Below are 288358 nucleotides of genomic sequence, written 5' to 3' on the forward strand. Positions count from 1 at the left end.
TAGCGCCTTATTTCTCTTTTCTATTGGAACATTCAAAAGCTATACTTATTAACTTATGTCATACTTGTCCAAGTATGATTTTCTGGGAGCTTTATAGGGTTTCTGGGAGATTGTGTGGTCAACGTGATAATTAGTGGCAGTGGTTCAGCAGTCACCTTTGCACGTTGTAGCACACAGCTGGATCTACTTCCCCTCTTATACCTCCACCAAGGAGGTTATGTTTTATATGTTTTAGGTTAGCAGGATTATGGAAAAAAACCAACTGGTATACGGATGTAGCAGGGGCCGAGGAGGAACCCAATACATTTAGAAGAGAATCCAAATCAATGGGCGGATACAAGCATCATTTTTCCACTTACGGTGTTCAGTCTGGCCTTCATGGTTCTTAATGTTTCCCGTTAATTAGCTGGAGGAACATCAAGAAACTACAATTTGAAGTGAGCGGAAGTTGGCCAGATGTTTAGGATGTTTCGACCACCGGCGTACGGACCAGTGACACCGGAGGACTTTCAGTGTATAGGCCAATTATCCCAACAGGAAATGAAGGGTTCCCACAGTCTGATGTAGCAGAATACGAGCTCAACAGCATCTCCTCTCGTCCCTGCTGTCGCCATGAACAGCTGCTATTCAGTCCAAATGACTTATTTTCAGCTTTACTTGATTGTCAAGTGTCTGACTTTAAAATGAGCAGGAATTGCTGTTAAATATGTGGCTCACTTTAACAAACGTAGATTAAGACTTCTATGTTTCAGCCCATTAACTGCACATTGCCTGTACTCATGACTAACATACTACACATTATTTGCCACCTTCCAGGAAGGCATTATAGAATATCTCTGCTTGTGCTTCATCAATAACGACTGCAGCGACACTTTAGCAATACCCTGAATCTGTTGTTGCATTCAAGAATGCTCCGATGTTGGAGAGAGAGCGAGAGAAAAACCTCTTTTAATGCAAAACATTCTCTTAAATTATTCTCTGAATTCTTTTTTATTAATCTTTTTTTGCTTCTAAGTATCATCCGTCAACAGCAAAGCTCACGAACACACAGCAGAGGACTTTGAAGTTTGGGAATCAGGGGTGACCTTGAATGCACCATCGTGAAGAAACAACAAAATGGTCTCCATCTCTATAACATAATGGAAAACAGGGTTTTGAGTCTATGATCATTTATTTTCAACTAATACCTACATAAATGGAAACCAATACATTCGTAAAAATATGCAATACTTTGATAGAGTTGTTGATGATATGATTGAAGGCTTTTTATAGTTCATGGGCTAAAACAAGCCAAACCACAGCTATGGTCCCATGAAGACAAAGAAAAGGTCTTAAAATGTGAGATTATAAAATGTGCGTTGGTCTGTTTCTTCCTGCCAGTCTGGGAACAAGATGCCAACATGAATTTACAGCCATGTGTGAATCCCCCTCGTACCACCAGCCACATGTAGACATCTCAGGGCTCCTCTGATAATAGGAGTTAATAAGCACAACAACCTAATTACACTTCATAATGGAGATGACGAGCATGTCTCAATAACACAGAAGGGGGTCCTCCGTGAACAATGGGGTCCATTGCTAGCGGGGTGGAGACCTCCTGACTGTGACCCTGACACATTCACCCACATCAAATAACTGCAGACAAACACGCGGCCGTCGCTATACAGAAGGAAGCTATGTGTTGTTTTTTTTTAACCATCGAGAGGCCAGTCCACATGGTTTGTCTTTATTGACGATGAGAAAAGACCGCGGGCCACAAAGTATTTTTTCATTCATAATCCAGAGGTCAAACAAAGGGTTTGCACTGGAGAATCTTTGTCAGGGAGCAGAACAAGTGATATACTGTGTATTTAAACGTAAACTCTCCATGATTAAGAGTCGGTCTACTGAACTCGTCAGAGCGCTGCTGGGAAACATAAAATCCATTAATGATCCAAGAAGTAAACAATAACACAGAAGAAACAGTAAGAAAATGTAAAAGGCAAAAAGAAGTAGAAGCTAATAGGCCAGAATAACTATTGAGGAAAATAAATAAAAGATCAAACAAGAAAATACTAATAAAGGAATACTGAACATCAATAGATGGAGTAAAGAGGAGATCAATAAATATGTTCACCTCTAAGTCTGAAACAAAAAGGAGCATTTCTGAGAGATTTTATCTTCCTTTTAACAATAAAAAAACTATGAACAACATATTTAAAAACACGTTGACATCATTTTTTACTACAAAAGGGGACAACCTCAATCACCAAATGTGACTCCTATGATTCCAATATGGTAATCTTCCGAGTAGTAGATTCAACACGTTAGTATTTTCTTCTCGCTATATTTTTTATATATCTCTCTCTGCTCTTAATCGTATAAACACAATCACCTGAGTAACTGTGTTTCTGTCTATGTCTTTCTTCAGCTGGCGTTTACTTGATAAAAGTCTTTGACCAAATTCAATTTAAAAAGCAATTGTGCAGATCCTTTGTTTGACTTACCTTCAGTCTGTTTTTTACATTTAAAAACATGTTTAACATGTTACATCTGTTATTTCTGTATATGCTGGACCAACCAAAAGCTCCTGCACAAGCCAGTGATCCTAACCTGTTGTCGTGCACTCTGGCCGCTCTGCCTCCAGGCTACGGTTAACAATGCGCCGTTTCATGTCAGGAACAAAAGAGCCAAACTAAATCCTCCTCATATGTTCAAGTTGTGGGAATTCCAAGCCCTCGCTCCGGTCATTAGAGCCGTCGCATAATGAAACTCAAGCCTCACCTTGACTCAGGGATAATGCCAGTAAAATGAGCCAAGCAGGACGTGCTCAGAAATGTGCGCGAGTGTGTGCGAGTGTGTGCACGCGCACCGCATGTAGTATTTCTATCTCAGGTAAAAACATTTCAGGATTGCATCCTTAGAGTGCAACGTGTTTACCTCGGGCGGGGCATGACGCCCATGCATCTGTAGGTCATGTGAACTCTGTGTTTCTTTCCCTGCAGCTACTTCATGATCAGGATATCTGGCTTCCTGGCTGCTTTTTTTCTCAGCTACTGTGTGTGTGTACAGAACATTTCCTAACTAGCTGATTTATTGGGCTACACAAACATCATACAAACCCAAACCGCATGTGAGCTAACCCCCTTTTTTTTCTTCTTTTTCGCAGGGCTACTCTCTTCCGGCCCCTCATGCCCCTTATAGAAGTATGCAGGAGGTTGTGGGGTCAGCAAATTCATTGCAATGAAGGTGCTACAAGCGAGAGCGACTCCATTGATCTCAGTATGGCGCTTGTCTCCAATAAATTAACCAGCAATCGAGGCTATTTAGTTTGGTTGGGGGCCATTTGTGCAGGCATCATTAACTGGCCAAATTCAGGTATTTATGGGAAACGTGTGCTTTTTCCTTATTGAAACTCTTTGTAGAGCGTAAACCTGCAGTGCAGGGGTCCTGCTCAAATTTGCTTTGACTCAATACCCGGATGATGAACTTTCAGGGGAAAAGTACAATAACTTTTTTAATGAACGCATTGCAGAGGTGGTGTTTTTTCCACTTCAAAAAGCCCCTCGTTTCTCATGCAAATGAAAGGCACTTATTGCAAACAGAAGTCTCTGATTTATGCTCGTCTTAATCCATCCGTCACTTTGCAGTCAATAAAGGCCTTTGGTTGAACTGCTGTCATCATTCAGTCCAGATGCCTGAAAACATGGCTAATTCTAACAGAAAACAGTTTGCAGGAGAGAGCACGTTGCACGTTGTACACCTCCAAATTGGAGCTGTTGCTCGATGCAAACACCTACCACAGACCCACCGCAGACCCACCACTTCCCCGTTGTGCTGAACCTGAAGCTTCCTCTCTGCTGCTTCAGTAATGATCAGAATGGGAGGCTTCGACAGAGCCGGCCCTTTTTTTTTCCGCCGTCGATGGATTTCACATGGCTTCCTCTCTGAGAGCCGCCGTGAAGTCATCCACCAACACTCCACGTTCCAGGTGGCTAAAGCGTCCGTCTGTTTCTGTTCGCCCACGTCACGGCAGCCTTTTTAGCTATCCGTGAGCTCAAGCAGAGGAGGTTTCCATGAGGAGGACGGGGCTCGGCTCTCAAGCGTCATCATCTTCCTTCTCGGTTAAAACCATGTGTTTGAACAAAGGCTCCGAGAAAGTCATAACGTCATGGGGACAGCTATATTTATTCATGTGTTGTGGTTTTTCTTACTGAAATGCAAGGAGAGTACTCTTTCTCTTTTGGGTTAAAGGGTACTAGAATACAGTCTTCTGGCACGTCTCTGTTTTTAAATTCACCCTTAAAACACGTTTTCAATAGTCAGCCTGACTTCAGGATATCGTCCAATGCATTAAGACCCAAACTGTTTTTTGGACCAGGCTGTACACATGTTTATTACTGCTGTAAAGTTGGCCGTTTTGACATTAAGGTCTATGGGATTGACTCGCTGTTGGGGTCAGCTTCAAGCTTCTGTGCATCTTTTGCAAAATGCGTGGTTCCAAAAGTTTGATGACGCAGTGAATATTTGCAATGCTAGTTGGTGAACGACTGTTCCCGACAGAGAGAAAAGGCCCCTGGGCCTCCATATGATGAGGCATGTACACATTGAGGTGCTTCCAGTGCAATAACTCAACCAAATGAACACTAACCTACGATCAGTAAAATGAGGTTTATCATGGCCACACAGTGAGTCAAAGCTTCTCCAGTTATCTGAATAGACCGAGGCTGCTCGCTGAGCACACCGGGGTCATTCCAGGGCACAAACATCCCAGGGGACGTTTGTCTCTCATCCGTCCCACTCTATATTTTCCCAGCACCGGCTGTCCTTTACCGCGTAACTGTCTCTCCTGCTTCGTGGGACCTGCTGACGTTGTTGCGGTCACACAAATGATTTACAGTAGTGAGGAAAGTACTTAAACCGGACACCGCAGGGGGCTGACATGTTTTGGGGTAGGAATAGTTATGTGTGGCTGTGTGTGGAGGCGCATGCACTCCTGATGAACATACATAACCCATGCCCTTAAATACCCATAAACACTCGGATGCATACTATATATATGAAACCAGTGTAAGATGCTTGTATGTGGCACGTGTGTCCATGTATATTTATCACTGTGAATGTGTGCGTGTGTGTGTCTGTGTGTGATATGCACTGTAACATAAGCCAACAGACCGTCTCCAGATTCACTATCTAAAAATGGGGAGAAGCGACGTACCGTTTCTTGGAAACAGCCGTTGCTGTTTTGTGTAGTTGGCTAAGTTGGGACACATCTGCCTGTCTTCACACACTCACAAACACACACACGAAAACACACACACACACACACACACACACACACACACACAAACACACACACACACAGCTGAGATTTATGAAGCTGTTTCCGTGGAATGTGTAGCCGGCTCAACAATTCTTCACACGACTCACACTGCAAGTTAAAAAAGACACAAAAGTGCCAAGAGAGTCAAAACTAAATTTGTGTGAAATGTTGGGTCCAGGTTAAGAGGAGTCAAAGGTCAGTAAAGGGTAAGCAGTGCAGTTCACGTGTTTTAGAACAACCTGAGAAAAACCCAATAACTACTAATCACACCTATAAACATCCATTACTATATTACATCTCTTTCAACCGCAATAAATCCCCATTTTAATTACAGTGATAATAACGGATTATGTGAATAATAGAATAAATATGTTTGGAAATAAAATGCTGTATTGTACCGATTACCCCTCAAAAAGATGGCCACTGTTTGTTTATAGCAACATACGATTGTTGTCCAACCGAGCAAGTCATATATACGCATTTGGTCACCCATATGCAGCAGGTTTTTATTACACAACACAAGTGTGTCACACGGGGAAGACGCTGCGCTGATAAACACGGGCAGCTGCAGTTTCGTGACATTGATGGTAATTTAAGTCGACTGGAAGTTTGCCGGAGTGACAAGTATCATAAACATGACACATAAGCACTGTTTCTAAGATTTTAGGCTATTTAGGGTTAGAAATATTTAAAATGTATGTATGTCCAACTTTCGGACTTGAACTTCACACTACTGGTGGGTGCGTTGTGTTCATAGGGGGTCAGGGGCGCTGTGGGAGTGATGGTCACAGTGTGTCCCGTCCTGGCCCCTCTCCTGCAGCGAGGCCCTGCTTGCTGACAGCGGAATGACATCACCAGTGGGGCCCATTGTCCCCCTTTTTGGGAGCGTTGAAATTTTGCACACAAAGGCTGCGCGGCTCTCCTATCTCCAGATCTGAGTGGACGCAGCACTTTTGAAAATCCCTAACAAGATTAAACCATGGTGCAATCAGCTGTCAGTCCGCACACACTAGCTGCTTCTCAGAACTCACATAGGATCTAAGCCCCGCTGTTTAAACTGAACACGCAAGGACCACATCCACAACTATAGTGGGTCGGATGGAGGAATATACTGATCCACAAAGACCAGTTACTATAGAAGCTGTGTTATTGGGGGAATTTGTTTGAAGTTTGCAAACTATGCAACAGATAGAAAAGGTTGTGATGCCTCAATGTTTAGGCTGATTAAGAACCTGCATAACTGATGTAGAATCTGCTTTTAGACGATCTTTAGCGTCTAAAAGCTATCACAAACAACATGTTTTCTCCCCTTCTTTTGTTAATTATAGCGCACAGTTCTTAGTTATATAGTTTAAATGTGTCTATGTTGTCCTAATGCCTGTCTACTGTTTATTATTATACACAGTATATTAAAATCAATGATTAATTCACCTACAATTAAATAGGTTTAAATTCAAATATGCGATTTAAAGTCACATTAAAATTACATTAAATTCCTCTAGTCCCTGGTCCCTAAGATGGCAACTAGTTACTGCAAAGCTATTTGACGTCAACAAGAGCTGTTTTTTTAATTACGAAATATACTATGAGAGCAAGTTAACAGATTAATATACAATTTATATGCCTTATATCCATAACCATAGAAGCTCACGACAGCTGAACCATGTTTAGTCCCCTTTTAGAAATAAAGTTCCTAAAAGTTGGTAACACCAGAAATGGCAGCTACTCAAAGCTAACTAGTTAGCTATAGCTGTTTTTCCACCATGATTGCGTTTAGCTACGGTCTCATTGTCACGATGTCGATTGATCAAAGTGGATGTTTTTGAATAAGAGATTAGTTACAGTGAGAAAGTCATGCAATGCACATCAAAAGGACAGATTCCTGTCTTAATTCTGACAAAAAAAAGATGTGTCAGTTTACTGAAACTTCCCCCGATCTTTGTCAAAAAAAGTCTAATTATTATTAAACGTTGAAGGTTCTCGTGATCGCTTCAAACTACTTCAAGTATCTGTCTGTGTTTGTGTGTTATGTCTGTACATTGTCTATCTTTAGGTGAAGGGCCACCCTGCTACATTGCTGCGCCACGAGATTTGTGGCTACACATAAATCAAGGCCATACAAGGGGGTTCTTTCATCCTCTTTAATTTCTAAGAAATGTCCTTCCTGCGCTAGTACACATAACCCTTGTGCTAATCTCCCGAAACAGATGAGTAGCTGTTGCTGTCGCTGTTGTCCAGATGTGTACTTATAGTATTTCAACATTTTCTCAGAATACAGCATAACTCAAAAAGGAACACGCGATGCCGAATGCACTGCAGCGTGGAGTCGGCCCTGTTGTCTGTTGTTTCCCTGCACATGTCAGGATTTCACAGCCCGTGTCAGATTGGCTGCCGGTGCAGTTGCTGCGCGAGCCTCTCTCTGGAATAACACACTGTCACTTCGTCAGGATGCAAACAGCTAATAACTGTGAGGCTGGTCCTCCACGATATGGCTCATAGTCTCATCATGTGAATTTCAATTTCACAGGCTTCGACTTCTTAGCGAGCCCACATGTCAGCCGTCTGTGCAACGTGCAACAACAGACCTAAATATAGAACCAGGACGATGTAAACCTCCTGGCCGGGAACGTATACATCACAATATAAAGGCATTTCCTCTACCATCACCATGTTTACTGGTTCATGTCTGGTGTTCAAGAGCAGCTGGTAAAAGACACCGTTGTCACCTTAATGTGAAATTTAAATGGCTAGATTAAACTTTTAGATCTAATTCTTAGATTTAGGAGGATTCAACCTCCTCGGGGCAGTTTTTAATTGAAAGCGTCTTCCCTCAAAAGAGTTTTAAACGAGTGTCTTCAACAATCTGCGTCAAGGCGAAGCTGATTACCTCTTGATTGCTGTTCAATGCTCATTGGTTTCCAGGCGACTTGCCTTGTGTTTGTGTGCTCTGACCGTAAACACTGAACCTCTGACGATATGCGCGTGCATATATTAACAATATCATGGCATCGGCGGTAATAAGATGAGTTTTGACACAAGGGAGATGATTTCTTTTCAGGATGTCCGGAGAGAATACAGACTGACGGCATTTCCGTATTTAAATTAGAACCTGTATCGTAAGTCTCTGACACTTTTCTCACGCGTACTCTGGAGACGAAGTAATGCCTGACGTGCGCTATAAAACCAGCAGTCACAGCAGCACGTGCCGGGCGTCATAACAGAGACCGAACTAATTGACGATCAATTTGTTGCCAAGTGTTTTGATAATCGATTTAATTGCCGCAGCCCTATTATGCAATTGATTAAAAAATATGAAAGATAATAAAAAAAAAATATATAAATGTGGTGTACTATATGGCATGTATAATTTGTGATAAAAGTATCTACTATTTGGTACATAAATCAGAATCAGAATCAATTTTAATGGCCAAGTACGTTGCAAGCTATTAAACAAGGAATTGGACAACAAAGCTAAACAAGTTAAACATAAACATTTGACGACTATGTTTCCTGTTCTTGTCCTCAGGTGTGGTTTGCTGTGGTATTTTGATGTGTGAACCGCTTTAACAAGCCAGGTATGTATGTATGGCTGGATGGATGTTTTGCCTTTAACCATTTTTTATATTTAAATATCATGATTAGTAAATCTCAGGAACACGCTTAATTTAAATAAATAAATAAATGCCCATTAAGAGCTTGCAGAAGCTGGTGGAAAAGGGGCGTGACGTGATGACTTTGGCTCTCTATATGTACTCCACCTTAATTAAATTATCAATTCAATTAATAAAAAATTGAACAGTGGGTTTAAAGTAAAGGACTTTCTCCTTCAATTGAGCTGACATGAAGTCCTTAATGAGGCCCTCAAAACAATGGGAACACAAATAGGTCAGTTTGCCTTAAAGGGCGACCTTTATTAGCGGGGGCATTTCCATTGCTAACAAAAGGGTGTCACTTGGCATTTAACTTAACTCGTACACATTCAAGTCATGTGCCACGTGAGGCATTTTGAATGTTAACACAAGTCTTTTTTTTTGTAATTGCTGAACACCGCTAACTGAAATAAACTCTATTTTCCACACTGTTCCACACATTTAAAACAGTGAAACCACAGCTCTCATTGGAGAAATAAATAGTTTCCCGGCTCCAGAGTTTCAAGTCAGGAGTTTAACCTCAATAGTCTGGAGGTTAACGCCACAGCTGCAGGAGCCTTTGCATAATTAAAAAGGAAAATAATGTGGAACAATTTAGGAATACTTTGCAGTTAAGTACTTCTTTCATTTACACTTTTTTTGGGGAGGTCAATGGGGTTAAAAAAAGGGCATGTGTTTAGCCTCCAAACACAGTGACATACCAAAAGAATGTTAAATGTCCCTTTTCCTCATCTTTTAAAATGCTCGTCGACAAAGAAATAGTAAGCAGATTAAGTGATTACGTATTTCCAAGTTGTGTTTCATAACCTCACCCGTGTCACTGATGCTAACTTTAACATTCAAGTGACAACAAACTGATGAATGCACATCTGTCAAATCACTGCAAACAAGTCTTTGAGGTACACAAAGGCCTATCAAAGCACGGACGACCTCTCCACCCCGCTGACCCCGACTCGGACGTCTGTGGATGCAGCCCGGTGGGTCAGACTGGTGTCAAGCCGCGCGGTTCAAAGGTGACAATAAGACCAGTGGCGTCCAGGAAATTAGACCAAACTAATTGTCCATCAGTCCACTTAAATTACAGTCGAATCAATAGCAAGTCTAGTTTACCCGTTCCAGGGCCATGACACCAGGCATGGGCGGGGCTCTGGGGGTTATTACGGATGGAAAATGTAATTATGTATGCTGCAGTGCACTGGACACAAAAGCAAATTCCCAATTTAATTAACAAACAAAGACCCTTGAACAAGAAGCAGGCACTGTAGTGGGGTTACAACAAATACAGCTCAATCTTTCGAAAACAGACATTTCCTGAAGAGGCCTGTTTGTATAGCATGTTGCATTTAACCCCCTAAAAAACAAAATACCTTATTAATTTATCCTGAAAATGTATCAACCAACCACTAAGTCTGTATTTCACCCGATAAATCAAGTCTCCTTTTGCCGATCTGCAAAACATTCACTCTGATAAATTACTTGACATTCCCATATATTTACCTTTTGTTGTAGATTGTAAATCTTTTTTATCAAACAGATTTACGTCACAGTTTACGTCAATCCACATGGCTTCAACTTCAGCCATGTTTATCATTCCTGCCTGTCCCAGAGGGGAGTCCTGACCCTTGATAAATCGCTCGTTGCCCGGGTTAAATCCCTGTGCCTATGTGGGAATTGTGATTAGCATATTAACATTAGCATATTAACATGCTTGTTGCCCCCCCCCCCACCTTCCGTTACTCATGCTGCAGTCTGTTTAACTCAGTCAGCAGCAGGGATCTCCATCTGCAGACAGCGAGCGCTCCCTTGGTGAAAGGTTTAGTGCGCTTCCTTTGATGAAATGAATCCTCATGCCAAGACCACGCCTTCCTCTGTCTCTGTAGCATTTTCAACCACCTCTGGAGGAGACAAAAAAAAACAATTGATCTACACACTTGCTAACCCTGGCTGTGAATCAAGAAATGCTCTGGCATCACCTCCTTATTTCTGTGCAGAAGACATGTCAAGCACGTAACCTCAAAGATGGCGTAAGAGCACTTGAGTCTGGAGAGCCTCTTCTCTTGAAAGTGTCACCAGACGGAAGACTATAAGAGATTGTAGAAGTGGCTTGGACATGTATGGAGCTTGTGCTTTGACCCGGTTCTATGCATGTGCACAATTCTGCTCTAAATGTGTTGTTGCTGGAGGCCCCATTCCTTATATCTGCTCAAAGTTGGCAGGGTGTTGCAGTGTATGAGCCACTCATGGCCTTGAAAAACTGCTATAGAATATCATCAATATAAGCAATTCCTCTCGGCGTGGAATGCCTATTTTTGGCTAGACTGCTGCATTTTTCTGCATGGAAAAAAAAAAGCACTGTTGAGCAGTCCCAGCCAGCTGTGAAGTGCTGCTTTTAAGGACTGTTACTGTAAAACATGTGGCCGCCTTCCTTAAATCAAGCTATTTGTGGCTACACGATTATAGTCTAGACGTGCTCCTGCTTTTTAATATGAATCTGGAGTCACATCTAAATCCACAGATAATATACACAGACGGTGCTGTGAAAACATGGAGTCCGGTGCCTCGTCAGTCACAAGAGAAAAAAAAAATCAATTGGCTGTAAATATAAATAATAAATCACAGGATGTTATACAACGTTATCATTTTAATTGTTTAAAAGGAGTGAAAATACGCTTATTTCCTTGCCTCTCATGTCTATAAAGTCCGACCAGCAGCTGATTAGCTTTAGCTTAGCTTAACAGCTGGAAGCAAAGTCCGCCAACCACCGCTGAGCCTCTAAAGCTCACTAATTAAAAAAGTGAAATCCTTAGAAAAAACAAACTTCCTTAGCAAGCAATTGAGACTCCAGTAGAGCCTGCAGAGGAATAGTCCAGCACCCAACCCCCCTTGCAAATCCACAACTTGTTATTTTTACACTTACACCAACGAGGAATAACGTGCCACTGAGTGAGCTTTGGACCGGCATCATGTAAAACCATCAACCGCCTGGCAGGGCGAGCTTCATTTTGGTCATCACAGCTGCAGGATCGGGTCCAAGTGAAGGACGAGGGCGGTGCAGTGAGGGATGGGGAGCTTTTCAATACACAGCGGAGGAGAGATTGGAGAAACCTTGTTGGGGAATGTTAGACGTACAAAGCACCTTCCTATCTTATAGTTGTATAAAAGATTTGTTACATGTCATCACTTTGCATCTCGCTGCAAATATTGTATCAATTAAAAACACATTCTCAATGTTGAGCAATTCAATCTGAGGAACAATAAATCTGTTCACATAAGAAGGATTGAACTAGAGAACTGATGAAGCGTGAGACCACGTAATCGCTGAAAGGTAAACGAGCAACATGTGTTGGCCGTATAAACTTACAGTAGACGCCGAAATAAATCTGCTTCAACGGGGATTATGTTCAATTTATGGAGGTAAATTCTAGAAACTGTAAGCAACATATTCAGCTCTTCAGCCCTACACGTTCATCCTTCATATTAGTGTTGACAGGGAGTTATGAATGAATCACCATTAACATCACTGATCCCTTTTAGCCTTTTGAAAAGTTAGACAAAGTTGAAATGCTAAAGCCAATCAGAGTTGTATCCATTATCTTGAAGCCATGATCACATCCCCTTGTCTGCTCAATGTAAAAGGAAAAGTCCATCAATCAAAGTGTCCTTTAGATGAGTCGTGAAAGGCTTGACGTTACGCAAACAGTAATTTGACTCGTTCTACCTCTAAGGGGCCCGGGGCAGTGTCATGATGTCCCTCCGCTCTGAGGTTCACAGCGGGGGTCTGCAAGGACCCGACCAGGATTCCCGCATCAATCTGGAAGTGTCTCCTCGTTCGGAGAAGAGAGGCTTAATGGGAGAAAATGTACCACCTCATCACCACCTCCCAGGGCTGCCATAATGGAGCATCCATGGTCATTAATGGAGCGTACCTCCCACCTCAAGAGTCTCTATTCAGTCTCTGTCATCATTCACGGCCATCACTTCCTCAGAATTTAATGGTTTTGGAGGTCCCTTTTATCCCATTGTCTCTACGCCTCTGTGTCCCTTCCCCATTTAGGAGCCCAAACTAGAGGACGGGCCTGTTAGTCGGGCGTTGGGGCTGACCTCTGCACCCCTTCACTGGAGACTCCTTCAGCTTTGTTTTGGGCTTCTGTCCCCCTTGCCAAGGCAAATCAGACCCCAGGCGGGTCATGGAGAGAGGGAGCCACTGGGGGTCTCATTGTCTTCCCATTCACATCATAGACAAGTGGCCCGGAGTGGACATCAGACGCTCCCTATAGCCACACACACTGAAGGGACAATGTCCACACAAAGTGACAGCTCCTATTGGGACAGGAATGCATGTGAATCGAGAAGGTTCAAAGAAGCATGCCAGCGAACCAACGACATGTGAATATTAGATTGCCAAACGCTATTTCTCCCTCTTCCATCGTCTTCAGGCAACAATGAGGAAGATTACAGTCAAAATGAATTATTGTAATGTAAAGTTTATCATATAGCATAGTTAATGCATTGGGAAGGTAGTCGTATGAAGATGGAAGTCGCATGTTCCACCTGCTTTCATCGTAAATGCTTGGGGAAATCAGGAGATCCACCAGGACTGACCATCACAGGCTGATTCTCCGTTTTGTGCTTTAGGGGGCAGGAGAGAACCAGAGGAAGAAAAAAAAAAAAGGTCCGGACCGCACAGGCAGGGCCGCGAGGTTCGGAGCGAGCCTGTGGCTGGGGGGTAAGATTAGGAGGCAGCTGAGAGAGGGCACGCGGCCATCCAGTACACATTCCCGCCATGGCCCCGGGCCAGGAGCTGGGGATTAATACAGACTGAAGAGAAGGACCGGCGTTGGTAATCATTCCCATGCGCCTTCTAGTCGTCTTTCTGACGACGACGCATTTGAATGCATGCGAGTCAGGGTGCAGGGATTAATTTAGATGACTGTGACGAAACTCATGCCTCGCTCATTTAATCACAGATTCATTCAATTACCCTCTTGGACACTTGGCAGGCTTTGTTGATCCATATCAATTCAGGGGTATGTTGCTTCTGTGGTCGCACTAATTTACTGAATTTCCTCTGCTGGCTCTTTTCAGAGTGCCTCATGGCAGCATTTTCTCCCGCCCGATACTATATATTTTCTCATCTATTCTCAAGTGGTAGTGTGGTGAGATTAGAGAGCACCAAGGCCTCCTGTAGATCTATTGACCACCGATTCACAGGACATATCGCTGTTTTGTTGGCCCTGTGACAAGCAGCTTAATAGGTTCATATCTGCCGATACCTGCTGAGAGTTTGAGCTGAACCTGAATAGCGGTCTTTAATTCTCCTTCCAGTGTCTGCAACGGGGGAGGACTTAAAACCTCACTGTAATCACATCTGCAGACCAGGAAACTGGAAATCCATGTTTGAGTGCCAGGTAAATGGGAATTTCTTATTATCTGCTGTTTGCAGCCAAATAAAATGGCGGCCGTCGATAAGAGAGTGTCTGAGAGGGTTTAAAGGCTAAAATCCTAAATGAATTAATCATCCCTAAAATTCGGCGATCATATAAAAGAAGTATTGAAAAATCCATCTTTTGTCTTCAACCAGATATGAGTGGTGGTTGCGCAATAAAGATGAGGCGGAGAAGGCGGAGCCAATGACAGTAATGATCCGACTGCTGATTGAATCCAAGCTGATTCAAAACAAGCTCAACTAACACACATCAAAACAATACATTCATGTAGGAGCCGCCCACAATCATGTGACGCAGCATAATTCAAGACGATAAGCAGGGAAACGGCATCAATAAGGAATGAATGTATGAATAACTATAAATGAATCACATGTAAATAAAATAACACATGAACTTTGACAGCTTGGGTTTGATTCTGTTCACATGCACAAATACGCCACGTGCACACTATGACATACAGTAGCTGGAGCTGCAAGAAAATATAGATCAGGACATGCCCTTACTGCATGTGATCATACTCCCTGTTTTTAGTTTGGGTTTTTTTTAGCAAAAAATGGGCCTTTTTAGAGGGGCAATTTTATTCTCGTTTGATAACTGACAGAGTTAAGAGGGACAGAAGGTCCGCAGCTGGATTCAAACAAGTGGCATTGCAGGCATCTCGACCACTAAGCCACCAGGAAGCTCCAGCTGAAACTCTTTACTCTTTCCTTAATGTTTCTTAACGGAATGAAAAAAACGGTACCCCAGTACACCCCGATGACGCAGTTACAAAAAGTCACGAGGGAAGTCTATTTATAGAATACAGATGTGTAGTTGAAGGCAGAGTCTCGAAGATGGTTGTGGTCCGAGCAAGGGGCCCTAAGTAAGGGTGTAGGAAGTGGATAAGGGGCCATGTCCCCCTACACCGATTTGGTGTCTAGCTTATTATCTGTGAGATTTTAAAAACTATACATTTGTACATTTCTATGCACTTTACTGCACTTCTGGTTGGATGCTAAACTGCATGTTGTTGTCTCAGTATGTGCAAGTTGCATCTAAAAAGAATCAATAAAGAATTAAACTGTATTTGTGTGGAGCAAATAGATCACATTGGGAACAGCATGGTTTTCCCCCTGATACAGGTCTATGTGGCTTAAACTGGATCAATTGAACAGTGTCTGCGTTCGCCCCCTCACCTCTCTGCCTTTGCCACGTCGACGTCATGGAATGTGTGATGTCATTGACAGAGCACACACACACACACACACACACACACGGCACGCGCTCTCACCTGGTTTCCGCAGCAACCGAACCACAGCAGTTTCCTCCCTGCTCATGTCGCAAGACGTGTTCAATGAAAGGCCTTCGTACATACCTAGAAAACACGGGAAAAAGAAGAAGAAAAAATGGTTCCATGCATGTGTGACAACAAAAGCTGTCTTTTTTGGGGGGTCTCAAACCTGTTTCTGCCTCTGTGACTCACAGCAGCTAAATATTAAACACCTTTCTCCAGCAGCTTTTTAATACATCAAAGGCCCCGAGAAAAACAAACTTGGCATTGAAAAAAAAGAACTGAATGCATTTAAAATCCTTAAAGAGCTTCATCTTTCACTTACAGAGCGCCATCGACTCATTCAGAGGGCAGAAAGCCTCTTTGGCTAATGCTGCACATTAAATGCACCATTAACTGAGTAAAGTTAAGCTTCCAACATGTAAAAAGAAAACATATACGTAATCACACATATCAGTTGATCGCAATCCTCTACTTATACTAAAATACGTATCTAACAATAACAACTGACTCACGCTCACTTTTTTTAGACAAATCTCTGCAAAGATTACCCTAAATGTCTGGCTCTAATATGCCTTTTGTGATCCTTCACCAGGCCTGTAGCCAACACTTGAGGGATTCTGAGATCACGGGTCCTGAATGTTGATTGTTTTTGGGGTTGGAGGTATTTAAAAAGTGAGTAAAAGTTGTATCTTTTGTTGGAAATGTTGAAAAGTGGAGTCCTAAAAACGGATGATGTTGTGACGCATATTGTATTGCGTTAAATTCATTTGCTCCTGCTTTAAGCAACACGATAAAAAAATATACAGTCATATAAACCCACAGAGACAATAAGATACTGGAGCCAAAGCAAACATTTAAAAACAAAAGCAGTCATCGATCATCGCACTGGGAGAATATATTCACACTCAATGTCCGACCAAACTGAAAATCCCTCACAGTTACGTAACATCAAAAAATACTCAGGACATAACCTCAGAGTTATTTACAGACTCATGAAAGTGAGTTTGGCTTAAACTCCGCCAACAGATTTACTTGATCGGTGGCAGTTCAATAGCATACTTCTTGAGAATTTAGAGATTGTAATGGATTGTTTGCTTTATGTTTAGTAGATGAAAATATTGACATCATATCTGGACAGGAAATATGAAGTTGGCTAGCTTAGCTTATAGCACATAATCGGCCAAAACCTTGAGTTGTTTTTAAACGTCCTTTCTTTTTATGTGCAGACTAAACAACATGAAACGTAGCATTTAATGAGTTTCAGACGGGCTGATATGGAGATGTTGTTGCGCTGGTGTTTCTATTCTTAGCGCTACGCCGAGCTAACAGACATCTTACCGTACAAATATGAGCGTGGTATCAATCTTATCTCATCTAATCCTCTGCAAGAGAGAAATACACTTTACAAAATCTCTATAACAATTCTTCTTAACTTACTTTTTTCAAGAGCGGCACAAAACAAAAATGCCACAGGTGACTTTTCATAGGAGCTTTATTTTCAGAGTGCGTCTGACCCCCATCGGTCCTGAGCCCGCGGACAGGATAAGAAGGCCGCGTTGACTTTGTGCTTCTACAATTAAACCATCGCACAAAAGACAACGTTCAATTGACTCCCAACTCTCTTGTGTTACATTGTGTTCAGACGCAAACAGAAAGAAGTACTGTATAGTGCGTGGCCACTTAACAGGCTCAGACTGACAAACAGCTGGTAATGGCAGTTAATCAAGAACCTTTTCTTTCTCCGGCGGTTGACAGACCACACGGTTTGACTTCTAATAACACAGACGCACATTATCCAGGCACACACACGGGGACGGACGCACACGCTCACTACACACGGCCTGCTCGGCGCAGCGCCAGGCCTTATGTGTAACTGGCATGACTGGTTATCTCCATGGCAACGGGAATGTTGGCCATGGCAAGTGCCAAGAGAGCAGCTGGTAGGTAGTGGCAGATTAGTCTCCAAACAGATTTACAGCCAGTCAAGTACTGCGTGCCCTTTGAACAGAGGAAGAAATGATAAAGAAGCCATTAGAGTGAAAGAAAACAAAGAAGGGGTTTGTAGTGCGGCCGAGTGAGTCCGCTGACGGAGAGGAGGAGAAGCTTCTCGTCGATCTGCCGGCTCGATGGAGGAGTCCAGAGCGAGCGATCGAAAAAGAAAGAAAATAATACGAGACGGTTTGCTTCGTCTCTTCCTGTGATTCAGCTCCGCGAGGTCTGGCGTTGGGAGGGATTAATTTTAATTGATTATGTGAAGTTATTACCCAATCAGACCTCTATTAAGAGGTGCTATGCAGACCACCTGGAGTCAAACTCTGGATTTTAACAATTTAGTTGAGTTCTTTGAGTCAGTAAATGCTAGATTGATGATTTTAAGTTAACAACAAAGGTGTTACGCAATATTTTGATGCGAAAACATCTGCTGATGAAGGCAATATAATATGACCGAAAGCTGTAGTTCATGGGGGAGAGTGGTCGTCCCGCAAACCAAAAGGTACCCGGTTCGATCCCCGCTCTCCTCCAAAGTTGCATGTCAAAGTGCCCTTGGGCAAGACACTGAACCCCCAGTTGCTCCCCGTGCGCTTCACTACTTCTTAATTACCAAGGATGGGTTAAATGCAGAGAAGAATTTCCCCACTCAATCAATAAAAGTGCACATTAAAATGAATTAAATCTTGTAGCTGTTTCCAAGGACATTGAACCTCACATTTTGAGCCAAGTGAAAGCCTCAAAGAAATGTGGAGGTCTTCAATTCCACAACAAACTCCATCTGCCGATGAAGATCATGTAACACGACTGAAAGCACACCAGCAGCTGCTCGATGGACGTTGTGGTAAAAGCGGTTTTCTCACTTACCAAATGTGTGAACTGGTCTGTGTTCATTAAAAATCATCACTTGATCCGTGTTCCCCTGTCATGACTTCAGTCACACGTATTAACGCCAGCATGCCCGCAATGACAGCCTTGAGTGCTCCTCTTAGAAGGGGAGTCTGATTGGAAGTGATGATTACGAATATTTATTGAGGCTTTCCTGAGAGGAACTGTGTGCTAATGGATGACAGAGATTGATTTGAAATGGAGTTACGATGACTGCAGAGGCCGACGGAGAATATCTGCTGTCGTATTTCAGCTGCAGTGAAGTGAGTCTGGTTGGTTTGTTTTGCAGCTCGATGTTTACAGATGTTTATCAATGTTTCTTGTCAGTCCAGACTGGGCACACTTACATCACAGTTTATGCACAGTCACTGGATCACAACAGGATGCATTACATATCAGATGTAAGTTCATAAAAAAATCATATTTTTGTCCAAAATCTCTATCAAGTAATGTGAAGCGATGGAGACGAAAAGTGGAGAAGAGCAATAAACAGCCATACTTTACAGGCTAAATGCAGACGCACAGAATATTGATGCGATTTCATGAAATTGTATAAATCAGAGCAAGAAAATCGCGTCAAAATGACAACTTTCAGCTACATATTTGGGACTGATGTCAAGCAGATGTTGATGAACCAACACAACAATCAACTTTTTGTGAACAATGCAGCTGTCGGCATTCTCATATTCAACTCAGTGTGACAGTGGCATTTTGTTTGTTGCGTTTATTAATACATAAATCAAAATGAAAGCCAGCGCAGCATGTAATTATGCCACAATGAGCTACGGACGCCCTCGTGGTTTAATATATATTTGCATAGACGCAATTGCTTTTATGCCTTTTCAGAAAATGCCAAAACACATTTCTCATTCTGGCATCAGGTGATTTAAATTCAAAGTGAGTCTGTTTCTGAAGTTGGAATCCATTATGGAGTTTTATGTCTGCTGCCGCCTCGATTTACTGACTCCTATTGCAGCATCACAGGTATGAAAATGAGCAACAGAGACATGATTTTGAGGATCGCTGCTCAAAAGGAATCCTTACAGGTGCTCATGAGAAGGTCATGATGTTTTAGGTTTCTGACGCCAATGTAAGATACAACTAATGCCTACTTAAACATGACTTTCTCTTCCTCCCCCTCCAAATACGATTACAAATAAACAGGCATGAAAAAAGGAGCGGCACACATTTATTTAATTACCAATTATCTTTTGGAATTGTTCCTATGATAAATGTCAGTCCACAATGAAGGTTTCTTATGCTGCCAGTGCCGCAGAGCCATCCATTACCAGTCGGGGAGGGACTAATGATTACGTTGATTCAGTTTGACTAGATGCAGTATTCCCAATCCAGCCTGACTCAGTAATATCTGGCCTCGCTAACAAGCCTCCGTTTTTCTCAGAGCTCATCATGTTAACGCTTTGGTGCACGCTCCAGCAGCTCTGAACAGATAGGGGAGCATAACCGACAATAAAGGTGGAGATTAAAATACAGTGGAAGTCCGTATTTAGCAGTCAGTGTTCTGTTGGTTGGTGTCGGAGTTTATGGTAAGAGGTCAGAAACACCTTGTTACAGGCTTGACACTTGACATTTCCAAAAAATTACCTCCATTATCTTGACGTCAACATGACATCACCGAGCGTGCGTCAGCTTATAAAATGTAATCACCTTCATGCTGAGAAGCTACATGCACCCGAGAAGAAATAGATAAGAGTGAGCAGGATTCGAGGCCCCCCGATGAACAATTAGGGACAAGTCGAGGCATGTCGGGCGAGCGCCCCACTCCCATCCCATCAGTGGGTGAGCATAAAGTGCAGCATGAATCCACAGACTGTTGGGAGTTTTTCTCTTTCTACAGAGCAGCAGCTGCCTCGTGCAGCTGCCCAGGGATGCAGCTTGTGATGCAGCTTGTGAAACATCCAACAGGACTGCTCCAAACAACACACCACGAAATCAGAACAGGCGAAAGGAAAGGCCACACAAAAAGAGGCTTGCTGCACATATTCATTCACGATTTTAGTAACTGAACAAAATTATAATTATTTATTGAGCAGAAAAGTGTATGAATTACTGGATGGGTCTGCAGGGCAAGCCTAGCGGCCCAAGGGTTCAGGGTGCCCTTGAGCCAGAGCTTCTGATGGAAGGGATTGTCTTATTGGAAATCAAATGATAACAAAAGGGCACCAAACAACCGCAGAGACGTACAATGATGACAAAGCAAACAAAACAACAAAGACGCATTAAAACAGACATACGATGACTTAAAACCCGACACAGAGATATAGAGCAACCACAATTAGACAGTAAATAACCAGATAAATACATAAGATGACCACAAAGACATGTATAACCACAAGAAAGAGAGAGAAAACAACCACAAAGAGACAAAAACAACAATACCAAGTTGTAAAACGACACAAAGAGAAAGAAAACAACCACAAAGAGACAGAAAACAACAACAAAGAGAAAGAACTCAACAACAAAGAGACAAAAACAACAATAACATGTTGTAAAACGACACAAAGAGAAAGAAAACAACCACAAAGAGACAAAAACAACAACAAAGTGAAAGAAATCAACAACAAAGAGACAGAATTCAACAACGAAGAGAAAGAAATCAACAACGAAGAGAAAGAAATTAACAACAAAGAGGCAGAATTCAACAACAAAGAGACACAAAGCAACCAAAATGAGATGTTAAACCACCAAGTAGAAACAGAAAAATGATAATAATACATGAAACGAATACTTTACACACAAAACGGCTGCAAAGAGATGCAAAATGACTAGAAATGACTAGAAACGATCTCTTTCAGACTGGGGTCTCGCTCCTATGTAGACGATGTGGGGGCCTTTTAGATGTCTGTGCCCAGAGGCCCATTGTCTCATTTACTTCCTTAGCCTCCGCCTGAACAATCCCCAGAACAGTAGGCTACTCATTGAGTATCAATCAGAACTTTTCAATAAAACTTTTACAACATGGAAACAGGCAAACCTTCTCTAATATAATTCTGTAGCTTGTTAGTCGGCTCAGAGCCTCACAACCTAATGAAGGAGCTGCAGAGAAGTTCAGTCTTTATATAAAGAAGTGCTAACACACATTAGGGTCTTTAACTTGTCTTAAACCTGCGAGGAGCAGGGACAACGCCTCTTGATTTGAAATGCATAGAGAATATATTAGTCAGAGTTAGTGAGGTGCTTTTGTAGAGTTTCCAAAGTGTTTAAATAATATATCTGGTAAAAAAGGTCAGAGCATAGTGTTCAAAGACGCACAAAGTATATGTTGTACAGTCACTCTTGTCTTACAACATCTTACATGTAATACGTTTGAGATTTAAAAAAAAAAATTGGTTATTTTTGGGAAGTACACTTATTTCTCATCATCATAGGTTAGATAATTCGGTGTGGCTATGCAAAGCAGCAGGCTCATAGAGCCTTGCTGCAGCAAGCCACACTGCATGTTCTCCTGCGGGCTTATTAATCCATATTTTTATTATTTTTCCACCAGAACTTTGGACCACTAAGCCTCCCAAAGCATACATCGCAAATGCGTCAAACTACATAAAAACGTGTGGCCTAAATGTAACTTTAAATGTAACTTTACATGTAACTTTAAATGTAACTGTAACTTTAAATGTAACTGTAACTTAAAATGTAACTGTAACTTTAAATGTAACTGTAACTTTAATTGTAACTGTAACTTTAAATGTAACTTTAAATGTAACTGTAACTATAAATGTAACTGTAACTTTAAATATAACTTAAAATGTAACTCTAACTTTAAATGTAACTGTAACTATAAATGTAACTGTAACTTTAAATATAACTTTAAATGTAACTTAAAATGTAACTGTAACTTTAAATGTAACTGTAACTTTAATTGTAACTGTAACTTTAAATATAACTTTAAATGTAACTTAAGATGTAACTGTAACTTTAAATGTAACTGTAACTTTAATTGTAACTAACTTTAAATGTAACTTTAAATGAAACTCTAACTTTAAATGTAACTCTAACTTTAAATGTAACTTTAAATGTAACTAAATAAATCTGACATATATTGGAGACGCTCCGTACCCAAAGAGCTTTGTTTGGACTGAGGCAGAGGAGGAGATGTATGGCCGCCGCTAAAGTTAAAGTTACATTTAAAGTTACAGTTACATTTAAAGTTAGTTAAAGTTAAAGTTGAAGTTTCAAGTCAGAACAAGATGAAGTTCTGACTCAAAGTTACAAGTTAAAGTTACAAGTTAGAGCCACGTGCATGCGTGCGAACGGCAATGTTTACGCGCGGGAACGTGTGTTTGTGTCTTTATAGGGAGATCAGAGGAGAAACAGCTTCAGAGTTGCTCGGGTTACATTTACTCCACAAAGATAACAAATATATCAGCGCGTTCCTCTGTGTGTATATAAACACCTCCCGGTAGTAGCCATACCATCTAAGTTATTGTTCTTTAATGCTTCAATGGCTTGAAATAAACGTGTCTTTCTTGAAAAATGAGTCGTTGCTCATCTTGAATATTAAAAGCCATAATGGTTTTGTTTTGTTTTTATTTGTTCTGACGCACTGGTTTTTCTTATCTTACGCCACATGTTGAATGTCATGAAAGAAATGTCCTATTTGTGAGACATTTCGGAGACAAAGATAAAGGAGGGTTTTAATTTTTTGTGTAAAACTAAATCGAATTGAATGAATATTAGGATGAGTAACAGTGATGATCTCAGAGGCCACGCACAATGGAATAGCATGGCATCGTTATTTTACTTTATCATGAACGTAGTAATAAACGATGTGTAGAACAGTGGGGGCTTTTTAAAATTATTATTTTTATCTTAGTTATAAGAATGCACAAATAATTAGTCATAACATATTCAATTGACAGGCAAATAATAATAATAATAATAACAATAATTACAATAATTAATAATAATAAATAATAATCCTAAAAATAAAAAATATTATTATTATTATTCAAGAATGGCACAACTAACTTTTCAGACAAAAAACTAACAGGGGCTTGACTGAAAGAAATGTCATATTTTCCTAGCTCAGTTACCTTTATTGCAAGAGGCGGAATTTCCACACAGTGTAATTATATATTCATGTGAATCCATGCATGATGTGGAGGAAAAGTGAAAAAGTACAGGCATCATGATTTCGGCTGCAGTGGTTAATGGATAAACAACGGACTGCATTCTCCACTCTGCTCCTCTCCGTCTCCCTCGTCTTTTTATAGATGCATTTCTTTCTGTTCAATGTCTCCTTGCCATTTTCTTTGACATGGGTTAAAACCGAGCCGTGTCATTAGGGAGTCAAGAGCATCTCTGTTGTGCCTCTCGGTTATATAATGATCTCCCCGTAGACCTCTTCTGGTGTTGGCGGCGCTCCCTGCCTGCTAACCCGGCCCAGCTTTGGCCCGGCTCCAGTCCAAACAGAACCCACTTTGTCCTCGACTCTGTTTTTGGCACCAGCTGTTAGTGCACGACTCCAGCAGCTGACTCCTTTGTCTCACGTACAGTCGCTTTTTTCTTCTTACATCACTTTCTTGTCTTTTCCAGTTTGGTCTGTTTTTCAGCCCTCGCTGTTCCCTCTCTTTCTGGGTTTTTTTTTCTTCCTGTTCCTCTTTTTTTTTTGGGTCTCATTTCTATTGGCATTGTGTTTTTGTGTGTGCCTCAAGCCCCTTTCCCCCTCCCATCCCCAATTTCTGCAGAAGAGGCTGTTAGTGCTGTGATGTATGAGGGCAGCTGACACCCACCTGCTTCCAAGCAGTCAGTCTGAAGGGTGTTTTTAAGCTCCACCATCGGCTATTGGCCATTCACCCGGCTCTCCGGATGAATCAATACCAACTGCCACACCTGTCGCAGCTCCCGTAAACACTGGCCACGCTCACTGCCGTTAAGCCATTAGTAAAACTGTCTAATGATGATATAATTATATTTCTCTTCTGATGCCAACAATGTGTCACGATTGGTTATTCTTTTACAACTTCATGATAGCCCACTAAACCTGGATTAAGTCGTATTTTATGGAGGAGGGACGGCGACGTCATTAAGCAATGATTTACAGCCTCAGTAAGTGCTTTGAAGCCAAAAAATCATAAAGGGGGGGAGTTGGCTTAATAATTGAGAGCCACCGAGAAGCGATTTTCCAATAATCTCTCTCCTGCCGTCGGCAGAATCTTCCTCTTTGCTATCTCAGCTTTGCACAGGTAAAAAGGAAGGATGATGACCTTCTCCATGTTGGGAATAAACGACCTGACAGGCTGATGAGTGGTCCTAATAATGCCCCCTGATGGAATTATTTCATTGTTTCTGTCTAAATGCAGCCAATAAAAGTGGCAGCCTTTAGTCGTGGGCGGTGAAGTAGACAAGAGAGTGTTTTAATATCTGCAAGACTGGAATAAAAGAATCAATTAAATTGTTAAAGAGCAATTTTTCTGAGAACAACGCAGAATGTGAGTCGGCTATTTCCATTTCCATCGAGGACAGAAAAAGAAGCGGCTCAAAGAAACAGGCCAATATCAACACTGAAGTCAAATGTCACCGCCATCACCACTTTATTATTGCCATGGGGTAATTGAGCTGAAGGATATTGATCTGATGTCCAAGCTAATTGTGTGTTGGGGGCTGAATGGACGTTTAACGTGACAGCTTTACGTGCCGGTGATGTATAAAGTTTGAATTTCACGTATAGTGCATCTGTCAGATCGGGGCGGCTGCGATCTTCTTTCTGTAACGGCTCATTGTGTTCGATTGATTTGTGCTGCAGGCGTCTCTTCTCCGCGTGACACGTGCTTCATGCAGACAACACTGTCTGACTTTACTGTGAAGCGCTTTGAAAATGTCCACACGGCTTTGTTTTAAATAAAGCGCACGAATGAGCGGCTCTTAATAAATAAACGATCGAAACCGTTAAATATTGCATGGTGGCCGTTAAAGTTCCAGTCAGACAACACTGCATGCTGAAATGTTAAACCATTCCTTTAAACAAATATACATATTCAAATATTCAAGCTTTAGAGGTTGACTGCTGCTGTTTACATTAAACTTGCAAGGGGGATTGATCTTGTTATTGATTAGCCGAAAGGGGGTATACCTGCATATTTAATGTGAAACGTAAAGTAAAGTGTGCATTCATGTTTCTTTCTGTCCCTAAGAAGATCTATAATGAATGCATTACTGGACTTGTGGTAACATTAGTTGAGCATTAGATATGTTTCCATTGGACTAAAGAGCTGCTTGGCTGCAGAGGGTCCTCCTCTGTGCACAATGGTACTGGCTGTAGTAGTTTATGGTATTTTCCTCCACAAGAAACTTGTTTTCGAGCCACGCGTTAGCCAGGGGCATGGCTCTAAGTCAACCAAGAGCCAGAGTAAAAGGTTTACTGTTAGATGGAATCTGGTACATTCATTCACGATCCCCAGAGTTTAAATCACTTTGTTGATCCCTTGACTTTTCATTTAGTTTTTCACTTACACAGTGAAATATCTCAACGTCTATGCGATAGGCACATTTTGGACTGACATTCACGGTTCCCAGAAGATGTATCCTAATGACTTTGACTCGGAAGCACCACCACAATGTTGACATCTTTAGTTTTAATAAAATGCCTTCACAGCTATCGGATGGATTTCCATTAAATATGGTACAGACGTTTCCCGTTCGCCACAGAATTAACACTATTAACTCTGATGATCCCTGTGGATTTTATCGAGCACCATCATCAATTAAAAATGTCAGTTTCAGTTTCAAACATATTACTTTTCCTATCATTACTTTGTGTTTAGTGCTGCTATGCACACATGCAAAGCAGTTTGAGCATGCTAGTAAGATGATAATCACGAACGGTGAGACGACACCATGCTCAACTTGTTATTTTGACCATGTTAACAGACACTGCCATTTGATTGGATTTAGGCTCCTCCCACACGTCTAACTGACGACTGTGCTATGACGGGTTTCCATCACTCGGTTCCCGCTGCCACATTATGAAACCTTTGCTTTTGTTTCTGAGTCGGCTCAGCAGTCACTGTGTTTGTGCACGGCACGCTGTGACATCGGCGAACAGAAAAAACAAGAACCTCGAATCATTTCGTCTGTGCAGGAGGGATGGATGCCCACTTATCAGCCGGAGAGATTAGAGTGAAAAGAAAACTCAACCACCAACACCCTCTTGCTTTGTGGAGACGCATTTATTACCAAGATGTTCCTACTAATGGCTACTTCTGCCCCTCTCGCTCTCTGGCTGTTGGAACGAGACGTCTCCGCCTCCGCCTCCGCCTCCCCCTCGCCTCACTCAGCTACTACTTAGAGAGTGATGAGGAAATGGCCTGATGTACAGTACCTTGACAGGATGAGGGAAAGTGTATAAACGTGTGGTTAGCATGTGTGTGTGTGTGTGTGTGTGTGTGAGTGTGTGTGTGTATTTTACAAAAGTCCACACTCAGCTGCCTGTGGGGAGAATTTGCTGTGTAATTACAGAGGAGAGAGAACGAGATAGGGGCGAAATAGAAAGTGTGTGTGAAGCTGAGAGGAATGTGCTGATTAATGGACGATCGAAGGCTGCGTCCCAAAGCAGAACCGCCTCATTACCGTTCAGTCTGACCCAGCACTGCCTTCATTAGGCCTTAAAACAGCCTGTTAAAACACTGCCCGTGTGTGGTATCCTCATTAAAGCTACAGATGATAGCCAAACAAAGGCCAGATTCCCCTTTTGTCAGTTTAAATCGCAGCGCTTCAGCCAAAAAGAAAAAGAAAAGAAAAAAGAGCGTCTGCTTTGTGTTTGGGCTTTGTGAATTGGGATGGCTTTCAGCCCTCTTGTTTTTATTAATTTCCTAACTATAGAGAAGAAAGGTTTGGTTTGGAGAAAAATAAGTACAAAATGACAAAAGTACAAAATGAAAAACTTTGGTTCCAAACTTTACTCGGCTTTATACCTTAAAGGAGAACGAATCAATATTTTTTACACACACACACACACACACACACACACACAAGGTCAGAACAACTTGGGGTGCTGATCTCATGACTGTCTTATAATGTGCTATGTCGAAGTTGTTGTGGTTTGAAGATCAGTGATCAGCGACACTTTACGAGACATTTCAAGAGGAGGGGGTCTCCAAACTACGTCATAACACATGCAAGAAGTGATGTGGGAAAGACACAAGACCAAGTGGTGGGATCTCTGCAAGAAGCAAGCAATCCAAGTCGCTGATTTGCAGTTAAAAACCCAGGCAGAAAAAGAAAATGGAGGAGAGAATGATTGGGGAGACGCCTCCCCTGCATAGAAGCTCCAATACTTCACTTTCACCTGTAAACTCAAAGAAGAGGTTTTCAGAACGATTGCTCTTTCATGACCTTATTGAACTTTCTTTTCTCTTTTTTTTTTAAGTGTGCAGATCAAAAGGACTTGATTATCGGTGTCTCGGCATTGTCAGCGATGATTTAACACCAGCATCGCAGCACTTACGTGCTCTGCTTAGTCAAGACTTCAACACCATCACAGACATTGGATTTCTGAAGATTAGTGTGTAAGGGACATTCTGGCTGAGGATGATTATAATCAATCTGTGGGAAATTCCTGCTGAGGTCCATCTGCTCATCACAATAGAGCACATTTCTAATGGTGGAGAAAATCACAGCAACAGGGGAAGAGCCCAAAGAGTCAATTTGATGCAAAAAGAGCAGAACTGCAGGTCAGTGTGGACTTTCCCAATCAAACTGGGATGGTTTTTAATAAGAGAGGTTAAGGGGCACTCATTTTGGCTTTTTGTATAATTTGCTTTAGTCTGAAAAGCTAAGTCGCTCTTCGGATCTTTGTAAAGTTGCTTTTTTGGATGATGAATAAGCAAAATCTGTCCAAATATTCACCACTAATTCTCTACCTGCTCATCCACGTTTGAGATCATCCTCTGATCCCCAAAGTGAAACATTTAAACATCTGTGTCTGTGCCGCCCTTTGTGTCGCCGTCAGGTTACATCGACCGTTTGATCAATCGTGCCGCGGGCGCTGTCTGGAGGATATATCGCCGTGGTAACAGAGTCGGCTATGCTGGTCAGGAGAAGGGAAAGACTGACTCATCACGCTCAATAAAACAAAGAGCAAACAACAAGTGCGTCAGGGATGGATGTGCTGCAGCTATAAATGTCAAAAACATCATTTCCCTGGCAGCGAGGCGGTCGGATCACAACAGAGCTCTCCAGGTGGGATGTTATGATAGAGAATATGTTACAGCTGGCTGACCTCATGATTATTTTCCGTACCTGAATAAAAGCTTTTATGATGACGTGGAAACAGGTAGACGGAGGGACGTTTTAAATTATGACAACCCTTGTTTTACTTTCAAAGTCCAAGGTTATGCTCAAGGATTTCTATACTGTTTAGTCCACAAACAGATTGACCCCCAAGGTCTAACTTTAGTGGCCGTTGTGGAGCTTTTAATCACATCGCACCATCTTGCTCAGCAGATGGAGTTTGCCCACTTGCCATGTCAATGTGGATTCAAGTTTCTATTTTTCTAAGCACCGTTCCCAAAAAATTACTTAATGTATTTTGGTACAAAACTGAATCTATGACAAAACTGTCGGCGGTCGGGTTGCATTGTGGGTAATGTGAGTGGCAACCTGAGAATTTTGAAAGTGAAACCAATGCGGAAGTACCTCACAATTGCATTCTTTCAAATGGCCATCAGGGGGCGACTCCTCTGGTTTCAAAAAGAAGTCTGATTGTATAGTATTTGGTTTTGAGAAAATGACTCTAACTTGATGGTAAACATAAGTTCATGGTGTTAATTCGCTAGTTTCTTAGTAAATTATGGTCCCATTTAGAGCAAGGTATGCTTTAGGGCGTGGCTACCTTATGATTGACAGGTCGCTACCGCGGAGTTGTCTGTGTTTTCGTCGTACAACTTTAACCCTTTTCACAATTTAATTTAATTGTGACCTTTTTGGTTGCCTAAAAATGTTTTATTCAGTGTTCAGTTGTGCCAAGCTCCATCCTCTCGTGTCACTCGTGGTTGCAAAAAAACAAACAAGATGGCAACGCCTAAAATGCCAAACTCAAGGCTTCAAAACTTTAGTCAAACCAATGGGTGACGACTGCGTCCGCTTCTCACGCCCACTCTATGCTTCTTCTGCTTTGAATTTGATAGTCTTTTGAGGACTTCTTATCCTTCAACATATTTTGACATCTTTCCTCCAAGTCTAGACATTGTTTTGTAGGTTTTGGTTTCACTTATTTGTATCCCTATTTCATCTCAGATTTAATTCGTATTTTAAGACTCCATGTTTTTCTTTTATTGTAAAGCACTTTGTTGTGTCTGCTCTAGAAAGGTGCTATGCAAGTAATGATTTATTGGACTAAAGTTGTAACAGATTAGTTATAAAAGGTTGAAATGTTGACACTTATGTCGATTTTTAAACAACTCAATCATGTCACAATTATTTAATTTCCCCGCGGCGGCCCTCAATCAACCATACGTGTCTTTATCAGAGGAATCGCTGCATTTTAAGTGTATTAAAATTCAGTCTTTCTTGAAAACAGTGAAAGTACGTGTGAGTGGGAGGTTGCTGCCGCTGGGCGTGAAATAAATGACCTTCTTTGTTTTAAAATACCGGACGTATTGAATCAACTGCTATTATAGTATGTCAAAAGAAAGGAAAAACATAAACAATGCCTACATTTCAAGAGACTGTTGTTGTTGTTTAATTTGAAAGAAAACGAGCAAAGAGCATGTTTTCGTCTATTTGTCAAACTGTCTCACGGGTGCTTCAAGCGGGCTGTACTATATTTGGGGAGAAAAGTAGCTTTTAAAACTCCACTTGGTTTTAAGACTGTGACTCAGGAACTCTGCTACATGTGTTGTTTTTGTTGGTTACATTTTATTCCATTGCAACCGCGCTTTTCCACTCGCCACCCAAAAAAAACTGGAATTGGTCAATACGTTCATAAATATATGAAAAACAATATTATTCTTATCATATAAAGTACAATGTTAATGGGGGACATTTATCTGTATATTTTAAAAAGGTGATGATGGGATGATGTTGCCGTCTCTTGTCAGGTCTCCCGCTTTGTTGTTCATAAAATAAATCACATAATGAGGTCACTCTTAGCTGCCTGTTAATGACGAATACTGTGTTCCAGATGAACATGATTAAAAACACAAGCATCGGTCAGAGACTCCCTGTTTCTCTAGATAGAGGGAGCTCCTCTCTTGTAGTTACTGACTCTGAACCTCCGAGTCTGACAGTTGGGTGACATTTTACATTGTTTTTGAGGGTCAGCGTGTGTCCCAGTCACACACCCCCTCCCTCAGTAACACGCAGCCCCGTCAGAGGGAGTTTAAACAGCATTCATTTCACACCGTATTGGTTTTTGAGATGAATCATTTTTTAATCCCGGCTCTTAAACTGACCTTCCTCCAGTTCAATTATTAATGAGAGGAGATTGGACGGTCAGCTTCGGCTCTTCCTCTTTCCACAAGTAGCTTTATTTGATTTGAGGACAGTTCAAATGAATGCGCTGCACTCCAAATGGCCATCTGCTCTAACCTTGTTTCATCGACCATAAACAGGCCGGCTCCATCAGTGAAAACCGGTCTTGGCCAAATATTTACTGCTCTTCGACCCCATTTGGTTTAGTGTGTTCTCTGTTTGCATTTCAATGACCCGCGGTCAGTGTCAGAACGATGGCACGTGTGTCCCTGACGAGCTGTCCCCCTGATAAGACACCAGCAGAGGAGAAAGGGGCCGAGGCCTTGTGGGATAAGAGCCGGGTGAAGGATGGAGCAAACGCAGACCGGCTGCTGGTTCACACACGCGCAGACAAACACACACACACACACACACACTCTCGGCTCTGGTATCAGTCTCCTCACACACATCGCACCACCCTGCCGCACCGCCAACCAGCTCTCTGATAGTCCCCTTGTTTTGTGTCTCCTACCTTTTAACAGCTCGTATAATATCGCCACTGAAGTGTCGAGAGAGAGAAATGCAGCGGGGGAGCAATTGTTATTCATTGCTTTATTATCTGAACGCCACTTGTCGAGTAAGTAACACCTCCCACCGCGTGCCTCCTTCCGTCAAGCATGCCTTTAATCCCTGAGCCTCCTAATTATTGCTCATGCAAATCGCAGATTGGGGCTCCCCAAATATTTTTTTCCCCGAGAAAGAAAGAGAGCGTGCGTGGGGATGCAGGAGTGCATCTGGGCATGTGCGCCACTTTATTTTGAATTGCAGCGGATCTGGAATTAGCTGAGGAGGACGGGATTGTGCGGATTAGGCGGAGAGATTTGACCAAACGCAGACTCCCTATGGGTAATTCATTTTGGCGTCCTTGAAATTGCTACTGTGAGAAATTCAGCAGCTGCAACAGCAGCACTGAGAGTCCTCAAATAGGCAGAATCCAACCCCCCCTACAACCACCCACACCACCACCACTCCCACGTTCCTCTGAAGCAGGATAGCATGAAAGCCTTTGGGGGTGCAAATGCAGCGGTTGGGGGGGTGTGGGGGGTTCTCGTGAATTTTTGCAGCTCTTAAAAAATATTTGAGCCTTTGTGGGGAATGGATGACATATCTCAGTGTGATGCTTCTCAATGTGCACCCCCTAATCCTAAGAGGGTGTGTTAAAGGGTTGCTCTTCCCAAATCACTTCAAAAACATGCATTCCCACTTAGTTGTGTCACACAGATTTCAGAAAGCAGAGTTCTGCTTTCAGACATTTGGCAGAGACTTCCACTACCGCCTCGTTTTGGTGGAGGTAAATGGTGGCGGTGAATAGGATTTAATTTGTGGCGCTCACAACATGCGACAACAGAGGAGCAGCCAGGTGGAGAACCATGAAGCACAAACTCCTTGTTTTGAGTCAGTCTGGGGACCTTTTTTGCACATGAATCCCCACCTCTCTCTCTCTCTCTCTCTCCCTCCCTCTCTCTCTCTCTCTCTCTCTCTATCTCTCTCTCTCACACTCTCTACTATCTTTTCCTGTTATCTCCCCAATGTTGCTCTCCAATAAAGGATTGTATTTCATTCCAGAAACAATATCCTGGTAACCCCCGAATGATCCACACGCACCACAGTTTTCATCAGGAACGTTTTCAAAGGGTCTTCAGATTATGAAGTGACCAGGACGCTGTTTCTGGAGATGCTGTTGAGCTGATTTGCTGTAATTATCCAGGGCGGGGAGCACCACAAAGGAGAATAAATTCACTTTCAGTGCATTTCGGTGGCAGTAGGGATGGCTGATAATTCAATACGATGACTTATAGCTTTCAATGGAATCATATCCTGATGAAATACTCAATTGTGTTGTTTAATTGATAATACAAACATATGCTTTACCATGTAGTTATTTCACAAGGACTACTTATTTATTGACTTACCAGAAAACATGCTACAATTGGCATTTATGTGTTTCTAATCGCCGGTCTCTGAAAATGTTACATTGTAAACAACCAGTCTGTGTTTAAATTGAAAGGACGGTGGGCGCTAACATAATGATGCGTTCAGGCTCTGTTCAGTGAAAACGAGGATCGGGCAAAGGTAAATTATAACATTATAATGATGTGTTCACATGTAATCTCGTAAAATGTAGTTTTAGTGAGATAGCATAGTTGTTTGAAGGAGATGTTTTCACAGCAACATGAATAGATAATAAACTTCCTAACACTAGCTCATTAAGTAGCTTATTATACATCATTAAAACTGCTAATGACAAGATGTGTTTCATTCACTAAAAAGATAATCTTTTGATTTTACACTGGCTTCAGAGCGGTTGAAATGATTAATAGTCTGGAGCTTTGTAGATCAGCTGCTATAATCAGACAAAACAACAAAGGGATCTCTATCTGGCAATATGGATCATCAAGGATTGGCAATTGGCTGCAAAAACAATGTGATCGGGGATCTCATAAAGTTATATTTGCTCCCTTTTTTTCTTTAACGCCGATACGAATGCAGACTTCTATCCGATGGCCAGAAGCAGCACCTGAATTATAGAAGACAGTGTCGAACATAAAGGCTGATAGCTCAGGCAGCACTGGTGCACAGCACCGGGAGCTGCAGGTGTTCATAAAACATGCACTCGTAAAACATCATTGCACTGCAGTTGTAAGATAAACACTGTTATACTCCAAAGCCGAGGCCACTTAGGGAGAAATAACAGCCTCTCTTCGGTGGCGCATCCGAGAGCGATGCTGCCACAAGTTACATCTCTAAAACGGACGGGTGATGAACTGCAAGCATTTCATCAAGCGCAACTCGTCGTCAACGCGGCCTCCACAGCCGCACCTGCGGAGGGGGATCATAAAGTTCCCAGCTGCTGCCGTCCATATTCAGTAACAAATAAAGCCGGGAACAAAGTGTCTCGGCCTGTGTGATGTGTACATTCAGAGCTCCGCGGGGCAGTGGAGCCCAGAGAGGTCTACTGGAAGTGAACCGAACCCATTACAGCATGCAGTGTACAGTAAGAGGATTATATCACCAATTCCCTGATGTCACTGTAAAGCCACAGAGGCCTTAGCTCAGGCTGACCCCCCCCCCCCCCCCTGCCTTCCCCAGCCCCCCGTCATGCCCCTCCTCCTCCTCTCCTGTCGGTCTGAATGGTGCCGCCCATCTCAATCTGGCAATCAGTTCACAGGTTCAAACCCTTGGCCCTTCAGACCGGCGATGACAGCCGCTTCCGCACATGCTCAGATACTTGCTTCATTCTTTGGCTGTTTGAGTGGCACGTGGGAAACAAAAGGCCATATGTTGTGGTCAAAGGTGTCAAATAAAGCCATTAAGTCATTTGTTCTTTGACACGAAGGGGCTCCTGTTTGGACTCAGGAGGATTTATCGTGGAAATGGCCATTTGTTCCACCAACCAGGTTACCCTCCAACACAATCAACTTCTGAAGATTGACGTTCCAGCAAACTACAGGATTTACTGAGACATTTTCTTTCTTTCTAGGAAAACCGAAAATAATTGTATATATATATATATATATATATATATATATATATATATACAAAAAAAAAAGCCAGTCACATTTGGTTGACATGGCAATGAAGACGGCATGTTTAATTATTTTCCTCTGCGATGTGTTTTGTCCTAAGGGGCCACCGTAGTTTGCTATCATTAATTTCTCAAATTGGCAGAAACAAAAGTCAACTCCAAGGGCAGCTCTCTGTCGGTGTTAATGTCAAAGACAAAAAGGATCCCCCGAACTCTTTCCAAGTGGCTAACCTTGGTCGTGTGCTATCCTGTTCTCAGACCAGCTGTACCGCTCCGTCCAGTCCACTCCTCTCTCTCCGGCACAGATGGCCCTCAAGAATGACGTCCGCCAGGTGATGGAGTTTTACAACTCAGCACTTATTTTGCGGTTGAGTGAAGGCTGCTCATTGAGCTCTGGGCCCCAGCGTCTGACTCTTACCTGGGATTAAGTCCCTCCATTAGTTAATCACACTCACACTAAACCTCCTAAGCCTGAACAATAGAAAACATCTCACACCATCAATCACCATTTCGCAATGCCGCTGCTCAGAGAGAGCGGCGCGCTGGGCCTCGTATCGGCTGTAAAACTGGTCGTCTCTGCTGTGACATCTGCTTGAGTTTTATTTCCTCCAGCTTGCATCCACATGGCAGACATTTTAAGCAAATGACTTAATGTTAACACATTCTTCCCGCCGGGCGTGATCACTTTATTGTCTTTTCTTGCTTTGATGTCTGACGCAGCAACACTCAGCGGGCGGTAAATGTCCAAAGCCTGGAGGGAACACGGTTGCATAGATCTGGATAAGAGTTCTTCTCTCTAGATAACAGTCCGGTTTGACTCGACTGTGCCTGACCCATTGTGAAACTGTAGTTCAAAGGAGTGGGTCACTCTAACCAGATCTAATGGACGCACAAATTAAGAGAAAAACATCACAGCAGCATGAGCTCATTGTATTTGGCAATGATTAATGGACCCTGATATCATGTGGAGGTTCACCTGATCTCCCTCTCACTTTTGACACAGAGAGCGCAAGTCAGTACTTTTGCACCGTATGATGATGATACAGCAGTTTCTCAACAACATGCATAACAAAAAAAAAACGGACACAAGTGCCAATTAGCTGCAGCGTTCCCTCACAGTGAGCTCCACAGTTTAATATCCCCCGAGCTTTGCTCACGCCTGCTGTGCTTTTCCAAGGTGAGAGAGGAAAAAAAAAAAAAAAAAAAAGGCATGGGAGAGTGTCAACTGTCTTCTGTGGAGCCATTCACAGTCTCTCTCTCTGCCGCTGGAAAATGTTGGCGAGGAATTCAGGGAATGCGACTTCTCGGCAGAGATCAAAAGGGTTGAACATTAACTGCGCTGAACTCTCCAGCCCTCCAGTGCCGCTACCAGGGACTGCCTCTCGAGGTCAAGAGTCCCGCAGGAGCCGTGTTGAACGCTCCGTGTCAATAACGGGTACGTCACATGAAGCGGTTACACGTGAAGCCGCCGGCCGGGTCATCCCGTCTTTCTGCCGCCCTCCCCCACAAACACACACACACACACACACACACACACACACACACACACACACACACACACACACATATACTGGGAAATATACAAACCATTATGTGCTCATACGCACCTGCCGCTGCAACTATGAGGCCGAGTCGGAGTGATTGACTGATAGGGCCGACTGAAACTCAGGATTAGCCCAGAACATGACAGATGAACGGTTTGAAATTCCTCGGCAGCACTCATCGAAACTTTTGCAGGAACCGAACACGTCTTATGCAAGAGCTGCTTAACCCGAGGTGACAACCGTTCTCCGGAGGAGCTCTCAACACCGGTCGAACACCTGCAGTATTTGAGGCCTGCAGGGGGTTCGTCTTTGTCGGACACTTTGAATAAACCCGACTGGGTGCCCCTCGTATCTGGGAACTGTCAGAGCGGGCCGCAAAGTGAGTGGGCCACAAGATAAGTCATCGAGATAAGGGCCCATAAGTTAGTGATCTTTGTACTGATGCCCCCGTTTCCTTGAGCCCGACTGCTGACGACTCTGAAAAAGCAGTCTGATTAGTTAATGAGCGAATCGGAAATTCGATTTAGTCCTGTTTAAATACAATTATTTTCTCTTTCAGGCCACAGGGATAAAAGAAAAGAAAGGGGAAAGTCAGCACCATTGATCCGAGAACGAGGCACACACACTCATGCAGCGTGCACACAGACACACATAATACAGCTGAAGAGGGATTAGAGTCAAATGCTACAACTATTGTCCATACAGTATCTCTTTGCGGAGGCCTTGGCAGCGTTCCCAGGTAGTAGGCAGCTACTAGAGAACAGGGCGTTGGGCGGGTGCCATGTTTTGACAGTGAGGGATGGGGACGACCATGCAGCAGCTGTGGGTCTCTGTCACAGGGCAGGAACGGGGGTGGGGTGGGGGAGGGGTGAGGGTTCACTGGGTGACGCCGCGGTTGTAAAGGGCTCAACCCGCTTCCTGCTGGGGGGCCGGGACGGATTTATGATCCGGCAAAAGGAAATGTTAAAGCAGGATGTTCTTCATATCTGCATGTGTCTGCCATGCGTTTGAGCACATGCTGAACCGTAACACGGTTATTAGTTGGAGCATTGTCGGCACCTCACCGCACAGATTTAAAGCAGCAGGGTTTTTTTCCGTACGTTGTCAATCTGGCGGCGTGAAGTATCGGCATGTTCGCATTAGTCCCTCCAACTGGACTTCCTAAATCATATATTTCATCAGTACCTCAAACAATACAACGCGCTCTTGGTTTCCACCCAACAAGAATCTTTGGGTCAATATTCACGGTTGTCTTTTAGCGATTTCTGTCCTTTTGGCATTTTGCTCTCTTCAAACATTTAGTGAAGGTATCATTACCTGCAGCTCCTTTTTTTTTTTACTCGTTTTTTACTTGAAATATAGCAAAGTATTGTGACAGTAAAAGTAAAAAGATTACCAAATACACAAACAACTTTGTTCCAGTGACGAGAGCAAATGCAATTCGTAACCTTCACCTCTGCACGCTTCACAATTTAATTCCACATTTTAAAATACGAACAAAAATGCAATTATTATCATCAAATATATGCAAATCTCATGTATTTTAAATGCAATTTTTGAAGGGGAATTTAATTGAACATGACATTGGATGTTCAAGTCTGCACACTGTATTCATACCGCTAAAATGTGCATGTATTTAACTATAATAATGGATGAGTAGACAATCAATCAGTCCCTGCTGCTTCACACTGCACACTCAGTTGGTTTATGATCAAAAACTCCAAACAACACCTTCAGTGGCCCATGGGGGACAGCAGTCGCACTCTCACATGAATATTTGACAACCCATCAAAGATACGTGAATGGGAAAATGCAAAAGAGGCTACACATAATTATCAGGGGCGCATTTTGCCCCCTCATTTTCAAGGATTTTTATGAACCTTCAAGGGCACTTTTGCCCTGAGCCCTTGTTAATTACTGACCCTGGTTAGTGTGTGTGTGTGTGTGTGTGTGTGATTTCTTCACTTATAATGCAGTCTAGTTATCAGATAACTGTCTAAAAGCCGTGCTATCTCTCCCACAGATGATGGTTTCAGAGCGGTGGGATGCATTGTGCTGATATAAACAGGATTTCACTCCGCTGTGTACTTTGAACCATCTCTGTGACTCCGATGAAAGCAGAGGCCGGCTTTGAAACTTCTGAATGGGGGGAGCGGACACGGTCGTGACGATTGGAGTCATTTTAAATTTCTCTGTGCATGTTTTGCCTCTCTTTTTGGTTGTATTGCAGTCATTTGGAGTTGGTTTGTAGCTTTATTTTAGTATGTCTCTTTATGGTTGTTTTGTGTTTCTTTGATGTTGTTCTACTTGCCATCAATTTGGTGTCTTGCAGTTGTTTTAAGTCTCTTTGTGGTCATTTTGAGTCTCTTTGTGGTCATTTTGAGTCTTTTTGTGGTTGTTTTGAGTCTATGTGGTTGCTTTGAGTCTCTTTTGTCATGTTTAGTCTCTTTGTGGTTGTTTAGAGTCCTTTTAACTCTCTGTGGTTATTTGTTGTCACTTTATTGTACTTTTTTCTCTGTTTGTGAGGGTTTTGAGTCCCTTTGAGGTAATGTCGCATCTCTGTCTGTGGTTGTAATGATCGTAATAGTTTTTTTGTTGTTGTTTAAGTGACTGTGCCTGGGAGGCCAATTTAATACTCCTTCCGTGATGAAAAATACGTCAACTACCCATCACCTTCTCACTTGTACATGACTCACAGAAGAGAGCAACACGAATGACGTTGGAGGGTCAAGTTTGTGGACTGTGCAGGTCAGGGCTCAGCTGAGATGGCGTTTAGCCGGAGATGTGGAGTTATTTCAGTCCATATTAGTAATGAGATGCATACTTGTGTGCACGACTGAGACACAGAGGGCCCTTCATGTACACAGCATCTCAGAGTCTCCTCCTCTAGGAGCTAACACAGCCAACCATTCACTGTCTGTCACACTGCAGCACATGATCCTCACACCCACAGCCGTCCCAATCAGCCTATTTATGAACGTGGTGGCACATAAAAAAGACATTTCGTCTCGCGGCTGTGACTGCTCACAAAGACGATAATTGATTTATTCACTTTGAATAATGTAAGCTCCTTCATGAGGTCAAGGGCGTTATTCCCCCAGGGTCATCACAGTGGACACAGTCACTTACTGAGTGTTCAATCATTAAATGTTCCCTCTTACTTGACATTTTGCTACTTCTGCATTAAATCACTGGGTAGTAAAATTAATTTGGGGCGCTTTGGAGTTGCACTCTGTGACCTCTGCCTTTTTTGGGGCCTGAGCTGTCATTTGTGGATACACATGATTCTATGGTGCTTCTCCAGAACTATACTCATCCTGAACAACAGGCACTATATTAGATGGGAGATGGCTAAACGTCACTGTGTTGAAAATTACAGGCTTTAATCCAATTGTGGTTTCTGTGAGGAAGAGAGTTTGAGATGTTTTCTAGCTCTAACGTCACATGATCTCTGCCCATCAGATCACTAACCAACGCAGTGGGTGGATGGAGCAGCTGCTTCTCTGTATCCTCGCTGTCTCCACCATGTCTCATATTGCGTAAGTCGATGCCTTATCGAATAAAAATGGATGGATTAATGTGACTGCACATACTATTAAATCAGGAAGTCCTGTGAAGTCATGTTCAGGAGATCTCGAAATCTGTGATTCTCTTATCTGTTATCAACGTCTGCCTGTAGATTACATGCTGTCTGAAGTAGCTGAGAAATTACTGGAGAGGAATCTGCCGCTGTGACCTGGAAACAGGTTAATGACAGGCAGACATGTTGAGCTTGAGTAGTTCCTAACTCAAGGTCCATTAGTAAACTAAATAAAAATGGTTAAAACTTCATTAAAGTTCAAAATACTTAAATTACAGTCCGGATTGACTTTCATAGAAATGCAGGATGAAAGCAATTACATAAAAAGGGAATGACTGAATGTAAATACATTGTATGGCTGTTGCAGAAAAGGTGTCAACCATATAGTATCAAACACAGGGTACTATTTCATGAACATGTATAACTTTACTGAATGTAGCAAAGATACAGCTAATAGGTACTTCATAATTAATATTACAACAGTGCTTTATCATATTGTCAATCATTCATGTTCATGTTTATCCACCAGTTTGTGGTGCTTCATTCATGCTATATTTCCATACAACTACACAGCTATGTGTTATTATCATTATTTGTTTATATGCTGCTTATAAAGGCTAAATAGGGGGTGGGATACCTGTTCCTAGTCCACTAATGTGTCGTGCCAAAGTCCACAAAGCTGAATGCTTTCATGCTTGTCTGTGGACTGAATACTCCCCAAAGAAACTTCAAAAGACTCGGTCATTAATAATTCTGATTTAGGAGATGGTCCGCTTGATATTTGCAATTCTGATAGCGAATGCTTGAAGTGCAGGAGAAAACAGAAGATGGCCACGGTAAGACATGTTTGGGGGATGCGGGAAGCGGGATGCGCTGCTGCTTTTCCCAAATTATGCCTCAAAATGCTGACACCCTCTGGGGCACCGCTGCCACATGGGAGTTGGAAATACCCCGCAAATAAATTATTCTTGAAAACAAATTGGTCTGTGTGTTTTGTTGATGCATATTTAATGCACCTTTCTTAATTTGTTATGGTTATTACTGACCCCTGGCTCATTATATTAGACTACGCAGAAAATATAAAGTGAATCTCCAAGAATTAAATTTTCAGCAAAGAGGAAACAGCTGTTTTATTTTTGGTCCACGCAACAAAGTACATGCTCTACATTCTGTGAATAAGTGACAACAGTTCCTAGAAGTGTCAGTGGGTTGATATACATGCAAGGGCTGCGGCAAAGTCAAAACACTGACGCACATCATGGTCTTCATTCAAAATACTCAGTTTTAAGGTTGCAGAGTAAAGTGGTTTACCACAGTAAATTGAGTATGCACACTGACTTCCTCCTGAAACATTTATGATGCAATTTCCTATGCTATTGTGCAATTTAAATGTTAAAGCGTGAGACTGTAGTAGTGGCAGTTAGTATTTAAGTCCCAAATAGCTGCTTTTTCTGACTGTTCTCTACATCTTAAATTTCCTCAGCTGTAAAAGTGGTATCAGAAAGCAGCTCTGAGGGATGTTAGTTTGCTTAACCAACATTCACACACCCTCACCGGCTGACTCATTCCCACGGAGAGACCCAGGTTGTGGGGGGGGGGGGGGTTGCAAAGAGCAACAGTGACACCCACTAACACAACCTCAGCAGGTAAACAGACAAGCGAGATGTGCCATCCTCTCACAGGCCGTTATGCTAGCCCTTAACAACACGCTCTACTATAAACATTCAGGCGGACAAAATGATTCACTGCCTGCAACCTGATCACTCTGTCTTTCCCCTTTCTCATGGCCCTAAATGTCAGCATCTGTGTAAACGCTATGGCAATTCACTTGTTGGCTCCCCGCTGTTAGCGTGGAAAGAGCAGGAGATGAGTGAATCCCTCTCAATGCATCCTCCTGGATCAGCTGCTACCGCCTCCGATGTCAATTACTGTTAAAAGATCATCATTTGTGTCAAAGAGTTTGTGGGTTTTTTTTTCGAGGAGCTGGCAGGTGATTTTTGAACGTACATTTTCTGTTATGTGCAAAGCTGCATAATTTAAAAGAGTCTCGAGTCAGACGTGATAATTTTTTTCCCCTACAGTGCAACACAGAAGTTCATTGAGGTTATTGGAGTGATGTAGTGAGTGTATACACACTGTGCTGAGAGGAACTGAGAGCCTGGCGGACCAGGGGAGGCCCCATCGCGACAGTATGATTTCTAAATGGCACCTTTATAAAAGCAGCTCTAGTTTTCACAAGCAGTACATATGCATAAAGAGAGCGCCAACTTCCCCTAACCATGACTCAGAGTGAAGATGCTGAACAAAATAAGTTAAGCAAAACTGAATTTTTCAATACCTGTATTGCTGTACATTTTCCCCAGACACGGGACGGCAACGTCTGTGTTTTCTTTGAAATCCAAAAACACCTTGATGCGTTTTAAATGGCAGCTACCTTGTGAGAGTGTGAAGTGGCTTTCTTTCTCTATGGTGTGAAATGAGTTTGGAATAGCCTATACGCAGTTGAAGTGTCAAAATGTATGGTCAAAATGCAACCAGTGTCATTTAAGTAAACAACAACATAGATGTACATGCATCTCGAAAGGCAGAAACAGGGGAATGGTCATTTATCAAAAAGGCAGATAGTAGTTATTTTAGTTTATTGACTTCAATATACAAAAACAATACATAATAATCAATACAACCACACAGCAGAGGGACAAGCTAGCTGGCCTCTCAAAAGTTGAGAAATATGTCTACCAGCACCACTAAAGTTATATTATACATTACATTATATGTCATTGGTTTAATAAGCACACAAACAAACATGTACAAATGACAGATTGTGTGTTTACATGGAGTTATGTGGAGTTAGCCTAACTGCTTTTTGGCAACCAGCTCTGTTGTCTACATTTCTGTTTGTGTGCGGGTTAACAAACAAGATACCACGTACAGTTGTGACCTTTGGAAGTGTTGGTAGATGTATTTTTAACTTTGGGCAGAATCAGGTTAGGTGTTCACCCCCCCTCCTGTTTACAGCTTTTAGAGCGATTTCTTTTGGCTCAACTAATAGTTAAACGTACCGCCTCTTGGTCATAAAAGTGGTCTCAATCTTAATATTTTCTTTTCAAGTGTCTAATGAAATTAAGCTGATTTATTTACACAAATATTGTGAGTTCGAGGTCAGGTAATGAGGTAGGATACTTATTCTTTGAGTATTTCCATTTGATGCTACTATATACTTCCACTCCACTATAGGCATATCATGCAGACGGAAATATTGTACTTCTCACTCAAGTACATTTATTTTATAACTTTAGTTACCAGTTACTTTACCAACATAAATAATAAATAAGCATGATCTATTATTATAGATTAAGCTAGCCAGCAGTGTATAGTGATAAAGTAAAGTAATTAAAATGAACTCCACCAATCCAGTTCTGCAATGGCTGCTTTGTGAGTAGTTTTACATTTAATACTTTTATGTATGTTTCTATGCCGAGGCTGTTGTAATTTCACTTAAAGTAGTAATCCAGTGCAGAGAGTATTTTTATCCATTGAAGGTTTTTTTTGCAGTAGATTGACAGTTATTTTAGTTTTTATTTTAATCTTCTTGGTCAACAAATCATAGCCTGCAAATCGAGATACATCTTCACCCTATGTGGGGCTGTGCCGTCAGGAGACTTGTTGAAAGTCTTTATTTCAATGTTAGCCAACAGAGTCACACTTTACATATAGCATTGAGTGTTCCGGGATGAATTCCAATCACTACTCCGTCATACGTCCAAATTAAAATGTAACGCAAGTGAAAAGCTCAGCAGTCGTGGCCGTGACAGGGCCTGTATCTTAACGCACAGGAATGAGCATGACTCACTTTGATATAGTGGGTTTGAAATGCAGAGCGGTTTAAATCTATACAATGTGTGACAGCTCTGTATACCGTGGCTTGTTCGGCAGTGTAGGGTGCGCTATTCACTTTCAGTTGTATCATCGTTATTTGTGACTTCGAGCCAAGCCTTTGATTAAAGGCCGCTGTTTAAATCTACTAGGAACTTTATAGCCTTTTACTGCGCCTTACAGTACAGAATGTTATTTTAAGAAATCTTTTCAACCCAAACAAAGTGATGGGTTTAAATGAAATAAAAGTGCCTAGCTGGGTACGGAGATCGCTGGAGCATGATTCCTGAAAAGTGCTTTCCCATGTGTGGGCGGGCAGATCAGTTGGACAGGAGCAAGTAGCAGCCTGTGCTGGTGTTTGACTTATAGGAGAGGGCATACTTTTGAACACACTCATGCCAAGTTACAGGCACTCAGAGACCTCCCACAGCTGTCTCCATGTTTTTTTTCTTTTTTTTCTTTTTTGCAACAAGCCTGGGAACGCAGGGTTAGTCGCTCACCTGCAGCATGTCTGGACACTATTTAATCTGCAGACTCCCTGCTCCAGGTTATGGCAAGTATTGGACCTGTGAGATCCAAGCAAAATGGGAAAGAAGGAAGATAAATGAGATAATCTGTAGTGGGGGCGGCTGTATAATATTACTTGATGGGGAGATAAGAAAATGCAGTCACATACAAACATAAAGGTGCACATTAGTGTAGTCAACATGGACCAGATCCTTTAGATAAAAGGATTAAATGACTGGCGGTCTGAGCAGTTACTTTAATTGAAGATTTGCCGATGAAGACATACTAATGCTTAATGGGCCTTTTCTATTTTCATCTCACCATAACCTCACTGACCGTAGTAGTAAAATACTCGGCCAGAGTCACAGAAAACTGAATTACCTACTCTAATACCATTAAGTAAGTCAGTTTTACCCTCTGAAATCTGATCTGTGGAGTCACATGTCACGGAAAATACAGTTGCTTACTGTACGAGCTTACAATATCTTAAAATTCAGGATTCAATAGATTAATAAAATACATGCAGTTTGACAGAGAAGTATTTGAAAGACATCGGTTAAAGAACATGTGTTTTACTCGCATTTTCACAGTAATAAAAAAAGAGAACAAGTGCTCTGTTTTGCCTCTGTGTTCATTTTACGAGCTGCAAGTTATCTGCCGGGTTTAGTATCGTAGGTGCCACTGGGTGCTGTCATGGGTTCACAGGGTGCAAATTTGTGAATGAAACTCTTTCCATTTATGGTGCTGGTGGAGTTGTCGAGGCAAGAGGAACTTAACTTGATGGTTTCCTCTCTTCAGTTTCAGCTGCTCTGTCTCCTTGTCAATGAATTGTAAAACCACTGAGTTTACTTCATGTCGCGTTTCTGTATTCACGATTCAGCTGCTCATCGTCATAAAGCAAACAAATGTTTCATAAATGTAAATATTGAATACAGTGGGCTGTCTTGAAGTTGCTGCCTTTCAGCCTGGAATATCAATGAGTAACCAAAAAAGTGTTTGACCTAAACGCTTCTAATACTTCCTGTTTACACATTTTTTTACTTTTCTAACTCTTCACACTGTGGAAGGGTGGCGCCCTTAAAGCTGTGATCACAACCGTTTTTTTTAAAAACTGGAGGTATGTATCATCAGTGAGTGTATCATGGTTTCAGATAGTATGTGCTTCTCATGTGATAACTGTTTCACACCTGAGTCAGAGAGCAACTTTTCTTCTCGAGGTTCAGTGAATACAAACCGAACTTTGAGAAACCCTGTTTGACAACACTCTCCAGATGCCTAAAGACTCTTCAATCCAACTGGAATCGAACAAAGTCATATAGTTACCTCCGTGCTCATCATTTCTTACCCAGTAGTCCTACCAGTGTTTTATATTACTGTAGGTATTGTGGGTAAAATTAACCCAGTGTTGGGTTGGTGCTAATCCCTACAGTGACTTTTAGTCAAATAAAACAGCATTTATTTCTTAGATTGTACAAAAAACAAGTAATTCTGCCCATATCTTTTTATTCAAAAGTTTAACTGCCGGCACAAGGTGCGTCCTACTTACCTGGACTTCAACAAATCAACGTCAAATTTGTTTTCAAGACATTGTTTGTTCCAACCGGATGGAAATAACCGCTGATATTAGTGATAACGGGCTGAAAGTGTTTTTTTAGAAGTAGCATTAGTGACATCACTGGAAACCCACATTGGATTTGAATGCAGGTGAGAAGTCACCTGATTTCTGAAGAATGCACCGGTATCAAGGCTCAAGAGGTGTGAATGAGGCCGCATGTTTCTCACCTCTTGGTGTAAAATGCAAACAATGCGGCTGCTGCCCAGTCAGAGAGAGGGATTTAGCTAGAGGCAGATTGTTGAATGGGAGCGAGCAGACCGCTGGCGCTGGTGAACAAACAGAGCAGCCACATCAAAAGGCGAAGGGCGTGAACCGAGGCTGGACCGGTGACTATGAGGTCAGTCAGTCGGGACATTTGCCTACACTGAAAAGCTCTGGATGATAGCGATGTGAATATTATAAATCAGCCTATAAATGATCCATTTTAATAGATTGTCCCATGGGATATGGCCCACTCATCCCCATTGTAGCTAGGGCAGCAACATGTATTCATTGTCAACTGGTGGGTTATTTGAATGAATTTAGTGGAACATATAGTTGATAGTAACATACATTTAAAAAATATTTTAATTTTATTTAGTGGTAAGATGTTGGACAGCATAGGGGTGCGGAACAAGAACTTTAATTGTAAACACAATTACAAAGTTCTTCCAATCTTTTTGTATGAATTACATTTTTCAACACTGTTAAAAAATAAATAAAAAAGTGAGATAGTGTGTTGTTTTTGGTTGATCTAATGATAAACCCAAAAATATATGAAATTGGTGGCAATGGGTCACGAGTAAATCTCAAACATTTGGTTTTGAAGGGCCTGAGAATGAAAAATCAAGGTCACAAGACCCAAAACTTGTGGGATAGTATTTCCATTATTGTCTATGCGGTAAAAAAACTAGCGGACAAGAGAGACAAATACAAACCGTGAACACGAACCCAAACATCTCATTTATATTTTAAAGCAAAGCTAGTATGTTAGCTTATTTTAGATTAGCATATAGATTGTAAACAGAGGGAAGCGACCGTTGCCAGGCAACCAGCGTAGACTTGAAGCACTTACTGCCCATGATCAAGAAATAGTGACAATCGTGAATTCTTTTTCACACTTCGGTTTTGGACAGATTAATAAAATGTGTCAATTTTTTTAGTTGCCGGTGAGCAAATGTTGTGACTTTTGGACGAAGCTAGCTTTCCCATTGTTTCCAGTCGGCCAACGTGCTGCTCGCCATATCTTCCAATTTAGTTTCCAAAAATGATCAAATTAAACTATTTCGCAAAAGGTCCAACTCCTCTTTTTAATGATGAAGGTGGTACCTTTTATTGCTCTCTCCTCTCACCTCCACTGTCTTTATCTTTTACTTCACCTTGCTCCCATTCGCGAGCCAGTAAAATAGGAGAATGACAGGTCAAGCTCAGTTAAATTGACATTTAACGGGGGTTTATTGGGCCGTAAAGGGCGGCAGCACATTGAGAGAACATGAGACGACTCCACAGGAACTCATCATTAACTTCACTTTGTTACACAACAGAAAGTATTCCGTTTCCTCAGATCTCATGTTAAAGCCACTGATAGTATAGGTACAAAATCCTAAGTATGTATACATAATAATGACTAAATAAGCAAAGATCAAAAATAAAGGTCCCAAAAAATCTTTAGGCATATTTCTTCCTCTCAAAATCCCAGTTAATTTCAATTTTTTCAATGGGTTTCATTCAAATGATGCTAATCTCTGATTGGTGGCTGCATGCCAGCACAAGTCCAGCCCCCTTTAAGTAAGTGAGACAAATACGGACATTTCTCATAAGGAATAACTGTTCAAACTTGGGGACAGAACTGTGTGTTCATGTAGGACTTCATTGCTCCTAGTAAGAAACAGTTTCCAGTGCCTTTAAAACAACAAAAACAAGTTTATTGCAAACTTTAGGAAATGGATTTCCCCATCTAAAAGCATGATAGATAATACAAATTATGATGTGATAAACAATTTCTGTTTTTAGTGTGCGCAGACACCAAAAACTAGACATAGAAAAAAAAAAATCCCTGAACCACTACACAGAGATGAATGATGAGTGCATTGGTTGTGTGTACACACACCTCACAAGTGTGTGTGTGTGTGTGTGTGTGTGTGTGTGTGTGTGTGTGTGTGATGAGGTGACACAGTGGTGGGAAACTCAATCATTCTTTACCGATCTGGGAGTGAGGGTTTGCCGTTTCTCTTCGTTTCCTGGTTGCTGGGTGGGCATCCCCGGGCCAGTTCATTCATTACCTGAAGTCATGTAGTAATTCTGCGTGGGATGTAAAGCACGACACAGCGCGTTCCTCAGAAAAAGGGAGTGGGGGTTGACAGGTTTATTTTAATGAGCTTTGTGTTTGTTTAAACTCCTCGCTTTTCTTGCAGTCGCCTTATGAGCGTTTGAACGTGAAGAAGGGGTGAAGGAGATGTGTTAAGAGGCGACGGTGGCAGAAGGATAACCAGTCCAGTGAGCATGACTAACCGCTCAGCTGACCACATCCAAAGGGTGAGAGGGATGTAGTGCGAAGTCCACAACATGAACCAACAGCCGCTCTGTGGCCAAACCTGGAGATTGTACTGAACGTAGCAGTCAAATTATCACTCCGCTGCCCTCGAGCCAGGCACTTCTCCACCTGCTTTATCTGCTACCAGAGTACGGTACCGTCTGTGTTTGAAGGAAGCGTTCCACATTTTGTCTGCATGGTAAACATGAAGCTATTAGGTAGAAGGTTAGCTTAGCTTAGCATTAAGACTGGAGATACAAACAGCTAACCTGGCTTTGTCCAAAGGTAATGAAAACCACCTACCAGCGCCTCTAAAGCTCACTATTTAACTTGCTGTATCTCATTTTTTGTTATCTGAACAAAAATTAAAGTGTCAAAACAACAAATTGCTTTTTATGGAGGGTTATTCACCAGACTATTTTTTGGCCTCCAGCAATAACTTCCTAGACTTTCTCTCACTAATCAACACATTATTATGTGTTGATTAGTGAACTTGGGAAGAGGGGCTGTTGGGACGATTTTGTGACCTTTGGATAGAGCTATGCTAGCGGTTTCCAGTCTTTATGCTAAGCTAAGGAGAGGAAGCTAAGTTTATCAAAGCTACTACGAGAAAGCGTAAGTGTTTTTCCAAAATACTTTAATCTGGATTTAAGTAAAAACTATAAGATAGTGTTGCCATATAAGACAGTAAACACCACGCCCAAATCATAACCTTTCCAGAAACCTGCGTAAAACCATAAAACCATTAAATGTGCAATCACACATCATGAACATAGACAGCTTCATATCTGCATCAAACAACCAAAGATATAATGTTAGATAAACTATTGCAACCAAACAAAGAGTGCAGTCAGACAACCAAACACACATATTGCCACTTCGATGACATCAAGGTGAGTCGGTCATCCGATGAGTTGATACAATTTAAGTCAATCAAATATTCATGATATTAAATGAGTGAATAATATGAGTGAGTGGACGCTTAACTGAAGTTCTTATCCGTTTCGGACCATTAAATGACAGTTTGTTTAGTAATATTCTTAATATTTTGCAGGAAAGGATCATATTAACAAGGCGACACCTCTGTGTTGTGGTTAGGCTTTTGTAATAAGTGAAGATGTATTGTCTTGTGTGTGCGTGTGTGTGTGTAACCCTGGGGAGAAGTGTGAGGAGCTGTACAGATTAAACAAGTTCACACCCTGCAGCTGTAAACAGGACGCAGCAATGCAGAACCAGCTTTATTGTAATGTATACGCTTCACTCGCTTGTTGGACTTAAAGAAAAACACACACACACACACACACACACACACACACACACACACACAAAGTGGTGAATCTGCCAGAGTGAAATATTTATTTAAAACACGTGTGCTTTTCAAAACATACAACAACGTAAAGTAAGAGAAAAGGAATACAAGTTGCCTGCTGGACACGCGAGTAGAAATGTATGTGGTTTCATAAACAGTCCTTGGACTTTATTTACTGTATCACGAATTCTCGATATATTCAGGACTAAATAATCATGACCAAAGCAATTATAGATTTGTCAAGTTTTGATTTGAGTAGACCAACGTCCATCTCCTGCAACTCTTTTTGCATTTCAAGTGAGCTAATTTTACGTCCCGATGAGTCAGAAATCACCCTTGTTGACTCCTAAACTCTGCACAGAAAAATTGCTTGCTCGATATTACGTCTGAAACATCCAGCTACACAGGTGATTGAAAAGCCCAGACAGGGGAACGTACACTGCGCATGAAAGTGATCAGCAGCACTGGCCCTTTAAGAAGACCAGCATGGCAGTTGTAACACTAGGTACTTCCCAACCACAATGCAGATCACCACAGGAGCCTATTCAGGGTGTATCCATGCCCTCTCAAAGAAAGGGGGAAGTAGATAGTATTAAAAACCATGCAGTATGTGTGTGTGTGTGTGTGTTCCATTAGGACTCAGTGAAACTGAATCCAACACTGACTGCATCCACCTTTGCATCCTTCCCATTCAGATCCGTATCTTCAGTTTTCTGTAAGCGCGACTGCTGGTGTGGAACATGGGTCTGCATGAGGGTCTGCAGCAGCACCCACCCTGCGGAACGGAGATAGGAGACGTTTTAGTACCGACATGACTGTTTGTGAGCGAGCTTTTGTTTCATAATGCAAGTAGGACTTTCAACTCTGGAAATGAGCCGCTCCTTTCATTATGACTTGTGGGTGCGTTAGTTGTAAATTTGCTGTGGATGTCAGATAACAGCAGAAAAAGACAATCATCTTTTTTGTGAACTCCAACTTCAGAGTAAACACACATTTACATGTTAGTATCAGTTGGTTTATCTGATCAACGGGTTAAGAGAAAATAATAAAGAAACAAAGCCTGTATGGTGTTCAGTGGGTCAAAGTATCACAGAGGTCCAAATAAATATGTATTTTTTCTAGATTAGCGCATATCTTTAAAGCAACAACTATGGAGTGATATCATTCAAGCCCCTATGCCTCTGATACCGACGCCTGAAGGCACCTTTATAGCATGAGATGCACCGGTCCATCAACTAACTCTAATGTAAACCCATCTACAATATTAAATCAATCAAATACAGGACTTTCATCTAGGAGACCGCTGTTCGCCTCATGTGTGAAACCAAGAAAACTTTAACGCATTTTACCTTTTTTGTCTTGTTACGTAACAAACTGACTTATTTTAACCAAAACCACGATCTTTTCCTGCCAAGCGGTTTTCTTGCCTAAACTTTCCCAGTTAGTTTGGTTGCCTAAAAAATTAATTGGGGGTCTACTTATAAAGAAGGTTCAATTGTGACGTATTTTGCCACCTCGCCCTGGTGTTTTTTTGCCTAGAAACTAAGTAGGAGGTTTATTTGAAAATCGAAAGCTGCACGTTTCCTGTGAACACAGAACTTTATTTTGAAAAGACACTGCACGTACAGTAAGAAGAGGAAACCGACACGTCATCCCTGATGCTTTGTTCACACTACGGCTCATTTACAAACTGCGAATCCTTTGTTTGTTTCAACTTGTTCTACAAAAACACTGTTAGCTAGTTCCCAAAGCTAACTAACAACATAACTACATCAGAGAACGCAGCAGGCCACGTTTTGCTCCTTTACGTCAAATAATATAATATAATATGTCAAGAACGCCACAATATCTACAGTACATAAAGTCTGCTAACATTAGCCACCACAAACTACTAGTCATAGCAGCTGGGCAAAGTGGGCATGTTTTATTTCTTATGAATTATACTTTTCTTTCATGGGAGGACGGTCGTGTTTTGTCTTCTCTCAAAAGTTTCTTTAAAGTTGGAAACATCTCATCACATGTGCACTTAGTTTAATAGGCAGTTTATTAAGTACACCGAGCTAAAACTAAAGCTGCAATAAAAACCTTAATGAAGGTCATTTTGAGAGCTGTTGCTCAGACTGGTCAGTTTACAAAATATTTTATACCGAGAGGTGTTTCTAATATTTAATAATCTCATTGATAAACAAAAATATTGGACAAAATATGAGAAATATTTCTCAGTATACAATTCAAGAACACCACAAACTGCAGCATCCCAAACTATTGCAATAGACTGCATTAGCTCAGCTCTGTGCCTAAGCTCTTCATTTAAGCCCTGACGAGTTGCCCACGCAAACCCGAGACTCTCTTTTTAAATTCAGCCTGACGTCTCTGGTGTCTCCTGCGTGGGCTTTGACAGACTGATTAACCTGAGCGTTGAATCTACGCTCATTTTAGCGTCTCTGAGGCTGTAAACCACATGACAGTTCAGAGTTGTAAAGCCAAGGGCAACATGTCACTGACGTCGTACCTGGACAGCTCCGCTTTCAACTGGAGTTTCTCTATGGAGGCTGAAATCCTCCTCCACTTCCTGTCGCTGCACCGTAAGCTGTGCTTGTGTGTGTGTGTGCGCGTCTGCTGGGGAAAGTCACTCTTGAATGCAAAACATGTGTTGAGTTGCCTCAAACAACACCAGAGGTTTAATTGTAAGTGAAAGAACCATATTCATGTTATTTATTACATTTTTTGAGAGAATGTTTGCACAAAAAAGCATCAACTGCTGGTTGCATATGGACATAACAATCCAGTTCTAAATGCTCGGCTCCTTTAAAGAGTCTCTCCAGTGATCGAGCACTGTGCTCTCTTGATGTTGGGGGACTCGTGAGAGACTGATTTAAAAAAAAGATCGATTCAAATTGAGGGAACCAGATATCCTGAATTTAACCCTGGATCATACGTTTTCCCATAATGAAAAATCAGTGAAGGTCACTGTCCTATCATAGGGGCAATTTGTGCTCCGCGCAGATGATGACTTCATTGGCAGCTGAGTGGCTGTAAAAAAAGAAAAAAAAGCAACAAAAAAAAGCAGCGTTGCTATGTGTCAGAGAAATTATATTTCCAGAGGCCTAGTATTAAATTAAAAAGAAATGTGGGCGAGGTCGTAACCAACACGACCCAACTGGCACCGTGCCTCCTCACGTGATCGCCACACTATTTGTGGAGGTCTGATATCCGAGCGCGGCCCACCCGCCAAAAAACTGGCATGGAGACGAAGTCCTGCTCAGTCACATGGACCCTTTAGTGTGCAGCAGCACTTATAGCTGCACGCTCATATCTGCTCGGCACTTTCATTTATGCACCGCAGCTATTTATACACGATAAGCAGCGACCGAACTAACTGCAGCTATAAAAAAATTAAAAAAAAACGAGGCCCGCAGGAGAACTTTCATGACATTTCCCGCTGTGACTTTGGTCTGCGGGTGGAAATCCCATTTCATCTGATGTTGATTAAACCAGGTCACTTGATAACGACGGCGCTCGAAGGGGTAGTCTCGTCTACAATGGGTCACAAAGGGAACGGGCTGGCTGCCGTCCGTGAAGGAACTTTAATGCCGGGGTGCCACCAGGATTTCTAGCATTAGAAGCAACACGTGACCTGAATCGCCCCGACCGACATCAAATAAAAATGTTACTTTACCATCCGGAGGAGGAATCGGAGGAATGTGCCGGAATAAAAAGTACAAAAAGTAAGGGAGGGAATCTGTCATGGTGTTAGGATGCTGTGTCCAGTGTCTACATGCTGGTTTTTACCCAACAACACATCCTCCCTAAATGAAGCAATCAATTACTTTTCTGTCCACACACACACACACACACACACACACACACACACACACACACACACACACACACACACACACACACACACACACACACACACACACACACACACACACACACACACACACACACACACACACACACACACACACACACACACACACACACACACACACACACACACACACACACACACACACACACACACACACACACACACACACACACACACACACACACACACACACACACACACACACACACACACACACACACACACACACACACACACACACACACACACACACACACACACACACACACACACACACACACACACACACACACACACACACACGTTGTCTTTTAATGCGGCCAAATTCACCACACGGTTGCATATTTTTCTGTTGTCACCTTGATCGCAGCCCATAAACACTACGTTTAACCAGCAGTCATTCCCAGGCGATAACATCTTATTTTTAACCCTTTAAGCAAAGATGTATACACTCCGGAGGAACTGTTTTAGTCTGGACGGAGAGCTGGAATAGAGAGTAAAGGATCATCATTTACAAGATTAACCGGCTCAGCGTAAACACGGCGAGTCTCATAAGCCATTTGGCGAAAGTCCTCCTTCAACCTGATGAATCCACTCCATCGGTAATAGGTCACGGCGGAGGATATAAGATGAGCCGCTTCCAACTCGTGGAATCGGAGCCCCTTTGAGTCACCGGTTACTAAACTCGTCCAGCTCCAGCTGCTTCATATCTCCGCTGTAACGTGAACCAGCAGGAATGCGCGGCGGCGAACGACGACGACGACGATCTGCGACGGGCGTCTTTCATCGTGAACAATGTCATTACCCGAGAAACAATCCTGTCAGGGAGGTCAAAGGGACTGTTCTGGGTTTGGGAGACCACCCCAGAGCTCACGTGAGATCTCTTGTACACTTAGTCAGAAAAAAGACAGTCAGTAAACAGCAAAGCCAGACATCCACTCGTTTACTGAGTTTATGTGACGTTCGTCAACTTCCCCGCCAGCAGAGGGAAGCTCTTCGCTCTTCGCGATGCCGAGTTCAGGGCCGGGTTCCTTCCTCGAGAGCTCGAGCCTCATTAGCGATCCGTATTTCAGAGATTTACTCACTGACACGCTGACCGACAGCTGCTCCAGAGGAAAGCCAGCGGGCAAAGAGGAGCCGCTGGGTAATGGGGCACTTCCTAGAAATCATCAATTTACAAAAAAAAAAAAAAGAAAGGCGGAGATTTCTTCCTGAAACCGCTGGTATCCAGTGGGAGTGTGTGACATTCTTCTCTGCCAAACCAGAAATAAACTGGCACAGATTTGTCAGCTAGCCTTTGTAATGAGTCAGCATTGCTAATGTTTCTTTTCACACAGCTGCTAGCCTAATAAAAAATGTTTTTTCTTTTGCCAAGGACCGACCACACATGAAAGACTTGTGGGGGGGCGGGGGGCATTTTGGTGGTTTCTTCCTGCCCGTCTTTCAGTCACATGAATGGATACAAATGAGACCACAAAGAGAAATGAATACACCTTTTGATTTCTTGGAAATCAGATCAATCGGATAGAAACTAACAGCTGATGCAGCGGCGTGTCAAATCAGCCTGCTATCAGGTTCAAGGTGCAGGGGGAGCCCCCACCCCCACCCCCACACTCCTCCTCTGCAACGTCTTTTTACACGAGGAGCCAGTGAAGTAATCACAGCTGCTGCGGCTGTCCAATAGAGGCCCGAGTGAAAGGTCGTCCCTCCAGCTGAGGGCCGTAAATTCAAGATGTAAAAAACGGGGAAGACGTACGCTCCATTCAACAGGTGCAAATCCAGAATGAATGCTCGCGCTTTTTTTCTTCTTCTCCTCCTTCTTCTTCTTCTTCCCTCTGAAGCAGCGAAGGACAAAGAGGAGCGTGACGGGAGCATTCAGCCTGGAGAACTTACGATGCTTAAACGGCCTCGATTAAAAACAATGACATCCCTTCATGGAAACCGCTGCAAATTCAAGAAGACGGACAGAAACTTGGCTCGCACGACTCGTGTGTTTTTTTTTTTAAAGCCATAATTTGTGGCCTGAATGCAACGCGTGAGGAATGTAAAGAATCAAGACACCTATATATCTCGCACACGACGGCCACGGGGAGCCCCGAGTGAGACGAGGGATGCAAAACCTCTCCCGCGTCCGTTTGCGCAGTGTTTTGCGCTCCTCGACTTCCTCTTTATAAAAGATCAGTCACATGAGCTGCGTCTAATGAAAGTGAAATAGTGGCCATTGGTTGTGTATTCCTTCGGCAAAGACAACAGGAGATGAATAATACATGAAGGCTTATTTCCTAACAAATCTTTTTGCACACTCGACAGCTCGGCCATTATTCTAAATGAGCGGTCACACTCTTGAGATATTGGTTTGTTCGGTCCTTGAAAACAAGTCCAAAGTGATGTTTCCCAAGATGATGTGAGAAAATAGGGTGTATTATTATATTGTGGGGGATCCAACGCTGGAACGCACAGAATAAAGCGAGTGGATTTGTCCCCTCATGGGGCATGTCATAAAGAAATCATGAATTAGCATCAGTTACTCTTTGGCTGCACACCAATACTCCCTCACGGCTAAAATACAAGACTTTCATTGATTTAAACTGCTCTATTCTCGTTCATTTGCTTCCTCTGACAAACTCACTTGTACCAACTGGCTCCCAGACATGACTCTCCTTCAATTACGTTTTTTTTTTTTTTTTCTCTTCCTTCAATACACTTCTGTTCACATCACATGGGAGGGATGAGATTCAGAGATGGGAGAGATTTATGACTTCCGAGCGTTTGCGTCACGGAGATGGTTGTGCTGTTGCAGAGTTGGTCATGCGAGTACGGTATAATACTGTTCATTGATAGTACAGTAGGGACGACCGACTGGTTAGTCCGATTAATCATTCACGGTAACTCAAGCAAATATTACAAAATATTTGTGGGTTCCTGCTTCGCAAATATAGGGATTCGCTGCTAGTCTCTGTCTCACATTGTTTCAAAATTAAAATCTTAATTTGAGGATCGTTTAACTGGTTATGAAACACTCGGAATTTGATACGGATGTTTCTATATGGCCTAGATAAGTAAAAAAGGCCCCGCTGCAGTAAAATGAGAGGCTTTGTGAAGGGGCTCTGGTGCTCCACAACACAACCCCTTTTGTACAGAGGGACATCAAAATCAACACAACATCAAAATCCCTCATAGTTGCTTTAAATGTCTTTATGGATTTTACACCGTTGCACAAAAAAAAGCCACATGAAAATGCCCCTTTAGGCTCTGGGAAATGTTTGTCATTCCCTATTTTCTAACCCTAAACAGACCAAACAATCCAAATAAGTTGGTTTTAGAACTACAATTAGGCCCTATATTTATAACATTTGGGTTTGAGGACCTTGAAAAGTGCATTGTGTAAGATCTGGTCTGAAATGTACTTTAAAACCCTCAAAAGAATGAACAAACATTATCAAAAGAATGTGAGGAGGTTACAGTGTTGGCGTTAAGGCAAAACCGAATATGCATTACATTACAGAGATAGATATATACTGAGATGAGCATGCTAGCATAGCTAAACCTGGCCCTTCCTGCCTCGTCATACCTTTTATTCCTCGAAAGGTGAGCTCTATGTGAGGTTATTCATATTCCGAATTAAGGATTTTTGATTATTAAAATGTTGAAACCAGTAAGTAGCACGAGCAGTGAAACAGAGGTCTCTTCGGGTCACAAAGTAACTTGATTAAGCCCCATGCGTTGTCCACATTGTGCACTGTTGTACTGACTTCCTCTGAAAAGGAGTACATTGGTGTGAAATTAGTATACAGCATAGAAACAGAAGATATGATTCCGATACAGATCGACACGCTGATATATACGACTGTTCTCAACCACACTCGTGGAATTTCACCCCGTTTATTCTTCTTTTATCTTCGCTTCCAGTCATTGAGAAACATCCCACACAAATCCAATCAGCAAACAACCAGGACTCACATTAACGGCCGATGTCGATTTCCTCTCTGTAAGAATGACACCATTATCATTCTCAGAAAACCAGGAAGGAAACTTAATTTGGGTCTTTCCACTTTATTTCCTTTAATTAGTTTAATGGCAGAGGCACAGAAATAAGTACAACTCCTAATTCAGTTGCATTATCAGGCGCACAAGCAGTTTAAGTGGAAGATTGTAACAAAAGTACATTTAATCAAGTATTATACTTAAGTTTTTAGGTATTTTACATGAGAATTTCCATTTTATGCTACTCTATACTTAACTATTCTACTTTACTAGATTGTTAAAATAGAAAATAAATCCACTAATACATTATGATGTATTATTATTATTATTGGTGAAGCTACTCAGCAGTAGAGATAGTAATTAGCTAATTAGTATCAGCCAATGCTACAAAACATATTTCTGCATAAAGAGTACCTACTTTTACTTTTACTATAAAGTTTTGATGCCAATACTTTTGTACTTTTCCTTAAAAAAGAAGAGTTTAAATGAAATACTTTTACTTTTTTGCAGGATCATACTAGAAATAATCAGGAGATTTCCTCTTCCCATTGCAGAAGAGTTCAAAATTAACAAAGAAATATATCTGTGAGAGCTTTAACTCGATTTCTCTTTCATTGCCAGCGCTGACATTTTCCATGATGTCAGTTCATCTGGTCGGCCCAACCGTGAACCGTCCGATGCGTCGCACATATCATCAGATTCATCTAAGTGCCACCAGAAACATCGTGTCGTTCTCGAGCCCAGAGGCTGAAGCTCCGCGTGCGGGGGAAGAAAGGGAAGCAGTGAAAAGACACCAAAGGGACACGCGACAAATTAACTGCAGGAAGATGAAAAGGGCTTCTTCGCAAATCAATAACTAATTAGAACTCTGCTCATCTGAAATAAACATAACGAAGCGAAAGAACATTTAAAACTCAATAAAAAGGTTTCCCTCTTTCTCGTGGGATTTTTACATTAACGAAAGAGACAAAATGAGGAAGTCGAATTGCATCATATCGACTGATCCTCTCACACACTTTGATAAAAAAAAAAAAGGGTCACAACCTTTCTCCCCGGTCTAGACAGTGGACACCAGTTTTCCAGCGGCACGTCTCATACCATGATTCTCACCCTGCGTCATGACCCTCGTGACCCCTTCTCTCTCTCTCTCTCTCTCTCTCACACATCCCAGCATGCCTCATTCTGAAGAATAACCAATGGCTAACCTGGCATTACGCGACGGTTGAGTTTAAATCCGATGCACATTAATTAACAACCGGTGGTGGGAAACTCACGGGCAAACTGGAAGCTTTGGTGTCCTACATTTAAAAGACAGGTTTGTGATTAATGGCGGCTCTTTCACAATGGAACTATAGGTTCAGCTGTGAAGTTTCTATATGGACATTTTAATTCAGCTTTTTTTTTTTATCTGGGTTGCAGAAGTTGAAGCATGTCTCCCCCGTAGCCCCCCCCCCATTCATTTCTTCAGCCGCCTTTGAACTCGCTCAAACACAGAAGGCTAAATATTTACACGTCAGCCCTTGCTTGTTTAATGTTAAAGACACAGCAGAGTAAATGAATGAAAAAACACCTCCACCGCCTGATGAGTACCAGGCCACTGCTGCAGAGCCGGTCCCACAGGTTCAACCTCCTTTTCAGGGCATGGGAGGCAGGGACCCGGTGGTTTGCACGGGGGCCTCAGCGGAGGAGCACAGCCCTGCTGACACTGCTGTCTCTGAAAAGCAGCGATCTGTGCATTTAGAGTTGGCTCGGGCCCAAAGAGATTAAACGGAGGTGGGCTGGAATACCATGTGAGGGTATTCCAGACAAAAGAGCCATCTGATCAGCTGCGAGCGAACCATTCACGATCACAAAGGAAGGAGGTGTACAAAGACATGTACTCGCAGGGTTTTTTGTTTTGTATTGATTGACTGTTCTCTAAACCCTCCCCCAGACGGCGATTGTCCAATCGCACCTTAGCAACCGTAACTAGGCCTGTCACACGTTGGATTTGTCTGTGTGTTAGATAGGGTGGTGTTTTAAAAAAAAAAAAGAAAAAATCTAATGCAAGAACAAAAGTGAAGATTGAATGAACACGTGACTTTCAAACATGGTGTCTTGTAATCGGGAGTCTTTAAGTACGTGACTGACCGGCTGCAGGCGTTCACACTCTTTTCCCCAGGAGGAATCCCCAAAGAGTCCGTCCTGTCTCCAAACTACTCTTTGTTTGTCGAAAACACACAGGCGAAAAGTGACGCCCCACCTCACGTTGTATTCATGCCAACAAAACCACTCGGTTAGGTTTCGTAAAAGATCTTGTTTTGGATTCAAAGTCCCTCGTTTGACCCCCCTCGACCTCCTCACACAGACGTATGCCGACTTTGATTACACGTATTATACGTGAAAAACTGTAATCCACGAGAATAGACGTTCCCTTAAAAATATCATTGACAACACAGTCTAGTTGTTTCTTTGCACTCTCATTGGTTGGCTTATAATACTTAGAATTCAAGGGCTAACAAGCTCGACCGCAATTAAACAACAACCCGGTCTCTTCAAAAAAAAAAAACACGTCAGATAAAAACATTAGAAAGTAGGAGACAAAGTGTTCAACCAACTAAGGGATGTAAAGAATTAACTTGATGAATCTACCTGCCGTTTAAAAAAATTCAGTAAAAATCAGTAAATCTGCCAACGTTTTCATTGTAAACTACTTACGTACCGCGAGAGGACCATTAACCCCGTGGCCTGTATTTAGTGAACGCCAAATGGTTTCAGAGGTGTGAAAAGCTGTTGCATTTTAAGCCTTAAGCCGCTCCCTTGTGTAGTGGTGCAACCAAAACTGCCCCTGTGACCATCTTTGGCCAAAGAAAAAAGCCTTGTTGGCCCAAAATGAGGTGAGAGTTTTGGCAATATTTAAGATATGTGCTGCAGGAACAAACTATAGAACAAAGGTTATAGGTGAGCAGTAAAGAGAAAGAGCTCCACTCTCTTAATCCTTAATCAGTTTACATTAAGAGATCTCGCTAATTCTCTCACATGCAGCATCTGTTTTACTTCCCACTTAGTAGGGGAAAAAAAGGGTTCAACTTCACCAGGGAATATAAATCAGCGGAAAGAAGCAATTATTTAATGTGTCGAACATGCTTTGGACGCGGCGTGAATCAATGTAATAAAAAAAAAAAAAAAGGCATAAACGAGCCTTTCCTTTATATTCCAAAACACGCATTTATAATGGAGAGGCACTGTATGTGTAATGTGACAGAGTGAAACCAAGCGATCTCATGCCCGGGGACAGCAATCTAATCTGTGGTGAATCAGCAGCAACTGAAAAAGTCCCGTCCTGCTTCTGCCCGATAGTGAAAAGAAACAACAGCCATCAGCAGGAAGTAGGAAACAATGTCCAATGTCACGGCAGAGGAGAGACGAGAATAAGACATGTTCAATTCTCAACGAGAAAAAAAAAGAAAACCCGGGGATTAAAACAAAAGGATTTGTACGTCTGTAACAATTAACGGGGAGTTTCAGTCTTCTCCATCCAAGATGTAGAATTTGTCTCGAGTCCGAGACAAACGGAGACAATCTGCTGTGTGAATGAAAGGCTCAGGAGACATGGCACAGACGCTTTGTTTCAGTCAGTCTGGTGCTGCTTTTGTCTCATTTGGCAGAAGCTGGTGATTAGATTTACAAGTACAAGTGCAAAAAAAAAAAAAAAAAAAACACAAATTCTGGAACAAAAACCAGAAAATGTTTTTTAATTGCCCGTTTTACTTCTTTTTTTTTGGGATCGGCCCCATGCCACTCGTATCCGACTCCTTCTTCCTCCACACTTAGCTGCTGCTGTCTGACATCTCTCTAGTGGATTATGTTTCAGTCTCAGTCAATGGATTAAATATATTGTATTGTGTATGGTGAAGAGGTCTGGAAGGTTTTACAAACTAGCAGAACTGCAACAGTTTTGTCTCATCAATTTAGCGTTTAATTCACATTTTCATACAAAAATGTCCTCTGGTTTCAGCTTCTCCGATGCTTTTATGTTTCTGTGACTTTATAACCAATCTTTTCAGGTTTTGTGTCCATCTGCGTTTGAATTCATCAGCGTTGGCTTCAGGGAAATGTTCATGGTGGTTTTATATACTAGTTTCTGACGATTCATTAGGACAAATGAGTAATTGATCAACAGAGAAAATAATCCTTTGTTTAAACCCTCATTTTTATTATCACTCGCTGTAACTCGGTCGTTACAAGTTTTTGCTCCTCTCAAACCAATTCTAACACCTCAGCTAAAAGTATCATCGGCCCACGCTAATTAAAAAGCTGCATACAACAACACTGTGTCTGTGTGGAAGACTTTAGGGATCTCATGAGAGTTAGAAGACTGAATGAATGATAAACGACACATTAGATTTAACTATGACGTTGATGACCAAACGGCATATTGGATTCGTTTGACGCTCCATTTAGTCCATACGAAGTAAGAAAATAGCAAAAAACTGTAAAACAAATCCAAAAATAACCAATTCTCAATTTTAAAAAAGGAAAAAGATGATAAACCTTTCTTTTATCCTTCAACACTTGCTAAATGTCCCCAAATATGTCTGTATGTTTCCCTTTAAAACGGACATGAAATGGGGATTATAATGCTGTGGACTGGTGCTGCAGCTGTACTCGAGCGTCATGAATAAAACATGCGTGTGTCTAACATCCCACTACATTTAAGACCCTGAAGGACGGACAGATCAGGTCCGTCTCCAGGGACGGACTGAGCCTCGTCCTCCCGCAGGAGTGAAGACAAAAAGGAGGAAGGAATGCCGGAGTAATGAGCCGGTGCTTCCTAGAGTAACTTTGGGAAGAAGGACAAGTCACAGAGGTCACCTGTAGGTCAGGTGGCCGCGCTCGAGAACCCATTCACTGATTAAGATGAAGGATGCCGAGCGCATAAGGTGCAAACGAGCCGGGGGCCCCAGGGGGCCCATCTGTTGTGGGCAGATAAACGGGGGCTTCAGTGAATGGCGGAACAGCCCTGCTTTTCCCCTGCGAGGCCCAGCGGACAGCTCCATTAATCAGGAGCAGGATGAGCCTGCTGGGCTGGCAGTGACAAGTCAGCAGTGGCACAAACTATCCCCCCCTCCCCCACCCCGTCCTCTTCCTCCTCCTCGTCCTCCTCCTCACACTGCATCTCCATTAGAGGCTGGAGGTGTCAGCTGGCTGCGGCTTCTGCTCCTCTGTTGTCACTGTCGATGTTTTCACAACTGTCCTTCAAGAATAACTTTAAGGAGTGACACTGGAGGAGCAGGGCAACGTTTACGGTGCGCCACTAATCCACCCCCCCCAATAAACAAACATTTGTTCTAGCGGCTGGTTTAGCACTAAGTGACAAAAGGCAAACTCTTAACTTAGATTTGAGTTTGACTGTAAGAATGATTCAGTAGTGATAGTTTAAATGATACGGACTCCTACAAAAGACAAGATACATCTGAGGGGTCAGGAGATCATCAAGAGAAGAAAATAATATGTTTTACAATCTTTCTGATCAATAACTGAACAATTTCACCTCTTCAAGAGTCCAAAAATGGAAATAAAGTTTCCTGAAGTCGCAAACAGCATTTCATTTTAAAGCCGAAGAGGTCCTACAGTACAGGACCATTGCAAATACCTTTGCAACAACGGTTGATGTATAATAGCCTTTCAGATGTATCCAATACTAATAATAAGTACAGACTGTATACAATCCTGTCTCGTAGTCCTCTAAACCTCTGTGGAGTGTCGCATCTTATAAGCACCAGATGTATTATTAAAAATGGAGCGTGGCGTTCGTATTTCATCTTTTCACCAGCGCTGGTCTATTTTTCGATGCCTTAGCCCCAACAGATGGTCTGCAGCTCCGAGAGGCTTTGAGCTACATGCTAACATCTGCATGCTAACCAAGGCTGTTGAAAGAGCCGCCATGTTGGAGGGTCACGGCATACTCGGCGTGACGGGAACGTTTCGGTTACGCTCGGACAGATGGCGGCCGCTGTACATCAGAACATCTTCAAGAAGAAAGCATTTTGTTTATGGTCTTTCGTCAATAGATCTTTTCAATAATTGCAGAATTGTAATTCTCACCCATAACGTGACACCGCCCTCCGCCAGTGAAGCGAATCCTCATGAAAATTGAGCCTTTTCGGTTTGGACCAGATTAGATGTGTTGAACCCCAAAGATATGATAACACATCCATATTTACCACGTTAACTCGCACTGAACACAAAGTACAGCTGAATATTATGCGTTTTGCAGGTTTTTAAGTCCCAAACTATACTTAAATTGTAATTTTGACCTGGTGATGCTAGAGGAAAAGTTAAAGCGATCCCCCAAAGTTACTCCAGTTAATCCTGCAGGAGACATGTTACCAATGTGCACGTGAACCCATCCAGTAGATGTGGAAACATTTAACATAAAAAAGGCAGCTTGCTGATGGTGCCGGAGGAAAAGTCAGAGGAACAACGAAGTCTACACGGTAATTCATATTATAATTGTTGACATTTTCAGTCTCAACCAAAGTGGTGAACGGACAGATCACCAGTGTGGCTAAATGGGTCAGAACAGTTTGAGTAGACCCTCAAATAACTGCAGCACAGACCCCGCATGAATACTTAGAATAGAAAAAAGCGACTGTGACAAATCGATATCGGGTTAGGATCATTTTCTAGTCATATATTCAGTTTTATGAGGGCACATGGAGTTCTGTACGGATGGATTAAAAATGCCACATGACATCAGTTTCATTCACTCGTGTGGAGTCAAGGCCGGACGTCAGTATTGAAATACTGGTTCTGCACTTCCTTTTCTGGACAATGTTAATGTTCACTGATCGTCCTTGGGTAGTTTTTCTTTTGAGGGTAATTCCACTTTAACGTGTGCACCCTCCTATTCCTGCTGTAGACCGTCAGTCTCTTTAAACTCAATGACTCTGTATTTTATAAACATAAGAAAACAGACACAGCTCCTCATGTTCAGTCACAACATGGTATTCATGGTATTTATGATACACAAGTCGCCTGCGGCAGGCAGAGCCATCAATCACAACTATGACGCCAAGCGAGTTCAGCCTAGGGAATGCTTATTCTCATTAATAATTATTTAGTGCATACGACGACAGAAAATAGTGCAAAATTCCTTCAGATTGCTTGCGGAAGATTTTCCTCGTCATGATGTACTTTAAAAAAAGGGAAAAGCAGGAAATACTCACGTTTAAAAAGGCTGGAACCAACTAATATTGGTGACTTTTGCCAGCCAATCTTTTCAGCTTTCCTACTGTAGAGTACCAAGATGAACATTACTATTACGCAGAGAAAAAAAAAGGAAGTACAATTTCACACGTGCCACAGATTCCTTGCTTTACACCAATCTGTGAAGTGACAGGAACGGAAATAAAGTGATACACAGCCGAAGACGGAAGTTAATTGCTTTAACATTTGACCTTCCCCTCGATTTATACAACTGGATCTACTGAATACTGCAGCATTCCTCTCCTCTGCCAGGACTTCACAAAACGCTGCCCTCCTCTTGGCCTCCTGGTTCCAGGTCTGCACACATCACGCTGACGGGGAGCTCCTGGGGGAGAATTAGCTCTAATCCAACTGGAGCGTCCCGCTTTGATGAGGATCGCCGGTACAATATTGCACATGACAAAGCCCTCTGCTATGCACCGACGACGCCTGCATGCAAATAGGAAAAGAAGGGCTGGCCAGCTACAGCTTTCAGGGCTGAAAGTTGATTTAGGGCACACAAAAAGGCTCGCCAGAAACCACTTTCTATGAGATTAAAGGTGGTTGAAAGTGAACACTACAATGTGCAGTGTTGTTACAGTATGCAGCTAATCTGAAACGCATACTTTACAAATCTTTTCTTTCCCAAGTTATATATTTAGAAAGCATATGCGGTTAGCCAATGACATCATTCACCAGAGGGACCAATACGGTTATATAAAAGCCAGACATGGCTGTGAGCGCCCCACACAACTGCTCCAAACAGAACAAAGGCCTACTTACTTATTTAAAATCAGAAAAATCATCTCCGGTACGTATAATTTGTGGGATGACAGTGAAGTTATGAAAAAGGTGTCGACTAATACAAGGTAGAAAATTACATGATTTCTAGCCTTAATTTGTTTTTAACGAACTTAAGACATAGAACGAGTGAAATGTATGTCTTTGTTGGACTTGACAAAATGGTCCACATTGTAATTACAAATTTAAAGTTAAAAGGGAACGCTGTCAGCTGGATCCATTCCAACCAGGGATGCTTCCTTTAGCCCCGCCTCCCGGCTGAGACTTGTTTCCATTCACATGAACAGAAAAAGTGAAATAACTCTGGATTTGAGTATTAACCCAAAGCACAATTATTTAAGTATTCAAGTGTTCGTTCTGGGGAGTTGATTTACCTAGAAAAAAAAAAAAAGAAAAAAAAAGATCATCATGTGACATTTGGCGCTCTTACTCTCGATTAAAGCGAGACAGCTAGCACTAGCTAGCTAAACCTCCTCCTTCGGATTGGAAGTCGGGCAACGTATGTGTGCTTGAATGAACATACTAATGCCACACATATGACCACAAAAAAGGTTTGATGAAAGGGAAAGATATTTACTACAGCTGCAGTGTCGTATTTCCTTACACACGCGCAAAAGTAGTGAGAAGTCAAACTCCGGCTCCATGTAAAGTACGTGTCGGTGTTGCGTTCAAGTGCACACGCGTCACACTTCTCAGCAGCATACCTCTCTCGTGTGGTAAAATTAAAACACTGCGCATGCAAGCGAGGCCCCGTGTTCCCAAAGAGGAAAGTGATGTCATGTGATATAATCGTGATGCTTGTAAAAGGAGACGCGGACAGGAGAGAGAGAGAGAGAAGTCGAGCTGGCGAGCGGCTACAGTTCCGACTTCAGGAGCGTGAACCGTTTTAATCTACTCCAGCTCGGAAAAAACGGCTTACATAACAGCAGGCCTCCAAGTATTCCACGGCCTCTGAAGTATATGAAAGGTATGCGTGTAGTCTCTGCTGCGAGGCAGCGGAGTTTGGCTCAGAGCATTTCACTGGAAAACTCTCAGATACGTGTTGACATGCACGACATTTACTGCAAAACCAAATCCAGCGAAGGAGCGCGAGTGACAGACTGAGGTGAATCACGGCGACGCAGGAAGAAAGTTTTCCTGACGCGAGGAACAGAAAATCCACTGTATTCATTCATTCATCATCATCATCATCATCATCATCATCATCATCTCTGAAAAGCTGCTATTATTGCATGTTTAAATGTTACATAAGATTTACATGTACAAGGACAACCTTTAGAGGCCAAATCCGCAATGATAAACAGGTTAATTATCATTTATCAAGAAACAATGGGCGTTTTACAGCACTTTTCCTTGAAGATCTTTGTGTTTTGGCCTGTTGGACGGACAAAGTAAGACCTTTGTGAAACTGATGCTCCTGCTGAACTACTTTCTCACATTTGACAGACCAAATGATTAGTTGAATTCGCCACCAGATTGATCGATAATGAGAACAATCATTAGTTTCCGCCCGGCCCCAGTTTGTGCCCGTCGTGTGTTAGCATTAGGGTTGCATTTGAGTTACAGCATTGGTTTAAATAAATGATGTATAAGTAAGACATCCAACTATATGGAAAATATTTTTAGATTTTTACCGATCCAAACAAAGATGGCAGCCGGTGGAAACAAGTTAATCATTATTTTTTTGTGTGTGCAGCAGATGATAATATTTTTCTTCCATATGGTTAAAATATGTTTGAGGATTCTGGAAATACCTTCAGAGAGGCAATAAGTTGTTAAACCACTTTCTGCGTTTGTGTCTATGCTTAATTACCTTTAAGATAGACTTGAATGACTTGAATGCAACACGAATACACGAGAGCAGTGATGGAGGAAGAATTCACATCCTTTACTTAAAGTAAAAGTACTCGGACCACACTGTAAGATACTTGGTTACAAAGTCAAGTTAGGTAAAAGTATGTAAGCAAAATGCTGAAAATGTACTATAAAAACAAAAGAACCTTAAACATGTTAAAAATAGATTAAAATAATTAAAAAGGAAAAGCAGCAAATCTTCACATCTGTTTATATTGATAAAACCTTCATAATTTAGTTGCTCTTTGTATGTTTTGTTTACAAAACTAATCATTTGTAAAGTAACTAAAGCTGCCATGTAACTGTTGTGAAGTAAAAGTATATTTATTATAGGTAGAAAGTGGCATGAAAAGAAAACACTGGAGTAAAATACAAGTAATTTGAAGTTGTACTTGAGTAAATATACTTAGTTACATTCCAGCACTGCATTAGAGTTAACGTTATAAAACAAAACAATTTGGCCTCGAAGTTGAATATTCTAATTGAATGATGAATATTTAAATGTTCTTTTCAGAAACTGGGGCTGTTTTCAGGCATCAGGTAGGTTGACGGTACAATAGTTATTCTACCTGATGCTGTTGAGCCAGTCAGGACTTGAAAAGACTCGATTCATGTTATAAAAGCATGAAATATTAGCAGGAGCAGTTTTCATTAGATCGAAGCAGTTGAATTACTTGTGGGTCATTTTGTAGAAAAAGAAAAGGCTCTCCAGATGCTCTCGATGACCCAGAAACCATCACTTCTGCAGGTGTTTTGCAGGTGAAAAGACATTTACACGTCAGAGTGAGAACTGGGGTAAACGCCGGTGTGTAACTGTCAAATGCAGCCACAGAATTGTGGTTTAAAACAGCGGTTATTTATAACCAAGACACAAACTTGTCCCCCCCCCCCCCTCACCAAACAGAGCCCAGTTTGAACTCTTTGGGAGGATGCTCGTTAAATTACATCAACTCCTCACAAGGTTTCACTGTTTTCCTGGACAAAAACTTCAGGAGGGTGGATGCACGTTGTCATGGAGGCTTGCACCCCTGAGGTCAGCCAGTCACAGCACACGTTCCCTGCTCACAATACACCGTCCATGCCCACCCAGAAAGTCCCCACAATGAACCCACACTAATCCCCATCTTTTGTGGTGCTACCCGTGTGTCTCAGTGTGGCTGTACCTCATGTCTCCACCATCTCTGCTTAACTGCCTTTAAATGCATTCACAGGCCATGGGGTGGGGAGAGAATAAAACAAATATGGTTTTGAAAATCTTCTCTCGTCGCACACAAACAAAGCTCCACATAAGATATAGCTGGTGAATCCAGGAGTATAGGGAGCCGTGAGCAGTTTCAGATGCTATCACAGATGCCTTTTTATCATCTTTTGTTATGATCACACTGACAGCAGAGATGAAACAATGCTATAAAAGCAGCTCCACGCAGAATAAAGGCACATGCAGTAGCCTAATATATAGCACTAGACAATAGACTAACAGAACATGCACGCTAACATCTCCAGCAGTATTACCAGGAGTTGGACAGACAATGGAGAAGAAGCCAGACGACAATAACAATAGTTTTATATTCACATCCCATTAAACCTCGTTGGGATCTCCACAGCGAGTGCATAGCTCCTTTAAATGAAGTTTGCATCAGCCACTTTGAGAGATGAGGAGATGTGACTTTACACTCGCATTATTAAAGAGTGATTAAAGCACGTGCTTTTAAATTATGAATGCAATAAGTAGAATAACTCTTACCGCTTCCTTCTTCGCTTTCGGTGTCGCTCTGTCGCTTTTTATATTCCTTTTTCTTTCTTTCCTTCTTCGCCCCCCTTGATGATCAGTCGCGCGTCTCACGGACACACAAATCTCGACCTCACTTCCATGTGCTCGCGACCAGGACCACGCGCTCAGGGGAGCGCTCGGGATACGGCGCGTGACGTCACGGCGAGACTGGGAAAGCCGGTCGCAAAAAAGAAATCGGCGCAATATCAACGATCATACAGGTATTTTATGATTATATACGACGTGATATCTCGTGTAGAGACTTAAATGAATGTGGTTCTTCACTGGGATGTTATTTAGAGTATTTTATTGGTAATTGTCGATACTATTTCTATTCCCAGTAAATTATAGTTATATTTGTCTAATATCTTAAGTTATAGTGAATTGTCAAAACACACACATCTGTTTAGGTCGTCTGCACGTGCATACATATAAATATGTTTGAATCTGTAAACAAACCTGTTTTGTTTTTACCCAAATGTATTTGATTGAAATCTGATCTGGGATTATTTGATTAGTAACTGCCCAAGTATGTTTAACCATACAAGGAATATAGTATCTTATAATGTACTTGGTTACGTAAACAATGTTCAGGAAGAAAACCATGCAGGAAGTTAAATCGTTGTGAATCATCTGATTTTTAAAAAAAAAAAAATTTAAATATAAAGTGTTTCTGATGCATACTGAAAGCAAAAGTGGTCCAATTAAAAAAATTCCCTCTTGTCCACAAAACGAAGCGATGACCGTTTTGACGTGAACGATGTTAAAGTTAAATATTGCATCTTCAATAACAAGCAAGGTTCAAATAACAAATAACAAGGTTCAAATGTGCCATGCAGCGCTTTAAATGCGTGATGCATAAATCTGAGGCCATGGTTTGAGCTTACCTCGTCTTCTTTACGACCAGAAACTAGAACATTCAAATATCACTTCAAATGAAGATATTAAGTCATTTTAACCCTTAAACCCTAAAGTCAGAGTTCATTGAGTGACTCAGAGCATCATTAGCATATCTAAACATGAGCATCTTAGTTCATGTCTGTCACTTTATTCATGCGTCTCCTTGAACCCACTCTACAGCAACATGTACCTCCATTTCTAATGAGATGAAATGTATGATGTGTGCACAAGAACAAGAACACAAAGTCAAGAAGAAACATTTTTTATATTTCAAAAAGAATCTAGGAACATAATGGAAAAAACCAAAACACTGGGTCTGAACATCCAGACAATTGAGATCCAAAAATACATTTTCTTAGGAAATATTAATTATATACAAAACGTAAAAATGTATATTTTAGTTTGGGCCCCCTCAACAGGATATAGCCCCATTTTTTTAATTTTTTTTTTTTACATTTTATTAATAAAAATAAACTTTTAAATATTTAATCCACCCAGAACTTCAATTGAGGCAGTTTTAACATTGAAATCAAACAAGATTCCAAACAACTTAATCCGCTTTGCATTTGCATGCAACAACAACAACAACTGTACACCCCAAGTCTTGAACTTGCATAAAAAACAAAAGGCCAAAAAGTCTATGATGATTCAAACTTTAAGCACGAGAGCTCTGCAGGTGTGCGAGTCTCTGCTTTAAAAATTCACTTTTCCTCCTCAGCTGTTCTTTGAGCGAGAGGAGTCTCTGTTCGTCCGTCTGCATGCTGTAAATGCACTCCGTGGCCTTCTTCAGGATCACCACTTTGGCCGCCTTCTCGTTGTTGGCCACCTCGGGGATCTCATCCCGCAGGGCGAAAAAGCTCAACTTGAGCTCGTTCCTCCTCTGACGCTCCAGAACGTTATGAGTCCTTCTCTTGTCGTAGTCCTCCGTGTCGGACGTCCGCGGGCTTGAACACTTGCGGTTGGTGCTGATCTGTTTGAGGACCCTGCTGTGGACACCACTTCCACCACCACCACCACTGTTGCTGCTGCTGCTGTTGCTGCTCTCCAGCTTCAGCCTCTTGACAGCCGGCTGCTCGTGCCTCATGGATGGATGGGCGGCGTAATTATGCTGGTGGGTGGAGACGTGGCACCTCTTCAGCACGAGCGGGCTGGGATGCCTGCTCTCTGCAGGGCTGGGGTCACACCGCTTCACCGCCTGCCTCTTCTCCACAGTGACCACATCGATCTCCTCCTCGTCCTCCTGGTCCTCCTCATCCTCGTCGTCTTCCTCCTCCTCCTCCTCCTCCTCCTCCTCATCATCATCCTCCTCCTCCTCATCATCTTCTGCAAGGCAAAAAAACCAAAACAAAATCACACTCTGATTCAGCATCAAGGATGCAAACTCATTCACACTGCATGCCACAGAGGGGAGGGGAAGGGAGGGGAAGGGAGGGGAGGGGGCACAATCTCTCCTGCAACATCAGTAGATTACTCAACATGGCAGCCTCGAGCTAATCTCACAGCAGTCTAACAAGTCTCGACCTCCTGCCTGGAAATCTGACTGCAAACAACATCAATTAAACCCGAGAGTTGGCCTCTTTTTAAGTCGAAAGGAGGCCATGTTTGCTCACTCAGCAGAGGGACATTCCTAATTGCACAGAGGGGTGTGTCTGCATGATGTGTGTGCATATTCTCATTTTACCTGAGTCACTGCAGCTGCTGCTGCTGCTGCTGCTGCTGCCGCTGTTCGGCGGCGTCTCCAGTCCCAAATCCTTGCTGGGCGGCGTCCCGGCGCTCTGCTTGGGCGTCTCCGCCATCGGGTAGGGGAAAACCACAGACGGATCAATGCATTCCGCCGCGGACGTGTTCAGGTCTTGCAGGTAGCAGCTGTTCAGCCGCCACGCAGCGGCGCCCGGGGGCTCCGGGCAGGGCTCGCCGGCCGCCGACTCCTTCCTCGCGGCGTGCAGGGAGGCGAGCCGCTCGGAGACCACCTTCTCCAGCTTGGCCGCGGCGGAGAAGCCGCTCCACATGCAGTCCTGGATGATGATGGACTTGAGGAAGGTCTGGGAGTAGTCGGCATCGCAAATGATGCTCTGGTTGACCACGTCGTCGCCCAGGAACTCGGTCACCATCTCCAGCTGATCCGCCGTGGAGGGGAAGAGGCTTGACAGGGACGGCCGGCGGCTCGGGGAGAGGGGAGGGGTCGGCAGCAGTTCAAATTTCTTCCAGATGTCTTCGCTCGGTGCCGGAGGCTGAAGCTGCTGAGGGTAGAAATCCTCCTCCTCGTTGTCGTAATAGAAATACGGTTGAAGAGAGTCGTAATCGTAGTCATAGTTTTTACTCGCCAAACTTGAATTCAGCGGCATTTTGTCTCTGTTGTCTTGTGGTCTCGTTCCTTATTGTGAAGCTGGTTGAAAAAAAGGAAAACAAATGGTTGATTAGATGTGGATTCTATTAAAAAAAAAAAAAAAAAAAAAAAAAAAAAAAGGGGGGGGTCTGCAGGTTCAAAGCAGCTGCTTGGCACCGATCCTGCTCTACAACGTTAAGTGTAAGCAACATCACATGGTCACTCCAAAACACCGACGCTGGTTTTGCACGCCTCGCGTGCAGCAGCGCTGCAGCAGCAGGTGCTCAACTGGGAAACCGATAGGAAATTAAAGAGGGGGAAACTCCGCCCTTACTTACGATAAAACACCTTTTTTTTTTTACTAAACTGACGTGGGGGGGGGGGGGGGAAAGTGCCGCGCAAGCTCCAGAAACCTCCCTTACCTTTTTTTTTAGATCGTAAAGTGTCGGCGGAAGAAGACGGAGCGACACCGAGCCAAGAGGCGCAAAAAAACCAAAAAGGGGTAGTAAAGTTATTCCAGTACGAAAGTACCATTAAATCCTTCCACTGAGGTGTTGCAGGCGGTTTCCGTTGAGGCTGTGTGAAGCATGCATGGGGAGTTGAATGGCTGCACCAGCGACCCGGTGAGGACGAAGTACAGTCTGTCATCAGCAGCGTGAGAATCACAGCTGAGAGCTCCGCCGGCTGCAATAAAAACGGCGGCATCACTACCCCGCCACTCCGCCCCTCCGCCCCCTCCGCTCGTATCCCTCCGCTCGTTTTTTCCCGCGAAACGCTCGCCGGCCTTGAAAATGTCTCTTGACTCAAATTAATTTCCCGCACGTGTCCCCGGAAATAATCCCCACGCGACGCGAGGGTCGATTTAAACTCGAAACGCGTGCTTTCGTCGCGTCGTTTAGTCACTAGATTGTGCGTTTTCTCTTCACGCCGGGGTCTATTTCGGGGAAGAAGTGGGAGGGGTCATAGTAGAGTACAGCTTCCATTGACTGGAGACATGCACACAATACTAATGCAGGTCGTAGTAGGCGATAACTAGGACGAGCTATTGTACAACATCCCGTGCAATCTGGTGCATGTTTTGCTCCCATAGTAACTCCTCAATAAGTGAGATCGACTGCCTTTATTAACCTGCTTTTGCACAAACCACAACTTTGCTTTTTAATTATTTGTGTTGTATCCAACAACTGTCTGCAAATCATAACACACGTCAGGTTTGCACAATCTGTGCAGTGGCAACGCGACGCAACGCTCACAGATGCACGAGCTCACCTCGGTCCGTTGGGGGCTCTGACAAGCGCTGAAAACAAGGCGAATTCAACAAGAGAGGCACACTCAATTATTGCAGTTTGCCAGGTGAAGAATGAATGAGCGTGCACTAAAAAGAAATAATGTGTGTGTGTGTGTGTGTGTGTGTGTGTGTGTGTGTGATTCTGATTTTTCTTTTTTAAGATGGACAGATTGGCACCAATTAACTCCAGGAAGGAAGCAATTAAAGGAATCAGATGGGTACCGCAGTTGGATGGAGTTGCCCTCCTCTCCTGTGATGGGGAGTGGGGGGTGTTGGGGGGGATTGAACGGGCTCGGGGCGCCCTCTGCTGGTCAAAGTGCTCATCGGTCATCAGTGGGCTGGAGCCAGGTAGGTGCAGGGTCAAACCCTGGAGGTAAACACAGAGTCCACAACCCATCACGAACAGGGGGATTATTGACTGGAAGTAGATTAAATAAGGATTGTTTTGTGTAACACTATAAATGGCTCAGTAACACAATAGTGCCGGTTTAGTGGGTTAGTGGGTCTTTTATTGGGGTTACTGGGTCACGTGATTAAAAAACTGAGTTCTGGGAAAACATAAACTAATTTTACTTCTGAAACTAAAACGTTGCGTTTGACGTCTGTGTTTTTATTCTGTTCAGGTCCTGCAGAGCTCAACCGCCACCTGTTTAAATAAAGGATTAACTAACTGACAACGTTTAGAAAAATAACAAAACATGTGTGAACCTGCAACATTACTGTTTTTCTCTGGAGAAAACGGCGATTGTATACTTAAGATTGTACTTAATCCCATAAAAAGTGAATTTATGTTACATTAAAATGTTTTTATTATTATTTAGGCTCATTGCCACGATTAAGGGAACACAATGACAAAACCTGACATTCAATTTGAAATGAATGCACACTATTTCACTTTGAAACGTCGGTCCGTTTTTATCTTATAACTTAATGAGATTTCCTCATTATCATAAGGAGTGTCCACGAGCTCTCTGAGGGGTGTGTGGTTCAGTAATGCACATTAAGTGTGCACTTCTTGAGGCATCAGAGGAAAGAAATCAATTAATCATTGAGCGAGCAAATGGAGGAAAGGAGACAAGAGAATTGTAAAAGGAGAGAGGAGAGATTTTCTCTTGTTATCAGAGGAAGTGGAAAAGAACACCCCTTCTCCTCTCTCCTCTGCACTCATTCCTTCTTCCTTTCCCTCCCTTCTCTCCTTTCCTCACTTTGGGATGCTGTGTGCAGGATAGCGATCGTAAACCGTGTGTTGGGGTCATTGTGTTCATCGGCTCCGGATGTTTCTTGTGTTACGGTTTTCAGAGCGTCCGGAGACACAGAGGGATGCTTTGAGACCGGCCGGCATCGTTTCCTCCGATAAGTGGAGACCGAAGGTGCTTTGGAGAAGTTTGATCCCAGTCAAACTGGTTCTGGACTGGTTTTGACCGACACCGTCTGTAAACAATACAGGAGCAGAGGTTTTATTTAGGTTTTCTGTCAAGGGCCGAGCTTTCCACCAGTTTAGTAATAAAAACAGCAAAGAAGTGCTATTACATCTCAGTGCTGCATACATCTATATTATAAGGATTAAAGGCAGGTGGATTTGCTGGTCATTTCTAATATTTATTAGTAATTGTCTGGAACACTGCTCAGCTGAATGAGTTGAGAAACCTGCTGTTGACCCCACAGCTTGAGATAACCGACCTCGTAATAAGACAATAATAATGCACAATTCAACGCAGGGCATTTATATCACTTTCACACTAAAAGGAAAGCCAAAGTGCTTTTATATAAGACATCAAATAAGTTAAATAAGAAATAATTGAAGAAATATGATAATCATTTGTGTTTAAACCAAAATGAAATGATACAAACTGAGAAAATAAAAATAAAGAGGCAAAGACTAAAGGGGAGAAAGCTGCAGAGATTTGAGATTTCTTCTGGTGTTCATTATGCAAAATAATACCATGAAAGATGTATGTTTAACAAACCACTGCAAGCAAATAAGGACGCAATTAAACGTCCTTCTTATTTATAAATGGGTTGATTATATTTTCAACACATCAAATATTTGCTCAGTCTAAAAAATTTATGATAATTTCCCTTCAAATTGTTTGTTTTGTCCAACAAACAGTCCGAAGTTATAAGATGTTCATTTTTTAATGACATCAAAAGAAGAGAAAAGAGAAAGCTGTAAAGCCTCAAACAACGATGATCAATATTGGGATTCATCTTCTGATGAACGAGTCATCAATTAATCAAGATCACAATCTACATGAGAGGAACACAAGGAGGCGGAGCCTGAAACGACTCCCTAGTGCACTAAATCTACTTTACACACGTTACAATGAGTGTCAGTATACAGATATATTGACCTAAATAACTTTCTGATTGGAAATCAACTATGTGAAGCGTTATGAAACTACACTTTCCAGTGAAGGTGCACAAAATAATGATGCATGAGAATCTGTATAGGGAATAATAAATAAGGAAATGACACCAAAGTCACAATTAAACAGAAAGAAGAATCTAACAACTGTTTTCTTACAGAAAAAGAATATGTAGCTTCAATTATAAAAATAATCCCCTATTTTACAGGTAACATCTGAAGATGTTGCCCATGTTATAAAAACTAGAATCTTCTGAAGACTTTAATAGTTGCAGTGTGTGCAGCGGACATATTACATGAACATCACGTTTCCATTGAACACAGGGACATACAAGAGCCACGAGGAAGGTGTTCACGAGCCGTTGACTCCTCTCTGAACTTCCCTACAGTTTCTGACCACACATCCAACTTCCCGTGGCCTCCTTATAAAAAAGCATATTCAGCGTATCACGCCAGTCGTTTCCTCTTCCGCGTGTCGCGCGCGCGTTAAGTAACGCTGACGGGAGCTCAAAGGTCACGTGGCGGCACGTTCACACACTTGCCGTTCATCCACAGACGGTGGAGCCTCTCGGCGGATGAATGGAGGGTTGTGTTGGACACATTTCAGCACGACGCCTCGGCGCGAGGCAGGAAATCAATATCACCGAGCAGTCAACAATGAGATGTGTCAGACTGCTCGAGAGCTAATTGCGTCATTAATGATTGACACCGGGGCAGTGATTGACTGATGCTCGGCCTGCAGAATCCGACCTGCGGGGTTGACACGTGGGGAGATTGGATGTGTCCCTTCGTGTTTGCACAGAACAATCCAAGACACATTCAGTCAAATTAACATTAACAAAAATAGAAAGAAAAAACATTTATATATGAATGTGTAAGTATAGACTATATCGTGCTACTGGCGATATAACAAACTGACTTCGTAAACCTCTTTATTGTAACCCGATTTTATAAAAAAAAAAAAACAGGATGCAAGAATATGCAAATATAAGGATATATGTCACTAAAGAAGGAACTTTGGCATGAACTTCCCCTTCGAGCTCTGGAGTGGTCTGCACAAACACAGAAAGGTGGACATAAAAGATCAGTTCCGGGTATGTATTTAATCTTCTTCATGATCAAACGCAATCATCGTTGAATTGAAGATAGTTGGATTATACTAAAACAAACAATACGTTATTATTATTATTATTAGTGATAAGTGGATCAAACCGATAGTGTCACGCCGGGGCACTAATGAGAGAACCCAAATGCACGACCCGAGGCAGAGAGTAAAGTTCACAAGGAATCCTTTATTGATAAAGGTAATATTGCAACAGGATAGAGTCTCTGGAGAAGGACCGCCGAAGGTTCTCCCGGTGTAACTGGGGAGGGACTGAGACCGGTCGGCAAGGCTCTGACCCGCTGTGGTGAGAGCAGCTGTCTCACTCAGGGGAGAGTAGAATCGTCAACGTAAACAGTCCAGGGTCATTCACAGGAAGGCAGTCAAACTCGGCAGAGGTACAGGCAGGGATCGGGCTTACTCGGAAACGAAGGGACGTCGGAATCAGAACAGGATATCAGGCAGGAAAAACGCTGGTAAGTTGACTCACAGGTGAAGAAAAACGAACTGGCAACGAGACAAGTGAAGCACAGAGTATATATACACACTGGGAGGGGAGTTAACGAGACACAGGTGAAACACATCAGGGCAGGGAGAGGTAATCACATATGAGGAAGTAAAGACAGCAGACATGACACAGGAGGATGATTTCAAAGTAAAACAGGAAGTGACAAGACAACAAAAATAAAAGCACTACCGTCTAGTGACGGTTGTGACAGATAGACCTCAAATAATGAATCACTTAAGACAAATGTATCAAGCAAAGTCTGGAACACAAGTCTGGTTTAAACAACTTAAATTAACTTATTTCATACTGAATGAATGATAAACCAGCAACATGTAGATACATTCACATCTTTACTAAGCATGAGGCTTTGCAGGCTTATGCCTGTTGACCATATACATCAAAAACCTGAAGGGGAGGAGGGACCAGCGAGAAAGACAAATAAACACGAGGGGGAGACAGTTTGAAGAGCGCCACCACATTCAATGTGTTCCTGGTAGTCTGAAAACAACATAAATCAGCTGTGAAGAGAACCAGCTGGCGATGCCGGAGAGACGACCTTCAGGCTGTCGGCCGCTGTCTCGAGGTCATGTGACTAACGTCTAGATCCTCTCCTCTGTCGTGACTAACGGTGGTGACAGCTCACCGTCGGCGTCTTCATTTGATGCTCGATGTGTGAATATTTTACTGCAGTTGGAAACATTAATTGGAAGTTTCATGCAGCTCTGATCTGCGTGTTTAAAAGTGCACGTTTTCCAACCTGCACATTGCTGTTAACTTGTGATTAGACGACAATGAAAGACACGTTTGCATATCAGAACACACACAAACATACAGGAGGATGTCATTAATTGGGAGTGTGACAACTCAACATACATAATCAGTACTGAAGTAAATATGTCTGATAGTTATGAGAATGAGGTTTCGCTGTCCACTTTATGAATGGCAGGAAGTTTGTGTGTTGATGTGAGTTAAACAGAAGGGATTATGAACTGAATCAGGTGTATTCAGGTCCTGTTGCTAAGAGCTGTCCGGTCCCTAAATGGCCACTAGAGGGCGCGTTGTATCACCTGTAAACATTTAACTATATTAAAAACTGCTGTTCTTTGACTGACTTCTCTTCTGTACTTTATTACTATTTGGGTCAATTATAAATGCAATCTAACTGTATTTCTGGTCTATTCCATGTGTGGGATTTTATTTAAAGTGATTTAATTTCATCTATCTTCTTCAATTCTAATCTGATATCTTAGTTATTTTTAATCTGATGCTTTTCTTTGTCTATGAATGAAATAATTCACTTTGAATTGTCTCTGGGTTTAAAATGTGGTTTATAAATAAAGCTGCATTGTCAACATGTAACATTCATGAACAGTTATCATATATAAATGCTATTTATTACATCAAACAGGCTACTGCACTGTTTCTAATTCGACTACTACCATGTTTCTATTTGACATTATTTAGTACTCTGAGCTAATACCTTTCTTTAAACCAATTCTTGCAAAGTTTTGTCAAAGTTTAGGACATTTGACCAACTCTGTGCCTCTATTACTAATCTCTCGCTGCCAATACTTAAAGTATACTGTTAGTAGTAGTAATGTTATGCCTGCTGAATATCTGGCAGTCACATGTGCTCAGAACAAAGACTTCTGAAAGGTAGCACAACGTAAAAATCAGTAATTATAGTAAATATTAAAAGAAAATAGGTGTTTAATAAGTGATAAGTGACATCTGTTACTCTGGAAACCCATACAAGATGCTCTTGTACTCCTTAGAAAAAACACAATAGAATACATGTTGCAGTTTTTTCTTTTTTTACAATCTGGGAAACTTGTAAACACGGTTTTCCAAGTTGATAAAAAATTAATACTCGGATCTTCAGCTCAGAGACATTTGAACAAAGATACCCGGGCACCACTCGGTGCTTTGTAACCCAAAACCAAAATAAGTCGGACACATATGAATATACACTGCACTAAAAAAGTCTCTCAAATACAACCACAAAGTCATGTGCTCGTAAAAGGTTGTGTACAGAAGCTCCAAAGGCACCAACACACAAACAACTTTGAGTTCGACAGTAGCACATTTCCACTTGACATTAACAGACACAGAAATCCATACATTTGTGTGTGTTTGTGTGTGTGTGTGTGTGTGTGTGTGTGTGTGTGAAATGGAATACAATGTAGAATGACAACGTGCATTTAAAGTCTGACATTAAAGGATGAATGGACATTCTAAGCATTTATGAGTCGACAACTTGTTGCAACTTAAAACAAATGTTGCACAACATGCAAATGTGTCTATCTTTCATGATTCAGTGAAATAGCATTTTCATGTATCAGTATCGGGATCTGGTTCAATGCCAATTTAGTTTTCTCAAACAAGGAATTTGCCTGGGATATAATAACAAATTCAAGTCAATATGAAATAGAAAAATGTATACACATAATAATTATATAAATGTTCATTAAAAAGTCCCCAATAATATAAGTATGTTTGTCTTTGGCCAACATGCAATAAATAGTTTGTTGAAGTTCCTGGTTAATTAAAAAGACTAAAAACAGGATTTTAATTGGATTAGAATCAAACTCTGTTGGCACATCACTTCTCTTTTGTACACACTGACTTGCTGTGAGATATTACACAAACATAAGTCATTGTAGTTATCAGCTCATACTTATCTATAGAGTAAAATAATAACACAAAATGTAGTCAATTTCATAGATTAGAGAGTTGTTCCTGTTTGTTTTGTTAGACTGGGATCACACAAACAAAATCTTATTCCAGACTTTGATGCGAATGTGCAAAATGTATATTTTATCACAGAATCTGGTCAAATATGACAGAAATATGCATAGTACACTATAAATGTATCTAATTCCGTTTTACTGGGTGCCGATGTTCATGCTTATTTACATTTTGTTGTGTTTTTCTCAAATGTGATATGTTGTTACGTATTTATATAACAAATATAAATATATAAATAAAAAGCATTATAATAAATAACATGTCTCGGAATCAATGTGTCTTGCTTTGTCCACCAGGGGTCAGTGTTTCCTTATAGATAATGCCATATCATGGTCATTTGTTTATTTGCCATCTTTAAAGGAGGGACGATGTAAAGATATTTTTAACATAACATGTACGGTATATTAGGAGGGTTCATCACCATTTTTTAACCAGTTGGCGATTTAATTATCCATCTTTCTACCAGAGTCCAATTAAATCTCCCCAATAGTTGGTGCTATTCCAAACATGCACGCGTCTTTACCACCACATGCCAGCTGAAGCGATGCCTATCGGAACAATACCCCCTGTCCCCGCCTCAACGTAAACACATGTCACGCAGTCCCGTGTCCCCTTCAATAATAAAAAACCAGGTGTTTTTCTTTCTTTTTTTTTCTTTTTTTAAGAATAGCTGATGATGTCACAGCGGGGACGCCTGGCCCACGTGCGGGCGGCAGTGCGCGCGCTCCTGCCTGCGGGGAAGGATCGACAGCAACCGAACCGCGCAGCACAGGCGCAGTCAGACGCGGCGCGAGGAGAAAAAAAAAAAAAACCCTAATCCAACTCGTTTCGGATTATCGTTTTTATCCAAATCTCCGCCGTCAGAAACACGCCTCTCCCCCACCACCACCCCCGTGACGATGATGACTCGCGAGGAAGATGCCCCCCCCGTCTGACCTTCGCCTCCGCTCGGTTGCGTCGACGCATCGTGAAGCGCTGCCGCTCCCGGAGCCCCTCGGCTCCTGCCGCTGCCCCACTTAGCCTCCGTCCCCCCCCCCCACACCCCCCCTGGCTGGAGAGACACAGGTGCTTCGCCCGCCGACTAGCCTGCACATCTTTTTGATTTTTTTATTATTTAATTTTTTTAATCAATCAAGAGCGAGGCAGATGCCCCTCGCTCTGTCATCCCGGCTTGTACTATGGTGGACTTTCCATCCCTCAGTCCTTACTGGCCTCTCATCCGCTTCCTGGTGCCTCTGGCTATCACCAACATTGCCATCGACCTCGGAGAACAGGTAAAAAAAAAAACGTCTCACGGTTTATTCATTTTTTTTTTTATCGCTCGCTCGCGTTGTTATCGTCGCTTTTGCCTTTTCGGCTCGTAGCGGCTAACGGTTTTAACGGGGCTCCTTCCGCCGCTGGGAGACTTCATATGTTTCATTTTTGTACCTTTTTTTTTTTTTTTTTTTAAAGCTCCAGGAAAAACACCGTTTGTCGAACATTGACGAGGAATCTTCCGACCGTTAAAGGAGGGGAGGCTCGCGACGTAGCTCGCGCTAGTTTAGCTGGCAGGATGAAGACAGCCGTTAGGTTTCATGTACATTATTGAGGGGGAGGAGGAGAGGGAGGCCATAGTTTATTCAGATGTTTCTGTCACTTCTGTCTCCAAATGAATACGCTGCTGCGGAGTGTTTTCTGTTGTGTGTGTGTGTGTGTGTGTGTGTGTGTGTGCGTGTGTGTGTCTGTGCGTGCGTGCGTGTGTGTTATCCAACCTATCTTATGACTATTCTAGACGAGCAGCACAGTACTTGACTATTTGATTACTCATTAAATCTGAGGCCTGTTTGTACATCATGGCGGCTCAAGTACACAAATCGAACGCATGCTACCGTTTTGTTTTCTCTCATTGTCATGTTTCCTGTCCTTTCTCAGCCCGCTGCCCTCTCACCAGAGACCTTGAGCAGATAGTGTGGGAGTGCAACAATAACAACACACGCACACACACACACACGCACACACACACACACACACACACACACACACACACAATGTGGCTGGGAGATGTTAGGATTAAGCTTATGTAATGTCTCTGTTAGCTGGTATAAATAGCACACACACACACACAGTCCTGCGAAGGAAAGCGGCAGCTGTGGTGGTTGTTCTGAATGGAAATGTTTCTGGAATCAAGTGTCGTGGGTGTTTCCTGTCCCGATATCGCGATGGCACTCGCCACTCTGCACTCGTCAAGAGGTCTCACTTTTTATTGTGCCTGTGAAGGACGTGCATGTCTATACGGTGGAGTACCATCTGGTCAGAGATAAAGTTAGGCTAAGTCATGGTCATGTGGGCCATACTGAACCCCCCCCACGCCCATCATGTGCTGTCTCATTCCCCTGACACCTCACCCTTTCCACACCCATCCCGTAATATCTTTTTTTTCTTTTCTTTCTCCAGGCCCTCAACAGGGGCATAGCCACAGTCAAAGAGGATGCAATCGAAATGCTGGCCAGCTACGGCCTGGCCTACTCCCTGATGAAGTTCTTCACCGGACCCATGAGCGACTTCAAGAACGTGGGTTTGGTGTTTGTCAACAGCAGGAGGGACCGCAGGAAGGCAGTGCTCTGCATGGCGACGGCCGGGGCCATCGCCTTCGTCCTCCACATCCTGATAGGTGTGTGTGTTTTGAGGGGTGACATGCTGGGCTTTAACCCGCATCCCATTCTGGTAGCAAACCATAAGTTTCTTTACGGCAGCACCCTCTGGCAGCTTTCCTCATCTTCCTAACCTCTGTTCACTCGTGGTTTCCTCTCTTTCTCCATAGCTTACACAGATTTAGGATACTACATCATTAATAAGCTCCACCATGTGGATGACTCTGTGGGGGGCAAGACAAGAAAGGCTTTCTTATACCTGGCTGCATTCCCTTTGTTGGATGCAATGGTGAGTGAACACTACGGCAAGATCATTCTATCAGTAGTCAGACATTTCTATCATGCTATCGTGGATTTAAACACACCTGACCTAGAAATTGGTAGTTTTTAATCCTCTGTCCACGCTGGTGTCAAGTGTGAGTGTATTCACCGCTTTAAAGTGGAGCTCTCCTCCGTTGTGTAAAGCCTGGGATCCAGCTGTGGTCCGAAATAAAGCTTTTGTTTGTACTTTCCAGCTTGTTTACTGGCCATAACGCGATGCATTGTTCTGTTTTTGAAAAGGCTTGGATTCATGCAGGGATACTTCTCAAGCACAAGTACAGCGTCATAGTGGGCTCGGCCTCAATCTCTGACGTCGTGGCCCAGGTAACGAGATCCATTCTTTTTTGATTTGACACTGAGGGCGACATTCGAGGTGTCGGAAGAACGTTGTGTGATCTCTGACTTTGTGTCCGTTGTTTCCTGCAGATTGTGTTTGTGGCCATCCTCCTCCACAGTAACCTGCAGTGTGTGGAACCTTTACTCATCCCCATCCTTTCCCTGTATATGGGTGCCTTGGTCCGGTTCAGCATCGTCGGCCTGGGTTACTACTGTAACATTCACGACAACATCCCAGACTCGAGTGGACTGGATGTTGGCGTAAGTGCTGTCTCTTTAATCTAAAATTATGGCAGGAGTAAATGAGGGGTAGGGAGCCTTTACCTTTTAACCAAAGGGACAACCGAGTTATTTGAATGTATTCAAGAGTGAGAGTGATTTTTCTGATCTGTCTTGATCCCCGCAGGGTGACGCCACTATCAAAAAGATGCTGAGTTTCTGGTGGCCCCTCGCCCTCATCCTGGCCACTCAGCGAATCAGCCGACCCATCGTCAACCTCTTTGTGTCTCGCGACCTCAAGGGGACCACTGATGCCACAGAGGTGTGTGTGTGGATGTGTGTGTGTATCAGGAATTTTATTAAACACTGAACTGTTTGCTCTCGAAAGCATTTTCCTGTTATTTCTTATAGTCACCAACTGTCATGTATAATTAAGAAGAACTCATGTGTTTTTATAATTTAATTTCGGATTTCGTTAACAACGCAGCAATCATTTTATAGTAATTCTAGTGTTATTATACAATGTTGTTCGACATCATTAAGAGGGACTAATTGTCCCCTCAAGTTAGTGCAGATGAAAAGCCAGATGCTGACAAACCGCCTCTGGAGCTTTCTGGCTCACAGAGACCCAAACTACTGGAGACAATACAAAGCTGTTTACCAGAACCAACTGGAAACCATTGACAACACTGGCTGCCAGTGGTTTGAGTGATTCACCACGCTCACGGGTAACTCAGGGCCACGATGACACTGAGGGAAAACATTCCTCCACGGCAGCTACTGTTCCTGCGTAAAGCCTGACGCGGCCCGTTGTTGTTGTTGTTGTTGTTGTTGTTGTTGTTGTTTGGGACACAATGACAAAGCTCAATTATAAACTTGTGAAAATACCATGCGGCCGAGAAAGTGAGAGACACACGTGTTGCCTTGTCTGCTGTTGTTGGACGGCTGTCGTTGATTTAACCGCGCGCGGCGTCGTCAACGTTTAATCGGTGGCGTGCCGATGACTTTTATAGCTGCTGTGTCTTTGTCATTCCAGGCCGTGGCGGTCCTCACGGCCACGTACCCGGTGGGTCACATGCCCTACGGTTGGTTAACTGAACTGAGAGCAGTGTACCCTGCCTTTGAAAAGGTAATCCATACCCAACCGTTCTCACCGTTTGCTGCAGTGGTACCAGTTCATCGTTTTACGCCGCTGACGCTTTCTTCCTTCTCAACAGAACAACCCCGGCAACAAGCTGAGCGCCGGCACCTCGGTCACCAAGTCCCATATTCAAAAGTTCACATTCTGCTGTCTGGCTCTATCACTCACGGTAAGATGAGGGCAACTCTCTTTTTCTTTTTTTTTCAGGCCCTAAATTATACTCTCAGAATATGGCATGAAGTAGCTCAGAAAGAAGTTGTGGTCAACCGTTTGTTTTCATGGTCTGCGTGGCAACAATCCTGAACGTCTGGCTGCAATTTACTTTGAGAAAATGAACGAGGTTTGGAGGGGAAGCTTCTCAGATGTGAGGATGTGCAGCTTTTATTCTTTGTTTATGTCATTATAGATTATATAGAACAAAGGTGTTGCTGTCACGTACACAGTGTTACTCAAACATCTACCCCCACCCAGTTGAGACAGCTAGCATCACAACAGGCAGTGCTACACTTGCAACAGATTTGTTGACAGTGTTTCGTGTCCTTCATTGAGATTTGACCTCTCCTACAGTAGGTGTCAGTTGTCCTGTCGTGGTGTCCTCCGATCCAAAGCAAGTCATTTTAAAAAAAAATGTATTGAAGCCTGATTATACCGCAGACACCATATCATTTTTCACAGCAAATGTATTCTGGAATTGTAAATCAGGGTTGTAAATCTATTTTGGATCATGCTCACCAACATGTAACACTCCCCCAAAACACCTCTGCTATGTTTACACTTTTCTAATCCTGCTGCACCACAGATTGAAAGATACTCGGTGCATATCTGCGTTCCTTCTGAGAACGGCAGAACCGGCCCAGCGTTCTGCAGGAACCTGTTGGACATGTCTGACGGAGGTTTTCTTTTTGCGAAACTCGCCAAAGGCAATGCTGTCAAAGATTTCCACAAAGAACTCTGTGAAGTTAACTGCTAAGAACACATTCACGTTAAGTATGCGGCTACAGCTGCGCACTAATGTTTATGGTGACGGGGGTTCACAGCGCTGTTGCAGGAATACTGAATGTACTTATTCTCTGTAGTCACGTTGTGGTTTCAAGTTGCAGAAAGAGAGAGAGAGACACAGAGAGAGAGAGAGAGAGAGAGAGACATTAGGGTGGAATTTGTGAAGAGGCTAAGGGGCTTTTGTTTCCCCTCAACACTCCCACTCAAGCTTTAAGAGCTTAATAAAACAGGCATTCACGTAAAACACATTTTATCACATTCCAAAGGCTCCTCGCAGGTGTACTTTATCTGCTAAGTAATGAGCAGTCACATGATGTACTCTGCGGTACTAGTCGGTTTGTTTTTCAGCAAAATGTTTGAACACTCTAGGCTCTCTTATATTTGCGAAGGGCACGTCTGTCAAGTAAAAAAAGAAGCGTTTTCCCCATTTTAGCAGCAATATAACCAGCTGAATAAGAAAAACAGGAAGTTTGTGGCCAAGGTTGGGTCTTTTTAGGAGGAGGAGGAGGCACACCAGATGTGGACTCCATGAGCCGTAAACATGTACGAGGCGGTGATTGAGCTCGACACATAGGTATGTTGTTTCCGCAGCGGTGTTGTAAAACACAAGCGGACAGCCATCGTGTCACGGCTTGTTCTGATTGCACACGGAGGAAACCCAAAAGAATGTAAACACCAGAGGAGGCCCGCCCAAATATCTGCGAGGAGGGATCTGAGCGATGTCCTGTGTGAACGGTCCTGAAAAGCGACTTTGCCGCGGCAGTGAGTGTGGATGTCTCACCTTGTTTAGAGAAACCGCCGCTGAGTCAGCGGAGACGGCGGTTTCCCTTGAGCCAAACAAATTAGTTGCGTGCCTCCATCTCGCTAAAATAATGATAGATGGCGAGGCGATACGAAATGAAATCACCAGTTCAAAGTAATCTATTCGTCCATTTTGGCTCAGAGGATGTTCAACCACAAAGCCACAGCGAAGTCTCTTTCGTAAATTCATCATTTCCTTTTTAAGAGTGAGATGGCGAAAGGGTTATAGAATTATTTTTGTTTCCGTGTACACCCATTTATTTCATCCTGTCCTCCTTTTTCAACAACGGGGTGAACTGGTTTTTTGAGGAATGCGCCTGAAGCCAATATTCAGGGATGGAAGACAACAGCATGTCCACATCACCAACACCACTGTCCTAGTTGGTACATAAGTACAAAAAGAGATGTTTTGACCACAGCTGATCGCATGGCATTCAAATGAGGAATGGTTTCAGAGGTGAATTTCCATTTGTTGGAAATGTAAAGTCTCACCTCCTCGCCCGTGATTGGTATAAAGCTCAGCCGGAGCCGCAGGATGTTTTTCTTCCAGAATACTGCCACCAGATTCCAGAGGGTTTGTGTGTGTGATGCGTGAGAATGAGCTTTATTGACAGCAGATGTCCGTTCCACAGACCAACTGAGGGTTTTTATGAGGATTTTTAAGATTTTGTTGCGTTTTTGCATCGGGGTGAATTTCGCTTTGAATGCCAAGAACGTTCTGAAAAAACAGGGTCTCTAGATAGATGCTTTCATAACAATAACATTGCGTGTGATGCGTTTGCTCGCTCGCCTGTTCTACGTGAGCTTCAAAGGCCCACATTAAATCTGAAACCCCTCGAGTTAATGAACTAATGAAATCTAATGAGGCCACTCGATTGTGGTACATTCATTTTGCTTTTGTTCATTTTGTTTCCAGCTTTGCTTTGTGGTGTTTTGGACTCCTCATTTTTCGGAGAAGATCCTGATTGACGTCATTGGAGTGGACAACGCTTTCGCCGACCTTTGTGTGACCCCGCTCCGAATTTTCTCCTTTTTTCCGCTTCCAGGTAAGACACTCGATTTTGAGATGTTTCTCAGCACCGGCTTTTTCCTTCCTGCTGTGGCTTCAGCTCAGACCAGTGGGGTGATGTTTACACTGTGTGTGTGTGTGTGTGTGTGTGTTTTCAGTTACTGTTCGGGCTCATTTGACTGGATGGCTCATGACCCTGAAAAAGACCTTTGTGCTGGCCCCCAGCTCGGTTCTACGCATCATTGTTCTCATCACCAGTCTAGTTGTGCTGCCTTATATGGGGTAAGTCAACACTTCAGAGAACAGGGTCACAAAGGCCAGCACTGACTCAGGATTACAGTATCGCGTGATATTCTGGTCAAATGTTTATTTTTTTATTCCTCTTCCTCTTTATTCCTGAAACGGATCACACAGGATGATGACGATTCACTTCCACATGGTTATTGTTCCGCTTTGTGTTTCAGGGTTCACGGGGCCACGCTCGGGGTTGGATCCCTCCTGGCCGGCTTCATAGGAGAGTCGACAATGGTTGCCATAGCAGCGTGCTATGTTTATCGACAACAGGTGAGGACACCTGGGTTGGGCTCATCGCAGACACAAGAGCAACTATTTTCAACCAGGCGTGTTTACTTTCAGTAGGGATGTAACGGAACTAATCCTTTATGAATACACGCGATAAACAAGATTTTTCATGCTCCAAATCACATATGTTTTCATACGGCGCCCTTAATAAGTACAAACGTAAATAAATGCATTCAACTTGAACTTTGACCTTGCTCATATATGCCCTGTGCATATACTTGTGTGTGCATATTTGTATATTTCAAAATGCAACCGGATGCAGTGGGATGTCCTGGTATTTCGGGCAAAACTGCATTTGTTTTGGGACATACTAAATATGTTTTGGGCACACAAGTCCGTTATTCTGGGTATTGACCAACAGACGATTGCACAACACATCTACACAGTTAATACTGTAATAAGATTTATCTTCTCAGATAATAAAAAAGTAATAATACAAAATAATTTCGCAAGAAAGAAAAGTGTATTCCTCAAAGTGTCAAACTATTTCTTTAATACAGAGCGTGATTACAACACTCTCCATATCTTTGTCGCGTCACATGATGCTGAACATTATCCTGCATTTATGTCCCATGTTTCTATAGACTGGGAAATGTTAACTTTCCCTTTTTCAGAAAAAGGCCAACCGTAACCACGTCTCCGAACCATTCCTCCAGTTTGTTATTCGTTAACGCTGATAACCAGAAGCACGAGGCTCTGCATCTCTCGCCCAGTTGCTCTCCAATAATCCGATTTAGCACAACGAGAAACGGCAGTTTGCTACTTTTCCTTTTCCCAGTCACGATTTTGGTGGTTTCTCATTTCTCTCGACTTCCGTTTTCCGCAGAAAAACAGCGAGATGTCCAATGAGCTGGTGGTGGAGGGCGAGGACTCCGCCCCCATGGGCGAGGTGTGCTCCAGGACTCAGATGGACGCCATCGAGGAGCTCCAGGAAGAGGAGGAGGAGGAACTCTCACTGCGGGGAAAAGGTGAAGCCGACCCCCATGTGGCATTTTGCTGAAGAAGAGACTGCCGAGTGTTAAGAGTGCTGGAGAGGAGACCCGGGTATGGTTTGGTTTCAGAGGTTCTCCCGACAGGATAAACAGAGTAAGAGTGCCGAGGTCTTCTTCACACCATTAAAACGCACAATGTAAAGAAAGCCATGCACCTCCCATGTGTCGATTCATCCGTGTAAATACCGTGATGTCTTCCGGTCCTTTTTCCTCCGTTCTCATAGTTTTTGCATCATGACATCGGCTGGTGTGTTCACCACTTTCATGTGTTTACTGGTAAACAAGGGGAAGCGACGCAGGAGATCTTTTCCTCCTAAGCAGCCAGAATGAAACGTCTGTCGAGTGGTAGTGGAGTTGCCAAAAATACAGAGCTCATTATTTTATGTTACTTTATCAAAATTAAGCGGCAAGGCCTTGCTTGAATTCACATATAGACATGTTGTGGGACTTGTTGGGTTGTGCAATCGTATTTTACATACAACGGTGTACAGATTATTGTGGTTTTGTATAGGTAATGCAATGTGTATATTTAATTGCCCAGAGGGGTCGGGAATCCCTTGTTATATCATCGCGTGTGTGTGTGTTTCAGAATACAGTTATGATCGTTCACTTTCCATGCAGTCTGGGAGTCCATCTACTTTTGTTTTGCAAAGCATTTTCCTGGTAGTGTTCAGACTGTCGTACGTACTGTATATAATGTATAGGCATTCTTATTTGGCGAATAAATAGCTTTATTATCAATGCTTGGGTTTTGTTGTTGGATTTGGGTCCTTATTGTTTGGGGTCCCACTGACTCCACTGTTGAATATTCCTTCCCCTCTTTTGATAACCCAATAGACACAAACCAGTTATACAGTCGATGAACGTGACTGTTAGAGCATAAACGTGGGCTATGCATTAATATTGCTTTTGCTTGCCAAAAAGTAATTGAAAGGCAATTGCTCAGTATCTTACCCTACAGTGAGGTTACTTTAAGAACAAGTTTAACTCCCAGTGAGACCCTTTTCTAAACTGGGATTTAAGAGGTTGAGCTGCTAAATAAATAAAGTCCACACAATCAGATTTAGAGCTTAGGAAAATCCATTGTATTTAATCAGGTTTTACCGAAATGAGTCTATGAGACCCCAAACAGACTTAATGTCATTTTCTGTAGCATACTTCTGAAACTTCAGTTCAAATTCCTGTTAATAGTTCTCATAAATTAATAAAAGCTATAACAAGTTGATGAAAATCAAAGAGGAACAAAAAAAGACTTAGAAAAATTGTACTTTCATTTTATCCAAATATCTGACAGATTCCTGCAAATGCCACAATCAAGGTTTTACTGTTAACGGCTCACCTTCGGGTTAGGGCTAGAAAACTGACTATTTTCGCCAATAACCAACATTCATTCTTATTGTGCATTATTTCTAAGGCAACATGGAGGACCAAGCGAGCGTTAACTACTGAATCCAGTGGCTGGTGGTTGGAACTGTCGCCAGTATTTGCAGCAAGATTGGCATGTTTTTGCCCTCAGAACAGCTTGGTTAAAGGCAACATGTTACACATTTAGTTCAACACACACGCAAACATGCATACACAGACACACACACACACATCACAAATCACACCTCTGACACAGAGGCTGCGATTAATCTTCCAAGTCCTCCGATCGGGTGTTAAACCTGATAAATCAAAACCTTCACTTGTTACTCTTAATTTAAAATGCTTTTTTTTCACATAATGGGAAGAAAATAAATCAAGACACAAATGAAAGTTCCCAAATTCCAGTGTAAACACGAACCATCTAATCATTTTGGCGCGGTTGGCAGCTTCATTATGTTTTGATCAGGACTTTACAGAAAGAAAAAAAAAATGTAGAACAAGAAAAGTTTATCAGAAGATTTGGGCTTCCCTCCCCCACCTGAAAGTCAAAATGACACCTTGCTAATTCATCTGGACTTAACTGAGATGTCAGATCCATATATGTACATTTACCCACATAGAAAACTCTGTATACAGTACAGTGTGTACAAAAGAGTGTAAACCACATCTTGTACAGGGTCTCAAATCAGCATTTCTTTTTTTTCTCCAAACGAATGGAGTAACATTTTGGGGGAAACGCTTCTTTACTTTCCTGCCGTGAGTTAGATATGAAGCTCAATACGACTCCAATGCATTAAATATGAGGCTACAGCTGGCAGCCAGTTAGCCTTCTTCAAAGACTGGAAGCAGTCCGGACAGAGCTAGGCTAGGCTAGCCGTTCCCCCCTGTTTTCAGTCTTTGTGCTAAGCTAAGCTAACCAGCTGCTGGCTGTCGCTTCACATTTAAATAGACTGACGTGAATGATATTGATCATCTCATTAAACTCAGCAAGGAAGCAAAAATGTCCCAACATTCCTTTTAATTGGCGTGAATTAATTCACCTTGATTGACCTGAGGAGTGTGTTGTATGGCAGGAGCGTGCAGAGCCAATCAGCTGGAGCCGAGCGGCTCCTGTCGCTCTCCTGCAGCTTCTACAACCGGCACGTTGTAGTGGCGATCGTCCTCCGTGACGAGGCACACAGACGGCCAGTCGTCCTTGTGGTCGTCCGGGTAGTACGTGACGAACTCCTCCGTGTCGGCCTTGTACAGTCTGTAAACTTGAATGGTGCACTGCAGGGCGTAGCCCAGCAGGAACATCTCCACCTGCACGAAAGGCCCGAAGCAGGGAGACAACAGCGCGGTTACAGAAGGACCCCAATCACAAATGCACAATGTTTAATCAACTGCTCAGGGGCATGTTATTTATGGGTGGGGTTTCTTTATGTAAAGAGTGTACGCAAAAACTTTTAATCAAAGCTGAAAACAACAATTAAAATCACTCAGAAGCTTTTCCTCTCCAAAGTCCCCTCCCTCCCCCGGGGCTACAGCTCAAAAACAACACAGACTCCAACATGTTTTACAGTTTAGGATTCTGGTTATGAAACACACCCAAATGTCATGACATCCAATGTAAGAAGGTTTTGTTGATCAGCACAAATGTATTGCTGGATTTAAAAAAAATGATATTAAAAAAAGGAGGGGAGGAAATCCAAGCAGCTAGTGCCTACTAAGTGTTGTTTACATTGTGTAAATGCTCCCTACGTGCCAGGAAACTACCGTCTGCAGCCAGTAACGCGGCGCTTTACATGCCCGTTCTACGGTCGCCTGGGCAACAAACGAACAGGGGCGCTGGGTTTCATCCTACCTGCTCCAGCCCGGCGCCGAGGCCCACGTGGCTGAGGTGGTTGGAGAGGAACGAGCGCGGGCCGTCGGACGAGTCCCGAGCGAACAGCAGCCAGCAGAAGAGCGGGACGTCTCCGCCGCCCGTCATGCGGCCGTGCAGCTCCACCGCTCTGCCCAGCATCAGCAGCTTGAGCGCCTCCAGCAGGCCCAGCTCCTCTTCGCCTCCCCGAAACACTCGCTCGCACAGCTGCTGACGCTCCGCAGCGGAGGAGCAGTCCACTGCCGCCTGCCACTGGAAACAAAACATGGAAATTAAGCAAATATTTTGACGAGCATTTAGATCATTCAAGTCATTTATCAAGTACAAACGCCAAACATCTGCTGCAGTTTTCTTTTTGCTTCCACTTTAAACTGTAGTTGTGAAATAACAACATCTATTGCATAAACATTAGTTAAAAGGAATATCTGAAGCAGGACAGACCAGAAATACACAATACGGTCCGTTATGAGTGCAACTGTGTGGGACCTATAACGTCCTGCACAAAACCAGCACACAGTTACCTCTCATAAAGCAAAAGAGGTCTGAGATTTAAACACCAGTTCCTCACAAGCTACCAGTGGCTGATTCTGCATGGGGCCCTCCTCAGTCATAGTAACAAGGTCACTGTGGTTTTAACAGTTGAAAGCAGTTTCTTGGAAGGCTGTGTTTGACGGAGCAGCGCAGCCTTTAGAAGACTACTTCCCTTTAACATATGGAAGCAATCACAACCAGAAGCTCGGAGGATGAACATCAAAACCCTCTGCGTCATAAAAAGCTGTGGTTTACTAATCACGTGTCTTTAAAATACTTTCTCACTGGACGCACGTTACACAGTAGATTTGCAGCCACTACCTGATTTCGAAGAAGCTCCATGTAGCCTTTCAGCTGCAGGGTGGCGTCTCCTGTCCCGTCTCCCTGCAGGCGGTCTCCAGGAAATGTCCACTGGCTAATCAGACCTTCCTGGGCCTCGAGCTGCTTCAACAGCTGGAATTAAAAATGCCAAGATGAGATTTCAGCCGCGATATTAAAAACATGGACATTAGAAAAGTTAGTCTTTTGGGATTTCTTATTCTTTTCTGTGCCGTTTTTTGGTCACATAAAATTAACCGTTTACTAAACCACACCCCCTAAACAGAAATGGCCAATCATAGCTTAGCAATCATAGTTTAGCAATCATAGCTTAGCAACCGTAGCGCGGCACGGCAGGTCTGTCAAGCTTAGCGATTGATTGAAGTTACAATGTTGACAGCTCACCATTAATAGCTAATGTTCACTGGCAAAAACAGTATAACGTTAATACGTTTTCTGCTCCGAGTTGAAGTTTATTTTTCAACTTTAGAAGCACAAAACACAAAACAGTGAGCAAAAAGCGTCACCCGTTGAACGCAATTACAAAAAGCAGCAGCAGAGTTAAAAAACAATGCTGTAACGTTAGCTTTAGTTTTAATTTCTAAAACAATATCTATTGTTAAAGCTGGGCTAGGCCACTTTGGAGAAGCAGCAAGATTAGCCTAAACTAGATTTTAAAAGTAACTGAAAATAATCCCAGCCCCTCACGTCTCCACCTAAAGACGCTCCCACAAAACACACAAACGCTGCCCGACTCCCCCAGAGAGCTTTGGGGGGGAAGGGAGTGCAGCCAACAACCTCACATCTCATTCACATTTAACAAAACACGATCATGACGAGTGGAAACACTGCAATCAGTTGATGGCTTTAGCCATTACTAGTCATGCTGGTAAAATAAATAAAAAGGGAAGTCGATGGTGTGTCTTAATCTTCAAACGGTTATGTGCGGAATGGAACGCTCAACACGCATAGCAACGGTAACCAAGGGGCACGGGGCTGAGCCGACAGATACCATCTTGCTCGGCGAGTCGTTGGTATTTACCAGGTTGACGTCCTGCTCCTGCAGCCATGCGGGCAGCTGGGCGCTGTGGGAGAGCACCTGGAACAGCGTGGCTCTGAGGGCGCAGTAGTTATCGCCCCTCACTCGCCTCACGCTGCCAAACCTCTGGGACATCTCCTTATAACCCTGCAGCAGCACACCGGGACGTCACAGCGAGTTCTCTTTAAGCCATTCACGCGAGAGAAAGAAACCAATCTGAAACACTTCTTCCCAAGAGTTACAGGCACCGACCTTTCTAATGAGGGCACTTTTGGCGGTGTTTCCTTTCCACTCTCGCTCGCTGTAAGACAGAATCTCGACCAGCGGACCCAAACTGCATCGGTCCTCCACCTTTACAACTGACGAAGAGGGGGAAGAGATGATGAGGACGACAAAAAGGACGATCATCATAACAGTGTTGTGTGAGGTCTCTGATGTGATCGATACACAGACTTTTCTGATGCACTCAAAAGACTTAGTTTCCCTCAGCATTAAGCTCATTAAGATGATGATGATTTAACACCATTATTATTATTATTACACAGGTGTGCCTCGGACTGGTTACAATAGAACTTTAAAATGTGTAGTTTTATCACACAACGAAGCTGCAGATGTCACACATGTTTGACACAAACACACATGTATACCTGTAGTTTCTGGTTTATTGTGTTGTGATGCCGACAGCTCCTCAGCGCCTCTGTAAAGATCTTCTTCACTAAAAAAAAAAGGTTAAAAAAAACAAAACAACAACACATGAGCAACTGAACTCTGCAAATACAATAGCGTGTGTATAAGTTGCCTCATTGTTTTAAACCGTCTCTTCTGTGTAGCCACACGTATTATTACATTATATTACAATGTGGTGTTCACTCTATAAAGCAACCATAAAATGGTCACCACAAACCTGTTCCCCATGCCATCTCCAGAAGAGTCTTCCTCCTTTCGGGCAGATGCCTCAGCAGCGTTCACATCAGGGGACACGCTCACTGCCGGCTGCTCCTCTTTTCCCGTGACCTCCTGGATCTCAGCATCTTTACCAGTCTCGGTATCTGCCTCCTCCTCCGCCGCCTCCTCCTTAATCTCCTCCTCAACTTTGGGAACATCTTCTTCTTTGACCTGCCCTTCCACCATCAATTCCTCCTCAATTTCCTGTTTGATGTCCTCCAAGGAAGTGACCTCCTTAGAGCTCATTGTTGCACACTCAACATCTGGCTCGGCCTCCCGGTCAGACTTTGAGCTGGAGGGAGAGAGAGAGAATACATCTTTGGTACTTTGCCAGTTTTAATTATATAACTCAAAAGTAAACTCAGAATATGAAAGTATTGACATTTTATCTTATGAAACACACATTTACTGATACAAATATTGTAGAAAAACATTATAATAAAAGGTATGAAAAAGAACAAGACAATCATCGAACTATAAAACAAGGAATCTGTCTGTCCGACGTTCAATATTAATACACTTTGAACAAACAGGTGGTGATATTTTTCATATAACAATCTGTAACTATTGGGGGTCCAGGTCTACTCTAACTAACGATAAAGTCTGCCCCTGGTGTGCATTTCTTTGGTGTTTCTGACCGCTACTTGAACAATGTCACGGTAGTTGTATTGCTGAGGACCCGAGGAAAGCGCCGTGTAGAGTGTGAAGTTGTTTGTACGAGTAAGCTGCAATGTCACAAACCCCATACCACAAGCCCCATGCCACATGCCACGCATTCAGCCCGTTCTGAACGGGCACTGCACTGGTTTTGCTAATGCAACAAGTCGTGGTGTGTATACGCCCCCTAGTGGTCACAGGGTGGCTCTCAAAAGCACACTTGGTACACGGTTACTGTAAACAAGCATCTTGTTTTGATGTCACTGAACCAACTGACCTCTCGCTGGCGTCTGACGGCGCTGTGGGCTCCGGCTCCCTGACACAGTTGGCGGGGTCTCGTTCCTCGCCACTGTGGTCAAGTCCCGTGGGCTCTGATCCAGGAGGAGCCTCGCAAACCTCGTGGCTCTTCATGACTTCAAGACCACCCTCCTTGCACACTGAAGGACTGCCATTCTCTGAATCCTCCGTCACTGCACTAGAGACAGAAAGAGATTAATGATTAAGGGCTCAGTCTGCTAATGCACACCACCGAGTGTAAAGGAGGGTAGTGTTGTGAATAAAATCTTTTTAAAAACACAGTATTAGAATATATATATATATATAAAAATTAAAATAAATACAAAAATAAATGAAAAATAAAATATATATTTTTTAAATAAATATATATATATTTTTTTAAATAAATATATATATATATATATATATATATATATATAAAAATAAATATATATTTTTTTAAAATAAATATATAAACAACTTTATCACATCGTTCATTGATTCTGGGATGTAGTGACCATAGAAAGATATGATGATTAAAAGGGACGTTGGCTTCGCCACAGCAAACAATAGCAAAATAAAGACTTATTTCTATCTTGTATAGAGCCCAAAACAACTGGGCGACATGGTAGAAATACTGTAAATACAATAGGAGCCAGAAGACCTCCTAGTATAAACATAAATCGCATTACAGGTTGTCTAGTTCAAGTTGCAACCAGTCTAACAAAAAGAGTAATTATTCCTTCTCCGATTTGTTTTATCAGAATATGTTTAATTGAATTAAAGGAGGCAAAAAATATTCCTACTAACTTTTGTTAAGTAGAACAGTTTTTCCTGCTTTCCTATCCTTTAAAATCGTGCATCCAACACCTCATATTTAACTTGCTCCCAAATCGCCATATTTTTAACCACTAGTCTATAGATTGACAGCATGTTGTTTATTTAGACATCATTAAAAACTTCATAAAATATGAAAATGCAAACCTCGCGATATGTTTATTTTGTATTTATGGTTTAAACCAACATCCAAAACAGCAGCAGAAACTCTGTAGTTGGTCTCGATGCGACTCACCAGGCCGGAGACTCTTCGTCGTTCTCCGGACTGACAGAGACGGACGTCGTCTCAGCAGCTGCTGCAGTGAGCTGAGGGTTTGGCACAGACATCACTTCATTGTTTTGAGAAAACTCCCCTGATGGCTCAGCTACAGTGTTTTCCATAGTGACTTTGGATCCTGCTTCTTCTTCTTCCTCATCATCATCATGAGTATTGTCCAGTGTAATGTGCTCTGTTTCTGTGTTTGTCTCAGCAAGCTTTTCAGGGCGAGCTGCCTCTGCTGTAGGAGAGCTGCTCTCGGGGGTCTCGTCCTGCTCCGAGACTGGATTTTCTTGTTCTGTTGCCGCGGTCGCTGCTGTAAAAACCTCCCAATCAACTGTGGCGTGTTCTTTCTGCAGGGAGTTTAAAGTGCATTGCATGAGTTCAGCTGGTCCACTGTGTGCAGGACGGTCCTTCACGTCGTCGTCTCGTACCCCGACAGGGTTTTCTTTCAGTTCGGACACTTTGCTGGGAGAAGGCGTCGCCGTTTGTGGGACCTCCTTCTGCAGGGATCCGTTCTCCTGAGTGTTATTGGGCTCCGTCTCTGCAGCCTCGGGACTCCGCTTGACCTGCACAGCCTCCTCCACCTTCGTGTCGGCCTCATTGGGCATTTTTCTAGATGATAAGACACAAGAGGGGATGAGCAACGACGACAAAAACATCCTTCAAACTCAGCAGCGGCTTTGATATTCTGAGAAACGCTCATTTCGTGAACAAGAACCGAGAGTCGATATGTGGTCACGGAAAATATTTTGCAGGGAGATGTTTTAAGATTATTAGGTGGGGAAGAAGTATATATGTATAATCAAAACAATCATGTGAAATGACAAAAAAACACTGTAAAGACCTCTGGAAGTCCCCCTCGCCCTATTGTTAGCACTGTGATTTGGTCACACAACCTACGTTGAGGGGGAAATCCTAAATGTCATTCTACCAGTTATCGAGCAGTAGGTCACATCTTTAAAAGGACATTTTATGATTTCATATTTGTCCAAGTCATGACCAACGTTTTAAAACACAGACAGCACAAGCAAGATGTTAGTTTCAATGTTCAATGACGATCGATTCCCAATTTTACTATGATCTCAGTCTAATAAAACTGCAATTTTTAGGTCAAACAATGAATTGGGGTGGGGGGGCAATCAGAGTCCTGTGATGAGCTACCGGCAGCTAAGGTTGTGTGTGTGTGTGTGTGTGTGTGTGTGTGTGTGTGTGTGTGTGTGTGTATGTGTGTGTGAGATGCTGTTGGTTCAAAATAACATTGGGAGCTTCTAAACAGGATAGCGTAGAATTTAGATCTGTTACATCCGAACTAGAGAGTATCTTCACTGGAAGAAGAGCAAAGAACGCCACTGAGGGCTCGCTCCTCTCCCGATTGGCTTCGGTAACAGTTTGATTGACAGATCGTTCAGCCAATCACCCGACCAGTATTTGTTTTTAAAGCACCTTTCCAGACAGTACTCAGATGGTCCTGTCTGGTGATGTAGACTGTTAGCAGCTGTGGATGCAACAGAGTGTCCTCCAGGTCTCTGGCTTCTGTTTGTAGCTCTAATGTGTATTTTTCTTTATTCGTTCACTGCTGTCTGTGAGCAAAACTGCCCCTTCTGGATACGACAGGTTTACTCTACATCTGTGGGATCATGAAAAGATCCTTGAGGTTGTAACAAGCTGCTGAATTACAGGTCTGAAATAACGTTTTTAAAGTCACCCATGTGACCAGATCATGTAGCGAGATAAGAAGTGAACAAAAAGAAGCTGGAGGTCCCCAAACAGCCCCCAAAAAAATTAACAGTTGCTGCAATGGTTCTCACCTGATGCCATCCTGTCCTACAGGGCCACAGGTGCCCACCACACCGGTTTCACCCGAGGGCCCCATGACCTTCGAGTCATCTTTCAGCAAATCGCTCTTTTCCTCCACACTTCCACAGGGTCTCTCATTGGTACAGCAAGCGTTCCCCATCTGCTCGCTCCCTCTGCTTGGGAGGTCAGACAAGTTATAGTCTGAACTGTGACCTCCGGTCCCAAAAAAAAAACACAAGCAGCGACCTGATGAGTCGCTGAAGCCTGACGATTTCAGGGGTCCATGATGAAGAGTCAAGCCGCTGCTAAAAACCAGGAAGAAACCGTGTTTATGTCTCGCTGTAGAGTTTAAAGTGTCTCTGAATGAAGAGTAACATCAGGCCTCACAGGTGTTACAATGAAATATGGGACCCATCATAAAACCGGTCCTAGCTTTTAGCTGGAGCCCCATGTCAAATATTAAAATATTATTGTATGACAGATGTTGCTCTGTATCTAAACAGTATTAAATGGTCTCACTCTGTCTAAATACTACATTAATCCTCCGTCATCGATACACAAACACGTAATAGACTCTCTAACGTCTTCACATCGGACTTTAGTGCGACAGCTGCTCCGTTTACAGTAAACATTTAGAGTAACACGAGCTTAAATCACAGCTGCACCCCGTTAACGTCAACACGAGACACGGAAGTAACGACAACCACCGATGCTTTCACACGTCAACCGTCACTCACGCGACATTAACGACCGAAACCAAAATTACCTCGATTGGAGATATTTAGAGACGAATTTTCGTGCAGCTCCGATTCCCCGTTTCACTTTCGGTTAGCTGAAAAACAAGCTGAAGTTAGCCCGCCAGCTAGCCGAGATAAACTTAAAAATATAAACACACGCGCCACTAAACACGAGGGTCGCTGCCGTCACATTGGTTACCTTCTATAACCGACGAACCGTTACCGTTATAACGCGTTACATTTATCAAATAACGGATTTTTTGCTGTGCTTTAAGCGGAACATCTGTCGCCACGGACCCCTAGCATAGCCGGAGCAGCGGGTCACGGCTCGGTCCGAGCGCATGACGTCATACTCGTGTGCGCCAAGGGGGCTTTGCTGCGTTCAGGTGCTCCTCGGAAACTTGCATACAATAATAAATGCTTTCAATGTTAACTATTATATATGTTAGTTTAAATGATCAAATAATTATTTAAATTACTGATTCCACAGATTTTAGATGATCGGGAATATATATATATATATAGAATAGAATATATAGAATACAGAAATATTTACAATAAATAAAGCTCTTAAGTATACCTTCACAATGGGAAAATACCTCCTTAATAATAATAATAATGAGAAGAAAAATCCTCTTCAATTATTATAAAATGTCTATAAAATGTGTTTCAAGTCAAATATACCAGTAAGCAAAAACATATACAAACTCTTTTGACGAATAGCGGCGTTATCTGCCCTGATGCTGCAGGTAACAATGTGGAAAGGTGTTACTAGGATTCAGATTGCTCAAAAATCAGCCTCAACCAGAAAAGCAGGAGACAGCAAAGCAGGCTGAAAAGGACCAAAGACCAGAGTGTCTGCAGCCTTATCAGCTATAAAAGGGGGTCTGTATTAACCTGGTCTGTGCAACAGATGATCTGAATTATCCTCCAATCAACTCAGAAGAATTGTGACATTCTGCTCAAATTAAATGGGAGGAAACGTAAAGGACAAGTTCCACAGAATGAGGTGAGAAAAGAAGCAGTAAAGCAGATAAATTGACAACTTTAATTACACGTTTCACTCCAGCTGTCTCTGCACTATGACATGCAGCGGAGAGAACACGTGTCTCTAAGGTTACCTGTTGTTTCTATTGTAAATATTCAAAATTTAAAAGACAAAACGAGCATTAATAAATAAATTACTCATCGCGTGTCACCGTGAAATTCTTGAAGAAAACATGTTTCTCTCGCATGATGTAGAGTACATCCTTGATGAATTAAAGGAAACAGCAGGCCAGAGTTTACAAAAGCAAAACTTCATCATAATTCCATTTACAAACATGTCGCACAGCTCATGCAGTGGACTCCAGGGGCTGTCCGTCCAGTTGAATGCTCAGAACACATGTGGCACATAAATGAATTACTATTTAAAACACTTTCCGCAACTACGGGTGTTAATCGTTTTGATGCTCTAAAACAAAGGCTGCGTTTCAAATCGCAAACTTTTCCTTTTAGTAAATAATGCAGCTGTTCCTTACACATTATGAACTGTTGCATGCAGCTAAATGCAAACGCATACTAACTCTTTGGCATACTAAATGTGTTTCTGGCATACTACATAGTATGGAAGTGTGTGTATTGGGACGCACATAAAGACATTACCAATGGTTTGAAATGGTACACACTTGTCTCCTAAGAGAGGTCACGACGTGTTAACGTTTTCTTCAAAAACTCAAAAGGTAATAATACACAGTGAGGAGGGTGAAGTATTCCACTGAACGTCATCAGGGAGTTTGCTTGTTCAATTATGCAAATCTGATAATATCAAATATTTTATAAGTAAAAAAAAAAAAAAAAAAAAAACAATTTCAAAGGAAGCAAAGGGCCTACACAGGATATTAGAAAAAATGAACAGCAGTTCTACAGTACAAAAATATATGTTTATATAATAAATAAAAAGTAATATGAATATGTGTGTTGGGCAACACAACAGAACAGGGATGCGGTGGATTTTTATTTGTAAACATTCGTCTTCCAAAGTTTTGCCAAAATCTATTTTACATTATATACATCAAAAGCACTTCATTGTAAAGAGTTCACACTGAAAACCCGTTAAGTTTCACAGTTCATGTGCTCGTTCACGTCCGCCGTGGTTCTGAAACCACTACGAGTCCTTCAGCTCCTGTATGTGACCGATCAGCTCCTCCGGGAGTTGGAGCTCCGACACCAGATCCACGCAGCGCTTCAGGAGGTCGTTCAGGCCTTCACTCGAGCAGTCAGTGGACCCACAACGGAGCTTTTGCTGCTGCCGAGGAACGTCCATGTCTTCTTCCTTCTTGCAGCAGTCCATTTCTTTACATCCCTCTCTTCCGCAGCCTGAATCGGCCCGCTCCACCTCCAGCTCCTCCATGCTCTCGGAGACGGAGCTCACGCTGGGAGGCGGGTTCTCCAAATCCATCCTGATGCTCTCCACGATTGCGTCTTCGTGCCGTGAAACACGCCGCAGGAGGTCGGTCACCGAGGCCGGGAGGGGGCTTTCCGGCTGTTGGGCCTGGCACCAGCACCATACGGCACTGTGACAGGGAGACACAAAAGAGGGCAACGGCGTCAATACAGTGACACAATGGCACAGAGAAGTGACTGGACACACAAAAGAGTCTTCAACAATGACCAGAACGAGAGAAAGAGGCTCAGGATGCTTCTGTGGGGGGGAAAAAAAAGAGTTTTTTAAACATGCGTTTAGAGGTTTCTGCTCAGAGAAGTTAAACAACAGTTTCTCTGGTGGCAAAAGCAGGACTGAATTAAACATGTTTCTAACGTTAGTGTCAATATTATGATGCAATATATTGTTTGGGATTTAGCTTAATGAAATTGCGTGACATTGTCTGAATACAGTTTCCTTAACTTACACCGCTCTTGCAGAATAGGGACGTGTATATAAAAGCAATGCTTCTATGAATACCGACCTTATCCCAAACCGTGACCTTAATACGAATATGAATACCGAGCCGTTAAACCAACGGTTGGATAGTTTCAATAGAGGCGTTAAGAAGTACACTATCCAGTATTTCACAGAGAAAATCATCATAATTTTGGGTAATATATAAATAATGTCTGAAACTTTTAACCCCATTGGTATTCCAGAGTTGTATCCACTGCTCTCACCCAACCTGTATATGAACATACGTCACATTTACGGGACACATGCCGGTTTACCTCACGATCCCTTTGAGTCGGCCCACAGCGACAGTCTGAGCGGCTCCTTCCCGGAAGCCCCGGTTGAACCCGGCCTGAAGCGAGGCCTCCTCCCCGGCCTCCACTCCGTCTACGTACCCGTCCTGTTCACCACGGGGAAGAAACGTTAACTTTAAAACGTACTGGAGGACAGAAACATCAAGAGGAAACGGAGCTCGCGCTTCAATAAACACACGGAGTAAGACAGGGCACATGAAACACACTATTAATACATCTTATAATAAGCTCATCTTTACCTTGACCCGCTTCTTCATGTTGGAGGTCCACTCTTTGCTCTGCAGCGTGAGGTCGTCCGCGTTCTCGTCGAACACATCTTCGCTATGAGAAGCGGCTTTAACCCAAGACATCGAGCGATTTAAAATAATAACCCCGGTCCTATAAAAGGCTGTTAATGTGTCACGCGCATCTGGAGAGAACAGCGTGGGCGCTGATTGCCTCAGCAGCAACTTCTAGCTCATGTACGTCATCACTCTGCGCCTGATTGAGAAAATCCACCTGAAAACGGAATTTGGTAACGCCATAAAAAAAAATAAAAAAAAGATATTGAAAGTTGATACTTGTTTTGACTGTTAAAGAAAGAGAAACCTGCTGATTAACATCATCCTCATTGTGGCAACATATTGTAGACTAAAAGCCACATTTATGAATTTATTATTATTATTATTTATTTTTTTCCTTTAAATGTATTAGTTTAAAATCTGACATAAAACTGCTAAACGGCGCTATTGTACAGATTAAAATATATACATTTAATCTCCTCCTATGAATCGCCACCTTAACGTGGTGGAGGAGTTTGAGTGGCTCAGTGATCCTGGGAGCTATGTTGTCCGGGGCGTCAGCCCCTGGTAGGGTCTCCCAAGGCAAACAGGTCTCGGGGGAGAGCCCAGACTAAGAGCGGTTCAACAAACCCTGATGATAAGCAGCCCACGGATTGTAGCCACCTTGCCCGGACAAGGGAAACCGGGGCACCCTCCCGGAGCCAGACCCAGGAGGGGAGCTCGTCGGCGAGCGTCTGGTGGCCGGGCTTTCGCCCATGGGGCCCGGTCGGGCTCAGCCCGAAAGAACAACATGGAGCAGCTGTCACCCTGTGGACCCACCACCCGCAGGGAGAATTATCGGGGTCGGGTGCTATGTAGACCGGGCGGCGGGCCAGGCGGGAGACCTGGGCGGGCCGATCGCCTCCCAGCGCCTACGGGTTGCGGGGAGTAAGGCTCTGACTGTTGTTTGTGCTTATGCACCGAACAGCATTTCGGAGTATCCGGCCTTCTTGGAGTCGGTGGGAGGGGTCCTGGAAAGGGCGCCGCCTGCCGACTCCATAGTTCTCCTGGGAGACTTCAACGCTCACGTGGGCAATGACAGAGAAACCTGGCGGGGCGTGATTGGGAGAAACGGCTTGCCCGATCTGAACCCGAATGGTGTTTTGTTGTTGGACTTCTGTGCTAGCCACAGTTTGTCCATAACAAACACCATGTTCGAACATAAGGTGGCTCATAAGTGTACCTGGTACCAGAACACCTTAGGCCGGAGATCAATGATCGACTTTGTAATCGTATCATCTGATCTGCGGCCGTATGTCTTGGACACTCGGGTGAAGAGAGGAGCAGAGCTGTCAACTGATCAACACCTGGTGGTGAGTTGGATCAGATGGCGGGGGACTCGGCTAGAGAGACCTGGCAAGCCCAAACGTGTAGTGAGGGTGAACTGGGAACGTCTGGCAGAGGATCCTGTCCGGGAGGTCTTCAACTCCCACCTCCGGAAGAACTTCTCACAAATCCCGAGGGAGGCTGGGGACATGGAATCCGAGTGGACCTTGTTCAAAGCCTCTATTGTGGACGCGGCTGCTCGGGGCTGTGGCCGGAAGGTCATCGGTGCCTGTCGTGGCGGCAACCCTAGAACCCGGTGGTGGACACCGGGGGTGAGGGTAGCCGTCAAACTGAAGAAGGAGGCCTTTCGGGCCTGGCTGGCCCAGGGGTCTCCTGAAGCAGCTGACGGGTACCGGCGGGCCAAAAGGGCTGCAGCGACGATGGTCGCGGAGGCTAAAACTCGGGCATGGGAGGAGTTCGGGGAGGCCATGGAGAAGGACTTTCGGTTGGCCTCAAGGAAGTTCTGGCAAACCATCCGACGGCTCAGGAAGGGAAAGCAGGGTCTACCCCAGGCTGTTCTCAGCAGAGGGGGGGAACTGCTGACCCGGACTGGGGACATCGTCGGGCGGTGGAAAGAGCACTTTGAGGAACTCCTAAACCCGGCCAACATGTCCCCCGGAGAGGGGGCAGCGCCGGAAGACTTTGGGGTGGATTCACCCATATCCCTGGCAGAGGTCGCTAAGGTAGTCAAAAAGCTCCTTGGTGGCAAGGCGCCAGGGGTGGATGAGATCCGCCCTGAGATGCTGAAAGCGCTGGACATTGTTGGGCTGTCTTGGTTGACACGCCTTTTCAGTGTCGCATGGGGGTCGGGAACAGTGCCCATGGACTGGCAGACCGGGGTGGTGGTTCCCATCTTCAAGAAGGGGGACCGGAGAGTGTGCTCGAACTATCGTGGTATCACACTGCTCAGCCTCCCGGGAAAAGCTTATGCCAGGGTGCTGGAGAGGAGGCTCCGACCGCTTGTCGAACCTCAGATTCAGGACGAACAGTGCGGATTCCGTCCCGGTCGTGGAACAGTGGACCAGCTCTTTACCCTCGCAAGATTACTGGAGGGGTCCTGGGAGTTTGCCCAACCAGTTTACATGTGCTTTGTAGACCTGGAGAAGGCTTTCGACCGGGTCCCTCGGGGGTTTTTGTGGGGGGTGCTGCGGGAGTATGGGGTGCCGGACCCGTTGGCACGGGCCATCCGGTCTCTGTATGCCTGCAGTAGGAGCTGTGTTCGTCTCCTCGGTAGTAAGTCAGACACGTTCCCGGTGGGTGTTGGCCTCCGCCAGGGCTGCCCTTTATCACCGGTCCTGTTCGTGACCTTCATGGACAGGATATCTAGGCGCAGCCAGGGGGCGGAGAGGATCCGGTTCGGGAGTCTCGGGATCGCCTCTCTGCTGTTTGCGGATGATGTGGTCCTGTTTGCCTCCTCGGACCGTGACCTCCAGCATTCACTGGGGCGTTTTGCAGCCGAGTGCGAAGCGGCAGGGATGAGAGTTAGCACCTCCAAATCTGAGGCCATGGTGCTCTGCCGGAAACCGGCGGATTGCTCCCTCCAGGTGGGGGCAAACTGCCTACCCCAAGCAAAGGAGTTCAAGTATCTCGGGGTCTTGTTCACGAGTGAGGGTAAGGTGGAGCGGGAGATCGATAGGCGGATCGGTGCGGCTGCAGCAGTAAAACAGGCGCTGTACCGGTCCGTCTTAGTGAAGAGGGAGCTGAGCCGGAAGGCAAAGCTCTCCATTTACTGGTCGGTCTACGTTCCAACCCTCACCTATGGTCACGAACTCTGGGTCGTGACCGAAAGAACGAGATCTCGGATACAAGCGGCCGAAATGAGCTTCCTCCGTAGGGTGGCCGGGCTCAGCCTTAGAGATAGGGTAAGGAGCTCGGACATCAGGGGGGAGCTTGGAGTCGAGTCGCTGCTCCTTCGTGTCGAAAGGAGTCAGCTGAGGTGGTTCGGGCATCTAGTTAGGATGCCTCCTGGACGCCTCCCATTAGAGGTTTTCCGGGCACGTCCAACTGGTAGGAGGCCCCGGGGAAGACCGAGGACACGCTGGAGGGATTATATCTCCCGGCTGGCCTTGGAACGCCTCGGGATCCCCCAGAATGAGCTGGAAAGTGCTGCGGGTGAGAGGGAAGCCTGGGTCGGCCTGCTGAACCTGCTGCCACCGCGACCCGACCCCGGATAAGCGGGTGATAATGGATGGATGGACATTTAATTTAAATATATTTTAAATGTATTTATTTAAATATTGATATTACTTTTGTTTTAATATTTGTATTCTATTGCGTTTTAATACGGTGTACATGTGTTGTTCAATAAAGGAGGAACAAAGTTAACACATCTCATTTATTGTCTATAAATAGCAATAACTATTGCAAATGGAAGGGTTTTCTATTACTACATGAATGTGTTAAACGTTTTCAAAATCCTTGAGAAATGTCAGCAAACAACATACCAATTGTCAATAACCTATTGCACTACATGTTTTTATTTAAGTCTCTGATTTATGACTACACAATTTGAATATTGTTGAATATGTTTTATTTTAGGGTGTACTTTTCCTTTAACGCACACTTCTTCTGTGGTGAAACTGTGGTGCACACTGCCATCTAGCGATATATATATATATATATATATATATATATATATACATATATACTCATATATTATAATCCTGCAGGGGGCGCTAGTGCCTCGCTGTAAAACTGGTCCTAACACAAAACTGAGGACTTATACACATAAAGCCTATTCAAGCATCACCTGTGTTCACAGAGGACAGTCGAACAAATCAACCACTTAACACAGATCAGAAGGCATCGTGACTGTTTATATTGTATCGTGCTGTAAAATATGGATGCAAATTGTTTTCTGGAGCGAAATTGCAAAATTCACAATGTTAAAAAAAGTTTAAACAAGTTGGAAACTGTATCATTGCCGTTGAAAACAGTGAAACCATGTGTAGGCTATATGTAGGTATATATTTGGTGATGTTTCATGTTTGAGATCAATTATAGGATTACATTTGGGCTCTGACATTTGCCCTAAAATGTCAAAAAATAATAATCGGAAATAAACACAGTGTGTCAAAGCTTATCAAAAGCTGTTTAACAAAAATATTATTAAAAGTTTGACAATTTGCACCTGAAACATATTGATTTGCATTTCTTAAAATCAAATCAGAAATAATTGTTCAGGCTGTTTATTTATAAGTGAGTAGTATTTAACTTAATGTTTTTGTGGAATAAAAAGCACATTAGAATAAAAAGGAGACAGTTTTGCATATTCATTAATTTTTAGTTCCACATAATGTTTCTGTTTACATCAACTCATAAGCAAAACATGAAATGTAAAACTACTGACAAATAAATGCATCTGAAACATGTTCTTCTTCTTCTTCTTCTTCTTCTTCTTCACCGTCCACTGCATCTTTACAGCTTCCTGTTTAAGTTTTCAAACCAGAAAATGTCACTCGTCATGACAAACGCATTACTCACTCATCAATAATGCACCTCCACCTCACCTTCCCCCCCCCCCCCCCCCCCCCCCCCCCTTTTTTTTTTTTTTTTTTGGCTCACTGTTGAGTAGAGAAATGTTGTATTTTCAGATTTCCTCACTCTTTATGCTTTATGGAAAAACACAGGAGAGCGCAGACACACGTGCCTTTCCGGTTCGGTGGAAGACATCTGCAGCCGCCGGACAACAACGGCCTTGAGGATACTCCGAGGCCACACCTTCAGTCAAAGAGTCAAAACAACCAAACCGGGGCAATCACCTGACACATTTCCATCCAATTTCCACTGCGGAATGTGTTCATTTTCGGGCTAATGGCATGTCATTCTGCTGGAGCCTTTGGTCAAGAATTAATCCCGGACTCAAAACAGATTTTCCGGGGAGCAATCTTCCATCAAGTATTGATTTTTTTACACTCACGGAGCCTGTAGTCCCTAATTTAACCTGACAGCCAGCAGCACAATGGACCGGGAGCACCTTGGCATCTCACAGAGGGAGCGCTCCTCCTCCTCCTCCTCGAGAAAAAAAAAGGACTCCCCAATGTATAAAAACAAAGAGCATTGCTTACAGAAAACACCGAGATAAAGCTTCCTCGGTTTTTTACCTCTAATTATGTTTTCTAGTGCGCTGCAACTTGGGCAGGTGAGGCTGAGAGGGAGAAAAAGGGGAGAGTGTTCTGGGGCCATCAGCTATCATTATGTGCCTGTTGACATCTCCCTGTCTTTGAGTGATTCTCATCCGTGATTCCCCCCCCCACCCCCCACCCCCACCCCGCCGGCCATTTTCCCAAAGATGCACCAAGAGGGGGTTTCATCATGGTCCCATAAAAAGGGCCCAAAGTGTCCGTACAGACCCTCACTAATAAGAAAGCAAAGACGTCTCCTCTCCCATCCATATCCGCTCTCTCGATGCCTTCAGATATGCAATCATCCCCCCCCCCCCTCCTTGTTCTGTGTGCTGTAAGTATACTATACCGTACGCATAGAGGTCAGCAGGATGAGAGGATGATGGAGGGCAGGGCCGGCTATTTTCTTCCAGCTCTCAAAGCTGCGATGACCCACGAGCAGGCGAGTTGCACTTTGCCGAAGGGGTTTTTCAAACTACCTGTCGGGAGGGGAAACAATTCCAGTTTTCATCCGCTGCCTTTAACTCATAAAACGTCCATTTTCAGGCAAAAATGCGGCGTGACGCTTTCAACCCGGTGAAGTTTTGGATTCGGTAGATTATTATTATTATTATACGTTGGCCGTGGAGAGGCTTCAGACAGGAGGGACTCTTTTTACTGTCTAACTTCCTGTTTAAAATCCTTTCTCAAAGCTTCTTGCCACTGACACATTAAATACCCCGGAAGACCGATTCCCAACCTTTGTTTCGTGTGACCCCTCAACGTCCATAACATGTCGACACTAAATGAGCACTAAAAGTGTGAAATGCTTTATAGTTTTAAGCCTGTTTGAGCTGATTAAGAACCAACGTGAGACCTAGAGAATGCGAGTAGATATTTATCTATAAACAATAATGTAAAAGTTGTTTTTGGAAGATGTGCCAACAAGGCCTGTTGTTAACTGAAAAGAAACAACGTTAAGTCGTGGCAAAAATAAATAGAAAGGTTTGTTCAGCTTTTATTGGGGCTTCAAAACAGAATTTACATTTACAGAAGAATCAATACTTGACTGAATCAAATACACAACGGCCACTCTTGTGTACGGACTGCTGGCGTGAAGATGAAGCACAACATGAGTTTGCGGTGAAGTCGTGATTCAAAAGATTTATTTAATATCTGACACAACTCATTTAGAGACTTTAAAATGAACCAGAAGACAACATGTAGAAAACACATAATAGAATAAGGGTGTTGGTGCTCAAGGTCAACGCAAAGAGACACATATCCTCTTTACAGACTCAATTTTACAGTCTTATTATTTTAATTAATTAATTGAATCATTTATGAAACCATTCCCTGACATTCCCTCGGTCTGGGTTATGATCATTGTCATCATGTCCTTGTGCTTCTTACATTATACACTCACTAAATTAAAAAGAAGCACATTCAGTATGTGCACCAAGGATGTGAACTTTTAAATAAAGTGTTGATCATTACATTCCTTTAACTTCAACTATATAGAAATGTAGAATAAAGACCAGTCGTGGAGGACAGATTTATCTTCTTTACTTTAAGTAAAAGTAGCTGTAAAAATACTCCATGAGAAGTAAAAGTCCTGCATTGGAAATGTTCCTTAAGTACAATTATTATCAACAAGATGTACTTTAAGCATCTAGAGTGCTCAATACAAAAAGTATACTTAACTACCTGTCTACCTACCTGTCTATCTACCTTTATGTCTACCTACCCACCTGTCTATCTACCTACCTGTCTATCTACCTTTATGTCTACCTACCCACCTGTCTATCTACCTTTATGTCTACCTACCCACCTGTCTATCTACCTACCTGTCTATCTACATACTGTACTTGTCTACCTAACTACCTACCTACATACCTGACTGCCTGTCTACCTTCCTGTCTACATACCCACCTGTCTATCTACCTACATGACTACCTACTTGTATACCTACCCACCTGTCTATTTACCTACCTGTCTATCTACCTATTTATAGTAGGTAGACAGGTAGGTATAGCGATCATTCTTGGGGAGGGGCTTGAAGGGAGGCCAATGTTGCCAACTTGGTGACTTTCTCACTAGATGTTCATTGGAAAAGAGTCGGCAACAACAGTTTTTTTTAAAAGTCTGTCTAGTTCTCGTTACTCATTCGTCCTCATTTTGAATACCAACAGTAGCTTTAATTTGATCGATCAGTTTCCCTGGGAAGCAGGTGGGCAACAGCAGCTGTCTCACCTGTGAGACCTTTGGGAGAAGAAACATTCCTGCACAGAAACACCAAGCAGAGCTTCAGTCGGCGGGAGAACACAGACATCACCGCCTGAAGACATGCATTCAAAAACTGCTGCTAGAAAGTGAAATGGACTATGAGCCGATGCAATCAGCTGCTGCAGTCAGACAGGTGTCTCTGTTGAAGACCCGGGCTATTAACTCCTCCACCTGCAAATACCTCACAGCGTGTCACTGCTAATGACGCTGAAGAAAAAACAAAAAAAAACATAAACACGGGAACATCAGTGAAAGCAAAAGGGATCATATGCATGGCCGACCCCGGTTGCATGTGAGGATTGGTAATTGCACCCCCGGAGGCATCGGGGTGTGCACAGCAGCAAAGTGGGAGACGCCTGAGCAGCTCGGGCTTCACAGTCAGCGCACCAACATCTCAACCTTGAGGAAGGAGTGAAAACAAGGAGGCGGAGGAGCGGGAGGCTGAGGGATACGCCGACAGTTCATTTACCCAGAACATCGGCGCATTGTCTGAAAGATAAGGGAAGTGAATGCTTCATGCCTGATGGAAAACAAAGGCAGCAATTTAAAACCATCTGCATCCAACACGTGCACTCTCTCCCTCCGCCTCCCCGGGTTCTGTGTCCCGGCTGATATTGAAACATAATCCATTTTGGAGCGTCGACATGTCAGAGTCTTTCTGTCCGGCCTCCTTCTCCAGCGCTCACGACCATTTCAGCCTGAACAGGAACGATTCAAGTCAGACTTCACTTTGACTTTGTTCAGAAAGAATATATATATATATATATATATATATATATATATATATATATATATATATATATATATATGTATGGGGAGACAGGTAGAAAAGGACTTCACTTTGAAAGAATATATATATATATATTTATTCATAGGAGGGACACGAAGAAAAGGACTTATAGTTTAAGTCCTTCTTAAGGAGACGCCAGCTGTCCTTTTAGGTTCAGAAAAGAAACAATAAACCACAAGAGTCAGAGGTCAAAACTCTTCACTGGATAAATATCTTTACTAGAAACAAGGTGTCGGGTGTGAATCCTCAAACATCCTCAACAACAGTTAAGAAAAGGAGCAGAACGTGTCGTTTTGATGATGGTGATGATGCGTTGGTCCCTTTGTGAGGCAAATACATGCCGAAACATTCACTTATTAAACTTTACTTCATATCATACTCAATGTCGCGCATATGGTGCTTTATTGTCTATTTCCCTCTCATTATTACTATCAGTGGCTTGTGGCTCCGTCCTGAAAGAAGCTCCTCACCTTGTTGATCCTCCTCTTTTCCGTTTGTTTTGTGCTTATTGTGAAGTAGCATTCAAAATCGTTATACCGAGTCTGTTTAATATATGTAATATCTAATATATGAAATTAAAATGTTCACGTGTTCTCTTCAGACCTGATCCTATCTTACGTTGTAAGAGTGTAAAGATCTCTGACATAAACGTATGATTTCAGGCTTAATTAATATACTTAAACCTGATGAAACCTGGACCTTAAACTCTAGATTATGTTGGACGAGCAGCGGGAATCCTTTTGATCAAAGATATTTCAGGCGATGAAGAAATCAATCTTGTCAGAGTTGAGTTGAGTTTGTCATTCGGGCCTCTGATAAGATGATAATACGTGATAAATACTGTTTAATAAAGTAGCTTCTTTACTCCGGTTTTTTTAAAGTGCCACCAGGTCTTTACATGTATGCAGGCACAAGTATAAAGAGGAATGAGATACTATTTTCTCTTTTTAAATTAAGTTGTTAAATCTCAGATACAAAAAAAAAAGAAAAAAAGAAACTTTTTGTGCATCTTATCCGATTCACATCCAAAAACGATTCATGCAAAGCTTAAAATTTGACATTTGCTTCATAATTCTGCACCGAGATTCCTTTCAAATGTGCCGCTGCCTTCATTGTGCTGCAGACGGAGAACAGAAAGTAAACTTTTATCAGCATACAAACAGTTTGAGAACACAGATATGGGTCAGGAGCTGCATCTGCACAATTACATTGTTAATGGGAAAGACAATAAAGATGGCGCGCATGGAAAACAAAAGAAAAACATCAAATAACTGACTGCAGCTGTACACCTCAGCCATCACCGCTCCAAAATACATCCAGTGTTTTGAAATGAAGGGGGGGGGGGGGGCTGAAAGGAAGACGAAAAAGCATCTTGAACATCAGTTTTCAGTCTAATGTTAATAATTTATGTTGTCTGTGCTTTTTATTATTATTATTTATTTATTTACTACTTTCTTTTCAGCAGCCGGCCCGTTTTTTCAAAGGCATCGTGGACGGAGAAGCCGTATGAAACTTTAGTTTAGTTTCAAAAGGCTTTCTCCCCGTTTATTTATACATTTCTTCTTCTTTACACTTGTCTTCTTGTTATTTTGCGAAGCAAACACATGAAGCTTTGATGAGGAGCAAACCTGACATGTAGCCTATTCTTCTCTGCTGACCCCGAGGAAATCTTAATACAGAGATAAATATTGTTTGTAAGGCTCCTTTTGTAGCCTGTCATCAAACACATCACATACTCAGTTCATCCATCCAACCACAAGAGGTCAAAGGTCACACAACATCTTAAATATGAATCTGTGTACAGGAGGATTTAAGATGCACTTGACCATGAATCCTCAAGAGAGAAAGTCAACACAGGTTTGATTTCATTTGACTTTTTTCATCACTGTTTATGTGTTGAAAAGATGAAAAGATGAGTCAGTGATGTTTGTGGAATATTTGTATGTTCTGAAACGTTTGAACTCAGCAGCACGCTTTACCTGTTCTCTCTTTCTATCTATTATCTATTTATCCATATATTATCTATCTATCTATCTATCTATCCATATAGTATCTATATATCTATTATCTATCTATCTATTATCTATCTATCCATATATTATCTATCTATCTATCTATCTCTCTATCTATCTTGTTGTCGTTAGCATGTGTTTAGTTTTCCAATCATGATTTAATTGAATTACTTCCTTATTTAAATGTGGAATGACAAACTGGATTTCCAATATTGTAACCAATGATAAATGAATCTAGAATGTAATCCATTTAAATATTTGATTAAGAGTATAGCTTAATAACACCAAATCACAGGACCTCCTCCTGCTTCACTGCGAAGCTAGTTACCGTTAAATCATGATTTAATTGAGCTAATTTCTCATTTAGTGGGTCAGCAAACTGAATTACCAGCATTCAGATTAATGATAATTTAAATGACAATTCAAGCTCAGAGGCAGTTTAACACTAAGGAGCATGAATTCCACTGCAGTAAAACTGATGACAGTTAGGCTGCTGCTACTTGCCTCATTATTCTCATTATTTAGTCACTGCCTCAATAAGTTATGTGGAATTACAAATGTTAGGCCACCAAATTTGAAATCAATCATAGATTAATCAACACTGTAGTGGATTTAAATGTGATTTAAAGGCTGTTTAATTACTCCAAATCGTGTGAAAGTTATACTCAGCATGCTTCTATGCTAAGCTAGTTAGCTTCAGAAGGAGTTTAGCTGTTTGTTTCCATCATAACTGAATCAAGCTGATGATATACGAAGATATTAGCTTAATAACTTTAAATCTGATTCAGTTTTAACCACATATGTGTTTAACTTTAAGGTGAAGAATATATCTTAAAAAACCAACACCATTCAACTGAACACAGGACACACAATTCATGATAAACAATTGTTTATTACTAATTATGGTACAAATCAATGTGACAGACTTGAAGCTTTTTTTTGTCTTTTTTTGGGGGGGGGGGAATACACAAAGTGCTGCTTAACTGACCAAACAGATATTGCTCTATAGATTACAGCTTTCAGTCCATAAAAAAATTAAAACCAACCTCTGCAGGCTCTTCAGCTTTGGTATTCGAGTTCTTCGACTTATTAACAAAACATCAAACCGGTTCGTTTTGCGTTAGTAAAATTTCACAAAAGCATTCAAAAGGTGATTATTGACAAGTCATCCTAATTGAGAGCAACGTTACTGTGATCTCCTTTTTCTACGCGGGTCTAAAGGTCTGTGAGAGGTGAACGTCACAATGAATGAGAAATAATGCAACAGTAAAAACATAAAAACTGGAGACTAGAGAGTCGCGTGGCTCGGGGAAACCAACTCACAAAAATAAAACAATCATGTGTCACGTAATAATAAATAAAACACCGGCCTCCGCCTCCACATTGGAGGTGAACACACACGGAGTAGCCGCCCGTCTCCTCTCGGCTGCTTCGATGGCGTCCGTATGAGTCTCACAAGAACAGTGCCGAGGTAAGCCGTGAACTACTGTACATTTCTACTTTCAATTATTTTATCTGTTCTTAAAGATTGTCAACATCATGAATCTATTATCTCTGTACAATGTGCATAACTATAGAGCTTTGGTCCAGCTTTGAAAAAAAGTTGAGCAAAGGCATAACTCCTTTCTGTGTCTTCTTTTTTATTGATTTGTTTTTTGTTATTTTTGGTTACAGCTTTATGGATGAGATCCATTTTCTACCTGCGGGAACCTGCTGCTCGATAACATTGTCTGGTGGGTGAATGCAGACGTGTCGGGGTTTTTTTTTTTGGGCCAAAGATTTGCCTGAAGGAAATATCGAAACCAACATAATAAATAAAAACGTAATGAATCAGTGAAGTAGAAGTTGCTGTAGACGTTCAGATGAAAATGTACTTGAATATATGATTAAATAAACAAAATTAAGATTATATTAAAAACCTCCCAGCACCAAAGGAAATGAGCGCCCACGACCTCACTTATTTCTTTAAAAACAGACATGTAAAGCTTTCTCCATGTGTTTTTCTATCATGTACTGTGTGTGTGTGTGTGTGTGTGCGTGTGCGTGTTTTCCCGGCAGTGAAGAAGAACACAGCCGGGCACACGGGCCCGAAAAGACTGAGATAACCAATGTGACATGGAAGGACAGATATCGAGCAGACGCATGATTCTGAATAAATTGCATCAAATTTCGGCTCACTTCAAATTAAGTTCACTCGCTCTGACATGTGACACTTATTCTCAACATTCACTTCTTTTTTTTTTCTTTGTCTTTTTCCTGTGAGGGTTTTTTTTTTTTGTGAGAACCAAATATTTGTAGGGATGTTCTTGACAAATCCTCACAAGGTAATAATCGTGTAAAATGAACCACTTAGCACACGGTGATGGGAGTCAACTGGCCTTAAATTACACCTGAAAAATAACCACAAATACATGAAATCTTGAAAAGAATCTGTGAAAAAATGACCTTTTAAAGCATTTTACTGTAGTAGAAAAACACAAATAAATAAAAACAGTAAAGTAATGTTATTTTGAGTTCATTTAGGGATGAAATTGATGAACACATATTCCATCTACATGGTCAATTTAAAATAAAATGAATCCAACACTTTTTTCTATATTGCCGTGATATTATTAGAGTAGACACCTCGTTTGACATGGGGACCCACAGAGTAAAACCAAAACAAAAGGTAACGTCTTCACCAGTCCTTGAGCTGAATTGTATGTGTTCTTTGGCTTTCAGGCTTTGGCAACAGAATGACACAGTAGCTCAAAACAAAGCTGCAGTAGACAGACACTGAAACTCATCATCATCATCATCAAAGTCCTTCATTTACTCCCTCTGAAACAATCTCATGAGATTATTAATAAATACCTGTAAAACTTGTACAAAGTTACACTGTGACTGAAAATATTTGCAGATGAAACACAAAATCAGAGGCAAACGACATTATTATTGTTCAACAGCAAGGTTTTTTTTTTTTTTTTTATAGTTTTTTTTCATCCAAAAAGAGAAACTTTATCAGCGTGAAGACGGCACTTTTTTTTTTTTTTTTTTTCAAAGATATTTACATACAAACAATGACGGAAAAAGTAAGCGAGACAAAGATAAAATGTATACTCGACCTCACACATATAGCTTAGATTTGCCAGTACAAATGTAGAAATTTAGAGCACATTTACATTACAAAATTATTCTTAGTACTCAGATGCAACAGACTTTGGTAAATAGTGTTTTGATTTGGTATGATCTCTTTACTAAATCCCTCCTCGTCGGGAACCAAAATGTGGGCGGTAGTCTGGTCTGCGAGGCCAGGATCTAAAACACACCGTATGTTTTTACACAATTCTCAGATATTAATCTCTTTTTTTCACGTTTTCTTTTTTTGGTTTCGCCGAGGTCATTTACATAGCTGTGGTAACCACACTGACAACACATAGTTTTTGTTTGCAAACTTCACGACTGTCCATCCTGGTGACTTGGAAACATTTTTTTTTTTTCCCCCCCTATCCATTTCTCATTTCAGTTCGTCCACCGTCGTTGTTGTTGTTGTTGTTTGTTTTATTTGACCGCTTCCGCCACTCATTCCGCTGTTCATTTGGGGAGCTCCTCTAGAGAATCGGTGAGAGGGTCCATCGGTGCAGCCGGGCCGAGGTCGGGCTGTTTCAAACGCTTTATTGTGTTTTTCAAGGCTTGCCTCTTGTTGCAGAACCAGACGCGCACCACCTCACGGTCATAGTTCAGCTTCTCGGCTATTTCCGTCATTTCCTGTCCGGAGGGGTGTGTGTTCTTCTCAAAGTGGCTGTTGAGGATCTCGAGCGCCTGCGGGGTGAAAGAGGTCCTCCGCTTGCGTTTTTTGGAAGGCTCGCTGCCGATAAACTCAGTCAGGTTCTGCATGCCGGATCGGTGGCGGGCTTCAGCCTCGGCCATCCAGCGCTCCAGAACGGGCTTAATCTTCTGGGCGCTTTTAGGGGTGATGTCCAACTTCTCAAACCTGGCAGGATATAAAAGGCCAGGGTTCAGTTTGCCTGTCAGACTGCTACCTATCGTGTTCTCTTGGGCTTCCTGTGGTAGGAAAAAGTGGCTTCTCAGGATGGTGTGTCTGGGGAGAATTGAGAAAAAAGAATCTTAGGTGCCCTGCCAGAACAAGGGATAAGATGCCTGCCTCTTGTCTCTTCAACCAGAATGCCACCGGGACGGAGACTAACATCCAGGAACACATCCGAGCCAAACTCCTGTATTCTGCACCTGGAAACACCTCAGCTGCAGCAGCTGGAGGTGACGGCTGCCAGTCGTGTGTTAAATCTTTTGGAGGAGGCGGTGCCTCGGTCCCAAATTGGCATTAGTGGAACGAGGAGATGTTGCCAGTGACTAAAATGTGCTCCGGTTGAACCAAAAACACAGCAAACATCTACCTGAACACTGCACTTCAGAAGTCAAACACAACAGGAATTACTTCAAAATATCCCATTTCTTTCCCTCAGGTGGAAAAAAAAAAAAAAATCCACTAATGCATGCAGTTAAATATGGCACCATCATTTATTTACAAAAGGAGCTTGAATTATTAATCAAAATGTACATTTAATACATTTTTCAAACTTTCTTTCATCCTCTAACAACGTCTCATTTTATATTTAATAAGAATACATTTGCACACTGCTCGACCCGTAATTCTGACTTTACATGAACTTTAAGCAAGTCACAGTAAGAATGGACAACAAGGCTTTTTATAAAAACCTGTGATATGAACAATGCTTTATATAGCATTACATATAGATAACGTGACAGTAAACGCATTCCTCTCACGCCCGTAATGTTTATGGTATTTAAAGGGAAATCATTTTATTTTGAAATCATTACAATATATAGGTACTTTCAAATCTCGATATATATTTTCTGGTTATTCAATGAATAAATAAATATTCTACATGAAATAACCGTATGCTTTTATAAAGTATTTTCTTTTCTCATTTAATTAAGAACTTTAGCGCATCTTATTTATAACCTCCCCCCCCCTAAACAGCGGAAAGAGGATGGCTCCATACTGCGGGGGATACATTAGCAAATATGACGAGTCACCAGAGACCGGACTTCTCATGGATCAACAGGAACCGCAGATACTGAAATGAGTTGAGAGCTGCTCAGCTGGGGCATGCACTCCCTCCTCGAGTGCATCCACACAAGGGAGATGTCCCTGAACGCACCTCCAGCCTCTCTTCTTAAAAGTACCGTGGGAGGCTGCTGAGGCATGCTGTGTGTTTAGGAGCTACAGTTCGCCTGGAGGTTTCAGCCATGAAGCAGAGTCTTTGAGAAGGGAATGCTTAATATAAGGGCCGGACGATACGCATGACCTGAAAGAGATTCACCTCGACAACAAGAGACATGACAACTAGTATTCGTCATGCTTCCTCGGCCTCGTTCACTTCTGATACATGTTTATACATATTTAGATGAGACTGAGATAAGGCGAAGATTTATGGGGAATTAAGAGATCGGGCCGCACTGTTTATACTTTGGTTTCCGACCTATTCGTATCTCCAATGTGGGAAATGTTGAAAGGCATTTGAATAGGACTGTTTAACAGATATTACTTTGAAATGAATGTGATGCATCAAACAGCTTGATTTGTTCTATTTTTATCACAATTTACAGTGAGATATGACGACAAATACCGTGATTTTAGTTTTTCATTCATATCGCTCGAGCTCAGTGTCGGGGGAGTTGGCATCGAATGATTTGTTAAGATTCTTTTAAAAGTCCACTTGACCTGATTTAGATAATTAATTTTGCTCATTTTAAACTGTATTTTACGAGGCAAAGTGTTGCTTCATGTTGAGTATATTCAACCGCGGATTCTATTAAGAAGTTTAGTGTTTGTTTCATAGGAAGAAATATAGATATTGTGTTGTTTTCAGGTCTTGTACGCACAATATTAAAACAATAATCTTCCATTGGGATATACGTTTGAATCTGTAAGAGATTCATCACATCCGTGGGTTTATCATCCGGCTCTTCGGGCTACTGATAAAACAAATAAGATAATGTTTTTATAAGCTGGTCATATTTATTCATGCCGACTCAAATGTGTCTTTTGAAAGCGTTCGTAATGACGAAAGACTCATAAAAAGGATTTTCTATCTTAAATGGTGTATTTAAAATGACAATGCTGTGATAGTTTTTGCATTTCTTTAATAGTTGTATTGGCTAAACCACGTCGAATTTGAGCCAGAAGAGGACACACTGTCACGTCATCGGTTTGATGATGCCCTCTTGTACAGCCTATGCCTGTTTAGATAAACTAATAAAGTGCCTGGAAACATAGTGAGCAATGAAAGGAGACGAGATGGAAGCATCTGTCAGTGTCTGTTCACTGTCTGTGTTCAGAGCCGGAGCCCCAGAGCTCCTCAAACTTCATGTCTGTGTTGATGTTAACTAAACTAAAGCATGTGAAGTTTGCCCCTCTACTTAAAACATCAGGATGTCATGTTCAATGTCTTACAACAAAAAAAAAAGAAGGTCTTAACAGGCATGAATAACAGCCCCCGCAGAGTGTTTATTTTTTGAAGCTAATGGCTTTTAATGTATGTTATAAATATTTGAATTATTTCTGGCTGTAAATATTTCATGTGTGATTTCAAGACTTTAAACATTAGTGGCTGGGCCTCATAAGAACCTCGGCTCCTGTACGGCTTCACTTTTTATCGGCTGTCTGATGTTGATGTGATGACATTTGCGTGGTAGCACTGTGCGTGGTAGCACTGTGTCACATAAACAGTACAGGTCATCAGCTATGTACATGCAGAGGGACATTAAAATTAATGCAGGAACAGGAGCTGAAAACGGAGAGAAATACTCGTAAAAAGCTGACGCAAGACTACAATCGTGTATGCTTTTGGCCAACAAAAGTTGTCCAACACATATATCCTTCAATTAGATTAAAAAAAAAAAAAGAAGAAGACAAAACCTTAACTAACTTGTCAACGTTTGAATTAAATAGTTTTTTTCATGGTTGAATAACATATGTTACTATGTGGTTCTCTTGAAAAAGTAATATTTGGGCATGATGTAGCCCAATTATTCTGACTTGAATGAGAAATGTGGCTCATTTGGTGTCTTCATGCTAAATGTTAGTCAAGTGGAAAAACAGGAGGGATGAAACACTGATTGTCTGATTGTCTCATGAATATATAATGCACCATTTATGACTAAACTGCCCTGGTGGCAGCAGTAAAACACAGCAATCTTATTAACAGATCATTGCCGTCAAGCTCTCTCATGTTCAGGCGGAGCAGCCGGCGTCTTAGTAATTATTAAATGCTTTAAGTGCTTCGTGTAATACTTGTGTATGTATTTTACATAAGTAATATCTGGCTGTCATGTCGGCGAATGAAAAGGCCCGGAGAGGAGGAAGGAAAAGTACAGACACGAGAGTTTCGTTTGTCAGGGCGGTGGTAGTCAATTATGTATTTTAATATCTTAATAATGTTGAAACACCGAATGAAAAATAGATGGTCGTCATGAGCACCAGACAAGTCAGTGCTGCTGCACGACTTTTATCTGCTTTGTTGGAATCGGGTCACATTGGTCTAGATAACAGTTTGTTGTTTAAGCTCCGCCCTCTTTGCTGCTCTTACCTGCAGATGGCGGACTGGCTGTACGCCGGCCCCTCGGCGGCGCTGAGCGCCTGGCCCACCTGAGTCTGAGTCAGACCCAGAGACAGCCGGCGGATCTTGAATGCTTTGGCGAATTCACGAATCTCCTCGAGGTTGACCCCGTCCACCTCGCTGGGGGCGGTCTGCGGGTCTGCAATAAACACACACACATCTCATTTTATTAGCCCGCTGCTCCTCTGTTGCTGTCCTCATGTTCCAGAGTGAATGAAGCAAACATCGAGACGTATGTGATCACGACCGTCTCTGAACTACTTTTGGGTCAGAACTTGTTATTTCTCTCTGACCTTCTGCTGTAAACACTCAGAGATGTTTGTGAATGGCTCTGACTTGCAAGTGCAAATCTTTAATCCAACGTCCAAAAGCATACGGACAAAAGTCCACGACGCAGAGCTTGTTAACTCAATAGATGAGCCGATAGATACCGGAGGCCCTTTGTTTGGATCTCATCTGCCCAAAGACACATGTGTACTAAAGCGCGCACTCGCGAATAAACATTCAAGAACATTTAAAGACACTATTTCGTACAGATGACCCCTGGTTGAAGACAGCTCAGGCTTTGAGTCTTTATGCAAACAAACGCCGTTTCTGAACCTCTGCATTTGAGCCGATGTAAAAAAACTTCACAGAAGCATTTTGACAAATTTCCCCGCTAATAAAAAGTGATTTCACATTGTACATCAATGTCAGGTGCCCCGGCATCCTTGCTTACTAAAGCAAAGTTTGTGCCTCTGAATTATTCATCTTGGTCATTATCAATGAATTATTAAAGGAATCCTCCAAGCGTATTTAAGCAAAAATCTATGGGGCTGCCATCTCGCCGCGCCTCATAAGTGACGTGTAGCGTATGCGGCGTGCTCCAGACGTGTGAACACTTGGAAGATGGGGGCTGGAGACTCTGAGCCGACTAAATGGGAGGGATGAGCACTCACAGCTCGGGGTCCCATCATCTCCACATTGATGAGCATCTCTTCACGACTCCCCACTGAGTCTATTTACTCGTGGTACTCGAGAGCAACTGGTCCAACCTCTGGTTCCACATTTGTCCTAAAGATTTAAACACGTCTATTCTATTTCGCAATAACGAATGCAGTAGTAAAGCGTTCACAAAACAAACAGAGAAGTCAGTAAAATGTTTTGAAAAGACATTGGAGACGATCCATTTCTGGGCCTCCAAAAGCTCCTTTTTTCCCCCCACGACAAAAATGCACTAATAAGCTTAATAATTACAACGGGACAATAACGAGTTAAACACTACATTTTAAGAAACACCATCATATATTACAGGAACACAATGAAGTGAAGCTTTTGTCTGCTTGTCCTCCACTTGTTTGTTTTTCTTTTGTTGAAATGCTCGTCATCCACGACGTGATGATGATGTTTGACCTTCATTTAAATCTACAATGATAAGTACGGTTCTCTTGTTGTTTAAAACCTTATTCACACCTGCTAATAACATGTGCCCTGTGTTTGCATACATTAAACTATCTTTGCATTTACACCTGGTGTCAATACGCATTATTGTGATGTCAATTCTTACTGCACTGTGATCAGATACCAACAAGCACAATGGTCAATAAATGCTAAATTGGGTGCTGCTAGAAAACAGTAGCATGCTCAGCTGACTTTAATAAATAGAAAGTAAAAATAAAAACAACCCTCGAGGCAAAGCATTGCTGACATTCTTCTTTGTGATTGACATTCTCCCATCTGATTATTTTTAAATAATAGGAACAGACATTCTCAAGCTTTTTAATCTGTTTCTGGCACTTTGTTTGTGGCCGGTGAATGCAATGACATTTCATCTTCTCTCCTCAGCAGACGAGTCTGATTCTGTCACAGGATTTTCTTTGTGTATGTATGATGCCAGTGATATTGAGAGGAAGCGATATGGCTCGTACTCAGCATAAAGCATTAATTCTATTTACTGCAGAACTGAGCCACAATGATTTGGTGCAGACTCAAAAACGGTTTATATGATTTTTTCCAGGCTACAAGTAAACACACACAAAACACGGTGTCTACAACGAGTTGATCAATGGCGACTTGTTTTTTATTGAATTCGGTGGCATTGTAGCTGCCTTTGAAATGAGTTTACACAGAGTTTAGAGGAATCGACTCTGACAAATGAAATTCATCTGAATAAAAGAGAGTTTTAAAAGGCTAAAGCTGCATGCTGACAGGCTGTGGCCCAGTGATTTATAGGCCCACGCATCGGGAGAATAAGACTTATGTTCATTAAACCCAACGCACGCCACTTTGGATCGTCTAATAAACCAAAGAAATAACAGATAACAGTAAACGTGAAACAATCGTAGGAGGCGGGGAAACGTCAAAAATAATGCAGATACTGTCCGGCGGCCATGTTGGATCTCCAAAAGGAACAGTTCAGCCCAAATTACAAAATATATTTGTATTCTCTTACCTCCAGTATTTAGCCACGCAGAGAGTTTGGGTTTAATCTGACTAAATTTTTTAAATTATGCTTCCACCTCAATACAATGGACGAACATTGAATTGCACTCCTCAAAACATTCCAAAAAATTTGCATTAAAACAAATCTGCAGCAGCAACATGTTGCACCGGTTTTTATAGGAAATATTTATTTAGTGGAAAACAGTTCTAATTAAAACAATTCACAGTGAGGTCTGTGCGCTACAACATGCCCATATGATCATGTCATTTCTGTCTATACTTGGTTCTATGATAATAATAATAATAATAAATCTCATTCTTATCAAGATTTAATTTGATTCATCATAGTCATTCATTTTCTTTCCCAACTTTCTTTATTTCCTTTTTTTTATAAAGAGTAAGTCGAGTGATATTATACATATTTAACAATAACTCCTTTGTACTCCTGGAGCTCCATTGTTCCATCAAATATAACGTCAAGAGTAACACGTTCCTTCATTTGGTTTTTATTCATGTATATTCTTGTGACCCATTTTTTAAGATTGATCTCTTAAGTAGAAAAAAAACAAGTGTGCGACTGCATGGCTAGACACCACGAGAGAATATCACTCTTTAACACACATTTACTGCCACACAATACGCTTGAAGAGTGAGTGGACTTGATACGGTTCTTTCTTCCATGTATTTGAAGACATGTTGTGTTTTTGTGAGCTGTGTCGGACACTTACTGCTGACCAGCTGGCCCACGCTGAGAGCCGAGGAAGAGGAGGAGGTGGAGGAGGAGGAAGAGGCCTGGTGGAGAGGACTCTGTCTGTGCGGCATGTGGAGCAGGTTGGGCTGAGACGATGCAGGGCCTGTCTGACCCTGCTGAGCCTGAGGCAGCTGGACACACAAACACAAACACACACACATTTAATATATTGACAACATGCATTACAGAAAAAAAATATCCATTATTTCCTTACCTACATCATCACAATATTAATTATTTACAGGTTATCGTGTCATTATGGTGATTGGGTTATAATATTAAATCTAGATCAACAGATATTAAATTAGCCACTTAGAAGCTGAATATAATGGCATATGCCTAATGAAGAATAACTGTTAATTACAGCCTGCGGTATCTAAACTGTCAATAGTCAGCTCAATAGACTGCAGCAGTGGTTTTCTATTGCAGGAGACAGCGAGAGTCAACTCAGGTACTCCACAGATAAACAATCGCTCCTCTGCAGAAAAGAAAACTGCTTGTGACAATTAGAGTCTTCTCTCTCGTCATCAGACCTGCGAGGATGCCAATAATGGCAGCCTGAATCTGAAATATAAATGTGGACACAGCAGTCCCCCATATCAAACATAATTCATGATCCACAAGCTACGTTCTCTGATGGCGAAAAGAAACGATGTATTTTCATGTTTTATGCACATTTGAATTGCTTTTACAAGATCAAGATGGTACGTCTTCTCTCTTAAAGCGAAAAGCTGTCTCTGCCATAAGCTAGGCCGGCTTCTCCTCTCCCTCTTTGCTATTAATTATTTTCTCTGTGGCATGTGTTTGTTTGGATGGTGGGGGGGGGGGGGGGTGTCAACAGCGATGCACAGACTGTCAGGACTGTTGACAGGCACCGAGAATTATCTAGCTTCACTGGAAATATTCTCCACTGCAGACTCTGACAACCGTAAATTATGCCCATAGAACAATGTGTACAAGCGGGCTTTGAAGTGGAGACAAAAGCATAAACATTATTACAAATGCATTAATTCATTCAAGGGTATGATCTGGTGTTTTGGGGAGCCACAATTAGGTGTCCATCTGAAGTTCATCCATTCTAAACTGTACGGGGCCTTCAAATGTGAACTTTTACCCTGTAATTCTGCGCTGACATCGTCATTATCGAGTCAATACCATTCTGTGTGTTGTGTGCGTGCATCTGACTGCACAATTGAATACTGTATAGATCCTCAAGTTGGAAAGGAGAAAATGTTTGAGAGTTTTAAACTAAAAAAATATGCACCTTCCTTAAAATCCAAACAAAATACTTCTTGTTCAGGTCAGAGAGGACAACAAAAAAAAGAAGAAGGATGGAGAGTGTGATTGAGGAAGGAGAGAAGGGGGAGAACACAGGCATGAGTGTTTGAGTTTTAAGTGGTGTGATGAAAAGTGTGTCTTTGTTTTTTTTCAGGGGGGGTTTGGGCTCTGCAGGGGCGCAGCAGTCTAAAAGGTTGGCTGACAAGTGCTTTCCAAACATACACATAGTGAAACATGCAAACACACAACCACAAACACACACACACACACACACACTGAACAATTGTACCAAAAGCTGCCATTTTCCAAGTGGAATGACGCAAATGATCGTTATGAGCGTTGAAGCAGAAAAAATACCAGATGTTGAGCATAAAGCAGAGCTGACTAGCAGAGCTGGAACAATGCTTTCATGAATAAACAGAGCTCTGGTCTGACTCCACTAGGTGTTGCTCATTCAACAGTTTTAACGTCATCTCTTGATCATTGTTGAAGCAGCGGTTTAAGTATATAATAATCTGCGGCTCTACAAGACACCTTCCTTTATATCTGTGTGCATCGGAGTGGTTGTTACCTGCTGTCCAGGCTTGATTGGTGACAGCGTGATTCCCTGGGTGTTGATGACGGGTAGGATCTGATTGCCGATCACCGTGGCGATGATCTGGCCTTGAGCGTTGGTCAGAAGCTGAGGTGTAATTGGCTGTACCTGCAGTGCTGGGTTGCCACCCCCTGATTGGCTGGAGGGCCCTGCAGAGTTGGGCATCAGTGGGATTGTTCCAATTATCTACAAAGGGGGTAAAAGAGGAGACAAAATCAGCCGGGCAGTTTTCAAAAGAAGATGGAGCAGAGAGGGTAAACGCTACTGGAGGTATGAGTCTTAATGATCTTGGCCGCTGTGAGTCTTTTTTTTAGCTTTTTGGGAAACAAAGCATTTAGCCGTGTTGTGAGGTTAATCAGGGGACTCAGTGATTTTTAGAGAAAGACATGCACAAGTGTCCACTGATCATCTGTCTGGTGGTTTTACAGGATGGAGCAAGTGAAGCCAAAGCAGACTGCTGGGAGCGCACTGCAAAGGTCAGCGCTGAATACCTGTGTGTGTGATGGTGCACACCACTGACTGTATTATCCATCACCAGGCCGAGCCCGGGATGAGTGTGCTTATGTGCGACTGTGTGTGTCTAAGTGTGTTTGTGCTTAAGTGTCTTTGTCTGTCTCTGGTGAGAAGGAGTGAGGCTGCTGAGAGAAGACCCCCATTTCACCCTCTCTCACACACCCAGGCAGACAGGAAGAAGTGGGAAGAAAGAGCAAGAAAAAGAAACAATAAGAGGGAGAAAAAGAGGCGCATCAGAGAGTGAGACAGGACCTTGTGTTGTTAATTCAACTCTCTGGGTCCCAGGGGTACTTCACCCCTCCTCCACCCCGCTCCAGCCCAGGCTTTCCTCTCCTCTGTGGCTGTAATCAGGAAGGGCAGATCAAAGGGGGCGGCAGAGTGTCACTGCAGCGTTTTAGCTCTCAGAGCTGCCAGAGTGTGGCCAAGAGTGGCGCTTTAGGGGGGACTTAGCGCCTCTTCACCATGATGAAGGTTAATGTCATCTGGGGACTGGTTCTGAGCAGCCGTGGCCCCGTTCCCCCCCGCTGACATCGCTCCTCCACCAAGCCTCATTACACCAGAGAGCAGCTCAACGTGGATGAGACGCCCATCATTCCAAATTCTGTTATTTGGCAACTGGACAAAGACCTGCTTTTGCAGAAAATTGCATCGTCTTCAACTCTTCTTTAAATTTTGTTTTATGCTTCTCCACCTTTACACTACATATTACTACATAGCTTCTACATATTATTAGCCAGGCCTTCGCTGGCTCCCTCACAGCCACCACTGCTGATGTGTTTCAGCACTCGGTCCTCCTCCCCCTCCCCCTCCCTTCTTCTCTTTGACATAATAGGGAGGGATCAGTGAGAGAAAGGTGGGCCGGCAATCTGTAATTCATCCCTGCCACGGCTCATTTGCTTACGTTCCTTCGCATTAGGGGAGAGATAATTTATCTTTCTCTCCGCGCCGGCTTTACAAATCCGCTGTAATGCTCTCCTGCCACTTAGCATATTTTATTGCCCTGCCTGACGCTCTTGTCTCCGGAGTCCCACTGATCCCGCTTTGCATGCCGCTGTGGCAGGGAACTTGTTCCGCTCAATTATTCATCGTCATTGGACTAAGTGGTTGTTCTATAAGCATAATAAAATAGCAGGCAACTGACAGCTTAGCTCTCGTCCCTGTCCCACAATGCAATGTTTCTCCATCGGACTATCTCAGGCAGATGTTTCGTGGCAGCGCCTCTCAGCTCTTCTTGAGCTGGAAGGGTAACGCTCAACGGTTTGAGAGCTAATTTATAGACAGAGGGGAAGACTTTATTACACACTTTCCTAATGGGAAAAAGGCTTACGGAGCACGGCCCTCATTTAGAAAAGTATTCTTGAGTTTATAGATTAAGATAATGACAATCGAACCGCAATACTTTTTGAGCGCTTGTTTCATAAAAAGGGTCAATTAATAAACAACATATTAGTTTACATTAATGATGAGATCTATATCATTAATATATTATTTCACTTCAGGTTATATTGAAGCAAAGATAATTATTCAACTCTATTTGGCAGTTTGTCAACATGCCGATATTCTCCATATCCAATTATTAAAGTATTATTTTGATATTATTACCAAACCTCGGCTATCTAAAAATGCCCAACCCAGTACATATTGAGACCATTGTGTTTTTAAAGAAGTGCAACTCTACGTCACCGTGTAATGTTTAAATCTCTAACTAAAAATCACTTTTTAAACCTCTTTCAAACCGCACGTTACTGGTTTTATTCCTTCTAACGTTGCTATAAATTCCTCACGTTTTTACTGGTTATGCACACCAGTGAAGTTACTCTTAAGAAAGTTGCATGTGTGCTTCAAAAAGCTGCAGTACTCCAAAATAGAACTGCAGGAACAAAAAAGCCCAAATTTGATGGGGACATGCAATCATTTTCATTTCTTCAGGTGCAATTTAATCATGGCACCATTTCGTAAATACACAGCCTTCAGGACCTTCCCCGGTTCACGGCTGAGGCCCCACTCCTCAGTTATCTTTCAGTTTGTTCTCGTTTATTTGGCTTCCTGTGTTTGCTCCCCGCTCCACTTCGTATGGCATGTGAGTAACGTGCCGTCCTCCACCCAGCAGAACTCATTAAGATTATGCTGCTCTTGTTTCCACAGAAATGTCATCTCATCTCTCCAGCCAGGGCAATCTGTATCTTTAGCCATGGTCGCCAGGCAATATCTCTGCCCATTTTCTCTCCTCCACTGTTCATGCGGTGAATTGAGACCCGAGAGGGAAAAATGTTTGGGAAGTTTGAACTTGTGTCAACACACAAGTCCAAACATTCAGAGCAAATCAAAGGCTAAAATAGCAGACTCACAATGGTTGATTGGACTGAAGACATTTCCTGGGTAAGCTGTCAGGTATTTTCTATTAATTTAACAGCCCATGTACAATTTCCTTAAATATACAACAAGATGCAGATACAGTAGATTAATGCAGCAAGGATTAGTTGTTTAATTAAACAACAAAATCATCAAACTTTAACTTGTTGCAGAGGCTTAAATGTAAGTATTTGCTGCGTTTCTTATATCATTATAAATGTATTATCTTTGGTTTGGGGATTGTTGGCCGGATAAAAACCGGCAGACTGGGAACTTGGTAGTTCATCGAAAGAATAATTGATACTGAAAATAATCAATAGCTGTAGCCCTACAAAAAGACTTCCAGTTACAAGGGCAGCAGCTGTTTACACTGCGGTTACACCTAATCTAAGGGCTGGAAGCTTCCGTCAATACAAAGGGCACACTTGCTTCGCAGGTTAACCGTGCACGTGTTCCTTACCTGTTGTTCTCTGCATTAGTTCCAGCAGAGAACACCTCAGGGGCACAAAGCCCTTTCCCAATGCTGGGAATGCTGGGAGTAAAAGGGATGCATGGCCTGACAACCCAAATTCAGGGAGAAGCGAGTTCCAAACCCAAAGCTAAGAAACCAGTGTTTATTAAACTCCTCATTTCCCAACACAGTTTTACTGCCACATTAAAGCTGCAGGAAAAGTGAGAATTTGCATTGAATAGAAGATGATGTTCCCAAAAATGCCACAAAGGAAAAAAAGAATCTGGAGTGACAGTGACTTAATAATATTCTGGCTTTCATCCATAGCCTTAATCACTGTTGTAGAGGCAGTGAGGATAAAACGAGCCTCATTGATTCCCCTTGGAGAATAAAGAAGCTGGGGCAATATAATTAAGGTTTCAAAACATATTGAACTCCAAACGTCCATCAAACACAACACTTTTCAAGGTCCCCAGAGCTTTCGCTTATGAAAAGGTCTTTTGACAGAGTTGTGGAGCAAATCAAAAAGGTCAAAGACAGTATACCATGTTTTAAATTCAAGCAACAGGAACGTTTTACTCATTGAGTACAGGGATGATAAAAACTGTTCTCCCAATTCAAATGAAACAGTCCCGTGAATGGATGAAAGCAGATGAGGACATTTTTTGTACTCTTTCCATGCTGACATAAGTTCTCGGAGTGCGTTTGGTGGACCTCTAGCCTTGTTTGAGGTACAGTATTTATTAGCCTGTATAATTTCCTCAGTGCTGGGGGGAAAGGGAGGGGCGGGACCTTCTGATATGGTAGTGCGTGTTTCAGAGCCCCCCGTCTGAATAATGCTGTGGAATAATGAGGTGGGGAGTAAAGGCTGTAGCCCACGGCTTTGACCGTCTCTGTGACCTGATTATGTCAGGGACTGTCAGCCGCCAAGACACTACAAAAGCACAGAGCATCCCATCAAGTCCATATCCAGTGATCTGTCCCCAGTGCTCCGGGCACCTTGTGAGTCCATACTGTCTCATTAGCGACGTTTAGCATCAAGCGCTCGCTCACGGACAACACTTTACTATAAACAAAGAGGCATGGGCACACTGGTGGACCTGAAACCGAAAACCAGCGGGCTTGATGTCAAGTTTAACAATTAAAAAAATCAACTGTTTTCGCTTGTTTTTATTGGTAAGAAAAATTCACCTTCGCTTTGGTGTGTCCATACAATTTTGCTTTAATATGTGCTGTGTGCACCTGCGATAAGATGATTCATTAGATAGGGACCCACAATGACAAGCATCATCGTTCAAGCCTCTGGCTACTGATGGAACAATTCTGCAGCCACCCTGTAAATATGACAAGGTCAGCATTTTACAGCGACCGGCGCATGCGGATAGGAGAAAGAAGGTCTTTGTTTATTCCCAAAAAAGCTTAATATATAGTGGGGTGGCTACTAGAGTGTAGACCAACAGCTTTTGGACAACACAGCTTCCCCACTAGAAATCTATGAGGAAAGATCAGAAATACTATACAAGTGTTTTCTTTGGAGCTGCACATTCGTACGTGATAGATGGTCCAGCAATATCTCTTACAGATCCGTTACCAAGGGAACTGTAGTATTTAATTAGCATGTAGGTATAATAGATCATTCAGAATGTATTTGGTTTTATCGTGTCAGCATCCGATGCTCAGCACCCACCTGTCCTTGTGCGTTGGTGACCAGCTGTCCGGTGGCTCCCTGCAGGTTTGACAAGGTGTTGCCGAACACCTGAGAACCGGCGATGGACCCCATGGCGGCTGCCGCTGCTACCGCCGCCTGGCTGGCCAATGGATTCAGCTGGCGAGGGCAAAAAAAATCATTCGTTAAAACTGTCTTTATGTCACCCATGCAGATGTTTACTAGTATCATGATAATTCCTAAAAAAAAAAAAAAGCAGGTTCAGGAGGGCTCGGTGTTCATTGTTTGCCGAGGCCAGAAAAGGCCTGTATAGACCAGCAGTCCATCATACATTTCCCAGAGGTCTGTGCTCCTGAACCCAGTGGGAGGCTCAAGGGTAGGGAGGAGCAGAGAGAACGGGAGGGTGGTTGTGAATAAGTGGCCATTTTACCACTCTAAGTGCTTCCTCTGGCCCCCGGGGCTCCCCACGGGCCGAGCCGAGCCTCTCCACCCGCAGCATTGGCCCAACAGCATCCGCTTTCACAATAGAGCCAGGCAGTGTGGCCATGCATCACTGTATCGCCAACTCCCTTCAATATGCTTCGACTAAGAATTCCTCCTGCGTCATGATGATCGGACTGTAACTTTTGGAGGAGAGGAGGGTTAAAATGACCATCTTTACCCCCCTTCCCCCCGCTGTAATAGACTCATCTGATCTGGCCTGTGGTTGCAATGGGGACAGGTTGTAGAGTCCCGCCACATCACAGAGATTACCCATATAAATCAAGCTAACCACTTATTAGGGGGCTGAAAATGCACTGCTGATTTGGTTGTAGTGCAGCAGAGCAACGTCTTATTAGGTTGAGTAAGTAGATCAAAGACCAAGACGAGATAGGAGACCTCCCAATTACTCAACAGAATAGAGAAATAATAGAAACATTGCTTAGAAGCATGCTGCCTGCTGCTAATAGTGGTTCAAAACACATTCAAACAAAACTGCTGAGTTTATATAAAAGGTTTAAAATACAACGTATTGTGAAATACATTATTTTAGAGCGTCAATGTTTCCGCACTCTCTGTTCTCTGCAAGGAATTCAGCCACGTTCCTCTGTAATCATTCGGTTGCCATTCATTTTTTATCTTACCCCACCACCATATATTATTACACTTTCTGAAATCAAATGATGAAAAAATGCCACAGAGCGATCAATACTTTTTCATTGACAGTAAAGGTTAAGCACATTAAGAATGACACTGCATTTGTCTTATGAAATCATATTTCATGTAGGTGGCCTTAAATTGGCCGTGATTGATATTGCCTCCCCGCGTCTGAAAGTCATCCAGTTTTTCCCCGATAATCGCAAGATTGTCTTTTATGTGTCCAGCGGTTGTCCTTCATAGATCTCGACGTCTCAAATGTTAGAAAAAGTACAAAGCTGATTCTGACTTTTATGCAGCGGTAACAGGCTCCCACACCTACGGGATAATATGTACGCTCATTTGGACGCTCTGACACTTTGGGAACATTCAAAAACGGTAAATTGCATTTGTAAAAGCGGCTTTCTAGTCGTCCGTGTTGCACTACACATCAACATTCACCCGTTCACATACTCTCATTCTCATACGGTGATGGCAGAGGCTGCCATGCAAGATGCCAACCTCACACACACACACACACACACACACACACACACACACACACACACACACACACACACACACACACACACACACACACACACACACACACACACACACACACACACACACACACACACACACACACACACACACACACACACACACACACACACACACACACACACACACACACACACACACACTTATGACTGAAGAAGTAGAAGTTGAGAGGAAGAAAGAAAGAAACCTGTTGGTGGTAGTTTCTTGCGAACATAAAAGGCCTTCTTAAGTGTTCGATACAGGGGTCTCCAAGCCATGTTGATGAGAACAGTATTATGGCTTTTGTGATAGTGAACGTGTTAAACAGAGCTAAAAAAAAAAAAAAAAGGCTACAGATCAACAGACAGATAATGTGACACCCCGAGTCTCCCTGAAAATCGTCTGCGCTTGGTGTCATTGTGTGAGTGATGGGTTGTTGGAGAAGCTTACAGATTTATTTGAAACATTACCATTGAGCCTCATTCGATGATAGCCCTTTTCAGGTGCTATGTTATTCTGGTGAATCTAGGAGAAAAGAGAGCAGGCTTCACTGCTGCACCCTGGCTGGCCGTGAGTAATATGGATAGCGTTTGGAAGGAGAGCCCGGAGTAAGGAGAGGCGAGGCTGTGTTCAACTCCTAAACAGGTGATTTTCCGCCACGGTGACTCCTCTCAACACCTCGGCGGGGAGGCACAAAATGACAGACCCGGCCGAGCATTTGTACTGATTGCATGTGTTGGAGGAGATAAACAGTGATCTTCCGGTTTGCAGAGCCTGCATATTAACCATTGTGTTTCATTCTTTTCATTCCCAATGAAAAAGGGGGGCGTCGAGAGGATTTTCAGCAGCGTCGACCACTCTGGTCAGAGCCGGGATGACAAAAACAAACTGAGGCCAGTGTATTTGTTCAAGAAATGTTAGAGACGTTAAAGTTACATTCAGAAATGTCTATTTTGTCAAGAGATTGTCACATTGTGCAGCAGCAGACTTTAGCACCACTCAAGCCTCCATAACATCATATGCAACATCATCTTGTCACCTTTGAGTCACCACAACCGCTATCACTCTCCGCACTATCGAGTTCATTATAGCCAAATATAAAAGGGCTACACGGGGATCAGGAAGCACAAAATAAGTGCCTCTGAAAGGACGAAAAAAAAAGCCTGCAAACTCTTAAAAATGCATCTTTTCTCTGGACGGTGTGAAGGGGAGTGAATCTAAACTCCGCCGGGCTCTCCGTTGGCTGTTTGACCATGAGGGTCACCTGGTGCAGCAACCCGTGTAATCTCAGGAATAGAAGGAAAAAATAGCGTCCCCACAAACCGTGGAGAGACCCCTGGAAATGAAAATTGTCTGACACAAACTAACTGTGGGGTTTATTCTTGGTTTTGCTCTTTTCATATGGACGTTTTTAAACTTAATTGCTTTTTCTTTTCTTTTCCTGGGCCTGCACAGGACAGAAAAGAGCAAAAGGTAAATGGACAAAGTGGTACAGACACCAGGAGGCGCATTCGTCGATGCTCGGCCTTCAGCGGCGTGTAAAAGGTATTTTCTGCTCATCTATGATTCAACAACAGAATCAAACATATCTAATATATCAGAGAGAGAAAAGAGAATATAAGACCACAGAGAATGATTTTGCAAATTGGTGATCAGTAATGTTTTTAATTGACAATGAAACCTTTGTCTAGAAAGTGATACTAAAATGTTAATAAGTAAGTTTGGACAATTGTGACACACGCCAACGTCTTCATGCTTTAGTTGCTACCACTCAGCCTAAATTGCGTCAAAGTGGGTCAAACAGTTAATAGCACTATTGTTTCTTGAGAGAAATGTCCTTTATCTCTGGAACAACGTGGAAGTTTCCCTCGTTTATCCCGGCCCCACATCTCCGTCTCCTCCGTGCTCTTTTCCCACTTCGGAGTGAATGTAATCAGCTGTGACATGAGAAAACGCGCTCTCTGTCTGTCAAGACTCTGCTAGTCTTCGGCTGACAGTCCTCTGCTGACTCTTCCCCTCCCCTAAAACGGCCTCTTCTCCACCTCCCCGTCTCCCCTCCCTCACATCCTCTGTGCTTATGAACATCGAAATGCCATTAGGCCCTCCAAAACACCTCCGGTCCCTTGGTTAGCCGGGCCTCGCACTGTGGCCGTGCACTCTGAGTCCTCCCAGTCCTCCGAGCCCCGGCTATTGCTCACCACTGGGCCTCTGCTCCAGCCTTTGTGAAAAATAAACCCCCCGAAAAAGCCATTCTTGAGGATAAATATTGGGAAGTGAAAGACGGATAGAACAACTGGGGCAGATAACACCCGGCAAAATACAATAACGCTGCATCCGGAGACGGTCGGACATTGTAATTGCTTAAGGCATTGGAGGGATGGTGGTGGCAGCGGGTGTGGAGGTGGCATGGCGGGCGCTAATGGAGTGATGTCATATGAAACACCCAGAATGACAGCTAGTTAACTGAGGAGGTTTGGCTGATCAAATAAAATGCATTAAATCCAGGAAATGGATATCGCAGGCAGCTTCAGAAATGGCCATATCTAATGAGGCGAAATGCAAATGAAGGAGGAAAAGAGTCGTGAAAACGTTTAAACTAACTATAAAGGGATGATGGAGTGTCGGACAGTGGCCGTCAATCTCCCCACTCATTACCCTCATGTGAAATTAACAGCAGCTTTAATCATGACATAAAATCTGCTCCAGCCCATTTGTTGATAATTGTGAGGCACAGAGGTTCAGAGTGGGTTCTTTGTCATCAATCACAGCAGCAGTGTATTTCCTCTGGTTAGGGGACACTCGGCGAGTAAAAATACAAGTTATACTACATTCCTCTTACACTATTTCTCTTCCTGAGGAATGATCTATAATATTTAGCTGTTTTATTAAATGTGAAACTACTTGGTGATTAAGTATCTCCAGGAAAGTGCTGACCATTTCAGCTCGTGATGTGACATATTTGGTGCAGTTATTTCTGTACCATACTGGTGTTGGGTTGGAAATCATAGCAGCGTTAAACCCGCGTCGCAGTAAATCTACTGCCGCTCCGGCTTTGACTTTAAAGTTTATACCTGGCTACGTTTTTTTTTTTGGGGTTGCTGTGAGAAAATGAAAAATAAAATCATTAAAGCCAGGAGATCAGAGAATAAAGAAATGATGTTGTATGGTGTATTATTAAGACTCAATTATTCAATATGTAATACAATATAATTCTTGATTTCAGGGGTTCCATTCCGACTGCGACGACTTCTTCCCATTTGTTTTTGTTTAGTTGGAAATCTCTTTTCACTCTGCTGTTGTTTGACATATAAATATAGCATTTGAATGACTTTAATATCCTTCTAATCAATGTCCAGTGATCTTTTGATGTTCCTCAATTCAATATAGGAAGGGTCATCCATGCCGCAGCTTTATAAACACAATAAAGGTAAATGATTACTCTCCACTGTGGTGTCCAAAAATACGGTCAGTAATGAAGAGAAATGGAGGAGTTTGAGGGGGAGGCCTGTCATGTGTCATTGGCCAACTCTAAGCCCTAAGATTAATCACGAGAGAGGGGCTCTGTGGCTAAAATGTGGTCACCCTTGATCGATAAATGCGCCTCCTTCCCCTCCCTCCATGTCTCTCTGCTTCACTGTCTCTGTATTCTTCTCCAAAATATACCCAGCCGTTGGAACAAGCTAAATCAGCATAAGTGGAGATGAATTGATGACATTTACACCCGTATTTGTATTGATTGCTCGAGTTTTGACTTCTGAGGCTCCTCTCTTTGAAGAGTTGACTTAGGAAAAATGCACTGTTCTTGCATTCTAGTTTACAAAACCATCAATTTAAAACACAGAATAAAAAAAAGGCTCAAAATCCTGAACTAAGAAAAATATAAAAATGCTCCTCATAGAGTTCAGGGCAGCTGGGTACAGTTTAGAGGAATTTCAATTCACGCAGCACACACTATACACTGCAAAATACCAAATATAGTCGTTGCTAAACCACGACTGAAAACACAGTGGAGAAGAATTTCTAATAATATTCCACAAGGACCACACATGGGACTTTTGACTTGGTCTGCGAGGAGGGCATAATGCAATAACATTACATTAGAAGGGTCTTTTTACAGCGTGGCAGCGGCTGTATTCCTTGTGTGAACCGGTGCTCTGTTTGCGGTCACTAATGGGCATCAGAAATTACAGGCAGTGGAATCGCGCCCCGCGGGGGGACTGGCCTCCTCAGCGGAGCGGAGCACTTAGACAGTGTCTGGGAGCCTGCTGGAGGAGGAAGGGGGGAACTCAATGTCACAGCCCTGCCTCATAATTAAAGAAACCCTATTCCTTATCCTGTGTTAGGTGAGCCCTCGCTCGGTGCTCTATGTGAGGGCTCCCCTGTGGGCGTCTAATACGTGTTGCCCCCGATGTGCATGTGGGCCGATCGGGGGGAGCTGTGCCTTTCTGTTGGGTGTCGGAGCTGGAAGCCCTCTGACCACGAGAATCACAGACCTCGAAAAGAGAAGAAAACAGATGAAGCCTGAAAAGTCAAAAAAGCCAAAAAAAGTGCAAAGCAGCCTTTAGGTGTAATTTTAAAAAGTTAAGAAATGATCCTTCTGAAATATGATAAATTTAAGTTTCTCCCTATTTATAAATTCATAGCTCATCGTTGGTCCTTAAGTCTGTCGGGTTTTTTTCCTGCCTAATCCCTCATTTGAAGTAAATAAAAGTAGTAGAGCTGTCATGGTCAGGTTGTTTTCCTCATCTAGCTCCCATGCTTTATAATTATTCATATGAAATGTGGTTCTGTTGATGGGCAACAGTCTTATTTTCTGCTTCAGTCAACAGTGCACATTTGTATTTCTAAAATGTGGAGCGCTTGTTATGTAAGGCAATTTTCTGCCTTCTTAAGAGCCGGATCTCCTGTGCATTAATAAGAGGCGAGGCTGAGCTGCAGGAGAGCCGAGGGCCCGTTCATGCTCTACACCACACAGCCCAAACTAGCAGCACACACACACCACTCATTCGTACTGCACTGTTTTATGAGGAAAGTGTGATTTTAAAACAGGTGTTATCATGGATGATGGACACATGTGAGGCGTCTTACAGCTCACGTGTATTCAAATAATACTTCACCTTGAGATTGATGTTAAATATAAGAACACAACTTTACCAGTATTTTTATTTAGTATGTTTTTATTTACTCAACTCTATTTACCTGATTAATTATGTTTTCTGACAACTGACGGTAAGTGCTTCTTTTTTTGAAGCCTCGGAGAAATACTAAATACATTCATTAAATGTGCATTTCCTTCACAAAGGAAGGAACATCAGTGCCCTCATTATTAAATATGGCCCAGCACTTTACTTCTACTACTAAATAAACAAACATATTTATTATAATGATAGTTAAATTAAATTAACATGTATTTGTTTAGCTTTGACGAGCACTCAAAACAATTATATTCTGATAGTAATGTACTGCAAAAACATCTGTGAATGTATATTTCTGTTAATAAACTCAGTGATCTTTTTCCAAACCACAGACACCACAGTTGAGTTATGAGACATTTGATAGATAATAGACTCTTTCCTCAAACTAAGCGTTGCCAGTTTCATCGACAAGCCACAGCCATTTGGTCTATATTTGAGCATGTCATTTTAATTTTGATTTAATACCCCGTGGAATGATGGCGGCCCGTTTCCCTAAATTGAATAGACGTGGACCTAATCTGGAAAATCAATTAATCGATGTGCAAGGCTCATTTAATACACAAGTTAATATAATGGGAGAGACACCCACCGCCCATAAAAAAAAGACACATTTGGAGCAAATTGGACAGTGGAGATTTTAACAGCGGTTGACATAAGTAAAAGTGCACTGCAGTGGAAAGAAAAATGACAGGAGTGTCTGAAGGGGGCCTCAGCTGGAGACGAAAAAGCAGCAGAGATGGGCCCGAGACTTGAAGAGGATGGTGGAGCGAATGGGAGGAGATGGAGGGCAGAATGGCAAGGAGGTGAGGAGAGAGGGAGAGTGCAGACAGCCAGGCCTCTGAAAGGCCGTTGTGGTTGGCAGCCGCTGACCTTGGTGACGATGGGTTTTCACCAGAGGCCTCTAATGAAAGCTGATTGCCAGGGAATAGTGAGGGAGCCAAGGGGTAGAAAAGAGGGGGGGGGGGAGAGAGAGAGAGAGAGAGAGAGAGAGAGAGAGAGTGTGAGGTGAGAGAGAGAGAGAGAGAGAGAGAGAGAGAGAGAGAGAGAAAAGGATAGAGGAGAGGCCCAGGTAATTGCAGCACTTGTGGGTCTGAGGCCCTGCGGTCCTGTGATGCCGGGGTGCAGTGGGGAAGAAGAGAGATGTCTGTGGACGCTTTGGTGGTAAATTGTGGAGCACAGGGGTAGGAGGCAGGCCCCTAGGCTGTAATTACCCCTATGAGTGTGCAGCTGGAGAGTGGACAGGCCCAGTGTGGGGCTCTGACAGCGATCAAGGAGACGACTGCGAAGGGGAGACAGACACACAGACGGAGTCTGACGGAGGAGGAAGACAGGACGCCTCCATCTCTACCAGCCCCCACCCCCCGCCCCCCCTTCTCCCAAAAAACAGCCAGCCAGACACTGGACCAAGGTCAGAGGCTATTAGCCAACACACAACATGCCGGTGACAAGACAGCCATGACAAGAGACAGTGTTGAAGATGCTGCCCCCGGATGAAGAAAGACATAATGTAGAAGGAAAAAAAAAAAAACCCTGACTAATTAGATCAGAGCCAGAGAGAGAGAGAGAGAGAGAGAGAGAGAGAGAGAGAGAGAGAGAGAGAGAGAGGGATGTTGGGGCTCCACTGGATGGCGCAGCAGGGTCAGGAGGGTCCAGGGCATTTGAACTGGAATAAGGCAGCTGATAGGCTGGCCTAAGCCTCCCGCTGCCACGGATCAGTATGTACTCCCTCTCCTCTCCCGGCCTGGGCTGATGTAACTCACTGGAGTGGCAAATTACACCAGACCTACAGCTGTAGCCCGACATTATGATTAATTTGATCAGTAATTTCTCCTGTTTTTCATTTTAATCGCCGCGACCATTCTGCTGTGGCAGGTCTTTCAGATCTAATTAAGATCAATTCCGGTGTAACAGACTTGGCGAGCGCCTTCACCCCGTCAAATCCCTGAGCTCTCCGGGCGTGGAGAAAACCCGCAGCTCTAATCAATCAACTTCCAGCAAAAATCCAGCGGGCTCCCGCAATCAGCCCATTAACACACTTAAGCAAATTTCATAATCTCCCCCCGTCTATTTGTCATCACTGCGGTGGCTATTTCAGGCAGCCAGCGGCCGCATCGCACTGTACTCGGCGTGTTGGGGAGCAGAGAGGGAGTGGGCGGGGCGGAGAGGCAAATTCCAACTCTGTTTAAACCAAATTAGCTGCAGTAATCGGAGTTCAGACCATTGACTCAAGGGGACACAGTCTGTTGTGGTGTGATTTGCATTCTAATCGGGATATTAATAAACCAATTAATTAATTCTGTTTCACAAATTAAAAACACCAAACACTAAAAACTCTAGGGATGTAACAAATGCTCAGGATTCCCTCACTACGGGTTTACCAGGAAGATCACACACCTCCCATGAGATGGGAATTACAATGGGACATTAATTGGAACATAATGAGTGTTTGTCTCTCTGCAGCTCTGTGCTGTATTTCCAGCAAATAGTTGAATGGCTGGGTAATTCAGCACGCCCGAATAATAACGGTGTGTTATCTGTGTAATGCTGATTGTATTATCCTAATTATGACGGACCAGCTCCTCTGGGTGAAGCATGGAAATACCAGAAATGCCCTTCTGTGTGTTCAATTAAAACAAACAAAAAAGAGGATAACGGAGGCAATTCACATGTGTTTGTGAGAAGGTCTCTGCACGAATTAACCACAGTGATACTGGGATGGAAAAAATCCAATCAATGACCCCGGCGGTGAAGAGAGGAGGAGCTGCTGTTTAAATCCTATTGCATCTTTGAGTGGGTGCTGAGGCTGCGACCTGTCCTTGGGCGAGGCCCTCGCTGGGTGACACACTCTTTGACAACACCAGCACTGACCCAGAGAAACTAAACCTTTTATGGCCTTTCTGCCTCTCCCACACACACACACACACACACACACACACACACACACACACACAAACTTCATAAGCCTATTTGATGAGGCAATATCTTAATGATACCTGATGTGGTCCCTTTGGCCCCTCTCAAGGGAGCTCTGTCCTCAGTCATCATAATCATCCTCACTGCTTCTTTTAGAAGAAGACAATCTGTATAACGCTAAGGGTCTCCGCCTTATCGATGCAGGGAGCTTGTTCTAAAGTAACCCTGCTGCCTTTGGGAGTCAGGAAATTTAACAAAAATCAGACCATCCGACTTATAAGTCGGATGGTCTGATTATATGGTATCCAAGGTCTTTGTGCATTGCCTGGTGCAAGCTCAATGTGTGAATCAGTATGTTGGTCAGTAGCTCTTGTATCCACAGTCAGACTGGACAGTGTGTTTGGTGCAATGTAGCGGCTAGCCTTTTGGAGCCCATTAAATTCAGAGGCTGTTTTTCCTGCTGACTCTCACTAGGCCGTGACAGGGCCGGAGAGGGCTGCAAGGGGGAAACAAATAGCCCAACTCATCCTGGCCATAAAGAAGGTTGCACCACAACCCAATAAGGGTCTGACGCTGATGAATGTGACCAGGGACAGGAAGGCGACCCTGGCCAGTCTCCACCAGAAATGAAACCACGGGGATATAAAATAGGTTATTATCGTCACACACTGACAGCCAAACGGACAGAAGGGCCGAGATGGATGGACGGACAAAGTGACTAAAAAGGAGGTTGAGTAGGAAGATTCAGGGACTGATTACAGCCGGATAGTCCAAGGTTAGACAACCTCAGAATCCCTCCTGAATCTGCCGTGGGAGGATCTGAGTCGGGCTTCTTGTCTGGTGGTAAAGTTTGATGTGCTCAAATGTGTCAAAGCTTCAGCAACAAGATGCATATTCTAATAGCTCCACACATAGACAGAAGAGCTGCCAGCCTCTATTCAAACGCTGCCGTTTGATCAAGATCAAGTGCGGACAGAGAATCAAGCATTGTGTACGCTGCTTATGCACGGCCGTTCTTTAAGTGGAGAATTACAGAAATTACAATAGAATGTGTCGTAACTAATTAGTTGGGTATTTGTTTTGCTCCTTGTGTGATATAATATATTCATTTTGTCACTGATGTGCATTATTACTGGGAGCCTTGCATGCGTACAATGGCGCAAGTTGAGATCATGCAAAAGCGAAGCACCAATCTTACATACCGATCCATAATATTGGATGAATTATATCAGATATTAGTCAGAAGTAAATACTTTTTCTTGGTCATTATTCAATATAAAATTGTAAAAACACAACTTTATAAATCTTCTAGAAAAGTATACTTAACATTTGTAAAAAAAAATCAGTTTAAAGACATCTTAAATTGACAAATAAATATTAAATCAAACAAAAGAAAGTCGGTTCCAGATTGGCATGAGGACAACTCTATGAGCTAGGGTATCAGAATGAGTTGGATTGGTGCCACTCTTGGACTCACCGGCAGAGGCATGGGCGGGGTGACGGGCGAAGGAAGGCTGCGGGCCGGCGACTGGTTGGGCCGGTGCGGCGGGGAGTGCTGCGGCTGTCCGGAGGTGGAGGAGCAGGTCGAGCCCGGGGACGGGACGGAGGTCTGCTGCTGGCTGGGCGGGGTCATGCGATGCTGGGATGACAGCTGGTTCTGGGTGTGGGCGAGGGTCTGTTGGTGATGGTGTTGCTGCTGTTGCTGCTGCTGATGCTGCTGCTGTTGCTGCTGCTGCTGCTGCTGCTGGTGGTGGTGGTGCTGCATCTGCTGGAGTTGCTGCAGGTGTTGGAGCTGGGAGCTCAGTGATGAGGTAGCTGTTGATTAAAGAACAGCGAGTTGTTTGATTCGTCTGTGCTGGAGACCTGAACTCCCCGTATGGAGAGCAACAAACGCAAATCAAATTGGAACTGACAACATGTGTTTTAGCACATAAACAGCGAGCCCTCATTATTTGAAGAACTTGCTCACACCTCAGATAGGAACACTGTAGAAAATGGAGGTGTGGGATGTACAGCATGAATTGTGAGACAGATGCAAATTGCATGGAGCCACAACAAGGTCCTCCAGGGTTTTTAGGCTGCATGATAAGAGTCAGGGAATTTAATTTAGCTAGTTGGAGGACAAAGCTATCAAGCCTGACTGATATAATTGCTCTCACTGGAGCCAAAAGTCTTCATTGTCACTTGGAGAATGTCAGAATCTTTGGTTTAATGGCTTAAAATCTCGTAAGAAAGAGACATCCATCTTCACTGGAGGACTTCAGAAATAAACCCATTAACTAATTGGATCCAATAATGGAGCACCATTAGAACTTAATTTCTACATTTAAATGCTTATACATTTTTATGCTGTTTAAAAAAAAAACGGTTAGCACTCCGGATGAGCCAGTCTGCAGCCGCACCGGCATGCAAATACTCCTACTCCTATGTCTACTAAAGGTATCAACTGTGATACTATATGTGGAGAATCGGGCAAAAAAACTAAATCTAAGCTGACCTTCACAGCTCTTTAAATAGAAAAAAGGACAAGCTGATCTCCACACAGATATGATGGATAGAAGTGTTTTTATAAAGCTCTTCACTGCCTTTTTTCAGTCAAAATAAATCCTTAAAAGAAACTGTATTCTACATAACAAAATGTATGTACACAATGACAAAATGCGGAATAAAATAAACAAATATCCATGACTTTAAACTTTAGAAACATATTCTTCCTTACATACAGGTATAATCTGTTGGCTTTGACTGTTGTGGTTTTACAGCTTTGTATAGAAAACAAAAGGAGACCAGAAACAGATCACAACAGGATTGAAAGAGGAAACAAGAGCCTGATGCATGTGGTGAGGTCAACAGATTTGGATTTAAACCGGGACCAGAAGATAGATATCCGGGTAAAGCATACATGGTATATACTGTACTTGTGCGATACCTATAGCTCATTGGCTTAGACTTGTCAAACTGGTAAAGAAATCCAACTACACATTAAAAAGATGATATCTGATTTAATAGCACAAAGGCAACTATTTTTCTCTCTAAACTAATTGAATGAAACACGTTGAGAGACCCCTCACTACACCCTAATATATAACATGATGAGAAAGCACATACACAATGTACTATTAACATGTCTTGACACACAAAAGGCATGAATAACAATAGAGCGTTTGTGAACATCTTTTGATAACGCAGCAGGACAATTGTGAACACAGGAGGAGGCGTGCTTGTATACATACAGAATCGATGCACTTAAATAATTTACGTATGGTTGCCTCATAAAAGATGAATAAAACATCAGGGCAGGTCTTTGATCAGTGTGGTCACTACGACTCCAAGACAGGCACATATGAACATTTGATGAACATCAGATCATCCTCCTCTTTCCTCACTCTGCAGAAGCAAACGAAAGCCAGCGTCTCTCGGCCAGTAAACAGTACACTTTAATATTTCTTCTACCTCTTGACACATTGACACCTCTCTCACACACCCACCCGCATCATGAATAATATATCACCTGTGCAAACAGCAAGAGTCCAATTCTCAAGTGAAATGTTTGGGCAAGTGAGGACCGTCTTTCTCTTTCCCTTTGCAACTTGGCCACGACAAAAGTCGAGCCCTTTTTTTTTTAAATAAAAGGGAACAAAGACGGAGAAACAAAAGGATGGCTGGAATGTGATTTCTGTCAAAAAATTATCTCAACCAGGCGAAGATCAAAGACGACTGAAGAATTTCCTGCAGCGCCAACCATTACGCCGAGGAACCAGAGGTAGAGCACAAAATATGAGGCCAAAGAAAACAAATACAGAGGGAATATGGAAGAAGCCCCATGTGGCCTTATTATAAGGGCTACACCGCAGGTACTATATTCTTTAACAGCAGTGCTTTATAAATTCTGTCATCTTGTTAAGATTGTCAGGACCACTGACCCTCCCTCCCCCTCTACTGGCATCTTGAAGCTCATTCCTTTAACCGCAGCTGTCTGATTGCTTTGGTTGAGCACATAATCCAAAACGGCTTGTCTCAGCTAATTGTTTGTGCTCCTTCCTCCAGCAGACACAAGGCCGAGGATGAGAGTGGGAGCTTCACGTGTGATGGAGAGAGAGGGCGAAAGGGTGCCGGGATCCTCCACTGCTCATTATATCTCCCACTGTCTCTTTGTTGTGTTTCATATTCGCTAGTTCTGCCGACTGCGACGCAAGCGGCGCTCCCACTTGATCATCACGCCCTAGTGGGGGGGGGGGGGGGGGGGGTGAGGGTGAGTGCAAGGGGTCCCACTTTCACTGTTGTCACAACTCGCCTGTGTTAATGTTTATAATGAGGAATGAGTCAGATCATAAAAAGGGAGTCGTGCAGCTGACTAAATGATCAGATACAAGCTGAACTGCGGCATTGTGTGCTCCATTTAACCGTTTAACAACAATCATTTGGGACCATGTAACACCAGCACTGAGAATTCGGCGGTCTCCGACCTCAGTGCTTCGAGAAACTGTCCGCCATTTCTGTATTCTTCTGTTATTTTTTTACGTTCGTGCCACAGTAGAAATCAACTGTTATCTTTGACTGTCCCGGCCCCGGCTTCTGAAGTACTGGAGGACGAAGCGAGACTGATTGTCAGAGGTCGCAAGGCTAGGTCAAAGTCTGCTCATTCGTCAGACAAAATGCTATTTTTGTTTCCTGTGCGGTTGAGGAGTGAAGGTGGGGGGAGGCAGCCTGCTCTCTCATTACCAGCGCTATCCCAGCAGTCCCTGCCAACCCCCCTATTACGGCACTTTTCTCTCTGGGGCTGATTCAACTCCTTGTTTTCCTCTCAATGCACAATACCTTGCTTTACAAGCATTCCCTAAGAGTCATCTTTTATATTGTTTGTGTTTGTGACTGTTTGTGTGCAGGTGGAGTCGAGGCAGCATCCAGACATCTTAAATATCTGCCACATTGATAACTACTAAACCGATGTGTGAACTTTGCGGAACATGCGAGACATTAATGCCGAAGGACAAAAAGGCAGTGTTTGTTGTGCATGTATGAAAGTGGCATGAGATGCAGTTGTAGCAAAGATACACGCGGCATAACATCCCCGCTTCACCTCTAGCTAAGCAGCAGCTGCAAATGGAGAAATATATATTGATGCATTGCCAGGAAGTTTATCGGAATAGGTGCCCATCGTATTATAGCCCTTAGAAAAGGCCCAGCCAAGGCCAACAGGAAGTGTGACTACAGCCATTATGTCTGCACAAAAGGACTGCACCAAACGGCGTGTGCTCCGCACAGAGTAAGTACGGTCAGACGAAGGCAGAAGTGATTAACTCATGTCGCAGGATTTCAAGTTTCCTGTGGGTCAAAAAGGAAAACCGACTGTACAGAATGTATTGAGTTCACAAGGATGAATACAATCCAGTGGCCTTCGTGTCAGATGGGTGTGTGTGTGTGCGCTGAATGCTTTTCTTGAAGAACTAATTGGTAGAGCTAAATTTCTTTTGGCAGCATTTAGTTGCGCTGTATATTAAGAGCTCATCAGAGGCTGCAGATGAGCCTGTCAACAGTTAATGAAATTGCCCAATGTGACCCGCCCTGTATATATATATTTTTTTTAGGAACTGCTCTCGTCTAAACACAGCTGTCATTCTCTAACGAGAGAGGTGAGAGGGGACAAACAAGCTCCCCATTACGGCTCTGCCTCACGTTCCGCTACGGGAGTCCATAAACCGCTGTCTCAATTGCCTTTTCAGAGAGTCACACTGATAATTACTCCACTGGAGGTAAGGAGATTTAGCCTCTATGAGATCTGGTAATTACAAATGTGGTCAAAGGAAGGTCATTTTAACTCCGCGGATTAGATGGGAGCCCTCGCTCACTGATGGAGTGGATAACATCACTGGTTCTGCACTCGTTTCTTTAGGTCACCGTCAACTTGTATCTACACTGGTCACTTTGATAACGTCCATGGAATGAAACATTCATTCTTTTCAAAATCGTGATCAATCTGTCGATTACGTTTTCTTCTGAATAATTCATTTAGCCTATGAACTGTACACTTTTACACTACGGAAATTTTATTTTTAATTTTTTTAAACAGAGATGAAAAAGAAAAAAAAATATCGGTACCAAAGAAATAAAATATCAGACGGTAAAAGTACTTAGAAATATGTAAGTGTTATATTATTGCTGTATGTATTACAGTGTCTTTCTATAACGGATGCATTCATGTGTAAGTAGCATTTTACTGTTCTCGCAGGTAGAGGTGGAGCAACTATTTTGTTTCATTTAGAACAATTCAGCATGTTTTATTATCTTTTGTATGTTGTTTATGTACAATCTTAATTTGCAAGCGTCCAGATTAATGCAGCAGAGTAAAAATAGAATTGGGAGCGCGCATTCGTGTAACATCCCTTTTACCAGCGAGTCCAAACAGTTGGTAATTAAAGAAATGGAAAATAGACTCCTGCGATGGCTGGAATAAACATGGAAATAATGACACTTTAAAAAGGAACTAGTAAGCTACTGAATAAAAACATTACTCAGAGCCACAGCAGGCAATATCACTGTTTCAGTCCGGCTGCAGGGGAACTCAGCGACTGCAAAAATAAAATAAAATAAATAGGCATTTAAGATTTGAGTGGAGTTGGGGAGCCACAGGATTTTAGAGAGTAAACCACATCGCTTGTAGGGATCCAGAGATAATGCGTTCACTTTGTGATGCAAGCCAATATCAAGCTGTGTTGTAGAATCCTCACTCTGGGGGAAGCGTTTCAAAGAATCAAATCCTCTCCATGGAGATGTTACACATACAAGAAAATCACTGTGTGCTTGATAAAGTTGCCCTCTGTGTGTATTGCTTACGCGAGGTTATTGATTTCCAAAGTGTGGTCCGGGGACCGTTCGGGGCCCTTGAGAAAATTCCAGAGGGTCCCAAGCAAAGCAAGGTCTTGTTTAATTTCACGATTGCCTTCCTGAGATGAAATTATATTGTAGCCTTTTCTGCATTTTAATACGGATCTGTAAAAACTGTGCTAATAAGGCAGAAAGTGTGCATGTTTTCTTTCCAACTATATGAATAATTTTCACAAATCAATCATGCTTGAAGGTTTGTTTATCAGCGAAATGAGTTGGTTCACTGTCTGATTTAAGGAAAAAACTGACTAATTGAAACTTTCAAGAGATAAAAAAAGAAAAGAAAAAAGATGTATTTACTTACAGTACATCTTGAGCCTCCTATTCATTAATTATAAATAAGTGCTTCGTCATGAGATCGAATAGGGTTTTGTCCTAAAGAACCACATTTAAAGATGAGTTCCACTCGTGGACAGTTTGTAACACTGTGCCCGGTCAGGGGTCCAGCGCTTTTGTCCTTCCGAATCCAGAAGGTGCCGGACCCCCGCCCCCCTCCACCCCGTCTTTAGAAAAAGAGAGCCCGTATGCCTGCCAGGACGGACTGGGTTATTACAGCATGCTCACGGTCGCATCACGTGTCGTCAGACCAAAACAGAGGCCGCAAGTAAAAGCCTCATGCAAAATTTATGTTCATGCGGCTGTTTCAGTGGGTGGAAAAATCAATATTGCGGGCCTGATGCACGGAGATGACTGAGTGCTCTCTGACTGACAGTAAAAGCTGAGAGAGATTGAGGGGCTACATTTACTGCTCTAGAAATGGAGTGGAGTAGAGTTGCTCTAATAGTCTAATGCACCCTAAATTTGAATATCATTGTGGATTATTTTGGTAACAAGTTGGATTTTGAGAGCTTGAAAAAAAATCCGCCATTAGCGAAAAGAGAACAAATGAGGAATGAGCCAGCTTGTTTTCACATCTTTTAAAACACATCTTGCGTCGTGGTTTCTGAGCAGCTACAGTATTGTATATTATGGGGTTATTAAGCCTTCCTTTCCTTTCCAACTTACACAGATATAAAATGATTGTAGAATAATCAAAAGACAATGTGGGTATGAGGAGGACATCATAGGGATTTTGTTCCGCGCCGCTTCGCTTACATATGCTTTTGATAGCGTACCACATACCCACAGTGCATTTGGGAAGGAATGTGAGAAGAGACCGAAAGAAAGTGAGAAAAAGAAATTCAGTGGGATGAAATAACCCCAAACAATGGGATTTGCTTTCCATTCTTCTGCCTCCATCTTCTGTCTTTAATTATTCCCTTTGGTTGTCTGAGGGAGCGTGTAAGCACTTTCACACAGCACAACATGCCCAGCAGCACAACACTGTCTGCCTTAGTGATGTGGAGACTTCTGAGTGACACTGAGCCTCTTGTGATTATTAATGCTGTTTAATACAACACAGGGCAGCAGCTATGATTGAGGGAAAAAACAGATTTCAAAATGCATGCATTCAAAATGCAATGTGAATGGAATTATGTACAACACGAGCGCTGCACTTGAGATACATTTTCCCCGTGCTACATAAACAATGTGTACACCACGCAGTGAAGGCTAATATTTTGTAGACGCACCGCTGGAAAATGTGTATTTGATAACAAAGTAGCAACTGTGCTCTATTTTGTACACAACATTTAATGGAACCTCAGCTGATCCTGGTGGGATCCTTTGTGCCGGTTTAGTAGTTTCTTCCTGAATCGTATACAAGATATTTGAGAGCCCAGAACGATGTATGATGAATGAAGTAGCATGCTACTTATACGCTTATCGGGCTCACTGACTAGCAACAGGTTCAGCAAAGGGCAGCCGCAGTAAATGAAATTCCGCACCGGGACAATATATCATCAAAAGAAATGTATGCACCTGAAAACTTACAAGCCTTCTTCAGATGCGGACAAGGGGCCTGACGTGGTTGGGGGAGGGGGGATGGGGTAGTAGAAAAAGAAAAGGGGGGACATAGGAAAATAGGGGGGGGGGGTGTTTTTTTTTTTCTGGATGGGTGACGAGCAAGCAAGTGGAAGCAGCAGATTTTGTTGAATCAGTTCTATTTTCATACTGGCTGATCTGTGTCTTTTAACCATTTCACTGCAGCTGGAAAATGAAAAGTACCGGGGCTAATTTCACAGTGAGAGCTCACTGAACAAACCCCCCCACGGTCTGTGGAAAAAGGTGCCAAGTCTACTTTGTCATTGTGAATTACAGCAGTGTAATTCAGGAAACGGGCTTGTGTGTGTGAGAGGGGAAACAAGTAGACAATGTGTTCAGAAAGTAAGGCAGGAAAATCATTTTCCTCCCTAGCTGGAGATAGTGGGTTTTACTTATGATGAGAAAGTAACAGATATCTCTCTCTCCAAACATGCCGCCCTGTACTGATGCCACAGGATCCATCTGTGATGTGTCTGCAGTTAGTCCAGAAATAGCACCCACGGGACTTAACACACTCCTCAGGCCTCCTACGGGACCTTTTAAGCTGCAGTGATACTGATAAAAGCCCCACATATCTGGCCCCCAGATACCTCCATCATTAATTAAGGTAATTAGGCCCTGGTCAGCAATTAGTAACCACAGATAGCTTTTAGCAGCGGCTGAGGCGTCCCCGCTGGTGAGGGCTTTGGTTCCACACCATCTGCTGACAAATGTCACCACAGAATCTTTGGTTTCCCAGACGGGGGAACCGGAGAGTCGTGTTTAAAGATGACCTCTGTGTGATCCTGGCCGGCTCCCAGACTCCCACAGCCGCTCTCCTGCTGCCGCTGCAGCACAAGCGCTTTGTTTGTTCTTCTCACTTCTTTGGTTCTGTTCCCTTTCAGACACAGAGGACCGAGCGCTATGAAAATCCATACGTGGCGTACGCGGCCAGAGTGGGAAAAGGAAACATTCACTGCACAAGGTATCGATCAAAATTAGAACATCTGGGCAGAGTGTAAGTAGTATTGATTAGAGCGTAATGCTACATTGATTTGCTTGTATTATTAAGTCCATGATTGATCCATATTGATAAGATGTTAGTTTAAATTATAATGTTATATTAAAAGTGCAGATACAGTGTATCAAAAAGAAGCTGTACATATAGTAGCATTAAGCAGGTGTTCATAATGAATCATTACTCAAGTGAATTATTTACATCAGGACATTCCTGAATGCAAATTCACAGGAACGCATTAACAAAAGCAAACACTGACTGTAAAACGGAAGACACGCAAATGTGGCACTCGTACTAATATGAAAATACAGCAGTGTGTGTATTTCATCCTGTGGCAGAGGTGTGTGATTTAAGTCGCTCCGAGTACAAACACTGATAAAAACCTTAGAGAACAGATCATGCAATAACTCGCATTACTGGCGAATGGGAAATAAAGGATGCAGCTGTGCTATTTTACACAATTCCACATTTGAAGCAATCGGTGATAACACCATTTTCATTCCGGTTCAGTCCCATAAAATTACCATTAACATTACAACTCATGCAGAACACAGATAAATGTAAAATGTCACCCAGTTCTGCCAGGCGGGAATTCCAGTTCCACAAGATTAGCATCTCTGCCTGCTCTCTCCCACTGCACCTTGTCTAATATTTCATTTACAACATTTCATAAGTTCATTTTTCCCTCACCGACCATGTAAATCACAAATCAATTTTCATTTAAAATGCTTGACTACAGATTGTTGCTGAAAGCCACTGAATTGCGCCTCAGCAATATGGCAGACCTTTAGCAAATCTTTCAGAAATAGTCTGGCGGAGGAAAAAAAAGTGAGATGTAATTTCTATAAAACAACTCCGGGGTCAAGTGGTCAATGCATTTACTGGAAGCATTTTAAGGGCTGAAATATCATGAAAACAATACACATTATGTACTGTAATTTTCTTCTGTTCCACGACTCCCTCATTTATTTAAACCTCAGGCTTGTGATCGACTGGTCTACTCACCAGGAACAAAATGCATTATTATTATTATTACGATGAAAAGACGAATATATTGGTTTGGGACAAATAATCCATATGTATGCAACAATCTTAAATGCTGAATATTTATTGAGGAAATAAAGTGTGCGGAAGATTTCGGGAAAAAGTTCAGATAATGGAGATTTCATTTATAACATAACTAACATAACTTGGAATATCTTTCAATGGCAAACTGTTAATTTAGTTGGACAGTATAAGCATGTTCCACATTTAAAAAAGGTAACCGGGGAAAAGGTAATCTGTTACAGCACAAGGGGGTAGAAAACAGCTGGAATAAAATGGAATAATTCTGCATCTTCCTAACTATTAATGTGCTTGGAAGCTAATTTGAAAATGTGTCAAGTTGGCATTCAAATCTTATTCTCTCCTAATAAAAAAAATCAATTGAAATGAATGCAGTACACTGCCTGCATACACAATGCAGACATACTGTGTAATGTCTTGTAGACTGTGTGTTTATGGCAGGAGGTTTGCAAAGAGCCTCCCTCAGTGTTTACCAGTGAGGGCAGATGTCAGGGTTTGCTGTGGAGGAGCAGACACAGCCACATCTGATTAACAATATTATTGTCCTCCTTCACACCGCCATAAAGACTCATCCTCCCCCTTTTCTCTCCTTTCTTTCTATTTCAGGCTCTGGCAGCGTGCCGTCCTGTGGCACGGCTGAGCCAGAGTGACACTGCCACCATCCACAGAAACAAAACACCAGTCGAGAGCCAGAAGGTTAAGACAAACAGCACGACTGCGTCTTATCAAACGGAAAACATGAACATATCTTGGGATACATAGATTAAAATAATATTGCAGTATATTCAAATACACTGTGCATCATGTGTACTGTTAATTGTGTGCAATTATGAAATGGATCCAAGTTGAATTCAGAACAAATCATTAGCACGTCTGCAACAAGTGAAATTTACTTTAGCTTGAAAAAAGACATCAGAGTATAAATCATGCGTCCCGTGGGGGCGTCTGTGTGTTCCTACCTGCAGGTACAGTACACCTGTGCTTCAGCCTGAGTGTACATTTGTGTGTTTGATTCTAACCCTCTCAACTCTCCTCTGTACATTTCGATTGGTGATTTTTTTTTTTCTCCCCCTCTTTCCGTCGCCAAACTGTCACAAAGGCATTAAGTAACCCCACACGTTTCCAAGCTGCTTATTGAAGACAAATAATAAAACCACTGGCAGATATCAATGGCAGAGATGGGAACCCGGGTGCCATATCTGCTGGGACTGCCTGGCGAACCTGCTCTGCCTGCGCTTCATCTCCAGCAGCACCTCTCACTCTCAATTATTTGGCTGCTGTCACAACAAATCAATCAAATTACCGCTCCAGGACTGTGTGCAGCTGCTCCTATTGCACCGCTAGTTGCATTAGCTTTGAAATGTATGAGGTCTACATTTTATCACTGTTATTTATTTAATGCGGCTCTCTCCCCTGTGAGTCATCTTACAACCACAGCAAAGTTAAATCATTAAAGGACGACGTGGAATACATACTGCCCGAGAACACTTCAAATTAAACAGCGATAAAGGGAGAAGGGATGAGTTTGGCCTCTATTGTGTTAAAATGGCAGGTGTTGATGTGAGGAAATGTGGCCCGTTGGCTCTGGGTTCTCCTCTTAATGCACTCCTCCATTGGCCGAATGTGCACACAAACAACGGCTTGTTTATTTTCTCGCCCCAAAATGGTTCCACAAATTCCCACATGAGAAAAAGAAGCGCGCAACCCGCAACTAGTGCGGCTGTAACGAACCCTAAAAGGATGTTTGAAATTCCCTCGTTACGATAATGTAATGTGTAAAGAGACACAGAGGCATCCCCACAGCAGACAGGGGTCAAGTCAGTGGCCCGGCCCGGTGATCTAACCTCTTAAAGGAGCAGCAGTCAGCTGAGGCAGAAGAGATTCAGTCTGACATGTCTTACTAGTGTGGAAACATTTGGCTCTTCCCTGAGGAGCCCACCCTTTGGTGGTATAATGAGCGAAGTGATTTCCCTAATTTGTATCGTACCAACAACCGCAACCTGCGAACGACACCGCTGAACATTTTCATCAAAACGGCAGACATGCCTTTGATTGGCACTGACACCGGGTCTCATTACTGCAGGTGAGTGGGATGCCGACCTTTATCAGGAAGCCTGAGTGCTGTTTTGTGTTTCCCGCGGACGAGTACAGAGGAACAATGCTCTCACCTCACCATTAGAACTCAGCTCTCTGATGTGATGCGCCGCCTGGCTTTCTGCTCAGAGCAAATAAGATGGAATATGCTTATTAATATGAAAGCGCTCCAGTAAACTAGCTTCTTGCATTACCTTTGAGTGAGTCTTAGAGAAGAAGACTAGACAGATGAGACTTTGTTCTGCTTCCTCCCACTGGGCATTACATGTACAGTGCTCTGATACAACTAGTGTTACAAGTATGGTAATCATGTTTGGCTTGTTATAAAATCATGTGAAATAAAAAAAAACTATTAAAAATGCATCGGAAAGTTAGCATCATATCAAACAACAACAAAAGACCTGTACGTGTTCTGTCTGCGTCAGTCGCACATACTTATCTTTGAAATTGTGAAGATCACGTATGTTTTTTCGAGCCGTCACATTTACAGACCTCTAGCATGACCCAAACCTAGTTTTTGCCTGACTGTGAAGTCAGCGGGAATTGTGCGCACTCTGTCACTAAAGATAACTTTCTCCCTTGTTTAGTTTCATTGAGAATTTGTTTTTACTGCATGTTTGGAGGCATAAATCATTCTGAAAAAATAACCAGTTACACTGGTGTTTACCGAGTCTGCCACAAGATGCTGCTCAGTTTTATTTAAGCTCCACATTTATAGCACAACCCCATTATAGTGATAGTTATTCTTCACAGTGGGAGAGAGCTGCCCTCCTAAATCTCACAGCAGTTCAGCCGGTCCCCACTTGTCAACAATCATGCTGACAGCGCCAGCTTTGATTAGTATGATCAAACGTGTGATCAAAGATGCTGTTGCTACTGTTTTATCTGATTTGATGCTCTCGTTTTATTTCCATCATTAAAACAGAATATGAAAATATACGATATGCACGACAGAAAAAAACCAACGTATTCTAATATGACTTTACATTCTCAATACTATGACTACAAACAAGCATGCCGGCTCTCATGTAAATAATTCAACTCCTCCACCCTCAGCCGTCCATTCAGCAAGACAAACAACCTGATTAGTTGGTCATTAGCTGCCTCATTACATTTAAACACAGCCATTGGCTGGGCTCCTCCCGGAGTCTCATTACGGTGCCTCACAGTTGTCTCGTGTCTGATCTGACGCTAATTAGCTAACAGTGTGAGTGCTGTAAAGCACACTTGCTCCTGAGGTCGTGAAATGAGGCGACTGCTCCCTGGCGACAGTGCGCCGCTGTATTATATGTGTGATTAATCAGGCCTGGAGACCCGGAGGGGATGCGGGGGCAGAGGCCAGAGTTGCAGTTGTCTGACAGAGGTGCTGTGCCAGCAGGCCTCATTCAGCGGCGCTGTGATGAGCTCAGACAGGGGAGAGTGGAGGAGCGTCGCGTGGCCGGAGGGGCCCGGACACAGTCAAGACATTTAGCTTCACTCGTGACTTGTGTCACTTTCTCTCCATGGAGGTCCCCTCAACGCATCCCCTTTAGATAAGAGGACGTGCGGACTGTCAGTCCACACGCTTAAAAAAAGATCTGCCACAGAGGCATTTCTCCACAACATTTTTTTTTTTTTTTTTTTTTGCTATCTCTATGGATGGGGAGTTGTATCAGTACATTGGATTCCAGGCTGTCTGTTGGTTTGCTTGTCAGTGGACAATAAGGATGACTGAGAGGTGTTTGTTTTGGCGTTCTGACACCCTGACAATGTGTTTGTCCATCAGTTCATCAGATCACTGAAGCCTCTGGGTTGTTCCTCGTGCACCAGGAGGAAGATCTGTTGAACTGCGAGTCAGACGGGCCTGCTGGGCCCATTATCGTCCACTACTGATGGATACATTGAAGGGCTCGGTGGATAGATGCAGGTTTATTAAAAGCTCTGCCCACAGCGATGGCTGCTGTTATTTATGCATGTTTGTGTCCATTAGGCTTTTACCTCCACATTTCCTCACTCAGGGCATCTGTCCATCCATTTCCCCACACGAGGGGAGCTTTCCCTGCACTTTGTGCTGCACTGGCATTATTGTAATCTCCATCCCAAAAACGCACTGCTTTACATGTAGCCTGGCATCTTTTTACATTAGTGCAGCTCTCTCATCCAAGATTTATGACTGATGGTTTCCCCATCCATCCCTCAATCTAATGGTATAAAAGAGAGACAATGTTTTAAACATTAAAATGAAAACCATTTACAACTATGATCAAAAGAGAACACTTGGGCATTAAAGTTTAAAAAGGCAAGGATGAGTACAGCCATGTGGATGGACAGATGAGGTGGAAAAAAAGATAAAAAAGTGAAGTACAGTGCACTCTTATGTACAGGAAAGAGGCATAAAGTGCTTTTGCGCTGCACTGCAAAACGTTGACCTGTAATTAATACGGTTGTTCCTTCGGGCAGTTGAGGATAGCGGCTTTTTGGGAGACAAACCCCTGAAGGATTCTTACCTGGTCAAGAGCTTTGTAAAACATTTCTATTGCAGAAAAAAACCTAAAAACACGTCTATGTCATACAATGGATGTATAACAAGCTGTTGTTGGGATCATTATTTGTTGTATTTATTACTAATCAGAATTATGTATAATACAGAAAAACCTTCATTAAATGATCATCAGATAGCAGATTTTTTTTTTTTCAAACATCAATACATTTTCTCGAGTACCTGAATTATTTTCTAATTTCTAAATGGGATGTCACGTTGACCCTGTTTTGTCACAAGAATGAGTCTCTGTTTGTCGACACTGCCCTCTTTCTTACCTTGCAGGTTCTGGAGAGGCAGCGTCATGATGCCCCCTGCAGCAGCAGCAGCGACCAGGCTCTGGATGTTGGCTGTGGGCAGCGAGAGGACGAGGCCCTGCTGGCCGCCCAGGTGTCCGCCTGCGTTGAAGGGGATGAGGATGGGCTGGTTCATGCCTGACGCCGCCCCCGACATCACGCCGCCCACTGCGTTGGCCAGCTGCTGGGCCACCAGGAGAGACTGCAGCAGACACACACACAACACACAGGCATTAATAATAATAATAATAATATTATAATATAAATCACAGATGAGTAGTTTTTCCCTTTAATGCGTTTAATGTCACCAAAATGATCATCAATATATTTGGGCGGAAAGAGTTGTGTATAATATAGTCCTTCTTAATAAACAATGACACTTTTGATCAGTTCAAATAACTACATTTGAGGTACAGAGACAAGAAAACTGTTTAAAAGTAAATTCTAGACTGTCTCATTTTTATACCCCGACCTTACTTTATAAAGACGCGGTGAAATGAAAAATACATCTTCAAGTTGTAATCCTCTGTCCCTGTGAAGTGTAAAAATATGTTGGATAACTCATCTTGAACAGGCGGCGGTAACAGAAATGTAACTAATCACATGTGAGTCGGGGCGACGAGCAACACACTCGACTGTCAGCTCGTGTGAGTCACTGGCTGGGAAATATAGTAGGTGTGCTTTTGGATTTCATCTGGCAAACCTGTAAAGACGAGGATAATTTGTTTGCATTGAGTCGCTGTTTTCAGAGGGCGACCATGACAGCTACCCAATCACGTTCACTATCCAATTAAGGAGTTTAGATCCCAATCGAAGCTAAATCAAACACATGGAAATAATTTAACTAAACCTAAATCTAATGTTTAAAACGTTTAATTTAGATGGCACAATTATTACCATTAATGTAAAATATCTTATTACCAAACCAAACGCTAGACTATATATTGAAATCATTCCCACGGTAACAATAAGGATATTTTCCAATAACGTCATATCTCGCAAAAACAACAAATATATGAACAATGACATTAAATAATCAGTGTTCCACTGCTCTATGAAACAAACTCGTCAAATGTGTAAAAATAAAGTTTCCATAGCTCATTTTTGCTCAAAATCCTTAATTTACCATTTTGTAGAACAAAAATGTTACATTCTGCTTTACTAGACCCAATTATGCATCCCAGAATATAAAATAGTACTATGTTATATTCTGGGATGCATAATTGGGTCTAGTAAAGCAGAAAAGCAGAGGCCACCAAAGTGACTGCATCACTAATCAATGTGTTTTGATGAATGCAGTTGTTTTGCAGATGGATTCTGAGCTTTGCTGTGTCACAGACTGACAGTCAAAACACACACTGCCGTTGGTGCCGACAGAGATGAATTCCAATCGTTGTGAAAGAGCTGAGAATTGTTCTTTCACAGAGATGCAGAGTGATTTATGTTTCCTCCCATTGAACAAATCCCTGGTACCACAGAAATATGCCTGAGATACACAGTGCTTTTCTAAAAAAACATAGCAGTACTTTACTCTTTTGATGAGGGATATAACGCATCACTCTCAAGTCTTCATGTATCCATTCATTCACATTAGTTCAAGTGGATTCGGTGCAGTCATATCCATAGAGAAAAAGATATGTTATCAGAAGTATCGCTCTGAGATATTTTGCACAGTAGAAGATCTCTTCAAATGTATTTTCGGTTTGGAAAATACACCAACACATTTTTCATCGAGAGCTTTGAGCCAGAAGTGGTAATGTTTGTACCGTGGCTGAAATCTCCATGAATACACAGGGAACGACATCTTAAATTGTGTTCATTCTGATAAAACCTTTTTTTTTTTTTTTCAAATGATGTCAGCCTTTGAGCATGTCAAACTGAATTTACACAGGAGGTACGAGACAGGAGATACTGAGGATGCTGCAAAATCCAACAAAATTACTGTTTAAACATTGAATTGAATTGTTTGGAATAAAATAATACACCGTCAGCTTGCGTTGTGTCCACAGTAAAGCAGCCTTTAGACGTTTCTAAGTAAGCCTGGCTGCACTGTGTTGACTCCTCCACTGTGACTTAAGTTCACAAGCCTTTAACTCCAATTGTCAGCTATCTGCTTCTGTTTTGCATGGCGTGTCTGCAGCCTGCACAGGAGGCGGAGCGGGCCGACTGGTGCGAAGACCCCACCACACTCCCGAGTCTGGTGCTCCTAGGTGACAGGCGTGTCACTGTGATAACACTGCATGGTGCAGAACGCCTGCACCCACTCCGACATACATGCAATCACGTTTTTTTTTTTCCTTCCCGAGGTACGAGGTTGTGTGGGTTTAAAGCCGTAAACCCAAGAGATCTCTCGGCGAAATACCTGCACTGAGAGACAAATGAATACCTGTTTGTGTTTCTGAGCTGTTCAAAGAATAACAAAAAGCACGGAGAGGTGATTGTTGCTGGCAGGAGTAATCATACACACCCTATAGGATTCCTCGTTCTCAACATTCACTTTGATACGTAACAAATGACAATATCTGACGCTTCTGAGAGCATTCAAAATGACATTAGCCATTAACTTTAAAAAGATGAATTAATCATTCGAGAGCGCAACGAAGCCTCAAAGGACAATAACAGAGGCAACCCGTTTGTTTCGCTGCAAGTGACATATGTTTAATCTTGCATTTTAAACTGAATTTAATCTTGAATCGAAGCAACATATAATCAAAGACACTCTTTGAACATTCATCTCCGAGTCAAACAAAATGAGACTGCCAGGCTTGACAGCAAAGACAGCCTCACATGGAAGAGAATAACATTAAAAGACAATTCCGCAATTATCAGATGTAGCCCTGATTTATTTATCATTATAGGCAACTTTGGAGAAACAGGCAGCTGCAGAGAGAAATATCTTAGTCTTTAGGCTGTTTGTTGAGCCAGTTTAAGATTGATTATGATTTTCATCTGAAGTGACAACAAGTGTACATACACACATCAACATCAGAGATGAGAAAGCATTCAGCTTTTTACATAATTAGCTCGACTCTGCAGCCACACAACAAGCTTTTACTACGAGAATCCCCAGCTCCTCTCATCTAGATTAACAACCGCAGTTCACCTTCTGGCTTTTCGCCAGATACTCTCACTCTTCCTCTCCTTAGGTGCTGTTGTTCAGTGCTTGGCAGGCTGACGGCTGAGTGTTGAGAAGTGGTCTCCTAGGGGCCACACAGACTGGGTGTGTGTTGGGCTCTGGATGGGGAAGCAGCCCCACTCAGGACTGGATGTGGTACCCAGCCTCTCTGCCCATCAGGGGAGAATAGGCCCTTCTATCTGCTTGGCAGCTCTGGCACTGAGAAATTGCCCATAATCACCCAGATAGCAGACTTTTGTCATCCTAACTGCGAGTGGGAAACAGAAGGAAGGTGGATTCATGTTGGGTAAACTACCATTGGATAATGGTTGTTCGAACAATATCCGGCTCTGGAGCGAGAATCTATCAAAACATATTGATCCTGGAACAAGAGAATTGGGTATGGCATGCGGAGCGCCTTTGTTTCTGAAAAGTGTTAGCTTCACAGAGACTGTACTGACAGCATTAATATATTAGATGGTGACTGTTGAGAGCCGCCTGCTGAGGCTGCGACTGTAACTGCTTCCTGCTCGAGATGCCTTCCTTTTGTGTTTATTTCTTATTCATTACAAAAACAGTGGCTTTGACCGGCGAGGGTGTCCGTAATCAAAAAAAATACTTTTAACTAAGCTCATTCTTCATTTCCACCTGCAGCAGATTGACTCTTTCACTGGGGATTTCTCACCCTCCAAACCTGCCCAACGAAACGACTCTCCCTCTCTCGTGTTTCCTCCTTTGTTTATCCTGATGAGGATTGACTGTCATTGAGTTACACTGGGAGCAGGGAGGGTGGCCTTATTAAAGAGGGTGGCAGGAACCTGACGCTTGTCTGTATTTGCGTGTTGAGCGGTGACAGTGAGCAACACTAATGAGATAGATGTTCATTAAACATCGCAGAGCCACCAGGCCAATACATCCAATCAGATAGGACAAAGCCATATTGAGCTATTAACAGGGCTGCAGGCTCGGGCTCTTTGCTTCCCTGCTTGTTTTGACAAGGCCTGTATTGTCAGCTCATTAGTGCCACAAGTCAATTACATCGGATGTTAAGACTTCACAACTTAGCTGAAAAAGATTCACAGTTTAGCATTCAGTGAGTGGTTTTTGTTCCGTTTCACTCACCACATGCACTGAAAGATTTAAAGTGCATTACCGCAACTGACAAACGCCTTAAATCTCATCCTCGTTATGGCTGTGATCAGTGTAAACAAAACTCAATTAACAGCCGAGTTCGTCGTCAATTTGATATTATTGTTCCTAATATATTGAACTTGGAGTCCTTCATGAACGGAGGCAGAAAAATAAACTGGGAAGGAGCCCAAACCAAACACAACGAGGGGACAACGTCGGAGTGCTCATCATGAAACAGAAGGAAGCCAACCTCACTGGACGTGGTAGAAGTATTGCACCTTTATATCTGGTGTCACCTGTGTCCCCTTTCTTCTTGAAACCTGATGACGCTGTCATCTCTCTGCTTTAGTCAGATACATTATATTTACAAGTTCAGAAGTCAGTTAGAATAAGATGGAGAACCTGTGGGCTATCTAAATATTTAAAGACAATACAAATACCGTGTGAAGAACTTGAAAGACTTCAGATTTCAAGCAAAGTTTTCAGGGACAATCAGCAAAAGATAATCAGGAGATCACAAATGTATTCTTTTTGTGCCTGAATAGCTTCTCCACCTTTGTTTGCTTGCTAATACTTCAGTTTATTTTACACACAAACACACGCACACACACACACACCGGTTGAAAAGACTGGGTTCAAGAGCACAAACCGTTTTACACTTGTTTGTCTAATATCTTATTATGACCGTTTTATTGAATTTCATTCCTGCAGACTTCTGTAAGCTTTATGAGAAGGCGGCTTGCTCACCTTTATAGTTGAGTACAGGTGCGATAACTTGTGTCGATTTGAGTAATTGTGGCAGTTTTGGCTTTTGCAAACTTCGTAAATGCCTCAAGCAGGTGGTTGACACCTGATGAGCAGCCTCATTATGTTTCCTAATGGGTATTTTTATTACATTGTATATTTCTTCTTATATTGACTATGTATTTGTTCCTGTTATTACGCCTCCCGTCAAAAGCATTTACAAACGATTGTACCTGTATAACCGTAACAACAATAACACATCTTGAATCAAAATATTAGCATACTCAAAGTGTTCACATGATCAATGATTGTCTTAAGTTTGGCTTCAGTTGGTTGCAGATATCGTCGCTCACCTGTTGACTCATTGTGAATCCCGGGTGGGACTGGCCCAGGTGACTCTGCTCAGAAGGACTGCTGCTGGTGTCAGACTGGACCGAACCGTCACGAGCTCCTGGGAGGCCGAGATCCATGCAGAAAGAAAAAAGAGACAACAAAGAATCCAGCTTAGATCAACACAGAAAATATAAGTAGATAAACACACAACACAGACCACATTGTGATATTACAACGCGGCGTCGTACGGCGCGGAGGAGGGCAGTTGGGAAAGGAGGGGAATTTGTATTTAAGTGCTTTATCAATAACCGCTGGAGCGCTGAATAAATTACCAACCAGCGGAGAGGCTCATTGATGGGGGATGATGCATACTGGCGGGTCCCCGATGGCCTAGATTACCGCTGAGAGATAGAGCTCCGCCACAAACGCTGGGGCCATATTATTCAGCCATTTACATCACCGAGTATCACTCATCTCAATCCCCCCCCCCCACCGCCCCTCTGCTCTGGGCCTGCAGCTACGAGACACAATTAGACCTGTTTGCTATGAGGGCAGAGTGGAGTGGAGCAGACAGGGACATGATAATAAGCTTGCTGATGGCTGCAGGAAAAACAAAGGACACCGCCGATTGGATATCATAGCAATCGCTATCTCACAGGATCTCTCAGCAGTGCACAGAGTGTGGATCACTCTGAGAGGTCAGAGGGACCGCTTTGACCCTCACCCTTTGACCTCCATGGTATCGAGATTGCGCAATGCCTCACTGTTGACACAAAGGATGGCTGAGTGCAAAGACGAGTCAATCTTGCAGAAAGAACTGTCAGAAAAATTAAATGTCTTTTACCAAACTGACCGCGCAGAAGAAAAATACAACCTGACTAAAAAATGTCTCAATTTAATTTTTCTGTTAGTATTCGTTTTAAAAAGAAGAGAAAACCTAAACGCTGGAAGAATCTAATGTGATGAGTGTTTTTCGCTCTGACCAAAGCAAGAATGAGCTTAAACGCGTGCAAAATAATAGCCTTGTGAACTTTGACAAACACTGAGCACAATAAACAAAGGTAACATTCAGATGGTTTCCTGAAAATAAAGGATTTTTATGAATTCAGAAAAGATGTTCAGAGGATGAATGTCTTTTGTAATAAGTTGGTGAAGGTGACGTTGTATTGCCGCAAATGCAAATCAGAATATGAGCTATTATGAACAAGGACCAATGACAACTTCAGGCCTTTTATTGATATATATCAAGTTGAGCAGTTTCTTTGGACATATTTATTTTGTCCGGTACGTTAATTTATTCCTTATTCTTTCTGCTCTTACCGAGTTGAGTTTGAATTTAAAGGGAAACCTTCTTTGTCTGATGAAAACAGGATGAATAGTTTTTTTCTTGTAAAACGTAGCGTGCATGCTGTGGTTTTAGTCTTTTTCTAAAAAGCCTTATAGCGAGCAGCCTATTGAAGAGCATTGCCAGAAAGATCTCATTGCCTGTCATGTTTATTTATGCATTACATTTTTAACTCCCCTCCGCCAACTAAAATCATTTCATCTTTACATAAAATCCAAATAATTGGTGAGTGGCATGACCTAACAAACCACGAGCATTTGATGGCTGATGTGAAAGCCCAAGGGGGGAGCCTGCTTTTCTAGCTGGTTCCTACCTCTGGCTGGCTGGCCCTGCTTCTCGATGAAGGTCCTCTCGCTTATCAGCCTCGCAACGCAGTGGATGTTTTGACAAGCCAGTCTCTTTTCACCAATTATTTCCCCCATTATGGATCACGTTGTGCGCAGCCCCACCCTGTGCACTCAGTATCTGGAATTAAGATCAATCTGAGCATACAGGAGAGACTTTGTGGCTGTATCAGAGTCAATAGAAAGTGACAGATAGAGTACAATATCATCATAAACTGCTGTATAATTTCACATTTATTTTGGAGGGTGAATATTATGAGGCCATATTTTATTTATTTTTTTACTGGATTTCATTAGCGGTATTGTCTCCAAGCAGTTAATTCCCACTTTGGATGTTTAAATTAAAGTAATGCCTCTCAGTCTGATTTTCATTTACAGCAACTTTGCCACCACCTCAAAGACGATTCTCCGAACGCGGCCGACACGCTGTCCTAATGCGCCCGTTTATCATCGTAACAAAGACAAATGAAGATATTCAGCTATACTGAAGGAATGAGGCTTTATAACATCATCGATAGGCTACGAACAGTATGGCTCATGACTGTAGATAAGATATTGGTTGTGAATAATGTATTCTATCTGATAAGCAGTGTGGGAGACTTACTGAATAACGATTCTTTGATGCCTTCATTTCACAATAACTTAGAAAGCTTCATCCCTTTGCAAATATCTGTAACGTTAACACATTTATTGCAAAGGAAAGAAATCGATAATAAATAAATACACATGCACATCTTTCCCCAAAGGATTTGTGTAATTTATTTAACTAAATTAAATAGCTGACAGGAGAAGTGGCCAGGGAGTCGGTCTTCAATTCTTTTTTATTGCTCCAATCTTTGTACATGTTTTGCTTTTCTTTAAAAAAATGAATAAAAATCTTCTTATCCAATGTGAATGATTCTTAAAAGGATTTCCAGATTGAGATTAATACTATATACGGGGTAAAAAATGAAAATATCTCGATCAAACCTTTACTAAAAAGAAAGTCCTTTGATGCCGTGATACGCAGGTTACACAATGGGTAAAATGAAATGAATGGATGTATTGATGTGAGGAGAGATGAAAGAAGAGGCTTAAACGGGGGAAAGAACAGGCGATGCACATTCAACAGAGCTTTGCATTTATCTAGGACATCCATGCTTCCACAAATATTACAGTATATCAAAACCTTTTAGCCCTTAAATGTACAGGTATGCTAGTTTATCACGACCTTGACTGAAGAGGATGAGGATGAATTAAATTACATGAATCAAGTTTTAATCATTTAAAAACTCACGCTGACCGTGAGTGACATGATGATATATTTTATTGAAAATGCTTTTTTCATGTCAGTGAAATAATTATATATATTACAGGGCGCGGAGTGCATTTTGATGCGACTTATGTCATGGAAATATTGCCAATATCCACCGCTTTTTTTAATTCTCGTTCATCGATCACCAAAGTGGCCACTGGAGAGCGACTTTCAATGCCACACAAGGCAGAAGGTCTCTCTGTGTGGTGTGTGTGTGTGTGTGTGTGTGTGTGTGTGTGTGTGTGTGTGTGTGTGTTGGGCGGTTGAGGGGGGGGCAAAGAGCCATATTTATTTGACTTTGTTCAGCCTGTCTTAATGCAGGGTGCCCCAAGGACTACACCACAAAACAATTAGCCTGGATTTCATAAAGCAATCAGCATGCCACCTTGTCTAATGCAACCGCTTCATACATTGACAGTCTGAATAAAATGGGTGTTATTGAAAGCTTTGTGTTCATGTTAGCTTTCGCCTCAAAGCATTCATGAATCAATTTTTGGCCATAAAAGAAGCTTTAACACTTAAGCTATTTTAGTGGAAATGCATTATGTAAGTTGTCAAATGTACGAGAGAGGCCTGGTAACGATTGCGGCTATTCAGAATGAACAGCCAACCTCCATTTTTATAATGGTCCTTTTGAAAATGTCTGGCTGAGTGCATGTGTTGGCTATTAAGATGGTGTCAATCATTTTGCCACTGAAATCTAATCCATAAAAAATAATTTCACATTTTCACAAAAGGATTACATTAGTGATTGTTATAATACATTGAATTATCAAAGTAGAGATAATTATTATTAGAGCACACAAATACGCAAAACAGCAATATGATGTTTGTCACCAAACGTTTGTTGGACAGCGATCTGTGAGCTGTTGAAGCGTAAAGGATGGGCCCAGATAAACAAGCCACATCATACACAAGCTTTAATTTCATCAATACACAACCAATTGCCCGAGATTGCTCGACCATTGATTTTGTTAATACCACTTTGAAAGTTGATGTTGCATCGCAAAGAGCGTTGAGAGAGACAGAAATGTAGAGCGACACCTCATTTCACTACCACTTTTCCAGCTAAAGCAGCCTGGAATAAAGTCCAAAAAGCACCGTTCCACACGAGGCTCGGTGCCGTATGGAAGAGAGCAGCCTATGACATGCGCCGTCGGCTTCATAGTGATTTACTATGCAAAATGCAAGAGGGCCAACAATCACCAGTGATTCAGCTTAGTGTCTCATTACGACCACCAAAGCCCTCAACAATAACACAGGGCATAATCTGCTGCCAATAACTCCAGGTGCTCTTAGTCAGATGGCTCCCTATGGACCTGCAGGGAAGTAATACTCTGTTTAGAGGCTGGGGTGGAGAAGCTGCAGAGGATAGGTCAATAGTGTTTCTGGGGATAGAAAACCAGAGACGGCCTTTTGACTGGCTGCCTGTAACGCTATTAGCTACATTATAGCTGCCGCTGCTGCTAGAAGAGCTGTCATTTCCTTAATTAAGAGCCCGGCGGAGGGCAAGTGGGAGAAGAGGCCACAGCACTTTTTCCGGGCCTCTAACATTAAAGCAAGATTCCTCATAACTAAATCTATCTCATTCATTATTCTGGCACAAAGTGGAATTATGGAGTTAAGGAATTACATAGGAGGTGGTGCCGTGGAGTGTGCCGAACAGAAAGGATTTTACACCTCAGCACTTTGGTGACTTTTTCTGATTGTTAAGCCACGAGCAGCGGAGGGAAGACTCAGAGGAGAGAGGAAGCAGAAGGACAGGCAGGGAGGAAATGGACGCAGCGGTGTAATAGATTTCTCCACTGGCTGGAGGTTCTGGACGTAAACAAAAGAAAATAGTACACTTCAGTTTGTAAAAGCAAGCACCCGGTTTCTGGATGAATCTGCATGCAGATGATGCTTAAAGCAGTAAGGACTCTGTGCTCCAACACTTATGCTCTCACTCGTGGCCACAGGTCTTTACCGAAAGGCTCTTTGACATGAGAGTGCTCCTCTCCAGCTCTTACCTGTCTCTCCCTTGATGCTGGAGTGGAGATGGAAGCAGCACCAGCATGAGAGGGACCAGAGGGAGGTAAATTGGTGAGAAGAGGCAATGCCCATTTCAAAGGTCAAGAAGGAGAGACGGTGTGATGGAGAGAGGAGGATGGAGAAGGGAAGAGGAAGGGGAGGGGAGGGGGGAAGAGGGCTTTTGTGTTGCATCTTCACGGGGGACTTGGGACACTTTGCACATGAGCACATCTGTTATGGGAGCGTCCTCCTCATTCCCAAAGCAATGTCAACCTGATTAGCTCAGGGTTGAAAGAGGCAAATAACAATCCAAATTATTCTTCATCCTTTTATAGCCATCAGCGAAGGTGGGACGCTGAGACGAAGACTAGCTTTAGAGAGCAGTAAGCCTTTTAGAAGAGGCCTGCTTCACTGTTGCTCCTCCTCCGAAATTACTTAAATGATATTTGCTGTAAATAGGATTCTGCTGTAGGCAACCTGCACCCCTGTGCAGAATGAAGGCTTTGTTCTCACTCCGTGTCACAAATCTTTGTTCATACTTTGTCTGTAAAGAAACCCAAGGCTTCAAAGACGAGAGTTAAAACGATCAATCAGTTAGTTGATCAATGAAAGATGTGTACATTTCAATAAGTATATTTTCAGGCAAACAAACCCTGTTTTATGTCACGTAAAGTAAAATTATTTGGGTTTTGGACTGCTGGTCGGAAAAAATAAGAAATCTGGAGACATCACTTTGAGGTTTTTGAAATACTCGTGTACATTTATAGATATTTGCTGCTAAGGTTTCATATATATATAATCAGCATTATTTAACAATAATTAAAATAATCTATATTTGCAGCCCTACTTTCAGTTAAATTAAAATTTAAAAAAGGATCACATCTAATTGAACAAAGCTCCACAGTAAAAACTCAAAATGAAAGTGAAAAATAATTGATGTATTCATGACTGAATTCGCTTAGTCAATCAACATGACATTATTGAAGTTTTCCCAATCAAATAATAATTTGCAGGTATTTATCAAGCCAGAATGTCAAACATTTACTGGTTCCAGCTTCTCAAATATGACGATTTGATTGGTTGAAAAAATTAAGAATTATCACCTTGGGCTCTGGAAAATGGAGATGCACATTTTAAAAAATATTTTCCAAGAAAATATAATTAACAGATTAATCGTTAATAAAAATAATCATTAGTTGCGGTTGAACCTTAAACAACTGTTCTCAAATTATAAACACTTTGTGTGCTTCCTATGTTGCATCTGGTCAGCTGCAGGACATTTAGAAGTAGTGGGGTGTCAGGGCAGTCCTGGCCAAAGAGTGTGTGTTTGTGTGTGTGTGTGTGTGTGTGCGTGTAGGGGCTAGACACCCACATGTCATGCCTGACACATCAGCCTGGGCCCCGCAGGCTATGCGGCACTAATGCTGCCTATGTCCCACTTTCTACCCCTTGCCCCTCAAAGCCTCTTCTCCTCCCCCCTGCTCCCCCGTTCCTTCTGTCATAGGAGGTATTATAACAATGAATCACACTGGCGCTGCAGCACAGGCTCAATCACTATAGGATGACATCAGGTGATACAAGCTGCACAAGACTTACCTCCACTGAACCTGAGCGTAACAGAGTTTATCTACACAAATAGTTTATCTGGAAAAAAAGACCAGTATTAGTTGCTACTGTACTCCCCTGTTGCAGTGATATTTACAGAGCCGAGTGGTTTAAGGTGGAGACAAGCAAATAATCATGGAGCTAAAAGACACCCAGCCCATCCCACCACATCCCATCCCACCCAGCACATTATTCTGGTGGAGCAGACAAATAGTAGAAGGAGGGACGTCTGGAAATAGTATTGCTTTGAAGCCCATAACTCTATTCTGGAGAAAAGAATCATCACAGTGTTATTTCACATCCTCAGATATAAAAGGGAAAAAACATAATAACTTCTCGATAGCCTGGATCTCTACTGCCCTATACTAGCACCCCCCCCTTCCGCCCGCCCGCCCGCCCACACCCTGCTACATCCACCATACACCCACTTCTCCTGCCTCAATCTTTGGTTTCAAAGGAAGCGAATCAGCCAGAAGGACAGAAGGTTATGCATTAGTACTGGTCATTGCTCAAAGAGCGAGCGTTATAAATAATAAAGGCTTGTGAAGGACACAAGGGTTGTGGGATGCATCTCTGGTTCACGCCACACAAGTCAAAGACAAGACTGTAATTTCTATTCCGAAAATGTGACCCTTGCAGCTTCAATTACATCTCAACAACACCAACCGTGTCCATGCCAGGAGATGTGATGCCTCTTTGTTAGCTCTACATGAAAGGCTTATATTGGTTATGGAACACATATACGTTTTTTCTGAAAATGATTTTCCAACTTAAAAGAGAGTGTATAACTAAAATAAATGCATATTGAAATTCAATTTATTTTCTCCACAGCTATCCACCTACACAACTTGTGATGTGCTTTTGTTTGGAATACTTTCGAGACCGGGCAACAATAATATTCTCTACTTTAAATATACAAACAAACAGGGAGAATTATGTTGTCACGTATTTTGGTTATTTTGCTCAAAGTCATTTCTGCATAACCAAGCATCCGTGAAACCTGATGACCTTTACTGCTGTTTGCATGGAAAACAAGAAGTCCTCCTTGTGCTCATTCTCCCTGTCCTCCATGCCACGCAGGGATTGTGTTGCTGTAGCCATGTGCTCTGCGGGCACATTAGCAAATGTATTACACCTGCTTTATAGGCATGCATTAGGCTTGTTTTCAAGTCTGCGGAGACAGCTGAAATCCCCATAATGAGATCCACCTCCTGGGGAGAGACGTGTTCTCCTTTATCCACTCTTATTTACTCAACGTGGCCCATTCAGCACTGGGTTTGTGCCACTTTATTACTTAACCTCACCACACAACATTACGTGGCTCTTTGCATCAACAAGCAGCCGATCCCACCATGCATCCTGCTCACTAAGCTGATTACACACAAATAATAAGAACTCCTGCCTCCAGCAGTGTGTGTGTGTGTGTGTGTGCTTGTTTCTCTTTGCAAATTCGTACACACGTATTCACACAAAGGCAAACGAGAATTTTGCACAAAAGACAGTCCCATATCTTAACGACATCATAATAATATGAAGTATGCACTAAGTATATTAATATACAAAATTAGTGGATTTTATTGGTTAAAAAAAAGACTTATACAAGATCAAGTCGTGAATTTCGCAAATGTAAAATGTGTAACTTTAAAGACACAACGAGTAGGACACAACTAAGTTTACCCCTCCGGGCTCAACGTGGGTGACGGCGCTCGCCAGCGGGTGAAATAACATTTTTTGGGGGGGGGTGAATCCTACTCATTGTGTCATTAACAAAAAGAAAGAAAAATATTTGTCCAAATATTTAAAAATGTTCTTTTCCAGTTTTCCAGGTAAGCTGAAACCATTTCACCACTGTAACACTAATAGTTGTATTAGTCTCCAACTGAGTAGCTCCATCTTCTCTTATGTGGAGACAATAGTGTCCATCAACACATTGTAAAAATAGTTTAGAGCTACATTTAAGGAGAAGAAGGGCAGAAGCCTTTTGGTCGGTTGCTTGGTAGATATGCTTTGGATCAACAGAGTTTGCGGGTCGAGTTCGGGTGGTTGATTAATGCATATTTTTGCAGGTTGGTTTGGTTTTTAAAAACTTTTACCCAGGCGATACTTCTCGATGGGCTTTGAGTGTGAACACATCGGAAACATATCAATATGTTTTGTCTAATAAATAACCGTATTGTTTGAAATATGACTAAAGGCGCATCTCCTAAGACAAAACATTTTTGGAAATCATATAAATATGGGCAGGTGCACGCCAGTCGGTTTTGAGTGTTGTTATCATTTAATTATAAACAAATTAAGTAAAAAATGATTGAATATGGTGCACATGGATTTTTTATGTTTATTTACAATTAATGTAGGCCAATTTAGAGATTTCGTGCAGATTTGTTTTCCCCCGTCGTCATCAATCAGTTGAACAGAAGACAGAATTGAGTTGACTACAGCTCTAAGGAGAAGTACGGCTACTTTTTAATGATGCAACTCTACATTCTCTCCCAAATAAAGACCTGTGTGGGTGACTAGTCTGTGAATAGTCTGGATGACATTCATTTCACTAATCCAGCATACAATCTGATTGTAAGTGAAGCCTAACAAGCCTGTAAATATATACAAGACAGCAGCATTGCAGCAGATTTGGCATTTGGGGTGGACTTTTTGTTCAGAATGACCTCCAATACCAGGAATCAATGAAAGATTCATTTTGCTCTTTTTGGGGAGGGGGGTCTCTAGGTGACCTTTGTGAAAATGTTTCACCATTTTGGCAGAATCCGAATAAGTGCAGACCATTTCATGTAGACAGTAAGTGTATGAAATGAGTGCTCCTGTCTTTCCAGCCTGGCTCACTTTGACAGTATGATGATAGAAGCGTCACATCCTTGGGAGAGTAAATGCAAACTGACAAGAGATGAGCCTTTGGTTGCTGAATATAATACGGAATTGTGCTCTGAGTGTCTTATTATCTTGTCTGTTGATGTCTGAAAGGGGGAGATTTGCTTGAGAAGAGAAGACAGAAACTGTACGCATCCAACACCATCCCGTCCTTTGAAAAAAGAATTGCTTGCCCTACTAACCACAGCTTTCCCACCTAATGTCCACTTCTACTTGGAATAAATACAAGGCGGCAGGATGGTTGTGGTGCCTCGTAGCCCCTGTTAGCTGAAGTGGAAGACTATTTGCACAGGCAAGCTTTTAGGAGGAGAACAACCCTTTCACCACTGCAGTAAGCATGTGGTGGGTGTAGTAGGTGGACAATTTACTGGAGACAAACATGACCGCTGCTGTCATTGTCTTCAACTGACTTCTCCTTCGGATACGAGCACAAACTCTGATACATAGACGGATAAATCTCAAGTCAAGTATCAACTAGTTGTGGTTGGCTCTCTAGAAAACACACACAGTACTTGGCACATGTGATCGCAGAATAAAGTAGACACGCAGCAGGATCAGCATTCAATGATGATTCAAAACGGGTCAATATCAATATAATAATGGTGTGTATTGCTTTAAACTGTCAGACAGTAAGGTGCACAGTGCCATATTCGTCACACCTTTTGTAACAAAAAGCACGAGCAACAGGAGATCTTGTATATATGATCTTATATTAGCTGTATATTGTCCTCAGCAGATCCTACAGTGTGTGCATGCCATACACCTTTTCTAAACATATATATGTACAGTTTAACTGCATTTGAGATTATTTTTTGTTCCTTCTACACGATTTACAGTAACACTTGAATTCTAGAGGAGGAAATTAAGTCGTAACATGATTTGCATTTCCCTGAAACTCTTCAGTCTGTGCTGTTATTCTGTGCATGGGGTAAGCGTGTGAAAATGTCACTTGTGAAATTGAAGTGCTTTATTGGAGAAAATGTGCTAAATTACAGCCGTAAAACAGAACAAAGTTTAGATTGTTCTTTACCCTGAAACTGGAGAATCCGGAAATGATTCATGCTTCTTTACCACAATGCAAGTAACGGGAAGAATCTAAATATTGCGGTTTCTGCACAGTTTAAAACCACATAACAAAAAGCCACTGAATAATGTAACTGTTAAAAGCTTAGTTTAAAAACTCTATTCTGATAATAACGGTGAGAATTGCAAACTTAATACAATCTCCTTGTAACCACGAGAGTTCACTACAAACACAAATACAAGACAATGTGGCTCAAATAACTACAACATAAAATCCAACGGGTGTAACAAACCTAAAAGTCCTTATTATTGTATAACATGTGTGCTTGTTGTTGTCTATCATCCTTTAGCTGCTCTAAGGGTCCAACTACCTTTAGATACATTACTTCTTATTGTGTGGATATTGAGCATCTTCAAAATGTCAGCTTGCCTTGAATTCAGACAAATTGGATAGCTTTTACCTTTATGGCCACATGTGTTACGCTCAATTGCTTTTAGAGGGTCCATAGACCTGACGCAACTCACCACAGGATATATAATCCATCAATTGCAGTTTAAAGTTTCCAAAATGTTCACTCAAACTTCAACTGAATACCCAACAAAAAAAAGGAGACTACAATTCTAATTCTAAACAGAGTAAAAAAAAAGAAGTGCAAGTGACCCATCACGATCACCAAACCTTCTCTCTTGGAACCACACACACACACACACTCTCCTATTCTTCCCTCTAACTCGCCTAGCAAAAGACACAACTGAGCCACGTCTCCTCGTCGGTCCCTGCCTCCCTCTCTGACAGGTCATGTGGGCAGTGACTCCCAACCTGCCGCTGGCACAGCCCAGGGCTCCGCCAACGGGCAGAGAGAAACCATCCCCCAAACATCCTCACTTGAAAGGCTCCGACGAGCCATCAGACAGGTCATCAGCGAACACCCAGACACAAAGTAGAGGTACAAAAAAACCTTAATCTTGTGATTATAGAAATATAACACACCAACAAGTTACTTGCATGTTTTCCTGTGTAAATATGTCAAAGTCATATTGGTAATTTAAAGCCAAAATAACTTCAAATGTAAATACATAGTGAAGCATTTAACAAGATGAGAAAAAGAGAAGCAGAAAGCGAGCAGCAGGCAAAGGAGTCAAAAAGAGACTGATCAGAAACAAAGAAAGAGGGAGAGACTTGATGCTTATTAAACCAAATTGCAACACTTCTGAGACAAATCCTGCACAACACAGTCCTTGTTTAGAAGACTTTCGCCTCGGGTTATTCTTGAAAAAAGGATTTAAAAGACAGCTGAACTCTCACTGATTAGGTTTGAGCGCATTTTGGCTAGCCCTTGTCCAAATTCCTATTTAATTTTGTTAAAAAATGTTTGGCAAGCTCAGTATATAGGCACTATATTATACTCTCTGCTACTTCCCAGGAAACACGCACACACAAATGTACACACAGGCACCCACACACTGATATTCTATGAACAACTTTCATTAAAATCTTGAAAAACAGAAATTATGCACTGTTTACAGCAGTATAAATTCATGACCAGCAATACAACAATTATATGTCAGAATCTCATACCCACCAAGACATGCACACACACACACACACACACACACACACACACACACACACAAATAAACACAGTTTAACTTTGAGAAATGCAAAAACCGACAAACAAACACAGGCAGAAGAGACCGTCTCTGAAACAGCATCTTAAGCCATTAAAGAGGGCTGTTTGCTACCTTGCAGCCACATACTAAACAAATACTATAATAATAAAAAATAGGGTGACAAAAAAAGTAAGCAATGCGAAGCAAATGAGTCCTCCTTTGGATCTAATTTGCACAATATCTAGAACAGTATTTTCAAAGATGCATTTCACTAAAATTAGGCAAATAAAATTAATTTATTTAGTGGAGATAGATACATTTCACAGATACTAGGGATGAGAGCACACCATTTCTTTGAAATTAAATATATAAGTTTAAGATTCTGTAGCTCTCCCCACAAGGACAAATCCATTAAATCTGCAGTTACAATTTATAATTCAATGTAATTCCAAATATTCAGTTTCTAATAATCTCTAATGCTAATGACTTTAAAATTTCTCTGATAAAAAGCTACATTACCTTTCTCATTACATCAAATCATTTGAAAATGTGCTAAAATTGTAATTTATATCATTATGCTTATTTATTCATTATGTGGCCTTATGAATTAGTTCACATAATTAAAATGCCTCATAATAGAAAAATACACACAGACAACCAAAATAGAGAGTTAATATTAAATTAATGAGATAACTGCAACAATAATGAGGCATGCTGATATAGAAATTGTCTAATTTTGAAGATCATTTGCAAATGAAGATGCTTAAAGACTAAAAATAACTGAATAAACTGAGAATAAATACGATAATCTAAAAACAATAATATTATATCTGATGTGCTTATGATAAATATTATATCCGACATAAAGTAGAGGTTTTAATTTCACTAATTTCCACTTGCAATTATCTGAAAAGTTGGAATTAATTGTAACAATGCAACAGATATAAAATGTTCTCCATTTGAATGAAGATTTAAAAAAAGACCAACACATTACCAAACACCACCAGAGTTTGGTAATGTTTTCTACAGGTAAATTAAACTTTTTTGATAGTCGTGCAAAGATGCTGCCATAAAATATACAATATTAATTAAGCATAACATGTATCCAGTATTTAAGACGTATAACTGCTTGTTGTATTGTCAATACACTTCCAACTAACAAGACTGTCCCCTACAAAAATAAAAATCTGAAGGTGCACGAAATGTCTCCACACACCAAAATCCTATCAAATACAATCCCCCCCCGTAAGTGAATCCAAGCTTTAAAAGAGCCAAACATTGACCTGGACGTTGCACTTAAACTTAGTTTGCAGTCTGATACTGTTGACACCTGTCCCAGCACTGGAAGCTCTCTGTTCTCACCTCTCCGCTGCCTAAACCAGACTTTCAGCCAGCAGCTCCGTGAAAGAGAAGGGACAAGACGGGAGGCGCGGGGCCGACTTACCGTACAGTTTGTTGGGGGTGCCCTCTCGGTCCGTGGCATCGGAGGGCAGGAGCAGGGGCTCGTCGTTCAGATCGCTGTCTGGGGTGGCCGCTTTGTCGTCCGCCCGGAGTTCTGCCGCGCTCATGTCGCTGCGCAGGGAGAGCAGCGGCTTGCTCAGCTGCCCTGTAATCATCGGATCCTGGAGGGAGCTGCTAGCCCAGGTAGGAAACAGGGAGGAGGAATAAAAAGAGAAAACACCCCTGGTTAGATGTGCTTCGGTCGTCTCACCCTCACCGGCTCCTTCTCTATGTCTCTACTCACTCTCTCTCTACCAGCTTCTCCTTTCTATCGCTCACTCATCACTCTCCCTCTCTCTCTCCTGCTCCCTCCCTCTCCAGCTCTCTCTTTTATCTGAGGCTGGTGCTACCCCGCTGATACTGCCGGCTGCTGCCTGGTGAAGAACTGTTACGGATGGCGTGGCGTTACCATTACACCCTGCAGTCCTAAAACGGTGATACATCCATCTCCAAGGGCTCATTACTACCTGACATGTGCCTCGTCTTCAGCAAACACTAAGCTGACAGCAGTCTACAAAGAGGTCTATGGGCTGTGGGCTGATAAATAAATATAATTCTACATCTAAAAAGAAGATATGAGTGAAAACACACACCAGTGATTATATCAATTTTTCACATAGTTGGGGACATAAAATGAGATCAAAGGTGACATCTTGCAGCAGAGTAAGGCAACATGGACTTAAGGCCTGATTTAAACAAGAGATGAAGTCACTGATGGTTCGAAAATGTTATCCCAATTATTTTTATTTTTTGTCAGCACTTAAAAACAAAAATGAAGAACATCTACGTGACATGATTAGAGCATTATCTGTCTGAACATCTCAATAGAAAGAAATCAGCATAGAGAATAATTGAAATAAACTGAAGCGCCGCAGTTTAAACATACCAACATAAAAAAAGCATGTTTAAGAGCATTTAAAATGTTTAAATGTCCAACACAATAAATAGAATCCAGTTTACGTATATTTTTACAAATATTGAAAGTTGAGTTTCTTGAAAGCCTCTTACCTAAACAAAGCTCCAGAAGAAAGGAGTAAACAAAAAAAAAAGAGTTTTCAGAAAGTCCAAATGTTAAAGTCGGTCAAACAGCAGCTAAAACATGCCACCACAGCGCAGAGACCAGCTAGTACATGTTTCTACTGAACCAGAAGCAGCCTCCTCAACCTTTGTGTATCTGAATGGCCACCACAGGTTCAAGCCTGGGGTTGCTTCCTAGGACAGGCACTGGAGATGTCACCTCCTCCCTCCCTCTCCCTGTCTACCTCACACACACACACACACACACACACACACACACACACACACACACACACACACACACACACACACACACACACACACACACACACACACACACACACACACACACACACACACACACACACACACACACACACACACACACACACACACACACACACACACACACACACACACACACACACACACACACACACACACACACACACACACACACACACACACTCCCTCCCTCCCTCCCTCCCTCCCTCCTTCACTCCCCCTGTCTCTTCCCTCTTGTGTCCTCTGACTGGAGAGCTCCTCAGACAGTGTTCACCCCACCTCAGGCTCTGAGACACAGAGCAGCAGGACTACGGCCCTCTTCCTTATTTATGAATAAAGCCCATCCTAAAGATATCTGGGCAAAGGACAGGTGACCAGCACATATAGGCAAAGGAAGAGGGTTAGTCTTATCGTTTCCCTGCACCCATCAAACCCCCCCCCACCTTTCACCACCATCATTTCAATCAGGGTGGTCGATGAGTTCCTGCCCACAGGGGCCTTTTTAATGTGTTCATCACGGGAATCAGCCCTCTTTGATATGACACATGATAATCTATGAAAATGTTAATCAATAGAAATAGTTTAAGTTGTCGTTAAAAACGTAAGCCGACTGGTCAATACTCATATCCCTGGTAACAATGTCCCTAGTCATCAGGGCTTCATTTGTGGAGCACTTAAATGTGGGACACTGCGCATCAATGCACCTCTCTGCCTGCCGAGGTAAACACATTTTCCCCTCTGTCTGAGCCTGGCCATACTATGCATGCATTTGGATCCAGCCCCCACCTCCTACCTCCTCTCCTTTGAGTTGCTTGATAGGTCCACTGGAGGGCAAAATTAATACCTAATTGAATCTTGCAGTCATCAAAATAATCAATAGTTTTTTATTATTTATTCTTCACAGTCTGTTGACTGTTTGAAAGCTCAGAGGGACAGGGCAGAGCACAGGCAGCCCTGAAATTTCTACCGTTTCACAATGTAATTTTCACTGGGGCATGAGAGTTTGCAAGACCTATAAAAAATGAGAGTAGTGTTTTTTTGTTAGGAGGTGAGGGAAAAAAAATGAAGGAAAAATGGGAATCTTTGCCCCAGCAGCTACGATGAAAAATAGAATAAACAAGCAACTGACACTGCAGAGAAGGGCATGGTCCTTTCTGTCCATCCCTCCATCTTTTTCCCTTTCCCCTTTTCTCCTTATTTCATCATATCAGTAGTGTGGCGGTACCTCTCTAATGCTGGCATTTCTCTTCCTGACAGAGTCCAAACAAGTGCTGGGAATGAGATCAGAGCTCTAATCTTCCCCATGGCCTCTGAAGCTCGAGGATAGAGGGGCAACACATCTCTCACCGTCTCACGCAGCTGTTAATTACCTCATTTCAAAACAGTTTGCTTTGCTTATTTGCAATCATGCCACCAAGTTGGGTGTGTTTATCAATTTAAGCAGAGGGAGTAATGCAATTACACATAATGGGATAACTGTAATCTTATTGTAAAAATCCGTAATAAAAAGGGATATTCAAAAATTACCATACGAAATTACATTAGTGATTCTAAGCAGTGGATGTGTAAGGGATTAGCTTCATTTTTTAAAGTAACCCTCAGACCTGTGACAGACCTGTGATTAGCAATAATGTGAGTTTGTTCATGTGTGTGTCTAAGAGGGCTGGCGGGTAGACACGAGGGAGGTTTGTCTCATTTCTTTTCTGTTCACTGAGTCTGGCCACAGCTCAGGAACAGGTTGCAGGAACAAGAAAAAGCACTTGATCCCCTCTCTGCCTCCCGCTCACCAAACTCCCCCAGTGGCCGAATAATCAGTGGTTAGCAGAGTCCCGAGCGTCATCAGATACCCATGCTAATAGCTAGTGGTCTTACCAGTGCTGTCGCAGTGTGAGGGACACCGTGTGAGGGATTTTAGCCTGTGACCGACACACTCTGGTTCCTCTGGTTATTGAACACAGAAAACAAACATCAGTACATAATTGTCATAATATAAGAATAAGAACATGCAATGATCTCAAATATGTATACCAGTATTCAACATGTACTACCAATACAGCTGGAAAACAGAGTATCTATTGTATAGCGCGTGCCTACAGTACATACTAAGTTGGAAGTTAATACACAAAAAAATTAATATACTTCACAGTTTCTATTTCTTAATTAATCCTTTAGTCAACAGAAAATGAATAAACAACTATTTTTATAATCGATTCATCAATTCATTAATTTTTTTAACCATTTCCTGGTTCAAGCTTTCAAAGTGGGAGAATCTGCTCATTATCTTTGTCGTACATGATAGGAAATGTAATATCTTTTGGTCAAGCAAGGTATGCATTCACCTTACTTGACCCAAAGATATTCACTTTACTATCTTTGGTTGTGGGATACGGTTATTTGTCACTATTTTCTGACATTTAATAGATAAAATGGTTCATTTGTTAATTGGGAAAAGAATAGGCGGATTAATCGATAAAGAAAAGGATTGCTTGTCAAAGCCTCAGACACCAGAAATCAAACTTTTCCTCATACGACCTGACTTTGGAACGTCATTGAAAAAATATATATATCATCCTCAATCGTTCTGATTAGTGTAATATATGCAGCTCCCCCTTCTTATATTTTTCCTTTTTGCACTGCACTGCAGAAGAATAGTGCACATCAACAAAAGGACACTCAAAACACACTCTTTTTCTAGAATGCACACAGACATTCATGTGTATGCTTAGTTTTTTTTAATTTCTCAAGTATGTATTCTGGAATTGGGCCATTGCTTTCATATTTATAGTCGCCATAATGCACTAGGGACCTCTCCGTTTTTCAGTCTTTTGTCCAGTGCATGCTGGGATAGACCTCAGCACACCTGTGACCCTGAGCTGATTAAAGAATGAGGTTTGAAATATCACAATCAGAATCAGCAAAAATCTGCAAGAATTGCTTGTATGCGTACAAGCAATATATATTCAAAATAGTCCCCATCATGTTTGTACACATATTGTTACATGTGTTATCCTTTCCGCCATGTATTCCAGGCACAAATCATGGACACAAATCATCTATTGTCTGCAATCAGTCTAAGGCAGCTTTATTTTAAACCCATTACTGTTCAAAGTGGCCCAGTGGATGAAAAGCAAATAAAAAAAACTCATTAGCTGATTAGTTTTTCAGCAGGAACCTAGTGAGTGAGTATGCAATCGTAATGACCCGAGTAATGAAAGGACACAGATACTGCCAAAATTGATATCCAATTTCTGCATTAACACATTAGTTTTCATTGCTACAGTAAAATTTGTTTTTGCGTCACATTTTTAGCCACTCTTTGATTTAATTTACCAGGAAAAAAAGGAGCTCAAATAATGTAGGTATGTAGTTAAGATATGCTTTACGCAAAACATTACAAACATCACGTTAACATGATACAAAAGACAGTCTTGTGTTTTAAGACAAATATTTATTTTCTCAAAGTTCTACTGTTGATTTAAGTACTTAAAAAAAATGTAAGTAAATACTGAACTTTACATTTTTGTGTTCATGTATTAGTCAAAGGCCAATACAATAATTATGAAGCACCTATTTTGAATAACTGTTCTGCCGTTTCACCCCAATGTATTGGGCAAATATCCCAAGACCCAAATGTCTAATGTGGTAAGTTATATGATGATTTGTCTCCCCCTTAGGGTTATTAACCAAACTGTTCCCCTCTGTCATGGTAAGTGGATCTTTGTGTAGTTTAAGCTTGTCATTAGTAGTGCTATTAATGATTTCTGTGAATTTCTCACGAAAAATGCGGTAGGTTTGTATAACTTTAACTGTCACATCACCAGCTAAGCTACTTCCTCTGAATAAACTATTTTGGAATAGCAGGCCAGTGGTGTAAGTACTCACGTTTTGAAGTGATTTTTTTTCACACTCATTAATATGATCAGCAGTTATTCCTCTCTACTCCAGTCAAGCTAAAATGCTCCCCAGTGGATGGTCGGTGGGTCAGTGAAGGCTGAGGGCTATCAAAGCAGTGTATTAAAAGGAGCTCTTTGAAGCTTGTAAACCACGGTGCCCAGCAGGTCCACAACAAATAGACGCCTCTGATTGGTCAGGTGTGTGTGTGTGTTTTTTGCTAGATCGATCCACGGAGCTGACATTCTGGAGCATCAAAGCTTTCAGCACACTAATCTGACTCCTCCTATGAGGGCAAGGGTTGTATTTATTATTTTACTTTTTTTTCTTCTCCTAAAAAGCTCATACCTCAGAGTGGCTCCTGCATGCTTATGATATGCGGGCGAGAGAAATATGTTTTATAAAAGGTTTTAAGGGGAATATAACCATATTGAAATCATGCTCCTACACTGTATTTATCAACCGATAAATAATACAACACGATAGAGAGCGGTGTGGAGAGCAGCAGAGAATCACAGGGCCATCCACGGGGCACAGCACTGGCAGTAGAGGAGTGACACCGCAGAGATTCACACACCGCTGCCCCTCAAAGTCAGCATCCCCTCACACAGTCTCTGGAGACCTGCGCCACATACACACTCATAAAAAGTGTGAAAATCTGATTTCCCAAAAAGGATCGGTAATTCTCTGTGAGGGTGGAAGCCGCAATCAATAAATCATTGCTAAGTAGATTGTAAAAAAAAATATATATATATATATATTCCCCCTTGGTATCAGTGCATTAGGATTCTCCGGAGGATGGATGAGACGAGATGAGGGTGTGAGACAATCTCAATAAAGTAGAGGCAAATCATACCTTTGCCATTCATCTGGACTCTGGCAAGCAGCTGTCAGCAGGGTGAAGAAGGACCGGGAGAGTCGACGAATATCTGAGGGATTCATTTGGCCATCAAGTCCAGGAATGTCTGGAAATATACAAAGCCAATAAGCTAATTGAATGCCTTTACAACAGTCATGAACACAACCTTCTACAGCATTTAAATGTTGAGATTTTGAGCTTTGTTTCTGATATCATAACCCTTCAAGCAGGGAATTCAGAGGGATTTTGTTTATCAAGGGATGGCAACAATCTGCTTCAGCTATCCAGTGATGGAAAGTAACCAAGCACATTTATTCAAGTATAGTACTGTATAATGTTGAGGTAAAAGTTTTATTTTATACAACTTTATCCATCTACTCTATGCATCTACTAGATTGTACATACAAAACATGATGCATTGTTGAAATGAGCTCTACCTTGACCAAACAATAAATGATCTAAATGGGGCTAGTCTGCATAACAAGTACTTTTCTCGATAGCATATTTTTCTAACAATACTAACAATAAAGCAGAACTTTTACTTGCAGTATTTTAATATTGCCGTACTGCTAAAGTATTCAGATCTGTCAATAGAACAATGTAAAAATACTCCATTACAAATAAAAGGCCGGCATTCAAACTCCTCATAAGTCTGAAGACATTACCAGTAAAAGTAAAACATACTTAATATGCATCAGAATAAACCCTGAGGATGTTTTATGTGTAATTAAAATGGTTATGTTGTAGCTGGCTGGAGTTGTGCTGCTTTGAACTGTTGTATACTGCGGGCTATTTATTCTAAAGAATTCCCGGTATTTGTTTCTATTGCATGGCATTTTTTCTATTGCTTATTATATATTCTGAATTTAAACTATCAAACTGCAAAGTGACCATGACGTTAACCGTTTAGCTGATTAAAACGTGCACTATATCTCACTGAAATGTATATTAACGTTAGAGAAACAGTGTTGTAAGTACCATAAAATGAAAATACTCAAGTAAAGTAGCACAACAGTACTTCAAAAACGGTACTTTAGTAGCTTAACTCGACCCGTTTAGGACTCCGGGGAGCTCTGTTAAAACTAGACTGTGGACGGGCGGGATAAGTTACACCTTTATTAGCGTAACGTTAGTTTAATGGCGAATTTGAAGGCGGAAGAAAAAAAAAAGAAGCTAACCGACACTTAACTCACTTAAATGACGCTAAATATGAACAGAAGTGAAGAAGAAAAAAAGTTAACACGGAGTAACATGTACTTAACAAGCAGAAACACTTTTGACAAATATAAATAAAACGTTATAAAAGGCCTCACCTGTCGTTAATTGGTGTCACTTCCTCCTTTTTCCGACGGTTGGCGTCTCTCTGCCAGAACGACTCCAATACCCACAATGCTTAGCGGCTTTGTTGCTGTCATGTGATTGAACTCATGACGGAAAGAAGCACAGGCTTAGACAACAAAAATCACTTTAATGTATTGTAGATATTTTTTGACATGAGGCCAACCCAATCGCGATATTGTGTCCCTTTAAAACGTGCTCTCTGAAAACGTTTTGAATTATTATACCGATTCTGCTCGGATACCGCCGATAAACGATGGCGGATGTGGAGGAGCAGGTAAGCACAGCATGCTAACGTTAGCTGGCTCATGTTGTTTTCCGTTTGTGCAGCAAAATGAATGGAAATTGTGAACCGGGACTTCTGTCAACGGCCTATTAATTTGATTGAGCTTTTTATGTTTCTGTTTCTGTGACGCAGACAGCTTAAATATGTGATTTGAGCTGTATTGCCCTGCCTAAATTGCTGCAGTCTATGTTTTGAGTTAAATCGTGTTATAAATGCTCTCTCACTTTAAATGTACTACTGTATGCTTCGGTGCTTTAATTTAGTGAGACTTTTTTTATTGACAGGCTGTTAAAAATCCTTTCAAAATATCTCTTTGTTCAGGGCAGAACACAAAGTGAGGAATTCACAGATGAGTCTGAGGTAAGAAACATCCCTTTGTGTATTTCTTTCTCCTTCAGAAAGACGAGAATAAGTTTATATAGAGATTAAAGTAGGTACAATATTACACCTGAAAATGTCATGCAGTTGCACCAGTATGTCGATTTAATAATGCATCAAGAGCAGCATAGTGTTGATGACAGGGGTGTGCATAGTTCTAGTCAAGCATTGAACTCGAGTCAAGCTCATATATAGCCTGCCTTTATCAACCCAGCTTGATCCCGGAAGGATCTTTGTCAGATTTTGAGAGGTGTCAAACAGTCATGAATTACAGATAGCTTTCCAGATCCATCAATATTATGACTGAGATTCGGCATGTTACAGTGCACTCGTGCTTCTGAGAATCGCAAGCAGGCTAAATAAAATATAGCTTTATACATCAGCCTGGCAGGAAGGGAAGAGTCTTTTATAGGAAGTAGAGAATTGAATGATATATCTCTCAGAGGAAAAGTGTTCAGACTGAGCGAAAGGAAAAGGTGAAAATTACAGACTCGTACATATAAAGAGCTCCTACATCCTGTTTTCTGTCGGTGCTCGGTGTGTTCAATACTGTGGAACATGAACACTCCCAGCAAGCGTTAAGGTTGTGTGTGTCTCTCCTCCAAGTGGCTGCAAGCATCTGATTGGTTACTTAGAATACTGCAAATGAATGCAGCCGACTTGGCGTCTTGCTCCTGTTGTTACCTGATTGACTGCAGGCTCAATGGATAAAGGAAGTTCGGGCCTGTGTGCTCTACACTCTGCTGCTCACAGAGGGAATTAGCAGGATAACAATTTGATCTTGAAAGTAAAAGGCATGCTCTTCCTCTCCATTGTAATCTGACCAGACTAGTCTGATTTATTTTATCGATATAATACAAGCAATGAGCCTGGCTGTACGTGTTTTTGATTGGTGTTGGTTTGATGCCTCATGCAGTCAAGGAAATAAGGATGCTTTTAACTCTCCTCACTAAAGCACCGAAACAAAACAAGGAAAACCTACTTGACAAATTCATACATGAGAGTTAGGAGGATCGGTAAGGAAGTAAATGATCACTTGGATCCTCATCAGAGGATTGTTTTCACTCCATTTACTCACTCAATGTGTGCTCCGTTCTTAATATAAAGTGTAAAAGGTTCATTTTGTTCAGGAGAATGATTGTCTTAAAATGTTCTTTGACAACTGTGCTATTAATGAGCACCTAATAATTATGTGTTCAAGTAAAAAAACAAAAACATGCTGAAGTAGTGGAGTGGATTCATTACTTTCTTAATATTTAGGGAGATATGCACTCCTGTTTAGCCTTAACACACATTTAGTACACTAGTGTACTCTTCCTTGTGTGTTTGTATAATGTAATAGGGACGATCCTTCTCTCTCAATCTAAGGTATTGACTAGTGTGGTCATCATTGTGTATATGGAAGCTGCATGTTATCCCAAAGACAACCCTGACTGTCAATAAGCAAAGAATATTGCCCAAATGGTCAGCTCAGTGGTTGACAAAACAAAAGGCAACTTCCAAGATATGGCACAAGTTTGAAAATAAGTAGTTTCTCTCTGGGAATGAAGTTTGCTTTTTGTTGTTTGATACACCTTTTGAAACCCGTGACAAATGCTCCCGCATCAGAAATCACACAACCAGAATACACAGGAAATAGCCTATATGTGGCGTTGTTGAGTGGGATAGGATTGTTTTTGAAAATAACATTTTTTCCACGCTATTGTCCCCCACCTCCAACCCAGTAGCACATAATGGCAGACAGTGTTTTGAGTTGATGCATCCTCTGGGCAGCCACAGACTGTGCAGCATTGGTTATAAACTGAATTATGAGTAATATTCAGTCTGTGACTGGCCGCAAGTGTTGGCTCACTCTGGAAAGTGCAACACAGTAGAATACCTTAAGTGTGCTTTATGAAATGACTGGATTCATGTCTGTCACTGGGGAGGAACAGGCTCATGAAAACATAGCTTTATGCCGCATTTCACGCAATGTAATGGAAATCTGTTTGTGCAAACATCTCCTGATACACATATGCAAGACATATGAATGTCTTGGAAGGGGCTAGAATACATATAGGATTGACTATTAGTCCTGCTCGGTTTAGGCTGCTCGGTTTAGGCTCTTGCTCAGTGACACGGTGGCACTGTGGATGTGAAACCATCTCAAAATATATTAGTTACATATTACTTTTTAATGCAGATTGTGAAATGAATACTGCTGAAGACTGTGAAGGGCCCACTGTTTAATCATTTCATTCATTTTTCAAACACATGTTCTGTGTTCACAGGTTTTTAAATGATGTGTTTGTTTTTGCATTTATGATAGTTTACTCAATATATTTGGGTTGTGACCTCTTAAGTCGGGAACACAAGACATTTGTCTGGATATTTTATCGTGGCCTAATATTTTCTGACATTTTATTCATGGGTGTGCAATATATGGATATGGATATATAGTTGTAGGAGAAAGATATCTTCTCAGATTTAGGATATGGTAATATGAAGTGTTCTGTTTTCCTGGTTTTAAAGGCAACAGTAAAGGGATGAACATTTCTTACAGACTGGTCTCTTCTATCTGCCTTTAACCACTTAGTCCTTATATCCAGATTACTGATCAAAATGTATTAAAATCATTGTATCAATATTTAGCAAAAGCACCAATAGACAACGATATTTGGGTATTTGTTAAAGATAATTGTGATGTTTTATTATCTACATATTACCCAGGTCTAATTTTATGGACAGATACATTATTTAATCTAAGAATTATTGAGCAGATTAATCAATAGTGAGAACCTCATTACCCTAAATGGATGTTTTCTGTATTCAAGCTAAATGAAGATAATTGAGATCTAATTTTGTACATTCTGCTCAGAGAGCAACAAAACCTCCACATATATCATTGTGTAGGTTGATAATGTGGCTTAATATAATTGTAATGATATGATGGAAGTGTACTATGGTTATACAACATTTTGCATAATTCTAAGCAATGAAAACAAGCAATATTTCAAATTTGAGTCAATTTTATTTCACACATTTGCCTCAAGGTGCTTTGGGTTGGCAATCTTTTTTTATTTTTTGTAAAGAGTTTTGTCTGATCAACAGATGAACACAATTATTTGCAATGAACATCACTTCTATCTAAGTAATCTTATGGGTTTTTGTACACTGATATTGAAAAAATATTCTATTCAATATTACTTTGGAGTTTTTTTTGCAAGCACACACAAGTTGCATTTATCTTTGACGTCTAACAAACACTTTGAATGCATCTCCTCATTGCACGGCAATTTTCTCTGTAAAGAAAAAAAGAAAAAATTGTTTACATCCATGTTTCCAACCTCGCTGTCCTCTTGCCTTTTGTTGGTGCATTACTGGATTTTGGCGCGTTACCGCCACCAATTAGCAGTCCGTGTGAAACTTTCACTAGTGGTGAAACACTCTACGGGGCACCTTTAAGTTACAGTCGAGTCCACCCCTTTGTTGACCTTCTTCTGACTTGGCTTGAAGTAGATCAGATTGTAAAACAGGATTTAAATAACTCGAGGGGTACGTTTACATTCTGTACATTTTAGTTTCCCGCATGAAGCGTTGTGTGGCTTTCAAGGAACATTGTGAACTATAGCATTCGTTAGAGGACCCTGTGCTGTAATGAAGGCCTTTTGAGGAATATGTATATCATACGGTGACGGCCCATCTTACAAGTCCACTTTGTCAACCAGGAGGAGGACAGCGAGGAGGAGCCCAAGCTGAAGTATGAGAGGCTCTCCAATGGGGTGACAGAAATCCTCCAGAAGGATGCAGCCAGCTGTATGACCGTCCATGACAAGGTAGAGCCTAAATCCAGCACAGGTTTCACATTGTTTATGTACACATTTGAGAGATGGCAGCCCATTCTTTTCTCACCTTCCCCTGCTTCTCCTCTCAGGGAGGTGCTTGGGAAGACACCAGGCGCCATTGTCTTCTCTTTTTATTCCCACTCTTACATATTTTTCGCTCCTCTCCTCTGTTTGTCCAATGTTGATATTTTTTAAGCGGCCACTCTCCGCGTGGCCGGCTAATCGTTGTGGCAGCGGCAGCACACGCGCACGCCTGAGCAGAGCAAAAGTCATACCCAGTTATGTCTCCTCACCTGATGTTTTATTAACCACTATTGATTTTCATTTATTTATTTTTACTTTGAGGATCTGGTCCCCTCTTATTCTTTTTGTTTATTTCTTTAAACCTCAAAATAGCAGCCCGTGCCACAGTGAGAGACGTCGTGTTGCTTTAAATTCTGAATTTGATCTGACTGTCTTTCTCCCGGGGATTTCTGTGCTTGTGTGCCTTCTGCCATCCAGCTACCTGTGTGGTCACACCAGCCCCCTCCGCCGCGGCAAACTCCCACAACCTCAAAGCCACCGACGGCACATATTGCCTTATGTTGCCTCATATTTTAAGTGTCTGAATCGGAATTTCATTTGAACAATTCCTTTCTGATAAATCCCTTTTAAAAGTCGCTCCGCCTCACAAGGTTGAACCCTTTTTATTTATTTATTTTTGGTTATTTTATTTGGGGAGATTGCAGCGGCTCTGTCTGACATGCTCAGCTGTGCCTGTAAATATAAGCATTTCATTATAGACTGCACTGAAGCATGGTGGACTCGCCGCACATCCACATGCTGGTCTAGAAGGGAGGGGGATTAGGAGGAGGCCACGGAGCAGGGGCTGGGGTGGAAGAACACACACTTAATCTAATGCCAAAAGCCCCCAGTTTCTATAATTTTTTTGTCCCAGTGGACGTACACACACACACACATATATATATATATATATATATATATATACACACTTTTGCTGAAGCACAAAACACAGAAAGCAGTTGCTGCTCAGTAGAAATAATAGCTCTATACTAGGCATTGAGGTGATTGGCTTGCACGGGAAGAAGTCAGATGTACAGCGCATTTATTATGCTTAAGCATTTTAATTTGAGGGGGAAAAAAAGGCCATTTCACACTGTATGCTTTAATAAATAGGGCTTTCCCACCCTCTGCAATTTCACAGTTTTGCCTCCAAGCCCACCCAATCCCCACGCTGCTCATGTCGCTCCAGCTCCAGGAAGTGTTTTTTCTTTTCTTTTTTTATCCTTCCACAGCCTTCATCACATTTTTTTTTCTTTTCTTCTAAATTCTTGAATTTGTTTCATGTGTCCTCTTTCTAATTTGGTTTGATTTAAATTGCATTTGTCCCTTTCCAGTTTCTTGCACTAGGGACCCATTTTGGAAAAGTCTTCCTGCTGGACATCCAAGGAAATGTAACTCAGAAGTTTGAAATTGTGAGTACATTTAAATCCTTAAGAATATAATTATGAAATGCATTGGACCTACTCGTAGATGTGATTATATTTTTAGCAATGCTCAAGACGAATACTAATTATATGATATATTACTAATATTAATTCATAGTAATTACTATTATTAACACTAAATAATGCTAATAACTTTGGTAATTTCCTGACTTTTCCTCTAGCGCCATCAGCAGGTTGAAATCTGTGTTGTTTTTTGGTGAAATGTTTTAATAATTATTGGATAGATTGCCAGTAAAAATTGGTTCATATTTAAGTCCTCCTCAAGATGATAGTAACTTTTCATCAAGCGCCATATTGGATTTATAACCAGCTGTGATCTCTGATAGCGAGGCCCACTGTTTAACTTTACCCACAGATTTCTGCTCCCTTGATCTGGATTGACTGAACAATAACTCCATTTGCAAGTAAAAAAACATTCAGTAATCATGGCTGATTGTTACTGTAGTGTCCCTGCTGAGCACATTGATTCAAGTGCTACTCACCTGAGGGACTGACTGGCCAGTTATCAGTCAAGGAGAGGAACAAAGACTGAACAGAAACGACTCAGCTGAGGTCTGGCTGATGGATTTGTGATGTAGTTTAAAAATTAAGCGTTCAGAATTCAGTGAAAAGGATCAAATCAAGGCCCAAATACCCAAGTGAACCTAATGCACTGGAGAAATAAAGCAAAAAATGATCTAATGTCTACAGAGTCAACTCTTTCGGGATGGTTTTAAAGTAACGTTCGCTATGATTTATGCCATTTAGATGATCCTTTTATCTAAAGAGCCCTATAGTGTCATGAATGTATAAACGTTAAGAGCAGCAGCAGTGAATTTGGAGCTCCTAACCTTCACAGTATTAATGCCACGCGTTATGCATTGACACATGCGAGACTGTGCATCCGTAGTCAAATTTTTGGCCTCTTCCTGGCATTTCACTTAATGGGATAAAATGTCAGCCGGCAACATTTGGCCAGCCGCATAGATATTCACACCCGCCTCTAAAAAAAAAAAAAAAGATGCCATGATATTGTGTCTCCGCAGAGTTCAGTGAAGATCAACCAGATCAGTCTGGATGAAAGTGGAGAGCATGTGGGCATCTGCTCCGAGGATGGGAAGGTGAGATCTCTCTGCTCATCGCCGCCGGTTACTGATCCTCGGGCCTGCAGCAAAACATTTAAAAAAAGAATCTGTTTTTAATCTTTATAATTCAGCCTAAGATTCAAATAAAACTCATCTTATCCGGGTTAAACTTTATGCTAATGATGTGTAACCTGAGGTGTTCGGTAGTCCATTTGTACCTCCACAGTCAGATTATTAACCTGAAGTTTTATCTTTACCATATATGCACATAGTTTCTTTATGATTCATGAATTTATAAAAAAAAAAAAAAAAAAAAGTGTGCCTATTTTGACTCCCGTTGAGCTGTCAATCAGCCGTCTATGGATACCCTCTCCATGTTCTCCACCTTGCTGTTATCTTGTCTCTTCTCATCATTACCACCATCCTTCAAGGATTTCACAGTCAAGATATGCTCTCTGATATCACCCTCCCCTCACTCCTCGCACTCTAGTGGCAAAAAAAACAAGATCTTGTCGCACAGAAAAGTGGAGCACACAATTAAAATCAATGCTGCAGCAATTGTTCGCCCTCAACCAATTCAGTTGGCTGTTAATCCTTTGAAAATCTAACTTAATCCTTAATCGCTGGTGCGGTTCGGAAAAAGGAGATTATAATCAGAGTTTTATATTATTCCTCTACTTTGAGAGAAAGTGGGGCCTCAGATGAAGAGAGGCCGGGTGTCGTGTACTCTAATGGTACATTATGGTTTGTTGTAGCCAACTGAGGCCGTGGTCGGGTTTTCCAAACCCTGCGGGGTTCGCAGAATCAACTCGTCTACTAATTGGTGACCCAGCGGAGAAGTAGAGAGCCAATCAAAGTCTTTTCTGACCACAATTCCCCCCGCTGGCCTCAGATAGTTGCAGTTGCAGCAATTAAAGGGAGAAAACGTTGAGTTATTCACCTTTTTGCTTTCCGTTCTTCCGTCTCGTCTCTGTTTCCAGGTTCAAGTGATTGGCCTCTATACAAGAGAGGGCTTCCACGAGAACTTTGACTGTCCCATCAAAGTAAGTTGGTATTACATCTTCTGAAAACTTGAAGGAATGCTTCACCCACAAAATGACCATCTGTACAGCGAGTACTCACCCGTTTGACCTTTTTAGCTCTTTAAGAAAAGAGTTGTGTTCCTCAAATGCCTCTTTGGTGAACAAAGAATAAAAAGAACAGCGAATGTCTTGAAGAATTGAAGTGAGTGCAAAACTTTATCAGAACATCAGTTCACAAACGCTCACACAACTCGTGATGCATGATCCAAGTCTCATTTATCCAGTCTTGCGCTCACCGCTTCACAATCGCATACATCTTTGCTAAAACCGTACACTATAAAACACTTGGGACTCGGACAGGTGAGTAGCCTCCACGCATATTTAAAATAGTTTGATTTTAGTGTAGATGCGTGTGTTCTGGAAGTCATTCAGCTGCTGTTATATGCAGCCCTCCAATTTACTTGAAATCATCAAGACCTGTTTTTTTTTTTTTTTATCTCTATTTGCATGCAAGAAAAACACGATTTAAGGTAACACAGGGTGATTTAATTGATAAACAAATGGTTGTTATGTGAGTACAACTTGAAGTGCCTTCATATGCATCTGTTGCTACGGCATTACCTGCATATAACGTAACAAAAGAATAGCAATTCTGACTCTCCATAATCTGTCACGTGTTGTTTTGCAGGTGGTTGCGTTGCATCCTCAGTTCAGCCGATCAAACTACAAACAGTTTGTCACTGGGGGCAACAAGGTAGGTGTGAGTAGTATTCTTTTCCCGTGCAGTCATTACGTACAGTTTTCAACCATTTCCTGCCACAATAATTCATCCTGATTGTGTCCGGGGCGAAACCGAAACCAGCGAACCGGCTCACTTTGGCTCGGCCGACGGCGACGCACCTTTTGTCTGCTGTGAAAGGCTCTTAGTTTTCTGTCTGTTTGCTGGAGTGCTCTCGGGAGAGCTGCCCATTTTCACAAAGTGCTGTTCGCTCAACAGCGTTTGAAAGGCAATGCTTCACGAGTAGATGTCATTATCGAGAGGGTACATAGTCTCAGGATTTCCGGGTGCGTTCAGGGATCTCCATCCTGAAAAGTCGTTTTTCTGGAAGGTGGAAACTATCTTGGACATTAGATTTGTCATTTTAGTTTTTTGGAAGTAAAAAACCACCTACCTATTCCCAAATGCCAATGACTGTACACACAACCATAAGCTGCGAGGATGTAGCGTCATTCCAAAAACCAGCCGTACATAAAGTATACTGACATTTATACAACCGGGGTGAGGGAAAAACAACTTTAATTTTTTTATATGAAACCCCATTGTTAGTGTTACTTTGCCATTTTCTTTCAATCGGCGCTGATTCCTCTCGGTTCCAAGTTGCGAAGTCCTCCACAATGTGCCTGTGATGAAAATCAATAAGCCTCAACGGGAGCCACATCCTGTCAAAGGAAATTCAATTTTGTCTCCACAGTCTCCACGTTCTTTTGTCATATCATCTCTTTGTAGAGCAAACTGTTTATTAACACGGCCCAACAGCGGAATTAAAGAGCCTATACAACCTTTTCCCGACATCCTTGGTAATATTATGCACATGTAGCGGCGTATATACTAAGGACGGTAACAATGCAGGGAATGTGAAGGACAGGCTTTGTCCGTCGACATCTTGTGCTATACAAGGCCTGAGCAGTAAACTGCACTTGAAGTAGTCCAGCGGACGCCTTCCTTGATACCACATTGCATTGTGGTTAAACAATCGCTGAGCTTCCACATCTCCTGTGAGACAGTAAACATACATTTGTGTTTCAATACTTGTACACGATAAATGGCGAGTGTCCCAAAAGAAGCCTTCGCCATTAGGGGTTGGAGGAAGAAGGATTTATGCTTGTAAAGCTTCCAACACTTTTCTTTATGGCCTTCACATCATCTTCTACTCGCCAATTACGTCGACCATGTGACACTGTGCAACGACTTCTTCCACCACTGAATGTGAAGCTAATATGAAGCCTTCTCACTTAGATGGAGACTAATGAGCAATCCGTCTTCATTGTCTAAAGTGGAATCAAGATCTTCATATAAGGACTAAAATATCTTCTTTTTTTTTTTTTTTTTACGTCATCCTTTTGCAGGCTGAAATAGAAAGTTGCCTGCAGTTTAAGTTCTATCTTTGAGGATGTGTCCCTCTCGTATCAGACGCAGTGCCTGACCGGCTGCTCCTGTGTAAATGCTCTATTCATCTGCTGCCCTCTGTAGGCCGGGCAGCGCAACTGCAAGCCGTGTGTGGCATTCAATGTCCTCCTGTTGTCGTCCTCAGCTGCTGCTGTATGAGAGAAACTGGTTGAATCGCTGGAAGACGTCTGTTCTCCATGAAGGCGAGGGCTCCATCACGAACATCCAGTGGAGAGCTAACCTCATAGCCTGGTCCAACAATGTGGTGAGCGGTCGGTCGCAGGCCTCGATACATTGCTGAATGTGTAAAATGTTTAGTTTTTTTTTTCTCCGCATGTCTTTTAGGGAGTTAAAATCTACGACATCGGTACGAAGCAGCGGATCACAAACGTGCTGCGCGATAACATCAGTCTGAGGCCGGACATGTACCCCTGCAGCCTGTGCTGGAAGGACAACTGCACTCTCATCGTCGGCTGGGGCACGTCCATCAAGGTTTGCTACTTTTCTTTTTCAACTAATTTCTGACACTAGCTGTTCCTGTAATTCTGACCTTCTGTAATCTTCTCATACCTCCTCAGATTTGTGTTGTGAAAGAGAGAAATCCGACTGAGATGAGAGACCTGCCCAGCCGCTATGTGGAAATAGGTATAAAACACGCTTTATAATGAACTATATGATACTAAACTTTATTTATAGAGCACTTTTCTACAATACAACATAAAGCGCGAGAAAAAATAGATAGAATGGTGGTTAGAATTAACTAACTTAAGTCTCAGATTTTTACAATAGAAATCAGTGTTGCAGTACTTGACACCGGTCTCACGGCCACCTTTTTAAAGTCTAATGTATTTGTTATCATCATTACTCTGATTTCTGTTTTAAATGCAACCAATAACAAGACTCAAAGAATGGAAGAGCAGTGTGGGGGGTAAAAAAGAGGGTTAAAAGAAAATTCTCAAACATAAAATTCACCTCTGCAATGCTTTTTGATTATTTGATCAATACATTTCTCATGGTACACTCATGCATGCACATATATTCGGTCTTGACTTGGTCTCGGTTTAGATGGTTTTGACTACAACACTGGATAAAAGAGGGATTTAATCCGGATGCCAGCCACTTTATCTGCCTGATATGAGATGCATACAGGGATTTGTGTTGGTGATAACGATGCAGGGACATTTTGACAATCGGGAGAGTAGCAGGTGATGACAGTAAAACAGTAGATATCACGTTCTGGGTGAAGATGCAGCAACAAATGCAGAGAATATCATAATGTTATTCCAACTTACAGATGAATAAAATGCACTTTAATATAGTGTATATCATAATGTCCATGAGGCTATTTTGTTTGGTGTCTTTTTTTTTTTTTTTAAACAGTTTCTGCATTTGAGACCGAGTTCTTCATCAGTGGTCTGGCCCCGCTGGCAGATCAGCTCGTAACCCTGTACTTTGTGAAGGAGAACTCTGATCAAATGGTAATTCTACATCATTTATATATTATATTTATTTATCTATTTATTCTTTTTTTTTTATTATAATTTTTTTTATTAAAGAGGCTGTGTTTTTACTCATAGTGTGTGTGTGTGTGTGCAGGATGAGGAGTTTCGTGCGCGGCCTCGCCTCGACATCATCCAGCCTCTCCCTGAGAGCTGCGAGGAGATCTCTTCAGACGCACTGACCGTGCGCAACTTCCAAGACAACGAGTGCAGAGACTACCGCCTCGGTGAGACTATAAAAGCAGCTCTCAGAGAAATGCCACGCGGCCTTTTACTGCGCCCTGATTTCATTATGCTTCGACCATCAAATGTCATCTCTAATGCGCAGTACGCTGAGCCATAAATGTATTTTCATTCACAGAGCATTCTGATGGAGAGTCGCTCTTCTACATGATCAGTCCCAAAGACATCGTCGTGGCCAAGGAGCGAGACCAGGATGACCATATCGATTGGCTGCTTGAAAAGAAGAAATATGAGGTCTGTGCGGTTCAATTTTATGAATGTTGCAAAAGGTTACGGTCTACAATTATTTAGTCTGACTGCGCGTCCCGTTACTGCGACAGGAGGCGCTGATGGCTGCAGAGATCAGCTTCAAGAACATCAAGAGACATGACGTTCAGAAAATCGGGATGGCTTACATCAATCACTTAGTGGAGAAAGGAGACTATGACAGTGCTGCCAGGTAGGTTTACCTTCAGCAGGGATACAGTCCGTTTATTTACATCTCCAGGGTCCTTATTATGGAAAACTTATATTTTAAATGTGAAGCAGAATGTTTGACTCATGTCTTTATTGGTTTTGTAGAAAGAGGGAACACCATTAGACATAATCCAACAATATAGTCACTAAAATTACCACAATTACTGAACAGATAAGATGAGATTTTAATAGTGCAAATTCAAGCAAAAACTTTAACAAGGGAATCTTAATTTAAGGTTCCCTTACTAACTTTTTCTGGAGCTTTAACTAGTAAGTGGTCCTTGATTTAGTTATATTCGTCAAACCTTCCACACATTTCCAGAGTGACGAATTAACTTTAAATCCCTTTTACAAGAGACACCGGGCCAAGATGACGGCAAGAAAGCACAAACGGACTTAAAAACAAATAACACAAAAGCGTCAACCAATGAATATGCAATGTTGTGCAGTATATGATTAAGTACATTCAAGGCTCAAATAATCCTTAATCTTGTATTTAAAAACTTAAACAGTGCTTTCATCCAAGAGGTGCAGTGACGTGTGCAAAAACCCAAATCTGGGACAAATCGTACCACAGAATTTGACACTAAACCTCAAACAAGATGAATTTGAATGCACATATAAAATATCACCATCGGAGGGTTTTTTGTGAGACCCTCGATTTGACGTTCAGAAGATGTCATGTCTAACATTCCTTATTAATTTACACTGCTAACAAAGTCACCAGCCAGAAAGCTCTTGTTTCATCACGATGATTCATGTGCTTCTTCTTATTCAGGAAGTGTCAGAAGGTTCTTGGAAAAAACATGGAATTATGGGAAAATGAAGTGTACCGGTTCAAGACCATCGGACAGTTGAAGGCAGGAATTTCTGATCCTTAATAGAATTTAATGAAATGAAGTGATTTTGTTCACGAATTGATTATGAAATATGATTTTGCTCCACCTCTCTCCATTTCCAGGCCATCAGTCAGTATTTGCCGAGAGGGGATCTGCGTCTCCGACCGGCCATCTATGAAATGATCTTGCATGAATTTCTCAAAACTGACTACGAGGTACTTTGTCCTTGAATAGTCTGAACGTCCTGTACAGTGAATCCACTGGTTGATGGTCAGCCTAATGGTTTGTCCCTCCTCCTTTACTGTGCACGAAGGGTTTCGCCACACTGATCCGGGAATGGCCTGGAGAGCTTTATAATAACATGGCCATCGTTCAGACCGTCACCGATCACCTGAGGAGGGACCCCACCAACAGAACGCTGCTCACCACCTTGGCTGAACTGTAAATGAACTTAACGTGTGCATTGATACATATTCGGGGGAAAGTTTTATTTTTATTTTTTATATATGATAAAATGGTTAAAAATACTATCTTGTGCATTATTTTATGTCACTTTGTGTCACTTATTTGTTTCCAAGATCTAGTTTTAAAATGATATTCTGTGTATCTGAACGAAGCTTGGTCGCACAATATTTGTCTGCAAAGATGTAGCCACAGAGGTGCCTGCAGGGTTGACGCAGTAATGCTTTCAAGGAATTAAAAATGACACACAAAATCAAATTTTATAAAGTAACCTGTTGGTCCCTGATGCTGTTGCAGATACACGTACGACCAGCGGTACGACAGAGCCTTAGAAATCTACCTGAGACTGAGGCACAAAGACGTTTACCAGCTGATCCACAAACACAACCTTTTCTCCTCCATAGAGGACAAGATCGTGCTCCTCATGGACTTCGACAAAGAGGTAAAAGAGAGACTGAAAACGTGCCGTTTGCTATTATTACTTTCACTTTCACATGTTTGAGTAATATATCCTCTAAATTGACGCCGTCAGAAAGCTGTTGACATGCTTCTGGACAATGAGGACAAGATCTCGGTAAGTGTTCCTGGCTTCTCTCCGTATTTAATTTAAGGAAGTGATGAAAATCCGCAGCCCGCTCATCCTGTTTTCTCTTCTCTGCTAATAGACGGACCGGGTGGTGGAAGAGCTCGCAGACAGGCCCGAGCTTCTGCACGTGGTGAGTTGAGATCACTTTTATATACAATATAATATAACTCTCAAATGTTAAACCACAACTGATTTGACTCATCTTCCCCCCCCCCCCCCCCCCCCCACAGTATCTCCATAAACTATTTAAGCGGGATCACCACAAAGGCCAAAAATACCACGGGAGACAGATTGTCCTGTATGCCGAATACGACCGGCCGAATCTCTTGCCTTTCCTGAGAGACAGCACACACTGCCCGCTCGAAAAGGTACCGTCCTCACATGTCGTCCTCACATGTCGTCCTGCTGCGCGTCCCGGTTTCCAGAAGCTTTGAGGCATGAATGATGTCGTCTCCTCTTTTCTGTCAGGCTCTTGAGGTTTGTCAGCAGAGGAACTTTGTGGAGGAGACTGTCTTCCTGCTCAGTAAGTGTTAGTTAAGGTCTGTTTTCCTGATTTTTAAGGGTGTTTTGAAACTATGAAAAGGAAGCTAATCCAGCATGTTGGCTCTCAGGCCGGATGGGGAACTGCAGACGAGCTCTGCAGATGATCATGGAGGAGCTGGAGGACGTGGACAAGGCCATCGAGTTCGCCAAAGAGCAAGACGATGCAGAGCTCTGGGAGGATCTCATCTCTTACTCTATTGATAAACCACGTATGATACAGTCTACCATCGACCCGTCATTTTTCTTTAGTCATTTTCTCACTTTCATAATATTTATTTGTACCTGCTATTGTCTCCCCAGCATTCATCACAGGCCTCCTTAATAACATTGGTACTCATGTGGATCCCATCCTGCTCATCTATCGCATTAAGGAGGGCATGGAGATCCCCAACCTCAGGGATTCACTTGTAAAAATCCTCCAGGACTACAATCTGCAAGTAAGTAAACAATGTCATCTAAACTGATTTAATCTTGTTTAGAAGACAGATGACTTAATAATAGTGCAGCTATTAAAACTGTTCCTTTTGTAAACACAGAAATTGAAGATTCTTACTGTAATATTAGTAGGATAAAATTATATTGATGGGGAAATTACATTGTGGAATAATTTCTCGGATTATGTGGATCGTATAACCTCAGTAGCTCCATTTGGAAGTAAACTATTACTCTAGCAGTACTTCAAGTAATTTTACAGGAGGAAATAAAAAGAACATTAATGAATTCATCCGTGAATTTTAATTAATTGCTCCGTCCTACTATTTATTATGTTGTTTTTCTTATTAATCGGCGTTTGTTTTTTCTGGTTTCTAAGATTCTGCTGAGGGAAGGGTGTAAGAAGATCCTGGTGGCCGACTCCCTCTCGCTGCTCCAGAAGATGCACCGAACACAGATGAGAGGCGTCAGGCTGGACGGTGGGTCCACTTCCTTTGGCCTTCATGCAGAAGCAGTGGAGATGAAGTCCTTTTCGCACTGTACTCATGCAAGTGTTGCTTTTCTTTTCAGAGGAGAACATTTGCGAATCGTGTCATGCTGCAATATTACCGTCAGGTGGGTTTTCCTTTGTAGTTGTAACGCAGTATTTTACTGTTGTATTGCATTTGAAAGCTATTCATTGCTAGTGTTTTGCTGTGTTTCAGATATGGCCAAACCCTTCAGCGTGGTTGTGTTCCACTGCAGACACATGTTTCACAAGGAATGTTTACCATCTTCAGGATTGGTAAGCAACTTCACTGAGGCACATATCTAATATCTCTAAGACTGCCTTTTATCATTTTAGAAGAATATATAAAGTTGGATGCTTCTTGTCACAGTCAGAATCTAAGATCTGCTACAACAGTGTCTTTTTTTAAAAGGAGACTTGTACTTTTACGAAGCTTTTAAATTTTAAAGTGTGTGATTAACGTCTATAACATTTATTTTAGAATCAGTATTATTATCCTATTTTTTATTATTTATGTTATTTTATTCACTTTTTTATTTGATTAGCTTTTTATAAAAAGTGTGTTAATAATTAACTAATATATATGTATTATAAATTGTATATTATACATTTTATATATATATTATTTATATATATATATATATATATATATATATTATATGTTATTGTTATATATATTGTAATTTATAATATTTAACTTGACTTTAATCTGTGTCACTATTTACACAACATTTCCCGATATTTGTATCATTTGGTGTTGAGTTTCACTTGATAATACACTTGATAATATTTCTCCAGGCATTGTTCTATTTTATCTGAATCTTAAACATTACCAGGCTGTTCTAAATCGAGACTCCTGCCACTTTTCCCTCTTTCAGCTTCCTGGGGTGCAGTTTTGTAACATCTGCAGTGCGAAGAAGCGCGGGCCAGGAAGTGGAATCCTGGAGATGAACAAATAAACCAGGCTGAATGCACTCACAATGTTATTATTGATGCCTTTACCTTCCCCTGTTGCTTACCATTTACTGTCAGTGCATTGATCAATACATATCACCATCCCTCTGCCAAAATGCAAAACATATATATAGGATTGTCTCTGTATATTTAAATCTAACAACTATAAAGTGCTTTGCTTGTTTTGCTTGCCACTAATGTGATTTGGCGATGAAATATCTGCAACGTCTAAAAAATAAAATCACATAAAAACTTTTTGTGGTTTGTGTCTGATTATCATGCATGTCAATCAATTCTGAGGAGAAATTAAAATGTATTTCCTCCTGATCTTTGTGTTTCTTTTTACTATTGTGTCTGTAGTTGAAAACACAATTGTAAAATTAAATATTCAGTATACTGTATAAATGTGTCATAATTGCACAAAATACTCCCTGAATGCATGTAAATCATAAATAATTAATGATATGAATAATTGTGCAATGAATGCTTTGTAGCTCTGTTGTGTTGTTCATTCTGTACACATGACATCTATTGCACTTCTGTTCATCCGGGGAGAGGGATCCTCCTCTGTTGCTCTCCCGAAGGTTTCTTCCCTAAAAGGGGTTTTGGGGAGTTTTTTCCCCCCTCAGAGGCTAATTTGTGATTTGGGGTTATTCAAAAATGAAATTGAAGGTATTGAAAGCAGCAAATTAAAAAAACGGCAACTTAGTAATTTTTTCAGACTTCTTCCTCGAATGACAGATATTACAATATGATTTGATGCACACGGACATATGAAACCAGCCCTGTTAAGATGTATAAAATGCCAAAAGTTTGACTAATTTGTGGTATTTAGCCATGATGTTTGATGATTGTGAAATATACAGATTCGCTATTAGTTTTCCAAATATTTAATGATTTTGTTCCTACGATATCAACACATGCTTGATAGATAATTAAAAGAACATTTACAAATTAAACACAAAAGCACAGCTGACTTTAGAGACCTGCCATGCAGTGGTGAAAGTATTTAGAAATACTAGTTTACAAATACTCTGTATAAGTGAAAGTCCTCCATTGAAACTCTTTAGTAAAAATACCAACCTTTTAGCATCAAAATATAGATAAAGTAGCAAAAGTAAAAGTACTCATTAGGCTTATTTCATATTACTGGATTATAATTATTGATGCACAAATGTGTTCATCACTTTAATGTTGCATGTGGTAAAGGTGGAGCTCATTTTAATTATGTTATTTGTGGATAAGTAAAACTTAGCATAACATGAAAATACTCAGGTAAAGTACAAGTACCTCTTTTTAGGGGGTATACATTCGGTTGGCATGTATAGTATTTGTATTCCTTAAAAATATATTCCACATGCAACTTTTGTCTGTCTACCGCCTTCTATGTTTACCGCACATTATTCAATTGATCATTAATTTATTTAAATGTTGCGCATCTCCATCTTTGTTTTTTGTCTCCTGACGCAAAATGAATAAAAGCAGAAACTTCAGTCCCGGTCGCGAGCAGCGTCCGGAGGTGGCTGCGACGTCACATCCGCCGTTTCCCTCCGGAAGTACAGTTGATTTTTTTTTTTATTCACAGGAAAGAGAAAAAAAAAACAGCTGTTGTTGAAAAAGAAAACATCAAAGTGAGTTTCGTTAACGGGTTGTCTCGCCTTTATGTTTCCGCAACCGTGAGTGCGGCGAGGACCGCTCTCCCCTCTCGGTGTGTCCGCCGCCCGCTTCACGCCGACTTCACCAGCGGGTCCCGTTCCGCTCATTTGTTGCCACTTGGCTGCTGCTAGCTTTAGCTCCCATCACCCATCCCGACCACTCGCTAGCGGGCTAACCGTCCGTTTCTGACTGTCTGCACAACTCCCGGAGACGAGGATCTCCGTCGGTGAGATACTGAATGTAGATGGCGAATACGTGAGTAAATGTGGATCGTACGTTTGTGTCACCCGCTAGCCGACTGGTTGAACTACGATGCATCGCTGTTTATGTTCAACGTTAGCTTTGTGGGTTGTTGGTAAACCCAGGTAACCGTGTAGGAAAGGGGTTGTAGTTCAAGTTAGTATAATACTGGTGTTGATTTAGGATACGGAGCATTTGTGTCAGGTCGTTTGAAAGCTTATATTCTGTATTCACCTCATCAAAAGCAGAATCTACATGATGCCTGGAAGAAAGGTGTCAATTTTGGCTACTTTTATAAAGTAGGAATGTTATGGATATGTTGCATTTCCTCTGTTGTGTTGATTTCACAATTCTTAGCAGTTTTTTTGTTTGTCCCCTGTTTTGACAGGATGCCAGCCCCAAAGAGAGGATCATCTCCTCATGATTCCCAGCCCAAGATGAGGAAGTTGGATGATGATGGGGAGGATCTGCCTTCCAAAACTGCACCAGCTTCCAATAATAGGTCCCTTAAAACAGGAAATACACGAGAAAATACAGCAGCCCCATGGACTAAGAAACAACTGTGTACTTCTGCGGAAGGGGGGAATACACCCGCCAAGTCATCCCAACAGAGTTCCCCTCCAAAGGATTCCAGCAAAACCATTTCTGACCCGCCCGTCAAAAAAGCCAAGCTACTGATAGCCACAAGTGCCTCCTGCGGAGAAGCTCCCTCACAGAAAGCTAACTCCAAAGCTTCCCTGAAGCGGACAGCCTCCACAGAGTCTGAGGATGATTTGAGTAGTGACAGTAGTAAGACTGAGCTCTTCAGAGAGAGGGATGATGACGACAAGTCCCGCTGCATCCGAAAGTATTCTAATCGGGTCAAAGCTAAGCGCAAGTTTGAAGAGTCAGTGTCCGACACACAGGAGACAAGCAGCGGGTCGCCATCTGCACCTGGAGACCCTGTTCAGATGGACCACAATTATGGTAGATTTTCAGATTCAATTGTTGGAGAGGAGAATCAGGATGAGAAAAAAGAATCTGCACTGTCTGACACTGTGCAACAGAGATCAGAAATGTCAGTTAATGCCACACAAGCGGAGTCTAAGGAAACCTTTGTCTCTATAGGAGGGAGTGCAGAAGTTAGCATTGGATTTAAGTGTGCAGCTGCTGAAAGTAAACATGAGGAATTAAAAAATCCAGACAGCCAACAGCTCACAGAAACATCATGTAGAGAAATATTGGACCCTGTCACTGCAACAGTTGCCGGTTTGCCTTGCATCACATCCAAGGCAGGGGTTAATGAAAAGACGGACTTTGCTACCAAAAGCGAAAAGGATGTAGATAAGGAGTCCCTTGAAACGTCAGTGGAAACACTATATTCTGGTACTGTGGAGGAAAATCCAGGCTGTGATGGTGAAGTACGGGTAGATGAAAGGACAGCATGTAAAAGTCAGACGGACGTGAGCAGTGAAACTGAAACAAAGGAGACCACAGTGTCTGCTTCTGAGGAGATAAAGCTGGATATCAAATGTAGAAGTAAGCAAGGAGAAAATAAAGTGCCGGAAGTGATTACAGCAGCCAGTGTCTCTGCAGACCACATGGATTTGGAAGATAAAGCATTAAACAAAACAAACTCGGCACCAGAAGCGATCCTGGTAGGAGGCAGTAATCCAGACAGTCAGACTGAGGAACGTCTAACAACAGAGACTCAAAGAGACCTCAGTGTCAAAATTCAAGTTACCTTCAAAGAGGAATCAAAATCGGAGGATCAAGTGAGCCATGAAGAACCAGCTACAATTACCAACTCATGCGATGGTGTGAACAAACTGGTCAGAGAGTCTGAAGAAAAGCTTGAAGAAAGTGAAAGGAGAGGCGTTGAGTTCCCGGTGACTCAGGCTGCTGTTGGTCCTGGGTCTTTTGCTGAGCTACAACTGAGCCAAGAGGTGCTGGACACAACAACTGATAGCTGTACTGAAATACTGACAACAGATTGTGAGTCTGTTCCAGAGCAAAATCAAAGCGAGGTGCTCCCCGATTGTGTCGCAATCTCAACGGTTCCCACTGACGTGGACATGCCGACTAAAATAACACCAGAGGAGAGATCTGACTCGGCACCTCAAGAGGATCATCAAAACCTGGGAAACCACAACGTTGAAGACCACACTCCAGGAACACATGTTAAAGTCAAAGAAGATGCAATGACGAGTCAAGAAAAAGAAATGGAGACAAACTTTGAGCGAACCCCTGCAACTCCAGAGCAGGAGATTTCGAATCAAGTGGCTACAGCGGAAATACAGAGCCATAATAACCAAAGTGTCGGTGAACGTGCCACAGACATTTCTACGGAATGTAATGACGATCATGTGTTCAATTCTAAAATAATTGAAAATAAAGACGGGAACTTTGAACGTATTAGTAGTGGAACTGAGAGACAGACTACGACGGCATCAGAGATTTCTAATCACATCGCATCTACAGTGGAATTAGAAAGCCAGGAGAAGCAAGGAGACAGTGAACACACCACGGACATGTCTGACAACGCACAGAAACATCCAGTTGATGAAGGTGGGGTCGGTGCTGGATGTGTTGCTGCTACTGAGAGTCAAATAGAAGAGACTACATCAGAAGAGATGTCTAACATTGCTTCTACAGTAGAAATAAAAAGTCAGGACAACTGTGTACCTGCTGAACATCATGATGATCACATGGTTGGAAATATGGAAAAAGAAAATAAGGTGAGCTTTGAATCTGTCACCGTACCAGAAAGTCAACTCAAAATGGAAATGCAGACTACATCGACATCTGAGCTTTCAAATCCACCTGCTTCAGAGGAAATGGAGGAAAGCCAAATAGAAGTGGGCATGCAGATTACAACGGCATCAAAGGAGATATCTAACACGGCACAGACAGTAGAAACATCATGTCAGAAACATCAAAATGAAGTGGAAGGGGAGACTGCGGCAAAATCTAAGGAGATATCTAACATGGCACCAGAAACACAAGACCAGAAGAGCCAAGAAGTCATTGAACCTGCGACGGACATATTGCAGAAACATCATGAGGAAGAAACCAAGCTGAGCTTTGAATCTGTGACTGTAACAGAGAGTCAAATGGAGATGCAGACTACATCGACATCAGAGGTTTCTAATCGAGAGACTTCAGTGGAAATGGAGAAAAGACAACTCGAAGTGGACCCGCAGACTACAACCGCATCAGAGGAGATAACTAACACAGCACAGACATTAGAAACATCATGTCAGGAACGTCAAAATGAAGTGAAAGGGGAGACTGCGGCAAAATCGGTGGCGATTTCTAACATGACACCGACAGTAGAAACACAGGACCAGAAGAGCCAAGAAGTCATTGAACCTGCGACGGACATATTGACGAAACATCATGAGGAAGAAACCAAGTTGAGCTTTAAATCTGTCACTGTACCAGAAAGTCAACTCAAAATGGAAATGCAGACTACATCGACATCTGAGCTTTCAAATCCACCTGCTTCAGAGGAAATGGAGGAAAGCCTAATAGAAGTGGACACGCAGATTACAACCGCATCAAAGGAGATATCTAACATGGCACAAACAGTAGAAACACAGGACCAGAAGAGCCAAGAAGTCATTGAACCTGCGACGGACATATTGACGAAACATCATGAGGAAGAAAAGAAGCTGGGCTTTGAATCTGTGACTGTAACAGAGAGTCAAATGGAAATGGAAATGCAGACTACATCGACATCAGAGGTTTCAAATCAAGAGGCTTCAGTGGAAATGGAGAAAAGCCAAATAGAAGTGGACACGCAGATTACAACCGCATCAGAGGGGATAACTAACACGGCACAAACAGTGGAAACATGTCCAAATGAAGTGAAAGGGGGGACTGCGGCAAAATCTGAGGAGATATCTAACATGGCACCAGAAACACAAGACCAGAAGAGCCAAGAAGTCATTGAACCTGCGACAGACATATTGACAAAACATCATGAGGAAGAAACCAAGCTGAGCTTTGAATCTGTGACTGTAACAGAGAGTCAAATGGAAATGCAGACTACATCGACATCAGAGGTTTCTAATCGAGAGACTTCAGTGGAAATGGAGAAGAGCCAAATAGAAGTGGACACGCAGATTACAACCGCATCAGAGGAGATAACTAACACAGCACAGACATTAGAAACATCATGTCAGGAACGTCAAAATGAAGTGAAAGGGGAGACTGCGGCAAAATCTGTGGCGATTTCTAACATGGCACCGACAGTAGAAACACAGGACCAGAAGAGCCAAGAAGTCATTGAACCTGCGACGGACATATTGACGAAACATCATGAGGAAGAAAAGAAGCTGAGCTTTAAATCTGTCACAGTACCAGAAAGTCAACTCAAAATGGAAATGCAGACTACATCGACATCTGAGCTTTCAAATCCACCTGCTTCAGAGGAAATGGAGGAAAGCCTAATAGAAGTGGACACGCAGATTAAAACCGCATCAAAGGAGATATCTAACATGGCACAAACAGTAGAAACACAGGACCAGAAGAGCCAAGAAGTCATTGAACCTGCGACGGACATATTGACGAAACATCATAAGGAAGAAAAGAAGCTGAGCTTTGAATCTGTGACTGTAACAGAGAGTCAAATGGAAATGGAAATGCAGATTACATCGACATCAGAGGTTTCAAATCAAGAGGCTTCAGTGGAAATGGAGAAAAGCCAAATAGAAGTGGACACGCAGATTACAACCGCATCAGAGGGGATAACTAACAAGGCACAGACAGTGGAAACATGTCCAAATGAAGTGAAAGGGGGGACTGCGGCAAAATCTGAGGAGATATCTAACATGGCACCAGAAACACAAGACCAGAAGAGCCAAGAAGTCATTGAACCTGCGACAGACATATTGCCGAAACATCATGAGGAAGAAACCAAGCTGAGCTTTGAATCTGTGACTGTAACAGAGAGTCAAATGGAAATGCAGACTACATCGACATCTGAGGTTTCTAATCGAGAGACTTCAGTGGAAATGGAGAAGAGCCAAATAGAAGTGGACCCGCAGACTACAACCGCATCAGAGGAGATAACTAACACAGCACAGACATTAGAAACATCATGTCAGGAACGTCAAAATGAAGTGAAAGGGGAGACTGCGGCAAAATCAGTGGAGATTTCTAACATGACACCGACAGAAACACAACACCAGAAGAGCCAAGATGTCATTGAACCTGCGACGGACATATTGCCGAAACATCATGAGGAAGAAACCAAGCTGAGCTTTGAATCTGTGACTGTAACAGAGAGTCAAATGGAAATGCAGACTACATCGACATCAGAGGTTTCAAATCCACCTGCTTCAGAGGAAATGGAGGAAAGCCTAATAGAAGTGGACACGCAGATTACAACCGCATCAAAGGAGATATCTAACATGGCACAGACAGTAGAAACACAGGACCAGAAGAGCCAAGAAGTCATTGAACCTGCGACGGACATATTGATGAAACATCATGAGGAAGAAACCAAGCTGAGCTTTGAATCTGTGACCGTACCGGAGAGTCAAATGGAAATGCAGACTACATCAACATCAGAGGTTTCAAATCAAGAGGCTTCAGTGGAAATGGAGAAAAGCCAAATAGAAGTGGACACGCAGACTACGACCGCATCAGAGGAGATAATTAACACGGCACAGACAGTAGAAATACTAAGTCAGAGAAGTCCAAATGAAGTGAATGTGGCGACATCAGGGGATATTTCTAACATGGCGCCAATGGCACAAATACAGGATCAGGGCAGCCAAGAAGTCATCAAACCTGCAACAGACAAATCTAAGAAGGCTAAAGAAGGTCTAATGATTCAGACTTCAGACAGAAATGGAAATGAAAACAAGGTTATCACAGAATATGTCAGTGCACCGGAGAATCAAAGGGAAGTGGATTTGCCGACAACAGCAACACCAGAGGAGACTTCTCACCAGACAACTACAGTAGAAACACAAAACCAGAGAAGTCTGAAGGTCAATAAAATCACGCCAGATGCTGAAGTACTTGAAGAAATTATTGATGCCAGTGCTGAGAGTAAAGAAATCCCGGAAAAGGTTATTGCAGAACATTTGGATGCCACTGAGAATCAAACGGAAATGGAAACAACAGCAACACCAGAGGAGATTTCTAATCCACCACCTACAGTGGAAATACAAAACCCTAGAAGCCAGGAGGTCAGTGAACTCAACACAGAAGTTCAAAAAGATCTAGTGAGCATAAATTGTGAGCGTAAGGAAAATGAAGACAAGATTAATGCCGAATGTGTTGATGATGCTCCAGAGGTTCAAATAAGTATGGAAACTTCTCCAGCGCCAGAGGAGGTTTCTAATGCAGCAGAACAGCAATACCCAGGTATGGAGGAAGTCCATAAACGCCCCGTGGTCTTATCAAATCAAACTCCCACGCCTCTTCCTATGGCTGAAAGTCAGGATAATGTAAACATACAGACAGAGCAGAGTGCTGATGATATCCAAGTGGATATGGATGTAATAAGTGGATCAATAGGAGGGGTAGATTCTGCTTTAGAAGAGGAAACAGGGGGGCATGTGATTAATCATGTTAAAGAAGAGGCTGCAATCATTTCCTCTGATAAGGCTGACCGTGACGTCGCAGTCAGTAGTATTGAAGGACACGCAGAAGAAACTGGAAGCAATGAAGTAATAGCTTTTGTTTGTGGCCAACCAGATGCCGTTGATATTGTAATTCAGGCGTCGGAAGAGCATATTAAAACTCTCAATCAGTCAGAGGTTGAGATTCATGAAAACCAGATGGTGTATGAGCCCATTAGTAGTCCAGAAAGTAACGATGATCGAGAGATTTCTACAGCATCTGAGAACCACAATGGTGTGTCTTTACTGGACATACAGAGCACTCAGCAGATGGAGGGAGATTTGCCTACTAATGAAGGTAACGGTTGTGACGAACAACTGGAAAATGAGGAAAGCGTTGCGCAACAGGTTTGTGTCTCAGATGGCCAGGAAGTTGAAATGGAAGTACAAACCGTCAGAGTGCCAGAGAGTTGTGTCCCTGCACAGTTGGAGCGGAGTAACATGAATAAGGATGTGAAACAAGTCGCCGTGATCAGCTCTAGCGATGACATCAGCAGGCCAGATAGCCAGTCAGGAGATGCCCCAGAGACTAGTGAAAGCAATGGGTCGCCAGACTATGTCAGTGCTACAGAGTTTCCTGAACACGGTGACTCTGGACTGCAGGAGGTTTCAGACGTCACGGTGACGACGACTACAGCCGCCGCCACCACCAAAGTTGAAATGCCAGATAGTACATCTGAGGAGTTTTTGATCTTGGAACCGATCCCAGAGGGTGAAATTCACATCGATATTGTCACTCAAGCAGCGGCCGAATCGGGTTTGTCTGACTCTCTTTCAGAGCAGGTGGATCCAGACAGTGCTTTGGAAGGTGACATGGCAAATGAAATGATTTTAAATGCTTCCCAACAAACTGTCTTCCCTACACAGCAATGTCAAACGACTGATGAGTTCAAAGTGACGAATACAAGTGAGGTTTTATATCAGGGGAGCAGGCTTGAGACCGAGATTTCAACCGAAGAAGGTGTTGAAGTTCTTCAAAATTCGGACCAAAGCCAGCAACCGTCATCCGCCATGATGGACAGTAATACCTCAGAGATTGAGATGGCAAACTCTCACTCTCAAGTCACGAATGAAAGCTGCGATGCGCTGGAGACGGAGAACGCTGAGGCTAATTTGGACCTAAAAGAAGTGCAGATTCTGGAGGATATAGAGATCGGCCGTGAGATCGTTGTAGCCGAGGAAGAGAGTGATGACGATAGTGACATTACAATAATAGCAAAACCCCAGGAAACACCCGAGGCACTCCCTCCTAAAGAGTCTGAGAAAATGGTTAATGAGAAAACTAAAGATGACACTTGTGGGACCAGTTTTAAGCAAAACACAACAGCTGAAAAGACTGAAGACGATAAAAAGAAACAGGGGGCAGAAAAACCGAAGAAACAAGAAATGAACACACAGGCCAGAACCAAAGCCCGTCTGGCAGCTCTGGCCGAGCAAAAAGCTGCTGCCTCGAAGAGAACAGCAAACAGACAGCAGCTGAACCTCTTAGCTTTGTGTCAGGAGATTGCAGAGGACATTGCTACAGACAGCATGCTGTTGAAGAGGATAGAAGAAGAGAAACAAGCAGCAGTGGCGGCAGCAGCAGCCACAGCCAAGAACGAAGCCAGTAAGAAGGAAAGTCCTCCTGTCAACACACAGGAGGCAGACAGTGTTATAGTTGTGACTCCTGCTGGAACAGAAGGGAGCTCTGCTTCGGTGACACCTGCTTCGGAGGCATCTACAGCCCAGCCCTCGACGGACGATTCGGCTAAGGCCAAGCCTCCTGCCGAGCCTGCTGCAGAGCCTCCAAAGAGGCGTTTCTTCGTCACGCAGATTTGTGTGCCACTGAAAGCCCACGAGAAAAAAAAGCTAACCAGATATCAAAGACTGCGACAGGTTGAACTGCAGAGAGAGAAAATGTCTTGGGCACGTGTAAAGAAACTTAAATCCGACCAAGCAAATCAGATGTTTTCAGACATGGATTGGCAAGTACCCCTATCTGCCTCCTCTCCATTCTCAGTGCGTCATGTGACCACGACTACTCCGCCTGCAGCAAGTCAACCAATAACACCTCTCCCAAGTCCTGCTTCAACCAGCAAGCCTGCAACACCCACAGCAGAAGTCCCGGAGGTTGAACCTCCTAAGATTGAACCTAGTAAGACTGAGCCCACTAAAACAGAAACCTCCAAAAGTGAACCCACTAAATCTGAACCTGACAAAGCTGAAGCCTCCAAAACTGGGACTCCTAATGCTGGAACGCGTAAATCCACAAGGCAAACTAAGGCTCAAACTCTGAAAGAGACCCCTGCTCCGGCGCCCGCCCCAAAAGTGACCAGATCAGCAGCCAAAAGGGCGCTCCCGGCGGTGCCCCCGCCCATGCCCAACGGACTTAATGCGGCGAAACAGCAGCCAGTTGAATACAAGCCATACAGACCCAGACCCAAGTATTCCTTTGATGACTTTGAATTGGATGATGACCCATTACCAGCAGCTGCAACAAGGCCCGGCCTTCAATCGAGGCCCACGCAGCCGATGCGACCGAACGCCCAGTTAAACCCCGCAGCTCAATCTAGACCTGCAGTTCAGTCAAAACCCACAGTTTCATCACATCTTGCCAACCAGGCAAAACTCAAAGCTCAGCCCACACCTGCCAGACAGATATCAGGTCAGTCAAAGCCCACCGTAGCAGCGTCGGCCCAGTCAAGGCCTGCCGGTTCCACCACTCCACAGTTAACGCCTGCCCTTGCAACGACACCCCAGTCAAGGGCCTCCGCCACTGCCTCCGCAGCTTCTTCAACACACGGACCTTCAGTTAAAGCTCCATTGAAGTCTTCTGTTTTGACGACGTCCCAGTCGAGAGCTGGGTCTGCTCCGGGTCAGTCCAAGCCTGCTGCGTCTGCTTCACCTCAGTCAAAGCCTGCTGGAAGTACAGCTCAGCTCAAGCAAACAGCATCTCAGGCTGCTGGTTCAACCAAATCTGAGCCCTCTGCTTCCACGGCCGATGTTGGTTCAATGCCCCAGAAAACCCCAAATGCACCACCAACATCAGAAGATGGCAAATGCAAGGTAAATAAATCTGGCCATAATGGGTGTCACAAACGGCAGTTTGGAATAAAGATGTTACTCACCCCCTCTCTCTTTCTGACTTAGGATACAGCTGATCCCGCCTCTGCCGTTTCTTCTGAAAACAGCTCAAAAGTGTCAGATGACACACTGAAGAGTGAAGAAAAGCCTGCAGGTATGCAATTATTTACAGTCGCCGTGATTTATGTAATGCCTGTTATGTTGTCGCATTATTTTATTTCATGTTATCACAATTTATGAAATCACAGGATTATGAAATCTTTGTGAAAAACACTTAAAATAATTATCAAGAAGACGGTTCAATTAATATCATGTCACAGTTGCTACTTATTACATGGCAACATGGAGCTAAAAGATTATTTTTAGGTTTCCAAAATGTGCATGTGTGAATTTTCCTTTTTCTTACAGTCACTGGTGTTGATCCTTCTGTGGAGAATAAGACGGAAACAGTCGATTCAGCCGAGAAGACATCGAAAGAACCTCAAGAGTAAGACGTTTTTCTCAAGTAATTTGACATGTTTTTTCCTCGTAGCAGCGGGAATCTGAAGTAATGTGGTGTGTGTTTGTATCGCAGCAGAGCAGCGGAGCCGCAGGATGGCAGGACTCCTCTCTCGGATGCTTGTCTGCAAAAAGAAGTCAAGAAACTAAAGGAGGCCGACAAAGATGGCACCCAAACCATTATTGTGAGCATCTGTCTGTTGTTATTATACAGGGTATGGCAAGTAAACCAGAGGTCAGGCATTGCAGGTCGAGGCCGTTACACATTACTCAGGGTAGTTGAAGGATTTGTTGTGCATGTTGGCCGGATGTACACGCATGCAAGGCGTGATCTGTGCTTTCTTTGTCTCGTAGGATGCAGGACAGAAGCATTTTGGAGCCGTGGCCTGCAGCGTGTGTGGGATGCTCTACTCTGCTGCCAACCCTGAAGATGAATCTCAACATTTACTCTTCCACAACCAGTTCATCAGCGCTGTCAAATATGTGGTGAGAGGAGGTTTCCTCATGTTACTTGTCTTATTATTTGTCTTGCCTCCTGTCTCACAACAGTGACTCATCCGGTCAAAACACGGATGCATCTATGAATAGCCGAGCATCACACCAGGCACGTGTGGAGTCGTTTAATTTAGTTTACCAAATAAATCCCCAAGAGTTAGAAATGTATCTGACCCAATTACAGGAAACTACCGTATATCATGTAATGAATCATCCCGTTAATAAAACGTGTCAATGCAGCAGCATGCAAGAGGATGTAGCGATATAATTATGAGGATTTGATTAATTGAATTCGATGAATTACATTGATGAAACAAAAGTAGACCCATGTGATGTAAATAGTTAAAATATTTACTATAATGAAGTATGGATGCCAATTTGCAACATCGGTAGCACATAGGAAGGTACTCTATTTATTAAATGAAGAACATAAATGCCTCATGAGGACAATAAAAACAATCCTTACGAGTTTCCCTTCCATAAATTCCCTCTTTTTTCTCCCCTCATTCTTTCAGGGATGGAAAAAGGAGAGGATACTGGCGGAGTATCCTGATGGCAAGATGATTCTCGTCCTGCCAGAGGATCCCAAATATGCTCTGAAGAAGGTACAATATGTTAACTGCCCTTTGCCATTAGAAGATTATTTAACGTTGGTGGGTATCACTGGTGAGGACGGCACAATCAATCAATTAAAATATGTTTAGTTTTAGGTGTGGCAATGTAATTTAGAATGGTAAAATAAGCACTAGGTCATTGTTTTTTTTGGTGTATCCTTTAGAGCCACAAACAGCAGCATATTATTATTTTTGACTACGCGGTAACTGTTTGTTTCTCAGGTCGAGGAGATCAGGGAGATGGTTGACAACGACCTCGGCTTCCAGCAGGTGGAGACCAAGTGTCCCTCTCAAACCAAGACCTTCCTCTTCATCTCCAATGACAAGAAAGTGGGTGGATGCCTTATAGCGGAGCACATACAAGAGGTAAGAGGCCGCAATCCTGCGTCATCAGCACACGTTTATCACGTCAAAACAACAATAATAGAACAACAGAGTGCATTTTAGTTTTACGTAAGCTGAGCCTTGTGCGTGATCACAGGGCTACAGGGTGATCGAGGAGCCAGGACCCGAGGGTTCAGAGGGAGAAAAGGTGATGTTTGAACGTCAGAGAGCGTGGTGCTGCTCCACAACAGCGGAGCCGGCCATCTGTGGCATCAGCCGCATCTGGGTGGTCAACATGATGAGACGCCAGGGCATCGCCTCGCGCATGCTCGAGTGCCTCAGGTCAGTGCGTCTTTTAAAAAAATTTAAAAAACGGCAACATCTGATGTTCTATGGCCTCAAAAAGAAATTGACACGTTCAGTGTTGCTTTTTTTTTCTCGCGCAGGAACAACTTCATATACGGCTCGTACCTGAGCAAAGACGAGATCGCTTTCTCCGACCCCACGCCTGATGGAAAACTCTTTGCCACACATTATTTTGGCACCTCTCAGTTTTTGGTTTATAACTTTGTGAGTGGAACGCACTCGTCCCAGCCCAACACTGATGCAGTATGACAGTCTCCAGGAAAGGTAACAATGGATTTAACTGAGACGCCCACTGACCAACGGGAGGCACCATCTCTGCACGCCGTCTGAGGCAGAATCTGTATTTGCGTAACAAGTTTTTTTTTCCTGTAAATTACTCCTTTGAGCGGACACACATTGGTTTAAATCTCAGGATGAAAACAACAAGGTGTTGTTGAACATTTTTATTAATTCACCCTTTAATCCCTCCCCGAATAGTATTTTGAACAAAAGAGTATTTTCTTTATACATTTTTAAGCAAACAATTGGTTTTATTAGAAGTATAGCGTTTACATGCATGATCTGACAGCAATAGAAAACAAAGAGCATTTCATTGGGTTTTTGGTTTAATCCCCGAGAAGCATAAGGTTACATTAAATAAAACGGTTATTTTAGAGGGTTTTTTTTTCTTCATTTAGTTTTAATATTTTTTACTTACATGATGTAAACTATTTGTTTATAGAGGGTTTTTTTCCCATCTTGTTATAGTTAAAAGCAATAATGCTTTACCGTCACAACTATGCCCCCCCCACCCCCCCTCAAGGATTTCATGTTTATTGTAACATTTCAAACTGATCATCCAAACCAGGTGATTTTCAACAATCTGGTTGAAGAGATTTGAGTTAGAGATGTAGCTTGGGCATTAATTGTGTGCTCTAATTTTCTTAGATCACCTCGCCTGCATCCTTGTGTTTTCCAGCTGAGCCATAAACTATACACCGTTTAGCAGGGCATTGTAGCCTTTACTGAGTGAGTCTTATAATTTCACCGAGGCTGTCTATTGCTTTGTTTGTGCCTGAATGATTAATGTGGGACTTAAGATGTTCATTGGTTTTCTTAGCCATTTTTATTGAGTTAGTGTAGAGCATCATCCTCCTATTCCTTAGTAACAACAAATGTATCAAATTATCATGTAGAGTTATGCATACTATGACGACATTTATAATGGGCGAGCACGGTCTTGAGGCTCGGGTGTTAAATGGAAATTGAGCGACCGTAAATGTCATCCAGGTTCAACCTTTATGATCGCAAACAGGAATATTTGCTCAGTGATCAACACGAGGGGGGGGGGGGGCATAAACCTCTGAACCCCTCTCAACACAGATTTACAGAATCATTTTAATCCATCCCTTTTCTTTTCTTCCTTGTTAAAGCGGTTGCTTTTAGAAAGACGTGTCGTGTAAGAAAAATAAATTTGATTTATACGAAGCTGTTATGTAAATATTTATTTAAATAATAAACGATTTAAAACATTTTCGACTTGCTCCGTTCCTTTTTTGAAAGAAACATGTGACCTGAGCGTTTACATATACATTAACTACCGGCCCCATAACTCCTATTGTTGTATTGATCACCAGTGCCATCTAGTGGACATTGCTGTTTGTGTGCCAGTGACATTTAAACTATTTTACTGAGCATTATTTTGGCGTAAAGATAATCTATCTCCAGAATGAAAGCTTTTTAGGACCCATTCATATTTGAGATAAGTGTAAAATGTGGAAATTGTCTGGCTGTTTTCTCTCTGTCGTCGCAGATGTAAACACTCCCCTCTTAGTGCATTCCTCGACACTCCTGTCACAACACGGACCGGCTCGATGGCAACTTCTGAGAAACAAAACAACCCAAGAACAACATGGATACTTCCTCAGGCAGAGAGTGAGAAAACAGCTCCCACTGATCAGCAGGAGAAAACAAGCCAGCGGAGCTTCCTAAGGCATCTTTAACACACCGGTCACCTTGGCCTGTTTCTCTCCCGCTAGGATCCTCTCGGCCTGACTTTCCCCTAAATGTGTTAAACCCACTGCAGAATCCACGGGGAGTTAATTAGATTTAGTCTGTGAAAAAGGTCAGCACAAAGTAAGAGAGAATACTCAATGTTTGTAAATACACACTTTTATTCAGTATTATATATTCAATATATTCATATATTTATAAATTTAAAGAGACATAAATGTCACAGCTGCCACATTGAAAACCATAAAGGTCAGGTTATTGTAGATTCATATAAAGCTATGGCTACTTAGTGAAAGTCAATAATATTTTATTTACACTTTAGAGAACCAAGATTTTTTTTACTAGTATTTACTGTCAATCTCTACAATTTGCCTTCGACCCTGTGTCATGTTCAGTTGCTTTTTTTCCTTCTTTTTCTGTTCACTTGCTGTGGTGCGGATTGGCCTTGTTGCCGGACATCTGCAGGGACTTGATCTGTTTTAAGAGCTTTAAAACCAGATTACAGTAATGCTGTGGGTACTTGATCTTTTTTGACAGGCATCCTAAAAGAAGAGGAGAGCTGCTCTGGAGTGTTTGTGTGGCACGAAAACACATTCACTACTTTTCCAATAAACTGACGAGCTCCTATCAAACAGGGTGAAATCTGAAGGTTAAATAAAGGTCAATTCATTGGCTTGTAACGCATTCGGCAGTTGTGCTCGACTGAGTTGACGTGTTCGTGTGTTATGCCATGACAACATGGCAACATTAAAATGTAGGCACCAAAACAATACTTTATGCTCTAGTCCAACTGTGTTCACTTATTTAGACAAGGAAAAAGTCCTTAGTTTTGTGTTTAAAAAGCTAAAATGTCCTTATAGGATGGGACAATTCTGACCACAAAAAGTGTAAAGTATGTCCAACACGTCAGGCTCTTGAATCCTTCTGCTCATAACACCTTGACCTTTCCCCGGCTGCACCACCACGACCCCGCCATCAGGTGGAGGCTCCACCAGCGGGTGCACCTTGTTATCCTTCATCTTAAACTCAGTGACGCCAACACCGGGCAGCAAGCCGTTGCTCTCTGCCCACGTCCTGGTGTCCTCCTGGGCCTCCTTTGTGTCCACGGGGATGTCCCCACTGGCGCTGCTCTTGCCGACTGTGTTCAGGTCATCCTGGTATGCATCCGAGTCACTCATATGGGGCAGAGAAAAGTAGGTGCACTTCCTGGAAAGTGACGACATCTTGTCATCCTGTTCAGACTTTGAGCTGAAGAGGGAATATGGGGAGCTCTCCTCTGTGCCCTCACACATTGCCTCGCCTTGAGAGTTTGCGGCGTTTTTGTGTATTCCGACCGGGTCTGACACAGACTTTCTGATCATGTCGTTTTCTCTAAGGAACCATTGTTCATTATCAAGAGAGATTCTTTCTTCAGGCCCGACCCGCGCGCTAAAAGCCACGCAGCGCGTTGCTTCACTCAGGGAGTCCACTGCATTAGTGGAATTGAAGTAAGACAACTCGCTCATTGCTTTGGACCGGGACATGTGGAAGGGAGAGAAAATGCTTAGATGTTCTTTCTTTTTCTGTTTTGGCGCCGATGGCGGCCTTTCGCTCGCTTCCTCGTCAGGTTTCGCATCTTTCTTGCCATAAAGTCTTTCAATTGTTCTTCTCACAAAGCCTTTAGTGATGGATTTCCGTGCTGAATCGTCTTCGCTGCTCGACAGCTCACTGGAAGTCTGAGACTGGTACCCGCCACTGGCTGAGGTCTCTGTTCTGGTCTCGGATGTGTTCGAGCGTGGGAAACATCTGGGCTGGATATCTGTGGCACTCTTTGCCAGGAACATGTCCCGAATGGATCTGACTTTGTTGCCTTCGGGCTCCGATGTTCCAACGCCACTGGAGTCGTAGCTGAATGATAATGACGACTGAGGAGCTGATCGGGGGGCGGGAGCCGACTGAGATGTGGGCGATTCGGAGGGCGAGTCCTCCACGTCCGGTTCAAGATGAGCATTTCTTTGTGAGAAACGTCTGACTACAGAACCTTCTGTTGTCTTCTGGGCATCGGCAACTTGTTTTTCCAGAAGAATCACTCTCTCAGCGACGGATTGGGATATTATTTTCCCAGTTTGATGCTTGAGCTTTTCCACAATCTTTTCACATTTGGTATCTTTAGACTGTGCAGGAGCTTCTTGATATTCTGTGCAGCTCTCTTCTGTATACGTGTCCATGTCGGCATGTTCTTCCTCTGAGCTGGACTCTTTGTCATCGGAGCTTGAGTTGTTGGTTGGTTTGTCTTTAACGGTTGGTTGCTCCATCTCCGCGTGTTCCTCGCAGCTGCTGTGGTCATTCCCACTATCTTCATCCGCATTATATCCACAAGTCTTTGTTGAACTGTCAGACTTTATCAAACTGCTTTTGTCTTTTTTGGTATATGAATCCTGGTTTTCTATGAAATGGCTTGGATCCCCTCCTAAAGTATCACAAAGGTTTGTTTCATCAGCACAGTGGACCTCTTCCTCTGAGCTGACCTTGTCCTCCTCTTCTATCAAAGTCTTTAACCCTCTGTATTTTCTTGTTTCTTTTCTGGGATCAGGAAGATTATGACGGTGTTCTTCCTCCTCTTTCTCATTGTCAGACACACTTTCCTCGATGATGACCTTTAGTTTCTTACACTCAACCTCCTCTTGCTCTTCCTCTGAAGATGGATCATCAACATCTGAGTCAACACTCACGTTCGACCCCACACAGGCCGCTTGACATTCGACCTCTGGTTGCTCTTCCTCTGACGAAGACTTGCTGTGACTACCTTGGCGTAATATTCTTTCCTTCCCTCTTCCATTCACGTCTGAATAGTAATTGGAGCTTTGTTGCTTGTCCTCTTCCTCCTCAGAGTGACTTTCATCGTTAGGCGGGTGTCCACCTCCTCTGCTCTCCTGTTGCACATCCTCACATTCACCTTCCTCTTCAGAACTATGTTGCTCACCTGCTTCTGAGCTAGATGCACTTAGCTTACAAAGCACCTTCTGCTCTAAATCTTTAGTGGCACTTGACCTGTGCTGCCCTCCCTCGTCTGAAACTGACTCTACATCCCGGGTGAGCTCATTGTCAGAGATGCTCTCCTCACTGTGCATCTGCAGCTGATGGCCTTCCATGTCAGAGGTACCACTGTCTTGTTCAAGACTTTTCTTACTCCTGACTGATCCATTCCTTTTAGTCTTTTCAGGGTTGGATTTGACTCCGTTATCTTTTGCAATGAACGTTGTACTGTAAAGCTCTTGTTCTTCAGGTGTCTGTTTATTGCTTTGTCTTTTTGGCTGGTTAACATCTGTGAATTCTTTAATACCGGAGCTCACATCCATATTAATGTTCTCCTCTTGAGCAACATCCCTGACATGAACAGCATCTTCTGTGGAGAAACAGGATCCTTTGGCGTTACTGTTATCTTTTGGTTCCACATCGTCACTGTCACTTTTGTCTTTTGAAAGGGAGGTCAACTCCTCCTTAAGCCTCTCAGGTATGTCAAGAGTATCCACAATCTCATCAATGACATTTTTGTCAATGCCACAGTCTTTTTCAGGACCGGCCTCGGTCACGACTCCTTGCTCTGAATTATTTGGTGTTGAGCTGCGACTCTTGCATTTGTCCCCGAGATCCTGAAAGCCCTTCCAGCTTTGCAGGAGCTGTTTCGAAGCTGACTGCTGTAAATTGGACAAACTAACTTTTAACTCGTGGGAATCCTCAATACTGGCAATTCTTCTGAGAGAATCGATCATTTTCAAAGCTTCGGCACAGCTAACATCGTCTGCATTCAGCTCATCCATGTTTATGTCGGCCAGGCCTTCTTTTAGGGTCATGACAGACAAGAAAGCAAGGAGAGCTTTAGATGATGAGCCAAATGTTGAGGCCACATGAGAGGAGAAGTCCGGCAGGCTGTTGGACTTTTCCAGACGTTTGTTTTGTGTGATTTGTCTAATTGACTTTATTGAGTAGCAAATCTTCTCAAGCACTGGTTTCATTTTTGGCCGGTTTGCGATGTTTAATGGCTGTGGGATTCTTTCCGTAATGGATTTCTCAAGGTCATCCGTCATCTTGCCGTCATCACTCTGCTCAGCATCCAGCGGCATGAGAGTGTTACAAGTGAGTGTTTTTTCCAGTTCATCTGTTGAGTTTATGGACTGAGGCCTTTGGTGACGCCTCCTTTGGGATGGCGTTTTGGTTTGTGTCTTATTTGTTGGTTCTGATGCATTGTCCGAGGACAGATTTCTCGAGAGGAGCCTTCCACTTGACTTGTGTTGCGACGCCATGTCCAGAGACTGAGAATATGGAGACCGTCTTGTATGTAGTTTAGGTCTGTTAAGCTTTTTCTCAGTGGAGGGGCTCGCGTTTGGCGTTGCCTGTCTTCGGCTTCCAATATCTGCAGGGTGGTTGTGTAACGATGATACTTTTGGAGAGTTATGAGGAAGTTCAGAAGGGATTTTCTTGGTTTGGGATTTTCTCTCTGGAGATGGACTGCTCATAAGTTTGACATGTTTCACCAAGGGTTTAGGTGACAATACTTCTTTTTGAGTACAAAATGGGGTTTTATCTGTTTTTGTCTCTTTAAGTGGAAGATCACTTGGTGTTGGAGCCTCACTTGATGAAATACTGAATGATGACAGTCTCTCTTCAGATGTTAAACTAGTGGGAGACGCAGAAGTACAACATGACAGACGACTTGTCAAATTTGAGATGCTGTTTGATTGCCGTGCCCCTTCTCGTAGGCTTTCGCTGGGCGGTTGTGTCCCCGTTGAACAGATGCCGTTTGGCAGCACATTATCAGCAACCGCGTTGATGGGAGCAGACGATGTGCTCGTCTCTGAAGTGGCATCACTACATGAAGTATATTTATCCAGACAAGCCTTTCTGAGTGACATTTTCCTGTCAAGAGATGTATTACTGACCAAAGGGGCCCTTTTAATGGATGGAGTTCTTGGTAATGGTGCTGCGCTCTGCGTGGAGGTGTCAGAGTGAATTGATGCTGTCATTTCCATTGTGTGGTCGGTAGTGGATACGGCCTTGTCAGCTTTGGTCCTGATGGTTAATGGCTGTTTATCTGATGTTTGACTGCTCACTGCCACTGAGGATGCACCCGTCATGGAATATTCTGCGTTTGGTATATCTGGAACAGGTGGTGGTGCTGGTGGTAGCTCCATTGAAAATGAATTTGGAGGTGTTTCTTTTTGAAATAAGATTTTGATTTGACTTGATTTGTTTTCCATTTCACTGCCTGCGGAAATTTCTGTTGGGGTCTCATTAATTGGCAGAATTATTTCAGAACAGAAAAGAGGTTTAATTGTGTCTGTATTCGTGTGAGCTGAATTCGTCGTGGTTTTATGACCGTCGACAATTTGTTGCTTGACCGTGCCTCTCTCCATTGGTTGACTTGATTTGTTTTCTAAGGACCGGATTCTTTGTCTGACAGAAGCTCCGAGCTCATCCTGAGGCAGCGGGCCAGTCAGTACTCCTGAAGTGTCCTCCAAACACTTTGCCTCGTCTGCCACGAGCATCAAACCTTTCTTATTGTCAGACTCCACACACCTGCCGCTTTCTGTTTGTACAAGAGTAAGTACATCTATTTTTTTACTTTCCTCGTTCGGGTAGGCAGAGGGGTTGAGACGGGCTTTCTCCAGCCAGTTTTCCACATATTCATTAGTGACAGCGCTGGAGGAGTTAAAAGCAGGCAGTGACATGCTTTCGCTGACATCATAGGACTCCTTTTCTTTCTTTTTCTCCTGCTGCATTGATGTCTGCCGTGTCAGTATTCCCCGTGGTTGGCTTACTTCATTGGGAGCAACATTCAGGCTGCATTCTTCAAAAGCAACTGTCTGACTTGTAGTTTCTTTCAATGCTGATGGCATGTTTGAGTCTTTGAGAATACATTTTATCGTGTCATCTGACTGTCGTGAGCTCCTTGTTGTAACACCCCTGTCTCCATTTTCTGTTGGTCCCTTTCTTAGCTGCATCGCGTTTTTAGCTGATTTTGATTTATTCCCATAAATCTTCTTAATGAACCCAGCACTGGAGAAAGTTTTCACTTTCCTACTTTTCTCAGTTGCTCCTGCAGAATGTTCTTTCCGTCTTTTCCACGGTGACGTGAGCCGGCGAACACGTTTGTGGATCACTTTGGGTTTCGAGGACACCCGCTTATCTTTGTTGACCTCTCTTTGTCGGGGCTTGGACTCGCCGTTAGCTTGAATTGCAGCCGTCCTCAGTGAAGGCGAGGTTAAATCAGATGTTACTGACGTGCTCGCAGTCCTCCAGATGCTGATTGACTCGGAGGCCGTCGATGGTCTCCAGGGCTGGGGTTCAAACTCAGTATGGGAGGAGAGCTGTCCGGTTTCTGAAGTAGCCGGCCTGCCGAAAGGAATCCCAAAAGCAGACATACCCTCTGAGCAAAGGTTTGCGAAAAAATTATCTTGGCAGGTCTGCTGTTCATATACGTGTAAGACAGTTTCAGAGACCTCCTCTCCACTGGATTCAATCTGTTGGATCTCAGTCCTCCCTGCTGATTTGAACGGGGATACATTCACGCCGTTTATGTTGTTGGCGTCCACAGAGCCATGTCTTCTAGGTTTGGGCACCGGTCTGCTGCACTTCTGTTGGACCATGCAGTACTGCTCTGTCACGGCTCCATTCTCCGTCTGCTCTCTGTAGGCGTAAGAACCAACCACACCTTCCTGGATCCCCTCTACCGTCACTGATTTGATGCTCTCCACAGAGGCTTGCTTTTTTCTAATTTGCTTGTGCCCCGGTGTATGATTGCTCCTAGGAGGCCCCGTGTTTGTCTGTACTTTGCTAGCATCCTCTTCATCGTTACTCTCACTGAAAACTCCATTGCCCAGCGAAGGTGGATCCTCGTCATTGTTATCCTGAGTTTTGTCCTTGTTGATGTCGATGGAGGCGGCAGGACTTTCTAAATCCAGTGAGTTTGATTTTAGGGAGCTAATCTCCTGCTGTGCCACATGCTCCGGCAAACAGGTCAAATTTAGCTGATTGGCTACACTCGAGCGTGCCAGAGTGGTCGTCCAATGAATGGTTTCCTCTTCCTTAATTGTCAGCCGCACCCTCATCTCCACCGTCATGCTACCGTCTTGGTTCACTCGAAAGGACTTCTCAATGTCGTCTTCTGTGGGCAGGAAGCGGTCCTGCTCTTCAGCTCCGACGCCCATGCAGGTGTCCGGTGTTTCTGGTACAGACTCCAGTATGTGACCTGACTCCAACCGGAGACAGGGACTGGGTTGGTCGCATGAACTGCCTGCGATGGAGTTGTGAATCCGGTTCACGATGTACCTCTCCGATGACAGGGAGAAATTTCTTGACTTTGGAGTGTATGATTGTGACTTTTTTTTACCTTTTCAGTCAGAAATAAAAAAAAAAAAAGGTTCATGTTGAAAGTAGAAATGTCCAAAGGCAAGGATTGAAGAGATAGAGGCAGGCGGTTTGAAGAGCAATCCCAAGAAGCACGAAAGGAGAAGAAAGAGAAGAAGGAAAAGTTAGAAAGAGAGTACAGCTATTCACAGCTCATGAAGAACAATAGCCGGCAGCCACGTAGGCATTGTATGTAGGTCATCCACGGTATTATCATACATAATATCATTGCCTCAGCACTATCCCCAATCTTCATCCCATGAGAGCAGGTAGATTACTACAGACACACTGTACGTGTCAATCAGTTTGAATACATCAACTCAACAAATCATAATGATTATGAAGAGATCCATAGAAAAAAACAACTAATTTGTATGTAGACTTACGTTTTAAAACCTTTCGTCTCCTGCGACCCAATCGTTTGGTAGGCAGCACGGTTTCTGCTGGTGATTTCTGTACATTGTAGTTTGCATGTCTGAATGGCTCCCTGCCGACAGCCACTACTGTCCCTGAACACAACATCAAGCCTGGAAGGCCATCCACCTGCAGTAGACAGACACACGTGTCACTCTAATGGCATTTCATCATGTTAGCACTTGATAGAATAGAAAAACCTTGAATCTAAATATATTAACGAGTGATGTAATTTACAAATTACATCCATGTATATCTATGACAAGCCTTCCTTAATGTGTTATTTGTTATGATGGCACCGTGCAACACCAGCAAGATCTAGATTTAGAATGGCTCCTTGACCTAAAGCCTTCCAGAACGAAATCCCAGAATGCCTTTCTACCTATTAGGGTGAGTTGTTTAAGAAGATTAACACTTTCTCTCCTCATGTGACGTCTATTTACAGGCCAGGTTCAAGCCAGTCTTCTATGCGGCAACACTGATGCTTCCAAAACCTGAAACGTATCTTTGTGACACATTTCAGAGGATTTTTTCTTTTTTTTTGTGCTCTACGTCAAATATAGTCATCAGATGTAAAATGATTATGTAATGATGTGATTCTGTGATCAGCATGAGGCTTTTAGATTTGCCCTGAATAAATGTGTAATTATGTCTGTTAGTATGTACAGCAGGTTTTCTTAGTTTTATAAGGGAAGGTTTAGTGAATATAATTGTGTTGTGTGTGTGTAGGGAGGAGAACACTCACACGTCTGCCATCAGCTGTGTGTAATTTCCTCACATGGAACTGCATCAGCTCTGAAATATATTCCAGGATGGACTCAAAGGTGGGCGTAGTCCTCTTGTGTAGCACCACTGAGTGTTCTACAGTGGGGTCGCCATTGCGGAAAACCAGCAGCGTCTTCGGCGTGCGCACAAGCATCAGCTCTTGCTTGTGGAAGTTCCTGCCGGGGAAAAACCTGGCCTGCTGCACGGTCCGACGACGGGAACTGACAGGCCTGGCGTGGTACCACGGCGCCAGCTTCTTCCTGGCCACGGCCAGGTTGATCGGTTTTACCTTACGACTGTCAGAGCAGATGTAGGATTTTCCATCCTCCAGTTCGTCTAAAGTGTGGACCGCGTGAATCCCCCTGGGAGTGGTGATGTTCCTCACCCCAAACGGCAGGGGAACCTTTTTAGAGAGACTGTCCAGAAGCGTATCAAATGTTTTAAAGGTGCGATTGTTGATGACCATGCGCAGGCCATTGAACTGAGGATCTCCACTTTTGTAGAAGCAGACCCTCTTCGATAAGATGGGGTCGATGAGGCTCGCGTGGCGAGGGGTGCAAAAGGTGTGGCCACTCCCAAATGACTGCTCAGGGAGGACCCTCCGAAACCCCGTCTCATTCATCATCGCTGATGGGCTGAAAGGCAAGAATAAGGGAAGTATTATATATTAGGTAAACACATCAGGGTACTTTCTACTTCCCAGTTCAGGTTTTGTTGTAATGATGTTTATGAAAAGCTTCCTCCACAGAATCAGTGGTGAGGAACCCCAAAAGTTGCTTCTTCACGTAAAATATTGAAATTTTTTTTACGATAAGCACTAATCCTCACATATATTGTTGTGTCAGATTTGTTTGAATACATAAAGAAATGGGTATTAAATAGTCTAATTGCTGTGAGCGATGCAATCACAAATAATCGTGACGAGAGTAAAACGCGATTTGGTTTGTGATGAAATGTCAAAGGAAACATTTGAGCGTCAATTTCTTCAATTGGATCAGAAACATAACACCACGACAACTTACATGGTTCACGAGGTGTAAACAGCTAAATGAGGTCTTGTAAACATATGTTGTTTACTTTGTTGGACCGGGCCATCAGGTAAATGACTTCTGGGAAACCCGTCATGTGACTGGCATCTTCAATTATTTGATTACCTGGGTACACAGGTCTAGAATTTAACAAGTGATAAAGAAATTACTCTTTCCAGTATTTATTTTGTCATAATTATCAGGGTATACAAATAAATCTACATCACATGTCAGTATAATGCTTTTATTATAGAAAATGTATATAAAATAATAATAAGAAATGTCCTGAACTCTGTAAACCTGAAACCTATGTTATATTTAATAGTAAAAAAAAAGATGTCTCAAACCCCTTCAAATCAATCAATTAAAACGTTTTGAATATTAAATTGCTTATTTATTGTCACATGAAAAAATAAGTGATCATTTATGTTTAACTAAAACTGATTTTGTTAAAAGTGATTTAAATAATTGTGATAAAAAACATATTCAATAGACATAAGATTCTTTTGGGGATATTCAGGAGGAAGTTCTGTACTAATTGTGACTACAATGTTCAAATCAAAAAAAGATTGGGTTAGAATTTATGACTAGAACAATTTCTACTGCTGCAAGTGTAGCACATAAATACAGATTATAACTGGAGGCGGTAAACAAGCAAATAAATATACAATAAGTGCACTCACCTACGCCGGCATCATTAAATTCCCAGCCGTTTTGAAAGGATTCATCAAATGTTATTCTGTGCTCTACATGACGACGGCTGTTTGTGCACGGCAACAGTTTATTTCTGGAGACACCATCCTGGTCAATTTGCTTAATCTTTGCACAACGTTAATCTCCGGTGCAAGTGCATTGCTTGGCAATCCTCTTGGGAAAGGTGTGTCTCACAGATGCTGCTGTCATAGCAGGACGAAGAGCTGGACATTCATTATATGTTTTATAAGTTAAATAATCCAAAAAATGATGTCAATGGGGCCTTTTTCTAAACCAAAATAAATCCCCCTAATTCATTCTAACAATGAGATACAAGTGAAATTAAACCAACAGAAGTTTAAGAGTGATCTGACGAGTTGCGTTACAGTATAACAAAGCATATTTTTCATGTTTTTGTGCTCTTGTTTGAGACTTAAAGAAGAGCACAGCATCGTACTTGCAGAAGGTTATAAACTAAAAGGAGAGCAGGGTTTTCTCCACCGGTGGCAGCAGATGGTGAACGGGTGTCCGGTTGTAATATCGTGCAGGGTTGTAATCTCATTGAGGACCTCTTTAGATAATAAGGATTAAGGAGCTCTCCATTCGCAGGACCCTTAGAAGAGCACTTGCTTTCAATGAAAGGAGTCAACATTCACCTTATTACCTCTCCATAATGAAAAAAAAACATGAGCAATTATTAAATTATATCAGGGATTATTTGTGTCTTTGACCCCGTGTGATCTGAACACATATTAGTATATAATAAGACACTTACATACAATAACATGGATATTCCTTTAATAGCAAACACACATGGAGGCTTTTATAGACCATACAAAAATACACGTGCAAAAAAATAGTGCTCGTTCAAGAAATACAATTAAGTTTAACAGGGTAGTGGAGTCCGGTAGATTAGCTCGGACCGTATTACTGAGGACATGAGCTGGTCTTGTATATGCTTAACCATGAACTATCATGAGTTGCATAACAGTTACCAAAACTGAGTTGAGTCTATTTCTGTCGTGAAGGGGATCAGTCGACGAGGGATGACTTCATTCCTCAGTAAACCTGGGGCTGACGTTAAGGAATCAAAGGAAAATACTAAAGTGATCCGGTTTCAGCTCAGTACCAGAGGACAGAGTGATGACACTCATTAGTCACACGGTTTAGTTTACAGCTGTAGAAATATCTCAGGTGTGTGTGAAATGGACGATATGAGCTGTAGGAAAGAATTCCTGCTGCGCCCGACCAGACGGAGATTCAGGAATGCCACAGGAGGCTCCCATCGGGCCGAGCCCATGACCCCGTTCCCAAAACAACAACGAGCACAAAAATGTGAAAAATCCTCCAAAGGAAGCTAGGGGAGGGGAGAGGGAGGGGGGGGGGGGAGCAATGGAGGAAACCCTGAGAGTAAACAGGTAGGCCTGAAGCCTGAAGCCTGCATGCCCCTCATTCCGGCTCCAGAGATAAGAGACGAATGTTGAAACCAAGCGGGTGAAGACGGCCGCTCACACTGATACAGCAGCACGGATGCTGCCAAACATACTGGAATCGGTCTGAAAATAGGCCCTGAGCCTGGAGCTCTGCACTCGGAGCAGCGTGGCAGGTAATAGCAGCAAATGTCTGCAGCTCCATTTGTCACATAACACGTCACAGAGTTATAACGAACCAGCTGGTGATATGAATACTGTTATGTTTCCTTCACATGATTACACGTGAAATCACACGTCGCCGTGACAGAGATATCTTGTCTCTGCGTTCCCGGGTTCCTGCCATGCCTCTATTTTTAAGCCCTTGCGCCTATACTGCAACTAATTGGCGCCAAGTTAGATTCAAACCTATGCTGTTAATGGGAAAAAATGTGCGATATGTTTTGGCCCTTGTCCCCTTTTCTATATTTGTCCCCAGCGTCCTCCATGCAGCTGCTCCTCCAGATCTGTCTGCCTGTGTTCCCATCAAACGCCTCTCTTCAGCCTGCATGTATATATATATATATATTCATATCAAGAGGCAACGAGTGCTTCTGCTTTAAAGGCGGAAATACAACAGCGGCTACATAGAAAATAACAGCAGTTTGCTCGGATATTGTGCCACGTTTACTCTCTGTGTGTTTTGCGTTTGAAATAAAATGCCCAGCTCATTTTTTTTTTTTTTTAGCCCTTGTAAGAACTGATTAAAATTCCAAGCATCGCAGCTGTCAAGAATTCAATTATAAGTGATACAGCTGCACGGTGACAGACATTCACTTAAATTAAAAGACGAGCAAATGATCCTGCACATATATGTAATCTCCTTTAAACTTTGCTCTGCAGCACAAAATCCCAATTCGTCCAGAATATATATTCACATATACAACAACGTCGATACATTCCATGTTTCCTTTGAGGTCAGTTTAATGCGAGCTAAAAAAAAAAAAAAAAAGAAGAAAAAACTTGGCAAACGCTGTGCCAAAAATATGCTTACTCTTCAAAATTCCATTCAAGTTACATGATGTTATATATATTTTTCTTTCCCCCCCCCCCCCCCCCCCCTCTCGACTTCCACTGGAATTCCCAGATTTTGAATGAAAGCCTGCCAAACAGGACTCTGTAAGGTCACGCCGCCGTCTGTCCCCGCCCCTCCAAAACCCGTAGCATAGCAGTCAAGAGGTCCCCACCCCGTCCATTTTGAGCGCTGCGTATCAGCTGTGCCAAGATTTTAATCTGCCTGGTGACATCCCAGTGTTTCCTGCATGGGACAGAGGGAAAGATAAGCTCGCTCCTCTGTGCCGTGAATCACTCCACACGTGTTCACTGATATGACCCATTATTCAATTAGGCTGCACACAAACGGACCTCAATTCTTAATCATTACAAGATGAGGCCCGGCGATTGTTTGTCAAATCTATTTCATTTTTTTCCTCAATCTTCTTCTATTCTCTACTCGTGAACAACATCTGCTTTAATTGTTCAAATGCAGAACATAACAACATTTTGTTGTGGCCAGGCGTGGGAAGCAATTTTTGGAAGCGTCAGACTATTTAAAAAAAAAAATAGTCCACTGCAATTTAAGAAACAAGACAGAGAAAACCTGAACTACATGTGTTAACTATGGCATCCATAACTTTATTTACAAATCATTTCGTATGGTTATCTCGTATAGTGACGGCATTAGAGCAATCTTCAGCCAGTTACGCTAAGAAGAAAATCAGATTTTTTTGATCCTGTACTTTTGTAAAGTTGTTTCTACATTAATATGCTTACCATATGCTGCTTGGTGACACACGTTACAGCACGTTGACATTTTCTGTTGCCTGTTGACATTATTTAGCTGATTAGCATTATTTAGCTGGTTAGCATTATTTAGCTAGCCCGGGCCCCTCTGGCCGCGCAGCCCCGAAAACATTTGAAATCTTTGATTCATGTTGTACTTTTGAAGCTGTTTTTTTTACATCACTGAGCTCACTACACTGCTTGTTGGTCCACGTTAGAGAGTTTGAAAATATTTGATAATTCCATAAGTCAATTTTATAGATACAGTTGGGTAAACGTATTTTAAGTTTTTACTTAATTAAGCCACATTTTATGTACAATGCAGTATTTTAAATTCCGGTCAGCCTATTGCTACCAAAGTGAACTGGCTAAATATATATCGATACATACATAATGCTGTATGGACTCATGAGTCTGGAATAAAAGAAAATATATAAACAGTCCAACAACATTTTCTTTATCTTTAATTTTCTTTTAACCCGTATTTCACCAAAATAGTCACTATGAGAGGCCAAAAAAAAGAGAATAAAAACCCAATACATTTTTAACATCATCAAGGCTGCGAGAACGAGACAACGTGGACTGAAAAGAAATCTTACTTGAAGGAAAAAAAACAAAAACAATGGCAGATAAAAATAAAAAAAAGTCATGTCTCCTTTTGAAAGTCTGCAGATTGTGAAGATACAGCACATCACCAACAAAGCCTCTCTTCAGCAATATAAATACTGATATGCACAGAATGTGGAGTATTATTCTCCAGAGGGCTGTGGCCGTCAGGGTCCTCCTCACCCGAGGGCTCAATACCACATGGCTGTTAGCTTTGGAGGGCCCGGGCGGAGGGCCAGTCCGCTGACGGGACGACCTGGCTACGCGCGGCCCAGATAGCAGCTCAGGGTGAGGAGTGATTTATCCGTCTATGCTCGCATCAGACAACCTTCCTCTGATTAAGGGTCAGTCACCGAGTGGACAGGGGCGAGACAGGCGGCCTCCCTGTGTGAGACACTGGCATCCTGACCGCCACACAAATGGACTTTCCAGACGCTGCACACATGCACATGTACTGTACTGTATACTGTGTGCCTCTGAACACACACATTTACCAGTGGGCATATACACAGGAATGTGCACATAGTCCTTATTTTTCCTCTTTTATTCAGATACGCTGGCTGACTAACACACACAGACACACACACACACACACCCCAGAGCCAAGATAAAGACTTATTGAGCTGGCCTTGACATTGGCTCGACCCGACAACAAAAGGATGTGGCGAATCTGAGTCGCCCACTGTTTGAGTCGTCTCTGCGGGCTGTTAAAGACCAGTGTTCCTGCTTTTCAGGGTTCACAAACAGGTTACTGGCCTCATCAATGTCAATGGGAATGGTGCCTATTGTATCCTGATATTGGACGGGAACTCTGTAGGGATGAAAAGTACCCTTGTCTCAGTTGTTTTTAAGTAAATTCTCTGCTAATGGTGAAGCATCTACTAACCTATGTTCGCTATAGTGAGGAAAGGATGGGCTCTTAGTCCATTACACTATGAAACATCTGTTAGTCCCATTACTTTATTATTGGTATTCCTGTTTTTGTTGCCACATCTCACCCATTTAAATATCTCCCAGTTTCAGTCCGATTGAGATGGCGTGCCACGACCCCAGCTGCTAGCTCACTTGCGTTTGTAATGTGAATGCATTCACTCAGTCTGGCTGTCCTTACACGCTGTGATGTCCTGTGTTGCTTTTCTTTTTCTTTGCTTTCCTTTGTTGTAGTTATTGTTGCTGTCTTCCCATGTGCTGTCTAAACCACAATGGGCCCTTTCACAGTGACGAATAGCTGTGGCTCAGAATCTTCCTTCTACTTAACTAATCCTTAAATCATGTACAGTACTTTTGCTTGAGCAACACATTACACTTCTCTTTTTAGTTCAGCTATTGCATGGTGTATTGGAGGAAAATACGGTTATAATATCAATATTGTGGTTGCATCTTGCTTTGTGATACATGCAGCTTGATATTTTGTTAAATATTTGGGTGTTAAAGTAGAAATCCTCCCCAATATTGGATCTGGGAGACGGAGAGAGATATTTTTAGACAGTAAAGGGACAGAAATAGTTTCACAGCCGTTAAGAAAAACATTAAATGGTAAAGATCATCAGTTGAGCTTAAGAGAAAAGGGATTTTAGGGCCGCAATCCCCCTCTAATTTTCTAGATATGCAGAATTATACAACAGTCAGAAGACTTTACTCCACATTTCAAGTGTGATGTATTTAAATATAACCCAATCAAAGCAGACTAACAGCACACAATATTGCCTACCGACCTCCCCGTTGATCGAGCTGTTTTGTCATCAGACAATAATCAGAAGCAGCCTGAGTGTATAAACCCACCCGGATTCACACACACACATACACACACACACACACACACACACACACACACACACACACACACACACACACACACACACACACACACACACACACACACACAACTCTAAATATGTGATTACATTAAAATGAAAACCTTTGATTTGGCAAACTTTTACCTGCAATAATTATTAGTTATTTGATCCTCACAAGTACTGCAGCATTAACACTGCATCAGTACAATATAATATTGGTATACATGTGATGTACAATTATTGTATGTGTATAAGGGGTTCTACAACAATATTTATAATGCAAAAGACAGAAAAACGAGACTATTGGAAACGTAAGGACAAACAACGAGAGCGTACTTCAGAGTGAGCATTATGGACAAGGCACTTTTAGTATATATGTCATAATACACTTGTGATTTATTATGAATTAAATTAATGTTTATAAGCCTGATGGTTCTTTGCTCATTCACGTATGATTCAATGTATAATATTAATATATATATTAATGTAAAATGCTTAAAAAATCTTTACATTTTCTACAACATTTAAATGTATTGCTGTCAGCTGAAAGATTCCTGATGTTGTTATGCAATTAGAATATAATTGTCATGTGTTTACATTGTTTTAAGTGTTTATTTTACCAGGACATTCCCATTAAGATTTAAAATCCTGGCCAATACGGCAGTATAAAAATTGTATTGAACAATTAATTAGCAGATTTCTTCTGTGCATTCAGTATTCAATAGTCCGTAATCCTGTTTTTTAAATCAACCAATGCTTATAAAATAATATAGTTTAAAATCCCTCAGGCTCTTAACATGAGGATGCACAACCAAAATCTCCCTTCCACTGTACCGTAGGACTCCATTTCAGTGACATGTTACCCCACAGATGATGGTACCAATTATTATTATTATTATAAGGTAATAATGACAGCGGACCTGCAGATTGACATATTCCACTGTGCGTGACCACAACAGGACTTCAGTCAGGGATTACAGGAGCACGCCATCTCACCTGGATCTATGGACTCATGTGCTCTCCCCGCCACTCACCCCTTGATGTTCTCGAAAAGACTCTGGACTCCTGTTTTATAAATAGCAATACAATCTTTTTATCTCATGAAAATGATATTCAAGGATAGCATAGTCAAGGATTTTACTGAGAAAAGGTTGCTTTAGATCCATGATTCCCACGAGAGGCCGCTATTGAAAACCAGAATGGGGACATAATATTACATAATCAATGTTAATGTCATAATTTATCAAAATGCAAACAAATATTTCCCTTTAAATGATCAGTAAATATAATCAAACCTGTTAGTTGATTAATCAAATATATTCAATCAATGTAATACAATGATGTTATTGAAATAGACACATGTTACATGTCACCCCAATTAGAGACATATTTGTATTCTATTTCTAAAAGCTGTCAATAAGTACATTTTTAGTTTTTTTAACAGACACGGTGAGCCTCACGCAGTCCTGTGCACAGCTGACCCCTGGTGGCAACACGTTACATTACAACCCATCGTCTTCACAGCAACTGCATTGCCCAATAACGACAGCAACTTTCACACTAAGAACTCATTGAATCAAAATGTTACTTTTTAGAAATGAAACATTTTCTATCAGTACGACTGCGTTACAGGTTGTGCAGACGTGACAGGACAGACCGGTCCCACCGAGAGGAGACGGGACCTGCAGAGGGAGGAACACACCGTCAGCTTTTAGGGAACTGGAAGTGGACTGTTTGCTATCTCAGTGGAAACGTGTTTGATATTCGTTTGAAGCTCATAATCCAATAACATGAGCACAAATACACTTCCTGTGTAAGGGACAGCTCTCAGACTTATTGTGTTATTGAAAAAGAAAAATACCAAACAGTGTCTAGACATTTGTCCCAGCTGTTGGTTCACACAATTTATACATTTATCTAAAAATACGCTACTGTAACTTGGTTTCTTCACATTTTTTGACCCAAAACAGAAATAAGTGCGATGGAAACTGTTATTTATTAAATTTAAGATGGCAGACTTTTGTTCAGACGGAGAAAGAGCCACTCAATATATAATTTAGTTTGTCAGAAATACAGTGTGTTAAATAATGATTAATAGATTAATAATAAAAAGTAATAACATGTTACAAACCTCTCTTATAGAACAGACATAAAGTTTCAATTGAAATCTAACTCACAACTGTGATGACATGGCAGTGACATTATCCACTACAATAAACACATACACAGCAAATATATTGCTTTTTATTGAATGTAAATTAAAACAAAAACATGTGCCAGCTTCTCACACACAGACACACACACACACACACATGCACACACATAGAAATACGATGACACAACAAAGGGTAGTTGACCCGGGTCATGACACTCTGCCCTCCTCCCTTTATTTAGACTATATTTTTATGTATTTTTATTCTTTAGGAAGTCCTACCGGTGATTCCCAAAATGGTGCTAGGGGTGTGAATTTCTCAGCGTAGGGTTTCCTCTCGGATAAAGGATGTTCCCAGCCAATCTTTCATGGATGGAGCAAACAGGAGTCATCTGAACGAGGAAGTGGAGACAGGTGCTCTGTGGAAGATTCAAAGATCCACTGAAAGAAAAAAAAAAGTGTGAACAGACAATAGTCCACATTTATCTTGTGGGCCTCAAGAGTATTTTCACTGCCACGCAATTCAACCAGTTTCTATTTAGGTCATCCGATTCCTGATCAAATAAATCAGTGTTCCTCTTCCCTTTGTGTTGTCTTGATTTTTTCACACCACCATTTAGTTCAACCATCCTTTTATTTTTGCTAACTAATCCATTAGCTAATTGTTTTAACAGTTAACTTCCTATTTCAACCGTTTCTATTCGCCTACTTTTACCTTCTTCAGTTAATCCATTAGTTACTATTAGATAACTTTTTCAACTTTTCATTCATTACTTTTAGCGATCGTTTCCAACTATTTATCAATGAGCTAAATAGTTGTTTATCCATTAGTTGTAGAAAGTCATTTAGGTTTTAACTCACTATTTTAAGTTGTTATCCATTAATTTAGCTTTTTAACTATCCATTAACTATCAAAAACATCTACCCAACAGCTACGACTTCCAACATGTATCCATTTACTATTTCAACCGTTTATCTGTTAGCTAACTATTGAAATTAAAATTCCATTACTTTAAATTCAAACATTTATTATTTATTAGCTAACTGTTTCAACAGTCGCTTAAACTAACTATTTCCAATGTTTCTATTGGTGTACTTATACCTATTTCATCTTTTTCCCATAACTCATTTCTCAACTGTTTATCCATTTTCCATTTCTTTACTACTAGCGACCCATTTCATCCATTTTTATGTATCACTTGCCCACGTAGACACTGAAATAAGTTAACTGTACGTCTTTGTTTTTCATTTAAAACAATTAAAAATGCTTTATTTTTTCCTTGGACACGGCTACGGACGTAAGTCATTAATAATGTTCGGTTTGTCATGACGTTCTTTGGTACTAAACAGCATTGCTCACTTTTCTTGGCCTACGTCTTTACTAGAAAGGAAGGTGCAGAGTCAACAGGGAACCCTGCACAGAGGACTTAAAGAGAGCGAATTGTGGCTGTGCTGTGCCAACACCTTTCTGCCTTCCAAAGAAAAACACAGTGGAGAGGAAACTGACTGCTGATGTAGTCATCTTATACTCACCCGCCTGGACGTGAGCTAAAAATTGTCCTGAATGCCACAAGAGGATTCAAACAAAAGAACGGGGAGCGCTGAGCTGATCAGGAGAGGCCTGCAGTGGATTCAGCTCCCTGAGTCAATTCCTAACTGAAACAAATGTTCCCTGGCACCAGTCCTATAGCCTCTCTTTGTCGTATTGTACTGTGTGGCAATTGTTTAGCATTTATGCATGCAATTTTACACTTGTATTCACCATGCAATCCTTTTTTTCCCCTTTATTAAACACACATTATATTATAGCCATGTATCACCTGCATATTTCCCCTTTATTAAATGTTTGAAGCTGCATCACACGTGTGAAACAATTTACACATCTTCTTGGGTAAATAATTACATCTTGATTTCTACTTGTAAAACACTTTCCTTGTGTTCCAGAAGTCATACGCTTACTAAATATACTGACTGTGTTGGTACAAATTTAAATTACATATTGTCTCATTTAAAAACAACTACAGTGGTGAGAAGGGTGTCGTATGCTGTACACATTTGTGTTATTGGGCAATATAAATAAATATGACTTGACTTGCAGTTCAGTGTAAAGCTTTATATGAAGCAGAAGACAACCAAAGGTCTATGTGTTGTGTGTGAACTGCCATCAGATACAAGTTGTATTGCTCATTTTATGATGATTTTGGGGCCAGTTATTTTGGAGGGATGGTGAAGATTTTAATTATATTTTAGAAAGCAAGCTTTTCTTGACAGGTTCTCTGTTTGCAATCTAAAGTTGTATGTGTGCGTGTAGGCTGGCCACTCGTGTGCATGGCGCACTATGAATTACATAACTAACAAACTAACATACTGTTGTTTGGAAACTTAAAGATCTCGACCACAATCGTAAATAAAATGAGAATCAAGAAATACATAACACGTACTGATGCAAAGCTGTTAAATCGTGTTGCACCTTATGTTACCGAACCATTGCAGCCAGGCAATAAAAATACTTCCAGAACCATTTGTGAATAATCCCTGTGAATTTTGACACAGCAGCTGACATCTTGGCAAAGTGGGGGTACCTGTTCGGTCTAATAACTCACGAGCCAGTTATTTATAACTGAATGTGTGACAAAAGCAGAGCTGGAATCAGAAGAAAAATAAACTATTGAGTCACACAGTGGAGATTGACTGGATCCACTATATATAGTGGGAGCACAACTGGACGGTGGTGTGACTAGAGACCATAAAAGCGATCAGGACGGAGAGGGACAGCATATGCCCGGGATTATGAGCAACCAGCCCTGCTTTAGACAAGAGACACACCCTCTCCTGCAGCTGTCTCACATGCTGTATTTGCAATCTACTATCAATGACTTAATCAGTTTGGGCCCTCGCAGCCTCTCTGTGTCTGTCGCTGAAACTGGACAAAGGAATCTTCACCTCGACCAGTTTGCGGAGAGTTTTTTTCAAACTAAACTCAGATGCAGATTTTGTGGTTGTTTGATGTTTATGTGTGTTTAGTTGTCCGATGAGATGTCTTCAAGTACTTTGTTTTCTCCAGCTAGCGGTCCAAACTGAAAGAAATATACATTTACAATATTACAAAACATAGAAAAGCAGGTGGGAAAATCCCTTAGGTTGAATCATTCGTCCATTAATAAATACTTTTTGAGAAGGAAAGTGGTCCAAGCAGTCAAAGGGATTTTTTCACAGCCCATAATATGCACTTATTTATGGCTTATAACAAATCTATATTAACCATTAATAAGGCCGCTGGCTACAATTTATTCAAAGTGAGCCTTATTAGAAAGTGGAATTAATGGATTATCAAAATGACTGTCTTCGACCTTTTGATTGTTTAATCAAGTAATTGCTTCTGAACTATTCTTATGAGCCTTTTTTTTTTTTGCACAGCCCCACATCTCTGCAGAATCCCAAATTACAAATCATTCTTTAAAAATGTCTTTTAATTTGCTCTTCTTGTTTCTAAAGAAGAGACAAAGAAACCAATTGGGCATAATTGATTGCACCTCTTCAGCCCATGAAGAAGAGGTGTATTATCATTGTATTTGCTCAGCCCAGTGAGTAGTGGCTCTAACTGAACGTCACTGTGTTTGCCTCTCAGTTGGTCAAATAGAGTCGATGTTGATGGTTCATTGGAGGCTGAATGAAATACATCGCAGCCGGTTTTGAGGGTGAATGAAGCCGTTTGTGAACGGCAGCTACCTGAGATGAGATTAGGGCAGTGCCCTGATTAAGTGCTGCTGCGTTAATGTAGCCGTCCGTCCTGCTGTAATCTCTGAGTGGCCGTCTGCAGACTGCTGGCAGGGAGGCCCCGGGACACACACACACACACACACACATGCACACACACACACACACATGCACACACACACACACACTGCGGCAGGGAAAACCATGACAGCCCACATTTCCTTCTGACTTCTGACTTTCTTGCTTTACCTGGAAACGTCTCTGTGCTGCTGCTTACGTAATTCAAATGTAATTAATATAATAACTAACACAGACTTTTATAATAATTGCTGTTTGCAATTTCTTAAATTGTACATTTCATAATGTATATGAGTTCATGAGCACATGTGATATTATTTAGACTTTATTATTAATATTTGTAATATATATATATATATATATATATATATATATATATATATATGGTTGTATATCAATGTATATTTGCACAAAATGTTTTTCTAATCCTTATTTGTCACTCAAGTCTTAAGGGTAGTAGCCACACTGCATTTCACGACATATTGTTTGTGTATGTGCACAATTAAACCTTTTAATTCTCGAATATGGGAATTCATTTTGTTTCTGAAAGGTTTTTTTCCGCTACTTGTCTTCCATATAAAGGATAGCATAAATCATACCTAATAGAAAAAAAGCACAAATCACACAATAATAAGAATTTTTCTCTAAAAACAGTCAAAGTCTCATATTAATATCTACTTTATTTTCTTATCCAGTATCTTTAAGATAAACAGCTGGCTCTTCCTCATCAATTAGCCCTGATCAATTTGTGCGAGCAGATAATATCATGGCTGACATGGGGGGTCTGCCTCTCCCATAAGTCTGCACAGGTGACCCCCACCCACTCCGCTGATGCCTCGGGGATCGTGGCCTGAGCCTGTTGTTATGCACCCATTAGCTGTAACAACAGGGAGCCTAAAGCTGCCACTCAGCTGCAGACTGAATTTAAACACATTCACACCAATTACAGTGGATTGTTCAGCACGGCCCGAAGGGAAACAAGTCAGTTTGTGTGGGCGGGACGTCGGAAGACGTAACAACACCTCAGACAAACTTATTTGGAGTAAAAACACACATACAGAGGGTAAAAAAAATAAATAAAATTGCTGTTGTAACCTGAATATGATTATTTTCCTTCGTGACATGAACAAGACATCATAATGACGACCGTGGGAAGAACCAGAAATATTTACCTCGAGGACCAACCACTACTTCTCCTACATATGAGAATATTTCAAAAACATTCAGCACGAACAAAGCGCATTAATATATACACCTCTGGAACATGTTTCCTCTCAAGTGCTAAAAATGGATCGCAAGGTCAGGGTGATTGACCCCTCCGAGAAGAACCTCTTCCTTCTAAAATAGGGAAAATCTCTATTTATATAACGGGACTCTTTGTCAGCTATAAATACCACGAATCATTCTCAAGGTTTTATGTAATCTCTTAAAGATGTTCAACTGATACATTTGACGTGCGATGAAGCAAGAAAATTGGCGTGAGTGGATAAATATATCATAGCCCTTCAGAAATAAAACCTGATGTTACTGGCTGTGTAATTATGCGTAGCTGGAGAACGGTTATTGAATCATACCTCATAGTCAGCCGGGAAAATGCACAAAATAAAGTGTCACCATTGTTTGACAGAGGTGTGGTGAATTTTAATGACCCCTTGCATCAATCAGAAGAGACTAAATCATTCAGAGACAGGATGTCCGGAGCGTAAACTACGCTCCCATGCTGCGAAAACAAGGCGCCATGTGTAACGCGGACACTGAGATCATCTCCACTCTGAGCGGGCCAGGAAGTCGGGTCGCGGCCCTCCGCTGCCCTGCTTCCAGGTGAGCAACCGGGGCTGCTGGAAGCCCATTTATGCTCCATGTGGAAGAGAGATAGTTTAATACATAGCCGACGCTGAATGTTGTGATGAGTAGAAAAACATCTGAAGAGTGAGTTGTTCACAAAGCATTTTTTTTTCTTCATATAAAGTAATGGACCCAACTGCTTTTAGGTGATATAGCTTTTGATTTAGAAATTAAATCATACAATAAATACATGTGAAAGAAAGCTTCTTTCAGTGTTTGTGTAAGAGCATGTGAAATAATAAATACAAGAGAGGATGGAGTCTATTTGCAAAAATTTATTTCTCAAAAGTGCAAAAAGTATTTTTAAAAAAACACCTTCAGTATATACATAAACGTTAAAATAGTGGCCCTTCAATATTTTAATATCACAAAATGAATCCCTGCGAGAGAGGAGGAAAAAGTTAAAAACCAGTGTTTAAAATATTCTATTGTTTTTTTCTTACAGTACAAACAGCCTTCCCCTAAAGCGGCATTTTAAAATATCACGGGCCCGGTAGTGTAGGCTCGCGATGACAAATAAAATAAAAAAACATTTTTGTTCAAATTTAGCTACAGAGATTTGAGGTCAGATCATGTGTCCGTGCAGCAGGCTAACGGGGCAGGCAGGAGGTTAGGAGTTGTTGTAGCTACAGTAATACACAGCTGTGCTGGCGTCTGACAGCACCGATGATATCAGGCTTTCGGGTCCTTGCATGCCAGCCTCGTGCGGCCCGTACGGCAGGCCTGTCATGTCCGCACGCGCCGAAGAGGAGCTCAAATACTGCTCGAACTCGCTGCGGTCCAACTCGGCCAGCAGCTCAGAGTGGTGCATCTGCTCCACGCTGTCTGCCGAGTGAGGGTGGGAGTCCGGTGGTGGGGAGAGCTGTCCTGCCCCACCGGGATGCCGTTTGGGGTGGCTGGGACTGCAGTGCTGAGTGTAATACATGGCCAGAGGGTTGGGGCATCCCATGTAGGAAGGGGGAAGATTGGCAGGCTGATGGGGCTGCTCCGGAGCTGAGGCAGGGTGCCGGTGCATGATGGGGTTGCCGTGGTGGTCCTGGTGCTGGTACTCCGCCGCCTGGGAGTGGTAAGCGTATGCAGGCATCATGTGGCAGTCCTCTTGTGAATGTGAGGGGAAGAACATGAGGTCTGACTCTACAGCGTCCAGAGGTGAGGTGTCAGGCGTAGGGAGGCTGTACGCTTCATAAGAGGGGCCCCCGAGAGCCTGAGCGTCTCTGTAGTGGCTGAGCGGCTGCGGGGGAACCTGGAAGCCGTGCTCGTGGTAGCCCAGGCCCAGACTCTCCACGCACACTCTGCCATCCCCGGGCATGGACGGGCCCTGGTGATCGGACACGCCGTGGACCAGAAAGCCAGAGTCCAGCCTCTTAATCCTCTTCACCTGCTTCCGCCGCCGGGGCCGGTACTTGTAGTTGGGGTGATCCTGCATGTGCTGAACCCGCAGGCGCTCGGCCTCCTCCACAAAGGGCTGCTTTTCTGTGACAGGAAGGGCTTTCCACGATTTCCCTGCAGGTCAAGAGGAGAGAGTGCACGTCAATGATATGTCAGCAGATACTGTATGCAGTCTGGCGATGCACACAAAAATAGCTTGTTGCCATTTTAGCGGACGGGGACAGGTTTTTGAGGTTATGTGCAGCTTAACTCAGACACAGTAACTTTTAATAACATGGTAACTCCACCTGCTGCCTCAACGACCCCCCCCCCCCCCCCCCCCTGCACTGATTGAGAAACAACCATTCATTGTTGTTTGAGCAACACGAAAGTGACTTTTAAAAACAATAAACGCGTATAAATAACGGAAACAAATATAATACTCTTTCTAAAATAACACGTACAGACCTGGCGCATAGACGCGACACTGATTAAATGAGGTATAAAAAAAGACTTACCCAACATTTTGCTGAGCTCCGCGTTGTGCAGGTCCGGGTTTTGCTGCGCCAGTCTCTTGCGCTCATCCTTCGCCCAGACCATGAACGCGTTCATGGGTCGGCGGATTCGCGGCTCGGTCTTGCCCCGATTCTGGCTGCCGGAGCCGGAGGCGCACGGCTCGTTCTTCACTTTGGCGTCCCCGAGAGGACTGAGGGGGTCGGCCCACTGGCAGTGTCCCATTCCAGGCATCATGACTGACATCGTACACCTTGCCTGGGTCTGATCGTCGCTGGCGTAACCCGCATCGGGACTACTCATCTCTGTCCAGCTGGGAGGTTGTGGAGAGCCAGCGGGCAGCAACGCACTGCGGCCGAGAACCAGCGGACAGATACAAAGAACTTAACACGGTTTCTGGCTGAAATAATTAGTCACATCCATAAGCCATTCGCAGGAGTCGCATGGACTGAAGTGAACCGAATACTCAGTGCTGGATGTGAAGGCTCGTGCGCTATAAACTCACAGGCAGCCAATCACCATGTGGTGGGAGTGCCCACGACTACAAAGGTGTAAAAAAGTTCGAGTAGTCCGCCTCCGACCCTTGTTTGAAGCGCTGAGCCCCTCTCAGGAGAGACGCTGTGAGATTTATATTAGATGAAAAACTATACATAAAATATATATATATATATATATATATATATATATATATATTCACAAAATGTTTGTTTTTTGGCGACATCAAACACTACGATATAAACCCAGGCTTTAGTGCAAAAGGTTTTAAAAAGTTGGCAATGTGTGACATGTTATCTACTTCAGGAGAGAAAAGAGGTGAAACTGCTGAACTCTTTAATCCACAATCACGTTTATTTAGTCCAGTTCTAATTGTCACCCTTGTATTAGACTGACACTGATGTGCAGACATCAATACACTTCATCGAGAGTCTGTGTATTGGAGGGGGGGGGGGGGGGTTAAGTGAGTTAAAATCCAGAATGTCAGGTTTACGCGTGGAGTTAATGGTCCCCTCATTCGCAACTTTTACGCACAGTCGTCTCGATGGAGACGTTCTTTGATTGCAGCCTAATGAGAAGGGCTGGACAAAGGGCGTTTGAGTGTTTAACGTTCCTCAAAGTGAAATCAATAGACCTAAATAAGAAAGCTTAAATAAACACCCATTACATGTTTGTTAAGTGATGAGGCCTCTGACACAAAGAACCTGTAAAATGTCGTGATACTCGTGCGTCAAACCCGTCGTGGATACACTGTCGTTGTCCGACTAGACGTCGGTCTGGGATGTTAATGACCCGACAAGCAGCTGGTTGATTGAGTTGTGGACGTAAAAACGCTCTAAAGGACTTTTTTTTTTTGGTAGCACATTTATGAAGAGAACAGAAAAAAAACATATTTACATAAAGGTACATAATGGCAATAACGCAAAGTCTGACTAAAAATAAAGCAGCATGTTCAAAAAAGAATCAGAAAGTAATTCATTATTTTTGTTATTAGACTTTAGATATATATTATATACTTCTTTCAACAACTCATACAAAGATTTCAGGTGCGTTTCACCTGAAATGTTTGAACTATTATGTCCAAGTTAAATAATGTTTACCTCAGTGGATCCTTATTCACTTTATTGTATTATTAATAGGCTTTGTCTCAGTTTAAAAAGGTACAAAAAAAGACATTCAATACATTTGCGAGAGATTTTGAGGTGAAACTTGAGGACTGCTTCACTGAGCATATGTGTTGATGACATGAACCAGTATTGTCAATCATAAACTCCATAAACTCTATGAAACACACGTGCGAGCTTCAGAAATGTGTGAGACTGCGTATCCTTGTTTTCGGAGCAGCTGTGCCCGATCATGGACGGTGACTCGGTGGGTGAAAGGTTAAAGCAACCTGTTGCACCTCAAATGTCTAGACTTGGAGTGTTTATATAGCAGAGAACGAAGCCCCTGTTTGTGGTCAGAAACCCAAACATCACCCACAAGCCGATGCTGGTTCTTATCGGAGCCAGCAGACCTCAACCTGTCAGCTCTTCTCGGCCCGTTCCCATCTCGTTGTGGCATACGGTCCCTGTGTCACGGCAAAAGGGGCTGACAGAAATATGAGAGATGCTTATGCAACCTTTTCGTGCCCCTGGTGCAGACACCAGCGGGGACACAGAGAGCACGCCGGGTGACCCTCTAGGGGTCGGTGGGCGGGTGTTTTGGATGGAGCGTCCAGCCAAGCACTGCATGGGACAGGATCTGGACTATAATACTGTCATCGTCTATTTTACTGCTTATGACCTGATAAGGTCCCCCCCCCCCTCCCCCCTCTCCAGTCCCAAGAGAGTGGAGAACGAGAGACTCTGTGTTTGCATGTGTGTGTCTCTGTGAATGCGTGTGTTGACATGGGCGTGGGCATGAGCGTGTCCTGGCCACCTCTCTCTCTTTAGCTGTGTGGGAGTGTAAAATCCTGTCTTTTGATGGGAGAAGTCATAAAGTCTGGAGTCGTAGCCACACTTCCTCTACAAGGTGAGGTTCAGAGTCGACCCAAAGGAGTGGTGGTGGGGGGACAACTGGGGAGGGGGGGGGGGACACGCCTCATACCCCCCCTCCTCCCTCCATTCCTCCCTGTGTCCCTCCACCAAGTCCCCCGCCCCGTGCCTGGGGAGTCTGGGGCTGGGTGGGGGCCAGGGCTCTCGACGCCAGCCTCTGGACTCAGCGCTAAGGGAGAGGTCACTTGGCTTGCTTACACAATGGCATTATCTCAGTTCCAGCCTCGGCTACTGCAGCAGTGAGCACTTCCTGTCCCTCTGCAAGCACTTCCTGTCCTTGGCGTAGCAGCACAAACTGTCCGCCTTCCGAGTGAGTTCTGAAACGCGGTTGAGCCGCTGGTCGCCAGTCTCGCTGCAGAAATGTCTGTGGGTGGTTTTCTTGGGAATTGCACAATGTGTTTGCTGGCTCCTTTGTGCTGCGCTGCGAGGCAGCGGTGTTAGTTTAAATCACAGGGGCGGAAGGTATATATATGTTAGCACTCGCCGCTGATCCCCTGAGCCGCTGGAGCCGCGAAGGCCTGAGCCGGACAAAGCCACAGAAGGGAAAAGTGTTCTGAGTTTTAACAATACTCTAATTATCAGCAAATGTTAAGGGACTCTGAATCCTACACTTCTTCAAGGATGTTTAGTGAATTCATGGAGTAGTCAAATAACAGATCATTAAATGTTGATAATCAGTTAATCACTTGGGTCATTTGTCATGAAGAAAAACACCAAACGTTTGCTTGTGTCTGTGTCTCGTACGAGAAGATGTGCTCTTTGTCTCGGCCTTATCGTGGTTCTTTGAAGGTGTCTGGGTGGTGGGCTGTTGGTCGGACACAAATATGACATTTTACAGATGACATTTTAACACGTCATTTATCAATCATTTACCACACTGCTCTACATATGGGGAAAACACACATTATTTAAAATGCATGTATTATATTATAAAACTAAAAGAAATAAAATTGTCCATTTGCTTTAGCACGTTGGCATCAAGCTGGAACAACATTGCCATTTTATCAGCTTATAAAGATAATACGGCTAAGAGTTAGCAAAAAGTTGCTTATTTACACGGCCAGAAGAAACCGAGAAACCACTTATTTGGAGTCCAGTTTCAGTTCAATATAGTCGCTCTACTAGATTATCTGATTAGACGATGACTTCCTCCAACACCTGCTGGAGAGCGGGAGGTGTTTTTGGATGGGGGAAGGGAGAGAATGAGGAGGTTAAGGGGGGCGGGTGCACATAACAGGTGTGCAGAATAGAAAGGAGGAGAGAAAGTCTGGATTCTGAAAATAGAAATCACACGTTTTCACCCCCGAAGCTGGAAGTTTTAACACTAATAAAGTCACTTAGGAATTTAAAATTAATTTAAATTCCGCTGTCAAACTGTGCACGGAGCGTGGAAATAAGTCACGGAAAAATGTGACTTCTTTAGGGCTTTTTTCTTGGTGGTTGATCTTTAATAACCTGAGAATCGCCCCATGAGGGAGATTGCAGATGTGAGAGATTATCCACAGGTTACGGTGGTTAAATTATGCTCACAAATAGGATATGAGAGTTTACGTTGGATTGCGTTTTTTCTTTGGTCACAGAAATTGGGGACTTGAAATTCTCGGGGCGAACGAACACCATAAAAACAAAACAGAAACCGATCCCAAGCACGCAGAGATGACTTGATGTGTCTGCTTGAATAAAACGGAATAAAACGGTGGTACAGTCTTCCCCCCACCCCCTCAGTGGATTGCTGGGAAAGTTCCCTTGCCCGAGAGCACACACCCGAACCCTGCAGAAAGGGTAACACTGCTGGGATGTTGTCTGCCTCAGACACAGAGGAAGCGGTCTCCACTCTCGTCTCATTGTTCTGGAGGCGTTAATCTGTCGGGGATCTGCTGGGAATCAGGTGGGAATCTACTCGGCCCTGTCGTGTTTATTGGCCGGCTCCCTCCACGTTGAGCAAAGAGGACATTTTGATATCTTCACCCCGTGCCCGTCTGCAGCACCATCCGGAATGAAGATGCTCTGATGATAAAACTATTTCTTGTTTGTCTCCGCCGCTCTCAGTTTGGAGATGAGCACATCCGCCTTATCTTCTCGTCTCGCCCTCATTCTCCTGAGTGTTTGACTGAACCGAAGCCCCCGGGGGCCGAGGCGAATCTTAAATATGCCTTTAGTCATGCTAACATGAGGATGTTTGGAAAACTTTTCACGACAAGTTGTGGCGACCTCGGGGTTTTGCAAGCTGCCAGGGGTCAGCCAACAATAAAACGGAAGCAACAAGTAAAATAATCAAAATCTCTTTCCTGAGAACATCCATCGTGCTGTAGTTTCACTCAGAGGCGACATGGAGGATGCAGCTATGCAAAACTATAATGTCAAGGATATGGTGTGAGGCTTTGAATCAGTGGCATCACGAGTGGGAAAGGGATTTCGAAGATGAATATATATATATATGTATATATATATATATATATATATATATATATATATATATATATATATATATATATATATATATATATAAATATATATAACAAAAATAAAAAAAGTACATTCAAAAGAAAATTCTTATTCTAGGTTGACAGCTCATATGAACCAATTAGGGACCAATCAACTGGAAAATATAGCAAGGCTAGCAGTTTCTGCTTGTTTCCTGTCTTTATGCTAAGCTAAGCTAACGGTCTAAAGGCTGCATAGCTTCACATTTAGCTCACAGACACGAGAGTGAAAAATTACACTTAAACTTCAAGAAAGTGTAATTCCCAAAATGTCCTACAATGGCTCTAACCAAACTGACAGATTATATGAAATCACTTTATGTATGTATATGTATATGTATATATATATATATATATATATATATATATATATATATATATATATATATATATATATATATATATATATATATATACATATACATACATACGTAATTTCTACAGTGGAAATTCTACACAATAATTTCACTATTCTTTTAAATAAAATAAGCTAAACTGGGATTTGTTTGAAAACCAATACAATTATCTTAACTTTGCTGTGTGTTGTGTATAAACCAATAGAAACAGCAGCCAGACCTTTAAAACTGAGATCCAAGTCGTAACAAAGCAGAATGATCCTTTAACTCCATGGATACTTATACTCAGCCACTCCCCTTGATCTCAGGGTGACTTTCGCTCATTTGTAACTGTGGTTGCACTTTTTCCAACACCACAGGCAGGAGGAAGTATTAATAGAACGTCTTGATTGACTGATGAATCACCATTAGTAAGCGGGGGAATGGGAGAACCGAGGCTTCCTCAGAGAAACGAGCAGGGAGGTCAGCCACACGGGAGAGCGGACGCTTTCATCTCTTCACTTTTACTGGCCCGACCCAAATCCACATTGTCCTGACGGAGACTTATCGAGACCCGTGTTTATCATTTTTATGACTTTATCCATTAAGGCAGAGGTACGGAGGGCTTCCTGTTCTCCAGGTTCCTTGACAAGACCAGTCGCATTATTAGGGTCAACCTCAGCTCCCATCTCGCTACGCCATTGTTCCTACTGGTGCTATGACCATTCCCAAACTGATAAGCTGTGTCTATTTTAGGTCTTTCTTTTCTTTTTGCCCTTGACACGAGTATGAGCCTGAAATAACTCCTTTTAGTTCTTAGAACAAAACGTGCACGTGAATATTTGCAAATAGAAGAAAAGATCAGAAAATGAACTTATAGGCATATAATAAACCATTTTATAATTAGTTTTTACCATCATAGGGATGAAGTTATACTCCTAAACAATAACTTATGGGCACAACAATACTTTTGTTTGGGCCGAACAGTCATTTTTTCTCTCGCTTTGTGGCACAACAAATAAGAATCGCAAGTATTGGTGAGAAAACCAATGATAGATTATGTCCGAGCACCATTATTGTTTCATACCACATAAATCATACTCACCGCAACTTGACCTGCCTTTGACCCCTCCGCCCGAGAAGTCCCTGAATACGTCTAATCTGTTTTCCAGCAACATGATGATGATGATGATGATGACGATGCATGCTGAAGAGATCGCACCTTCAACAGAATAATATCCAGACTTTAAAATCAGTGTTTGATGCCGTGGCTATGAAATGAGTTAATTACTGATCAAACTCTCCAGACTAGTTTTTTTGGAAACAAGGGAAGAGACAGTGAAGCCTTTGTATATGACAATCAGGGTGTGAATTGATTCCTCAGTGGCTCAAACACGCTGGATCCTTTCATGTGTGGCCTTTGCCTTGGCGAGGCGCTAAAGCGTAGAACAAAAACGCAGATACCCCCGTGGGTGCTAACAGGACGCCATGGCGGCCCAGGGTGACCGATTTTCGATCAATAATGGCGTCTGTGATCAGTGGCATCGCACCTTGCAAGAATCTGGATCAATAAGGGAGCCGCAGAGACAGCAGATAAGAGGAAACGTCCCAAACTCAAACTTACCCTGAGCTGTCACAGAAACAAAATCATAAGACTCGGTTTAAATGAGACTTTCCATAATATTTTTTCTCATAGCGAACTAATGCAACGTCATTTCTGGAGATTACAGAACAAATACTCCAAAAGTCATCGCTGGAACTTCCTCATAGACGCGGCAACTTCTCCTTTATTGGACTGCGGTAAAAAACTGCTTAAAACTGTTTTCCCACGTCAATACTGATCTTTTTAATTAACTATTTGTGACGCAGCACTTTTATATGATCGCGCTGTCGTTGCCAAATTAGCCGCACATGAGTCTTTATTCAACTCAGCGACGTTGGTGAGGGCTCTGCAGACACTTGTGTCCTTTATTGTGCTAAAGTGAGAGAAATGGCTCAGGAATGTGTTGTTTTCACACAGCTGTGGTTTTATGGAGGAAATGCACTGTGTGTGTGTGTGTGAGGGCTTCCTCCCTACGTTGTTCCCTTTACACTACCGCTGTATAGAAACAAGCAGCATTGATAGTAAGAGCCGACCCACCTTTTAATCAGATTCACACATATTTTCCGTCAGATTGTTTCTTTCTCTCGCTTGAGGCTCTTATCAAAAGTCAAACGAAGTAAAATCGCGAGGCAGATGGATTGGTGTCGAGTTGACATACTGTGAGGTGCAATTCAAATCAACCTCAGGCGGGAACATTTGACTTTCACCTTTTTTTATTTTCCTATTTGAGATCAAAGTGAGAGCTGACGTAATTAACATGACACACGGCGGTTATAACCACAATGAGTCACAGTGAAATGTGCGCCATGGGAGCATTTTATCAATACATTATCTCACATATCTGGCCTATCTTACACTTCAAGGAGTTCCTCTGTTTGACTAAACCTCTCAGTGTTAGAGTTCACCTGATGGAGATTATCTCCTCAGTTCATTTACACACAGTGGTCCGGATCATCAATATCTACTCACTCCCTACAGTCGCAGGCTGCTGCACCAAAGCCCACCATGCAGCCTCGCTAAAGGAATATATTTCACTACATATGCCCTTTAGTAGATATTCATTTTCTCAAATATGAAGCGACTGTTAGCGGTTGGTTAGCATAGCTTAAACTACAGCTAACTATAGCGCTCGCCTGTTCAAAGGTAACAGCTGTTCACTGATTAACACGTTATACATACAGTATATGTTTATAAACAACAACTTGTTGTTTTAAAGTGGGTTATGTACAACTATGTCTGTTGGAAGTGTAAACAGACAACAGTTTGCTAACACATGACGTAGTAACCTGCTAATGTGTCAATATGTTGTCAGATAAAACATTTACATGTCTGCTTTCAATTGATTAAACAAAGTAGATGTAATGTTTGTAACGTTTCATTTCACGCTCAGCAAGAAGGCCAAATGTTAAATAATTACTCTTAGAGGTCAAGTGGGTATGAATTAGTGGCATCTGGCAGTGAGGTTGCAGATTGGAAGCAACTGAAACTTCCCCCGTGTGTCAAGTGTGTCGGAGAACCACTGTGGCCAACGCAAAAAAACACGATCTAGAGCCAGTGCTTGGTTTGTCCGTTCTGGGCTACTGTAGAAATCATGTTGGTTCAACATAGCAGACTCCGCCTGAGTGAGCCTATATTCCATTTCTGCCAATGGATTACCCTAAATCCCACACACTGGACCTTTAAATGAGTAAAAGACGTTAAAAAAACATTAAAGTCAAACTATTTTAAAACAGATTAAAAGCCTTCTTACGTTTGTCCTTACAATAAAATTCACGCAATCCCTGTCAGCTGATCCCCCCCCCCCCCCCCCCCCCCCCCACAGTGATTATTCCTACATGATAACATGGGAAAAGCTCATATCAGGAAACTCAGGGGAAAGTCCCTCCTGATATCATCACGTTTCTGCATCCAGACAAAAGCTCACTACCTACACTGACATGCGGCAGTGTGTGAAACAATGGAGACCCAAGAGGACGCTATTCGCAGCTGAGAAATGGCATCCAGATATTCTGATCAATGCCCGTAGTGCAGACATTGAACTTTGCCGGAATTGTTGCATTCTGCTCGGCGACAGGTTCGGCTTTTTTGGCTTGACACCATCCAAAACATGTGTTATCGCTGCAGGCTGTGGAGCATGGGGCCTTATCAGATGGCCTTGTGGCCTTACAATAACACAGGCTCTATCATGCCTTAGCAGACCCGTATCTGGCAGCAGTGTCATAGAACAACAATAAATACAACCTGCAAGCGATGCACATAATGTTACTCAAGATGCTCATGAAAATATATGAATCTGATTGGACAAATACACCAAACTGAGATTTTAGGCAGTATGATTTTACTGCGTAATGATGGAAAATCCAAACCCAGGAAATATTCTTTAATGTTATTTATGAAATCAAGATAACGTCAACTCAAGTATGATTCTGCGCATTTGAACCACAAACCAGATCTCACAGCCTAGGCCCCATGCAGTCACCTCTTGTTGTATTATAAGGCACAGCTTCACGGAGTAAATCAAAGCAGACTATTTCCTCAGCTCAGAGGAAAACCCCTCGGAGGAGAATGAGTTGATAAAGTCCCAATGTGCCCACGGCTTCCTCTGAGATAAATAAATACATAAATAAAAACACGCCTGGCCACTTCAGATTTATTGTTCCTCTGTAGGCTGTGAAGTAGAGGCTATATTGTTTATAATAAATAAGTCCATTAACAGATTTGGCCCAGGTGGATGACATGGCCTCTGAGATATCCACTCACTCCCCTGCAGGCACCTCGACACCCAGAGGGGCCACAATAGTTCCATTTAAGGCAGTGATGATGGCCAAGGAGAGGGGGGACTAGGTTAGTGTTGGTTTGACTGGGCTGAGACCGTGTCATGTTTTCTGGAGTGATAAGAGCTGGAGCAGGAAGCTGTGAGAGGGCAGGAAGGAAGAGAGCTTGGGTCTGGAAGGAGAGGGGGGAGCTGTGGAGACGGAGGATGAGGGTAAAAGAGAGTGCAGTAGCAAAAACAAGACATTTTTTTAAAAATCAAAAGAAGGTTATCCAAGGAAATGCAATACATCTTAAACGCATGCAGCCGTGTGCGGTGTTTGATGGAAATGCGTTCTGCACTGTGTTTCATGCATGCAGGCGGGAGGGAGGGGGGGGGGGGGGGGGGGGGGGGGGGGCTGAGCTCTGCTGGGAAACGCAGAGGGAACCTGGGGTCCAGGGGGAAGTGAGTGGATGACTAAATCTGGTCTGAAAGGCCACACCAACATACACCTGCTTCCCGCAATCAAACAGGCCACACAATGATGACGATGTCAAGCATTCAGCCTTTTTTTGTCTGTTACTCACCAAACTGAGTAGTACAGCGAGAAGAAAAAACGTCATTCCCCAAAACCTGCACCAAACTATTAGGGTTCAAAATGAAAGTGTGGTGAAAAGCAAGTGGCGCTCGAGTGGTTTCTCTGAATTGTGCAAGCAGAGCAGGTTTTTAGATGTTGTGTTGCAGTTGTGTGTTGATTTGAGTGTGTGTGTGTGTTTGTGTGATTATGCAAATACCAACAAATTATCTAAATGCAACTGTGTAGATTTCAGAAGATAAAAAATCGCGACACAAAATCACAATAAAAGTCTTTATGCTAAGATAAGCTAAGCTAAACTAACCAGCTAACTAATGGCTGTAACTTAATATTTAATGAACAGATATGACAGAAAAGCAAATGAACCTGTTTCACAGAATGGTGACAAATGGCAAATGTATTGTGTAATAATTTAAAAGCTAGCGGATGTAAGTGTGCACAAAGATTTCTACAACTCCATCCATCCAGTGATTTCACTAGATTTGCTGATGGTCAAACATAATTTCGGAGAAGGACCGTAACTTCTAAAGGATCAACGTTTTTTGTCTTGAAACCGTTTGAATTCATCAAAGATAAACACACAATTCTGTTTTTTCATTGAGCTCCACGAGGACTTTCTCTTCCAGGTGAGAATATCAGCAGCTCAGTGCCACCCCACGCTCATCTTTCCCCCTTTTTTAATCAATCTGTTCATCTAAAAGGATTTCTCTATTTTGAGATTTTAATCCAGCATCTGAGTTAATCTCTGAAACTCAGGGATTGGAGGAGGGGACGGGGGCACCAAAGCCACTCAACTTCAGCCCTGCTCTCACAATTACACCCACAAGGCATCAAGGCAACCCATAAATCACACTCCCATAATGCCTCTCGGAAAATTAATTTTTGTCAGGCCCGGGACTCGGTCATGTAGGTCAGATAGTCGGTCTGGTCCATTTTGAGGCATTTTTCAGTCAGATTAAAACGTGGGAGGAAATAAGTGTAAATGGTGGTCAATCCTCAGTCAGGTTGTGTTTACAAACAGCTGATCAGTTGGATCGGGAGGTTCGACCTTAAGTCCAAAATATAAATGTGTAATCTTCACCCTGCATGTGGAGTTTTAAGGGAAACGCCGCCTGTCTGACATTTCAAAGTGAATGTTTATGTTCTGCTTTACTTGTGTTTCACAGATGGATTATGAATCAGGACAACAGAGGGAGCCCTCCACTGGAACTCAAAGGCATTGCACCTTAAAAGCCCGTTTACTCATTGTCATACCTCCTAATAACACGCATAGAGTGAATACATCTGCACACATGTTGCTTTGTCTCAGTATTACTCATTTTAATATGTTGATAGCGTGGCCCCTCCTCTGCTTGGTGGCTTTGCTGATTGGACAGTAATCAGCTGCATGGGACCCACCTGGGCCCGGTGTGCACCAAGCAGAAGAGCAGCAGCACTTTGTTGGCAGATCTCATCACAAAGCCACATCTTTGCGTTTCTTTTCCACTTGTTGCACGACTGACTTTACAGATTCCTCTCATCTGTCCGTTTGCTTCATTTTGCTTATTTAGTGGATGATAATCAAAAAGGTTTAAGAATATGAACCGTCTTTCATTTTTGCTTTATCAAAGTTCATCAAAGGGATAATGAGCAACATGACAATATCGATCGCATGAAATACACAGAACACAAAAGACACCCTTAGTAACCACTTAGTAGACAGTCATCCAAATGCATATCGGATATGTGTTCATTTAAACTTACAAAGTAAGCAATTTGCTGCCACTTAAGGACTTTTTCTAGATGCCCTTTTTCTTTCCTGAATACTGAAAATAAATTCCAACACTTTGAGCATTTTTCGAGACCATGTTTAATAAGCAAAAAGATTATGAATATAGAAAAGACAGAAAATTAATGTAAAATGACTACCTAAAGTATTACATGTAATTGTACTATATATTTTGTCATTACCATATACTATGTGAAGAAATGTCCTAATTCACCTGTCGGACAGTAACGTCATCTTCTATGAAGTAGACAAGGATTTGAATGCACTGTGTGATTATATTTACAATTTGTCTTTTCTCAACTCACCAGACCTGTTTCACAACATGTGTTGAAGTGAGTTTTCTTAATAGATTGAACATCCCATCGGTCAGGGTTTAAAATGGACAGAGCCAGAGAGTCTGGCCTCCACTTGCCCTCTGAGGACTTTATTAGAGGTCTATTACTGTAAAGTTGTTATCAGCTATCAAGGAGGGGAGGGGGGTCTCCCTGGCTGCACTAAGCAGTAAATAAATATGAGCCTATTGTATTCTTGTAGCCTCACTGTCCTTGCTCTTCCATGCTGAGTAAACGCTCACATACAATGGGAGGCCGGACTGCCTTGTCATTCCTGATGCCCCTAGATTGCTCTTCCAGGTCCTCTGCCTGGGAAAGTGGCAGCAGAGGGAGGATGAGGCAATGAGCGTCTCGCTGCCTTGCATCCCAGAAATTAAGCAGATCCGAGGACTGACGTGATCCAAAAACAAAAAATCATCATCGTATTGTTGTTGTTGTTGAGCAGAGGAGGAAAGTGACAGAGGACATTTACTTGAGTTCAGTTTGGACGCACTTGTACTTTATTTCAATCTTCTGGTACTTTATACTTTTACTACACTACATTTCTGCACGCAGCAAAGTTCTCCATTTTCTCAAAGTTAAGGAAAGTTTTCTTTTCTTGATACAAGAGAGAAAACGTTGTTATTGCGACGACATAATATGGAAGTCAGAAGGTTTTTTTTTTATTTTCTTGGATAAGGTGTAATTCTATCTTTGTAAAATTCTCATAAATTAGACATTTTAATAAATTCTATGGGAAGTTGGTTGAAATAATCTGACTTGACACTGGATTAATCACCCTTTATTTAAAACTCAGTCACTCAAAAAGGCGATAACTAAGACCACGTGGGACATGTACAGCTGTTTCCTGGTTGAAAGTCCTGTGTTTGTTTGCTCACGATTGGGTTATAAATTAAATACACATTCTAGCGCATTGATTTTTGTAGGTATAAGAACAAACTGTGAGAGCCGCCTGCTCTTCAGCAAAAGTTACATCGTCTTGTTCGCAATGGAGGACTCTCAGCCTGCGATGGATTCTTTTTCACAGCCTCTCGCCACCACTAATTGATGGTTCGCGTGTCGGCAGGTCCGTCATTCGCTGAGACGTGAGAAGTGGAAAAGATAAAAGACGAGAAATTGAAAGTTGTGGATGTTTCTGGCCACCGTGGGCCGGAGGCCCGGTGGAGCTTCCTCTCCAGTTTCTCCACAGGAAGAGCCCTGACGGGGACTGCGTTGGACTCACGGACTTCTCCTCTGCACGAAAGCAGAAGCGAGACCTTGAGTGAGGAGGGGTGCACGGCGTCGACCCCTCCCCCCCCCCCCCGCGGGACAGCGTTATACAGGCCTGTCGCTGCGCCGCGAGCCCCGGCGTGAGGCTGCTAACACCATGCAGGCGCAGGCCATCCTGTAATCACCGATGACATACATGAAGTAGTTTTCCAGATCGGTTTTCCTGTCCTTCCAGCTGCGAGTGGGGCAAACAGCACAGGAAGAATAACACGAGTTGCAGCCGGGCTCAGGGAATGTGGCCTTAACAAACACAAGTATAAAAAAAAAAGTTAAAAGGCCCAGTGCTCTCCTCCTGAGAGCCTCGGAGAGAGGGAAGTGAGGCCACGTCCTGAGAGAAGGCCCAACCTTCCTCAACACCCACACAGACTCAACAATAACCTGTCACTCAAACCCAACGCTGTTTACTCTGCTCTACCTGCCAAAGCACGGAGCCCCAAATTAAGACCACTTTTCTGACATGTGATCTTGGATGTATTTTTTTATCTCGTTCTCTGACGCTTCTCGGTGTTGAATCAGCTTTTTCCTGCCGATCTTTACGTCTGCAGAGAGATCTCAGACTCAGGAGCCCGTGTTCTGCTACCTGCAGCCTTATCGTCACTCCTTTCCATCGTTTTGACCGTATGACTTTTTAAAATGAAGCTTGTGCCCTTTCATCGGCAGTTTCATACGTCTACCGGCTCACACAACGACAGATATAGTTTCCTTTGTTTTTGATTGTTTAAAGAGGCCCGAGGGAAGCAAAGTGTTTCTAAATATTCACAATAAAAAGGCAACACGTCGAGGTCATTCTGAGAAATAAATGTTCTTTTCCCGTCTCATGACCCCTCAGATGAATCTCGTGACCTTTTGGAGAGGGCGTCTGACCGTGAAGACGAGATGTTAAATTCCGTCTTTTTCCCCCTCTGTGACCTCCGCATCAGAGCATTATACCCAAAGTGATTTTTACAGCAGCAGCTTAGCACACAATGCGTTGACCTCAGGTGCTACCGGCTCGCCGTTGTATGCACACAGGCCGCTTACCTGCTGAGGGGCCTGGTGAGCTGTCAGGATCTTACTTGCTAAGTCAATCAGCGGAGGTGTTAAAGAAGCCACGTCAACACAAACGTACAGGTGCCCGCCGACAAAGCTGAGGGGATGGATCGACTGTCACTTCAGCTCAGTGCCACCGCTGTTGTCATTGTATGGAAATGTTTTGTGGTCATAAAACATGCACACGCTCACATTACATGCTAATTTGAAATAGCTGCATTATTAGTCTTCAGCACATGCAAACGCACACATATGTATATAAATGCCGAATGTCACTTAACTGATATGAAATAAAGGGAAACGGCGGTTTATTCAGCTCTTGGGGCTAACGTTAACTCAATTAGATGGGAAGCATTAACGAGTCTTTATTTCAACACGGGCGGCAACCTCCGCATCTAAATAGTGAATCCACTGTTTAAGTGTCTGAAACCTGCATTCTTATAATGACCAGCAGGGGGGCGAAGTCTGATTGAGTATAAGTAGTCTAATAGAAAATTATCTAACTTCTAACTTGATTTACTACCTCAGTAATTTTGAGTTGTAAACAAGCGTCAACTGGCGTGTTAAAAAATGAGTGAGATGGAAATGTAAAGATTTCTGGTGACAGTTCCCGTCGTGTTATTCCACTGAACATGTGTGTGTGTGTGTGTGTGTGTGTGTGTGTGTGTGTGTGTGTGTGGGGGGGGGGGGTAGTCAAATAACAACAAAATGCACTTTTTTTATCAAGATCGAATCACGTCCTGAAATAGTGTTGATGCGTCTCATCTGGAATGGTCATTTAATCAGTATTTGAAAACAATGATGCTCACACTGGTACACACACACACACACACGCGCGCACACACACACACACACGCTCATGCAGATAAACTCATTGACATACTCGCTGACTGAGTCATGAAGCGCCAGAGGACGCTGAGGAAGAAGGTGTGACGTCATTTCCACAAAAAATGATCTGAACAACACGCCACATCTCATTCTGATGATTTGTTTTGTTGTCAAAACTGATACAAAAATATGTGAGAGGAAAAAAAAGTACAGCATATAGTACATATATAGGCATATAGGCGGCACATATAAAGATATATACAAACATCCCAGACACAAACAAACACTTGCAGGCAGCTTGAGGATTGTGTTTGTGTTAATCATCCCCTGAGTGTTTGTTGACAGGCGTGAGCGTCTTTGCTGAGAGACTCTGATAGTGAGTATTGTATCGGCCCAGCAGGTCACTGGGACACACCCAGTCTCTCCAGTCTGTCGGACCCCGTTACAGTAATCATCTCTCTGTCTGTCTCGACGTCATGACACACCGGAAAGAGGTTTCTCTCTCTGCACACCGTGAGCGAGACCTCGTCCTTCTCATTTGGATATTTCCTTTATTGTTTATTAAAGGTTTAGTTCACCCAGTTGGACTTTAACGATTTCCATTTTATTTACACTTTGACTTCACGACTAACGAGCAGAGAAATATGTATACCTTTAACTGAACAACCCTTCATGTATTATTATTATTATTATTATTATTATTATTATGTATAGTTGGATACCTTTTATACATAACATGTAACCTTTTTGTCAAATATGTTGCATTATTATGCATTAAACAAGCAAGCAGCATATACAGTTATTACATTTAAAGTATATATACTTATATGTGAATGCGCAAGGGTGTTTTTTGCTACATTTGCTACTTTTAATTCTTAATACTTACTTACTTTTACTTGAGACACATTTCCAATGCATGCATTTTAGTTGTAATGGAGCATTTCTACTTAAATATATTATTAAAAACTCAAATATAAATCTCTGGGATTTCTGTGGAATCCAGTTGAGATTAATAATCCAATCTTCTTCATGATGCTCACAGCATTCACATGTTAAAACACATTTTTAAGAGCTTCAACACCAACGTCTTCTGAAGAAAGTCATTCCAATAAAAGAGGAAGTAAAATGTAAATGAGCAGAATAGTTTGAAGAAGCCAAACGATCTCCGTGGAGCCTTCCAACGTGCCATGAACTCTGCACACATCAAGCACCACACGATGCAGACCTGTCAGACACGCAGGTGAAAGGCTGCTGAAGCTCCAGAGCCTGATGAAGTTATAGTAATCTGATCGGCCCAATTAGTGCATGATGGGAGCCGGCTGACATAATGAAGTGATCAGACGCTTAAATTCAACCTGAAATTCCTGTTGTCCTGAGCTCTCGGGAACTTCTGCAGGTTTGTTTTATGGAATTGCATTTTCCAGTTGAAACCTTCTCTTTATCCTTTTGGATAGTATCTCACTTCCTGTTTGAGTTTCTTGGACGTCTCTGTAGGAGAATACTCGGATGAGCATTATCTGCAGCCTGCAGCCTCGTATTTGCCCAAAGGAAACTATTGATGACAAGAATACCCTAATAATGTCTCACAAAATCTCAAAAATTGTTTTAGGTTTAATATAAACTCCAGCTATTCGGCCTGTCGATATTGGACACGCAGAGTTGGCATATTTCCACGTTTAATCTCTAACGAGGAAAGTATTTTATTGAGGAATCTGAATACAAATTCCTCACATTCCTCACAGGTGATAAGATCAAACATGCCTCTGTGAGCGCCACAGCACATTTATGATGCAAGCGTCCATTCCTGGAATAAATAACTCTGCAGGGAGACGACATCAATGTTTGGTGGATGGAAGAAACTCATTTTTATCTCTGTACTGTTTATATTTTAATTTTTTGGGGGGAAACGACCTGAGAATATGTGGTTTTGTTCGTTAATGACAAATTACATCTTATGAAAATAGTACACCCTCTAGTAATGCTGAATGAAAGACCGTTAAAAGATGTATTTTGAAGTTTTAACGTCAACTTATTAAATAACAACACTTTTACTTTTAAAGAAGAAACTCAGACTCACTTTTCAGTTGTTTTATGTGAATTAACAAACCAGAAGCCTAATAAAAACCCAGCCTTGTAAATATTTAACAAAGATATCTGATTTGTCCAGCTGCCATTTTCCATTCGCTGTTTATTGTTGATGATATTTTCACCTGAAACACTGATATCATCCCGTTGTTTTTCCTTCAGGAAGTTCCTGCGACTGGTCATTAATTGTTGCTGAGGGGCCGACGGTTGAGAAAAACAACAAGTTGAACTAGCGGCTTCGAGTTCAAGTAACTCCAAAGAGGGCCGAGAAGACATCAAGCGGGAATATTTGCATATTTTACTGCAATAAAGGCTGTAGAATAAATCACCTCTGGCCAGATCATCAATAACATCAATAACCATTGCACCGCTTCACTTTACATACTTTATATACACTTAGATACACTGTATACACTGTTTATTTCTTTTATTATTTAAATTCTTAAATGTAATATGCCCTGCTATTTTATTTTATTTTTAATATATACAATATTGTATTGTATATATTGTAAACATGCTTGCTGCTGCAACAAAGAAGTGTCCCCCTGGGGATGAATAAAGTATATCTAATCTAATCTGATACCATCAAGCGTGTTCCACGTCACTTCTTTGCATCAGAGCACATTGCACATTGCAGTGTGTTTTGGGAATATCGTCTTGGGAATTGAACTGACGTCACATTTCTTCCGCTCATTCAGGTGCCGTTGGATTGCAGCAGGTCTTCACTTTCCTAATCAGCTCGTCTGCTCTCTCCTCCGAGTAAGGTCATCCTTCCCTCGGCCGTCCGTTTCCTCCCAACAACTCCACATCGGATTTCCATCACTGACTCATTTCCAAACGCTGCTGCTGCCGTCTGTCTTTTCGTTTGGCGGAGCACATTTTTTTAATTAAGTTGTGATTGTTGAGAAACAAGTGACTCAACCTGGCTGAGACGTCAGGGAGTGCTCTGCTTCCTTCAAGGGGTTAAACAGCAGGAAAGTAACTCTTTGCATGGTGGTTCAGTTTCAGAGGCTGAAATGTGCATATTAATGGAGGTGTACACATGCCCAAAAATGTCCATTATTAATGTTAACAATATTCTTTCTAAAATATCTTAGTTCTCTGATCATTAATCCTTGTCCATACAAAAAAAACACAAATGTGTTTTCGTTGTATAGTCGCTGAAATTAACACATCAGCATAATTTCTCTGAGTATTTAGATGTTTTCAATGAACGTGAAGTCATAAATGACGTAAGTTCAGGGAGATACTTGTAATATCTGCTATGACTGTTTTAAAATAAGACAGATTCAAGCACATTAGCAGATGTGGAAATGAACCCCTTCACTCTGATCACTGGATATGGTAAGTAATATTTCTGCCTTCAGACTGCGTCCAGATTGAAGTGTAAAGGAAAAACTACTTTTTTGTGTTTTAAGTCAGCAATTATTTGTAATTAAAGAGGATTCATCACCCAAAAAACTGTTAAGCAGGTCTGATCTAGATTGTCCAGACTCTTTTTTATCTAACCCTAGTTATTTATAGTTGATATGTTTATCTTGTATGTACCAGTCATATCTTAAGGACTGTGGAAAAGAAACCCTGTACACACTTTATAAAGTAAAACAGATTGGCTTTTTTGGGGTCATTAATATATCTTACATTTCTTTTCATATATTTATTTGGGTTTTAGTCATTGATCTTGTCCATAGAAAGATATAAATAAAGTTAAAATGTCTTTTAATTACCTTTAATGGGAACAGATCCATGCACATTTCTAAATGTGTACTTTTGCTGTATATTTAAATGAGTAAATGCGACTCCATTTCTTTTTACTGTTTCGTCGATGCAGCACCTGACATGTTGGACGACCCGGATCTTACATCCGCCTGAGTTCGGCCTCGAAGGCTCCGACACAGAAAACACGAGGCGGGGGAGTAAACATTTTCCTAAACGAGTAAACATTTGGCAGCCAGAGTCTGAACGAGTTCGGAGATGTGTCGATTTTGGGGGTCATATTTTTAGAGCCTTTGTGAGATGTTTTAAACTGAAACAGGAAGTTGGGAAGTTCATGCCCCACCCTGCTTCCCTCTGTGAGCCAAGAAAGACGTGAGGATGGAGATAAAACCGTGTGTCAACAGTCTGGCTTCTGCCAAAGGGTCGTATGGCTCCAACATTGTTTAATGTAACAGATATTTAAATTCGTCTTAAAGGGGAACTTCACACGTTTTACACAAGATCAAATAAATCAAATAACACAGCTTTGAGTGACAATATGTTCTTCAAGCTATGACGCTCTACTCAACCTTCTAGCGTCAGTTTTTGACATGTGTGGCGGTCACTATACGCTCTTTGTATATTGTCTTTTCAAAATAAACTCCTGTCTTCACAGGAAGTACGGTTCAGGCAACCGAACCACTTAGTTAGCTTTGGGGAAGAGAGCTCGCTTGAGTGACAAGCGAGTCACATGACTAACGACTGATGTGACAAAAAGTCATTGTTTACTTTTAGTTTTGCATGCTACACAAACAACGGTCTCCTGGAAACATGCTGCTTATTTGAACTATATAAGAATCACAATTCATGGAAAGATTTAGGTAATAATTCCATTTCATTCCCTCGTTTATCAGAGGTTTATATGCATTATTAAATGGTTTATAACACAATATAATGTACTTGTAAGCAGGTCAGAGGACGTTTTTAACCGTTATTTATTATATAGTTATTATAATATATTGTTACAAACCAATTAATACAATACAATAAATCAATGTATCGATACATTATTGAAGACGTACACGTTATAATGTGTTGAAAACACGTTTCATGTTTATATGCTGCTTATAAATGCAAAATACTCGGTTTTAAAGGGTTTTTCCTCATCTGAAAATATATATTGATATTTGATTTTGCCAAAAAGATTATAAGTTCCTTTTAACACCATCTATAATGAAAAAATAAAAGTAATATTTGTAAGTGTTTATGTCAGTTGAGCGTATACCTTTTGGTGGTATTTATTTTAAATATGAATATAGACATTGTAAGGTGAATTGTTTATTTATTTATTACATTCACATTGGAAGACATGTACAGTAGTCATTTACCACAAACACAAAATACACCTTCAGCAGTCATTATGACACACTGAGATAATATGAATAAATACACCATGTTTAGTATTTTCACGAGACGGAGCGTCCCTCTCTGTGGCTGCTCTGGTAGCTGCCGGGGTCCACTGACTCCGGCCTGTGAGTGCTCGGGCCCAGGTACTGTTCGAACTCGCTGCGGTCCAGATCGTACAGCATGTCCAGCTGGACCTGTTCCAGGTAAAACTCAAAGGAGGGCCCGGCAGGGCCCAGCAGGCCCCCGTAACCCCTGCTGGACTCCCCTTGATCCACATGGGGACCTGCAGCATTGGGGAAGCCGTGCTGCATGTTCCTGTGCTGTCTGCCAAAATACACCTGGGGCTCTGCAGGGTACGCAGGAGGGTTTGGGTACCCCACAGGCTTATTTGATAAGACGTCCGCTGCTGCTGCTGCTGCTGCTGCTGCTGCTGGGTCTGGAAACACTGGAGTTTGTTGGTAGCAGCTGCGCAAAGGGGCGAAGTTAGCCGGGGAGTTTGTGAACGCAGTGCTACTCGGGTAGGAATGCTGCTGGTTCTGGAGCAGGTAGGTGAGGTTGAAAGGCACGGGGAAGCCGGAGCTGCAGAGCGAGGGGTGATACGCCTCTGCTCCCTGGGGTTTAGCGCTCTTCTTCAGCTGCCTCCTCCTGCGGGGCCGGTACTTGTAGTTGGGGTAGTCGACGGTGTGCTGCACTCTCAGGCGCTCTGCTTCCTGCATGTATGGACGCTTCTCAACCAGGGACATGGCCTTCCAAGTTTTTCCTGCAGGAACACTGTCGGGTTAATGATCTGCATCCTCATTGGTTTAGCGAAACTGACTTAAACGTGAAATATAAATCAACATTTGATGCTACTTAGCTCTTATAAGACCCCTATAAATCAATATTGTCGTGGGTTTCCCCATAGGAGAACTACAAAATAATAAACCTAAAAAATTAATTCCAATATTGTTATGAAGGAACACTTAACGATTTCCAAGGGGGCACTTTAACTTTAGCAACCACTGGGCTCATCCATCACATTTCCTCACATCATTCCTCACCTAGTATTTTGCTCAGATCCGTGTTCTCCAGGTCTGGGTTGAGCTGCGCCAGCCGCCTGCGCTCCTCTTTGGTCCAGATGATGAAGGCGTTCAGGGGTCTCCTGACTCTCTGCTGCGTGGACGCGGACTTGGCCTCGGGGCTGGCGCAGCTGGAGTCCGAGTTCACGGACTGCGGGCTGGGGGGCCCTGAACTCGGGGAGCGCACCTCGGTCATCTGCTCCCCGTCCACGGAGCCCGAGTCTTCGGCCTCGAACGTCATGGCGTTGTTGGCGCAGAGCTGGAAAGCAGCGGGCTGGTGTCCGAAGTGCATGTTTACAGATGGTGATGATGTTGTGGCTCCGCTGCGGGCTCGCTGTCATCCTCCTGGGGATGCACTGTGACGGATATATGCGGGAGCTCCACCAATGGGAGGCCTGGAGGAGTGGATTTAAGGTGTGAAATCCAGGTGTTTTCTCGGGACGGTGATAGGCCCATCTGACACCCCAATCAACCATCCCACGAAACTTAAGATCCGTAATGCAACTCAATGTGGCTTTTATATGACAAAAGGGCGACATGAAAAGCTCGAATTAATCTAAAAGATCCACGAACCAATCTGGCTTATCCATTAAAGATAATGTGTTGAACCCAATCGCATCGTTGTCACTCTTTATACATGCATAAACTGATCAAAGTAAAATTATGACTTAGTTAAAAAATAAAGCGGTTTAAATGACTGGCATTAGGTTTGTTTCATCTTTCTTTAATCACCAATAATCAATACGTTTGACTGCTCCTATATCTGCGCATACATATTAAGAGTCGATGACACGTGGGTCTTGCGTTATAATTTGAGAAAAAATAGATATGTTCCTTGATTCACCTATTAAATCCATATTAGGTCAAATCAAATGACACCTCGTGCCTATCGGAGAGACATGGAATCTAATCAATAGGTCCTGAAAGGCAGCAGGTATTGATAGGTGAACATCAAAGTGTCCAGGAGGCCGCGCTGGTTACTAATTACATTGTGGCTCTCAGCTCTTATCGGCCATCCACTGTCTCTATCAAAGTACATTTTACAGGACAGAAACACACATGATCAAGGAGTGTTTATTACACGATTACGGCTCACAAATATTTGCTCGACACAAAAGCTGATGTGTACAAAGAGGCGTGATGAGCTCACATTTAGGACTTCGGAAACCCCAAAAATAGCTGTAATTTAATCTCTGACATTTATTAATTTAAAGTGACTTCCCCAGAGAAGAGATGAAGCGTATTGAAATGGGTCAAAACTTCAGTAGAGATTCAGACTCACAGAAACCACAGGATGGCTACAGTGTTTGCCCCCTTGCAGCCTTTCAATTATATACCTGCTGAAATTATTTGTGTCAGTTGTAACACAATGTATATTATATTTAAAAATAATACAGCAAATTTAAAAAACAACTTAAAAAAAACAACTTTAAATGATCTTATCCATATTATACATAAAAGCAGAGTAGCATATTAATCACTCTTGAATACACACACTTTATTAATATAGGAATATTTTAGTTTAATATTAACATTTGATAATAATGTCATGTTTAGTGCAAAAATATCGGAATAAATTATATTTTTCCAAGCACTATAAACACTCATGAATGGTACACGATGGCTCTATTGTGGTGGAACAAAGCATAAGACATAAGGATAAAGTAGATATGACGTTACTATTGAGTACAATTAGTACAATGACGTTGGCACTGAAAAGAATATTGTGGGAACATATAAAAACATGCACAAATTATAAATGATATTTCTGTGCACCCCCATGCTCTCTCCGTGGGATCCCTCTTTGATATAATAAGATGGCATTACAGGTGCTCGCCTCCTCTGCGTGGTTTCAATGAATATCTGTCTTTGAGACTGCTGACTCACATTACACAGACAATGGACGCCATGATGGGGACAGCGGCGACGTGACATCTGCAATACACGGACCCGCAGTAATACCGGCACCTGCACGGCTTTGTCCCGGCAGACGAGCCACTCACGCTGCCTCTTGAAGTTGTGAACCCTGTGTGTATTATGGTTGAGAGCAGAGAGGTTAATACACAAGGAAAAAAAGGACTACTTTTTGGTCATTTGGAGAAAACTCACGCGCAAACTTTTATATTGTGGGAATGTCCCGGTTAGGAGCCTATTAGTTCTTATAGTTTTAACCCTGCACATGAAGTAAATCAGGCCTAGTGGAGCTTGATATCTTAATAAAAAAGACCTGATCAACACTGTGATATTGGTAAGGGATAAAAACGGTGGACTTAAAAGCATTTTGTATCAGTCGAAACGAGAGGAGGATGACATAAAATCAAAATCAATATAAACCTATAAATACATCTTTTTTGTAGGCTGTATTCACTCATTTGAATAAATAGTTTGTTTGTATTTGGTGGAGGGGGGAGGGGTGCCCGTTTTCTTCACAGCGTGTCAGAATTAGAGGCAGAATCCACATCCGGGGTGCTGAACGGGACGCGCGCTCCAACGCGCTGTGAAAAGCACTAATGGATTTAATCAATTAGCTTGAACGACTCAGCGTGAATACAATAACGTCGGTTTCGGCTGAGCTTCTCCGTGACTTGAGTCGGCTAAATATTAGACCAAAGTTTTGGATTAATGCAGGACGTTTAATTAACGATGTTTAGTTAATTAATGACCATTGGGGTATTTGGTCAAATGGAATAACAGAGTTTATTTTCTCTTCTGTGGAGTGAAAATAAAAACTTTTTTTTTTTTTTTAAACTACATACGGGTAATGCACGTCTTCATTGGTGCGACGTCACGTAGGTGGGCGGGGCAAACATTAAACAGGAAGTTCACCCTGCAAAACATGAGGTGAGGAAAATTCCTATAATTGTCAAAGCAAATATATTCCACAAAGCTGTGATGGAATAGCTAGCTAGCAAAAAAACCCTAATACACTAACCAAGATAAAACTAACAACTAAGTCTAGCGGTGACCTCTTAACCCTTAAAACTCTTAAACCCTTCAGTAAGACCGTTTAGCATCAATGAACATGTCTTCATTTATGATGACAAACTGGAAAAGGACAATGTGGATGTGAAATCATGTCTATAGTGTGAGTTAAATAGTGAAATAAATATGCTTACACCGGCCTAAATGATAAGAGGCGCTGTCCCAATCAAACAAATGTTTCAAAAAGAGGTTTTGGGTCAAATAGTATGCTGCTCCTCTTTGGAATATCATATAACCTTATTTCAACCTTATTCAAAAACAGTCCCAATCATCTGTAATTCCTCCTATTAATAGAAAACCAATCTGCCCTTCTTTCTGGCCCTGTTGATGAATCCTAATCTATAAGGTGACAGTAGGGTATCATCGCATTGTCTCAGAGCCAAACAAGCAGAATGGACACAATGCTTTCTGAATAGGGATTGTTCTCAGTGGCTTTCTGATCACAATGCGCCATTGTATTGGACAGAACTCATATATGGGACACTCCTCTCCTTCTTCACTTTGGATCGGTGATGGCCGGGCGGGCACAGGTAGAGCTGAAGACCTGCAAGAGTACGAGACAGTTGGATTTACAAAGAAGGGCCCGCGTGGATTCTCTGGATGACGCTTGGGGTTAGACGTCGGCTGGATTTGGAGCACTTATTCCTATCGTCTGATGTGGTTCGTAGACGAAAAGGATGCTTTCCTGACCACATTTCCTCGCAGCGGACTATAGCTTTTCTTTTCTCAATGAAGATGAACTCTTGACTCTCCTCTCTTTTTATGGATAAGTGAGGATTTGCCGACCTGAAGGCATCCATCGGAAGAAGAGAACACCGGGAGTGTAAAGCAGGAGGCCTGTGACTTGACCTCCGGTAATGAAGCACTGTATTCCTAACTGTCCTCAGTGCCATCCCACCGACTTTCCTTACAGTGGCTCATTCATGAAGCGCCGCATTGTTTCATAGCCTGGAAGGTGTGAAGGGGATATATGACCGCGATCTTCGCGGCGAGGGACTGTATTGCATTGTGTTGTGTTGTATGGGGCACAGCAGGCCAGCATCAAGATACCCTCTGTCAAGAGTCAGACACCATTCTATGCAGTGGTGTGTGTCTCTCTCCCCCCCCAGCTCCCACCTCCACCTCTTAATCACGTGTTTGAGCAGATTCAACAGTAGACTAAGGGCTGGGGTCCTGAGTGCTAGCCTCCACACTCCCCGTGTAAACAGCGCCCTGCCCGGCCCTACGTCAGGCCAGCTGAGAGGATTACATGCCCCCCTGGTGTAGACAGGCTTAATGTGGCCTCATTAGCAGAACACAATGATGCCCCCACCTCTGAGCAGAGATAACAGGCCGGGCTCAGCCAGACTTCAAACACAAACTCCAACCGACCAGGTGTAGCCATGTGCAGGGTGCAAAGCCAAAAGAGTCCTGAGGATTTGCACATTTGCACTGGTTTTATCCAGCTCACATCATCGACCACTGATCAATATTTACTATTTCCGGTGTCTCACAATGTGAGGATTTACTGCTTTTCTTTGTTTCAGGTCTTTGTAAGTTCATTATGTTTGGGTTTTGGACTGCGGTTCGGTGAAAACAAGCAATTTCAAGATGTCACTTTTTAATTTTTTTTATATTCAAAAGCTACAACATAATGATAATTATTAACTGAAGAAGTGAGATAAATAAGTAGCAAGTTATAAAAAAACTGAGAAATAGTGAGAAATAAAATAAAAAATAACTTAAAACACATTAAATACTTAAAAGTATAAAAGTACAAATATATTTAAGATTTAACAGAGACATATTCATTGTTTTTTCTTTGGCAGAAAATATAATATCTAATCTTAAAAACAATCAAAGGACTAATTAATAATCAAAATAATCATTAGTTGCAGTCCACAACATTTAAAAAAAATCTAATTCAAAATGATAAATGATTAATGTGCACTTACTGTTGAAATACGAGGTCAGAATTTTAATTCATTCAAGAAAACATCCATCAAATCTTCAGTCTGGCTCTTCAACTGGTCACACTGGTCTAATTGTATTGCATTTGTCTATCATGCAGACTGGCTAACGAGGCCAAGCTCCACTCATGCTGAAAAATAGGGCCTTTCTTTGTAAATTAGGAATTGTATTCATGATAAGAGTCTTATCTGAGGAATTGAATGAGTCTTCCAGTTCTTTGATCGTCCAGACAGACGAGCTTTGGATGTTACTGGCTTTGTGCCACAGCGGGACGTTTATCATATATAATATAATATATGTATATCCATGTTTCTGGACACTAACTTCCCCTCCAGTATTTGTGTAAATCTGACCTTGATGCAGCAGCACGCAGGCCGACGCGTCTCTCCTCTGCAGACAGAAGAGAAGACGGCTGCATTTAGCTGTAATTAGCCCTCATTAATAACTGGAACTAGACTGAGACCTGCGAGACACCGTGATTTGTGTCTTAAACGGCTCACTCACAGCGGCAGATAACCAAAACAATCCGGTCTGCTCGGCTCTGGCAGCAATGCTTGAATGTTTAATTAAATAGTGTGAACTGGTTAGACTCAGACATTAGATTATTTGGAGAGGAAACCAGAGCCCTGAAACCGACTAACACAAGTGAATGGCCGTGTTCTGTGTAATTGATGGAGACTTTCCCCTGATTGGATTTCTTTATTCTCTTAGGCACACTCTCTCTCTGCAGCCACACATTCACAGACTTGATGTCCGTGCTCGCTCTTTTTCTCCCTTTTCGCTCGTCTGAGACTTGATACAAATTCAAAAGGATCTGCTACTTTGAAGATAAGCGCTGCAGTTCTGCCATAAACAATGATTGTGCCGTTTCTTTCCTGTGGCCTGATTTATTTAAAGTATTATGCTGTAAGGATTTGGGCTGGTTTTCCTGGCAGGGCCGGCTGTGTGTACGTATCCACTACTTGTGTAGTTTATTGGATACTTGAGATTCAGGAAAACACTCAGGGAACCACACGCAGTCATCAAAGTGTAACTTTTGTCTCTTATGGTAACACACATGTACAAATACGGTAAGACCCACGCCTAAAATGCTTTATGTGTATTGTTTTTTCAACAAAACTTAATGAAATTAATTATATTTAACTCACAATTTGCTGGATCATATTTTCTTGTGTTCTTATAATAATAATTGAGACCTGCCTACCAACTAACATGGCATAGGGGACTTTGTATAGAAACACAATGCTTGTGGTTTTGCACACAAACGCACACACACACACACACGGACACACACACACACAAACATATGCTTCCTTTGATAAAGTGTTTTTAAACCAGCAGAAACACTATGGCAGCGTTCCTTAAGACAATATCTGTGTAAAATACAAAGTTATTTATAGCGAGTGTGCCATTTTGACTTAAAAAAAATAAACATTAGCGTAATGGAGAGTTCAAACACAAGAGAACAATTATACAGCCCAAACCTCAGAGTATATTCTGGTACATGGCATGGTGTTTAGTGCCATAACGTGTTGATTGCAATATCTCAAAATCTTAATGAGATTCTACTTTAAAAAAATAAATAAATGAAAGCCAAGTTATTGTATAATCTCAGCACTGTGAAATAGAAGAAAAACAAAAAAAACTTGAAATGTGTGTAATAACTCAGTGAAAGTGTACATTTTGGGAAAGTGGGTGATAAATATCACATCAAGATTAAGTCACAGTAATTTCCTTATATATCAAAGCATAACTTTTTTTTTTTAATGGCGCTTTTATGTCCGAGGCCTAACGGGTGCAGCGTTGTATGTATGTGTTTGCCTGTGATTGTACTCCAAGAGGATGGAGAGGGATCTTTTGAACGTCCACACCAGGATACAGCTGCCTATGACTAATTTAAAACTCCCCTTCTACGGCCTAGGCAACCCTTTTCACAAGTAGCACACATCACCAGGCATCTGTTTCCTGTTTTCATTCTTTGAGTTATCTTATTTTCCTTATTTCCCCCTCACCTGTTACACGTTCCTTCCATCATGCGGCACGGGCCAGTTGTGCTTTGACACGAGGCCGTCAGACGTCAGCCACGCAAACACAAAGAAACACTTCTTACTGAAACAGTTTTTCCAGATTTTAATATAAAATTGAAACTTTCAACATCCACAAATCTGTATTTTTTCTGATTTCTGCCATGAGATACTGTACATAAACATTTATTTTACACCTCCTCACACCTATGAGCTGTAATATTTCAGGAGTTTCTCATCAGTTGGTTTCAGGATCTTCTTCTCTGGCATGCTAACGACCCAGCCTGGAGCGAGGCCAAAGAAGATCTGTCGAACATCCTTCCTCAGGGAGAGCATGCGATACAGTTCATCCTTTGAAATGTCTGGCAAAATATATCCATACTTCTGTGCCAGGGCAAGCCGGGCCTGCTGGATTTTTTCTGGGTCTGACAAGTAACCCCGGTTTTCAGCATCTGTGTAATACGGGACCATATCCTCGCCCGGTAACATTCGCTTCGGAATGGGCTGCCCACGTAAGAAGAACGGGACAGGCTTGATTAGAATCCCTGCAAAAAAAAAAGAAAAAAAAAAGAGATTGTATTTATTATCTAAAATACACAAGATGAACATTATAACATCAGTGAGTGTATTAGACTGATCCGTCAATAGTTACCAAGACTTATAGGATCATAGAAGCTGGTCGTGATGACCCCTCCGTTCCTCTCAATAGCAGCTACAGCTCCTTCAGAAGCTCTCTGAACCTCAATGTTGATTTTTGCAGCAAAAATGTCGGCACCCTGGAACAGAGAAAGCACATGAAAGGAGGAACTTCTGGTGGAGAAGTGTGAAGAAGAAAAACAACGACACAGGAGGTCAAAAACAGCGTCTTGATCTTTTGACAACATTGTTATGTAGTGCCACCTGCTGGCACAAGACGATCGAAGCGCCTCAGAGGGACCCGTTGGTCTGCATCCTGAATACCTGGTTTAATTGTTCAGCAAAAATTCACGGGATCTTTTCACAATGTACGTTACCATGTCTAAATTATTATGATATGGCTCAGTGAGCAATGGAAACAAAACCAGTCTCTAGACTAATGACGTCTTGGGTATTTTCCTTGCAGTGTTATAGAAATCAATCAAGCTAGAGCTTTAAAGCACCAACGAATTCTGCTGGTGATGTATAGTAAATACTACACGTTTATACAAATAGTGCCACGTTGTATTTTTTTCTGACATGCAATTGAATTCACTGCAGCTATGGTTGGTACAGAGTGGTGGAGGCTTTTAGAGCCGAAACAAAACATGTAAATCCATTTCTCAAGCTTCTAATAATTGATCAAGAAGTAATGGATCGATATATCTTCTTCAACGAGGTAATCTCCAGTTACAACTTTTTAAACTCTTGTTTCATTGAGGCTATGGGTCCAAAAGTCCATAATCAACAACAAGCTTGAAGCATACCTCATTAACAAGCTGGACTCCATAGTCCCTCTTCTGAGGCTGGACTGTCACTCCTCTGGCATTGACCAGCTGGGTCAGGTCTATGGGCTGGTTTGGGTCGACTCTTCCCAGATCAATCAGGTACTGCAGTCGTTTCAATGACAGCGGCTGGTACTGCGGCCGTCGACTGAGGAGGAGCACACCAACACTGGTCTTAATGGTGGGAAACACAATCTGGCCCTCAGTTTAGCTAAATATTCAATACAAAAATGATCTGTGCAAAAACTACGCTGACTGAATTATTGACTAAACAAAAGCGGGGAAAAAAACAAAAACATGTGCATCAAAGTGTAGGATTTGATGATTTGCATAGAGTTTTACTACCAGGTGTTGTGACAAATACACATTCATAAGACTGCAACTTAAATTTGATTTATCTAGTTGTAAATATGTGTAAAGTGAATGCTACTGTGCACAAGTCAAAGGCTATTTGCTGCCTGCATTTTAATGACAACTTGTTTGTGTAATTTAAAACATAGAATCCATTTTTAAATTGCAAAACACTCACTGGTTAGTTCCAGAAGGTGGAGAATAGGTGACGAGTTTTTTTTTACCTGTGTCCCTCATTGTATCCGTATTTAGGGATCGCGAGATAAAACGGATTCTGCCCCCCTTCAAATCCCAGCCGAGGCCGGGTGCCTCTCTGCCGCTCTCCTTTGTGTCCTCGGCCGCTTCTGTTGCCACCATGTTGTCCTCGGCCCCGCCGCGTCTCCTACGATTACAGAACATGTCTTTTTAAATTCATCATTCTATCAAAACAACAGACAGAAATGTTATCGTGTGTCTCCACTGACAAACACAACGTGCTAACTGACGCTAGCTATGCAAGCTAGCTGCAAAGTATATCTTTAATAAAGATGCCACAATAAAACTTACCGGCTTTTTGGCTCCGGGTTCAGGCCGCAAGTTTGCTAAAGTTATCCGGGGCAGATTCTGCAAAACACCCAACGCTTTACCACCTGTGTTTTTGGGGAAAGACATGTTTCTGTTGCTCACATGTCAGTGACAAAACCCAAGGACATGTAGGTCACATGACCGAGGTGAGCGGAAGTACTTCTTCTTCGCTCGTGTTTCAAAATAAAAGCACGACCACCATCAAAATGTACTACAAGCTGTTGAGCTGTGATGCGCAATTGGTGATTGTCATTACACGTGAGTATCGTTAAGGTCAACAAAGCAAATGTAACAACCGTTTTAACGTTTAAGCGGAAAAAAGAACAAATACAAAAACAACACGTGGCCTTTCAAATATGTGTCAAAGGTCACGAGACAATATGCGCCACGTTCAATGCATACATCTAGTATATATTTTATATTTGAATATTATGTTGTTGCATAATCTATATTTCAGCGGTGTCGAAGTGAGCTTTGCGGTTTCGCCGTTATTAAAGTAGCGGATATTGACATTACAACGATCCAATCTGTGCTCTCCGTCCGTGGAAAACCTCTGGCGACAGCCAATCACGTAGACGAGGGGCGGGACTACAAACCGTGTCAGTTCAGGTGGCTGAATAGTGTTATCCGGCGGCGTGTTATTCTTTAACAAAAACTCAACTTCTACAAATAAATTCACGGCTGCCAGAGGCGATACGAGGCGGCGGTTCGTTGACCTCCACCTTTGCTCGACATTCGTCTTTTAACTGTTCGCTATTTGACGGCCACGGTTCCGGGACTAAGATCGACCCAGATTGACAGTGGAGGCGGACATCGTTTTTAGCCGACAGTAGCTCACTCGTCCCCACCGGCTGCCTCAGCGCTGTATGTGCGGCAACAACATGTCAGTGCCTTTACCTGCCATCGTGCCTGCTGCCCGGAAAGCCACTGCAGCGGTAAGTCAGACCACACGAGCCCACGTGTATTGAAGTTAAAAGAAATGCAACTGTAAACCAGATAACTACCCAGCTAGAGGAATAAACACACTACTTGCTTCTTACCTTACCTGTGTGTTTTATGCAGGTGATATTTATGCATGGCCTTGGTGATACTGGGTAAGTGACGTACAGAACGGCTTTTCTTTTGGGGCAACATTATGATTGCCTGCATGTCCACTTGTATCTGAACTGGTTTAATTGTGTCCAACATGACAGCCATGGCTGGGCAGAAGGTTTCGCAGGCATCAGGTTACCACATGTGAAATACATCTGTCCACACGCGTAAGTATTCACAGCAGCTATAACATCACACAGGGTGTCTACAAGACAATAACAAGACTGAAAGCACCTTATTTCAAGGCATTATATGGCATATCTTCCACTGTAATATACATTAATGGTGCATTATGTGTATGTTTTGTGCAGTTAAACCACATTTAGATTTGTGTTTTCCTCCTTGACTACAGTCCCACCATGCCTGTTTCTTTGAACATGAGAATGTCCATGCCTTCTTGGTAAGTATCACAGTATTTACTATTTGAGGAGACTGCGTCCATCACAAATACAATGAGCCTCGCATGTTTTCCCTTCGTTGTTAAGGTTTGATATCTATGGGTTGAGCCCAGATGCCAATGAAGATGAGGCTGGTATTAAAAGAGCGTCGGAGAACAGTATGTATTTTACAATTTTTATTTCCATTTCATGATTATAGAGATGCGCCGCAATTTCTTTTTGCATAAAGAGCTTGTTTATGTTTGTGACAGTGTTATTTCCTTTTTAAAATGTCTCCACAGTTAAAGCCTTGATTGACCAAGAAGTGAAAAATGGAATACCGTCACACAGAATTCTCCTGGGGGGATTTTCACAAGTAAGTTTGGCTTGACTGCAAACGATTAGTTACACAACATTGTTTTCACAGGTAATCAGTCCTTATGTACCTAATGTATTTGAATAACCAAATCCAAAAAGTACACACACATAAGTGCACTTCTCAAAGCACTTGTGCATACGTAATAAAAGTCATGCTTAGAATAATTCAGAGGTCAAGAACTTTCTACTTTGGTGTGAAGGAATTACAGTGTCATGATACATAATTATGAATCAAACAAAAGAGTAGGATTACCTGATTTGGTGCAAGTGGTGTGTATGATTCAATCAACAACGTCGGGGGAACATGTTGGGGAATTTGCTTTCTGGTGGAGAGTTATATGAGAAGAACATATCACTCATGTGTCAGTTAGATATGAAGCTGCAGCCAGTAGCTGGTTAGCTTGGATTGGAAACCGGGAAAAGCTCTGCACAAAAGTAACACTATCCACCCACCAGCACCTCTAAAGCTCACTTATCACTTAGCGTCACCCCGGTCCTTAAAAACCTCCACTGGCTCCACATACAACAAATAATCCAGTTCAAGATTCTCCTCATCACCTACAAAGCCCTTCACAACCCTAAACCACTTCATACCTTCCTGACCTCCTGCACCGACACGCCCCCACCCACAACCTCAGATCTGCTGACGCCAGCCTCCTCACCCCCCCTACTCTGTCCAAGCATCAGACCTGGGGGGACGGGGCCTTCTCCATTGCTGCCCCCTCCCTCTGGAACTCTCTCCCCCTTCACCTCAGACGTTCTCCATCAGTCACCACTTTCAAAACAGCGAATAAAACTATCCATCCATCCATTTTCAATACCGCTTATCCTCATTAGGGTCGCGGGGGCGAATAAAACTAATTTATTTAAATCTGCATTTAGCCTTGTGATACTAGTTTTTTATTTGGTTTCTCACTATTGTCATCTTTCTTGTTTAGCTGTTGCTTCTATTGTTTGTCTTTACTATGTAAAGTGCCTTGAGTACCTTTTTAAGCCGCTATACAAATAAAATGTATTATTATTATTATTGTCAACATGTTGCATCTCCGTTGGTGTAAACATGACATTTTTACGGTGGGTTGTGCATTGAACTGTTTCTCGGCTCTGAACAGTTGCCAGACAACCAGAAGAGGCTCCAGGAAGTCAATAAATAGATCTGGTACAAAACCCCTTAATCCTTTCTGTGAAAACCACAAAGTTCAAGGTCAACACCGAGAGTAGAACTTGAGAGATTTGTGATTCAACAAATCAGTTGTCAGTATCCCTTTGGGCGGCTCTGCAGCAACGCACAGCGATCCACAGCCAGTCAGCGATCCACAGCCAGTCAGTTTCAGAGGATGACAGTCGGGTCTGATTTTGTTATGCAATCATTCTTTGCCTCCATGAAAGGATTCTTTTTGTTCTTTTTGTCTCTGTTGATAACAAAGATGTGTGATATGCGTCTAGGATTGTTTTTTTGGGTCTTTTCCAGGGTGGAGCGTTGTCTCTCTATACGGCTTTGACAACTCAGCAGAAGCTAGCTGGAGTCGTCGCTCTGAGCTGCTGGCTTCCTCTCCGCAATTCCTTCCCTCAGGTATATAGATTATAAAATATACAGATATAATTCTGATTTTCACTCTCAGTGGTTCAGAAAAATACTAAAACAGAAGCTTGAAAGAAATTGTTTATCTGAAAGTTCAAATTCGTCTTTGCAAATCCAAACATCTTTTAATTGCTTAATATTCATATGCAATACACAATATATATTCCATACATAAAAATGCACCCAATGTTCATTTTATTGTGAACTATTCCTTGTAATGGAAATACAGTAAAGGAATATATTGTAGCTCAATCCTAATCTGTCACAACAAGATAATGTGAATAATCCTAATCTCTTCTATTCTCAGGCATCTGGCAGCAGTGTTAACAAGGACATGCACGTCCTCCAGTGCCACGGAGACGCCGACCCCCTGGTGCCCTTTATGTTCGGCAGCCAGACGGCGGAGAAGATGAAAAGCCTCGTCAATCCGGGCAACGTCACCTTCAAGTCGTATCGGGGTCTGCCTCACAGCGCCTGTCCTGAGGTCAGCGTGGGGAGCGTCTCGTGCGACTCCGGAGCTCCAGTTTGGTCGTGTGTTTCATAACTGTTTCATAACTCCATATCTGTGCAGGAAATGGTGGACATCAAACGATTCATAGAGAAGCGGCTTCCTCCCATCAGCGACGAATGAACTCGGGAGCGGCCGCTCAACCGCACGGCGCCATCGGAGTCCTCTGGGCTCGACCCCAGCGTGACTCTGCGGACTCCGGGAACCACTGACTTACTTGACAATAATACCACGCTGCTACTTGTAGAGCCAGACAGGACGGGGGCTTTGTGTTAACCCGGAGAAGCACAACAATAAACACTGTTGCATCCTGACCTGGAGCCACAAACAACCCCTTAGTGTTAGAGTAACATTAGCTGCTTGATTGTAAAGCTACTTCCCATTGAGACGAGCCATTTCTGACAGGAAACATATGTATTGGAATAACTAGGGCTATACTTTATGGTTTAATACCTGCTATCTCACAATAAATGGCCTCTTGTTTAATGCCCTTTTTTTTTTTTTTAATGGAGCCGATGTCTAGTAATGCGAAAACAAGTTATTAATTAATCAAAAATGATGAACGTTTGTTGCTTCCAGCTTCTGAATTTTTAAGTAATTGCTGATATTTTTTCTATTTCAAGGTCCAGTATGTAAGATTTAGGGGGAAGTAGGTTTTAATTATAACTAATGACCGGAAACTAAGAATCGTTGTGCTTTCGTTGCCTTAGAATGAGCCTTAAGGAGGGGGCTCTCTTCCCGGAGCCGGCCGCCATGTTTCTACGGTGACCCAGAGCAGTCACCCAGAACATTTTCAACCAAAGAACATCTGCAAAAAAAGTTTACATTTTAAAGCAGCTTAATATGCAATGCACATATGAAGCATTTAATATATACATAAAATATACATATAGATTTTTTATATATATATGTTGAACACAACGGCAAAAACAACATACGATTGTGCTTTATTTAATTTGTGAGAATTCAATTAACTATTTCACACAAATCTATTTTTAAATACACAAATATATCAGTGGTCATGTATTCAGTTTGCCCACGTTTTGTTTAAATTAAATATAATTTGACTAATATCACAGTATTGAAACACAGACGATCTATTTCCGGGTGTCAGCTCATCGAGTCGTAAAAACTTTTATCTTTGAGAAGAGCTGAAAGCACCAACATGTGAAGTCATTGTCATGTTAGAGTCACGGTGCTCGTGTAGAAGATCTTATTCCAAGGCACTTTCCTTCTTCTTTAAGTTACTGTTAAATAAAACCTATTGGATTCTACAAGAACTGGATATGCATTAAGGCCCACAATATACCTAAATACAAATGCAGTGCTCACAGATGCATGCTTTCCCTCATTGAATAAGGTAGAAAAGTGCAATGTCAAGCGCTAGGGATTATATAAAAATATAGATATGTTTTCGAACAAGCGACTACTGCTGGATAGCGTTTGTTCTTGTTCGCTCCGAGTATTTGGGGAAGCTAATCATGGGTAAATAAACAGCAGTAAACAGCTGGATAAACACCGGTTTTATGCAGTGTTCATTTTCCCGTCTGTCTCTCTCTCTAAATAGCAGGACTCCAACAGGAACACAAGACTCCTTCGGGCGGGACGCATGCGCCAACATTTGAAAAGCTAAGAGTGCGGCGGTGGAGGGTCTATGGCTCGGGGGGAGGCTCCTCCAGGCTCTTCACCAGATCCGTGTACGCAGATGAGTTGATGAAGCGGGGGTAGGAGTCTCTCTGCATCAGCGTGTAGATCTGCTGCTGAGCGTCGTCGAACGTGTGCGAGGTCGGCTCCAGCATGTTGCGGTTAATCACCTCTCGAACGCGCGAGTCCAAACTGACCTGGAGAAGAAGAGCAGGTCAAAGGTGGAAATGGCAGAAAACTAAAGGGCTCCTATGATTAAATATGCAACCATTTTCTTTTATTTAATTTAATTTAGAGGGGACATAACAGTTGGCTTTACTGGCACTTTAAGGAGACACATGCTGTACGAGCGTACTAGTTTTAGCAACAGATTTTGCTGGAAATATTCCCTGTATTAACAAATTATGTGTGTGAATATATGTACAGCAATAAAAAAAAAGGGCCCATATTATATCAGATTGTAACTACACGACTATCGTGGGCAGAGAGAAGTGACAAAAACGAAATTTTTGCAACATCTATAGAACATTTAAAAATTTTTTTTATAATCCTAATTTATAATTCATCTTTAAAGGTGCTATATTCAAAACTCAAGGCTTAATACAGCAGCAAACCACTATTTGTTATGTAAAGATAAATCGGAGTAATGGCGCCCTGAGCAGACTGCGCTCATCTACTGTTGTTAGCACCGTTAGCGTTGTTAGCACCGTTAGCTTCCAGCTATTGGTTATTGTTAATACCGGTATAACGCGACGCCCGTAGGAGTGAAATTCCTCTTTAATTGGCAACATTTTTGTTAACAAATTAAGCTTTTTTATTTAAAGCAAAAATGTCTCCTGCTCCATTTTTGAAGGTCTATTTATATATATATATATATATATATATATATATATATATATATATATATATATATATATATATACACATACATATATATACATATATATATATATACATCTATATATATATATATATATACATATATATATATATATGTATATATATATATATATATATGTATATATATCAGAACTATAATGGGTGACTGTGGGTCAGTGGTTAGCATGTCTGTCTTTCAATCAGGTGGTTGGTGGTTCAATCCCTGCCCTAGTCGATATGTCCTTGACCAAGACACTTTTGTCCCTGTAGCTGTGTCTCTACAGTGTATGAATGTAACATGATTTTAAGTCGCTTTGGATAAAAGCGTCAGCTAAATGTCATGTAATGTAATAATCATTGCAGCCATAACAACAGACAGTGGCTCACCTCTTTTGGGGAGAGGATTGAGATGAAGTCCTCGTATATCTGACGGACTTTCTCCTCCACCACCGTCTTGTTGGTCTCCTTTTTGAGCTCCTCGCAGGCGATCCAGAACATCATGTTCTCCTCGCTAAACTCCGTCCGCAGGAACTGCCGGAAGCAGCCGCGACCCGCCGCACTCTTCATCACCCTTTCGAACGACATCGTCCAGGAGTGAGCGTCATCCAGAGTGGGCTTCGGGCTGAAATGTGAAAGAATTGATTGGCATCGGTTCCCTGTTATTTTAATTCTCTCAGCAGCGACACGCGGGAGGGTGTCGGCGTTCAGCCGTTACCTTTCGTCACAATTAGCGGTTCCCTCGGTTCGGCGCTCAAACGTGGACCTCTGTATCATCTCGTCCTCGCGCCTCACAGTCAAACTGGAACAAAGAATAACACAATGAGGCTCGTCGTCCAGATGTGATGCTGCAGCCGAGCATTTAAAATAACTCTGGAGTCGGTTTAATGTCAAATCCAACCTGTCAAACAGCGATGTCTCGAACACACGACATGGTACGACGTATGTGGCCACACTTGTAAATATGATGGCGCAAGCGGCAGACAGCTAGCTTAGCTTAGCATGAAGCAAAAATACATTTCATATCACAATGCCATGTGGTTAACGTTGTGGAGTGTTTGGTTGGGTTTAAGCAACAACGCAACAACTGTAAATATATATATATTAAATGTCGTTACGTAACATTGTTTGTTTGTTTGACCCATCCACCTCCTCTCCCATCTGCCCCTAGTGGACTCTCCTGCCTTTTATACCCATTATTATACCACGCAACTTTGAATAGCGGTCGCTTAATAATAACACTTGCTCTGACCCAATGCAAACACTGCCACTCTCAACGTGTCCGTGGTTTGCAGGAACAATGGATTTGCTGGATATGCCGGACTATTTCTTGGCAGTGCGTTTTCCTGGAGTTGCGGTGAGGCTGCCAGGAAGAAGACTCCAGGATTTAGTCTATTTCCTGAATAGTGTCGCCCAAATCACTAAAAACCACCCACCAGTATATTCCTTCTGATGCATACCATTACAGAGAGCTTATGTTGGCCTATTATTATTATTATGTATTAAAGACACTGCATGTCGGTTGTTCCACATCTGAAATGAAAGAACGCCTCCAGTAGATTTCAGGAGGATCTTCTGGGAACATTTACGTAAATAATAAAGTATCCCGTGGGGATCGCCAGTGTGTAGTAAACTGTTTCCAACACCCGAGGTAGCAGCTGGCTTAATTGGTTCAGGTGTGAGTCCACTGTTAGCCATCCCATCGGGGAACGTGTAGCCGTGCAACAGTCGGATGGGGTTGATACAGATGCGGAGACTCAACGCGTTGCTCCTCCCCAGTGGAGCGAATTAACGCCGACAGGTTGACCGTCCTCGAGACGGAGCACGAGTTAACGGTGGATGATTCCAGAGCAGATTAAAACCCCAGAGGATGGGATCCAGTGTGGGTCACAGGACCCCCGTGTTCCTGTTTCTCCATGATGATGATGATGATGATGATGATGATGATGATGATGGTGGTGTGGGCGGTGGTGTTGGTGAATGGGTGGGAGGACGGAGGCAAGAAGGAAGTTGTATCTACTATTGAACTGCAGCTATTAAATGAGTATTGCGTTACATTGATATGTCTCAAGTGCATTATCTGTGATTTACCATCGGCCTTTCAAAAAACAACAACAACAACAACAGACAGGTTGAAACCACATTTCTGCCAATAATTCCTCTAGTTTTCAGACACGTGGTGTTTAGTTCGGCACCCTTTAGGCAACAAGGTCCACAGTAAGAGTGTTGACTAGCATTTGAATGCACAAAGTGTGGCGGGAAAAGATAGAATTGTGAGTGATATTTTTAAGAAACCTGCATATTGTATCTTGAATATTTTTTTATTTTATAATCTATGCAACATTTGAAGGAAAAGTTTCAACTGATGTAACACTGTCTTTATTGTTACTTATGGAAACTACGGACTGTAACTATATATTTCACGATATATTATTCTGCAGAACAATTAATCTACATTATTTATTTTTTTGTTGAAATAAAGGCCATTGCCATTTCAAATGTCTTCTTTGGTCCAAAATTCTAAATATATTTAATTTACATGACAAGAAGGCCTCAAGAAGAAAAGCAGCAAATATTCAGTTACATTGTTTTTAACCAGTGAACGAATCAGTTCCTGAGTTTTGCCTAATTGATAAATCGACTGATTGTTCCAGCCACTGTGAACCCGAAAGGCAACTGCGTGGTCTCGAAAGGAAGACCCCCCCCCCCCACACCCCCCCACACCCCACGCTGCGTGGGAAGCCTCGGCGTGTCATTACCAGGAGCAGCTACAGCAGCAGCACCAGCAGAAGCAGCAGGCGTTCGAGGCGTTGGTGGGCGTGTTTCCCATTCTGTGGCGCGCGTGGAGGACACTGGCAGCTGCTTCCTGGTGAACCTGCAGCTGTCTCTTGCGCATCTCCTCCCGCTCTGAGCCCATGGACTGCGAGGAGGAGAAGACACGGAGACCGCGGAGACCACGGGGTTATGCTGGGTATGACGGAAGATGGTCACGAACGCCACACGGAGAGAGATTATTACAAAAAGGTCACACATTTGTTACATTTCATAAATGAAACGTGTCTCGCGGAATGCACGACCACTACATGAGCGTGACGCGCGTGTCGACATCAAACAAATGCGTGTTGGTTGCGTTTAGGTGCAGATATCGCGATGCAAAAGAGCTCGAAATGTACCTACCCGGTGTGTTGGATCATGCTGAATGCAACAGCGAACAAAACAACACAACAACAAACATGATTGTGATGAGCAACAACCGCCTTCCTCCTCTCTGGTCTCTCCTCGTCGCGCTCGGCGTGTGCGCGATGAGCAGAAAGAAGCCGTAATGATAGCGACAAGGCGTTACTCTTGGACCGCAGTCATCGCATCCTCGGGAGGACACGCACACACACACACGCACACACACGCACACGCACACACACACACACACACACGGACTTACATGCACGCACACATGCATGATGGTCGGTTGGAAGCAATCACTCTAAAGCCAGCAGCGTGCAGCCATTTATAGAAACATAATGATATTATTTGATGAGAAAAGCTGATACATTTACAATCAGGATTTTTCTTTCCAGGCAAAAAAAAGAAAAGAAAAGCAGCAGATCTGCAGATATTTACATGTATTTGAGAAGCGATTATGATGATGTTTTAGTCCAGATCCCAACATGCACACATCTTAAACGAATGCTGTTATTTCTGCTTGCTGCAATATCCACATAAAGATGCTTCAGCTTCACTGGATCCTGACATTTATCCGCCTTATTTTCTATTCATTTATTTCTCCCGAAAAAAAATTGATGTGCACCGACACGAGAGGTTGTGATGACACAAAGTCCAATATAAACGTCTACTCACTGTGTCACCATGAATGCCGGAATACAGGTGATTTTAGTTTTGGGCTCGATCGCATCCGTCTGCCTCGACTTGACTCGAACTGGTTGCTGTTCCTCTGCGCGCGCATGCGTTTCTTCTGCGAGTGTGAAAATATGTTTCTGCGCGCCGTGCATTGCCGGCCACAACTGAATGTGCGACGTGTGTTACAGCAATGGCTTCTTCGGGACCGACCGTGTCTGCACACATCACATTCATATTTCAAATGATTTATTACTGACGTAGTAGACGTCCTGATACGGGGATCACGTCTCGCGGAGACATGTATTGTATTTTTCTTTCTTTCCTGCCTAACTAAACTCCCCCATGATGGATCATGCATGAAAATAGAAATATTTATAAATATTGCAAGGGATGTCTTGACTCCTGGCTCTCCAGCTGTCAGTTTGGAGATATATGCCCCTTAAGCTAGTGTATACGTGTAGATGAAATAAAAAATTCTGGATAGCAAGGTCCTGAATAATTCAATTAAACATCTGGAAAACCCCAATAACCACAGCTGCAACTTCGCCGCTCATGGTGCGGCCAGGAGGCGCAATACCGCGTGTGTCCACCAGAGGACAGCAGTGGTTCGTTTAGTCTGGAGAGCGTGGAACAAAAAAAACAAAAGAAAACAGAGATTATGCAACGGTGCTGATGTGATTCATTAATAATTTATGTTTTTTTACTTATCTTGCTGGACAGTTACATATGTCTACACAATCTAAATGCTGTGGTGGTGCAAATTGCATGTGAATAAGTATTGAGTATTTCCATTTTATGCCTTTTTTAATACCTTTTTAAACCCCATTTCAGAGGGAAGTCGTGTAAATTGACAGCTCTAGTTAGTAGTTAATTTCAGTAATTCTATTTTACCCCAATTAGCATGTGATAAGCTTATTAATAAAGCACAACGAATGGTCAAAGAGGTTCAGATATCTATAGTTATTAGCCAAATAACACCTGGCTTCATATAAGTGTTACAGGCCAAAGAGGACCGCTCTTTGATGAACAAACCACTATTAAATACAGGCCAGATAATTATTTGATGAGATGATTGATAAATAGTCGAGCCAATTATCTAAACGCAGGCTTATAGCCTGCCTTTCATGTATTGAATCAGTGTCATAGTCTCATAATATATAGGAATATCATTCATTACTATCAATCAATCAGTTAATCAATTCATATATTTAGTTCAAACAAATTGGAAATGGTTATGTTTTTCTTTTCCATCACCCAAAAAAACCTAAATACAAACTGAACCGTTGCTTCACTATTTCCTACCAGATGAATCATCTCATGACCCTTTGGAGGAGCCCAACAATGAGCTGCATCAGTAAACGGCTACAATGTAATTATGTAATATATCTGAATATTCTGTATTTCAAGGCATTTTCATGCAAAACATGTACTTTTATATAAGATACTTAAAGTATTTTTGCTGATACTTCCTCACTTTTTTGCACTTGGATTTTGAATGCTGTACTTCTACTTACAACGGAGTATGTTTTAGATTTTGAAATTGGTACTTTTACTTGTTTACTGCCAGAAAACAGGCATATGTTTGTACATTGAGTCCAAAATGTCAGAATCAGTCCATTATAACCCATCATGTGTACATTTTGTGTATTTGTAGAAAGTAAAACTCCTTCTGAATCCCCAAATTCATAGTAATACCAACAGCATGCTCTCAGTTTGGCCCCCTTTGCAATCACAGTAAATTTAACGAAGACACTAATTAAAAGGACCGAATATTATATTATATTAATACAAGGCGCTGTTTGTTTTGTATGTTATTGGCAGCAACTTTCATGAATGAGCCCTTAAATCTTTTAGTGTGGGATAATCTGACCAAAACAGACTGCGGTACAGCCACACACTGTATACAGGAGCAGGGAACCCAATCAAATCGAACACATTTTCGTCGTTGCACAGCACATATTGCGAAATGAGATTATCCGCTGCTGCAGAAGTTTCAAATGCGAAATTGGAAATATGCTAAATGGTGTTTGCAGCGGAGGAGCAATATCCATCACTTCCACTTTGTGTGTGTGTGTGACGAGGCTATAAAACAAATTCGAAGTCCAGGAGTTTCTCACTGAGCCTCGTAATAACTCACACACTCTGTTAAATGCACCGTGAGATAACTCTCACTGTCATAGCTGCAACGAAGCACATGTGTATGAGGGGCCGTTTAGGCCATAACTATTGAGACACTCTCACACACACTACTGAAACACTTATACACATACTAATAAAATACTCGTACATTCACTATTGAAACGCTTGTACACTCACTACTGAAACACTTACACATACATACATACTCTGTAAATACTCTTACGCATACATATGAGAAACACACACGCATACATATATACTTCTGTGTCATATACACATACATATGAAATGCTTACATGCATACAAGTGAAACATGTATACGTATATCTGTTTTCAGTTATATGTATGTATGCTCTTACATGAGGATGTGCAAGCGTGTCACATGTATTCATACAAGTAATTTCAGTAGTGACCGTGAGAGTGTTTCACTAGTGAATGTACGAGTAGTAGTATGTGTGTAAGTGTTTCAGTAGTGAGTGTAAGAGTGTTTCATTAGTGTGTGTGTAAGTGTTTCAGTAGTGAGTGTGAAAGTGTCTCAATAGTTATGGCCTAAACGGCCCCTCATACACGTGTGAGTGTCCTCCTGCCACGCAAACTGTCAGCCGGTCGAGCTCTACTGTACGCGTATTATCTCTAAATTCAATGGGGTTGCAAGCCTTGTACATAAAAACGATCCAGCCTTCCAAAACACATCCAGTAACTCAGCCACCGAGCTGTCTGTGGAGGTGCTCTACAACTCAAACCTGCCGTTACATTCACTCTGGTTATTATGTTCACCCATTTTACAAGCCGGGGCCCCCGATTCATTACAAGTCATACCTTTTTTTTTGCAGTGAGTAAAAATCTTGTAATGCGTCAAAAGTCTCTTTTTTGGGGGGCTTTGTAATATAAAGTCGAGTTACACACTGCAGAGTTTGATCTCAGAGTTTCTGCTGACTCCTCCTCTCCTCCTCTCCTCCTCTCCTCCTCTCCTCTGGCCTGCAGGCCGACACAAGCCCAGATTGGGAAGGTGAGGATACCTGGATGAGTCCTCGGGTAAAATCCCATCCACTGTTGCTCATAAGCAGCTAATTCATAACCATCGCCTCTAAATGCTCCGCTTTGCTCACCGGCTCGTCTCTAACTGCCCGTCTGCTGTTTGGTGCTCAGCAGGTAGAGTTTCATACAGGTGTGCGGAGCGATTGTAGAGCTTTTAAACGGAGAACGGCTGCCAAAAACAACATGAGAGCGAAGTGAAGCACAACAGTACATGTGTATATACACACACACACACACACACACACACACACACACACACAGACACTTTACTTTAGGGGGATCAACCTTAAATCAAGCGCACACAAGCAGTAAGTGGGCATGAGTTTTTTTTAATGTTGAAGCGCCCTATGAGCCGCATGCCAAAAACAGCCGTTAGCAGTTGTACAATGTTATTTAAGGTTGTTTGATTTATTCCCCCATCGGCCCGTCGTACTCTGCCTCTGGTTGGTTGCTGCGTGTTTCCTTCTCTGCTTGATTGGTGACGTTTATTGCTGATGAATACGGTCGGTGGAAGGTTGGTGGGTTGATTACATAAGGACGGCAGCCTCCTTACAATGACCTGGTTTCGGGAGAGGTTTCAAAAGAATGTGTCATGTTGCTGTACATGCACTGTGCATACGGATGGAATGGAATTATATATCCGTTGGGGATTTACAGTGTAATTGGGTGCCATAATAAAGCCATGTGGTGCCATAAAATATCTGGCAAACTGAATATTAAAAAACGCCACTTCATTTCACAACGGTTGCCGACTCTTGGAGTAAATTGTTATAATAAAAACATTGACTATTGTTGTTTGAAGTGTTTACTCACTATCTATAAATGATAACTGGTGGGGGTTAGATGGTATTATGATTAGACCCTGCTGCGTTTTGAATATGGTCTCTGAACTAACCCTTTCTCTGCACGCTAAACGGTCAAACAAAACTCTAATTAAAATTGAATTCAGCATTTTATTGATTCGCACCTTATTATAGAATGAGCTCATCATTATTGATCAGGAGCGATTTCCAGTGTATTGCAGCTCAGTTCTAATTCAACTCGGAGCGACATGTCATTCTGGAGGAAATTTTTTCACGTGACATATTGCTCGTCATTTGGCTGATGGAGAGAGAGAGAGAGAGAGAGAGAGAGAGAGAGAGAGAGAGAGAGAGAGAGATAAAGGAACAGACGACAGAGGGGTGACATCATTTATCTTAATTAATTTTGAGGAAATAACAATTTGAGAAGCGTCGTAATTTGTTTCCCTTCATGCCTCCTCGTGGATCTCTACGGTTTTGGTTGCACTTGTGTTTGACGGGCACTCCGAGGGAACATCACCCATGATCCTTTGCAGCAGGGAGGTGGAATCACAATGATGAATATCACCTCCTTGGGTTTCGCAGTCAAACATTTGTCTTTTATTCAGGGCTTTATAAACGTATGTTTCCTGACATTATTCTGCACAGTGACGGTCTGCGTTCAGCCCCATGGGAGCTCCACCTCTGATGTTGGGTGGTAAAAGCCTCGCTGCAGTCCCAGTTCAACCCCCGAAGGTATTGGAGAGGTTTGAATTCGGGACTCGATACCGACCAGTCAGGATCCTCCACAATAAACTGGGAAAACGGTAAATATTCACATTTCTTTCTTTCAGACTCATCTTATCTTATTCAAGCTTTATTTTTTTTTATCTCTTCAGGCTTTAAAAACTCCTTCAAGCATAACAATCCACCCATCCACCCATCGTCACCAAGAAGGCCATAACTCGCCTAGAGTTGGGATCATTATTAAACAATGATTACTTATATTATATATATATATATATATATATATATATATATATATATATATACTGTATATTGTTAGCTGGGAAAACCCTGGTCTCAAACATCATTGCATGTTGTCTGTCACATTAAGCACAAAATGAATCAACATATATTCAAGAATCTAATTCCTGTGTTATTGATATGTTCAAATAACTTTATTACAAATGCTCCGTCTACGGTTTTAAATGTGCTTTTTACTGTAA

General features: G+C 42.3%; 12 protein-coding genes and 2 long non-coding RNA genes across 25 annotated transcripts; 5 read left to right on the top strand and 9 right to left on the bottom strand.

The window, feature by feature from the left end:
- Positions 1–49510: 49510 nt before the first annotated feature.
- Positions 49511–69094, bottom strand: LOC117749295. The gene is made up of 3 exons (XR_004611695.1): positions 68980–69094; positions 52002–52123; positions 49511–50264 (listed from the first exon to the last, which is right to left on the bottom strand). It is a non-coding gene; the product is annotated as an uncharacterized LOC117749295 (long non-coding RNA).
- A 4-nt stretch (positions 69095–69098) lies between these two features.
- LOC117749296 lies at positions 69099–74340 on the top strand. The gene is made up of 3 exons (XR_004611696.1): positions 69099–69227; positions 73682–73868; positions 74144–74340. It is a non-coding gene; the product is annotated as an uncharacterized LOC117749296 (long non-coding RNA).
- myca (MYC proto-oncogene, bHLH transcription factor a) lies at positions 70153–72930 on the bottom strand. Of its 2 annotated transcripts, none has more exons than XM_034559606.1 (3): positions 72764–72930; positions 71588–72292; positions 70153–71229 (listed from the first exon to the last, which is right to left on the bottom strand). In XM_034559606.1, exons 2-3 carry the CDS (start codon positions 72249–72251, stop codon positions 70562–70564), a joined length of 1332 nt encoding a protein of 443 aa, XP_034415497.1. In that variant the 5' UTR covers positions 72252–72292; positions 72764–72930; the 3' UTR covers positions 70153–70561. The 2 variants fall into 2 exon arrangements, with proteins under 2 accessions (XP_034415497.1, XP_034415496.1); XM_034559605.1 differs by having other exon boundaries at positions 72655–72927.
- A 6587-nt stretch (positions 74341–80927) lies between the features above and the next one.
- Positions 80928–90018, top strand: ankha (ANKH inorganic pyrophosphate transport regulator a). The gene is made up of 12 exons (XM_034559581.1): positions 80928–81517; positions 82677–82893; positions 83044–83162; positions 83435–83518; positions 83621–83791; positions 83937–84071; positions 84786–84878; positions 84967–85059; positions 87607–87736; positions 87858–87981; positions 88164–88263; positions 89108–90018. The coding sequence occupies exons 1-12, from the start codon at positions 81422–81424 to the stop codon at positions 89279–89281; spliced, it is 1536 nt and encodes a 511-aa protein (XP_034415472.1). The 5' UTR covers positions 80928–81421; the 3' UTR covers positions 89282–90018.
- A 317-nt stretch (positions 90019–90335) lies between these two features.
- LOC117749282 (nucleolin 2-like) lies at positions 90336–100258 on the bottom strand. Of its 7 annotated transcripts, none has more exons than XM_034559580.1 (12): positions 100095–100258; positions 99925–99990; positions 99170–99331; positions 97338–97973; positions 96267–96464; positions 95292–95624; positions 95035–95102; positions 94640–94746; positions 94391–94534; positions 93352–93483; positions 92482–92751; positions 90336–91940 (listed from the first exon to the last, which is right to left on the bottom strand). In XM_034559580.1, the coding sequence occupies exons 3-12, from the start codon at positions 99316–99318 to the stop codon at positions 91728–91730; spliced, it is 2250 nt and encodes a 749-aa protein (XP_034415471.1). In that variant the 5' UTR covers positions 99319–99331; positions 99925–99990; positions 100095–100258; the 3' UTR covers positions 90336–91727. The 7 variants fall into 7 exon arrangements, with proteins under 7 accessions (XP_034415471.1, XP_034415470.1, XP_034415466.1 ...); XM_034559579.1 differs by having other exon boundaries at positions 99170–99334; XM_034559575.1 differs by adding an exon at positions 99405–99463 and having other exon boundaries at positions 99925–100258.
- Positions 100259–101545: 1287 nt separating this feature from the next.
- Positions 101546–103573, bottom strand: otulina (OTU deubiquitinase with linear linkage specificity a). The gene is made up of 3 exons (XM_034559582.1): positions 103369–103573; positions 103094–103215; positions 101546–102450 (listed from the first exon to the last, which is right to left on the bottom strand). Exons 1-3 carry the CDS (start codon positions 103477–103479, stop codon positions 102042–102044), a joined length of 642 nt encoding a protein of 213 aa, XP_034415473.1. The 5' UTR covers positions 103480–103573; the 3' UTR covers positions 101546–102041.
- A 13332-nt stretch (positions 103574–116905) lies between these two features.
- On the bottom strand, positions 116906–183562 carry pou6f2 (POU class 6 homeobox 2). The gene is made up of 12 exons (XM_034560362.1): positions 183488–183562; positions 182172–182280; positions 179297–179365; positions 176067–176254; positions 162525–162622; positions 157164–157383; positions 142881–143218; positions 131658–131795; positions 126631–126840; positions 124759–124912; positions 121580–121748; positions 116906–118047 (listed from the first exon to the last, which is right to left on the bottom strand). The coding sequence occupies exons 2-12, from the start codon at positions 182255–182257 to the stop codon at positions 117540–117542; spliced, it is 2178 nt and encodes a 725-aa protein (XP_034416253.1). The 5' UTR covers positions 182258–182280; positions 183488–183562; the 3' UTR covers positions 116906–117539.
- A 15-nt stretch (positions 183563–183577) lies between these two features.
- On the top strand, positions 183578–200538 carry vps41 (VPS41 subunit of HOPS complex). 2 transcript variants are annotated; one of them, XM_034560363.1, is made up of 28 exons: positions 183579–183789; positions 184120–184158; positions 187884–187991; positions 189398–189475; positions 190534–190608; positions 191553–191615; positions 192283–192348; positions 193907–194026; positions 194107–194253; positions 194340–194406; positions 195142–195239; positions 195358–195487; positions 195622–195737; positions 195824–195942; positions 196738–196819; positions 196921–197013; positions 197112–197239; positions 197558–197702; positions 197793–197834; positions 197926–197976; positions 198077–198214; positions 198315–198369; positions 198458–198598; positions 198690–198826; positions 199201–199300; positions 199392–199436; positions 199526–199605; positions 200208–200538. In XM_034560363.1, the coding sequence occupies exons 1-28, from the start codon at positions 183769–183771 to the stop codon at positions 200286–200288; spliced, it is 2565 nt and encodes an 854-aa protein (XP_034416254.1). In that variant the 5' UTR covers positions 183579–183768; the 3' UTR covers positions 200289–200538. The 2 variants fall into 2 exon arrangements, with proteins under 2 accessions (XP_034416255.1, XP_034416254.1); XM_034560364.1 differs by lacking the exon at positions 190534–190608 and having other exon boundaries at positions 183578–183789; positions 200208–200513.
- A 1303-nt stretch (positions 200539–201841) lies between these two features.
- LOC117749321 (platelet binding protein GspB-like) lies at positions 201842–215623 on the top strand. 4 transcript variants are annotated; one of them, XM_034559683.1, is made up of 11 exons: positions 201842–202194; positions 202568–206828; positions 207738–211841; positions 211926–212013; positions 212268–212346; positions 212434–212542; positions 212712–212843; positions 213368–213457; positions 213689–213832; positions 213948–214132; positions 214237–215623. In XM_034559683.1, the coding sequence occupies exons 1-11, from the start codon at positions 202184–202186 to the stop codon at positions 214403–214405; spliced, it is 9372 nt and encodes a 3123-aa protein (XP_034415574.1). In that variant the 5' UTR covers positions 201842–202183; the 3' UTR covers positions 214406–215623. The 4 variants fall into 4 exon arrangements, with proteins under 4 accessions (XP_034415574.1, XP_034415571.1, XP_034415572.1 ...); XM_034559680.1 differs by having other exon boundaries at positions 202568–211841; XM_034559681.1 differs by having other exon boundaries at positions 202568–211841; positions 212437–212542.
- A 24523-nt stretch (positions 215624–240146) lies between these two features.
- Positions 240147–242231, bottom strand: sox17 (SRY-box transcription factor 17). The gene is made up of 2 exons (XM_034560317.1): positions 241766–242231; positions 240147–241382 (listed from the first exon to the last, which is right to left on the bottom strand). Exons 1-2 carry the CDS (start codon positions 242061–242063, stop codon positions 240490–240492), a joined length of 1191 nt encoding a protein of 396 aa, XP_034416208.1. The 5' UTR covers positions 242064–242231; the 3' UTR covers positions 240147–240489.
- Positions 242232–262531: 20300 nt separating this feature from the next.
- sox32 (SRY-box transcription factor 32) lies at positions 262532–263822 on the bottom strand. Its single transcript, XM_034560442.1, has 2 exons — positions 263513–263822; positions 262532–263232 (listed from the first exon to the last, which is right to left on the bottom strand). The coding sequence occupies exons 1-2, from the start codon at positions 263820–263822 to the stop codon at positions 262532–262534; spliced, it is 1011 nt and encodes a 336-aa protein (XP_034416333.1).
- A 6753-nt stretch (positions 263823–270575) lies between these two features.
- On the bottom strand, positions 270576–273019 carry mrpl15 (mitochondrial ribosomal protein L15). Its single transcript, XM_034560419.1, has 5 exons — positions 272844–273019; positions 272522–272679; positions 271929–272094; positions 271139–271262; positions 270576–271031 (listed from the first exon to the last, which is right to left on the bottom strand). Exons 1-5 carry the CDS (start codon positions 272946–272948, stop codon positions 270694–270696), a joined length of 891 nt encoding a protein of 296 aa, XP_034416310.1. The 5' UTR covers positions 272949–273019; the 3' UTR covers positions 270576–270693.
- Positions 273020–273057: 38 nt separating this feature from the next.
- Positions 273058–277284, top strand: lypla1 (lysophospholipase 1). Its single transcript, XM_034560421.1, has 9 exons — positions 273058–273796; positions 273924–273955; positions 274055–274120; positions 274306–274353; positions 274439–274509; positions 274633–274706; positions 276180–276281; positions 276598–276774; positions 276862–277284. The coding sequence occupies exons 1-9, from the start codon at positions 273728–273730 to the stop codon at positions 276919–276921; spliced, it is 699 nt and encodes a 232-aa protein (XP_034416312.1). The 5' UTR covers positions 273058–273727; the 3' UTR covers positions 276922–277284.
- A 450-nt stretch (positions 277285–277734) lies between these two features.
- Positions 277735–282605, bottom strand: LOC117749717 (regulator of G-protein signaling 20). The gene is made up of 5 exons (XM_034560422.1): positions 282496–282605; positions 282078–282238; positions 280037–280120; positions 279709–279943; positions 277735–278639 (listed from the first exon to the last, which is right to left on the bottom strand). Exons 2-5 carry the CDS (start codon positions 282233–282235, stop codon positions 278451–278453), a joined length of 666 nt encoding a protein of 221 aa, XP_034416313.1. The 5' UTR covers positions 282236–282238; positions 282496–282605; the 3' UTR covers positions 277735–278450.
- Positions 282606–288358: the final 5753 nt, after the last annotated feature.

This window comes from Cyclopterus lumpus, chromosome 20, assembly GCF_009769545.1.
Source record: "Cyclopterus lumpus isolate fCycLum1 chromosome 20, fCycLum1.pri, whole genome shotgun sequence".
Lineage (NCBI taxonomy): Eukaryota > Metazoa > Chordata > Actinopteri > Perciformes > Cyclopteridae > Cyclopterus > Cyclopterus lumpus.

Excerpts from the sequence above, each read along its gene's own strand:
- myca (XM_034559606.1), bottom strand. The coding sequence starts at position 72,251 with ATGCCGCTGAATTCAAGTTTGGCGAGTAAAAACTATGACTACGATTAC. Across the intron at positions 71,230-71,587 it reads CAGCAGCTGCAGTGACTCAG|AAGATGATGAGGAGGAGGAG; the intron begins GTAAAATGAGAA and ends TTTGCCTTGCAG.
- ankha (XM_034559581.1), top strand. The coding sequence starts at position 81,422 with ATGGTGGACTTTCCATCCCTCAGTCCTTACTGGCCTCTCATCCGCTTC. Across the intron at positions 85,060-87,606 it reads GTCTGGCTCTATCACTCACG|CTTTGCTTTGTGGTGTTTTG; the intron begins GTAAGATGAGGG and ends TTTTGTTTCCAG. Across the intron at positions 87,737-87,857 it reads CTCCTTTTTTCCGCTTCCAG|TTACTGTTCGGGCTCATTTG; the intron begins GTAAGACACTCG and ends GTGTGTTTTCAG.
- LOC117749282 (XM_034559580.1), bottom strand. The coding sequence starts at position 99,318 with ATGGGGAACGCTTGCTGTACCAATGAGAGACCCTGTGGAAGTGTGGAG. Across the intron at positions 95,625-96,266 it reads CCGTCAGACGCCAGCGAGAG|CTCAAAGTCTGACCGGGAGG; the intron begins GTCAGTTGGTTC and ends CTCTCCCTCCAG. Across the intron at positions 95,103-95,291 it reads GGAGATGGCATGGGGAACAG|TGAAGAAGATCTTTACAGAG; the intron begins GTTTGTGGTGAC and ends TTTTTTTTTTAG.
- otulina (XM_034559582.1), bottom strand. The coding sequence starts at position 103,479 with ATGTCTTGGGTTAAAGCCGCTTCTCATAGCGAAGATGTGTTCGACGAG. Across the intron at positions 103,216-103,368 it reads ACATGAAGAAGCGGGTCAAG|GACGGGTACGTAGACGGAGT; the intron begins GTAAAGATGAGC and ends CGTGGTGAACAG. Across the intron at positions 102,451-103,093 it reads CGACTCAAAGGGATCGTGAG|TGCCGTATGGTGCTGGTGCC; the intron begins GTAAACCGGCAT and ends TCCCTGTCACAG.
- pou6f2 (XM_034560362.1), bottom strand. The coding sequence starts at position 182,257 with ATGAATCCCTCAGATATTCGTCGACTCTCCCGGTCCTTCTTCACCCTG. Across the intron at positions 176,255-179,296 it reads CTCACACTGCGACAGCACTG|CTCCCTCCAGGATCCGATGA; the intron begins GTAAGACCACTA and ends CTGGGCTAGCAG. Across the intron at positions 121,749-124,758 it reads CGTGGGCCAGCTGGTCAGCA|ACCCGCAGACCGCCCCCAGC; the intron begins GTAAGTGTCCGA and ends TGTTTATTGCAG.
- vps41 (XM_034560363.1), top strand. The coding sequence starts at position 183,769 with ATGGCGGATGTGGAGGAGCAG. Across the intron at positions 197,703-197,792 it reads TCATGGACTTCGACAAAGAG|AAAGCTGTTGACATGCTTCT; the intron begins GTAAAAGAGAGA and ends TGACGCCGTCAG. Across the intron at positions 198,599-198,689 it reads TTACTCTATTGATAAACCAC|CATTCATCACAGGCCTCCTT; the intron begins GTATGATACAGT and ends TTGTCTCCCCAG.
- LOC117749321 (XM_034559680.1), top strand. Across the intron at positions 212,347-212,433 it reads ACATCGAAAGAACCTCAAGA|CAGAGCAGCGGAGCCGCAGG; the intron begins GTAAGACGTTTT and ends TTTGTATCGCAG. Across the intron at positions 212,543-212,711 it reads ATGGCACCCAAACCATTATT|GATGCAGGACAGAAGCATTT; the intron begins GTGAGCATCTGT and ends TTTGTCTCGTAG.
- sox17 (XM_034560317.1), bottom strand. The coding sequence starts at position 242,063 with ATGAGTAGTCCCGATGCGGGTTACGCCAGCGACGATCAGACCCAGGCA. Across the intron at positions 241,383-241,765 it reads GGAGCTCAGCAAAATGTTGG|GGAAATCGTGGAAAGCCCTT; the intron begins GTAAGTCTTTTT and ends CTTGACCTGCAG.
- sox32 (XM_034560442.1), bottom strand. The coding sequence starts at position 263,822 with ATGCACTTCGGACACCAGCCCGCTGCTTTCCAGCTCTGCGCCAACAAC. Across the intron at positions 263,233-263,512 it reads GGATCTGAGCAAAATACTAG|GAAAAACTTGGAAGGCCATG; the intron begins GTGAGGAATGAT and ends GTGTTCCTGCAG.
- mrpl15 (XM_034560419.1), bottom strand. The coding sequence starts at position 272,948 with ATGTCTTTCCCCAAAAACACAGGTGGTAAAGCGTTGGGTGTTTTGCAG. Across the intron at positions 272,095-272,521 it reads GGATACAATGAGGGACACAG|TCGACGGCCGCAGTACCAGC; the intron begins GTAAAAAAAAAC and ends GCTCCTCCTCAG. Across the intron at positions 271,263-271,928 it reads GAGTCCAGCTTGTTAATGAG|GGTGCCGACATTTTTGCTGC; the intron begins GTATGCTTCAAG and ends TCTCTGTTCCAG.
- lypla1 (XM_034560421.1), top strand. The coding sequence starts at position 273,728 with ATGTGCGGCAACAACATGTCAGTGCCTTTACCTGCCATCGTGCCTGCT. Across the intron at positions 274,354-274,438 it reads AGAATGTCCATGCCTTCTTG|GTTTGATATCTATGGGTTGA; the intron begins GTAAGTATCACA and ends TTCGTTGTTAAG. Across the intron at positions 276,775-276,861 it reads CTCACAGCGCCTGTCCTGAG|GAAATGGTGGACATCAAACG; the intron begins GTCAGCGTGGGG and ends ATATCTGTGCAG.
- LOC117749717 (XM_034560422.1), bottom strand. The coding sequence starts at position 282,235 with ATGGGCTCAGAGCGGGAGGAGATGCGCAAGAGACAGCTGCAGGTTCAC. Across the intron at positions 280,121-282,077 it reads TGCTGCTGTAGCTGCTCCTG|TTTGACTGTGAGGCGCGAGG; the intron begins GTAATGACACGC and ends TCTTTGTTCCAG. Across the intron at positions 278,640-279,708 it reads CAATCCTCTCCCCAAAAGAG|GTCAGTTTGGACTCGCGCGT; the intron begins GTGAGCCACTGT and ends CTTCTTCTCCAG.